The 242,539-nt window shown below is 34.7% G+C and overlaps 1 protein-coding gene across 2 annotated transcripts; it reads left to right on the top strand.

Annotated features, from left to right (window-relative positions):
* The first annotated feature begins 56,130 nt into the window (after window positions 1-56,130).
* LOC142979635 (Ig-like and fibronectin type-III domain-containing protein 2) lies at window positions 56,131-239,653 on the top strand. Of its 2 annotated transcripts, none has more exons than XM_076124683.1 (30): window positions 56,131-56,294; window positions 134,567-134,600; window positions 162,300-162,363; window positions 179,484-179,553; window positions 207,441-207,707; window positions 208,967-209,113; window positions 210,338-210,563; window positions 213,048-213,220; window positions 213,517-213,853; window positions 214,883-215,036; window positions 216,303-216,469; window positions 218,255-218,468; window positions 220,667-220,792; window positions 221,831-222,011; window positions 222,388-222,522; window positions 223,056-223,237; window positions 224,369-224,507; window positions 224,892-225,021; window positions 225,500-225,701; window positions 226,860-226,965; window positions 228,573-228,713; window positions 229,163-229,341; window positions 232,514-232,681; window positions 234,474-234,597; window positions 234,943-235,144; window positions 235,562-235,734; window positions 236,118-236,293; window positions 236,984-237,067; window positions 237,378-237,581; window positions 237,785-239,653. In XM_076124683.1, exons 4-29 carry the CDS (start codon window positions 179,484-179,486, stop codon window positions 237,579-237,581), a joined length of 4,407 nt encoding a protein of 1,468 aa, XP_075980798.1. In that variant the 5' UTR covers window positions 56,131-56,294; window positions 134,567-134,600; window positions 162,300-162,363; the 3' UTR covers window positions 237,785-239,653. The 2 variants fall into 2 exon arrangements, with proteins under 2 accessions (XP_075980798.1, XP_075980799.1); XM_076124684.1 differs by having other exon boundaries at window positions 216,309-216,469.
* Window positions 239,654-242,539: the final 2,886 nt, after the last annotated feature.

The raw sequence follows: 242,539 nt of genomic DNA on the forward strand, positions 1-242,539 counted from the left end.
AGGTTTAATTTCTTCGTATAAGGCATCAGTATGTATATGCTCAGCAGTCGAAAGTCAAGCAAGTCGAAAAGCGACATCAAAATATTGTTTTATTTATTTTTTTGTCTGAACTAATTGCCTAATTCCGTCAAAAACTCAGTATTAACTTTTTGTTGGAATAAGAAAGGCCACGATTACGTCGGAGCTAAACAAAAATAAAAAAATGTTTAGGGAATTGAAGTATGGTTTCAATAGACATAAGGCCATGATCACCACGGAGTTAAACCCAAAAAACTGTAAAGGTAGTCTGCGAGTAAAGAACTATGTTATCAACAATTGTGTTGGTAACCCGTAAAACGCGTTACTGTAGAGGCGTAGTGCTGACACGCAGAATACACAGCCCCACAAACGATTCCCACCCATCCCTTGTATATTTGTACTGTATTTACATACCTCTCTCCATTCCGCACAAAATACCTTGATTTTTTGTTTAAATGTATAAAATAGAATATTCTTATCCTTATACGCTTTTTAACACTGATCTGTGTTTAAATTATTTCCCAAAACCTAATGTTATTTTTAGATACTTGATTTGTATTATAATGGATAATACATATCAAATATCTAAAGTAGGAAGATTGGAAAGAAAATACAAGCGATCGAGGGGTCTGAAAACACACAGGAAAGGCCTGTGCCACTCAATGGGCCGCTAATTATACAGGCTAAATATTAGGTCGGGGAAAAAGTCTTTTCGCATTATAGTATGTATGAACTTGTAATAAAATCTCTTTGGCTTTAAGAATCACAAATGAGTACACGGTTCATTAGGTTTCTTTCAGTGAGCTCGTGAGGTACCCAAATATCGAGCTTTTTTGTGTAGAAAAAAGATTTTATTACAAGTTCATACATACTATAATGCGAAAAGACTTTTCCTCCGACCTAATATAAAAAGTGCTGTTCAATAATAATAGGTATTCTCAGAACGTTTAAGTGTAGACCACCTGGCCTAGGAACATCTAAATGTCTTCACCTATGTGCCTAAACCATACTTCTAACTTTTAACCAAATATAGACTCACTTTCTTTATTATTTACGTAAGCGTTTCTCTATAAAATACAGGAATATCTTAATAAGAGTATATAATATGAAGGTTCAAAACAAACAGCACTTGAAGCATACTCGTACGATAACACGATGAGGAGTGAGGGCCGAGGAGTGAGGAGTGAGGAGTGAGGAGTGCTTGGTGAAATTTGCAGACACTTTGTTATTCAGATTCCTAATAGCGGTATCAAAGGGCGAGAGTTCGTACTTGGCTTTGACACAGGGCTGTGTTGATCGCTATATTTCTATGTATATAGGTAAATGCTGGGGTATTGTTTGTAGTTGAGAAGTTTGTAATAGTGGTTTATGCAACTATACGTGTTTTTAACCTGTTTTTGTTGCAATTTATATTAATGACCTAATTACGAAACTTTGTTGGACTTTTGAACCAGTGTTAACTATCAGATACACTTTTCAGGATTCGTTTTTATAATTTGACGATTAAAAAGTCGGTTTTCAGTAAATTAATTACCCAATAAACTTTGTAAGCTCTTTTGGAATACTGCATAAAATGTAAGCTACTAACAGTTAAAACAATACTAATGATATTTAATATACTTATTTACGTATTGACAGATTTTATATGCAAAAATGATCGAAACAGCACTTTTTTAAACTCAATAACCCACATTAACGTCAATAACTAGGTTATTTTACTTCCCTTACTCCTTTTATTTACAGTAGCTTCTCTTGTAAAAATATCCTACTTCTAAATACTATAAACCTCGACTAAAACATCCACAAAAAGTTATTAAAATCGTTTTTAATCAACGATCAGTTTTAATTAATCAGAGAGCCCTGGGGACAGCCCTACGGCGGCAGACGGTCTGGTCGCCAGAGACGGGGACTACCTCAATTTTCAATAGAAACTATTTGGTACAGTCGACCAACGATATTACTTTGTAAATTCATTTAGTCTACGGTATTGACAGGGTTAAGTATTAAGGGAAATCTTAGAATCTATGTTATGACATTGTTGGTCAAGATTTTAAATATATTTAGTGAATTTACATTGGATTTCTATGTGTTCTAATACGTAGATGCTTATTGTGATTATGAAATTACATTAAACACTATAATACTTTCTTTAAACATAATTTAGATTGAGTGACTTATCTCATTAGCAAGTATAGAACAAGCATTTATTTTTTTTATTGCTTTTTTTTAGGATTTCTGTTATCGTGTTAGGCAAAATTAACGACGATGCACTTATCTTTGCAATCTGCAACAAACGCCTGAAGATTGGTATTGGCACCAAGAACTACAAATAAAGATCCATTAAAGAGCTTAAAATATGCCTTTGTCCAACAGTAGGAAAGTACAGACTAAAAAAAAGATACCGTCCTTCAACTAGGTCTGGGTTCAAAATAATCAGAACTTTATTCAACATCAAAACATAGCATCAATTAATTTGCAGACAGTACGTCATTCCGTCTCGCCGGAGAATTAATTGAATGTTATATTATCGAAGTTGCAATCACGTCGCGACATATTTAACTCTGTATTTTAACAAATAAACGCTGAAAGCATTGTTTGTTAACTGCACAGACGCTACTGTGGTTTTTATTTCGGGAGTCTGAGTAAGCAAATACATATTTAATTGTCGATGTGAAAATACTGAAATTTTATTCCTTTAAATTCGTTTCTTTGTAAGGACTATTGTAATTATGAAATTAACTAGAATAGGAGATATTTCTCTCGAATAATAATTCTTGCTTGTGACACGCATACAGTGTAGGTAAAAAACGAGTTTTAGTTCGAGAATCTTAAACTGAAAAATATGTATCTAAAGTTACGCTTGATCTTTGACATGTCGAGTTCTTCCGTGTTGCAGAAGGCATGTTAAATTGTGGATTCCGACGATCTTTGACAGTCGTTACCAATAGACAGAAGCTTGAAAATCTGACAAGATGTCTTACCGAAGGGTACCGTGTTATAATACAGGTAACTGGGTTGTGAAGGTCCGAAAGGCAGTCGCTGCATGTAAGATACTCGTATTCAGCTGCATCCGATGAGGCTGGAAGCCGACAGGAACATAGTTGGAAGATACGCTAGGCTGAATACAGTATATCGTTCTGTAAACTGATAGAACTACTCAAAAGCTGTTTATCTTCTTCAAGGATAGTACAGTTGCAGAAATAATTTTCTTAAAGTAAAGCTGTAAACATTACAATAACACATTCGTATCTAAAACCTTACGCTCCCGCGAGCGCGAGAGCTAAGCCTAGGCCTTTGTGTCGAATGTTCTAGATTCTCAGGCGTGTGGCGTACGTCGCACACGTCGTATACGTCGCGTACGTCGCTCATTATCTGTACCCGTCGTAGCGTGAATCGCGCGACGCCGCGGTTCCTTTATAAACTTCAGCTGCGGTTTGTGTGTTTTGTTTGTGGAAATCGTTTATTTTGTACGAATATTAATGATAGTAGTAAACGTAACCTATTATTCTGCCACAAAGGTTACCTCACAGTATGAGAAAAGGTTTCAGTCTTGAGTCCATCACGCTGACTATATTCTAAGCCCTTCAAAGCCCAAGAGACTAAATGTAACAAAATAGTTCACATTATAATGTCATTTACTTAATATACCCATAAGCACTAATCCAATTGTAATCGTAAGTCGCTTAATAGATTGGGATACCTACAATTTGGCACTGAGAGAAATTACCTAAATCCTAAAAAGGGGTTTCTTCAAACTTCAACTTCTATCAAATCAGCAGTATGGGCGAAGTCGCGGTCTTAACTTATCTGTAAGTTTCCATAAACAAAGAAATAGCAAGCAACTTATCATATTTGACGATAGGTAATAAATAGGGTTGTCGCGTCCCGCCATCTGTCTCGCTAAAGTCTTTGTTTTGTTATTGGTATGGTGTCGATAAATAATGGCTACGTCAAAGTTTACGGTGAAAAAGACGATGGTTTCGGAAACTTTATGGTGATTCCGATTTTGAGGTTGTTTCTTGCAAACAATTTGCCAGTAACAAACCAAAGTTAACCTTTTCATTGCCTATTCCTGATATAACTGCCGTTCAGAATGTCCCGGGTTGGGCTTCTAGGTCGTATGAACTAAGTGGTCCTAAGTTTTAAAGACTAACGTGGCTTACCGACTGCGTAAAAGACAGCAATCGGGAACGACTTTTAACGTGCGTAAGACGCTTAAATAAGAAATCGAGCAACGACCCTTCTAAGAAAGAAGATTTTAACTTGACTTAACGACTGTTATTATAACAGTAATTGAGACCACTTTTAACGTTAGGTAAATATCAAGTTTAATACAAGCAAGTGAATACCTATCAATGACCGCGTCAAGGGTTACTTAACCAGCTGTTAAGCATCTACAGACCGATGAGCTAACTATAGAGAGATTTCATACAGTCGGTAGAATCACATCCCGAGCGTTTGCCATCTGAAACGCCTTGGAAAAATTGTTCTAGTGGTATACGGTAGGGGCGCTAATATCGTACTTATTTATAAAATTTCCTTGTTCCATGGCTTGACCGATTCTCATGAAGTTTTGAGAGCATATTGAGTAGGTCTGTGAATCATCAGACATCTAATTTCATACCCCTTAGTGATAAGGGTGGTCCAGCCTTAACATTTTTTTAAATTTATATGACAAAATAACGTTTGCCGGGTTAGCTAGTTTTTTTTATAAATTAAGAGAATTAGCTACTTGAGAGTCGATAGTAAATAGTGGAAATAAATCGCTCCTTTGCCCATGGCTACCTAAGCAATAAAAATTCAATCTGTCACGAAATGTGTTGAAACTTGTCCAAAATAAACAGTGTCACGGCTCTTTGGTTCAAGTTTAGGAGTGGTGTTCGGCAGCCTGTTTGTGTTGGCACTGCGAGTGGCGCCGGGCGCTATGTAGAGCTAAAACTGTTTCTAGTATTTTAACTAGCACTTGAACACGAATACTTTCATTTGACTTTGTAATGCAAGAGGACTGAATTTGAAGAACATTCTAGAACATATTTTTTAACAGTAACATTCTTGTTGCTTGTTACAAGAAGGAGATAATTGTTAAGTAATAATAAAGTGTGGGCACTGACCGGTGATACGAGAAGAAATTTATAATTAACAGCAAGCATGTAACGTTATCAAACGCTCGCTGTGTTACATTACGCATAGTAACGCCAGTCAATAGCCATCTTTACACAGACACTCTATTGCGCATGAAACAACAATCGCGCGTGAAAGAGCACGTGTGTAAGGAAAATGGAAAGACCACGCGCCGCGCTCATCTGTAGTACGCGCGAAGAAAATCGCGAGCGAAGAGTGTGTGTATAAAGGTGGCTAATGGCTACCCTAAGTTATATGTACCTACCATAGTTAGATATAGATTATTGAGAACGGATAGCCATACTAGTAAGTAAAATAATGCTTAAAGTATCTGATACGGAACCTTAGTATATTGGTAAAGAACATGAACGCAGTCTGAGAGCGATTTTAATTAAACCACAACTACATGAGTCATTCTACCAGTTAATCTGAGGCGGTCAGACCCAAACAAAGTTATCAGAGATCCCTCAAGGAATACCCAAGAACAAATTAATAGAATAATAGATAAAGTAAGCCTAATCTTATAATATATCTGGTGGCTCGCAATCTATCCACGTCCAAGTTGTGGGACCGAGTACAATAAAACTTTTGTCCCACACTATCCACAGTTTTACCAAGATTACAAGGTTTTGTTTCACACAGTCACTTTGTTAATCTTTTAGGAAATTGCTTGTTTATTTTGTGATTAAAGGAAATCTGAAAATTGAGAATGACGTTGCTTTAATATCTAGACAACAAAGAATTGACTTTGTATACTTATGAGCTAGAAATAGTTACTTGTCACTTGGAAAATCTGATCAAGCTTTGAATGCTAGAATTCTAAAATGAATGCAATGCATGTATCCGTTTGGTTAGCGTGATAGACTTAAGAGTTATACTGTCTTTTATAGGACGGGACCTTTAGTTTACCTAGTTGCGGCTAAATAACGCGTTAATCAAAGAGCTATTACTTATTAGTTGTGCTGAGCTATGACGTTGTTGCTTTTTTCCCGAACATTCTAGTTTGTTTCGAATGAAATATAAAGAAGGAAAATAAATCCGAAAATTCTATTCGATAAAACGTTTTTATGTAAATACAGCAATGGGTGTAATCATTGTAGATAGTACAGATATCAGAGTTAAGTATGTATCATTTATAATATTATTAACTATGTGTTCCCAATTGATATTACTAGGCTAAAGGTGGTTACACATTGCGATATTGAATGTCGAGCAGCCGAATCAGTTTGTATGTACAGCGTGCTTAGGGATTGACGAAAACTGGATCTCAGATTTTTGAAAGTCTTTTTTCAAGGAGGAGCAGCTCCTACTCTAATTAACTGACTAACAAAAGTATTTGGAACTATAGAAAATTCATGTATTTGAATTACAAAGTTGCTGCTTGCTACATTCATATTCGTTTCGGCATGTCCGGTGGCTCGATTCTCTACAACTATCGACTACCGACAACCGGCTTGTCATCGAGAAATTTTGTATGAAAATCTGATCAGCGCCTTTGACGGGCGTCGTAGGAACTATTTCGGCGGTACATTCTAAATGTTAAACTTTCGATACTCGACAGTACCGACTGTACAGAATCGCGCTATAGTTCAGCAATATTTATCGAAGAACAAAATCGAATCAAAGCAATTATTGCACTAGTTCGGCTTGTATCGATCGGGTTGATCAAGTCTGACCGTCATATTTGTTGGCTTGTGCCGATTGAATTTGGTTTAAACAATGAGGGGATGTCAAGCGGCATTTTTCCCGAGCGATCATCCACACATAGTCAGTTTTGTTTTAGGCTAGCAAGCCTTTAGTAACAAAGCTAGCTTATCGTAGATGCTACATCGAGAGATAAGAGATGAGATCATACATTTTATTTTTATTTTTGCATTTATCAATTATATAATGACGAATAAATATGAACATTATCCTGCATTATTATAGGCCAGTCTTTAGGTCAGTGTACCTAGATATATCCGGTTTCTACAAGCTGTTAAATAGCATGTTCCCCAATTACTCCATAACAGCATCCGTTTAGTTTGATCAGATCACACGATAATCATACTAACATATTTTAAACATTCAAAAATCATTTTTCCTATTACCTAACAGCATTGTATTCTACTTTGAGTTAGCAAGTGCATCTTTTAACGTACAGAAGTGTACATTGTAAATAAGGATAATGCAATTAAAATTTCTGCAATTCTGTTTATATTTTTTTATATCGATCCAGTTGGAACAGTTTTGCGCTGGAGCCGTAAGTAATTAAAGTAAATTACATGAGATAAAATCTTATTTTCAGTGTATTTATTTCTGCTTTAAAATAAATAGTAGATATATTGATCAGTCGGTGCTATCAAATACCGAGAGTACTTTAAAAGAAGTTTCTATTGCATCTGTTAAAGTCGCTGATCAGGTTTACATACGAAACTTCCCGATAGTTCGCCGGTTGGCGGTAGCAACTAGCAGAAAAACGCCCCTCAGTTCTTCCTACCTGGGTAGTTTACTTTGGAAAATGTTCAGGGTAAAAGTATTAACAGACGGGGTATTTAAAAATAAATAATATTAAGCTAACTTTTGTGTAAAAGTATGAGTGGTATAAGTTGATACCTCCCACGCAAGTGGTCGCAGGTTGGAACTCTGCCTAGCAGGGGACATTAAGGGGTTAATTTTTTTTTATTATTATGATTATAACTTTGAAAGCATAAAGCTCTGTTTTACAGCTCTCATACATAAGTACTGAGCGGCCAGTGATCTTGTACATCAACCCGAAAGTTCTGAAAAGAGCCGAGTTGACCAGCCGCCGTGTTAGTCGCAAAGATCCTCGCTACTACGTCACCTTGTTCCTTCACTCTCTTATCACAGTCGGGAATAACGTACGAGTAAGTATGAGCATAACTAATGTATAAAATTCTCGCGTCACAGTTTTCGTTGCCATACTCCTCCGAAACGGCTTGACTGATTCTCATGAAATTTGGTGAGCATATTGAGTAGGCCAGAGAATCGGCCAAAATCTATTTTTCACACCGCTAAGTGAAACTATTTTTTTTATTTATATGGCAAAACAACGTTTGCCGGTAAAAAATATATATTATATAATATATAGTTTTTACTAGCTGACCCGGCAAACGTTAATATTTAACAATGTTACAAATGCGTTTGTCTGTTGCTTTTACGACTAAATGTATGAACCGACGTTGATAAAATTTCCTTTAATTGACGTTTAGTCTATATCGCTGATTATTGGCAGCTCTTCGCACAATCAATTATTGTATCGATCAACCACGTTTTAAAACTTTTGGCGATTGAAAAGAGTGGCCGCGAGTTTCTTGCTAGCTTTTCTAATAAGGCTCTACTAGGCCCCCTTTCCGAGCTAGTGGTTGATTCAGTTATTGTAACATCATAAGTGTCAATATTTGATCTACCTTCCAAACAAGCGGTAATTTTACTTTACCTACTACTATAAGTATCAGCATTTGACATAAATGAATAAATGATTTGATTTGTTTTAAATATTTGCTGTTTCAGTTGGGCTTCTATTTCTATCAGTTCACAACGAACAGGTACCAGCCAAGCTTCGTTGAGATGCACTTCGGGTTTTGTGATTTAGAGAAGGATCCATTCCTCGGATCTCAACTTAAGAAGAATGCTATAAGAATGAATGTCACTTGTCCTTATCCACCGGTGAGTTATGAACTCTTAAGCGCTATTTACACAGAAAGTAGGTGTGTGACGAGCGCGGGTCGGAATGGGAGAACGGCGGGTCTAATTACTTGTAATAGTAATGTCCTAGCCTATATCTGGCTACGGCGGTATCTTATCTTAGAGGTGGGGGTGCCAGTTAATGCCTGGCTGACACTTCGACCATTCCTGATCCTTTGTGTCATTCCCGCCTTCGCTACTCTTGACGTTGGGGGGCAGAGCAAAACTTAACAGCTTTGCTATGCTCCTCGACTACGGCGGTAAGTTTCACTGAAACTGGCCAACAGTGAAGGACTTTGTAAGTTTTAAGTGTCCAAGAGTGTGCACAATATTATATGCGGGTATACTTCTTTTTTTTTTGGTCTCATAGCCCGATGGGATGGATAACCGATATGACCAGTGAGAGGTCGGGCGCAAGACTGACGGCTTTGCGCGCTCTCCGAGCCACGGAGGTCTATGACAATATCTGAGAAAGCTCAAGTCTGTTTTTATATACTGGGCACGTTACCAAAGTCAAATATCCGCCTTTCATAGAGAACAGTCTGAAACTACACAAATTAGATAATTGTTTTTTTGTAACTGTTGGCCCAACAGTTTTTCCCAACAGTCTTGGGAAAAGGTTTGTATGGGATCGACGGGATTAAGATTCCCACAGGAATGAAAACTACGGGATTAAATTGCACTATATCCGGACGAAGTCGGGCGAAGCTGGTAATTAATAAGTTACAATATACGGAAATAAATCCAAACGCCATTTTTATATTTCAGGGTGAATATAATTTAACTGACATGGCGATACCATACGTGCCTAACCACTTTCCGTTCAGAAAAGGTCGTATTTACATGAACGCGTCCATTACACTGCAGGGCAAGGAAGCTTCTGCCGCCCGCGGGTACATTGACATGGAGATAAAAGATTACTAACAGTTTGACACCAAATTACAGCAAATAATAATAAATATGATTGGACAACTCACACGCGGCCTTTTGATTTCAAACTAAACAGAGCTTGTACTATGGTAACCAAATAACTGATAAACATACTTATATAGTTCTAAATATATACTTATATAGATAAATTGAAAACCAGGCTCAGAACAAATACTCGTGCTGATCACACATATTTGTCCCGGGTGGGATTCGAACCCACCACACACGGCGCTACGGTTGTTGCGGCGAGGTGACCGCTTAAACCACAGCGACAAAGATATAAAAAAATTATATATACTTAGATAAAATAGTAAAGATAGTAAAATATTGCATGCAAATTACAGCTCGCTTTAATAGTCTAACAATTTAAAGACCCTTGTACGGAAGTTTCGTGATTGACAGAGGAATACAAAATTCAGAATTTAGAAAACACATTTCTTAATTCTGCCGTCGTAAATCTAAACACAGTAACTTCAAAATATGCGTTTTGAGAAAAACGCGGTTGAAGTTTAATGGTTAATTTTTGCTCTCATGAAGATACTAATTATTGTATATTATTTCATGCAACTTTTAATGTTAGTATATAGTTAAATCTTTGATTCTGTATATATATATCTAGTATATTATTATTGTATAAATAATAAAATTAGATAATGTGTTTTAAGCTAGGGTAATAATATAATATTTTTTTCTTTTTTAAGTTACAACACGGTAACTCAACGGTTACTGTGTTGTAACCAAGTTTTACCTATTACTGTGTTGTAACTTTGTAAAGATATTAACATTAGGGGAATTATGACACAGTAAGTATGTACATACTGTGTTATAACTATGTTTCTTAGAAATACGTATAAAATCAGTAATACAGTAAATGAGATACTGTGATTTATTCAAGTATTTGTTGTTTATCTTTGAACAATATTTTATACGCAATCACAGTAACTGAAGAAGCCGTGTTATAATCAAGCAAAAAAAGAAAAATTTAAATCTATTCACGTTAAAAAAACACAGTTAGTAGTGAGATACTGTTATTTAATTTAAAATAACACAGATACTGTATTTTTTATTAAAAAAAATATTTTATTTTGTAAAAATACTGTGTTTTTATTTAATGTATTTTGGTAACTATCCATCGTACAAACAAACCGAAAACTTTCTCAAATAGCCCGCGGTCTCCTGATTCCAAAGAACTAAACAAACTATAAACACAGTAACTTAAGTTACTGTGTTTACATTTACGACGGCAGAATTATAATCTTGACATACCTATATGCTCTCAATCATGTATCCTATAGGCTGGCTACTAAGTTGTCCGATTATATAAAGGCCTGCGTAAACGAGGACCGATTGGATACATCCAAAGTATTGAAAAACACCCAATTCTATTCATTTTATTAACCCAAAAATGTTAACGAAAGAAAGTCCTAGTCTGCGCAAGCCTCAATGTTGAAAATAAGTTTGCTTGTTATTCAAAATTGTAAAATGTAACATTTTTAACCTTAAAGTACACGAAATGAAATGAAAATCAGTATACTTTTCCTTATGTCATAAATTTTTCTTTAGATCATACAAATAAAGAACAACTTGAAACTTTTTCCGCGCAAGAATCAATCTATGTATGCATCTATTGACACAGTTGCAGCAACAAGGCCATCACTTTAACCACTGCGCCTTGTATACCGTTATTATCTAAGTTAATTTAGGTCAAAACAAAATTAACTTTAATAGAATCTAGGTCTGAAATACAGTTTGGTACTTTTAAAGGCAATATAGTTAGTAGAGTGACGGGTCAGCTGGGGAATTTAATATACCACACAACAGGGGTTAGCTTTGTGCTAAAACTTTATTGCACCGCCGCTGTCGGGTTTTGAGACTAGTCCCGAGATAGTGAGACTTTAAAACGTATCATGAATATTATTATTCGCTGCGAACAAACGCCTGCGAGAAAATTAATAGCAAGGTGTCGTAATGCGAATTGCTATGTAAGAAACTATTAAAAGACTTCGGTGGATTAAACTACACCTAAATATGATTTACTAGCTTCCCATCCACGACCTTGCCTGCGTGGAATTTCATCCTCTTCGGGCTTGAATTTCCAAAAATCCTCTCTTTTTGCTCCTCTACACGCTAGGAGCCTTTATGTCAAATTTCAACATTCTACGCTCAATAGTTTTGGCTGTGTGTTGTCCATCAGTCACTCAGCAACAGAAGAGTTTTATATAAATTGGTGATTAAATCTCTATAAAAAGAACATGAATTTCGTATTTTTAAAACACATTTTATTTTCTGGAAATATATGAAAGCTGATGAAATATAAAATGTTCGAGTAACTCACAAACAAAATAATTCTGTAGAAAAGCTCTTTCCGCTACTAAAATACACGCTACTTTCGAAGCAATAAATTGCCTATTGTCCCCCAATATGAGATCAGGGCGACGGCTTGTACGAACTCCATGTCGTCACAGCTATTGGGATAATACTAAGAAACAAGATTTTGGAAGACAAAATTAAAGAAAATTAAATATCTATCTTGATTGATATTAGCACTGCCATCAGATGGTTGAAACGCTAAGTCAAACTAAGAAGAATTTGGATTCAATTATCAATTTAAAAATGTGCTGTGACCCTATATCGATTGATTAATACAAAACAAACATATCCACAGATTATTATTATTGTTAGGTTTAAGAAGCTTTTCACACGTAGGCTATGATACAAAAAAGGAATTTTCAAATAAAATTAGTAGGTACTTCAATCAAAAATTAAAAACGAACTATATTTGTCTGCACGGATAAAGAATCTATACTTATAATAAATCTGTAGAGAGGTCAATTCTGTACATTGAATATATTTAAAAAAAAACCAATGGGGGATGTTTAGTAACGGATACTGATACCGAATCTGCAATTTATAATTTTCTTTTCTGTCTGTCTGTCTGTCTGTCTGTCTGTCTGTCTGTCTGTCTGGCCTCCGTCTGTATGTGTCGCTATCACGTAAAAACTACCGGATAGAATGCGCTGAAATTTGGTATATGCATAGAATAAGTAGTGGAGCAATTTCTAGGATACTTTTTATCGCATAAAATTTCATAGATTTTTAGAAAATTGAAAAAAATACATAGAAATCGTTTGAACCTGCGTTTCCCTAAAGAGACCATAGATGGCGTTGCAATCTATTTCACAACATTCGCATATAGTTAACGCGGTGCCATCCGTATCGATACCTGTTGTTCTCACTAACCAATAGATGGCGTTATAGTCAGCAACACAGCATGTTTTTCCTAATTAAATTATTTTGATTGCTTTATTGAAAAAAAAAATCTTTGAAACAGGCTATACATTAATAACATTTTCAAACATAAATGTTGTATGATATATTACACAAAAATGTTGGTTTACGTGGGTCCGGTGCGCTCGGGATATACTAGATGGCAAACCGAGTAATTTCGTTTGTTGTCGCCCCAACTAACAGATGGCGTAGTAGTTCGTATCACGTAACCAAATTAATTGGTTGCATTAAAGAAATAAATTGGATAGCTGTGAAACAGACTATGTGGTAAGTTTTAAAAAATAAACAACGGATGATATATTAAAAAATAATTACGGGTTACGCGGTTTCGGACGTATCATCGCAAGTATACATTATTACGCGTGTGAAGAGCTCCGGCGCAGATAGGTCTTTTTGTACCTATAATAATATTCTGAATCCAGACGGGTAAGCAATGGTCAGTCTATAATAAGGTTCCTATTATATTTTACAGTGTAAACTGGTACGGATACAGAAAAGAGCGGGAAGGAAGGTAACCACAGGAAATCAGGCCTGCCTGAGCCTGTGTCACATTGTGTGCCCTTCGGGTCCCTTTCGTAAATAACCATTAGATGACAAAAGAGTTGTTAGCATTTTTATGTGTAGGTGTATCGAGTGCTTCGCAATTCGCGTAGTCAAACGAATAAGCAACAGTACGAAATTCACGCGAGCGGAGCCGCACGGGCCAGCTAGTTTGAAATAAATTCACTTTCATAGATATCACCACCGTATATTACTCGGTAAGCAATTAAAGAGTAAAAATAGGAATATCCTCAATATCCCACAATCATTGTAACACTCAGCTCTATCGCTCACATCGACGAACGGCTCGGAAATGAGCTATTCGGTGGCAGAACCCTGTAGGAAATTGTAGGCTTTACTGGCCGCCCCCTCAATCGATGCGGTCGGACCTCGCAGTGGCTCACGGTACGATCATTCTTAACCAGACGTTCGTGCAGTTGTGGTGATGTATTGTCATCGATTGAAATGAAATTAGATGGTCTTTTTTGGCTGTTTTGGTTCAGTATTGGTCCTTTTTACTTATTTTTAGGATAAATTCGTATGTTTTTAGCATTGTTTTTAGTTTGGCCAAACGGTTTATCCAAATGAGTTTAGGTTTGAAGAACAATTAATAGAATCCCTCCCTATGCTTTGTTGCTGTTTACCACAGCCTCCGTGGCGCAGGGGTTAAGGTGGTTGCTACCACTACCAATGCGTCAACAGGTCGTGGGTTTGATTGCCATACGGAGCTAATATTTGTGCGGTCAACAAATAGTTGTTTCGGGTCTGGTCTACTTTGTATCCGTTGTTTGTATGTTTGTAAAAGTCTCCGCGGCACAGAAGCAGTAGGGGAACCTGTTGTACCTTGGCACTATGTGTACCTAGGCCACTGGGCTCGTTTTCAAATATTCGCGCGATACTAAATTCTACTGTTTACGGTATTCTATACGTCACTACAGACTATTCAATGTGCAGTTAGTCGCATACCGCCATTAAGCCGGTGTTTGGTGTTATCGACGCTGAAACTTTTTTGTGTGAAAAAGTAAGTATTTCTAATATATTTTGAAGTTTAATAGTTTTAAAAGTTTTCTAATAGTCACTTAACTGTTATATGCTATCGGTTCTTTGATTTTACAAGTCTCAACACAATAAAAAACTTACGAGATACTTAAAATCTAAACTATATAAAATCACCGTTTTAGTGAAGTTGGAGTAGTGTTGTACCTCGGTCACTGTCGATCAGCTGTACCTTGGCCACTGGCCAAGGTACAACCTGGATGTTATACTTTGGCCAGGAGAATGTTTTATTAAATTATTTCACATTTACGTAATACTATTCCTAATTAAATATCTTTATTATTTCAGAAATCGATGCAAAAATCATTTAAAAACTGGAAATGGCCTGAAAAAGAGGAGATTAAAACCCAGCAAAAAGTTAACAAGAACAGAGAAATTTATTATGTTCCAGAGATACAGAAGTACTGGGATTTCTACTAAATGCTTAAGGCTGAATAATATATCTACATTATTGATAGTGTTTTTATAATAGCTAGTCCAAATGACTGATTAAAATTTAAGAGAGAAATAATAATTTATATATAGGTAAAGATAATCTATACTAATATTATAAAGCTGAAGAGTTTGTTTGTTTGTTTGAACGCGCTAATCTCAGGAAATACTGGTCCGATTTGAAAAATCCTTTCAGTTTTAGATAGCCCATTTATCGAGGAAGGCTATAGGCTATATATCATCACGCTATGACCAATAGGAGCAGAGTACCAGTAAAAAATGTTACAAAAACGGGGAAAATTATGACCCATTCTTTCTTATGTGACGCAAGGGAAGTTGCGCGGGTCAGCTAGTTGTTTCAATATTTTGTTTTCCTTTGCTATGCTATATAGGTATATTGATTTGTTATATTATATTATGTGATATCGTCGCTGCGCCTGCCAAGTTCCACATGTGTCTTTTGTGAGATTTTGGAAAACTTTTTTTTTTATTTGGGACACAATATTAATTTTTTTTAACATCAAAATACACATATGGAGTTTGGCAGGCGCAGCGATGTGATGTAACGAAACGGTGGCCAAAGTTAGTTGTTTTTGTTTAAATATTTTGTTTGAAAAGCATAAAAAAAGCTGTGAATATTATTTAAATTTTTATCATTTCTAAATTTTGATAATTTGAGAATTTTTTAAATGTTTTGTTAAATACTGTATACTGTAATAATACTGTGTACTGTAATAAATCAAATAAAATGATTTTAGTTAACAAAACTTGATAATTTGCTTAAATTACCCCCAAATTTCAATGTGTCCTAGGTACAACGTACTACTGGCCTAGGTACATAGGGTATGTTGTACCTTGGCCACATTTCCCATTTTTTTTCAAATTTAAAAATATTATGTAAATATTAAATATACATTTCTGATATTTTTTTGGTGAGTACCCAAATAATTGACATTTCAAACTATGCAAATATGATTTGTGTGCTGCACGTCAAATCACAATAAAAAATATATTTCTAAAAAACCGGCCTAGGTACAACAGGTTCCCTTACAATTCTTAGCCTGGTAGTTGTCTTAATAAAAAAAGAAAGCTATTGATATTGCAGTACGTAATAAATAATATAGCGAAAACTGGGCCAAGATGCCGATTTTTTACGACATATAATGTAGTCATATAAAAGGTTTTGAGGTTAAATTCCGCCGCATTATTATACCCATCCTTTATTGAAATATCATAAAAATGTAATACTTCATTGAGGGAGAGTTGCCAAGGTTTTATGAAGGCTTAGTGGGGATTTGACGATTTGAATTTATGATTGGCGAAATAAAAGGTACTTACGAACAATCAGACTTCTTTGTTCTAATCTTTGACTGGAATTCTCCAGGTTACTTTATGACTATTGTTTTATGAAATTGCCACTTTTAGATAAATTGAGGAGCATTTAGTCTTTTACTTTTAATAGACCACTTAAGTTCTAACAAAGACTCGGGCTATTATGGTCTGTATTGACAACCAATGAGTTCAGATATCAATTAGGTGATAGAAATTTATTTTTAAATAGTAATCCAATTACTGATACTTACCTAGACTGCTTCTGTGACGCGGTGCCTGTAGCGTATACGATTGCTAAAAAAGTCCTAGGTTCGCTTTCCAGGTCGGTGAAGCTGCTATTGGTATTTTTCTAATTTATATAGATTATTATATATCGAAGTCCGGAGTTTAGTAATGCGCCCGGGATATAGCAATAAGCACGCCCCCTATTACGTGGGACAAACATTGATTATAGCAAAACATGAGTGTATTTTTAAACACCTCGGTCTACACCCTCGGGATATTATGCATGTAATATTATGTAAAAATGTTGCTGTCTTATTCTTACCGTCTTTAACAATTATATTTTAATGGTTTCACGTTTACATTTCTCAAAATAAGTCAGTGTTTAGAAAATGTCGCCTGTACTCGTGCTCGAAGGCTCGGAGTCCTCAAATTTTTAACGAGACGCAACAATAACCGCCCTTATACTTTTCCACTCGGAAAGTTTTCTTTTGTGTTCAAACACATTTGGAGAAATTCAAAAGATATTTACGTATAAAAAACTCATATTAAAGTACGTAACGGGGTCCTTAGGCCACATATAACATTAAGGCAGCGTACAGAGTTACGACTTGTCGCATTTATTATGCTGTATGTGAAAAATTGTGGCGGCGGAATTAAAATAAATGGGAACCGCAAGAGTGCAGGTAAATAAATGGGAACTATAATAAATGTTCCGATAGCTAAAGTTAATATACTTACATCTACCAGCTACCTGTTTATAAAAGTAAATTAGGTGTAGCACTTATTTAAATCAGCAAGTATTTTTTTTTATATTGGCAATGTTTTTGTGCAGCTATGATACTTATAGCGGCCTCCGTAGCACAGTTATTAACTAGTCACCATGCCACTACGATTGCGACGGGAGGTCGTGGATTAGATTACCACACGGGGAAATTATTTGTGCGATCTACAAGTATTAGTTTCGGGTCGGACTATACTTTGTGTCTGTGGTTTGTATGTTTGTAAAAGATTTCGGGATACGAGAGCAATTATTAGTGCGGGAGTTGTCTGTTTTAACGCATCAGTTATTATTCTCCCTAACATTAATATACGTTATCAATTGACTAATTAGTGACAAACAAGTTAGTATACGACAAAGTAGTGTAGTCATAGCACACTATAGTTTGCAAAACTATTTGTAGTAAACAAAAAGTCGTCGAGATACTCAATTCCTTGGGCCCGCTGTCGAGGGAACCTTTTTGCATGAGTTATGGAAGGTACAAACAGTCCCGTTACGTAGAGATCAGCCATATTGTGCACATTACACGGCCCGATTGATGCCCACAATACACTGTTGCGGTAATCTTCGGACAAATATTATTTGATGGAAGGCTTTATGAAATTCCACTGTATTTACTTAAGAAGATGTTGTTACGATTTCTTTTTATATTTTGTTTAGTGGTTTGGTTTTGTTTTATTATATTGTGAATTTCTTGTGTTTGAGAAGAACTCTTCTTAATAACTGTTTACTCGCTTGCTGTTCACGTATCGTAATGGAATACATGCAAAAGTTTGGATAATTGCTACTCAATCATAAAAAGTACTAAACAGAAAAGGAGGTAATTTTGCACAATGTTTTTTTTTTATAGATTACGTAGGATTTTTATTTAGTAATTTATGATAAGTTTTAGCATATATGGTACTTTGAATCGTGGTAAATCTTCCACGCAGACGAACTATCTGACGAAGCTAGTGATATCAATGAAGAATCATTTACAGATAATAATATTTCAAGAAAGAAGCGTTTTATTAAGCGGTCAATTATCAGTTTTGACAGTTTTCTAAATGAAACAGAATTTTCATATCAGTGAATGTTGATGAACAAATAAGATATGAAATATTGTTTGTAGGAAATCAAATCACGTTTAAACATGAAGTGGTATCGTGACTCGTGACAGACGTCCGGGACTTTGACAAAGGTTTACATGAAGTGAGCTTGTTCAGATGATTAATGAGCTTGTCTTGTTTTGCAGTTAAAATTGTGATGTTTCGTTGTAAAGAAAATATTGTGACTTGATTTTTTGTTGGGTGTATTTTGAAGGAAAGTATGAAGGTATATTTCTTAAGCTTGAACTTGTGAATATAAACATACCCGCTAGTGTGCTATCTTGAGAGCCAATTTCACGGTCTATGTGTAAGTGTCGGATAAACAATCTAATAAATAAGGTGACAGCAAATATCTAAAGACAACTGTCAAAGTCTTTTCTGATAAGCTAACTGATGTTAATTATGAGATAGCAAAACCGGGGCTTACTGTAGTATGTATATAGATATACACGAATTATAGCGTATTAGAGACATCTTTGGTGACATACTAATTTAAAACTGGCGTTCTGCGACTGAAAGTTGAACCAATTAGTCTACACTGCATAATTAATTAAAAGGCTATATTTTATGTAACTTAACTATAGAGGTTAGCAACAAAATTTAATGTTACTCGTGCCAATCAATTAAAAGTAATTCGATTTAACTCACGATATCTCAATTTGAATCAACAGAACGCCTAAGGCAACCTTTACGACGCATTATACAAAGAGTAACGGGGAAATAGCGTAAAATTCAAAAGGAAAGCACCAAATAGGCATTACCTTTCGCAGGATCGTTGGGGGCGGGCCGAACAAACCGTATACGACCGAGTCCGGACATCCGTCGCTTTTAACAATAAAGATTTACACCACGATACAGTTGTAACAGTAAGTCAAGTGGAATTATAGATAGAGTATTTTGGAGACAGTCGCTGTAATTTAAATGTTGTATTATTTGTTTGATTTTGAAATATTGAAGAGTCGAAAAGAGTTTTCTTAAACTGACGGCTACAAGATTTTATTTTATAATTAAACTTAGATTACTTTCTCACTGATGGCCAAGTCGTCCAAGAATGAGCTAGGCTTTGGTTTTAGAATGTGTATCGCTTCAAGCACTGTTTCAAAGAGAATTGAATTAAGAGAAGTATAAAATGCCGATGAGAAAAACAGCTATCAGTAGTTTAATATGGTAGTATATTTGTAAAATATTAGCAACACAAGACCTCAGCTTTCGTACAAAGTAATAGAAACTTTTACAGTAAACTTCACCTACTTATATTTCTATACATTTCTTAATGTTTTTCTCTACAGCCTAAGGGGAAAATTCGGGATCAAACGTAGCCCCTCAGCGTGTTATAAAAAATGACAAATAAATTGTTCGCGTGACGCGTAGCCCGCGTAGAGTGAGGGTTTGAGATGAAAAGAGGATGGTTTGTAGTTTCCTGATCTCTGAGGATGAGCAGGGATGAAGGTTTAGAAAGATTTTGAGCCATTATGGACGGATATGTGAAGATGTTTACAGGTTAAATGAGATTTGGTAGGGATAATTGAGATTTATGGAGCTGTAGTGTACTTATGTTTATTGGTGTTTTGTCTCTAGCTCTAGAAAATATACCAGTACAAATACCTTGTTTGTGATAGATTATATTACGCCTGTTGAGGTCTGTGGCAAGCTAGTTACGCATTATTGTGGTTAGGAGAAAATATCTACAAAATTGGGGCTTCCTTTAAACTGTTTATCATCACCATCTTTGCGTCGCTCAGTCGAGTAAAAACGATCATTAATGCAATATCTTGTCACAGTGTTTGTCTTCATCTTTTTACCAAGAGGAAGTTTAGGATCGGACTTGAAAGTAATATATCACTTGATTGACAAAATACCTTTTTGTTACACCTGTCCCGCTACTGGGCAACGGTCTCCTCCCGATCTAGTGAGAGGTCACATAAGGTACACCTTATTATAGCATAAAAATAAAAAAAACACAATTTGAAAATTGTTTCCATTAAACATTCAAATTCAATAGAATAGTGTTCAGTTTCAGCTAGAGTTAACCCAGTGGGGCGAGTAGCCAGCTAGTAGCCAGCTAGGCAGTAACAACGCTTACAACGCAGATTACGTGACAATCCCATCAATAAGCAGCGGAACACGTCCAACGCAGTACTGACCGATCAACAATACGCACTTCGTTTATACATCAGTAGATATATTTTGTACCCCAACTAGCACACAAGCGCTATAACAAGCTGTACAATGGCCGGTTAAAGGATTTTTATAACGCCTTAGGCTCCTTAGTAAGAAGTATAGTGGTTCTATAAGCGGCTACAGATCTCTTGTAGCGTCAAATAGGCCCATACTGTCCAGCTTATAGCTCGACATTGGATCTACAGTGGTCGTAAATAGTAATTATAATAGTACGTAGTATAGTAGTAATACAGGAGCGCTAAAATAAGATGAAGGTGGTATAATCGCGCTACAAGAGCTTTTTCGCAGCTTCGTGGCGCTTACCAGCTGTTGTACAGAGGTGGTTAGCGCCACGAGCGTTCGAAAAAGCTCTTGCAGCGCGATTATACCACCTTTACCTTATTTTAGCGCTACTGTGTAACGGTTATAAATGCTAACGCTCTAAATTAGTAATATAGTCGGTTTATTATGGTGTAAACTAAATATATTTTTTTAAAATGAATCATCAGTGACAAATGAGGAGACATTTTATTTTTACGGATTGGATTATTAAAATAACAAGTAGTCTATCGCTTTTATTTCTTTGTGTACGTGATATGAAAGTGCGAGTTCAAGTTTGCTGTCAATATATATGTATATTATCGTCAATATTTTCATGCGCCCTCAAAATATTCAGTTTTAAGTGCAAAAATTATATAGATATGTGGATTTGGAAATTGTATTTTGAACATAAATAAGACTTTGAGGGTTACAGATAATTTAATTAGGGTTATAGGTAATAAAAAATGATTTTAATTATGTTAACGTTACCAGGCTATAGATTTATATGATCTTCAAAAGATCGTAATAACCTCAAAAAATATGTTTACCAAATGCTATAATGGCGTCTCGATCAAGCAGCTCTCAGAGTTGGTTACATCTGCTCTAGCGCCTTAAGCTGTACAAAGGCTCTAGTGTTTGCTGTTGTAGACCTCAAGGTTTTGCAGTTGTGGCATAGGAGTGCTTCAATATAACTGTTTTGGTCGCACACCAGCATTTTACTCGTACTTTTAGGGGTCAGTCGTTGAATATTAAAATAGTTTGAAAATCTTATTTTAAATTTTATTTTATTTTATTTTATTTTATTTTATTTTATTTTATTTTATTTTATTTTATTTTATTTTATTTTATTTTATTTTATTTTATTTTATTTTATTTTATTTTATTTTATTTTATTTTATTTTATTTTATTTTATTTTATTTTATTTTATTTTATTTTATTTTATTTTATTTTATTTTATTTTATTTTATTTTATTTTATTTTATTTTATTTTATTTTATTTTATTTTATTTTATTTTATTTTATTTTATTTTATTTTATTTTATTTTATTTTATTTTATTTTATTTTATTTTATTTTATTTTATTTTATTTATTTTATTTTATTTATTCTCTAAAAACAGTTGACAGACTGAACCACCACTACACCTATGTAAATATATTATGATAATAATTTTAAGCTTTAGTATAGAGGTATATTACTCGGTTATAGCGCTTTAGGTGCTTAACATAATTCTGTAATCCCCATGGCTGTAAAAATGTTTCGAATGATACCTTATACATCTATTTGCCGTACAGAAGCCATATAAATATCTGATATAACGCTCAAGGCGCTATTAAAGACCTACGCAACTCTTTTATAGATGAGTAATACACTAGCCCTAAAAAAATCTGTTATAGAACCTAAGGCATTACAAAAAGCTTATTTACGCTCTTGAGCGCTATAAGCGCAACGCATAACTCCGTTTAAACTCCTTTATCTCCTAAAGTCCCCTTATACAGTTAACGGTGTTATAGAAGATTCCATTAACTCAGTTATACTTCCCTAGGCTGTCTAGCGATGCAATTACATGCTCATATATCACTATAAGTCATTAGTTTCCTACTAAACGGCTACTGTCCCGCCTAGCTGTTAAAGGGTTTTTTAAATAGCTAGTATACAACTTATAGAGAATTGTACAGCATTTGAACGACTCTTATGCAACTATCAGGCTGTATAACGACTGTATAAGCAGCTTGTGTGCTAGTTGGGTACTAGCTGACCCGTGCAACTTCGCTTGCGTCACATTAGAGAGAATAGGCAAATTTTTTCCCCGTTTTTGTAACATTTTTACTGGTACTAGTCGTCGGTCGTAGCGTGATGATATGTAGCCTATAGCCTTCCTCGATTTTTCAAATCGGACCAGTAGTTCCTGAGATTAGCGCGTTCAAACAAACAAACAAACTCTTCAGCTTTATAATTTGTTTTTTGTTTTTTAAAAAGACAACTCCCGCACTAAGAATTTATCTTGTGTCGCGGGGACTTTTACAAACATACAAACAACGGACACAAAGCACAACCAGACCCGAAGCAATTATTTGTGGATCGCACAAATAATTACTCCATGTGGGAATCGAACCCACGACCTCCCGTTGCAGTGGTATCGGCGTGGCGACCTAAACCACTGCGCCACGGAGGACTAATACGGAGTCGTAATATTAGTATAGTATAGATTGTATGTCATTTATTGCGAAAATACAAGTGTAAGAAGCTCCTTACTGTCGTATTATTGGGCAAAGGGATCTCTTAAAATTAAAAGTGGGCGTAGGACTAAAAAAAAAATAGTTTAAAGAAAAAAATCTTTCATCTGACTGTTAATCTTATATGGCAAAACTATTGACCCTATTCAAATAACATTTTTTAGAGACTAACAGTCATTGAAATAAGCATCTGTAGCACCACTTATGTAATCATCACAGAGAAATCTGTAAACACACAAAAATAAATTAATCACAAACAAACCAAAAACCATTTTTAAATCATTTAAAAATATTTACATCCTTTCCCGAATTGAAACTTACATACTAGCATGGTGACCACTTAACTACTATACCATGCACATAACTAATACATATTTATATAACACTTTAATCTACTAACCTATTTCAAAGAACCACTTCTCAAAATGACTTTTTAAGTCGTCGTGAACAAACTTTGTTGACAATCTGGTTGCCATGACAACGGAATAATTACGTCGTGGCCGCAACACATCGATCTTGGTGGTCACTGACCGAATGCATTGTTTTCTTTGCCCTATTAAAAAAGTAGAACAGCTGTAGAATATTTTTCTGTATTTTTGAGGTTATTAATTGAGGTATTAATTTGTGTTACAAGATGTGAATGAAGTAAGTGATGTTTGTAGAGATCGTAACAAGTGGCAATCTTTGGTCTCTCCTTACACCTTTTTCCTTATGGGAAAACGGCAAGATCAAATGTATGTAATTTATATAATTATGTATGCATTGGAACTCGTGGCTTAGTTGCCAACAGCCGCGCGGATTGATCTCTGAGGTTAAGCCACGTTTGCCGAGGTTGATCTGTGGATGGGTGACCATATCTATACTTCTATACTAATATTATAAAGCTGAAGAGTTTGTTTCTTTGTTTGTTTGAACGCGCTAATCTCAAGAACTACTGGTCCGATTTGAAAAAAATATTTCAGTGTTAGATAGCCCATTTATCGGGGAAGGTTATAGGCTATATATCATCACGCTACGACCAATGGGAGCAGAGTACAAGCACAGAATAAGTAATAGTACTACCGTAGTACCAGTAAAAAATGTTACGAAAACGGGGAAAATTTTGACCCATTCTCTCTTATGTGACGCAAGCGAAGTTGTGCGGGTCAGCTAGTCATATAATATCGAGCTCCTCCGTGTTTCGGACGGCTAAAAGGTTAAGCTGATATACATGTATGTATGTATTAAAACGTTAAAAGTTTTATTTCTATAGCAAGTGCCGTGTCTTTTTCTCCTTTAATTCTGAAGCATGGTGCAATAGCATAGTAGGCTGTTTGCCAAAATCCAAGATTCATTTGAGAATTTCGATTGCCATCAATTATATCAACGAGGCACCTAGGAGTCGAATCTGAAGCCTCCTAATTGCTAACACCTTTGTAAGAGTCCATAGGGATATGCTGATAGTCATTAGCTTGGCACTACTCCAAACTGCAATGTGCTGTAGTGTCTAATACAAAAAAAGCTAATTGTAGCCACTCCACGTAGCTATGGACCTGTGGGACCATTTTTCATTAGAGCCTGCCACAACTACAGTGTACCAACATACTGCAAAATACTTAATAGTACACACATGAACTCGGTTCTGTTTGGTATTACCAAAAGTAGACCACTTTATCAAAAACTAGCTGACCCGCGCAACTTCGCTTGCGTCACATAAGAGAGAATGGGTGAATTTTTCCCCCGTTTTTGTAACATTTTTTAACGGTGCTCTGCTCCTATTAGTCGTAGCGTGATGATATATAGCCTATAGCCTTCCTCGATAAATGGGCTATCTAACACTGAAATATTTTTTCGAATCGAACCAGTAGTTCCTGAGATTAGCGCGTTCAAACGAACCAACTCTTCAGCTTTATAATATTAGTATAGATCAGGAATAACCCGAGCGGGGCCGCTTGGAAAAACTAGAACTTCGGGCTTACTATACGGCAGTATCGAGTCGAAAATCAAATTCTATTGTTCGAATTGATGTCAAATCGTAATTTTAAATTTCAAACAAGCGCGTCATCAAACACTGGTTTTAAATAAAAATAATCTACATCAAACAAAATCTATTAGTTTCAATTTAAACCAGCGTTCAATCACGCGCTAGTTTGAAATTTAAAACTACGATTTGACATCTATCTTATGGACACAGTTAAAATCAATTATAGGCCACAATTTCAACAAAAATATCAGACAAAGTAGCAGGCATAAACTAGTTCGTAGAATATTTGGTGCGCAGTATAAACAATAGTATATAATGTAAATTGCAGTAAATAGGTACATAGGTCAGTGCAGCACCGGCGGGTGTCATGGCCGACTATTAGTCTGTACCGTGTTAGTAGATACACACGAGATTGCGTGTGCGCCGATCTTAATGTATTGTACTGTGGTAGTGGTAGCAGAATAACAGAAGCAGAACAAAATGCGGGCTATGGAGGAAAATTAAATTTAGCAACCCCTGGTTCTTAAATTCGATTCTGAAGAGTTTCCCACTGCTGGGCAAGGATCTAGTCCCGTAATGAGGGAGGGGTTAGGCCTTGAGTCCACCACTAGGTGCGTTGTTGGGAACTTTTCATACCTTAAGAACTGTTCTAAAGAACTTTCAGGCATGCGAGGTTGCATCTCGATGTTTTCCTTCAACGTTGGAACAAGTGATAATTATTTCTCTACCAAACACTTAACTTTGAAAAGTCATTGGTGTGCTGCCTCGACTCATACCACTCGGTTATCACTGCTACTAATGACTAAATTAAAATTAAATGTTACAATACATAATTGATTAATTAGACTGAGAAATAAGTGTTAAGTAGATATAAAGAAATCATGCTAAACGAGAATAGAGTGGTATAACATTAATAAAATTACAGTAAGATAAAATCGTTGTAGTAGTTAAGTTGTGGTTTGCGCATACATTTTAACTAGGCGTATGTGCTAATGAAGTCTTCACATTGCTGGAACACAGGTGTATACTTTGCGCTATTTAAAAGCTCTTTGACAAAGGATTACATTTTAGAATACCCCAGTTAAATTATCAGGTGCAAAACCATATAGCTACATAGTTCAAATTAAAGCTGAACCGTTTTTTATATTTGTTTGTTGATTGTACTAAAATTAGCATTAGGGGTCAATCGCTGAAGATTTCACTGACCTTGACAAGTACGTAAGTAGAATTTCAGACCACACTTAGTAACATGCTATTGTAAATAACTGAAACTGTATTAGTGTTAATTATTTGTTTGTTTAGATTACATGGCAGATATATCTGGTACATTCCCAACTAGCACACAAGCTGCTTATACAGTCGTTATACAGCCTGATAGTTGCATAAGAGTCGTTCAAATGCTGTACAATTCTCTATAAGTTGTATACTAGCTATTTAAAAAACCCTTTAACAGCTAGGCGGGACAGTAGCCGTTTAGTAGGAAACTAATGACTTATAGTGATATATGAGCATGTAATTGCATCGCTAGACAGCCTAGGGAAGTATAACTGAGTTAATGGAATCTTCTATAACACCGTTAACTGTATAAGGGGACTTTAGGAGATAAAGGAGTTTAAACGGAGTTATGCCTTGCGCTTATAGCGCTCAAGAGCGTAAATAAGCTTTTTGTAATGCCTTAGATTCTATAACAGATTTTTTTAGGGCTAGTGTATTACTCATCTATAAAAGAGTTGCGTAGGTTTTTAATAGCGCCTTGAGCGTTATATCAGATATTTATATGGCTTCTGTACGGCAAATAGATGTATAAGGTATCATTCGAAACATTTTTACAGCCATGGGGATTACAGAATTATGTTAAGCACCTAAAGCGCTATAACCGAGTAATATACCTTCATACTAAAGCTTAAAATTATTATCATAATATATTTACATAGGTGCAGTGGTGGTTCAGTCTGTCAACTGTTTTTAAAGAATAAATAAAATAAATAAAATAAATAAAATAAATAAAATAAATAAAATAAATAAAATAAATAAAATAAATAAAATAAATAAAATAAATAAAATAAATAAAATAAATAAAATAAATAAAATAAATAAAATAAATAAAATAAATAAAATAAATAAAATAAATAAAATAAATAAAATAAATAAAATACATAAAATAAATAAAATAAATAAAATAAATAAAATAAATAAAATAAATAAAATAAATAAAATAAATAAAATAAATAAAATAAATAAAATAAATAAAATAAATAAAATAAATAAAATAAATAAAATAAATAAAATAAATAAAATAAATAAAATAAATAAAATAAATAAAATAAATAAAATAAATAAAATAAATAAAATAAAATAAATAAAATAAATAAAATAAATAGAATAAATAAAATAAATAAAATAAATAAAATAAATAAAATAAATAAAATAAATAAAATAAATAAAATAAATAAAATAAATAAAATAAATAAAATAAATAAAATAAAAAAAAATGATTTTCAAACTATTTTAATATTCAACGACTGAACCCTAAAAGTACGAGTAAAATGCTGGTGTGCGACCAAAACAATTATATTGAAGCACTCCTATGCCACAACTGCAGAGCCTTGAGGTCTACAACAGCGAACACTAGAGCCTTTGTACAGCTTAAGGCGCTAGAGCAGATGTAACCAACTCTGAGAGCTGCTTGATCGAGACGCCATTACAGCATTTGGTAAACATATTTTTTGAGGTTATTACGATCTTTTGAAGATCATATAAATCTATAGCCTGGTAACGTTAACATAATTAAAATCATTTTTTATTACCTATAACCCTAATGAAACTATCTGTAACCCTCAAAGTCTTATTTATGTTCAAAATACAATTTCCAAATCCACATATCTATATAAGTTTTGCATTTAAAACTGAATATTTTGAGGGCGCATGAAAATATTGACGATAATATACATATATATTGACAGCAAACTGGCACTCGCACTTTCATATCACGTACACAAAGAAATAAAAGCGATAGACTACTTGTTATTTTCATAATCCAATCCGTAAAAATAAAATGTCTCCTCATTTGTCACTGATGATTCATTTTAATACAATATATTTAGTTTACACCATAATAAACCGACCATATTACTAATTTAGAGCGTTAGCATTTATAACCGTTACACAGTAGCGCTAAAATAAGGTAAAGGTGGTATAATCGCGCTGCAAGAGCTTTTTCGAACGCTCGTGGCGCTAACCACCTCTGTACAACAGCTGGTAAGCGCCACGAAGCTGCGAAAAAGCTCTTGTAGCGCGATTATACCACCTTCATCTTATTTTAGCGCTCCTGTATTACTACTATACAACGTACTATTATAATTACTATTTACGACCACTGTAGATCCAATGTCGAGCTATAAGCTGGACAGTATGGGCCTATTTGACGCTACAAGAGATCTGTAGCCGCTTATAGAACCACTATACTTCTTACTAAGGAGCCTAAGGCGTTATAAAAATCCTTTAACCGGCCATTGTGCAGCTTGTTATAGCGCTTGTGTGCTAGTTGGGTTGTTATTCTTACACACTGTTTAGGAAGATATCTATCACATAAATAAATAAACATGCCTGTAGTATGGAGAGTGTAGACAGAGGTGTATGAAATACACCCACGATTCGATATTTACAATGTTATTCCTGTCTAATAGGGAAGAGCTCATCCCCATTTACTGGATTGTACTGAAAATAATATTGCATGACTGTGTACATAGAATGTTACAATTAATGTTATATCAACAGTTTTTTCATAATGTAATGTGAATTTCCAAGTTTTAAAAACTTAAAAACGTAAATATTTATATTAGGTATTAGTAGGATCTATGGGTTGAGAAATATTACATTATAACTTAGAAAAGACTAATAGCAATTTACCAAACAAAGGTAAATTAAAATGCATGACAGTGTTAATTCCCATATAATCCGATAATAATCACGCAACGCAAAATATTATTATATTAAAATAATTAGTATCTGTACTTTCAGGCCACGTTATTGCAATTAATGGAAATTATCTGTATTGCTTTTGCTATCGACCACAGAGTACGTTAATTGACGAAATATTATTATGAAGAGTATGGATTTTTATAGGAACATTTTATTTCATATTGTAATGGCTATTTTACTCGCAATTCATTACTAATTATGTGTTACTTATAAAAAAAATGCTCTTTGAAAGATAAATCTAACAAGCGATTGTACAAAATCTTAAAAATAGTGTGTGCTTATGTTCGTCGACTGTAGCAAATTTTACCAAAATTGATCTGGCCGTTTTTACGTGCAAGAAGTAAGAACAAACTGCGTTGAAGTCTATGCCTGCTGGCGACCATTTTATATGAATAAAAATCTTTATAAAACCTATAATATCTGTAAATGGTGAATGTTTTGCACTTATGATTATGTAATCTATCAAATCAGCTTTTTGTCCAACAAAAAACTTGTGGTTTGAAACTATTTACTATTATCCTTGAGAACAAACTCCAAACTACTACGGGTAATTCCTTATTGAAAAACCCACTAGCATTTACCGAACTCTCTGTGACAAAAACATCCTTAATCTTTATTAAAACTTTCCAAGGTTTTTGTATGAAACTGCATGTTGGAGTTTTGAATCAGAACGGTAATATTAAGGATCTATTGAGAACTCCGCTAATAGGAACGAGCCTTTTGTCATTGTGCCATCAGTCTAGCCTTTTTTTCAACTACGTTGGTTTCAGCTTTCAGTCTATCCGCATGCAGCTAAATACCATTATTATACCTGGAGCGATCTGCCTACTGGACCTCTACAACCTAAGTTATCTAGGTTTTAAGTATAACACGATAAGACTCGTTGTCAGACTTTCAAGCTTCTGACTAGAGGTATCTACTGTCAAAGATCTTTGAATAAGAGAGCCACAATTTAACGGGCCTTTCGAAGCTACATCTGTATTGATCTGTTGTTATGCTGCAACTTCTAAGCTGCTAAGGCTGCAGGTCTGTCCAAAAAGGGACCAGGTACTGCTCTTCGCATTCGTTGGAGATCTGTTTATTAAACTGGTAGAAATAATGCCTCGCGGTTATTTTACAATTATAGGTTGTTAACAATTATGTACAATTATCAAATCCGCTGATGACTCAGAGTAGATATGTTTTCCGTTCTCAAATGAGTACAAATTATTTTTTTAATAGTCACGAATCTCGTTCAGAACAAGGCCTATGGAATTTAATGGTTGGCTGTCTTTAAAATAATTATATTCTTCAGTTTATTTCGCTTGCGGGATCGTGTTATTTGACTATTGAGTACATTAACATGACTTTATAGGTAGTGTAATAATTTTGTAAAAGCTCCGGCTAGGTTGCTTTGGTCTTATGAAGAAAGTTAGCCGTTGGTTTCCAAATTTTCTTACAGTGAAACTTTTTTGAAGTCCGGGCAATGGTGGAGCAGAATGCGGCTGGTTACAAAGTGCAATTGGTTATTTTCTTGTCGTTTATCCCTTTTTGCGACGAGGACCGCTTTTTTCTTTCCTTCGCTCAATTTTGGTTTGGATATAAATGCTATGATTTCAATGACTTTAGTGAAATCAATCAGGTTTACGACTTTTTACATAGAGAAGAAGAAGAAAATTGGGCACACCTCTGTCCATGCTTTTAGGTAAAATAGCGTGATAATAAGTCCAAAGTATTTGCTATTGGCACAGTTTAAGTAAGTACTGCGGCATAAAATACATAATATATTATAACTGGTTTAGCATCGATACGCGTACAAGGCTAGGCGCATCTTCAGTACATACCAGTATGTACTAAGTGGATGATAAACTTGTGGAAAATACATGTTATTTAAATAAATGGCATTATAGTTTGCAAAACAAATATTCTTATGTACTGGGATTGTAGTATAGTAGTGTAGATTTAAGGAAAAAATGGAGTATCTTTTAGATATAAGTACTGAAATGGGGGAGAGATCTTTGGTATAGCAGTTTAGTTACTGCTACGGTAGATGTATTAGATGGCCACGCATTTGCTTTTTTTAATTTGTATTTATAAAATACAAAAGTATACCAACTACTGTAGTTCCAGCATATTTTTTCAATTTGCGACAAAATCCTAACAAACAACTGTAAAATTTGGAAATAGTTACCTCTATGGAATAACTTGGAAGAAAAAGACGTCAATCAATCACTAATATGCTAAAGACGTAATTTAATTAATTTTCCACAACAATTAACGTTACACAACGCTTCCTAAGACGCAGAACGACATACACCGCCATAAAACTACCATCAACATTACCATTGCATAATCACTACTTAAATAACACATTTTAACTTATTACTAAACAAAACAAATTATTTTCAACCCTATAACGTGACCACTAAAGTTCAAAATAAAGTATCATCTTCATACCTCAAGTTAGGTATAAAACACAAGATTATTTTCAACTCTATTGTCTGAAAAATAAGGTTGGTGATTAGGAGGTGTTTTTGCCGTGGTTGTTATGACGTTTTGTGTATAAGTGGGGTATAGTTCGTGATCGTGCTGCATTGCACAGAGCTTGACCTTCAAACACTCACGCGCAATGTACTGGTGTACACAAAAGTTCTATGGAAAATATATAAAATTAACTCATTGCTGTCCCACTGCTGGGCAAGAGTCTCTTTCCGGAATGAGAGAAGGGATGAGGTTTCGAGTCCACCACGTTGCATTCCTTCAAGAACTTTGTTAAAGGACTGTCAGGCATGCATGTTTTCACGATGTTTTCTTTCACCGTTGTGATAATTATTTCTAACACATATTTTCGAAAAGTCATTGTTGTGTGTGTTGCCTCGGTTTTGAACCATCGACCTGCTTGGGTGCTGCCAACTTATATCACTCGGCTATTACTGCTCAAATAAAAGCGGTCACTCTATTATTATCTCACATTCTGTTGTCAATTTGAACTTAAGTCCAAGTTCTATCAAATATAGTATAGTATTTAACCAACTGGCCTTACAGTAATAATCTAATTCAGAAGTTAATTTCCACACAAAGTAATTTTAACGAAGCCTCCAAAATTTTAAAATCAAAGGAACATGTTTCAAACTTTTGTTGTTTAGAACTTTTGAAACTCTTTAACTAACCGAGTATTAGTTGTCAATTAACTTTTGAGCGTCGCTCCCGAGGCGTTAGAATATTCCATCAAAGTTTGAGTCGAAGGCTTAATAGTGAGTGTAACATAACTAGCGAGCCTCGGAGTTCTAGCCGATGAAGTTGCTAAGTTAATACGAACATGGGGTTTAATGCTTGTTGTACATATACGGCTATGATATATATTATTAGCTGACTCTTCTATCGGAGTATTCCTTTTTCAGCACCTAAAGTTATATGACACGGTGTCGAAAAAAATGGTTCTGAAATGGGGATACTTCTTTTTGCTGATCGAAAGATTTTAACCGTTCGTCAATAGTGCTATTGGGAGTTGAAATGTTGTCTTATAGTATGCCCGGTATTTGGCAATGTCGAAAAGGCGCTACAGACGAGACGACTGAGAGATTTTCTGTAAGTAGTTGGTAAATTTTAAGCTGCAAAACTAGTTCCTACGGCGTGCAATAGAGATCTTGATCAGTAGGTCGATTCTCTACTACTACCGACTTGTCATCGAAAAATTTTGTATGAAAATCTGATCAGCGCCTCTGACGGGTGTAGTAGGAAATGTTTTGGCAGTACATTCTAAATGTCTAAATTTCGATAGCTAGCCGGTTATCGGTAGCCGATAGTGGTAGAGAATCGAGGTACAGATTTTCATACAGAATTTGTCGATAGCTAATCAATTTTCGATAGTCGATAAAAGTAGAAAATTGAACCTCAGACCAGTGGTCGAGCGAAGTGTATTGGGAGGTTTCCAATTTCACTTGAAATGCTGTCGTATGCCCGTGTATTTAGCAATGTTGTAAGTTCACTACAATAATGCTTGTCTACAAAAAGTATAGCATTCCATAGTTTGGTGTTAGCTCGTAGGTAGTGGAACATTAGCGTAGTGTGTTGAAGCGATCGCGCATTAAATTTAGTGGAATCTCTTCAAGTGGAGTACGTTCTAGTCGTGCTATGAACTCAGACAACTCTGCAGACAACATCACACTACGTAAATCTAAGTAACATGACGTTGTTTCATTATTATTGTATTACTATAGACTTAATATAGATCTACATATGTGGTAGTAATTTTATCTTTAGCAGGTTTTCGTACTAGCGATTTTATTGTGTCTTTGTATGGCACTTTTGACATTCTACCTAATATAAAAAATATGAAAGTCCTTTTATGGTAAGTCAGAATAGGCCAATTACCTTTTTGTCATATTGATCATATTGATTTTACTTAGAAATACGGAATAAAAATATATTACCCATTTTTTTGTATTCATAGAGAGCCGATTTCTCGACAAAGATTTCGCCATTTCTGCAGATAATGTTTAGAGGATCTATAAAATATGTTAAAATTCTTGCTGTTTTAAACTTAAAAATTTCTAAAAATCGCGGTCAATACAGTGTAACCTGCATCGAGGCATTAAGCAACCCAAAGCGTTTTATCCTCGAATTCCTATATAACATCTCAATTTAAGACAAGTGAAACTAAATACATTTTAATAAATAAACTACCGAAATTAATGTTACTAAATTACCAAATATCCTATCTTAAGTGATCTTTATCTAATCACGCACGCTCTCTCTGTACTCAAGCATAAACGTTGTGCGTCCGAGTGTACCGGTTCGTCGGCTATGTAAGTTAGATGTCAAGTACAGTGCAGAGCTTATGTAACTTATAAGTAATATTTGTTTATGTTTTGGTCTCACTGGGTGCTATGCTTTTGTTGGTATACAACATAACGAAAAATGTTCATAATATCTGTCAGTGCATTTTTTCTTGCAATGTTAGTCGGTGTTATTTGGGCCGAAACGTCAAGTAAGCCGAGATAGTTTTCCTATAATTTGAAATAACAACTTTATTGTGTCGCTACATTACTCGATGTCAAAATGTGATTAATTTAGAATCGTCTATGTAGATGGAAAGCTGTTTTGACAATGGACAAAGTGTTTAATAAGGGAGGTTAAAGTATTTCATTTATTTCATTATTATTATAAATAATTGAAATTATGATTATGATTGAAGATGTCAATAAACGTAAATTCGAGTTTGGGCAGAAGAATGTCCTCTCTTCTCAGAATTAGATGGGTGAGGTCTAAAGTACCCAAGAGAACTCAAGTATTTTGCATGCCTTCATCAGTAATTGGATTTAAGAGCATTTACCAGGAATCAAACCCATGACCACCGATGAAACAGTTTTACAACTGGATTCCAACAAATAAATATTTGAGAAACATTTATATTCCTGAGTGGTAAAAGTTGGCACCTCCCACGCAAGTGGTCGCAGGTTCGAACCCGAGGCAACACACCAATGAATTTTGGAATTTATGTGTATTAGAAATAATTATCACTTGTTCCAACGGTGAAGGAAAACATCGTGATGCAACCTAGCATACTTGAAAGTTCTTTAGAACAGTTCTTAAAGATATACAAAGTCCCCAACCCGCACTTAGCCAGCGTGGTGTTCTCAAGGTCTTTACCCTCCCATTACGGGTACCCTTGCCCAGCAGTGGAACACTTAATGGGTTAAATTAATTTATTATTCATTTATTATATTCCTACTTATATTTTAATGAATTTGGATGGAATTTGGTATACAGATAGCTTACAACGTGGATTAACCTACGGGATATTTTTACCCTGGATAACCTCTGCACGCGAACGAAATTGCGGGCAGAATTAGTACATATTATATATTAGTATTGTATAGTATACGTATAATTTGAACACACATTTTAACACTGTATGTGATAACGCTACATAATCCGAAATACATTTCGCGAGCGGTCATTAGCGTTACCGAGAATTCAATCATCGATGTTTTACACACACGACGCAAAGTGCTGATTGTAACTCGCAAATATACAAAATATATTTAATTTACTTGCATTAATTAAATTTGCAGCTTTTCTCTATGAGACGTGTGGGGAAATCCCTGTTTTATAATATTGTAAATATGAAAAATTTTGCATTTGTTCGTATGTTTGGTTTTTATGACAAAACGGCTTCATTGTTTTGTTTAAAATTTGAAGAGCTGATTGATTATGCTTCGGTTAAGATGGAGGCTACTAAGTTTTTATTCGGCTTTTTATAGATACATACAGTGTTATCTATAAAGGGAGAAATCGAATTAAATTTGCCCCTAACCAAACTGCGAGTGGTTGTTGAGAAATTTCTAACAACATGACTGACTTGGGAATCTACCCCGACCTTTGATCGGCAGCGGCAAGCATTAACGCTCTATGCATCCATGCTAATCATAAAAACCCAAAATTTTGTGAGGAAGTCTGTATGTATTAACCGAAAAGTATTAAATAGATCTTAATGAAATCCAGCAAACAAAAAGTTTAAAATTTGAATTAAGGCACAGGATACTTTGGCCGGAAATTTATAACCTATATGTATACTGTGTAAACCTTTTAACTTTTTTTCCCTAGGAACTCTTTCCACGCGGACGCAGCCGGGAGCAGAAGCTAGCTAATCACAATGTGAGTATTCATAATTATATTAATTTGCACTACACACTACGTCGTAATATAACCGGTCGTATTGAAGATACTAGTTAATCCTTTGTACTCTCTTGTACGTTGAACGGCAACATTGTAGTATAATTTGTGACTCGTGTCGCTTACATTATCTCATGTCTTTCAAGTGATGCTACAAGCTGTTAATACAATAGTAGTTCCCATTGATACTTGTATGACAGTTTACTGCGATATTATAGTTTTTTTATTATTAAAATAGTATGTTATTAAAAAGAAAAAAGACAAATACAGACCATATCGGTGATGTATCACAAAAAGTATTCTTGTGAATGAGGCAAGGGAAATCTGTATGTAATATAAGTTACTTTAACAGTTTTTGGAAGATAATGCAACTAGTCTTAAGCGCGATTGCGAATTAAAGGTTGCTGTACCTTTAATTTCCTGACGTTTTGACCGACTTGCATCGGTCTTGGCCGCTTGCGGACTCGTAGTAATAAAATATTATGCATGCAAGTTGTGAGAAGAGAATAGTTTTTGACAAAGTAGCTTAGCTGTGGCTAGAATTGTGCTGTGCATGATCGCGAAATAATTTTAATTCCTTAACTCTGAGTAAGAAAGTAGGATAGTCTAGGCCATTTCTTTTATTTCGGAATCCTTGCTATTACTTGCGTTGGAAGACCAGAAGAATGCATGAAATATTATAGCAAAACACTAAAAACTTTTTGACGTACGCTTAAGGTTTACCCTCAAGAAGTTATCCTGTAAAATCTATTAATATACTCTATAGGTTGTCATTATCACCCATGTTTTCATACGACACAATAAATATTTTAAACTTCAGTTTAAAAACATAGTTTCTGAAATAAGTTTGGATATCAAACAATAACATAATATCTTGTTATAATCACATAATGATCGGCATTGATATTATAATATTATGTTAAATTCATCAAAGATGTAAATCGAGTTCGTTTTACAAGATTTGTTATGACATTGATCTTATTTGATTTTGAATGTATTGAAAGATGTCTCTTGTTGCTTAAAACAAGTAAAAAAAAAAACTATACTTGTTAATCAATGTTTGGAGTTTGATTTTTGATTAAAATAATATTCTTTATTTGTCTTCAAAAGTAATTATGATTGGTGATGGTTCGCGGGTACCTTAGGTTTGATTCCCACGATGAAAAATATTTGGTAGTTCTACAAAAAGTTGTTTGTATGTTCGCAAAAGTAGTCGCGACACAAAAATATAACGAAGTGAAAATGGGGTAATCATAAATCATAATCTACCGGTGTACAACAGTATCATCAAAATCCGTTCAGAAGTTTTGACGTGATCGAGTAACAAACATCCCTCTTAACTTTCTCATTTTTTATATTTGTTAATCCTTGTTCCAGCCACGCAAAAACAAATACTTTCATATTATTACAATTATGCTCTTTTGTTACATAATTGAAAGAAAATCATGAACTTCACAGTAAATAACTAGGTTGTTATCATTTCATACATAATCACATGCATCTGTGCTGTGGAATCTGATTCAAGTGTAAATTACTAGCTTTTTTTACAAATTGCTCAATTGTTCGTTGAACATAATTAAAACGACTCTACTGTTTTGCAAAAATAGTCTTTATTGCTTTACAATACGGTTTTCAGTTGATATTCTAGTTATTGATAGTATAGGAGTTTGCAGCGTCATTGTCGCTGTAAAATGAAGTCAGTAAGACCATTCGTTTCATCGTCAGTTATTGTGCTAAAATTGATAAAATTAACAACTTTTTTCAACCTATGACTGTCCTACTGCTAGAAAAGCTGCAGTTCCAGTAGGGAGGTGCTCCTTTTTTCAGGGGAAGCCAGCGTGGTGGACACAAGAGCCCACCACGCTGCCCGAGTACGTTATAACAAATAGAATTGCGATAAAAAACAAACGCAATTTCAACGAATTTTTGCTTAACCGGCGGTCCTGTATGACAAGATGTATGGATGTGAATGAGGCAAGGGAAGTTTGTAAATATCGAACTAAGTGGCGTAAAAGGCGTAATTAAAATAATATGTTTTGTTAAAATATAAACAAATAACCTTAAAATGTGAGCCATCTTCAAATTCCGACGCACTCAACAGATGCGTGACTGTAACTAGGTTTATTACAACATCTCAGCTAAATCATTCTAAACATGAATATTAAAGGTTGCATTGTGCATAATTGAACTCCACAGAGAATTAATACGTGTTTATAATAATTATGAGAATATTATGAACTATTGTATAATTTCATGATTTGTTGATAAGGGGTGAGGATGTTGTAGTTTTGTAAGGTTATGTATAGTTTTATATTTATATTTGACACACGGTCATTTGTTTCCAAACTAAGCAGAGCTAGGGTAATCATAAATTTACGTATATACTTATCTAGAAAAACAAACATCCAGGCTCAGAACAGATACTCGTGCTCAACTCACAAACATTTGCCTTGGGTGGGTTTTGAACCCACCGCATGCGGCGCCACGGTTTTGCAGCGAGATGACCACGTTAACCACTGCATCAAACGAGCAGCTTAAAAAGACCCTGCAACCCTTAACCCATAACTATCTCACTGCTGGGCAAGGGTCTCCTCCCGATGGCTGGATGTCCATTTACGGTACCAAATACCTATAATACGACAAAGATAACCCATATCTTTCTAACCCCCGGTTTCTGAAGTACATTTAGAGGTAGTTTATCTTTTTAATAGCGTTAAAACTCATATAAAAAAAAAACGTTATTGAATAGATAAACTACCGCTAAATGTACTCAGAAACCAGGGGTAAGTCTACAATGAACTGAACCTACTGTTCTCATATTACCCAGTGGCACCACCATCGCAAGATAAAAACAAAAGGTGTGGTGACGTCATTGGTTTTTGCCGCCAGCGTGCCTGGCACTGCCAGCGAGCAAACATCCTCGTAACAATAATAACTACACATATATTAATTGTTATGTCTTCACTTCTTCACTTCACCTTGCACTAGGCTAGAAGAATGATAGTTTGATGGAAGAAAGTATTTTTAAAAATTTTTTGGTATAAGCTCTTTGCTTAGCATTACACCTGAAAGTAGCACATATTATTTGACATGAAAGAAGATTAGAGCTTATTGCTAGATACTATTAAACTATCCTACATAAAGAATTAAAATATATGAAATAAAGTACCGAAAACCTCCTGAAAAGTCGATTGCAAGAATCGGCGAATCATCTTTCCGATCATCTAAAAAAATGTGATTCTGTTCATCGATTTATCCTGTTACCTAGTAATGTTGTGACAACTACTTACCTATGAACATAAAATTCATCGTACTTATTTGTAATTATTTAGATTAAAATATAATCATGGAAACTTTATGATTTTACATAATAGGTGTATTTAAAATCCACGCGCACATCGTGTCTATTGTACCTAGAAGAAAATATACTGCAATAAGCTGTTACATTACGCGAAAATTTGCTTTTCAACACATAATTTTTACGATGAAATACATATACACAGATTAAATTCCGTATGTTTCTTTAACGACATTTACAAAGTGCGTTTGGAATTTACACTTGCTTCTGCCTGTAGCACCTGGAATCAATCAGGTATCCTAAGAAAAATGTATTAAACTCTGAAAATGATACTGCGAGTAAACTAGTGCTGCGTCCAATTCTGTCAAAATACAATAGTTTTTGTTCTGAAACAGATGGCCTAACAAATTTTAGCATCAGTAAGTACTAGGATACCAAGAGAAACAAAATCTCCATCCCGCACTTGGCCAGCACGGTGGACTTAATTTAACTGGGCTTAGCTTAGTTACATTGAGTCAGTAGTAAATGAGTAAGTAGGGAGTAAGTCCATCCTCATTCCGGGAACGGACATTTTCAAACTAGAGATCCTATGATAAATAAATCACGCAAGTTATAAAATCATCTACATAACATCAACGAACCTTCAAGAACGCTTAACTAAAGCTGTCAATCGTAAAAACTGAAGACATACAAAACTAGTAACCCACACTAGGTATAGACAAAAAATGTACCATCAACACTTAAAAATTCTTTCATCCTTATTTCAACGTCATAAGGTTAAATTTTGAATGGAATATTGTTGGTAGATTAAGAGTCACCGACCCACCTGTTTGTAAAAAATGCTTCAATATATTATTATCATGAGCAGACTTTTCGTCTCACTAATTTGTTGATGTAATGTGTGAATTTTGACTTTTAATAGTTTTCCTAGATAGCGATTGAACATCAAGGATAAAAGTAATAACTGTAGAATATTTTAAAGGAAACCCTAAATGGTTTAAAATATTTGCTTTTCTATCTCGAGATTCAAACCTAATAATAGGAAATGAGCTGACGCAATTGAAAACAAAATACATAAGTGTTTAAAAACCTGAGTACAAACTTGAGACAAAAATATTCTATTTCAAGCCAGATTTGTTCACCAAGGATTTGTGTTACCTGCAAATTATATAAAAATGAATCCTTAAACTATTGAGTAGTTATCGGAAATGAGCACGATAGAGTAAACTGTCAAACTATTGAGCTCGAAGATTTACCGATCAGCGAATCGTATTACAATCGAGGCTAATAACGCTTTATTATAAAATGCATTGAGTTATAGCGACCTTTGTTAGGAGGAGGTAAACAAGACTATTATCTTACGTATTACGTGTCAATCTATCTCTTATCTTAATTTATATTGTAAAGGATAATAGTGATTGTCGTTCATTGATGCTTAGAACATTGACAGCCTTCATCAGTCGCTATATCGACTCCTTCGTTGCTCATTGTAAAGATTATTATTTATTTATCAGCTGGCCCGCTTTGACATGGTTTAACGACTGTCATGACGTCAACCGGGACTGATGATTTACGTGCCCTCTGAAGCACGGAGACGCTTAGCCCAAATACTACGATACGGCTACCTATCAACGGAAGATCCCTGGTAAAGGTTGCTTAATGTGTATTATATGATCCAATTTTACTTTACAAAACTATTTATCTTGGTATGTATTCAGTAAATATAGCAGCAACAAAAATACATCACCTGTAAAAAATTTATATAGCTATTACTGTTCGGGAGATACAGCCTTGTGACAGACAGACTGACAGCGAAGTCTTAATAATAGGTTACCCATGAAGTACAGAACCTTAAAAAGAAATAAATATGCCATATTCGTCAAAACGTGTATTACACAAATGCCTTCAAAATAGTATCACAGTTTTGACATCGCTAGTCACGACAAAACGCAAGTTTAGTGAAAGTCTCACAATCAGATAAACGGTTTGTTGCATACATAGCATGCATACATAATAACACTACCGATGTCGTATTTGATAAACCATAGACAAGTGCTAGACATAATTTCAGCTCACGTTTGACATCGGCAGGCAGGCTTCATACACACACTAGCTGACCCGCGCAACTTCGCTTGCGTCTCATAAGAGAGAATGGGTCAAAATTTTCCGCGTTTTTGTAACATTTTTTACTGGTACTCTGCTCCTATTGGTCATAGCGTTATTAGCGATGATATATAGCCTATAGCCTTCATCGATAAATGGGCTATGTAACACCGAAATAATTTTTCAAATCAAACCAGTAGTTCCTGAGATTAGTGCGTTCAAACAATCAAACAAACAAACAAACAATCAAACAAACAAACAATCAAACAATCAAACAATCAAACAATCAAACAATCAAACAATCAAACAATCAAACAATCAAACAATCAAACAATCAAACAATCAAACAATCAAACAATCAAACAATCAAACAATCAAACAATCAAACAATCAAACAATCAAACAATCAAACAATCAAACAATCAAACAATCAAACAATCAAACAATCAAACAAACAAACAAACAAACAAACAAACTCTTCAGCTTTATAATATTAGTATAGATATTAGGTTCGGCATAAATCGGCCTAGCCGGATAAAACCGAATATGTGTAGATGAACCCAATCGACACAAGCCGAACTAGTGAGTCAAGTCGGTTTTGTTGTTCGATAGATATTGCCGAACCGAATATGTTTGTAGCAAATCTTAGTGCACTTGTTCGACTTGTGCCGATAGGAAAGTTCCTTTGGGTCCGACCGTCACAATTTAATTCAAACATTTAGGTGCGGTGATGTTGAGCGGCATTATTCATCTACACATATTTGGTTTTGCTAGGCCGATTAATGCCGAACCCAATATGCGTATAGCAAGCCCATAGACAATCACTTGCGTGAAAATGTCTGTGAATAAAAAAGTGGATCTGTCAAATTATGTGACGTCACTCAAGCGCGGGAATATACGTGCTTGAGTACTCACTTCAATTCGTGTGCGGAATAAATATAAGTACAGTTATCGGCATAAATACGTTTTCACTGTTATATTTTAAAAATCATATTGATTATTTAAAATCATATAGTACCTATGATGATTTAAAAATATTTATATTTATAAATTAGTTTTACTCGTTACTGTCCCACTGCTAGGCATGGGACTTCGGGAGAATAAGGGAGAGGTTATGCCTTGAGTCCACAATGCTGGGTTAGGGACTACGAAAATGTTTATTGTGATCTTTAGATTAATTTACTGTGGAGGTTTACAGTATTTCACAGTTTTCATTAATCAAACTGAGTTTAAGAAAGATACAATGTTTTATATTTTTGCTCACGACTATGCGCTGTCAAGCCGTACTCTTTTAATTGCTATTATTGTGTGCAATAATCTACCTATTTTAATAAATTAAAACTCATTCGTGTCAAATCCACAGAGATAATATAATAAGCCACGATAGTGTATTTATTGGACGTCATTACGTTCACGAATCATGAATATTTTATAATTATTATAATTTTATGTTCATTGTTTTGCTAGATTGTATTTTTTTTTTACTAGATTTGCAGCTTATTCTGATGTGATTGGCGATTTCTGCAGTTAGAACTCAATTCAATCATGGCTATAACTAGTATCCTGTAACTATATTTCAGGGCTTTATTTTAAAAGCAATACCCTTACCAATTTAGACATATTTTGCAATGCTATTCTGTGCATATATTTTATTATTGTAGTAATGTTTTGAGGAAACACTGTACGCAATTCATCATCAAATAATGTATCAATCTCTGTGTAAACACAATCAAACTACGACATCAATACATAATGATAATTCCAATAAAAAAGTTCCTTCGAAAAAGTGACATTCTTCAGTCAATAAAATTTAAATCTACATATTTATGCCCGTGACTATACCTCACCATCAAACAGTAAATATTACTACGATTTCTCCATTATTTTTGTCACCTCACACATTGCGAAAGTTGAAACGCGTCGCGCCCTAAATCACAACTTAACCGTGGCATCGAGTATCTGATGAAAAAACCAGCTGTCCTCGGTCCGCAGCGACCATTGATTTTTTACTATACTAACTATACTCATAATATTATCCGTACCGGCCTTAGTACTTGAACTATGTAGTGTTCAACGCATATCATTTACTTGAGGAAATAAGGGCTTGCGTTACAAAAAACTGTGTCATGTTCAATCTGAGGTTGCCGTATTTTATAGTCACATTATGTTGTATATCAATATAGTATCTCATATATTTTAAGAATTAAGTGCAATAATAGATAATTGTCGCAAAAATCTATTGTTGTTATTTTTCCAATCGGCTCTTTTTATAGGTAAATTACAAATCGACAATTCCGTGGTGACTTTATCATGTTTTTTTTTAATTGAAATTTCTAAGTAAGGACTTATAAATATCAAATCGTTATGTTGCAGAGCATGTTTTTTTAAAAATCCCTTGCATTCATCCATACATTTATTTTTACGATTTGTGTAATTTTCCTTATCTCTACGTAAGCTTCAGAAAATAATATAATTAAACTCAACTTAAACGATCCTTCAATAGCTTCTAAGTTAAATCAATCAAGATCATTGCTTGAACATGTGTTTGGCGTCGTTGCGTGTCGCTATCAGTGTCAGTAGGTAGTGTCAGTAGGCATAGGTTGCTTGCTCGTTGCCCAACCGCTGGGAATCGTTGCCCAAGTCTTAGGCAAATTACTTTACCACTATTTTTGTTTCCGAAGCACACTTTATTGTCTTTCACTGTACTATTTCTATAACAATATATACCGACACTTATTTGGGTCTAGTATTCTAGTCTATTTGGGTATGCTAACATAGGAGTTAAAGTAATTTAGCTAATTATTGCTAGTACTGTTATAACTTAAAGTGTAAGCAGAGGGATATGACATTTATATTCATGTCATGTTGTTTATAATTTCAGTCCCGTGCAATAGCGAGTCTTTTGCCATTTAACCTTTACCAAACTCCGTGCTACTACCGAGAAATATTGAAATGAAAATTTGAAAAGACCAAACCTACAACCTTCCAGTGTAGTGCTAACCATCTAACTCACTGCGCTCTGTACGTTTTGGATTGACAAACAAACCTATGATCCCAGCGACAGATAAATGATAAAGAGATGAGAGGAGGGTGGGTGATAAGTGGCTCTTAACTGGAGAGCGTGTAATGGGGTGTGTTTCATGATCCCTTTATAATATAGTCCTTCATTTTGATATAGATAACAACTGTTTTAATAACGAATGATTTTTATAACGCCAGTAAACTTTAATAAGTTTGGAAGTGTAGTAAGCATGGAGAATCTGATTTTCTTTGTCATCAACTAACCAATAACGTAACAATGATTCGTTGAATACTTTAATAAATGCGGATGACTGTTCCCTATTAACTTGAATAAAAGACAACGACGAAAATCAACTGCAGTATTTTTTTTTAACCCATCATTTTCCCACTGCCGGCAACTGGCAAGGGTCTACTACAGGACCTGTTAAGGTATAAACAGGAGAGCGTTGAGCTCTATTGATACGAACGCTGTTTATCTAATATTCTATCTTCAGTCTTAGTGCATACGTACATAATATCTTTATTTATATAATTTTTCTGTAAGTGTGTATGTCACTGAACTTCTCTTAAACGACTAGACCGATTTTGATGAAACTTTTTAACTTTCTGAGAATGGTTTAGATTTACAATTATGTCCGCTGGACAAAGTTTTTTTAATTAAGTTTTACAAATTAAAGACGTGTAGATAGGACAACGTCTGTCGGGTCCGCTAGTATTATATAAAAATATCCTGCTAAAAAAATCTTACACATGTTTTTCTCAAATCCTCCTAATGGTTTGTAAAGACCGTGAAAAAATTGTTATTCACACGTCTAAGAGCAAACTTTAGCAATCGAAATAAACAGCGATATTTGTCGTATTTTCCCACAAAGAGTTTCCCAGTTTCCTAGCTCAAGCAAAAAGTCTATATCCATTACCAATATGGGAAAACTTAGTACACTTAACATAAATCATTCAGTAGCATTTCATATTTCAATGATACAAGTTTATTCGATTATTCGCCTCCACTCGCTTCGGCGGTGGAATACGAATGAAGTATCGATAAGGCACTCGATTCTTCACTATCGGTATACGCGATGCGAATATAATCGACTCAATAGGTAAAACAAATGAAAGTTATATGAAGTGAGAAAATTTAAAGACAATGATTTTAGACTACTTTTAAATTGGCCTTAAAGGTACGTACGCTACGTGTAAGCGGGAATGTCAGAAGCGTTTTTTATTAATAAAGAAAGGTATTATTACCCTTTTGCAAAGTAGGTATATCTACTACTGAGAAAAAGCCAGGAGCGTATAATTACACTAGTATACAAATTTTGATCTTGTAAGAGTATTTTCTAGTGTAAGTAGCTTTTTTTATTTATGTTGACATACTGCATACGAAATTACAATTATATTTTTTTAATTAGTTTCCATTTCTTCAAAAAAAAATTTTTTAGTTTTTTGAAAAAATAACAGAAATTATACCGTTATTTTATTCATTAGTGGAATTGCGACGTGGTTTAGTAAAATTAGGCATTTTTTATTATAGGCGATATACAACACCTTTGTTTATTAAATATCACCTCACCGCAGATATAACAAAAATTGCCGGGATTATTAACACATTTTCGAGACATTTTGCTATAAAATAGTATTATACTTTTTACTTTTATCACTTCTATATCGCTTAATTTAAGAGAAAATAGCACTAAATCACAATATTTCGAATATTTGATACAAACTAACTATGTAAATGTCAAAACATTATGAAGTTAAATGTGGGTAGTTCCATTAAGAAAGATACGATTATCGTAAAAACTCAAACTAATAAATGAATTTTAGTTATCAATCCGAATTTTGCATGGACAGAGAAGCAGAAATTAGTTTAAATTATTTCGGATACTTTTCCTTGTAGACTAGTGTTATTATTAACATGTTATGCTTAAAGCCAAAATAAATTATTTTTTACCCTGTCATGATAAAGTATCCAAAAAAACTAAACAATTGCCTTTTTAATATTTTTTTTTCGCAATGAGAAAAAGTTACAAACTTGAAGGAAACAACCTATGGATTAATTACTCCAAGCTTAGTAAACGTTTATTAATAAGCCGACCAGTGAGTTTAACAAAAACATAACGCGATGTGTACGAAAGCCGTGTTAATTTCAATTGTATACCTTTCAAATGGTATATCATTGAATCGTAAAGTATAATTCATGAAGCACTTATTTCCGTACAGTCATACATACATACATACATACAGACGGGGGAAATGAAGAATATTTACGAGTATTTCAGGGTCTTCCGCAACTTTTTGTGTATTTATGTTTTTACAATATTATGTGTTCGCATGAACAATGTTTCATTTTAAATACAAGTACTTAACTTTTTATGATAACCTAATGGTATGAATGTAAAAATCTTATTGTCTATTTATTGCGGTTTCCCGGCTAAACAATAAGACCAATTGTGATGAATTTTAACAAAATTGAAGACGCAGGGTGAAATATAGTTTTTTTTCTATAATCACCACTAAAAGGCTAAGAAATCAAACTTCGTTTGACTCGATTCACGTGAGACAGGAAGTGGAATGACCAGTGGCAAGGCAGACAAGCAGGCAGGCAGGTAGGCAGGCAGGCAGGCATGGTGAGTCCCTGTAATAAAGGTTGGTCTTCGCCATGTTTGTTACTAAACGCTACTATTAAGAACAATGCAGTAGAAGTTAGAAAACCCTAATACCACTTTGCAAGAATTGGGTCCGAAACCGAGACCATTTTTACAAGTCGCGTACATTCTCGGATCCAAGATTCAGTTGTGCAGTAAAAAAGATAAATTATAAATAAATGCAATTAATTCTGACATTCTTGTTAATGAACAATGTAATAAATATAAGTGAGGTAACAATCGATTATTCGACAGGTGTTAATCGATTAGCGGCCATTTCGAGTTGTAACGTGTATCGAATTAATGAATGGTTGATTAAGGATTGCAACGGCCGAAACATTGGTTATTTAATAGTTTTAGCGACGCTTGTAGTACTCGCAATGAGGTAAATGAATGTCATTGTTAGTAATTTGATTGTCTCTGTGGTGTGGCCGGTGATGTATACGACTGCTGACTAAGTCTCGGGTTCGATTCCTAGGGCGGGGAAAGTGCTAGCGGTCTTTTCTGGTTTGTTATTGAATAAAAACTTAATGGTATTAAGTTATTTTCAATACTATGTAATAATAGTCTCACCCTCTTGTTGATCGGATGAACATCGTGAATGGTGATCGTTCATAATGCACCTCTGTTAAGTGTATAAATAGTGCTGATGATATTATGAAAAGGCTGCCTTTTAAAACCACTTCAAAAAGAAAGAGGTTAGCGATTTCTAACTTGGGACGGATTTTCAAACTGTTTTAGCTACCAGTTAGATTAAAATTTGTTTTTTTAAGAATTAAGGTCTAATTTTACAGCAAGGGTCTTTTTAGTGCTATATTTTGTCAAAGGTGTGTTAAATACGCCCACATGGTAACTGTTATGTATTTAACAAACAAAAATAGGAGTTTTGTATTTGTAAATATAATGTTAATATTGAATAGATTAAACAATTTGTTGCCTATTGTGTTGAGTGTTTGTTGTTCAGTCTAGTTTGTTATAATATGATGATGACACTAGATCAGGTCATCTGCCACATGTTAAGGTCTTTTTGAGACTCAAGATTAAGATTTCTTAAATGAATTTTAATGAAATGAAGAGGGAAGGAAGGCCCTTGCCTTGCGGTGGAACAATATGGGCTGATGATATTAAAGATTGATGTGACTTATTTTAGCGGAGATAAGCAATCTATTGCATCTCAACTTTAGGGTGCTACAGACTTGGGACATTTCTGAGTTAGGGCAATGTCTATAGGTGGTATAAGAAAATGAATGTATTTAGACTCTTTCTCTCGTTATAATAGTGAAAACTCAGTTTAGTTAAGAATTATATGACCGTATGAGTTGTCAAAACATTTATTATTTATATTGAGTGTCAGTTTTTGTTGTCTCTACAAACTGGGCTAAGAATGCACAGGATTTACATTCATTCGGTCAGCTATCCTGCCCCGCCTCGCACCATTTCGGTACTGCTTAACTTAGTCAAGGTAAACCTATACAAGTACTCGTGAAATACATTAAAGGATAAATACATTTTTTATGTCGCCTTTTTGGTTCACAAAGTAGTCGTAGTTACGTAATTTGTAATAAATAAAGTGTTGGGAGAATTATGGCAGATTTTTATAACAGTTACGGTATGAGTGTGTAAATCATGAAAGGTTATTTTAGTACTAAAAATTTCGAGGATTTTCTACTTCTGTACATAATAATTAATTGATTGGTGTTTAATTTTAAGTGGCCTTTTGTTAATTATGTAAAATATGTTCGACGCAAAATACAGACTGAAAAAGAGGTTTTGCAAATAACATAGATATGTATCTAATGGAAATAAAGTTACGTATTTACTACCTAAAGATAATACGTTCAAGTTATTTTTTCAATGGAATCGAATCGACACTAAACGGATGGCTCAACATAACTCTTTATAAAATTACCTCAAAAATCCTAAATTGTTTTTAAATTCTAAACCATTTTATAACTTTGCCGTCATACTACAGTTGATAAGCTTCACTCCAGTTTGAAATACCTTTGGGTTGAGTTGAGCTAATAGTACAGCTACCTATATACATATGTATGTATGTTTGTATATTTATCTTGTGTTAGTAACGCGAGGGAATGTTAATTGTTGAACTTATTAACGCTTAACGTTTGCTCCAGTTTTGTAAACAAATCTATTGTTGTTCTTACGCTACAAAGAGAAGCCTAAAGGTTCAATGCTTTTATATAAGCGTTAAATAAATAATGGTCTTCTTGTCTTCTTTTGCCTCTTGGCTGATATTAATATCCAATGGATGATTATTTTGAATTTTTGATCTGTTTTTGTCCGGAATATGTTAGAATTCATCAACACTGGCGGTAAGTAACAAAGTATATAATACAATAAAATTGTAACAAAAACAAGATGTCTGCCTTATTACAGTGCAAATGATATTAATAGTTTGAGTTAATTTGTAATACAGGAGGTTTTCATATTCAAGTAGTGCTTAAACTCTTAGTATAAACTTAACTGAAATAATTTGAAATAGAACTATTATATAAAAAAATAGTTCAAAGAGACTATTGCAGATATTAACAAACTCAAACCAATGTTGAAACAAAAATCATTATAAATAAGTAATTTTCGAACACTACAATACTAAAGTATTTCACATAATCCATCGAAAACGAAACTCTGTATCTCTCTGAAAATAGTTTCCATTGCATAATGCTCGATATAAAATAAAACCTAAGCGATTAGCATTACCTTCCGAGGTAACTGGCAATGAAGGCGAGAGGCGAGTGAAATCGTTCTGCCTTTACTTATACATCTCCGATCCAGTTCATGGCGCATCGCTATTGTTGCATAACTAGGTTTTCAATGTAGACCGCGGGTTAGTTTACATATTTTTATAATAGAAAAGTAAACAAAAATATATAAAAGGCGATAGGACTAAGTAAACATATACGATTTCAATAGGTCTCAAATAGTATTTTTAAAGCAACCTGATGGTTGGTGGTGCTTCAAAAATACAATTTCAGATCTTTACTCAAATATTATTTTGCTATTTATTTATATTTGAGAAAATTAACATTAACAGGATAAAGTTACAGTACAATGCTAACAAAAAATAAATAATACGGATTTTTAAAGCATACACAAAGTATAATCAGAACTAGCTCTACATATTTGTTAACTGTAGAGATTTATGTTTCATATGGATATCGAACCTACGATCGTGCGCATTGACAGTGAACTAACGTCCACCATAAACCAAAACGTAGCCATAGTTACAATTATATTCCTCCAATAACATACAAACTTGTATTTGTAAATAAAACGCCTCATTACTCAGTTGATCGAAGTACGGATATGAAATAGTTTTTTATCGTCATTCTATTCTTACACCCACTTGACAAACTTAGAATAGTGTTCAAGGTAAACGGAGTTTATTAATTAGTAAAAAGTTTGTTTGTTTATAAATAAATACTGCACTGAGGAGCCCATAGCCGGTTGCACTCACCGGTCGTAAATGATCTGTGGGTTACGCAACCTTTTAGCGATCATTCCATAGATGGGTGACCGCTTAGTGTTATTGGAACTGGGTGTCTCCGTGCTTCGGAGGGTACGTAAAATATCGAGGTTGTTGTCTACTTAGATAACAGTCGTTAAGTAATGTCAAAGGCCTTTCGAGCGGCTTGAACTACTTTAACACTAGGTTGACCACTGACAAACGACAAACAAACAACTGTCCATACAAAAATGCCACCACAATCATACATTGCTTCATACACATTCATACAAATCATACAACATACAGGAGTATTGAACGTTGTCTCTCGTGAAGTGTTCGGCACGTCCTTGACACCGGTCGTGGCCACTCGCAGTAGGTTACCAAACAAATGTTACTAACTCGATGTTTGTATGACAGTTTGTGTTGAATTTGATGAAGAGTTGAGTTGTGGTGGATGTATGAATGAATTAATAAATTGATTCGGGTTTGAATGAAGGAAGAAATAGTGTAAGAGCTGTAATAATATATGTAGTAGTTTAATATTATAAATAAATAAAATAAATTTAACCCATTAATGTCCCACTGCTGGGCAAGGGTCTCCTCCCGTAACGAGGGAGGGGTTACGCCTCCAGTCCACCACGCTGGCCAAGTGCGAGTTGGGGACTTTGCATGCCCTCAATAAATGTTTTTTTTTTAACAAATTTTTAGGCATGCAAGGTTTCCTCACGATGTTTTCCTTCACCGTTGGAGCATGTGTTAAATATTAGGTAAAAAAAAATGTTCGGTTAGAGTTTATGAAGTTTACAAAATATATGTTTATAATTTTTAGGCAAATACCAAATAACAAAATTAATACCGTTTTCGTCAGATGTTTTAGAGAAAGACAGTTCGAAAATCACATTCCTACAATATACAAACAGCTTCAAATGAATCGTAAAACATTGATACCTACCTAGAATTTACATTTCAATGTGTAGGAAAAATTATAATCAAAAATATAATATGAAAACCTTGTGATCAGTAAATTTGTCCGGTAACTGACTATTCTGACCTTTATTTTTATTTAAAGGTTATATTAATAAGTACATTTAACATGTATTCGCAAACATTGGCAATAATTCACATCCCTAACGTGAACATGTGATAATTTCGATAGGGATTTTCAATATTGAGAAACAAATATCGATATCGCCTATCGATTGCCATAATAGTTTTTAATTCAACACTATTTCGCAACTTAATCGGCTTACTTTGATTTAGAAGTCTAGACTTGAACAGTCGAAAACCCAAAACATATCTATATCTATATATCTATATCTATCTATATCTATATATTCTATACTTATCTATATACTTATTATAAAGCTGAAGAGTTTGTTTGTTTGTTTGATTGTTTGTTTGTTTGAACGCGCTAATCTCAGGAACTACTGGTCCGATTTGAAAAATTTTTTCACTGTTAGATAGCCCATCTATCGAGGAAGGCTATAGGCTGTATATCATCACGCTACGACTATTAAGAGCGGAGTAGTAACGAAAAATGTTACAAAAACGGGGAAAATTATGACCCATTATCTTATTTTACGTGACGCAAGCGAAGTTGCGCGGGTCAGCTAATTAAAGATAAACATTGATTGACTTTGTGGCGCGGTTGGTAGTGTATCCGCCTGCTAGTCATGAAGTCTCGGGTTCGATAACGGACTAATATTCTTAGGTCGTAGATAAATTCCAAACTCTTCTGCCAACTGCTACACCTTCGGGTATAACAGGCGTGATACTATGTACTTATGTAACATAGTAAATACTTAAACTATCCCAGATCCACCAGCAAAATAAACACTTGACATTAGTCAAGATTAACTACAAGATCCATAATCACGGTCAGAATCCATTTTAAACAAGCGCAATAAATAAATATTAAAGTGTTTGCAGTAAGTCACATTGGTCAAGTTTTAGACCCTCGTAGTCCAGGGAGATTACGTGGAGCCATCAATTGAGGGCGGCGCGTGTGAAGCTGTCGTTAGGAGCAATTAGGAGCTTGACAAATCCGACACCCGGTTTAGCCTTAGGTTGGTGGAGAGCAGGGGCTAGTTTGTGATTTAAGGAAGATTGACGTTTGTTGCGGGTCGGAATCACTTGCGAGACTGTTACGGTACTGTTTGGAGAAAAATAGATTAGCCACTAGCGGATATTAAATGAAATAAATGTCTTAAAATAAATGTGCTTCTGGACTGCTATTGATCTTTGACCAGTTAAGGAGTGTTTTAAAAGTATACATTCTTCTTCTATAACGAATCTGTTAACTAGCTGTATGTTACTAAGGTAAGTGGGTGTAAGAATAGAATGACGACAAAAAACAAATTTATACGTATCCGTATTTCGATCAACTATGTAACGAGGCGTTTTATTCAAACGAACATAAGCAGGTTTACATATAATTGAATCTAAAGCGTACGTTTTTGTTTATGGTGGTCGTTACTCCAATGTCAACGTTGTTAAAAAGCCGCCAGTATGTTTTTAAGGAAAGCATAACTTTTTTTTGCAAGAAAACTTATAACATCATGAATTGCCTAGATATAGTGGTTAAGCACTGCATAATCAGAAGACGCAAATAATGTAAATTATCACACTAGTTTATAAAAAAGACTTGAATCAATACAGGGTAGAGATTGGAAGGAACAGTTCGGAGAGCAAGTCTCATGCATTATGTATTTAGTTTCCTCACTTTCCCGCTTGCTCTGTATTTCTGATACAGACTGAATTGAAAGTTTAGCGGTGTCATTTTGTTTTCAACGGAAGATAGTCATTGGACTGCAAAGGGAATATGTTTTAGAATAGTTATAAGAAGAATGAATGCTTTCCATTCTTGGCTATAAGCAACCAAGCGTGACTATGTTCTAATTCAACTTTATCATATAGTAACTTCTTAAGGCATACCTTGTACGGTTGTTAGTTCTATAAAAAAGTAAATAAATATCATTCGACCACTCACGCATGATTATTTGATTCCAAACTAAGCAGAGCTTGTATTATGGTATCCAAATAAATTTAACCCATTAATTAATGTCCCACTGCTGGGCAAGGGTCTCCTCCCGTAATGAGGGAGGGGTTAGGCCTTGAGTCCACCACGCTGGCCAAGTGCGGGTTGGGGACTTTGCATGCCCTCAATAAATGTATTTAACAAATTTTAGGCGTGCAAGGTTTCCTCACGATGTTTTCCTTCACCGTTGGAGCAAGTGATAATTATTTCTAATACACACATAACTTCGAAAAGTCATTGGTGTGTTGCCTCGGGTTCGAACCTGCGACCACTTGTGTGGGAGGTGTCAACTTATACCACTCGGCTATATATACAAATAACTATTAAAAATGCTCATATACTTTTAAATACATAATTGTATGCATACATTTACAACCAGGCTCAGAACAAATACTCGTGCTCATCACACAAAGATTTGTCCCGGGTGTGATTCGAACCCACCACACGCGGAGTTTCGGTTAATGCGGCGAGGTGACCACTGGTTGACACCACCAATGGTTTACCATTGCGCCAAAAGTGCAGTTAAAAAGGAATTTATAAAAAAATAGACTTTACCTTTCTCTTGTTCTAAAAGAAAAACTATGCCCAGCTGTAGGCTGCCATATCTATACCCAATAGTTGACTGAATATCTTCTTCTTTCTATTTTAAAAAATCTGAATCTTTAGATTTGCAGACGGTAAGGCAAAAGCAAGAATTATAATCTTAAAATCTAGGAAGAATCTTTATTGCTACTTTACCGCGAAGGTAAAACTATTCATTGTTTAAAGTGCGAATAAATGTCAGAGTTGCGAATCTATGCGCGTTGGTATGTACTCGTAACTATGTAGAACGCAGGTGATTCACTTACAATTTGCCATAAAGCTCGCAAGTGTATTGCAATATTTTAATTATGAATGTACAAAGGCAATCTAATACACTTTATTTTGTCATTATTTAAGGCCAAGGCTTTGTGGTACAAACATTATTTTCAAACGCGATCGATGAAGGGATTAATAATAAGACATCAATGAAATTGCTTTAAGATTGAAGGGAAACATTGTAAAGGAAGCAAGGAAGCTCGGCATGCCTGGGAGGTTATAAACAGTTCTTGGAAGAATGCAAAGGCCCCACTAGGTCAGTGTTGTGGACTCAAAGTCTTATTATTTCTCATTATCTCACTTCGTCATAATCGTGCGTGCATTGGGACAGTAAAATAATGAAGACTTTTATAATTTACTAGCGGACCCGACAGACGTTGTCCTGTCTTATAAATTAAAAATTAATTAAAAAAACATTGTCCAGCGAACAAAATTGTGAATCTAAACCATTCTCAGATCCCCTTGAACACACACAACAAATTTCATCAGAATCGGTCCAGTCGTTTAAGAGTAGTTTAGTGACATACACACTTACAGAAGAATTATATATATAAAGATAATCTTTTGTAAAATTTCAAAGCTCTCCTTCTGGTAAAGTAAGAAAATATTTGTTTTTCATGGATGTAGATGGCTTACCCCCGGTTTCTGAGGTGCATTTAGCGGTAGTTTATTTTTTCAATAGCGTTTAAACTCATATAAAATAACGCTATTGAATAGATAAACTACCGCTAAATGTACTCAGAAACCGGGGGGGTTAGTAATTTTGTTTCAAACTTGATCTCCTTGCGTACTAAGGTTACACTGCTAACCCTTTCCATTACTTCCACAGTATGGTTTACCATTAGTGTGTATTGTACAACACAATATATGACAGCTATACATTCACTTAGCTTAGGGGGTTAGGAGGCCGTTAACCCCTTTACTTAGGGTTGCGCTGCGTAAATCCCATGTGTTCGCCTGAACGGCTGAGAACGATTTCTTTCTGTAGGAAATTAAATTTCGTTATTGCTTTAGGATAACCACGTTATCGCAAATACTTGATAGATATGTGTAATAATATAAATGAATCGCATAATAAATTAAAAGATGGGTCAGATTATAATCAAAAAACGGACTTTAGAGGTACATACGAGTATATCAAGCCTTTTAAGGGGCGAGCTTATGGCCATATACCGGGTCCATTACCAAACTCCGGGCTAATATAGATATATATTCTATGTACATCGATTAGAAAATACCAATAGTTCTTTGGAGACCTTATCATCAGGAGACCACGCACAGAGGCAAATATACTTTAAAGGTAGGTACTACCCGCAATCTCAATTTTCCGAGGTAATATAACACTACTAGAAACTGACAACATTATTATATTTAGCATAGGGTTTTAGGAAATACTTTATTTAACACCTTATATTAGAGCCTATCTGACTACACCTGTCAACGGCAGTAATTGCAAAATTTTGTACTACTATAAATGTTAGAGATATAAAGGTTTCAAACAAAGCCATAATAAGTATTATGAATACAATACCCTTAGTTTATAGATCAATTCTTAAGGATTCAAAAATATCAATCGATTTCTTACAACGACTAAAATACAAGTTCTTTTAAAAATATTCTCAAAATACCACAGCACTTGGCGCTCTATTATTCTGACATAACCAAAACAATACGAAAGCGTAGAATTATAACAAACCACTATTCTTTATTTTCTTCAAAGCGACTTCAAACGGTGACATTGAATTCGTAACCAACGAATCCAATTAGAAGAAAAAAGGTTCTAAACGGTGACCTCGTCTTCAGCTGTACTGCAATGCACTGCAAATGTTACCTTTGTTAATTATGATATAAACAAATGATTGTTTTATGTATGTAGTGGGTGTTGTGGGACAGTCAGTCAGTCGCTTGGCGTCGCTCAACGCGCGCAGTCGTTGTCGGAGCGAGCGCCGCACCTCCGTCGGACAAACCGTCGCGAGTGTTCGTTTTCAAATTGTGTTTTTCATTTTTTATTTTATACCTGTGAATGTGTGAGGATTTTTGTTTGCTATAAAGGTTGGTATATGTATATATTTTTTTCTAGAAATAACCATGAAATGTAAAGTAAAAGTAAGGGCAAAAAACTGTATTACTCAGGCGAACAAAAGGCTATTTATTGCAGTAATAACTGATATTTGTTGGATACACGTATTAGGACAGCTTTTTGTTTGGTGTATTTTTTAGAACAAGATATTGATATGTGTCATTGAAAACGTAAAAAATACATTACATTTATTATTAGGCTCGTTACCAAAGTTGCGAATATTTTGGGTGTAAATGAAAAAAAAAACAATATTTTAATAATTAATAGGCTGGCAACACAACCTTGGTAAATATTAAAATGTATAATTTTTGAATAATAAATTAATCATATTCGTTTTTTTTCGAATAATCTTTGTTTTGATTTTTAATAGCGTTTTCTTAAAATAAAAACAAAATCAAGTTGTTTATATATTTTCTGTTCAAAGGTCAGCAAAATGCGTTTTATAGACCAGTCTCTTATAATATTGGAAGATCGGGTAATAACGTCATATGACATTTACTTTGAAATCAAAATAAACGAAGATGATTCATTTCTGGAAAATTCTAGTGTTTTAACATTTAAATATATTTTATTGTTAATTAAATAAAGCAAGAAAATATAAGTTTGAGATCGTATGGTGGGAAATACCTAAACTTTATGAGTAATTATATAATTATTAAAATATTATCTCTTTATGAAATCTAACGACGACAGCTAAGTAATATTTCATTCAAATTATAGTATTAATTTCCATTATTTTAATTACTGAATTAAAATTTAACACAAAATGTACCAATGGAAAATACAATACCAAAGAAATCTTTAGGAATTATCGCAAAAACTTTCAGCATAAAAAATATTTTTAATAGCCTTTAACCTTTAACCTATCTCATATTTATAGAAGGCCCATGGATTCCATGAAAACAATTGGCTAATTATATAATTGTCTGCTATCAAACATAATCATATCTATTTGTTATAAAGTCCTACAATTTTAACCTTTCGACCTTTAACTCATTTAAGATGTCAAATACAATATTTATTTTCCCTTTTTTTCCTTTCTCAATGTCTTCTATTAGCAGAGTATTCGACCTTATAAACAACCTTGTTATAGTTCTAGAAATTATCAGAACTATACTAATAGGTTGTGGATCTTTTGTGAACCTTGACATCTACTGCACAATTGTGTAGTTGACTGGGTTAACGAAAATTTATTAAACTTGTACTCGTAAAAGGTTCATCTTAAATGCTCAGGCTGTATAATTTATTTCGTAAATAATGTTTAAACTGTAATTATTACAGACAAACATTTTTGGGCACCCATTTGATACCAACGAAAATACGAAACTGTCACGTCAATAAATCGTATTTCTATACTCAAATGTGATTTGACATTTCATATTTTTCATTCATTTGACATTGGCGTAAAGAGTAGCTGATTTGACTGGTAGTCAAGTACGTACCTATCCTACTTGGTTAAGGAAACTGTGACTTTCGTCCATATTCATATCTACAAAAAAAATTGCCTGGATATTTTATACGATATACAACGATAGCAAAATTGCACATGCAATCAAAACTCCACTGAAATCTTAAGTTAAAAAAATATACCAAAAATCCCAGGTTTTATAAATCGTCCTTTTATTTATGTAATGTTGTTCTTCAGTGTCCCTTGTCCTAAACAATAAAAACTGTAGGTAGTCTTTCCCTTAGTCCCTTCTCATGACACGGGCCCTTTTCAAACACACTTTCACGTGGAACATCACCTGATTCTATTGTACCCCATGTTACGACTTTAAAAGGTTGTTGAGCTTTGATATTAGGGAAATTATCTTTTGTACACAGACAATTTGTTGGTTGGATTACTTACAGGGTTTTAGCTGAGTAGACCCAAAATATTGTGGTATTTGTAATATTTGTTAATGCGAAATTTTGTATGACGCTTTTATAGCTAAACTACTGAACGGATTTTGATGAAATTTGACATTGATATAGCTGATGCTTAAACGTCAAATACTGGTTACTACATTTTCGAAAATCTACGCGAACGAAGTCACAGGTACCTATAGGTTTTTATTTTAAATAATCTTTATCTTAGAAGAATGTTTTAGCTGTTATAAAGTTTCTTTTAACAAATTTTCTAAGTGTGAACTGGTGTACCTGCCGTATAAAAACTTGTAAATTACCCAAAAATTATCACAAGCCCCAGGATGTTTTAGAATAGGTGCTTACCTCAGTAATGCTTCGCAGCTATTAACGTAAAAGTAAACAACAAATTTTCATGCTTAACGTGTGTAATAAATACCAAAAACTCATTATCTTAATATATTTTCGTAGTTCGTGGATAAACGGTGAAATATATGTTTTAGAAGAAAATATTGTACGCGCTTAAACAAGATATTAAATATAATTTTATACATGAGGATACTTTTCCCAAAATAGATCGGAATTACTTTGTTATAACAATGCCTTGGTACGCGTTTTTCAATGAATACTTTCGAAACGTACTTATTTATTGATTAGGTTTTATTACATCAACAATCATTTTGACTTATTGAATTTATATTACGTAGCCGGCACTTGTTCGATCATGTGATTCAATAATCTGGTTCGTATTACGAATTTCATTCTTGACTACGTTTTGCATAACATCGTGATTTTGATTCGATTACTTTTCTTCGTTTTTATAGACAATAGTTTTTTTAAACATTCTTTATTGTCGTTTTTACTTCACGAAATGTTAAATAACTTGCAAATTAGCATTAATTGTTTTAAAATATATGATTGTATCTTTATTTCAAGCAAAAATTCAGCCCGAGAATAATAAAATTCTTCACAGTAGTTTAAAACGTGAGTACCTGATGACAAATACGATGTATCCTTTAGTCGCCTCTTACGTTATGCAACGGGAAGTCATCTATTCGTAGCGTAACCAACCAACAATGAGATGTCTGTTTAGTAACATGATACACGGCGTCAAAAGCTTTACTCACATCGATCATATTTGTGGCACTACGTCGTACCTTGTGTAACGCTTTGCATAAATCAATACAAAGTATTTGTGTCGTCGTATTATATTTTGCAATCGTTTTCAAGTTCACTCTGTGGTACAGTCGTAAGTTTAACTGATTGATCATGAGGTCTCGGGTGCGATTCCCGGGTTGTACAAAATAATTTACTTTTTTAATTTGTATTGTATTGCTTCTCATTATGTTCCCGAAATTTGGTTAAGTCTCCGGTAAATGTCAATAGGCTCACTCCATATTACATGGGATGATGGGACTTACATTGTTAATGACGAAATGTGGGTATATTTCATACTCTACCTCTGCCTTCACCTTTGGGTATAACAGTCGTAATATTATGTATGTATATTTCAAGTTCACGTTTTATTTTTTCTCAGATGTTAGTTGACATTGTTGTTTTCGTTCTTAGGTCAAAGTGGTTATATAATTCTTTTTACATTCAACTTTTATCGTCGCTTCATGAATGCGTTCTCACGGAAGATACGTTTTCCTTGAAGTTATATTAAAGATTAACATTTAAGAAAATACTATATTCTGTTTATATAATGGCAATTGTATGTTAATTATCAAGTATAATAGTTACGTGCATTTTTTATCATGAGGTTGGTTTATAGTTTCCTAAGATTCTAAATACCAAGGTGGATTGAACTAAAGGATTTGATTACGACCTTTTGAGTTGCTTGTCAGTAACTTTACTTATAATTCCTTTACATCTATGTATAGTATTGTATGTACATACAAAATACCACGCCTGTTTGTACCCGGAGGTGTAGGCATAAAAGGTGTATAAAAATATTTTTTTCGTATACTGGTCAACCTGGTGTCAGAGTTGTTCAAGTCGCTCGAAAGGTCCTTGACAAGGCTAAAAAACAGTTATTTTAATTGACAACACCGGGACTTTTTACGTGTCCTCCGAAGCACAGAGACGTTGCTTAAAGCACAGATTGTTTACCGACCGGTAAGCGCAACTGGGTATGACCGTCTTCAGAGTATTATAATACTTCCTTGCAATGAGATAAAGTCGATGACCTTTTCATTAAAGCTTTATAGATGTAGCAATAGAAGTGAATTGCATGTATTAAAATATCATGTCGATTTTAATTCCCTACAGAATGGTAGGTTAGGCTTTTTCTACAATATTTATTCAGTTAAACCAAACGAATACTCGGAGTTGTAAATAAATTGGCAGCAGATTGCGTTCATATGACAACGGTGCAGCAAGCCATGGTAGAATAACAGCTGCTATTTTTTGTCAACATTTTGTGATATTGTTTCAAAAATATTATTGGTTTTTGTTGGTTCTATGAGCGTGTCATTTTGTGTCACGTAACTAGTACCTCGATTCTCTACCACAATCGACTACCGACAACCGGCTAGCTATCGAAATTTTGACATTTAGATTGTACTTTCAAAATATTTCTTTCGCCGTCCGTCAGAGGCGCTGATCAGATTTTCATACAAAATTTCTCGATGATAGTTTGGTTGTCGGAAGTCGATAGTGGTAGAGAATCGAGGTATAGTTTGTTGATATAACTACATATTATAATATAAAACTAAATGCGTCGCGTGTGTCTGCGTACATAAATACATCACGCTTGTTATACTCAAAGGTGTAAGCAGACATGTGTGATATATACTCGGGTTTCACCGAAGTCACGTTAGTTCCATGTTATAAAGACTAGCCTATTGCCATATACCACGTTACTAAATTCCAGGTGACTATTAAGAATTAAAAATCCTAAGAGGCTACTATTATCTACACTAATATTATTAAGCTGAAGAGTTTGTTTGTTTGATTGTTTGTTTGTTAGTTTGAACGCGCTAATCTCAGAAACTACTGATCCGATTTGAAAAATTCTTTCAGTGTAAGATAGCCTATTTATTGAGGAAGGCTATAGGCTATATATCATCACGCTACGACCAATAGGAGCGGAGTAGCAAAGAGAAATGTTACAAAAACGGGGAAAATTATGACGCAAGCAAAGTTCCGCGGGTCAGCTAGTTATAACATAAGTAATCAAAGACCAATACCACTTAGTCCGATTTGAAAATCCCAATAGCACTTTGCATTAACCGGAAATCGAACCTAAAACCTCGTGATGAGTGTTCGTAAACACAAGCGCTGAGACACAAAATCTATCTAAACCACTAAAAACTACTTAACAAATTTTCATGCCATTTTCATCAATAGACATAATAATTCAAGAGAAATGTACAATCTATAATTAGATAGTGTAACTTCCCATTTGATTTATAAACACTGGTTAGATTTCTACACTTTTTTAAACAATTTCTCACAGACTGACTGAGGTTGAATGCCGCGTATAGTCACACGTGTAAAGTATCATCAATGTGATACACATCTCATACATTATGGCCTAGAGATTAAAAAAGATCTTCAATAAGTGATGAATGTTGTAATGTGACAGTTACTTTGAGATATGAACTTTGCTATTAGAATGTGTCTGAGTTGTCTCATCTATACTAATATTATAAAGCTGAAAAGTTTGTTTGTTTGTTTGTTTGAACGCGCTAATCTCGGGAACTACTGGTCCGATTTGAAAAAATCTTTCAGTGTTAGATAGCCCATTTATCGAGGAAGGCTATAGGCTATATATCATCACGCTACGACCAATAGGAGCAGAGTACCAGTGAAAAATGTTACAAAAACGGGGAAAATTATGATTGTCTTATGAGAAGCGAAGTTGCGCGGGTCAGCTAGCTGACCCGCGCAACTTCGCTTCTCATAAGATGAGATCAGATCACTGATGACTCAGCCTAAACTAAATATTTCTCATAATATAGCTTCTACCGGCATTTTAGAATAGAATATTTTAGTAAAATATACGAAAAACACGTGGTGGTGCAGATGAATAACTCTTTGTGGCGCTCGTACGCCAAAAACTATTGATTTTATGAAAAAAAATATTGATACATAAATTGTAGGGGATTTTTTCTAGTTTAATTTTGTACATAAATATTTTGTTCGTAAAATGCGTCGGAAAGGAGACATTCCCCAAAAACCGTTTTTAGGCGCCATTTTTTTAAAATGGCGGCGCGAGCGGCGGGTGTACGAGGTGGCAAAGTTGAAATTCGAAAAGAGCATACCAAAATCTATAAATTCACCAATTTTCAAAACTCCCTGAAAAATTTCCAGGTAAAATTACCAAATGATTGGACTATTTATCAAACTGCGAGATTATGCCTTTAGACTTAATTTACATTATTGTACCAGAGCAATAATATTGCATCTTTTTGCAAATTAGGAACACATTATATCTTTAGAAATAATTTTGCAGGCATGAACTTAAACTTATACGAGTTTATAGAAAAATCTTGTGTAAAATTCCATTTAAAATAAATACAACAATATCATCCAACAGTAATAACACTAATTAGAACCATAGAATAAAGTGTTAATTGAATAAAAACCTCCATTAATATCAATTAAGACTTATGTGGCGAAAAAAAACTTATACGTATGTATCAACACTTCGATATTTTTATAAAAAATATTAAAGGAAATCTATGATTATTTGATTGCAATATTATTACTTTGTATGAATCAATAAATTTAATTGGTATAGAGCTTAGGGTGTTATTATATTGATGAACTAGACCATACCCGCGACTTCTTCCGTGTTAAATATCTGGCTTGTGCCTCAAGATTTCACAAACGTGGGATTTATTTCCGGAATTGGTTAAATATCGTTTATTATTGTATCGGTCAAAAAATCATCATATTGGTAGGTAGACTAAGGTCGAAAAGCTTCCTCGTTCGGGAGAAGATCCTTGCCCAGCAGCGGGACAGCAATGGCTTTTTAATCCGTTAGTGTCCCAATGCTGGCCGAATGAAGGAGGGGGTCCTGAGTTTAGGGATAGTAATGGGATAAATGTATTTATTAATTGTTTTATATACAATATTTAATCACGATATTAAAATTAAAAATAACATGTCATAATATCTTCGCCGTGTACCGTTATTCTCATATTTTGTTTGTACAGTCGAACCGATATATCAATAGTCTATTGTTCGTTTCCATTGTTTCGTGCGTCGCGGTGAAATTTTGCGTAATGACGTTGTCATTTTCGACATACGATGACTCATTCGGTTTATTAAATGTATGAAGCATTGTTTTGGTTATTGATTGATTTCTCTCGTCTAATAAAATTTGACCGGGTTAGAATTTTATAATGGTTTGTTTATCATTTTGATGACATATAATAGCCAGTAACGCTCACCGTTAAACGTTCTGCGGGTTAAGCAACTGTTAGCGCGGTCATTTCATAGATGGGTGACCGCATAGTGGTATTTGAACTGAGCGTCCGCTTTGGAGGGCACGTAAAAAGTCGGTCACAGTTGTTTTAAAGATAACAGTCGTCAAGCCATGTCAAAGGCCTTTCGGGCGGCCTGAACCACTGTCCACTATGACACTAGGTTGACCACTAACCATACGAAAGATAGATGATATCCATAGGTAACAATAGACAATGTGAAGGACATTCGATATGTTTGTATGTCCTACTATCACTTCAAAGAGATGGCCCGATTAGGAAGCAATTTGGTAGAGTGATAGATCATATCTTGAAGCAGCTATAATGACAAAAACTGTGGTAGCCACTGGCATAAACTAGTTGTTGAAAGGAAAGACTTAAACATTTTATATTCTCATCCTTTTAGAAGAAAACAAACTTTGTCAAGAGTAGTTTTAAAAACTCACTTCCCTCTCAGCGTCAGGCGATAAGTTTTCAAAACTAATTACTCTTAAAGCAATCTCTTTTGTGTTATTATTTTGCGGTGTACGGAAAATGCTAAATTGTGGTCTTATTTCTTGTTTTAAAAAGACAATTCTAACACTAGGAAATTGTTTCTGTGTCGCGGCGACTTTAACAAATATACAAACAATGGATACAAAGTATAACTAGACGCGAAACAACTATTTGTGGATCGTAAAAAATATTGTTTCATGTGGGAATCAAACCCACGACTCCCCGATGCACTGGTGTGGCGACCTTAACCACTGTGCCTCAGAAGCAGTCGATTTTTAAATGCCTAATTTATTTATCTGACATTTATATAGTTAATGAAATTTAATTTTGTATAAAATATGATTACAAAACCGATTATCCTTCAAAAATGAGCATTTGTTTTAAACATTTTAATAAAAAAATGCAAAATCAACAAAATTGCGAGAACGTTCTTTCCGTTAACTGGCCTTTTTGTTCGCATCGCTTGACCTTACAGATAATAAAAAAAACTTTAAGTCTATATTTTTTGTGCTGACTGTACTTTTTATTGTTTCTTATTAGCGTGGCATTGGGCGGTGGCAATGAATGGCTTAAACGGTTTTAAACTAGCCGCAGTTTATGCTTGATGAAATAACTTGTTATATTGTGTTTCCACGGGAGTAATGTCACAACAGGAAGTTCTAATACCTACTTTACATGTTGAAAAATACACATTTCTATTTTCGTAACTTGACCAAACATTCACACTTTTTTACTATGTATAACTATTTTAGACCAGCTGACCCGCGCTACTTCGCTTGCGTCGCCGAAGAGAGAATGGGTCATAATTTTCCCCGTTTTTGTAACATTTCTCGTTGCTTTCCCGCTCCTAAAGGCCGTAGCGTGATGTTATATAGCCTATAGCCTTCCTCATTAAATGGACTATCTTACACTGAAATAATTTTTCTAATCGGACCCGTAGTTCCTGAGATTAGCGCGTTCTAACAAACAAACTCTTCGGCTTTATAATATTAGTATTGATAATTAACATTATTGCACGTATAGCAATTCGTAAGTAATATCCAACTAGTGACTCTTTGATTACCTTAGTTCACCACTCTTACTTCCTCAACAGTCCCTTATAATAAAAATACACAGGCTACGTGTTCCAGGAAAAGAATGTAATTTAGATTTCGTTGAAAACCTGAATGAGAATGGCGGGACGTCTTTTTGCAATTTTAATAAAGTGCGGAAAGTCCTACGAGGACGCCAGAGGACTTACACAGAAGGCTTTTAAAATAATATTTTTCCCTATCTTAATGTATATTTGTCATTCTATAATGCTTTATTTGTCGTAGTTTAGTTAGAATAGTTTAGTTTGGATAGAGACTGACACCACCCATAATAATACGACTATAGTTTTAGTTCCGGTTTGTGTGAAATGACAGCCGGGACAATTTAACGTACCATACGTTAAATTGTCCCGGCTGTCATTTTCAAAAAAACTTTGACAGTCGTTACCGGTAGATAGACAGTCGCTCCATATAAAATACAGATATTCAGCTGCATCCGGTGAGACTGGAAGCTGACTCCAACGTAGTTGTAAGAAAGTCTAGGATGATGATGAGCTTGTTTCTTTCCCTAGGATAAACTCTTTACTTTCAGCAAATTTACATCAGTACATTAGTCATATCAGTGCCTTAAACACAAGCTTTTTAGTATTTTTGTGGTTTATTTTAAATATTAAGAATTCGTTAGAACTTTCACAGGTATTCAGACGCAAAATGTAGTTTCAGTTTTTCAGGGTTAGTGTCAAGGTCGATTTTTCAGGAACGCGAAGGTTTTCAATCATTTGAGCTAAGCGCAGCTAAGCTAAAGTGTTCCAACGATTTAAAAATGTTATCTGAAATATTTCAGCACGAATCTGCGAGAATCTAAGCCATTTCGAAGGCCTCGAAATGGTTTGAATAACATCAAAATAATCATGAAAAGTCCTTAGGTACTAATATTATATTATATCCTATTTATTTCTGCTCTTTGCCTAAAACAATTAGCAGTTAGAACTTAGTCAGTAGAAATTACAACAAGCAACTAATTATCACACTAATTAGATCGACCTTTGAGTTCCCAATTTTGGAAAATAGGCCGAAACGAAACCTAAACAATTGTTTGAGAGAATCTATTTGTTTAGCTAAATCCTAGTAATATTTTAAATGTTTATTACTTCTTCTCGTGAATTCTCCCAAAGTTATATTATGATCCATAGCGCGATCCTCTACGGTCGGTACTATCGAGTATCGGGATTTAAAATTTAAAAAACACTGCAAAAATAGTTCATTATGTGCCCGCTAGAAGCGCTTATCATATTTTGTACTTATACCAATTAATTTCTCGTTAGCTAGACTGTTCTCTAGGTTTGAGATTTGGATGGTTTAGAGAATCACGCTACTGTAAAAGCGATTCAAGTTCTATCCTTAAGTGGAGACAGCGCTATATGCTTATAGCGTTATTCCTTTCTAAAAACGGAACTTGCATCGTTTTGAAATCTCAAAATACGGCTCTTGGATCGATATTTTTTAAATAAAGAGATTACACACACTTATTATCTCCCCTTATTTATAGGATACTTTTCGCCTCAGAAAATCTTTTGCCGGCCAAAGCCACAGGCTTACGTATATTTAAATATTCTCATATAATATCGTAGCGGAAATTGTTTACCTTTAAAATGTACGGAGGTTTCAAAACTTTTTGTTGAAGCCTTCAAACCCTTTGTACAATGCTTGCGTATGGCATTTTGTCAAAAACAAAAATCAACGAATGAGTGCTAGTCGTGGAGCGTGACTTTGTCTGACGTATCTGAGTTAAAAGGAACCGCTGTTTGTATATTTGTGGAGTATTTCTGATGGCTGTTTTTGTGAAAGAGATTGGAAGAGGATTATGAATTTTACGGATGGGAAAATGAAAAGCAAATTCGTGTCTAGATGGTCCTTTTTTAAAGTTATGTGTGATCAATACACGCGCTAGCAAGAGTTTTTATATGGAAAACCATACAGTCTCTAGCCTGTTTTAAAAAATGGTATGTCAATCTAATCAATTTAAGGTAAATAGTTAATATTGCAATGATTAAATATTGAATGATATATTTCGTTGAAAGAAGTCTGTTTAAAAAATTAGCACGATTTTGTTAACCATTATGAAACTCATAAATAAAGCCCATAGTCGTGAATTATACACATATCAACTTTAAACAGTAAAAAAATCCACAACTATTTTAAATATCTACCCATGTCCAAAAGTATTAAAACAAAACCTGTACCATTAAAATAACAAACTAATTATGAAGTCTATTATAAAAATACTCAATAAAACCTTCGTAATTGAGTTTAAAACAATCCAGGAGCCATTTTACGCTATTTACTTCAGACGCCGTAATTAATAAAGTTCCGCTTGAAAAACTGTCTTTTGTGTTATTTATTATTTTTTAATCCCTTATTTGAGACCCTTGGGCGTCTTATTATTTGGTAATTTATGCCCCTTGCAGGAAGGGTCTTTAGAAAGATCATTTAACATAATAAGGACTCATTAAAACCAGATTTTTGTTTTTAAAAATTATAACTAATCAAGGAATTTATAAAAAAAAGCTGAATTGTTATTAAATTTTAAGAAAACTACCATTGTTTGGATTTGAATATAGTTACATTGGATCTATCAATGCAAATATTAGTACTTTAGGCTTATCTTACTAAACGGCTGATCTGACTCCGATGAAATTTTGCAGGTCAATACACCGACGTCTTGCCAAATAAGCCCCATATATCTAAAAGAGAAACGCGAACGAATTTTTACTCATTACCTAGTACAATATTTATAAACTATTGTTCCTACTAAACTCCAAACCACTCAACACCAAAAAGCACATGAAGTTAAAATATGCATATATCTCGTTAAGCTAAATGTATTTACCTCCCCTCTCTCCTCCACACCTGCTGAGTCCACCATCAACTAATTACAGCTCATTATGTAATCTTAAACGCGTATGGTGTGTGACGTCACTTACACAGCCATTAGGACGCTTTTAAGTTGGGGAAGGAATTGTACTTGTTTTAGTATATGATAAGGAACACTTCGATAATATTACTACTAGTCCACGGTAAGTAGGTAAAAAGCTACTGTAATCAATTACGTGTGTATGTTGGGGTTTTAGTATACTCGGTCCATATTACGATAGGCAAATGGCAAAAGACAAATGGACACCGTAAAAGAATATCTGTCGGGAATTTTTTCTAATTAAATCCTGCATTATTAATCCGGAGATGCGACCAAAAAATTATAGCAACTTTTTTAAATTGCCAGTGATTTTCACCCTGAAGTGGCATTTTAATAAAATTAAGAATGGAAGATAAGAATATTTACTAATCAATTATTCTTCGGATCCAAAACTTACATAATATTGCGCCTTTTTCTCATAAGGATAGGCAGAGACCAAAGAACGCCGCTTGGTACGATCTCTCAAACTTCTCTGGCCTTATTCACATCTTGTCATACAAAAAATAATATAAATGTGCAAAGCAGTCATCTACCTATGTACATTACATAGTAAATATGTGTTATTCTGTGTGTCTGCTTCTCGCGTGTTGCAGTTAAAACGTCTTTACAAAGTAAAAGAATACAGAATGCATGTACCTCATTAACCTAAATGCATCCGCGTCCGTCATTGACTAATTGCTACGTGTCATCTTACTAGCTACTGTTTCGTGAAAATGTCTAGGATATAATTAAAATAAGGAGAACTACTTCTGTGAAGTAGTAAGAAAATTATCACATTTGCATCAGCTTATTAAAGAATTGACTGGCTATCAAAATAATTTTTATTACATTTTCCTTAACAATATTGAAATGCGTTTGTAGTTCTTTTTTTACTCGAAAACAGCTGAATCAGTTCGGATACATTTTGGCAGGGAATGGTATAGGTTAGCTTACCTGCGGTGAAATGCTAGTTTGGTTATATATTATGTCATGTGTAAAAGTTGTTAAAATACAGGAATAACCTATCATTTTTGTAGAATACCGAAGATTATGTTAACATTGTTTGTCTTTTTTATGCTTCATCTTCAACTCACATAAAATAGACACCGAATACATTAACTATTTTACCTTACACCTAAACACCTTTTGACAAACCTACAAACAACACAAATCAACATGTAAAATCAAAAATTTCCGACTACCCTCACAAAAAACCAGTAGAGTCGAACTAAAAACATTTTAAACTAATAATCGTTAGATGTTTGCTGAGGCAGGTTGCTCTATTTGTTTTAGTAATGGCTCTCCGAAGGGTAAAGGGTTCTTTGTTTAGCCTATGCCCCGTTTAATCCGAGGCTAGTTAATGGGCTAGTACTCTGTGTATAGTGCCCCGTTTAATCTGGATTCACGGGCCAGTAATACTTGCTGTAGGTACGCGGAGATACAAATATGTGGAGCTAGTTATAATGCCTTTATGGAATGGTATTTGCGTTTGAAAAGAGCTCGGGACTTAGTTAACAATCCGCGCGGATCTATCTCTGAGGTTAAGCTACGCTTGCCGAGGTTGTTTTAAGGATGGGTGCCTATATTATACTTTCCGAATTCCTCCGTGTTTAACTGTAAATCCCAGTTGTCATTACAAATATCTTTTGCAGTCTTTAACAGTGGTTAGAAGCTCGAAATTCTAACAACCAGTTTTATTTTGAAAATGTTGGTAGGTATATTATTTTTAAGCAGAAATTTATCACTAAAAGTGCAGTTTTAAAATTGAGGGTTTGTAGAGCTGCTTTTTTTGCTGCGATATTTTTGGAATAAAAACAATGCATTGTTTTGTTAAATTACGTTCCTAAGCATTCAGTTTTGTTTTGAAGTATAAAAAATATAGGTGTATTTTCGTTGAACGCATTGTTGTTATAAATTATTATGAACAAAAATAGCAGGAGCTATTTGCTGGCTGAGTCATAGGTCAATATTATGATACCACGTTTCGGTGCAGGTAAAACCTCTATGTAATAGACTATTTTAAGATATTGCATCAGTATTAATGGATTTAAATCTTTTGTTAATAATAAAGGTTTGTTTAAAATTGTAATAATTATGTAATTTAACAAGTTTTTTGATCAACAGGTAACAATTGAATCAAATAATAATAAATTTAACCCATTACTGTTCCACTGCTGGCAAGGGTCTCCTCCCGTAATGAGGGAGGGGTTAAGCCTTGAGTCCACCACGCTGGCCAAGTGCGGGTTGGGGACTTTGCATGCCCTCAATAAATGTATTAAACAAATTTTTAGGCATGCAAGGTTTCCTCACGATGTTTTCCTTCACCGTTGGAGCATGTGACAACTATTTCTAATACACACATAACTTCGAAAAGTCATTGGTGTGTTACTTTGGGTTCGAACCTGCGACCAATTGCGTGGGAGGTGTTAACTTATACCACTCGGCTATCACCGCTCAATCAAATAATAGATGTAGGAAAACAGGAAAGTAGTATAATTAAACCTTGGATGCGTGCACCGTTTTTGAAGGAATAAAAAGTCCCCAATCGGCACATGCACTGCGTGGTGGACTCAAGGCAACAATAGGGCATTAATGGACTACCGTTATTTTACTCCCAACGCAAAAAGAGGGGTGTTATAATTCAGTTAAAAATTGAGGCTCTAATCGTGTACTCGCGGTTATCCATTTTCTATTCGGTAAAAGAGTAGCAAATATCCACCCAAGAATAAATAAATAAATAATGTTGGACAACTCACATACGGTCATCTGATTCCAAACTAAGCGGAGCTTGTACTATGGTAACCAAATAACTGATAAACATACTATTTTTAATAAGTATATACTTATATAGATAAATTGACAACCAAGCTCAGAACAAATACTCGTGCTCATCACACAAAGATTTATCCCGGGTGGGATTCGAACCCACCACCCATAATCCTTAGCATTTATAATATTATTATTCTGAATAAAAAGTATGGAATATTTGTAACACATAATAGATATTTTTTACAAATGGAGTACAATACCTTAATAAAATTAGAATCTTCTGTAATTTAATAAATTCGTGATTTCCATTGAATAGATACGATGAGGAAGGAAATAATTATCTAATATTAAAAGGGTTTCTTATTTATTTTCATGAGATATACACGTGTAAGAATTATATTATGCTTGAGTAATTATCCGAATGATATTTTGATATTCATACCCTAAACTCATATAATATGCGAATGTCTGTCCGTCTGTAAAGTTTTTACGGTTAAACCTCTCAACCGATACAGACGAAATTAAGTTTAGAGATACGACACAAACACAGGCTTTTGAAAACCAACTTCTACATCATTATTGTATGTTTGTAAAAGTCCCCGCGACACAAGAGAATGAAAATGAAAATGCTTCAAGACTTTGGATACTCTTTTAGTTAACGTTATATAACATCACATCTGTAATGCCCAAGTGGCTATTTATAATGTTAATAATAGGGAGCGAGTCGATTACATTGGACTAACATTATGAATAGTAACTATTGCAATAGTGACAATAATATTATATTTCTTCTTTCCTATCCCATAACAATAGAAGTGATTAGTTATCAAAATTCCAATGTATCATAATATATAATAGTACAATGTTTTGGGACGCCGGACATATTTCAAACGGTGCACCGAAACTTTCACATAATTGTTTTAAAACGAAACTAACAATAGAACTATTAGCATAACTACTTTGATTCTTTTACTGAGAACTTAGCTGTGACAATCACTGTAACTAGTTTAATTTGCCGTTAAATAATAGACTAGGCTTGTACTATATGTTGGAATTACTTCCTAAATAATACATACATAGCATCACGGCTTTATATACTTGAAGTTGTAGGTATATACAAATTTCGCAATTAACAATGATAATCTCATGTAAAAGGGGGCGAGCTTATTGCCATTTATCGGAGCCACTACCTACCACTTCGAGCTAATATTAAGAAATATTTACATATGCATTAAAAAAATCCCTTTGTACTTTGGTCGGCACAGGAATCGAACCCGAGAACTCACAGTCATGAGCAGTCCGTTTCAAAGGGCAGTTTTATAAGTCTTTATAAAACGCGTCATTAGCCTCAAAATCTAAGAAACTGTGCCTCTGGGAATAAACTAAGTGTCAACATCTCATTAACCGTCTAGACTTACTATCAATCTGATTGGATCAGAAAGACTTTTGCGAATTTTGCTAATTTGCTTCTATAGTCCCACAACTTAGTACATAGCCCCGAAGGAAGCGCGATATAACTAGAATAAATAAAAAATTAAGCAACTGTAACAAATGTCTGGATGACGTTTTTTAAAATTTGTCACTTTCGTCAATATCATTGATAGTCCAGTGGTCTAAGTCTCCATCTCTCATACGAGTCCAGACCTAGTCTCTTCCTTGTTCCTGGACAAAAACCTCGCTCTGCAGTATCGTATCGTCGTGTAGTTTGGTGGGTATCGTGGACCTCCACAACCCAGATTTATTTATAATATGGGTTGTGGAGGTCGATGTAAACGGTGCAATTCGCATACCGAGCTCTCTACTTAGTTGTCAGACAATAGTTTCAAGATCAAACGTAAATCCTATTTTAGGTAACAAAGGTCGGCTATTATGGTCATTAGGCTGAAAAACGGGCAAGGTTGGACAAATGAGTCGATTGCAAGTGTACGTGTTGTTCGCTAGTGTCGTAAAGTGATTGCGGAGAAGTTACACACCGTATTAGGTGCGCTATCCAGTAGCAGCGCAGTAGCTCGATTCTCTACTACTACCGACTACCGAAAACCGACCTGTCATCAAGAAATTTTGTATGAAAATCTGATCAGCGCCTCTGACGGGCGTAGAAAATGTTTGGCAGTACATTCTAAATGTCAACATTTCGATAGCTAGCCGGTTGTCGGTAGTCGATAGTGGTAGAGAATCGGGGTACAGTATTGTCAGTCTTACTTGTGATTTTAAAATGACATGTTATCTTGAATTAATGCTGCGACTTTCTGTCATCACTGACAAGACTGCCTCCGTGAATTAGAAGATACTAATTATAAAATTACGGTAATTTTTAGAATATATAATTTGTCAACATATTAGTGCAGTGGTCGCCACGCCGCGCTGCTACCATTGCATCAGGAGGTCGTGGGTTCGATTCCCACACGAAACGATTATTTGTATGATCCACAAATAGTTATTATCGGTCTAATTGTAAGAACTTTTACAAATATACAAACAACGACCCGAAACAATTATTTGTGGATATCATAAATAATTGATCCGTCTGAGAATCGAAGCCACGACCTCCCGACGTAATGGTGACCTTAACCACTGCGCCTAAATATGATGATGACAAACTACATATCCTTGGAATTAAAGTAAATTTTCATTAAGTATCTTCCACTAGCACGTCTATACGTGGTGCAGCAGCACACAATTGCACCACGCCCTACTAGAGCGCTTGCAACATTCCTACTATTACGTTTGTACTGTAAGTAGCATACTTACGAACAGTCACACGACACGACAAATACTAAGGAATTTGACATACGTTTGTAAGATGTTTGTTAATTAATGGTTTGTACTTTAGCCTTTGTGATAATCTCTCGAAAATTGGTTTAGTAATTGTGAATTCACTTAATGAAAACTAATATTTTTCTTAAGGATATAAACTAGCGGAATATTTGTATCTTTGCACCTGTTTAGCTATAAAAACCTAGTAGGTCTAGTTTCTTTCTAAAAAAGGATAAAAAATTAAAATTATAATATTATCGTAACCGGCGGTCCTGTATGACAAGATGTATGGATGAAAATGAAGCAAAGGAAATTTGTAAGGATCGTAGCGAGTGGAGTTTTCTGGTCTCTGCCCCCTATGTTAAGAAGGCGTGATTTTATGTACGTATGTAATATAATTCACTACCGTACTACCCCCTTACACTTAATCACCCTGTTGTCATCTAAATCGGTGAAGCAGTTTAGAATTAAAAACGTCTCATACAAACACATTTTTGCATCTCGGCATTATTATCGCTTCGTATTCCTGACTAAGCAATACCCACACAAAATTAACTTGTATAGAATGTTTTTATCAAAACGTTTTATAGGTAAATTAACGCTTTGTAAACTTATCACAAAAACCTAAGATTTCCTCTCGAGACGGGGTTTTCCTGAAGTGTCTGTTACGTCCGGCGATACGACCTTCAGCGGCCACCGAAGCCTTTTCTGTTCAACTTGAATTACAAGTACCTTGGAACTGGGATACTGTTCAATTGGGAAATTTGGCCAAGGTTATACCTGGATTATAATATTGTACGATTAGTAAAATACTTGAGACTTTAGTCTGGTTTTATAAATTCTTTATAAGTATTAGGGGGGCCTATCGGATGTAATTTTAATATTTGTTTTCATATATTCGCTGTCTTTTATCTGTCTCTTATCCTTTAAATGTGGCACTAGTCCTTAAAGTCATCAATCCGCCGTCATCCTACTATTGTAAATGCAAAAATTTGAGGAAACATTTTATAGATGTATGTATCTTTCATTGACTTCGTAATATTACTTTAATTTTGCGTTTAGCTTCCTTTAACGATGAAGGTAATAATCTCGAGAAGCCCTTGTTGTCTTTTTGAAGTAATAAATAGTTACTAACCGGCACTTGGCCAGCGTTGTGGCGTTCAATATTTCTGCGATGCATTTTTAATGTCAAACTTTCGATACTCGATCGTTTCAATTATTGTAGAGAATCGCGTTACAGTACACTTTTAGTAACTCAAGTGACGTATAACCAAATATTGACAGCTCGTCAATAAATTACGTTGATTATTCTTACAAAAACTAAAGGTATATGTATAATTACAGTGTTAGATTATATCAGAGCGTGTGGCAAGCGCTAGCAGTGGCCTGGCGATGGCCTGGCGGTGGCCGTGTGCCGCTGAAGCCGCTCATTACGGCCGTTACACACGTCCGGTGAACAATAACCCACTTTTTCTATCGGTTCTTGCAATGGGAAGTGTACGCAACTGACGGATCTCTTCAATGTTTATAATTGATGATAATTTGTTGACATAGTATAATTATGTGGTTCTGTTTTGTTAAAAAAAAGGTGATTATGAGCTACTAAAAAGTTAACTATCGAGTCGTTCGTAGTAGTGAATTCGATTCCTGTATTTTTTTCTAGTTTACAATTGTTTCGGCACATTTATACTTGGTGTGTGTTATTTCTAATTCGTAAAAGTCCGCTTTAAAGAAAATACCTATTTGTGTAGTGTCATTAACTTTGAAAGCATGCTGAGATTTTCTGTAAAAAAAAGCCCAGATATTTGCCAGAGTTGAGGCCATAGATCTCCATGCCTCGAAGAGCATATAAAGCCGGCTCTGCGCCTGACCTTTCACTGACCGCGGCGATTTAGCCGTCCCACCAGACAATGAGAGTAAAGGAATAGAGAGTGTATTGGGCGTACACTTGGCCACTATAAACAAAGTCCTGCACAGTTGGCTGGTTTCAATGAAACTGGCTGCCGTAGCCGAAATCGGCTAAGACGACATTAGTAGTTTCTACTTAAAACATTCTAATAAGACCTTAAACATGTTGAAACTTATCTGTATATATCTCCCTCGAAATTAAGACTCCATATACTACCTCTGTAATTGAAACCTCACTTAGAAATTCTAATACTCGACATGAGTACACAAGCATCGCAGTCTCATTCACTTCTCAAACCAAGATATACGATATTAGATGGGAAGCAGTCGAACCGAAGAAAGCTTAATTGAAGACTCTAGTTAAATAACTCGGGAATACTCGGCAATTTCCGGAAACATTCGGCAGGATAATCGGCAATATTTTGCAGCAGGGATGTTTTTAGCGAAACGTAACAGAAATAATAACTAGTCTATCATCCTAGTGCCTTCGTGGCACAGAGGTTAAGGTGGTCGCCACACAACCACTAGTGCGACAGTTCAATTCCAACACAGTCAAAGTTTATCCACTTCGTTGTTGTACTATGTTTCCGTTGTTTGTATGGTTTTGTATTCAAAATAAATAAAAGACACAGTGGAGTGGAGCATATTTTCTTATAAAAAGGGTGGGGAAATACTTCATATTTAATATTTTTTCACAATCTACCAGACCCAGAAATTAGAAATCAGCGTTATACTTGGCAATAATCTCGGCAAATTTCGGCTATTCCCGGCAATTCACTTGGCAATACTCGGCTATTGTCGGCAATACTCGGTAGTATTCGGTAGAGGAACTGTTCGTGTCGGTGAGTAGACGTAGCTATTAAATGAAGACAATATTATTTGTTAGACATCGTCGTGCAGTCGCGCGGACATTTTTCATTTCGTATTGTTGAGAGCGCGTACGAAACGGCTACATAGTAATGCCGTTGGGTTTGGTACAAGTTACAAGAGTTTGTAGCTTTGAGATTTTAAGAACAACTTTTAGTTTTGGAATGGATTTTTTCTGTGAGCTAAATGGTTATTTAATTTGAGATCAACACAGATCTATAGGCTGTGAACTAATTACAACCAAGCTGTAACTACGTGAAGGATGAAATATAATACAATAAAACAAATTGAGAGTATTTTTGTACAGATTTCAATTCAGATATAACTTTTTAAAAGTATATAAGACAATAAACATCCTCATAGTAAACGCGTAAGTCTATTATAATTTCTTGCATTTCTTCTTTTGGTGCTGAAAGAATACAAGTGTGCAGGGTGACAATTGATAATCCGTACAAAAGGCTCTACATCTTTTTAAAAAAAACGCAAGGAGAGATATAATTCAAAACACTACTTTTTTCTAATTGTTAAAAGTCTCAGAACATAGTACCATACCATTCAAGTACACGTTGCAGAAATCTATATCGAATAGTAATAATAATCACATTCAACCCACAACTTGTCATATCCAATCGTATCATCGCGTTTACAACTTGCACCAAACATCAAAGATGCAAAAAACGTATTCATTTTAATTTGTTCCCAGTAGGATTTGGTCCGCGTCGCTTGATTTATGTCCCAAACTAGACTAGGCCTAGCTCGTTCACATTCCGTCCGCGTTCATTTACTCCACAATACTCTGACGGTAATACCTCATCTGTTTAGGACCTAAATTAGAGCTTGATGCCTTTGTTGTACAGCCTTATTTGTGTACAATGTTCGTGTTTTGATATTGTCGTATTATGGAGTTTAATATACCGAGTAAAGTACTTATGACTTTCACATATCTTCGTCGAAAACTATTTGATAGCTAATATGCTGTACATACATTGTTTTATTCATTAAATAAAACAGAACACCCTACAAACAGCTGTATTAGTTTCCACCGGGAAATAATCCAGGTGCTTTTGCATAATAAATACTACACTGGGGTGGCATTTCTTAGCACCCTTATAATGAATTAGGCCGAATTTGAAAATTATTTGCTATCATTGGGGTTATTTTCACTAAAAGTAGCTTAGTAAATAAATAACCCTTCATATTACAGGCTAGAATTTTTTTTAAACCGCTAATATATCTTTAACTAGGGTCGTTCGAAAAATAGTATCAAAATTTAAAGTTAAACAACATTTTAATTTAAATCCACTATTAAATTGATAGATGTCCTTTCATCGAGGTTTTCTTCTTCTTCTTCTTATCGTATGGTTAGTGGTCAACCTAGTGTCAAAGTTATTTAACCCTTTATATTGTGGGCGAGAAAAACCTTTTTTAAATAGGGATCGTTCGAAAATAGTATCAAAATTCTAAGTAAAACAGCACTTAAATTGTTATCTACTATCAAATTGATAAATGTCCTTTCATCCAGGTCACTGACCGCATTTTGATCCTAAGGTTACAAGTCCATTGCACTATTGGTCATCCTCTCCTTCTTTCTACACAAGTGATTTATTTAATGGCTTTTCTCAATAGCCAGCGATTTGTCATGACTATAACTTTTTACAAGCAATGCACTTAATAAAATGAGTATATTTTTATAAAACTGACTTATTTCATAGGTTCTCCATCTTTTGTGTATTGGATTAAGTGAAATAAATGTCTTAAAGTAAAGCTTTTGTAGTTAGTTTGATAGATGTTAGAAATATTGCAATAGTATTTTTCAGTTTATTATTGTATGTCTTAAAAGATGAGTCTCTAAATATTTATTTCGTAACATGTAATAACTTGCAGGTATTTTGTGACTAAGAGCCGGTTTCATGGATTATTAGTGTGTGATAATTCTATATATAAAGTGACAAAAAAATAGTTGATAAGCTAACTGATATTTATTCAGAAGTAATAAATTCGGGCTGACAACCTCGATCGTTTCACTGTGAAATACTTGTTCGCATTAATTCATGTATTCTCTTATACAATAAACATTAAATATGCAACGCGAAATTTTAAAAGTTGTAACTAAACGCATCCTAAAACTGTTACTTTCGGGTATTTTCGGCAATTCAACCAACCGCATACCACCATACAAAACCATATCACATCAAACGCCTTAATTTCTAACACTCCCCGACCTCTTAATCAGTAATCCTTACATCCCAAGTCATCAACATAACAACTAACTACCCACTAAATTAAGACAAACGCTCACAATCACGATCAAACAGCTAACACCATAACACGAACCATAACGATATCGCAAAACTGACTACGTTTTACTCATATTATTATAGCACTCTATAACTCAGTATAACGGCTCCTTTTGGTCACACAATTTGGCTAGCTCGTTCCACTGATGGTCTGATCATCTTTTCCTTATCACAGTACCCAGGCTTTTGTTCGCACCGCATAAATTTGAGGGATGATCGATCGTAGCTCGTTTTTGTTAGGGTTAACGGATGAGGTCTTTTATTCTCTGTTAAAATGTGATTTATTGATGTTGCAATTTGGTTGTGACGGGCTTTTTCAGGTGATGTTTTTAGATGTTGATTGAGTTTTGTGATCTTTTTTTCTAATGAGATGACGTTCAGCTAAGTTTTTGAGTCTTCGATTAAGTTAACTGCGCGTTTGATTCTTGCCTTGGTTTGTTTTTCAAATATTGTGTGGTTACCTAGTCACTATAACAAAAAAACCTATAGACATAATTTATACTGCCATTAAAATTTCAACATGTTAACAGCGAGTGGTTTTAACAGAAAATAGATTTAATTTTGAAGTCGAAAACAAGAAGCTAGCAAATTTTTCCAAGAAAATAATGTATTACTATAACGATCTATGTGATAGACAGCGAAGTCTCATCATCGAAATCCCGTTTTTACCTTTCGAGTACGGAACCCTAAAAAGAAGGAAAATTCCTTACGTAAACTTACAAAAATCATAAATAGCGTTACATAAAATAACTATTTACAGGATAAAGCAAATGATTCCAGCACTTAATCTAGGCAGAATACCCAACTAGCACACAAGCTGCTTATACAGTCGTTATACAGCCTGATAGTTGCATAAGAGTCGTTCAAATGCTGTACAATTCTCTATAAGTTGTATACTAGCTATTTAAAAAACCCTTTAACAGCTAGGCGGGACAGTAGCCGTTTAGTAGGAAACTAATGACTTATAGTGATATATGAGCATGTAATTGCATCGCTAGACAGCCTAGGGAAGTATAGCTGAGTTAAGGGAACTTTCTATAACACCGTTAACTGTATAAGGGGACTTTAGGAGATAAAGGAGTTTAAACGGAGTTATGCGTTGCGCTTATAGCGCTCAAGAGCGTAAATAAGCTTTTTGTAATGCCTTAGGTTCTATAACAGATTTTTTTAGGGCTAGTGTATTACTCATCTATAAAAGAGTTGCGTAGGTCTTTAATAGCGCCTTGAGCGTTATATCAGATATTTATATGGCTTCTGTACGGCAAATAGATGTATAAGGTATCATTTGAAACATTTTTACAGCCAACATAAAATAAAATAAAATAAAATAAAATAAAATAAAATAAAATAAAATAAAATAAAATAAAATAAAATAAAATAAAATAAAATAAAATAAAATAAAATAAAATAAAATAAAATAAAATAAAATAAAATAAAATAAAATAAAATAAAATAAAATAAAATAAAATAAAATAAAATAAAATAAAATAAAATAAAATAAAATAAAATAAAATAAAATAAAATAAAATAAAATAAAATAAAATAAAATAAAAATTAAAAAAAAAAAATTCTAACTATTTTAATATTCAACGACTGACCCCTACCAACTCTGAGAGGTGCTTGATCGAGACGCCATTACAGCATTTGGTAAACATATTTTAACACTCAAAGTCTTATTTATGTTCAAAATACAATTTTCAAATCCACATATCTATATAATTTTTGCATTTAAAACTGAATATTTTGAGGGCGCATGAAAATATTGACGATAATATACATATATATTGACAGCAAACTGGAACTCGCACTTTCATATCACATACACAAAGAAATAAAAGCAATAGACTACTTGTTATTTTCATAATCCAATCCGTAAAAATAAAATGTCTCCTCATTTGTCACTGATGATTCATTTTAATACAATATATTTAGTTTACACCACAATAAACCGACCATATTACTAATTTAGAGCGTTAGCATTTATAACCGTTACACAGTAGCGCTAAAATAAGGTAAAGGTGGTATAATCGCGCTGCAAGAGCTTTTTCGAACGCTCGTGGCGCTAACCACCTCTGTACAACAGCTGGTAAGCGCCACGAAGCTGCGAAAAAGCTCTTGTAGCGCGATTATACCACCTTCATCTTATTTTAGCGCTCCTGTATTACTACTATACTACGTTCTATTATAATTACTATTTACGACCACTGTAGATCCAATGTAGAGCTATAAGCTGGACAGTATGGGCCTATTTGACGCTACAAGAGATCTGTAGCCGCTTATAGAACCACTATACTTCTTACTAAGGAGCCTAAGGCGTTATAAAAATCCTTTAACCGGCCATTGTGCAGCTTGTTATAGCGCTTGTGTGCTAGTTGGGTATCTGCACTACGTGCTCCCAGTCACGTCTCATAATTACGTATTGTCGTGAACAAAGAACTATTCATTTTAATTCGATAGCATTATCATTAGACCTTTGTGGGCTCTTTGATCTTATATCTCTTTCTATTGGTTATTGTTGATTTCTATGTGAATGGGATTTCCGTTTGCTATATATACTTATAGAATGAGGATATCTTGCCTGTATCTGTCTTGCGGTTGGCAGTGTATCCGGCTGCTGATTATGAAGTCTCGGGTTCGATTCCCGAGACGGACAGAGTACTACTCGTTTACTTTTTCTCAATAGTAGCCCGGAGTTTGATGAAGTACCCGTATTTATAGTATTTATTTAATCGGTGCTTCTTTTTGGTTTCCGTTAAGTCCCAGTAGCAGTATTAAATAGCAATGATTTCCTGTCCTAATCTACGAATTAAATAAAAACTTTCATATTTTGTAACAAAATAGTCTTTAAAATAAAGAAAGTACCCGCTACTTTTATATTTTATTCATGAAAGTTCAGAGATTCACGTTTACCTTTTAGGTATGTAGAGCCGCGGTGGACTCAAGGCCAGGGAGGCTTCCTCATTCTAGCAGGAGCAAGATCCCTTATTATAGCTCCTAATAGGGAGTAGGTAAAGATATTGAACTTGTACGAGGCTAAACCAAAATGGATCTAAGGCTTATTAAAGAACCTTACCCTTCCATAATGAATTAAGTAGCCATTTATTTGCGTACATCAACGACTCATTGACGCACTTACATCAACAAATGATTGACATCACTTCCCATGACCCTCATATACAGCATTCAGTTCACGTCATCAGTGTGTAAGATAATAGTCTGCCTACGCCCGCTGTCATTACACGGGTAATGTTAACTCGACTGAGCAAAGAGGATGATTTATTTACATTTCACTATAGGTTTGCTGATCAGACTGTTTGGTAGTTTAAGTATGAACAGGTAGATTATTAAGTTCTGATATGCATTGTTTTAGGGGAAATATGACTAACTTTTTATAAGCCTAAGTAATAAAGAGAAATACAAATTTTAATGATTGTGTCATACAAAAGCACACAAATATTATTTAGAACCTCTAAAAAATCTTACCAAAAAATCCAAAAATGTACTTTTTTACTATTAAGAAATATAATAAAATCGATAAAAATAAAATAAAACAGGGAAATCGAATTGCTTCCCTGTTTATTTGGAAGAGAACTATTGAAGTTATAAGTAGCATTTAACATCTAAAATGACTAGATTTGATACTGCGAAAACTGTAATTTTTAACAAATTTTATTCATAGCTTCAGTCGATAATGGTAAGAAATAGCCCTATTTATTATATTCTATGTAGGTTCTATGGAGTGCTAAATAACCCAACCACATACCGATTACAAACAATAAGACAAAATTCCTCAAGAAATCATCTATCTAATAAATAAAGCGAATGCTTCACAAAGGCTTGCAATGATCACAGCGGGATCGGGACGTAATCCCATTATCCGGCCGCGTTAAGAACGTTACGAGAGAATACGTTTTAATACCAAATTCACATCTATTTAACCTGTCAGGGTAATATAAGGGTTTGGTTTATGCGCTGAGAGTTATTGGGGTGTAAAGAGCTGATATTTGTGGATTGTAGTTAGTGTTGGTAATTAGGGTATGCTAATGTTTGTTAAGGGCTCTACTGCAGAATAGGAGCTGTTGGTCATAAAGGATATCATTTAAAAACAATTGTCTTATGCGTCTTCTTTCACTTTTTAGCCGACTTAAAAAAAGGAGGAGGTTCTCAATTTCGTCTATATATTTAATTGAAAGGTGATGGTTCTTTTTAAATTTGATCCAGGTCTGTGGTGTTTCGTGGTGTGAACAAAGTGAATTATATTTTTAAAATAATGGACTGCTTCTATGGTATGATACTTTCAATTTTTACATTTTACTTACAGATTTTTATAATTTTACAAAACATTGTAAAAATCACATCAAACCTGTAGCATGTTTAAGTCTCTTTAAAGTTGACAAGTGAAAGTATTCTCACAATTATTCATCATTTAAATATCTATGGAATTTCGCTATAACTTCCTATTAAACCAGGAATAAAAAATTCTATAGCTTTTTTTAAATAATTAGGTAAAACTGCCACTCATTGGGTAAAAAGAGGTAATGCGCCGTCAAACAAAAGTCGGAACTATGTCGGAACAACGAATACATAATATATTATTACGTGTTACAATAGTCGCGTGTTTGCGTGATAACTCACTATAAATATTACAACCATGACGCTTATAGGCAGTTGCATTTAGCGTTAATAATTGAGTTAAGCTGCTGATGGTGAGGACAGTTCATAGATGAGAGACCGCTACTTGGGTGTCACCGTATTTCGGATGACACGTTAGTTGCCTATTAAGATAAAAGTCGTTAAGTCAAATCTCTTCGGGTGACTTGAACAGCTCTAGTTATTTCACCGGGCGGTAAAGTATCTGTAGGTTAATCAACCTTTGACAAACATCTCTGCATTTCAGCAGCACGGTTATGTACCACTATCTACTATTGACAACCGGTAACTGTCGAGAAATGTTTCATTAAAATCTGATCAGCGCCTCTAGCGGGCGTCAGGAACTATTTTGGCAGTACATTTTAAATGTCAAACTTTCGATACTCGACAGTACCGACTGTAGAGAATCGCGCTATTGGTACTTGGGCATAAATACTATTATTAACCCTTAACCTATCCACTAACTCACAGTAGAGTTTTCTATCTATCTCATCTACTCAAAATCAACTCCTCAACGGCTGTTATTCATGAAACAGCTCCTTTATTCAGTGAGACGTATTAACAACGTCACGAGCTGAGCTCTTAAGTGCGGTGTAATCTAAATACATAACGTTTTAAACGAGACCTCTGCATCATCATATATTACATACCCAAAACATGCGGCTCTTATTTGCGTAGAATTCGTTGTAAAACATAAAATGATTTTGACTATATTTTTCTTCTAAAATCCCCCAGATAAATGCTACTGGGAAAAGGTATTATCACGTAGTCAAATTAAATACCAATCAGTTTAGTAGTTCAGATGTGAGTCGAAGAACAGTTACCTACTTTTTCATTTTGAATTACATTTTTATCTAAAGAAGAACGTATTGTGCATTTGGACTACGACTCTGCTTGCATGGGTTTCTTTGTAGAAATGTCTGCCAAGACTGCCAAAAAGTTCCATAGATATAAACTACCAAATAGTTAATTATAAAATTAATCGTTACATAAATTCAGCCATAAAAGCAGGTTTTCCACTTTTACAAGCAAGCATTTAGCCACTAATACGTAAAATATCTCCGTCTACAAAAGCCGACTCTAATTAATATTCCTTACATTAACTCTAATTGTTCCTTAGATGTAGATGAATCTTCGTTTTTAGGCAATATGTCTACCAGATTACATCGTAGATATGCTGTGTTAGGTTTTGCAAAGGTATTGGATATCTAAGATAAGAATCTGCGGTCACAGGTATCTATTGAAGTAAATAAGTCTGGAAAGTTTTGCTTTGACACTGTTTTTCTATAATAAGAAAAAAAATTATATCATGTAATATGTACTAGTAATTTTCATATTTGTTATCCAGTTAAATGTAATTTTTCGCATTTTGTATACGATATTGCATTATAACATAATTGACGGCATGCAAAACCCGAATTTGGCCAGCGTGGTAGACAAGATGTAACCCCTCGTTCGGGAAGAGACCCTTACCCTGCAGAGGGACCGCCAAAAAATGTCTAGAATTAAAAACAATTCACAAACGTATTCAAAAGATCTAAATTGGCCAAATAATTTCCGATAAAAATGCCTTCTAAACAAACATATATTATACAAAGTATTACAATTTAATACTACTGAAATACCTCTTATAAATCAATTACTTAATGCAAAACTAAAGGCAAAAAATCAATGATCCGGAAAATCTCATCCCATATAAAAACTATATCTCTACGTATACTAAAACTTCGATATTTGACTATGAACCCCTTATTCCGAGATTGCCAATCGTATGGGTAGCGGTTACCCTCTGAACTTTGTCAGTCCCCTGTCCCGTTACCCTGTGATCTAATGACATTATCCGATCTCTGACCCCATCTCCTGTCACTCGAGATGCCCCTATGCAGGGGACGACATGAAAAATTACACATGTCTAGCGAAAAACGAAGAAAAACTTGTAATTTGAAAGTTTTGAATTGACAAATGGGTTTTTGGATAGTAAAGGGTTTTTTGGGAGTTTTATTCAGTTTGATGTAAATGCATTTTTTTTTATTTGCTTAAAAAAGAGATCTGTCACACTTGGCAATGTCTGTCACGTTACGAGACATACACATAACAGAAATCATATTATGCATCGAGTAGATTCCACGTTAATTCATTCTCATTATTCATTATCTTCTAAAAATAAACGATCTTTAGTCATTTTCAGCTCAATTGATAATAAGTAATTTAGTCATGTTAACATAATACAGGTAATATTTCAATATTCACTCATTAATATACAACTAACTATACACCATGAAATGCATAAATTCGTGGATAATGATAAGAAACCTAATACCTTTCGTCGTGTTATTTTAAGAATGTCAGTACCCTGTCGTTGAATGTACACCAGGTGTAAACGATGCTTTTAGCCGGTAAACGCTCGCGATAAGTGTTAGAGCGGCGTTTCTTTATGTTTTATACTTTCATTTATATTACATACCTTATATATTTATAAGATCTAGATTCATATTGCAGTGAATGCACCTGCATTATTTAAACACGTCATTGCATATTATTATAATAGTTCGTTATTGGTCTTGTCTTACTCAGGGAGGAGACCATTCTCCAGCAGTGAGGAAGTAATAGGTTATTCATAATCCAATATTTAACCACTACTGAGAAAGAGTTTCCCACTGCAATGAAAAAGGGGTATAAAAGACAAACAATGTTAACATTCCTGTAAAAAAAAACCAACAGCATTTTCTCAAATTCAAGCAACGATCAACCTTACAGTAGTCATACCATCATCATTCAAAATATTTCCTTCTATACTTCTTTCCATTTCCTCCATACACTTCCCTATTCCTGTACCACAAAAGCGTTTTCCGTCAAAGCCTCTCCTTAAGTTAAACACCATATGTTTACTCAAGACAGTCATATTCTAATGCGTGATTGTAAAATGCAAATTGCTTCGTATATTAGTGGCACGCGTGGTGATGTCTAATTGGAACTGACAAGACGAACGAAATGTTGAATTTCATATAGCAGACTGCAGAGATAGATTGGGTAGGTTACTGTAGTTAAGTAGTAGCATATTGGAACGGAACAGGAATTGACATAATGCATAGCCATATCCTGATGAAACCATACGTTGTTATTTTTTGTGTGGTTAAAATTATGGTTATGGGCTATTTTTTATTTAGGCAGCTGTCGTTATAACTTTAGTTATTTTAATTCAGAAGATTTTTTAATTTAGTTTATCTATGTGACAGTTGAAGGTATTTTGGAATGAATTTCGTGACGGAAATGTGCTTCAGAAGGATTATTGTGATTTTTACAGTAACGACTCAATTAAATGAGAGTAGATTACAGAAAATACTTTTAAATGTGAGATTGAACTGGATAATTTGATAATGCGTTAAAAGTATTAAAAGATCGAAAAAGTAATTTGCAGGCGACTAATGTGATTTTGTTTCACGATAACGATTCTAAGTAACTTTTTTGATATTATTATATTATCAATTTTATTTTGAAAAGGTTAATTTTTCAATAGCATCTGGGTTCCTTAAATTGCAAGCTCTAAAAAGAACTAAATTGTCATTGTGGAGTTTTTTTTTGTTTCATGGAAAATGGCAAATTTTCCTTAAAAAAACCCTTTAACACCTTAGTCAAAAGGCTTCCATCCGAAACGTTTTCCTCAAACCAACACAGCGTAGCAACTATTCGACAAACGGAAAGAATTGCCCATAGTCGTAGAGAATGTGGATTCCGGCAAGGGGTGTAAAAGTTGGGGGTTGAAACAAAAATGGCGACATTCCAACAAAACGTCAAGTGTTACCCCCAAACATATAAAAATACCGCACATCAAAGCCTGCACATAACAAGGGGCTTCTTTAATTTTATTTAGGGACCCCTTGTTTTAGATAACGTGGACTTTTATTTGTGTCATTTTATGGTTTGCTACGGTTGAGGTTGTTTAAATAAACATGTTTTTTTTTACATTTTAATCGTGTAAGGAGAAATTCGGGATGAATTTTCTTAGTTTCCACTTGCTCCCATAGGTCCAGGTAGGGGAAATATTATGTACAAGCATGTGGCAAATAATTGACTCAAAGACAAAATTCACTCTTTGCTAAGACGCTACCTTTATGTTATTGGAGAAATTGAAAATTATATCAGTGCTAAAATTAGTATCGCGAATAATCAATTTCCTCAAAATGCCTAAACGCATAAAATTTAAATCATATAGCTCAGAAATTTCACTTGCTACAATTGCCCGAAACTCGAAGTTAAAGAATAAACCTATTGAATCTATTGCCAGTTCAGAAGAAAGAGCCAAGGAGAAGATCAGCTAGCAAGAAACTCATGTCTAAAGAACTCACGCTTGTCACATAAATTAAGTATAAGACGTGAAAAAGGGTTAATAACTCGTGTTATCAAAACTAAAGTCAACAATTTAAAGCGTTATCATTCCTTAGTTTCTTGTTGCTTTTTCTAGCTTGAGGGGGTGAGCTAGATGTCTGGTTACGAGCTCACCAGATACTTGAGCAAACGATAAGCATTGTTAATTTGCTGAAAAACTGCTCCACAAGATGTTCTAAGAAAAACATCAGCTGAGATTACAGATTACATAAGGTACAGATGAAAGCAAAAATATGTGCAAAAACACTGTCACATTTTAAACAATATTTTTATTTACGAATATTAAAATACTACTGTTTATTAACTTAAGAGTAATTTTATAATTGTTGTTTTATATTGTGGAGTAAAATCCCATAAGTTTCCCACTGCTGGGCAAGGGTCTCCTCCCGCATTGAGGAAGGGGTTAGGCCTTGAGTCCACCACGCTAGCCGAGTGCGGATTAGGAAACTTGCATTTCTTCAAGATTTGCTAGTTATTATTGCTCTTCAATACCAATAGTTAAATTGATATTTTCATACAAAAGGACGATAGATATGTTGGTGTATACATATTGTTACTTGTGACTGTACCTCAGTGTAAAAAAGTCATAAGTCAAAGTGTTTTGTCAAAACTTTTTGCTCTATTCAAAGTTTTTGTTGTTTGACGTTAGCATAACAATTTGTTTGTGAAAACAAGTTATTATTTTAAATTAGAATATTCTGTGGTTTGTTTTCCTGTGAACAACTACGTCAAAATTATAATTTGACGGAACGAATAATAATTGTGATAATGTTTTCACGATTTATTTTAAACATGTTATTTTAAAACACAGTGTGTGTAGTTATTATATTTGGATTTGTTTTAGCAACGTGTGTGAATAAAATGAATAGTTGACCAAATTATTGTTTTAAAGAATGTGGTGTTGTTTTTCAGTGACAATTTCGTAAGACTGGCTCATATATTTTTTTTAAATAACTGTCAAATATTTTACAATATTGCTTAATTTCAAGCTTATAACCGATTTGGAGAGATTTCCGGGTTACAGCTATGTCGTGGTAATCCAATCATTTTCTTTCGAATTCGGCAATCATAATGCCCTACTTAAGTACGACCCACACAAATATACTTAGGTAGTTAGCAATATTTTTCACAGCTACCCGTTTCACATTAGATATAGATATATCACACTATAGGCATCAAATCTTGAAATAAGTACAAATTTAAGTATTTTAGTACATAGATTCATCCGTAATGAAATCGTCATAACAATGAAAATCAGTAAAGCAATTCTCTAACTACATTATCGTTATCGTTATAACGTATAGTCCGTTATTACCCAAGATCCTCTAAAACCTAAGGCTCAAATCACACCGGGACGGCAGCGGCTTACAGCGACGGGCAGGATTCTGCGGTCAGGACCGCTAGATGAATAGGTGACCATAGTATACAAACCGTGTCCCCCCCGTGTTTTTGAAGCCACGTTAAACTTTAGGTCTCTGCTGTCATTTTCAAAGATCTTTGACAGACCAGTAGTCAAAAGCTTAAAGCCAGTCTTATCGACGGGTATCGTGTTATAACCTAGGTAACTGGGTCGTGGAGGTCCGATAGGTAGCATCCGGTGAGAGTGGAAGCCTTCACCTATGGGGTTCCTATCAGACTCAAACTATGTGGAAGAAAGGGTATGCTAATATAATTAAGTATGTTGATAAAGTTTCGAATTATAAATGAAATGACTGAAAATGTTGGCGCTGCTGCCGTCCTCTGAGCTCCCGGTGTGAATTAGGCCTTAACCAAGTATGATCATATAACACTACATGACGTTATATAATAATAGCGTTACTCGGAATGTCAAGATAATTAGTACGGAGTGTAGTTCCAGTTAACACGGTAATTGAGAGCATGCCAGCGACACTTATTGATGCCCAATATTATCTCGCATTCCGACAGTATCCAGTTTGTAATAAACACGTGTAGAATATGATATACTACATAGCTCACTTGCATGCTTGCATAAAATTTGAGTTGAAGAAGAAAATTTTTCTTAAAGGTATTTTTTGTTCTGAACTATCTTCATGTTATGATGATGATGATTTTATCAAACTTAGTTCACTATTGTAATTTAATTGTGGTTTTTATTTAGGATTAAGTTAAGAAATGATGTCTGAAAATGTATTGGATATTTATGGTGAAAATGAATAATTGTCATATTAATAACATAAAAAAACAGTGGTTAGAGAGATTCAGCGAAAGAAAGTATGGATATTATAAGCCTTCGTTGTATTTATACTATAAAAATATACTTTGAAACTTGCTCGAGTAATCTTATATTTTGCTGCAACTGCATTTGAGTGAAACATGAACTATGTATTTACTAAAATTGGATTTGGTCTGACAATTCGGCAAGGTGGCATCGACTAGTCTAAGCTGACTGTAGTCGCAGTAATGCCACTCCATATATTAAGTCGCCCATAGCCAGTTGCGCTCACCGGTCGGTAAACGATATGTGGGTTAAGCAACGCATAGCGCGGTCATTCCATTGATGGGTGACCGCATAGTGGTATTTGAACTGAGCGTCTCCGTGCTTCGGAGGGTACGTAAAATGTCGGTCCCGGTTGATGTCTATTAAGATAACAGTCGTTAAGCCACGTCAAATTCCTTAGGGCGGCTTAAACAACTTTGACGCTAGGTTGACCACTAACCATACGACAAGAAGAAGACTCCATATATCTACGTTCTAGATAAAATAGTCGTAAATTATATTAAGTAATCATGTTAAAGGGAAATTAAGAATTAGGTTCACCGGATACCTTAAAGTACAAAGGTAAAGGGCTCATGTTTTGCGTAAAATTTTAATAGAAATCCCTGTATGTTCTCAGAATCACAGTTTGTTTTAAAGCCAAAACGGAAAAGCCGTTTCAACCGCAGGCTTCGAAATTTCTTCTATAGTAAAGGATGAACTCTCGATAACTTGAGATAGGTATATAAGTAAGAGGGAGAAGGGTATAGTGACTTTAAAAGGGATAATAAGAGAGGCTTAATTACGTACTATTTGTTTAAGGATGAAAGGGTTCTTGCCCTTTTTTCTTATCACCCTTTAATATCTTGGAATTATTGTAGATTTTGTTTATCTATGAGTCTGTAGATAGAGCAGTATTAGGTGAGTAATGATGACTAAACTATATCTATATAGAGCAGTAAAAAGTAAAAAGATACAGATCATATTATTAAAGCGAAAGTATTTCTATTTGTTTGTTACGCTTTTATGGTTAATCTACTGGATCAATAGAGCAGAAATTTGACAGGGTGATAGGTACCTACTTTATATCCTGGCTTAATCAGATGGATCTGAGAGACCAAGAGTCAGTCAGATTATGAATTATGAAAAGAAAAGTAACAATGGGGCAACCGCGGGAAAAACATAGTCTGTATATTTTTAATGTAAATAAACAGCATTCGCGTTATTAGCCCAATTATCTATTTGTAACTTCGGGACAGATGTAATTATGACAAAAGTATCTAAATTCCTCTTATTTTCTTCCACATTGTAGATAATGTCGCATTCGTATAACTTGCGCCATCAAACCTCGTACTTATCTTAGATTGAACACAACTGTCCCACAGGATGTGCTCATTCTAGCATATTTGTTCCTTTATGATCTACACACTTCAAATCCCTGAGCCGCTGTTGCCACATATATCCATCTCTTTCTAACCGCTACATATACCCGTGCGAGACAAGGACGCACGTTATTATAAGATTGAATAAACCTAAGATATATTGATTTATTGTATTATATTCGTTCTAATGAAAGATGTCATGGGCAGAGTATATGGTAGGTATAGATGCCTCATTATGGCGGGCTTTTGTTACGGAACAGAGGGTATCGTTATATCTTGCTATTGTTAAGTATTGAATATGAGTTCTTAGATTATTATATTATTATATCTGTTACGTTTTGTGGTTTCTTACTTTTGTGATTGAGAGGTTTTGAGGTTATATTGATACGAGAAGCGAGAAACAGTGGACTTGTTTCATTCTTTAACAATTTTACACGTAGTTCGATTTATCACAACCGATAATTTATGCTAGCGAGCGTTAAGCGTTAAATATTACTTATAAACTACAAGTATGTAGGATCCTGATCTGTTTTTATACGTCTGTCGATAGAGTCGATACTACCGAGAATCGAGAATTTGATATCATAAGTCTCGTTGAAAAATTTGTTTGCACGCAACACGCTCGGGGCGGTGATCAATTTTCCGTAGAAAATTCCTCGATAGTTATTCCGTTGTCAATAGTTGATAGTGGTAGGATATTGGCAGTCTTTTTCCAGCAGTTAGCAGCTAATTTTGGTAAAGCAGACTTTAAGTTTAAGAATCCTTACATCACAGAGATTTAAACTTGTAATACCAAAAGTATGATAGAAAATAACCAAGAAAGTTCAAACCTAAGCTCAAAATGTTTCTCAAAAATAACCCGGTCTCAATAATGATAAGAAAACTTCACAAGTCATTAAGTCTAATCTACTGAAGCATTCATATTATTCGTGTTTCAAAATAATTATCGTCCGAACTCCAATGTCTATTAAAACGGGCCAAAATTATGTTTCATTCGGCAACTTTTGCCTCTCACAAAACTTTCCTTTTAAGAATTTTCCAAGTTCCCTTCTATAAGTGAATCGAGTGTCGCTTATGTTTCATTTCTATAGCATTTGTTGAAATTTCTCAACGCTTTTGTTACTGTAGGAAGCAGGGTTTGAGAGTAATACAATTAGTAATCAACGTCTCAATGGTTTGATTTCTTGTTTTAGTATAATGTTTTTGTGGGTTCAGTGAATGTAGCTAAAATAATTTTGGGAAGAAGTCTACTCTCTCGCAGCTCAAAATGCGAAATTTTGTGAGACTAGATTGATGAATTCTTAGTTTCTCGTCATCACAAGATACAACATTGAATGACACCTCTTAACGTGGATTGAGTCGATATCTAAATCTAGTTATTCTTTGCAAAAAGCAAGAGAACAGACATAAAACCTTTAACTTAAAACTTTCTAGCGTACATTAAAAAATTACTTACCTTTAAGCTGTTTTCTGAACAATTTTAGAAGCGGAAATTTGGCATCAGGTACAGCTACAGCTAATTAGGCCAAGTTTAATACCACAATATAATATTTTACTTGTAAAAGAAGTTATTATAATACCACGGTGTAAGATACCGTAATCATGACACCGTGATAATCCCAGTTCAGGTAATGAATGCAAAAGTAACTTTTGTTGGGATTTCTTTCATGGATTATAGGATCAACAGATTTTCATGACATTTAGCATAATTGTCAAAAGTATTATGTAGATTAATTCAAGATCAACATTCTTAATTATACGTGGGAAAGTTTTTGGGAATATTTGGACAAGAGCGGCATAAAATATGAATGATAATGGTAGCTGAAAACTTATTCTGTGTCTGTGATGATCAAACTGTAAATGTGTTATCAAGTATATTGCCAATATTATTATTAAACTCTTAATCGACAAATTCATTATGTGCAATGTAGATGAAGCGTGACGTCTGTACTATCGAGTATCGAGAGTTTGACATTTAAAATGGGCTGCAAAAATACTTCTCACAGCGCCCGCTAGAGGCGCTGCTCTGATTTTCATACAAATTTTCAATAGCGAGCCGGCTGTCGAAAGTCGACAGTGATTGACTTCTCTGTTATTAGTCTTCAGCTCATGCAAAGCGTAATAAATAATAATAAATGTATGTATTTTTAAGTTAAATAAGAAATCTTTAATTAATTAACATAATGTTATCAACAACATTACCATTTCAACCCTTGCACATAGATGTGATTTCACGTCTCAAACTACATTTTTAAAGGAGATGTTAGGCGATCGCTGTAAACTATTCCAAGGAAGTGTTCATGAATTCAACATATTTCCTTGATAAAGAATACGATAGGTTACAGGTGTACTATATCTATCAGTTAACATAGTGATGGGTATTTTCATTGAATATTGAGAAAATAAAGACTTGGAAGGTACAAAGGGGTGTGATGAAAAATTACTGTATTTTTTATTGCAATAATTCGGATAAATACGCAAGGCAGTGAAAGTAAATAAAAGTAATATAAATATTCGGCCACTTTTTACTGATAAATAAATATTACGTTATGTGTGAAAATATGCTTTTTTACATTTTTTTTATTGGCGCGCTACTTTTCCGATTCCGACGTATGTTTGTCACTTCGTACCTACATTTCATATAACAGCGAATGAAATTAACGATAAACTCTGAAATTGCGTGAACTATTTTATTAGTTACTCTATAGTATTAAATGCGAACGCCGGTGCGGTCGGAAGTGAGGAGGCGGGAGCACGAAGTTCCGTGTTTAATTCCCATGTCGGACAAAGTGTTAATGTTCTTTTTCTAATTTATATAGATTTTTCTTAATAGTAGTGAGGACTGACGTGCCTGATATATTATGACCATAGACTTGCCTCCACGTGTGATTAACCCGATAGCCTCACATTGGCGAAACCTGAGCGTATTTCATACACCTCTGCCTTCAACTTCGGGTATAACAGGCGTGATAATATGTATATCTATAGTAATAAGTAGTAACGTTATACTCTGCTTACCCTCTCAAGAAACCACCACAACACACACAACAATATCAAAATCCATACTCATAACAGGCACTTCGTTTAATTAACACCCTGTACATAGAGGGTGCTCCATTGAGAGTCACAATACAGCTAACATATTGGAACAAGCTAATCCGACGTATGAATGCTTCAATTTAGTTAATTAGTTCAATAGCATTATGTTTGTAATACAGCCTTTCAGTGTATAGATCAAAGGAATATTAATAATAACTTATAGGGTATTTTGATATTAGGTTCTTTTTGTATTTGTGTAGGGTCTAATGTTATTTTTTGTAACTGGTATGAGGAATTGTATTAGTGTACTGTAGAAATATTTTTTTATAGTTTATAGTCAATATTATTGGTTTAAGAAACGTCTGAAATTGACGATAGGTAGTTTCTTGCTTCGGAATAAGGATTGTTTGAATCAATTTCATGGCTTTAAATTTTGCTAAAACGATTATGATGACGTCAGGCGATGTAATAGCTTGTATCCAAGGAAAAGACGTAGACTGCATCTTTGACAAATCGCGAGTGTCTCCTGCAGAACCCAGTACTTTTGCCAACATTAGAATCTGTTGTTCTATTCTACATAAAAACACTTATATTACAATAGTCGTTAATTTGATTGACATTCTTGACATCCCTATTTAAACGTCAATCAACTGCTGACGTCATCCACCTCCCCCTATTTTAATATAACCCTACCAATATCTTGACGTGTCACAAAAATTCTCCTCAACAAAGAATTTAAAATTTGTCCGAAGAATTTTTAATTAAATAAAAAGAATTTCTAAGGGGTATGTACCCCTTGGCAAGGGGTTAGGTTTAGTCATAAATCAACAGCTTTAAGAGTTTTTAATGACGTCGTTATGACGTCTGAAATTTCATCGAAGCCGTTTAATTGCCGGTGCAATAAGTCACTTTTTGGCGTTAAAACATATATTTCTATTGTAGTCAAAATAATGGATTTAGTTCAGTTATTTAAAACTATAGACATAACATTTGGAATGGTCAAGATCTTTAAAATATTTTTGATAAGGAACGAAATAATCATAGCGGCCGCTTGAGAAAATAATGCTTCTATTCTTTTCAAGTAGAGTTGAGATGACTAGAGAAGAGTAAAATGATACTAATTATTCTAGGAAATAACCAGAAATAATGCCCTTTTCAACTTCCAATAATTTGTAGCTAAGCCACATTATATATCCATGCTATTAATTAATAGAAAAATGGTTTCATAAAATAGATATCAAATAATTATAACTAAATGTACCCTTAAAATTGCAACACCTGAAACGGGTAACTGTTGGAACTATTATTATATTGTAACAACTTATGTACACAGTTTTATGATTCAATAAATATATGACTATGACTAATGCACAATAACAATAGCACTCATAACTTGCAATACAACTTAATCTCAAGATGCATATTAAATCTCCTGAACAGATAGGTCAGTATAATTTGGCATCCTTCCAAGAGCCGGCGCATGTTTTATTGAAATAACTCACGGACATTCCCACTGTTCTTGAAGCGGTATTCATGATCGCTGGAGTCTGCTGACATTCCAACTGGGTGGAAACAAAGACTTCATATTTAATTGGTTAAGTACTTTTAAAGTTAATATTTTTAACCCATTAATTTTATTTGTCGTGTGGTCAGTGGTCAACCTAGTATCAAAGTTGTTCAAGCCGCCCGAAGGCCTTTAACATGGCTTAACGACTGTTATCTTACTGATAACAACCGGGACCGACTTTTTACGTACCCTCCGAAGCAGGGAGACGATCAGTTCAAATACAACTATGCGGCCACCCATCTATGGAATGTCCTCGCCAAAGTGTGTTAGCTAGATGTTAGTTCCACGTACCTAAAAGGGGGCGAGAATTTTCTTTAGTAAGATAATAATGAAATCGTCATTGTTGAAATACTATTTCGGAAGATTCTAAAATTATGAATTCTATCCTACAGTGTTGCAACTTACAGGTATAAATTAAATATATGTAATCGTTTACTGCCTCACTACTAGGCCTGGTGTCCTTGTGTTAATAAAAAGAGGTTACTTTGCGCCACAGCTATGTTCAAGTTAGAGTCCCTTGAAAACCGTGAATGTTTTTTCTTAATCGCGAAGCCAGGACGGTCAAATCGAAATAGCTTTAAGTCTAGTTCTAATATACATCAGCAAATATGTATGTACTAGAAATCTGTTTAAAATCCTAAATAACATAAACATGAAGTATCACAGTCGTGTTCGATTGTTCGATTCGCGTATCTTTTAGCGTTCTTTGTTTCCCACAGGTCGATTTGCTTCCAAAATATACGAGTATTATAATAACAAGACTAAATATAATATCGTTTTATTATACAGTGTTATTTAAACGCGTCCATTATTTAAATGTCACTCGATAGAAATAGTCAATATTTGTATTAAATGCTCAACTATGTGTTATCAAAACAAACTATAATTAGTTGTGGAGTTTGTCGACATTGTTTCTCGATTGTAACTGTCGTAGTATTTATTTAAAGTATTATTAATTATGCATTCCCTTAAGAAACATTGTTTGGAATAACCCGCACTCAGTCAGCGTCGTGGACTCAAAGCCTAACTCCTTTTTCAATATCGGAAGATACTAGAGGTATATCCTCCCATATTGAAAAGGGAGTTTGGCTTTATAGGTTAAGAATAAGAAAATTTAACTGTTGCCTTTCTTTTCCGTGATTTACACTACTCTTAAAGAGCTATATGCTGACCCGTAACGTGCAAAATTAGCTTATGTTTGACTCTATATTTGACTGCCTTATTATAACATTTCGTTGAAATCGTTTTACTGTAAAAGCGAAATTAACGGACAAACAGACTTTTGCAATTACTAGTAGGTATAAATAAAGCACGAATTCGTATGTTTCAATGTTCCAAAATTTCTCCAAATTCCTTTGCAGTTCGATGTGTACGTACGTTCAAATTTTCCATCTGCGGATTGCTACCGAGAACTTACTCCGAAATACTGGGTAAGACTTTGTGCGATTCTGTAGACCGTTCCAGATTTGATTGAAACTTGATGACTAAACTGCAGAAGTAGTTTTGCTATACCGGGTACGATAACTTTTAAAAATAAAACCAATAGTCTCTTATTATTACTTATTTAACTTTTTTTTCTTTTTATAAAAAAGGCAACTCCCGCACTAAAAATTTCTCTTGCGTCGTGGGGACTTTTACAAACATTCCAACAACGGACAAAAAGCACAACCAGACCCGAAATAATTAATTTTGGATGGCACAAATAATTGTCCCGTGTGGGAATCGAACCCATAACCTCCCGACGCAATGGTAGCGTCGTGGTGACCTAAACCACTGCGCCACGGAGCTATTATAAATAAATTCCACTGCCGGGTTTAGAATGAGGGAAAATTAGAACCTAAGTCCACCACATTAGCCAAGTACGTTAGTTGGTATATTCGAACATAATAAAGCATAAATCGATTTCACAACTATTACGTAACTTTGAGTAAATAATTAAATATATAAAAGCTCGATTCTCTACAACCATCGACTACCGACAACCGGCTAGCTATCAACAAATTTTATACAAAAATCTATTTAGCGCCTCTACCGGGCTCCGTAGAAACTATTTTGGCGGTACATTTTAAATGTCAAACTCCCGATACTCGATAGTACACACTATACAGTAGCTCGATTCTACTACTACTACTACTATTGACTACCGACAACCGACCTTTCATCGAGAATTTTTTAAAGAAAATCTGATCAGCGCCTCTGACGGTTGTCGTAGGAACTATTTTGGCAGTACATTTTAAATGTCAAACTCTCGATACTCTACAGTACAGACTATACAGAATTGCGCAACTGATAGTTTTATTTTTATGTACTCTTCCCAAACAGGTTTAGTGAGGACATTAGGACATGACATTGTAAGATCTAGGCAAACAATTGCGGTCGCTTTATTGCGTAGTAAAGCTAATACTTATAGTTCAACCACTTTGTAGAGATTATGACATGTACCATCAATTTAGATCAACTTATACTACTAATATTGTAAGTGCGAAAGTTTGTAAGTATAGACGTATGTAATGTATATTACCTTTTCACAGAAAAACTACTTGGCGGATTTTAAGGATTTTAATCGTATTACTGGGACTAATTCGCGGGCAGAGGGTAGTATTAACACCTATAGCTGAGTATTTTCAAAATAAAGTAGATGTATCAAACAGACCTTCGTCAGCTGTATAAGACTCCAGGTCACTCACGTTCCTAATTATACATTTTGTATACCTCCTTCGTTAACGAAGCTTGCATACAAGACTCTCTACAAAGTTGTTGGACCATAACACTATGACATTGTTGTTTTATGTTCGTTTGATGACCGACGTGGAGACGTAGAGAGAAAATTCGATTCAATTACCTGATGTCCAGGATTTCATGGGGAATGTTTTGGTTATAAATGTTGTCTTGGTTACGTTACGAGGATATAGAACGAGTAGCTGATGCATTGATTCTGTAGTTTAATTCTCTACTACTATTACTACTATGAAAATCTAATCAGCGCCTCTAGCGGACGTCGTAGTAACTATTTTCTCAGTACACTTTAAATGTCAACCTTTTGGTACTCGATGGTTCAAATTGTCCAGAATCACGCTACAGAAGCGTGATTCTCTACAATCAGTAGTCATCAAGAGCTTTTCACACAAAATTTCTCGATAGCTAGCCGGTTGTCAATATTCGGTATTGGTAGAGAATAACACTACAGAGTTTAAATTCTATCAATTGAGCTATCGGTATGAACCTTTTTCATACATACACGAGTCGAAACCAAAAAAGCATAGATAAATTTTGAGTTGATTAATCACCGTATCGAATAAACTAGAATAGGTAGTTTATAATGCATATAATTCTCTCAGAATGATGTCATAAGTTACTTGAGACGTACAATAGTGAATAGATCATTATCACACGTATTATTTACTGCTCTTATACGCCTACTTCATCTACCTTTGACTTCGCACCAAGGCTTTATACTTTAACTGCACGTTTGGCGCAGTGGTTTAAGCGGTCACCTCGCCGCAACAACCGTAGCTGCGCCGCGTGTGGTGGGTTCGAATCCCACCCGGGACAAATTTTTGTGTGATGAGCACGAGTATTTGTTCTGAGCCCGGATGTAAATTTATCTATATAAGTATGTATTTAGAAGTATATAAGTATGTTTATCAGTTATTTGGTATGGTACAAGCTCTGCTTAGTTTGGAATCAAATGACCGTGTGTGAGTTGTCCAATGATATTTATTTATTTATACTAAATCTACGATCAAAGTTAAGGTGAACTTCAGTCACAAATAGTTTACTTAACCAATCGTAAGTGTCAGTACTTGATCTAAGTAATGATTCGATTTAGATTGAGAGACACTCGGCCGAAATATCAAGAAAACTGAGGTTAATATTATATCAGATCTTGTTAATTATCATATCGTTTTTAAGTTTAATTTAAATAAAGCTGTGAGAGTAGTATTTATAGGTAAATTAGAAGAAGGAAACTGGCTAAGATTAGACTTTGATGTAGATTACTGCGTTGCTATGACAACATCGAGTGTCTACATAATTCCGTAATGGTCGAAAAAGTCTATTTCAAGGAGAGAAGCTTTTCCCTTCCTCAATCGAACTAGCTATCGAGAAAATATTTATAAAAAACGGACAAATATAGGTAAAGATACGATCTCAAAATTATAAATATCGAAAAGTACAAGAAATTTCAAATATACTAACACATTTTCTAAATTACCGCCAATTTGAGCTGTAATTTCCGAACTTTCGTAAACCGATCTCATCAACACTTTAAACCGAAATTAGCTCAAAACAGCCTCTTTTCACATTAGCCTAGAAGCCTAGTCTTGAACATTAGCTCTAAATGCTATGATGAGTACAATTATGTGGTCAGAAAACAGTACTGCGGTTAAAAGTCGCAATAGGGAGTACAATAATTGCCTACAATTATTGGGCTTTAAGAGCAAAGTACAGGAGTTTTAGCTTTATATTTTACGTGTTAAATGTGTCTCTGTGTTTGTAATGCTATTTTATCGTCATACTAGTTGACCCGCGCAACTTCGCTTGCGTCTCATAAGAGAGAATGGGTCAAGATTTTCCCCGTTTTTGTAACATTTTTTATTGCTACTCTGTTCCTATTGGTCGTAGCGTGATGATAGATTCTCGAAATTGGACTATCTAACAATGAAATATTTTTTCAAATTGGACCAGTAGTTCCTGAGATTAGCGCGTTCAAACAAACAAACAATCAAACAAACAAACTCTTCAGCTTTATAATATTAGTATAGATATCAAAAAGTCCCCCTTTCAAAATGTATTAGGTAAACCTTTACCGGCGTTTAAATTACGAATACAATGATCATTCAAAAACTATATATTTTTTATATTAGTAATTACGTACTGTTCTATATAGGGATCGAGTCCACAATATAAAACATGTAATGACGGTGTCACAGCCCTAGGACACCGACATTGTATTGAGACAACTTGATTGTACTAGATATTTCCTAAATATGCGAGAAATCATCACAGTCCTCCACCACTCTAGCTTAATTTAACAATTTTCACTCACTCCAAAATACTGTAGAATATTTGAACCCACGTGTCATATTTCTCTCCCGAAATACATTCAACAAACTCATAACTTCTAAAAGTCAAAACTCCGAATTCGCAACTCGAACTCGTGTAGAACGTTTACACCATTAAGCTATCACTACTGGTGCCCGTCTACTAAAAGTTTCCAATCTCCCCATATTTCCGGGGCCCTAGTAGATCGATGGCTTGCATATAATATATTTATGATGGAGAAGCGTGCCGTTGACGCGTAACTTCGATTTGACGTCAGTATACCTCCCTTATATAATATTATATCACCCTGTATAATATATGAGATTTGAAACACCATGTGTAATATGATTGAAGATTTCGCGATTCCTTTAATTCTTCTTGAAAGCGTGTTTGATTAATGAGAACGAGTTTGGATTAACAGGGAAAAGGGATTATTGGTATGTCTAAAATTAGCTTTGCTTATTTCCCTTACATTTAAAACACGTTATTTTTTATCAAAGTGGTATGACTAGATAGTGAAACGTGTTGGGGTAAACCCAGGCGATGTGATTGTACGCCTATTATGAATGTTTTGTTGACACACGTTTAGTCATCGTAGCAAGATGGATACGTAACAAATATGATATTTCCTGATGAATATCCTATTTCACAAGTAATTGTAACTATTTGGGCATAAGTCACTATACTCATAGGCATCAGCATACTTCCCCCACTTGCTTTAGTGGCCAACAGTTGGTATCTATGAATAGTTCCATTCAATCATTCATTGTATATTGTATATCAATGGTAATTACAACTTACAACATTCTCTATTGAATTGATTACTGTGTCCGTAACATTTTCTTATCACTTAGTTAATGCTTACAAAATTATATCTTATTGTTCCTTTCCTACTTTTTTTTTCCTAACTTTTTGTTTGTTGAACCGATCTAGAAAACAGTTTGATATATTGAAACATGTTAAGCTATTTTCAACAAAAATTATAACATGGATAGAACCGCTGGCATGAGCAAGTAATACGACTAGTCATTGACATAGCGTAAATAACGATATAAAAAATATTACTATGTAAACGTCTCTAATAAAACGAAATTTAAACACCAGTAGCTCAATTCTCTATTACTATCGACTACCGACAACCGACCTGTCATCGAGAAATTTAGCATGAAAATCTGATCAGCGCCTCTGACGGGCGTCGTAGGAAACATTTTGGCAGTACATTCTAAATGTCAAAATGTCTATAGCTAGCCGGTTGTCGGTAGTCGATAGTGGTAGAGAATCGAGGTACTGAATACAACGTATATTTGTACTGTTGTTATAGTATAAAACCACAACAATAGTGTACATGCTATCTGAGATGCAATGTCGTACAAATAAAGTAGATGACCGCCGCCTCTGCACTACAGATGAACACATCCTCAATTTAATCGAGACGACGAATGAGGACACGGCTTCTTTTGTAACACTAACTACAACACTTGCGCAATGCTGGAAATACCTTTTTAGCTGTTTTAAATATAAAGTCGGGGAAAAAGTCTTTTCGCATTATAGTATGTATGAACTTGTCATTATTTGCTCGACTATGTCATGATTTCGTAAAGCAATGCAAAGTCCTATATCGCTTGGTATGCTGTAAACTCAATAGGCCAAACCGCTATCAAGAGAGGTATTGGAATGTTATAAATATTTCTGGGATGAGTCCTGATTAATAACGCTTGCTTACTTAGATTCAAAAATATTTTGAAGATAATTTCGTTGGAAGTAGGATTTTTTCCATTAATTTAAGGCAGTTATTGTTTTAGACTGAACGAACAACTATCATGAAATCAGTTGCAAACGTTCAAACAGCAGTGCTTCGCACTTTTTTGTTGTGTATAACCAATGTCACGCAGTTACCATAGGGCGTATCTTCCATATAAAGTCACGTATTTAAGCCTTTTTTTCCACTATCACAAAAAATCAGGAATATCCGATTCTATTGTCTGCCGGAAACTTGCAAGTGAAAGTGCTTCCTAAATTACTAATGTACAATTTTAAGTGTTCGTTTACTCGTATTTCTCGGTGTTACGTAAATGGATAGTATGTGGATCAATGTTCCGTGAAAGTGGACTACGGCCACGTTAGTAACGAAACTGCTGTTTTATTGCTTAGCAGTTTTCGCTGACGGATATGTAGGTTCGCTTTTTGTTTAGGACCACAAAATTGACTGAAATTAGGCTTAGTTTGTCGCAACTATATTTGACCGAAGTAGCTTTTTGCTACGTTCGATCGATCGGAAAAACAATGGATTTTATTTCAGCCTAAAGTTAGTAACAACATATTTTATAAGACTAGCTGCGCGATTGTTCTTCTTCAGGTATACTCCCACCTAAACATTCTTAGACAGACTCTGCTGAAACTCAAATACCTACTATTCAGCCACTACCCACTTCGGGTCCACACGTAATAAATCAGCTTTTCTCGTCATATTCTTAGAATATTTACAATAAACTTTGCATTCGCTATAAATGACTAGCCACATAACATTTAATATCTCACAAACATCGTCAAAACAAAACAACCCCCGAAAGAAAACACTGCGTTGCAACCCTTACAAGTTCAAGGTACAGTCGTACCTAAGGTACATAAGTATGGTACGTGTACAATCTCTCATCAGAGTAACGAGAGGTAGTCGTGAACTCATGATGTACAGTCAGCTTCAAAATTCGCTGTACACATAACATTTTTCGAAACCCTATATTCTGAATCTTGCATATTATTCCATCGAAAAAACACTTGAAATTGATGGAAATGATTATTTGCGACTAATTCCACCATATTTTGTTCAGGTTTTTATTAAAATTTCGTAAGAAAGAGGTTTTGAAAGTATGAAGTTGTTAAGCGACTTTTGGAGCTGACTGTACCTCCCCACTCTCCCCCTCTGGTACTGCTGCAGCAAATGTGCGGATGCTTTATCTACGTTTACGTGTATAAGGAAATGTTGATGTTCTTGTGTGGTGATTTGCTGGTTTCATTTTGAGATATTATTATATTCTGCGAAAATGTTGTTAATATAACAATATTAATATTGCAATAAATTAAATATACATACATGAAATCACTTCCTTTTCTCATAGTAGCAGGCAGTGAACAAATAATGCCGATAGTAGTCAATTGTAAGTCGATCTTAAATACTGTATTTTGTATTAAAGTTATTGAAGAATTTTCGTTTGTCTAGATATAATTTTGTCACGACACTTGTTATAACGAATGCTGAATCGTCGTATGGTAACCCAGTTTATTTGCCATGAATTGCAAACAAACGTATTTCGGAATAAGTCTTTTAGAATTTTTAAGTTAATTTTCCTGTTCTTTATCTTTAAAACAGTTTATTTTATTTTGATTTTAACTCCTTTACAGTACCTACTCTAAATCCTCTTTTTCAGGAGTGCAAAGCCCTAATAACAAACTCCTAATAAATTTCAAGTGCGAACCGTCCTTTTTGAAGGGCGTTCAAGATAAGATCCGTATGTTTATGGCCAATAGTGGTCCTACATAAACAGTCGTAAAAAGGTCCGTTGTGAACATTTTGCACTTCAGTAAAAACAATTTTGAAAATATTGTTGGCGTGCGAATGTAGTAAGGTTTTGAACCCACTAGTGGAGTAATACGAAGTTTATTTTGTACTAGCTGACCCGCGCAACTTCGCTTGCGTCACATAAGAGAGAATGGGTCAAATTTTTCCCCGTTATTGTAACATTTTTTACTGCTGCTCTGCTCCTATTGGTCGTAGCGTGATGATATATAGCCTATAGCCTTCCTCGATAAATAGGCTATCTAACACTGAAAGAATTTTTCAAATCGGACCAGTAGTTCCTGAGATTAGCGCGTTCAAACAAACAAACAAACAAACAAACAAACTCTTCAGCTTTATAATATTAGTATAGATTTTTTACATAGTAATAGGCTTTTTTAACTAATGGCAGGTTGGTAATAAGCTCACTCCCTATTACATGAGACTAGCACTGTTAAAGGCAAAACGTTAGTGTATTTCATATGCCTCTACCTACACGTTCAAGTATAACAGGCGTGAAGTGTTATGCATGTAATATGTAATGTTGTGTTTTTAGAGATTTAATGCTAAACACTCTTATATTTTTTTTAACACAAAATACAATTAGATTCGTTGGATGCATTACCTACACTTTTGGGTATAACAGATGTCAAGTGTAATGTATGAAATACGTTACTTTCAAATTTTAAGAGATTTAATAGTTAGCACTTTTATATACTTTTTTGAACACAAAATACAACTAAATCCGATGAAGTATAATCATACTAACTATTTAGTTTGTGACAATGATTCCACGGCAATCGCCTTCAATAAGACGGCCAATTGAACCATTGCGTGACTGTCATTAGCATTATGCAGTTGCAAATCCTATCATATAACTATGGCGTGGCATATAGACACTGTGGCATAGCTAAGAATGCCACAACATGCCAAGGGATACCGCGACGCCGTGGTCGCGGATATACATTCCATGTATTGGAGTATACTCCATCCAATGTAGCCACAAGTGTTCACTATTTACTATGGTCAAAGAATCATCGGTTATCTTTCACTGCATTGGCAAGTCGTTAACGTAGTCACCACGCAACAATAATCGTATCGTCGCGTAGTTCGAATCCCACCAAAATATTTGTGTGGTGACCTCGATCTGTTCTGAGCCTGGTTGTCAAGCCATTATGAACCACGTGTTTCATACTACCAAATCGTAACCACATCGCAACCACATTTTGTCGCCGCGCGGTAAATGCTGTATGTGTAAAACAAGCCTAACAGTGAAGGAAAATGTGTGTTTATATTAATGTACACGGGGAGGTTTTGGGACAGACAGGAAAGGTGCTTATTAATGTACGTCAGAATTGAGACTGTTTCCAACTGATAACGTTATGGGAGGGAAAAAGGTGATGAAAAATTGTACAGTAGTTTTGTGTAATCTTATATAGGGCGTAGTTATAACCGGCGGTCCTGTATGGCAAGATGTGTGGATGTGAATGAGGCAAAAATAGTTTGTAAGGATAGCGTACCAAGTGGAGTTCTTGAGTCTCTGCCTACCCCTTTGGAAAAAGACGTGATTTTATGAACGTATATACATATATAACTTTAAGGGTGACCATTAACACTATGTATATAGGATATTATAGGGTGACGATTTACACGTTTATTTATAGTGAAGCTAGATGTTTTAGCGGCTCTGTTCGCGTTGATTTACGTTTTCAGCCTTTCTCCAGGATTAAATCGAAATGCTCGAAAATATTCATCAATATCGTTCGCGGACAGAAAAGTTTTTGAAATGGATTTCGTAAAATTTTCGTCTTGTAATGTCACGATCAAAGGAATGTAAACTTCAAATGTAAAGTTTAAATTGGTATGAAATATTTTTGGCTTTCTATATTTGATATATTATAAAGTATTCTCTATTAATTTTAGTAACAATATTTTTGTTCGACTCTATTACATGGGACTGATACTGGATAGCAATCGTGATATTGTGATATTATGGACTACCAAAGTACCTAAAGTACTTTGGTAGTCCGGAGTTTGGTGACGAGCCCTATATGGCTATATGAGATAGACATGGAAATCGTTAGTCAGCGAAACGTTTTCCATATACCTCTAGCTACACCTTCGAGTATAACGGGCGCTAAGTTATGTATGTATAGATAGACATCAACTACAAAAATTCACGTTTATCGCAATGAAATCGAAACTATCCTGCCTTTACCTCGATAGCAACAAAACCGTATCATTATTATGTATCAAGTCCACCTAATTACATCTATCATTGTCATAGCCGGTATGCTAAGTGAGCCCACTGCCCATCAGTTGCACAACCAGTTGTCCAACCAGTCGTCCAACCGGTTGTCCAACGAGTTGCCCAACCAGTTGTCCAGCTAGTTCTGAACTTGAACATCTCCCGACAGGTCGGTGAACTTGTTTACAATGTTGTTAAAAAATGCTGATTCATTTGTTCAAGAGGGTGACGAACTATCGAGTTGTCGTGTTATATACGATTTATGTAAATTTTATAGGGCAGGTTTATATCGGGTTTCTTTTATTGTATTGAATAATAAGATACTGTAGTTTCTGTCTGCGACTTTGTCCGTACGGAATGGTTTCTCGTTTGATAAAAGTCCTGTGTATCCAATTTATTAAAAAACCTTTGTTTAGATGTTTTTGCAGTCACAAATAGTAACAAGTAGAACAATAGTTATCTAAAAATTGAGGTAGTAAAAGAACAACAGCATTATTGTTTTATAATACAGCAATACGTGTTAAACATTTTAAGCCTGTTCTCAACAAATTATTTGTAAATTAAACTTCGATATTTAATTGAGATGCTCAATAATAACCTACTATTGACTGCTATTAAAAGCCAATTGCTATCAGCCGAGATTTACCAACAGATTGTCAAAACAAAACAACAAACAGAAACAACCTAACGATTTTCAAACACAAATCAATTGAATTCTTTTTTATTTTTTTCAGGTAAATATCACCATACATCCAGCCAGCCTTTTTGTGTGTAAGTGGTCGGAATCAAAGCCCAATTACGGCTCGTCATGCGTCACACACTGCCCTAATGAACGTTTCACTCCAACATCGAAATCGGAACACGAAAATGTCGCCTTTCAAAATGTTCAAACACCATTGAACTGTCAATATGGAGTATTGAAAAATGTCTCGTTGAAAAGCGGCGATGGGTGAGACGTATTTCGCAGTTGCGTTCCGAATTGTATGTTGATTTTTCTTTTGTTTTTTTTTATGAGTTACTCGCGATTTCTTGGAGAAAGTATTGCAATGACATTAGTTACAGATGATGTCGTAATGACTGATGGTTCATTAACCTCGGTAATGTTTTGAGTGTAACTAATGCATAATTTCGATTGAGAGTTGCAATGTATCTGTATTTATGTTATTATAACAATGGTCGTCGTCGTTTAAATATAATAATTGAGTAAATTGACTAAGTCTTCTATCTCATTTCGATTTGTAGGAAATTATGATCTTTGATCAATGTGTGTATTAAAATCGACTTATTTAAAGATGCTCCTTCTTCTAAAACTTATATTGCGAAAAAAATATTTAGTATCTAAGGAGCACATTTTTTATTTTTAAATTACCAAAGCTAAGCGGTATTTTTTATAAATAGTATATAACAAAATGCCTGATCGCCTTAGCCTTAATGAGTATCTCTATATTATTATTATTGCCCGATTCTCTACTACTTTTGAATAACCGCAATTTTGCATGAAAATCAGCGCCTTTAGCGGACGTCGTAAAAACTATTTGGGCAGTGTTTTTTAAATGTTATGCTCTCGATACTCGATGGCTACAACTGCAGAGTATATCGCTACTAAAATACACATTAGACTCACACGGTAAGTAAAAAAATACAAAGTACTCGTTCCAATGTACTACATACTTACATTTCGACGTATTTCAATAAACATTAACAGAAGGCCTATTCCCCCGTTCCTTCAGATCGATACAGTAATGTATTCAACTGTTATTGATATGGCTTATGTGATAGCCATCGATACATGTACATACATGCGGGAATCATCTCGGGATGCGGCCGTTAAGTAAAGGTCACTTGGGATTTTACATCGTTGACTACAAGAATAATTTTACATATCTATACTATAATATTATACAGCTGAAGAGTTTGTTTGTTTGTTTGTTTGAACGCGCTAATCTCAGGAACTACTGGTCCGATTTGAAAAATTATTTCAGCATTAGATAGCCCATTTATCGAGGAAGGCTATAGGATATTATATCATCCCGCTACGACCAATAGGAGCAGAGTACCTGTAAAAATGTTACAAAAACGGGGAAAATTTTGACCCATTCTCTATTATGTGACGCAAGCGAAGTTGCGCGGGTCAGCTAGTCAATGATAATTCTTGGAAATAAGTGTATTCATAGATTTTTTCTCGACCCGCACTTGGCCATTATGGTGGACTCAAGGTCTAACCCATCCCTCGTTTGGGAGGTGAACCTTCACAGCATTGGGACAGTAATGGGTTAAAAGAATTTATTCATAATATCACAGTTTTTTATACTTGAAGGTTTGGGCTGAATTCATTTGATGAAGTACAATCTCGTTTTCACTATTTAACAATGTTAGTCTCATGTTATACGGGCCTATTGCCATATACTGGGCACGTTTTAGAACGTTCAAGAAATTGAAAAAAAAATGTAGCTATTTTGTCCGACCGGTATCGAACCCGTAACCTTGAGATTAGCAGTCACACTGCTCAGACCACAGAACCAATCTTAATACTATATTTCTTATAAATATAAGCGTTTTATTTCACCCTTTAACTTACCTATAGAAATGAAAATCTAATCGAAAACATTTCTATTTTACTTACAACTCCTAAATACGCAATTCAGGAACTGAAGGGGTGTCCGTCATACAAATAGCAGTTAATTTGTTGATCAACACTTGAATTATATTGTATAATTAACATTCTGTCGCGCCGCCATGATTAATGACGTCACAAGCTTGTATTTTAGATGATCTTCATTTAAAGAGACTGGAAGATAAAGGTTAATGAGGCTATTTTATAAGTGTTTCGTAGGTTTGATTTTCGTGTAGAGTACGAGTATACCTGTACATGGTCGGTAGGCCTTACTATATTTGAATAAATATCGGTTGATCAAACAAATATAATAATAAGAAAATAAGAAAACAAATACACGAAAACTATATTATTAGATATGAAAATAAATTAGAATATAAATGGAATTTAGCAGGATTTTTTTGGTTAATGGATCTATACATAGTATACATACGTAAAAAAGCGTGCCATAAATACTTTCAAAATAGTTAATCAAATTATAAAAAAGGGATTGCAGAATTTTAAACGTTGCTTTACTAAAAGAACTAGTATTTGTTAAACCTGAACATTCCTAAACTTGACCTCAACATTACTACTAAGACAATGCTTTTATTTTATCAAATATATTTAGATACAAGCCTTAACTGTATTTCTGTCTGTATTTTTACATTTTTTACTAACAAGGCTCTGTCCAAGGGCACTGTCACCGCATAGTTTTAAGTCTGACATTTACAAATGTTACTATTTCAAATGCAAGGTCTATCTAAATCATTTTTAAGACAATTGATAGTGGTATCTGATAGTGTAGTGAATATATAAAAATATATTTAAATAAGGATATTGTAGCAGAATACATAAAATTGGTGATATTTTATTCGGTATATTAGTGCTTCTTTACAGGCAACTTTAATGTCTAAAGTATATTAGTGGCCATTTTGAAGAATTGATGGATTAGTCATGTTTTAAAATATTTATGTAAAACTATGTTTATGCATGATTCTTTATTTGCCTAATCTGATGTAATGATAGACGAATATGCTCTTGGACTCGTCACTAGGTGCCTGATGAAATAAATGTTTAATTTTTTCTCACAGGTAGCTTGAAAATTAATTTAAAGTGACAAAATATAGAATATAGTTTTAGCAGTAGTCTATAACTAGAAATCAGTCAAAGTGATCGTTCTTTATTTTTATTTTTTGCCCTACCGAACAAGTAAATCGGTTAGCGAAACATGACACAACCACAAACCAATCATTCCATACACACCCACGTACGTCTATGCCACCCCATCCCTCTCCAACCTTTTGTAACAAAACCCCATGAACACCATGACGCAGTACTAACTCCTGTTACTTTTTAATACAGGAAATTGCTACCCCGCTTTGATTACACCATAAAGGGTGAAAAGGTGAATAAAAGCTTTTATTTTATAAATAAATTATTTATTTATTAAGATTTAATGGCGGTCTTTAGTTACTTCTTTTGACCACTTTTGACTGTTCAGGGTCGGGGCTTAGGACTGATGTTATCTTTCTTCTTTTCTTGTTCTTTTCAACATTTTTCTTTCATAAATATGTTGTATAGATTTGGCTGAGTCCAACCGGCCAACAGACGACGATCCTCCTTGGAATATAACAAACAATGAAAACTTTGATTGAAAATATTTATGTGTTTTTAAAGGGACCATACCAAATATAAAAAATATAGGCATGTGCCCTTTTCCATTTTAGTAAGGTCGTTTAGGTAACTGTCTCACCTGCATGCGTATTGTGTATTTCAGTTGACAACCGTGTGATAGCCACTTTTCTGTACATTGTTTCTTTTCTAAAATACTAATGAGTAACGTGTTACGTGGAAGTAGCAATGTTTAGCATAGTGGCTATCAAATTGAAGCACAATAGTTGTCAACTGAGATACGCATGCTGTACCTACTCCGATTTCAAGTACTCAAAGCTTTGAATTTTACTGCTACAAATCGTGATTTTTTATAGCGGGAAGTCTATTACTAATGTAATTAATAATTATCATAATATAGATCAGCATCTTTTTAATTTCCCAATAAAAGCGATAATGTACTTGCATTCACGTTCGCACTGGAATCAGTTCCTTATTTTCACATAATAAAGATGTTATTATTCGCCAAATTGTACGCACGTTGCGTTTTATTGTTCTATTACGTATAATTGGATGTTTGTTCCTGCTGTAATTAAGTTTAATATTGTTGCACTGATACTAAAACTACACTACGGATTTTCTTTGTTGAGTTCCAAAAAAGCAGATGATTTTTTTCTCCCTATCTTTCTCTCTCTTTCTCTTCTTCCTACCTTCATACAGTTCTTTGTCGTTTCATGCATGTCTGTGGCTCAAAAAATCCTCGGCTTGAATTCCTCTAACACTAATCTGAGTCGCGTATGACTAAAAAAATCAGCCGCGTATGGTTCTTTGTGGCTTTATAAACTTCTGTGGCTTAATTTCTTCAGCTTGAATTCTTCTCACGCTAACGTAAATTGCGTATAACACAGAAAATCTCTCGTGTATGTCATTGGCGCTATTGATCGATGAACGCAACCAAAAACGGCAAAATAAGAATTCAGACCTTAAGAATCAATTTGTGATTATAATAAACATCCTAGGTCTTTGAGTACAATTAACACTGATAGCAGAACTCTTTAATGCGGCATCATTATAGACGTTTTTAATAAAATGCAGTGTTACATTAAATACTTGAATCAACAAATTAAACAACAACAAAACTATCTAGAAAACCTTATTTCCGAACCAAACACTTAAACTATTACACATAATCTCTATCAGCATTCAAACGTAGTATGTCCACACTATTGCATTCTTAAATGTCTATTCAATCACGTTAGCCACGCCTATTCGATTTTCGTAAGTTATACGTCACAGCAGCTGGTTAAAATGTTACGTCATGGGTTATAAAAAATGTTTAAATGCTTGTCGCGTGCCTACTAGTAATAGAAGGTATAGTACTACTCAGTATGTTGAAATGAAGCTTAATGGTGTGTATGAAAGAAAAATATTTCTGAATATATTGGTTTGTCTTTTTGGGTTTCTATAGTGTATGCGACTATCATCTCGAAGTTTCGGATTCGATACTCGGGGATCTCTCTCTGTAGCTATGTGGTAGTGTATGTGACTGCAAATCTCGAGGTTTCGGAGTCGATTCCCAGGTTGGGTAAAGTACTGTTAGGTCTTAAACATTTCTCAAGAGTCAGGCGTCGTGCTTGGTATTTGGTAAAAGACTTAAACCATTGTATTCCAGGTTATCAATGAAAAGGTAATGACTCAATCCAGTGTCAAAGTTATTCAAATGACCGAAGACCTTTGTCATAACTTAACGACTGTTGCCCTAATTGAAAACAACCGGGACTTTGACATGCACTCCGAAGCACTGAGTTGCTCCGCTTAATCACCAGGCGATCATCAACATAAATAAAAATAGGTCAGCTTTGCTTAGCATCATAAATATCACTAAATTCTGTGCTTAGTATACAATACGTAATCTCAAAAAAATGTACTTATTAAAAAGTTTCTCTTCAAAAATACTTTTTATTTACGTCAAAATATGCGTGGAATATTCTAACCTAAGTTATTAAGTGATATGTTTTAGACAGGCAACTTTTTACATAAAATTTTCATTCTTTAGTATAAAGTGATATTCAGTTGCTTATGCTTGAACTCGACCTACACTGTACTTGAGAAAATAAGGCCCGAAAATATTGAAAATTTTATAAATATTTTGCTCCCAGAGCAGTTTTTATGATGACACTACTTGAGTCTACATAGAAGAGTATATCGTGAACATTTTGCATATACTGTTGATATTAAATCATGAATTTTTTTTTATTAAGAAACCCTTGTTTTAAAAAAAGACACGAGTAAACCGTGGCCTAAGTATTTTAAACATCCATAGAAATGGATTTAGCTGCACATAATATCCATATATTATATACAATAGCTTTATATCCATATACATGATGCTACTCAAACTCATTCTCGAAAGACTGAGCTCTACTATCACCTTTGAGCAATCTTCTAATTGAACCTAAAATGTTGTAAATAGTCGTAGTTTATGCACACCATCGCTTGGACCACCCAGACAGTGTGTTTGTTTACAAGTGTCAACAAAGTTGGGCAATACTTGGCAGGGTCAGTTCCACGCGCGCTCACTACAGCTAGTTAATTGCACCTCACCTCTGTAAATAATACTACCTTTTTTAATGTTTGTTGTGATGAAAGGAAGATACCAATCTCATTATCGAAGAACTTAATTTAAAGTATGATTAATAAATAAATATCATTGGACAACGCACACACGGTCATCTGATTGAAAACTAAGCAGTGCTTGTACTATGGTAACCAAATAACTGATAAACATACGTATATACTTCTAAATACATACTTATATAGATACATTAACATCCAGGCTCAGAAAAAAAACTCGTGCTCATCACACAAAGATTTGTCCCGGGTAGGATTCGAACCCACCACACCCGGCGCTTCGATTATTGCGGTGATGTGACCACTTTAACCACTGCGCCAAACGTGCAGTTAAAACAATGATATGGTTGAACAAATTGGTAGAGAGCCTTGTATACAAGATTCCCGGGTGCTATAGATCAGATACACAACATTTTTTACTTAGGATATCGGTCACCCGCAGACTTATACAGCGTACGATTGCCTGTTTCCCATAATTACGTATTTTGAGACATATCTAGAATTATTATAATTACCAGATAGATTGCGATATAGACTAATTTAAAGTTATGAGTTCTAATATAAACTGGAACCTAAGTTTCAAGTATTGCTTAACTTGACTATAGAAAACAAATTTGTAACACAATATTCTGCGCTGTAGTTGCATTTTCTACACTCGGCACCATCGTTTACACTTTGTGTAGAGTATATCTGAAAATGAGAGGTTTACTTTTTCTCGATTATTTTAATATTTGCATTTGAAGTCCTTAATACTCGTATTTCGCAAAAAATCGAAGGACCAATTATTGTTGGGCCAATAGCACTACACGACGAATTTCAATACTACTATAGATTAACTATAGCTACTTACTATCGTAACAGCGCAACAAAGGTTAAACACCAAAAGAAAGTAAAACTCGAGCATTACAATAAAGTAATTTGTGTGTTACGTCATTGTGTTTTATGAATGCGTTGCGTGTCCGCTGTGGAATATGGAAGCGCCACGTGCGACGGCGACCGACTGGAACACTTTCTTTGGACTTGTAATCAGTGGGGACTAAGATACAAGCGTAAGCGAGGAAGTACTTTTTAAAACTATTGTTTTTTAAACTGGTTGTTTGCGGTCGGGTCGTTTTTTTATTGAAGTTTATGGCAGTAGTTCAAATCTTTGATTATTTGCAAGCCATTGAGTTATTTAGTTTGTTAAACTCCGAAAACAGGCAGTTTGTATGACTCTGGCTTTATTTTATCCAAATAATGTCCGTGGATTAAACAACTGTTTTGGTAAAAACGGAACCAAGGTGGGATCTAGTAAATCTAAAGTCGTTATTTCAGATTTCGTTTTTTCATTTAAATCCTTATTTTCGCTTTCGCTGAGTAGGCTAACTTCTTTTTAACCTGAAAAAGAAGAAGAGAGAATTGCTCTTGTATCGCGGGGACTTTAACAAACATACAAACAACGGACACAAAGTACAACCAAGCCGAAAAAAATATTTGTAGATCGCTCATATAATTGTTCCTTAATCAAACCCACGACCTCCCGACTCAATGATAGCAGCGTGACAACTTAAACTACAGCGCCAGGGAGGCATTTAAATAAACAAACACATCCCGCTACATCTTACAACTTGCACCGCAAACAGTATGAGTAGTATAGTGTGATAGCGGTGTGCAAGTAACGGCCGGGTGCCAGTTACTACACGCCAGTACACTTGCGTAACAAACGTGCCGCGTTCACGTTACTGCTCCACGCATCTTCACGCTGAATACTTAATTATTTGACATTTACGACTTCTTTTATTGCAAGTAAATTACTGTATTTGATTTATACTTGTTTAGCTTAAGTTATTACAAGTAAGTAGAGCTCAGTATTATTTTTTAACTAGCTGACCCGCGCAACCTCGCTTGCGTCACATAAGATAGAATGGTACGAAATTTTCCCCGTTTTCGTAACATGTTTTATTGCTACTCTGCTCCTATTGGTAGTAGCGTGATGATATATGACTAGTAGTTCCTGAGATTAGCGCGTTCAAACAAACAAACAAAGAATCAAACAAACAAACTCCTTAGCTTTATAATATTAGTATAGATATCCCCAACCCGCACTTGGCCAGCGTGGTGGACTCAAGACCTAACCCCTCCCTCATTACGGGAGGAGACCCTTGCCCAGCTGTGGGACATTAATCGGTTACACTTATATTGTTTAACTGTCTAAACCTTCTTGCCAATAATCGTCGTGTTGCCCGACGTTTCGATCGAATTACATCGACCACGGTTTAATAACGTCGGGTAAACAAATACGGTTACATTATAATATGAGGTATACAAGTTGCGAGAGTTATTTATAGTAGGATATAATAATATAGGACTACGACTATCTCTTACGTTTAGTTACTAAAACTTATTGTACTAATTTATTAATCGTACCTCCAACTAAAACAACGAAACCTACATTACATTTATCAGAATGTCCAAACAAAAATCGTAAACAATCACAAAGATACGATTACCAATCGCAAACCTCACCAATACATCTTGTCAAAAACCCCAGTATCATATACAAAACTTTGTCCCATTTTCTTTCATCACTCTCCGTCATATAGCTTGTGACGTCACATGTTACAATGGCGTAGATAACAAGAAATAGTTCCCATTTCCTCCGCAAACAACGAACACAGTTCTTCAATTTCCGAACTGAGACTGCGTGTCAAGTTTGGAAGAGTTTCTTTAGGGCGTTCGTGTATTAAAAAGTTGCGACTATTATTTACGAAGGTTAAGTTGTATGTTAGTGTATTTCGTTATTTATACGTAAAATTACTAAACTACTTATCAAGCGTTTATTTTTTATTTACTGAAAGTTTGAGGCGTTTTAGTAAGATGGGCACAATGCCTTTGTCCCTGAGTATACAAACCAGTGACTTCGATTTCGTTATGTGGAAAATGTTTATGCAAATATATAATTTACTTAATCTAACAGTCACAACATTCCACATGGCAGACTAATACTGAAACAATATCTAGCTAAATGTGTTAAACTAGAAAGATTTAGACAAGACCCACCTATTACATAATACACATACATATACCTCTACATAGAGTACATTATACAAAATTATACATTACTACAGTACCCAGTTAGTACCAGTTCAATTCAGTAACATGGAGAGTAGGAGCACGTGACGTCCACTCGCTCAAACGAATTTAAATGGTTGTTTAACTGCACGTACAATAAAAGGTCTACATAAACGGTTACAGTTTAAAATATTTGTTTATAAAGTATTAGACGCAGGATAGAAGCTAAATAGGGCTTTTCTTCTTCTTCTTGTATGGTTAGTGGTCAACCTAGTGTCAAAGTTGTTCAAGCCGCCCGAAGACCTTTGACTTGGCTTAACGACTGTTATCTTAATTGACAACAACCGGGACCGACTTTTCACGTGCCCTCCGAAGCAAGGAGACGCCCTGTTCAAATACCACTATGCGGTCACCCATCTATGCAATGAACCCCGCCAAGGTTTGCTTAACCCACAGATCGTTTACCGACCGGTGAGCGCAACTGGCTACGGGCGCCTCAACTGGCTATAGGGCTTTAAAAAGGGGAATCCTGTTTCTAACTTTTTTCTAAACTGTCACCATTTATAAAGTAGTTTACATTTGGTTACTAACCGTAAGGTTGCCATTTACATTCTCAGGTGAACTTATATTGGATCCAGTGCTTTAAGTACTTTCATTACCAATGCAGTTATTATCGTCAAAATTGTCTCGATAGACGAAAACTTTACCCCTCATTGGATCCTCTAGCTAGAACCATAATACAAAAGTAATTTATTGTATTAGGTACCACAATTGCCTTTTATTGCATGAAATATTATAGACGATCAAAGAAAGATATTTTATAACACTTCAAGATATACTTTCAATTGTAAAAAGCGTGACGCTGTAAACTCTCTATTATTAATGATTATACATTATTTTAATGGCCTATCGTGTGTATATTCATTAATTATTTACTATTTAATATTTAAGATTATAAAACAGTGTTAGCCGAGATTTAAGAGTTGGCACCTCCCACGCAAGTGGTTGGCGGTTCGAACCCGAGGCAACACACCAATGACTTTTCCAAGTTATATGTATATTAAAAATAATAAATTATCACTTGCTCTAACGAAAAAAATGTGATCAAACCTTGTATGCCTAAAATTTGTTTAATACGCCTCTTGAGGACATGTAAAGTCCCCAATCCGCACTTAGCCTGCGTGGTGGACTTATGTTTAACCACTTCCTCGTTTGGGAGAAGACCCTTGCTCAGCAGTGGGACAGTAAAGGTAAATAAAAAAACAATAAGACTTGCATTTCTAGATCGTTTCTTAGCTCTACTCCCACTTCTATACTTAACCTAACTTCCAATAATCACAGTGTAATATTTCATACAACAACATACATACAAACATGGCGGGACATTATCCACATCTGCTTACGTCCGGGTGCCAAGCCACTTGGCGGAACCTACAGGCTAATGTTACCAAGTTTTATTTGTTGTGCTTGAACTTGGTAATGTTTCTATGATTCTGAAGTAGTGAAATTAATATAAAGAAGTTTGTTTTAAAATTCAGTCAGATTGGTAACGTTTCTGTGATTAATAGTTGAAGAAAAGTTTCAGGGTTTAATTCCCCGTTTTAAGATTCGGCTAGATTTTGATATTGATTTAAATTTTTGCTCCTTAATCTCATTTCCACCTCCTTCATCGTATACGTCATAAAATCCTGGATTCATATCGAATTTGCAACAAATAATATTTTATTCAACAGTTACCTAACTCGGGATCCAAACACGAGACGTCGTTATCAGCAGTTGTATACACTACTGTTCATGAAGCTTCGGTTATTAGAATTAACCGTAAATAATATAACACAACATAAAGTCCAGAAAAACTCAAAATCACTTTAAATATTTCTACAATCTCACGCTTTTCATTAACATAATAAAAGTCTTAAACAAAATCTCGCATCAAAATCTTTTACCGTTGTAAAATTTGTTTACCATCACGAAATGAAGATATAACATTTTACTATATAACACTTAACTTTTAAACCTCCTCAAACGCGCAGTGATCATTGGAGCTTGAAATTTTCCATCACCTAACATTGAAGATAGCTCTAAGGTGGCGTTAAATTTAGTTTCAAGCTATTTCTAAGATGAAAAGCACTGAAATAGGTCATTAGCTTCCAATATTGGTCTAAGACTATAGCGTTACGGTGTAATATCTTGGTGAACTATTTTTATCTTTAGATTTTGTCTGCGTTGAAATATTCTTTGAATAAAAAATAGCAAATTATAAGCATTCTTTTGTAAAATATCTGTCCATATCCAATTTTCGTATTTAGCGTAACTAAATAATTGTACTTATTAAAAGATTTGGATCATCAAACAATATTTTTATAGACTGTCTTTTATTTTATCTTTATAGATCCAAGTCTATATTGGTCTTATACTTACTGGTGTAAAAAAGTTATTGTCAAACAATTTTCCAGCCAGCAATAACTCTATTTGTTTTATTAAGATACTATTCGACAAAGTAGCGAAATAACTTGGCAACAAATTGATTACATTTAAACCAAGTATTTTCTCAAAATCGGGATAAATGAAAGCTTTCGAAAGGATTAAAAGAGATACTGTCACCAGAAACAAACTAAATCGTGGACAACGCTTTCAGCTCTAATTCCTGAAACTGGGGACAACCTCGATAACAGCTGAAAAACAACCCTCCACCCCAACAATAGGTTTAACCGCACATGTAACTACGAATATAAAAGTACAGGCCACCACTGGCACGTACCAAACGTAGTAAACACCGATAGTGTTACAACAATAAAATTGTTTTGCCTCAGTGTTGCCCACTCCCAAGCTCATTTTACGACTACCACCCGGAAATTGGGGGGGAATTTTGTCGTCATAACACAGCAACACTATTTTTATTATCCGAACACACTTTTATGACCGATTTGCTGATATTTGTGGGTGATTCCCGTCGTTCTGTTATGAAATACGCGACAAACTTAAGTTGTTATACGCAACAGATACTAAATCTTCATATTATTATATTTACTACCGGATGTGTGTGTGTGAATAATGGGAGAACGTAAAAAAGACATATTTTTTTCTTGATTTGTTTTACTCCGCGTAAAAGTTTTAGGTGACTGTAAAAAGTTGGTTGAATAAAATGTGCGGCAATATTTTTTTGTTTGTCGTAAATAAATGGTAGTGAAAATGTTTTATAGCAACATATACGTAGCACTAATTAATTATCTGAATCCGAGATTTTGAAACAATTGTAAGCTAAAGCCACTTTAAACACCAACAACACCTCAGTTCTACACCTCTAACTATACAATAAAACAAAACAAGAAACCATATTCAAACAAGATTAAAAACAAATACAATAGTACAGTACACATTGGTATTCACAGTTTAACCGTGAACTGGTAAACTTGGCACCGAAGTCCGGAACTGTTGGTGATGGCGGTACATCCGTGTGTTCGTCGCTCGATACGTTATATAAGTACTGCTTTCAAGAACTTGTTGTACTCTTAATTTATTTAATATATATGTATAAATAACAATAAATAATTGATGATAATATATATTGTATTTGATTACTGTGTTTTCATGTTGCACGTTGTACGCTCTTAAAATGTAAGTACAAATAAACATAAAATTTATTTCACAAATCTTGCATGTAAAACTTACACATGCTTGCCAGGTATACTAGAAAAGCGACAGAGGCATCGAGTAGCCACTGACAACTTTATAAAAGAAAAGTCAATATTATAATAATGGCAAATGTATTTTTCTTTAAAACTGAAACTGCTAAACCGATTTCGAATAAAAAATGTAAGGTAATACATTTATCCTAGGCTAGGACAAGGGCTACTTTTTTCTACAATAAATGAATCTAAACACGCGAAGTTCGCCTCTAAGCTTGCATTACGTAAGAACTGTAAAATGCAAATGTATACATTTACCATAAGAACTTTACAGCTGCGGCTATAGCGTGCATTACCGTAAAAACACCATTACCCTTAGTACACCTGTAAAACGAATTAATTGTTATGACGTCATTAAAATGTCGCACTTTGAATCAATTAGGAGTGCATTGTTTAGAATCTAGTATTCATAATTAAAATCTAGATTGAAATTAAACGCAGATTAGTGGTTACTATAGATGCAGGTTGCCTCAAGTTCGATTATCGGGGAAATTTTTATTTGGAGTTTTGGATATTTTAATGATGATTAATTTAGATTAACTAAGTTTGATTTTTAATTTAAATTAACTATCGTCGTTAAATTTTAGTAATAACTAAGTGTTAACTTGTATCATGGGTACATATACATAGTATAGGGTATATCACAATTAATTCTTCTATAAATGGGAATCGAACTCGCTGACCGCAGTACATTAATTTGTTTAACGAGAGATCATTACGTTTAAAGAATCATTATTTAAACATCATAGTCCCAAATGGCAAGGCTTCACAATCATACATAACCATATAAAATGTATAAAATCGACAGTTCTTGTATATTTTATTGCAATTTCATACAAACATTTATTATCTGTGTATTAATCGTCGTCCTTGACATTAAGTGCGATCACATGATGGCGGGCGGAAGTGCTCGTCAGAAGAACAATGGCCGCACCGGAAGTCGGCCATTTCGTGGCATCAGAACACTAATGACAAGCTCAATTTCAGCTAATAATCATTTTTATCTGATATTCGCTTGATTTGTTATGTTTGTGTTCAAATGGGGATATTTGAAGTGAGTTAACTAATGAGGTCTTGGTGTTAGACGAGGTCGTAAAGGTGAACGTCGAAATCGTAATTATTTATTACAAAATAAAGTCCCCTTACCGAATCTGTTTGCGATATATATACTTAAAGTCTACAACGTCGAAATCCGTTAGATTTAAATAATAGTTACAAAAAATATTGTATTAAATCAGGCATTTATGATGAACTCTGAAGGTTCTTTAAGGTTCTACTGCAACCCAGCACTTTTAGCTATAACATGTACGAATGGCGAATGCACGATTCATAAGAAGTCTTAAATTCCATGTCCATCTGCGTGTTTGTAGCTAATCTCCGAAACTGTTTGACCGATTTTGACAACACATTCTCTGGCAAATGACTGATCGTATAAGGAGGAACGCAGGCGATGATAATTACGCGAGAAACAACGCAAGAAGCTTATTTTATAATACACTAGCGGATTCGCGCAACTTCGCCTCCTTGGTCGTAGCATGATGATATATAACCTATAACCTTCCTCGATAAATGATCTATCTAACAATGAAAGAATTTTTCAAATCGGACTAGTAGTTCCTGAGATTAGCGCGTTCAAACAAACAAACTCTTTAGCTTTATATTATTAGTATAGATAGTATAGATTTCTGTTGTATATTCAATATGGTACTTTGAATAGTAAAAAACCACAAGGATATAATGTTCTTGGTAATTTTCATCTCGTTCCTAGTTCAGTTGCCAAGTTTTTAGCTTGTCGTGAATATCAATACTCTTTTGTCTGAACAAAAAACAATATCCATGCTAATTTCGCGGGAATACCTATATTTTTGTTTGCAATCGTTTAATTATTAATGACTCTCTCTGAGTTGTGTTTCTTTTTGTGTAAAAACATCTTGTTTGTTGAATAGAATTTTGTTTTTTACTTATTATATAAACATAGCTAGTATAAGATGCTATTTTTTTTATTATTTGTATTTCCTTATACATTACTTATTTACGTATTAAGCCTTTTTCCCATGTCGATAGGTTAGGTTAGGAGACCAAAGAACACCATTTACTAGAATAAAGAATGCAGCAAACTACTGGTTGGCATTACTATTGGTTACGAGTGACTGGTAGCGACATTTTTGAAGATCATAGCTAATATGGTCTGCATATTTCTTTCTAGCGAGGATTTGCATATTTTTTATTTTAAGAGTAGAGTTTGAGTTCTTTTAAAAAAGTTACGTGTTTAAAAAAGCTATTCATCATTGTATGAAACTGGTCGTATACCTACAACTTACTCTAATGTCGAACACTTCTGAAAGACCTCTGAAAAGAGCTCTGAAAAGAGCTCTTAAATATTCTTCAAGTCATCTTTTCAATTTCGACAACATAATTTCATCACATCAACCTAAAAAGTAAAAAGTCACAAAACAAATCAAAAACTTATCGTAATTTTATTCATGATTGTAGCTTTCTTTCCCAAGTAATTACGTATCGCGTTATCTGAAAGTTTTCAGGTAGATTAATAACCCATGCTCGGATAACTGACGAAGGTTTGACAAGGCTGACGGGCCAGAACGACCCCAATCGCTCCTTAAACCGTTAAAACAAATTCTGTGTTATACTAAAAGCAATCGTATCGTAATAGTTGCAGAATCTTCTTAATCTATCCTGTATGGGTTGAATTGTTGCTTATTTAATTAAATAAATGGCTTGTTTCGGTCAAGCGGTGATGTATGTGGTAGAGGACAAAATCGTGTGTTTGAATATTATTATAATGTATAGGTACTGAAGTGCGATTGAAAATTAAAATGACAATATCTTTCTCAGTCAGTAGACCATGTTCGATCAAACGTTGGGCAAACAAATAAGCCTCAATCATGTTTACGACCCATTTCATTAAGATAATATGTGTTCTAGTCGCGAGAGTTAAATATGTATTTTTTCAGTACTGGTAAATGAGAAATCTAACGTTTTTTCTTATAAAAAGCAAAGATTGAATATTAACCATGTGTCTCGTTACTTTTGCGGACATTAAGAACAACTGGACCCCTAATTCCAAACTATTTGTGGATCACACAAATAGTTGTGGTACTGGGCGTATTCATAGTGGTACACTGTAGGCGTTACGTTGACCATCAGCCCACACTTGCCCAAAGCGGATATTTTCACTGATATACAAGAAATCAGCTGTCACCCGCGGCTCTACCCGCTTTCCATAATTTGTACCTTAGTTATTTATTTTTGAAAAATATAGCCTACTAGCTGACCCGCGCAACTTCGCTTGCGTCCAATAAGAGAGAATGGGTGGAATTTTTCCCCGTTTTTGTAACATTAATTACTGGTACTCTGCTCCTTTTGGTCGTAGCGTGATGATATAAAATATGCTTTTTTTTCACGAAAAATATTCTCAAAATCCATACTAATATTATAAATGCGAAAGTAACTCTGTCTGTCTGCTACTCAATCACGCCTAAACTACTGAACCAATTTGCATGAAATTTGGTATGGAGATATTTTGATACCCGACAAAGGACATAGGCTATATATCATCACGCTACGACCAAAAGGAGCAGAGTACCAGTAATTAATGTTACAAAAACGGGGAAAAATGTCACCCATTCTCTCTTATTCGACGCAAGCGAAGTTGCGCGGGTCAGCTAGTTATTTATATCTCACTAGCTGACCCGCGCAACTTCGCTTGCGTCAAATAAGAGAGAATATATATATATATATTAGCTTAGCCTTTGTTCCAAACTATGTCGGAGTCGGCTTCCAGTCTCACCGGATGCAGCTGGATACCAGTGTTTTACATGGAGTGACTGCCTATCTGACCTCCACAACCCATTTACTTGGGTATTAACACGATACCCTTCGGTAAGACTGATGGTTGTCAGACTTTCAAGGTTCTGACTACTGTTAACGACTGTCAAAGATCTACGAAAATGACAGCCGGGACCCACAATTTAACGTGCCTTCCGAAACACGGAGGAACTCGATATGTATAAGATGGTCACCCATCCACGGAACAACCTCGGCAAGCGCAGCTTAACCTCAGAGATCGATCCGTGCGGCTGTTGTCAACTAAGCCACGAACTCCTCTCTCTCCAATAAGAGAGAATGTGAGAGAATTTTGTGACATTAATTACTGGTACTCTGCTGACCCGTGCACCTCCACTCGCGTGAATGATTTTTTTTTTACTAATACAAAGCTTAATTATTATTCCTTAACAACAAAATATGCTTTTTTTCACGAAAAATATTCTCAAAATTATTTATATCTCTTATAACTCGCGCTAAAGCATATCCGCCATTAAAACTGTTGCCATGACAACGGAATTTTGTTAATTCAATGTCATTATAATATTGATAATTCGCGACTTTGGTGGCGAAACCTGAATTTTCCCGGGAAATGCGTGATTTTCCCGGGGTAAAAAGTAGCCTATGTCCTTTCTCGGGTATCAAACTATCTCCATACCAAATTTCATGCAAATTGGTTCGGTAGTTTGGGCGTGATTGAGTAGCAGACAGACAGACAGACAGACAGACAGACAGAGTTACTTTCGCATTTATAATATTAGTATGGATGGATAGTATAACGAAGTCGCGATAAGGCATATCCGCCATTAAAACAGTTGCCATGACAACGGAATTTTGTTAATTCAATGTCATTATAATTTTGACTATTCGCGACTTCGTACGCCACCTGAATTTCCCCGGGAAATGCGTAATTTTCCCGGGGTAAAAAGTAGCCTATGTCCTTTCTCGGGAATCAAAATATCTACATACCAAATTTCATGCAAATTGGTTCAGTAGTTTAGGCGTGATTGAGTAGCAGACAGACAGACAGACAGACAGACAGACAGACAGACAGACAGACAGACAGACAGACAGACAGACAGACAGACAGACAGACAGACAGAGTTACTTTCGCATTTATAATATTAGTATGGATGGCCTTTTCCAACTTAAGAACTGTATTTTCTTCCAAATCGGTGAAGTTGTTTTTATCTGAATGAAGAAATAAACACACACATTTATAACATTGATTAGAATAAAGATTTTTCAAGTCACTCTTAAAAAATATTTAGCCTAAACAATTATGTACTGCAGCCTGTATGTGTACGCTTGCGTATAATTAGGTAGTGAACTAATTCTGTGCAATCCTCACATTTACAACTCTATTGAAACTGGTAACATTGACTGAACTATCTCGCAATTACTACGAATATGTACTTGCGAGATTATGTGCGTGTGTGCCTCACGGGAGTTTAGTATGTTATACAGGTCGTTCATTCATAACTAAAATTATATACAGGGTGAATTTAAAGCTACAGGAATTATCATATTACAGGCATGTCTAACGTCTAGTTACAAGCGTTAACCGCTATCCAGTGGCGAAAATCGCAGGGTTACGCGGTATTCCTACTGTTAACACCTAAACAAATTCTTGTCTAGACGGTATCGCGTATCGTAGTATTAACTGTTTCCGTTCTAGTCATGGAACTTTCTGATACTATCTGATTCAAACGTCCCGCTGCCGAAAGGTTAGACATTTCGGTCTATTCGGCTTTGAAGTAATTAATTAGCCCGTCGCGCGATTATCTACTGTCGCCACTGTGGAGAGTCAGGAGTTTGATAGTTAAAATGTACTTAAAATTAGTACCCGCGACACTCATCAGGGGCGCTGATTCGTTTGAACACAAAATTTGTCGATACCTAGTCGGTTGACGATAGCTAGATAATCGCTACCGCGCGTAATCATAATGCATATTATTTACTTTGATTTACTGTACGTATCATTGGCCAAACAAGTTGAACATGAGTGATTGCGTTAATATTACTTCTTGCACTTAATATTTACAATAGCGTAAACGATAAATCGTCGTTGTAATGTTTTTACGATCGAAGATTATTTATGTTGGTGGTAACTACATATTTTAAATTTGTATTACAAACAACGCTTTACAGAATTATTACTTTTCATACTTTTATAACGGAGTATGCCTATTGCACCCGATAGTATAGGTAGCGGTGTATGAAATGGACCTACGATTCGCCGATTACAAGGATAGCAATTCGCAAGCCTGTTGACATATATCAGGCATCTTAACTATAACATACTTACTTATCAAACTCCAACCTTCTATTGAGAAATTCTAATACAAAATTAGAAAAGCTAACATAGCATTATGTCAACCTGAGAATTGTACCTAGGACCTCGTGATTAGCGGTGTACCAACTAGTCCACAAATACCTCCATACTTTTATCGTCGAGTATCTTCGTACAAAACTATACTTATGAGTTATTTTCATCTGTTTATATTCAACCTGTATAATAATATGTAGATAGACCATAGGTTATGGGGTCCTGTAGTTTCTGCTCTCATGGGAAATGAAGCGAGTTAATCAAATATGTACCTTTATTATTAACTATTGTAACTATTATTCTACGTATTGAATGCAATATGTAGTAGCTAAGGCTTGCTACACACATATTTGGTTCGGTATTAATCAACCTAGCTAGGCGGCACAACCGTATATATCATATGTAAATGAATGTTTGGGAAAAATGCCACTTGACGTCTTGGGGCTTGAATGTATACATGTACAATATATGTAAAAATGTATATACCAAATTGTGACGATCGGAGCCAAAGGCACTACCCGATCGGCACAAGCTGAACAAGTGCAGTTATTGCTTGGAGTCAGTTCTGTTGTTCGATAGAACATGCCGACTAGAATATCGTCCTATAATTTCAATCACCACGTAAGTCATTTTTAGCAACTTTTCAGGAGAGACAAATTTCAATTTCGTCTTTCGATTCTCTGCCAATGACATTAAAATGTCAAAACAATATTTACGTGGTGATAGAACTTAAACGCCGATATGTTATGTAGCTATCCTGTTTCATAGAAATGCTTGTTATGAGCACGTGAATTCAGTTGTAAATGGAGCTATTTTAGGACAAATTATTCAGTAATTCTATACATTAAATTACTCGTAATGTTTCAGTTTGTTGGTTTAATAATAATAAACTAATGATGTGGTAATTTTCCTATGAGAAGGGATGAGCAACGCGATTCTCCCATAGCGCTCACCAATCAGTAAACGATCTGTGGGTTAAGCAAACCTTGGTGCGATCATTCGATAGATGGGTGACCGCATAGCGGTATTTGAACTGGGCGTCTCCGTGCTTCGGAGAGCACGTAAAAAGTCGGTCCCGGTTGTTGTCAATTAAGATAACAGTCGTTAAGCCACGTCAAAGGCCTTCGGGCGGCTTGAACAACTTTGACACTAGGTTGACCACTAACCAAACGACGAACAAACAAACATTAGAGCTTCAGGCTGATTTCTTTGTTATATTTCTTGTTAAATATTTATTGAGTTGTAGTTGATAGGCTTCTGTATGTTAATAAGCTTTTTGTTTTGTTCAGAGAAATGTAAAAATCTGAAATCTTAAAAATGTCCGATTGTTGTTAGGCAAGAATATTCAATTTCTAATGAATTAATTATCATTGTTGTAATATTCTTTATTGATGGTACAATGAAATAAATAAATATCATTGGAAAAATTGTAACGTAACTTGTTTTTACATAAGAGTGTCAGAAAGGCGTTTTAAAGCAAAAACCGATTCTGACAAGGATGACTGAAGACACTCAATTTTCGCGAAAATTGTATTGTATAGATAAGAAAAACGATATTATTTCATATTAACAACCGACAACCGACTAGTTATCGAGAATTTTTGTATGAAAATCTGATCAGCGCCTCTAACGGGCGTCGTAAGAACTATTTTGGCAGTACATTTTCATTGTCAAACTTTCAGTACTATACAGTACCGACTGTAGAGAATCGAGTTACTGATCAGCACCTCTAGCAGGCGTCGTAGGAACTATTTTGGCAGTATATTTTAATTGTCAAACTTTCGACAGTATCGGCTGGAGAGAAATGCGCTACGGTACCCCGATTCTCTACCACTATCGACTACCGACAACCGGCTAGCTATCGCATTTTGACATTTAGAATGTACTGCCAAAAAAGTTTCTACGACGCCCGTCAGAGGCGCTGAACAGATTTTCATACAACATTTCTCGATTACAGGTCGGTTGTCAGTAGTCGATAGTATTAGAGAATCGAGCTACAGGTCCTCTAGCGGGCATCGTAAGAACTATTTTGGCACTCATTGTCAAACCTTCGATATCGACTGTAGAGAAGCGCGCTACAGATAGGCATTGTTTTCTATCACAAACATGATATCGTTCAAAGCGAGAATGGCCGAGTGTATCCGAGTGGTAGCGAGTGGTGGCGACGTGCCAGCCGCTCGGAGTGAGGCCAATGCCAAGCCAATGCCACGAGCTATACCTCAGAGATGCCACTGCGTTGTTCTGCCATTCTTGAGGGTCTGGCGCCAGGTGTAAGAGATAGCGGTATATGTGACACTAGGAAGTAAGCATAAGAGTAAAAGTGATGGCTCAATAAAATTGTGTAAACTGAGAGATATTTATAAAACCTATATCATAAAAAGCGGTCGTAGTTTATTGGCTAAGGCAGTGGATTATCAATTGCGTAGTCGTATCTTGTCGCCTATCCAGACACACGCTTGAGCTTAGTAGGGATACCTAATGTGGTTGCTAGTTTTCTGTTACTCACAAAGTAAAGTAAACTTCAGAAAGCTTTTCATTATTTTATATTAATATATGAAACCTACGAATGTACCGAATCCGATAGTTTTAAAAATACAAATGGTATGAAGCGTCTAAAAATGTATAAAATTCAAAGAACAAAGCACTGAGCCTTGAAATCAATCTCACATTTTTTCCCGTCACTTGACTCCCAAAATCAAACATACCAAAAAAAAGAATTAACAACAATAATTCTAACTAACCTATAACCTGTAAACTCTCACAACTTGTACCACACAATAGGTTTAGCAATACATAAGTTTCTTTGTCCCACAACACATAATAAGGAATAATGCAAGAAAATTGCGCCGCACTACGCGACGCGGCGACGGTGAGGCCAGGCCTTGTACGGTACTCATTATACAATGTCTTAGTTTAGGCAGATGGTATTCGCACATCGGATAAATAACTGGGATGTGTTACCTTGGTTAATCTGTTGGATATCTTTGCCCATCTTAGATGGATGAATAGCAGAAAAAATATGCACTGTTTTGCTTAGAGCTTTTCTAAATTATGTTCAGAAATTTCAGAGATTTTCTTACGCTCTTGATAATTGATCAGCGCCTCTAGCGTATTACAAAAGAACAATTTTTGATAGTAATCTTTATTTTCTAATATGAACTGTAGCTCGATTCTCTACTACTATCGACTACCGACAACCGACCTGTCATCGAGAAATTTTGTATGAAAATCTGATCAGCGCCTCTGACGGGCGCGGGTGTCGTAGGAACTAATTTGGCAGTACATTCTAAATGTCAAAATTTCGATATTCGACAGTACCGACTGTACAGAATCGCGCTACTGAACTGTGTATTGAGTTCAGGAATTACGCTACAGCATTGTCTAGATTTGATAACACCACGTTTTTTTAAGACTACATTTTTTTCATTTGTGTCAAAACTTTAAACTTCATAGTCAAGGATAGAAAGAAAACTGTCATTTTCATAGCATTTTGTAGTATTAGAACAACTCAATTGCGGTTATTTCTTACCAAATACCTAATATTTCATATGATATGAGATCAAAGCATTACATTCACCAATACTATCAAACAGTTCTGTACCAAGATCTTAAGTCATTGAGCGACAACATCAGTATTGTGCACGATCGTCTTGCGTACATTATATTTGTGCAGTTCGCTCAGTTAGCTATGTATCGAGTTCAACGTCTCTGTTGATTTAACTTGACGCCTTCATCTTAGTACAAGTTTACACTATATTATATACTAACCTATTTAATTTAGAACTGGTCTAGAAATTGATATTTTAACCTAGTAGGTTTCTGCTGCTATTGTGTTGAGGTGTTTACAAACAATGTGCACTTTTTTTACTACTACCGACTATCAAATATGAGATTTTTTGTACTAAGAGCTTATGAGCGCCCTTAGCGGACGCCACCGCGTCTTAAGAACTATCATTTTTATAAAATTTTAATATCAAAATACAACACACGATTACTGACTGTTAACAATGATTGTCAATGGTTTTTTGACGGCTAAAATTTGCTATGAATGTCTATAACAAAAACGTATTTCTTTTTACAGAAAAGAGTAGTGGAAATAAGCGCATCTACTTGTATATAACCTTTCGTTGCGATTAAAGTACGTTTTAATTAATACTTTTATGAAATATGTTAATACGCATCGGAATCAAAATGAGTTGCTGTCTTTGTTGAATATAACTTGGTTTATATTATTTTATAAACTTGTATATAATAATATATTTTATAAAATAATTATATTACTTAATTCTGCTCAAAAGAACAATAAGGAAAGAGGAATAGAAAAGTTACCTTTGACGACAAATTTTCCATTAAAATTATTTTTAAATATCACGATTTTTACAAAATTATTTTCTATAACAAAGAACACGTTTCAAAGTTATTGAATTGACGCTTTTATTATTCTGCTATCAAAAATAATAAATTTATTATATTTTATGTAATTTTAAGAGTTTATGCGTCACACCTATTACATTTCATCCCAAAATTTATTTCTTCTTTATTTATCGTTTATACACATCAATGCTAAGTATTTTAACAATTAATTACTATACTAACAATTATTATAAATAATCTTAAATTATATAATCGAAAATGAAACGACTAACTTTTAATTCCTGTTTTCTATAAAAACTTGAATGTCATAATTTAATGATCTTAATTTAAAAGCAAAACATGCGTATACGGAAACGCGGTTCATAGTCCTACTAAGAAACCCCCCTTTTCAGTGAATTTCAGAAACATAACAAGCTTTCCTCCATTACACGGCACTCTAAAACACCTACTATCAAATAACAATACTAGCTTCTACCCTGACTTTGTTCGCGAGAAATGATTAACGAACAAATTCCATTCTTATTCGGGACATATATTTTATTATGATTCATTAATTACTCATATCATAAAAGCAAATGTTTGTTTGTTTATGCTTTTCTTGAAGTTAAATGAAGACAATATATGAGGAAGAACCGGGATCAAACATGGACTAATTTTTAGGGTTCCGCACCAAAAGGGTTTTACCCTTTTGGTGCGGAACCCTAAAAATTATCCGGATCTCCGATAATCCGGATCCGTCTATCCGTCTGTCACCAGACAGTATCTCATAAACCGTAAGCTAGAAAGCTGATATTTTTACTAATTATGTATTTCCGTTGCCGCTATGAAAACAAATACAAAAAATTAAAAAAAGAGGGGCCAGCAAGCTCAAGTTCGAATGAGAAAAACAGCAGTCAATTCCGTGGTTCGTCAATAAAGTCTTTTTTTTTTCAAAATGCTCGTAAGCTAAAGACGACAAAATAATATTAAAAGTTTCTACCATAGTTTGACACAAACATACAAACAATCCTAACCCTTTATATAATAAATATGGATATACAATATATTATGATATTAATTCGCGATGGTGTCACGTCGTTACATTACACGTATCAATCTCAATTAATTACAGCGCTAATTGATAAACGCGATACAGATTAACGAGCTATTTCATTTACATTTATGTTATTTGTACATATTGTTAGATGTAGTATATTACTATTCATATAAACAACTTTTAGTGAGTACTCAAAATTTGCTAACCCCCGGTTTCTGAGGTATATTTAGTGGTAGTTTATCTATTCAATAACGTTTTTTTATATGAGTTTTAACGCAATTGAATAGATAAACTACCGCTAAATGGACTCAGAAAACGGGGGTAAGTTATATACATACAATAATAATCTATTATATTTATTACATTTAACCAGCTAAACTAACTAAAAGTAAGTTAAGATATCATAAATATATCCATCTTTGCCAATGGTCAATATGGCCAATGAGTTCTTTTAACAGAAAACTCACAAAAGTCTTTTTGGCGCGACCTGGGATTCGAACCCGCGACCTCTTGCGCGGCAATCGCATACACTACCGACCATGCCACAGAGGCAGTCAAGAAGAAGTATTTTTGTTAAAACTGATAGAAAAACGATTACAAATTGCTTCCCTTGGCTAGCGAGTTTGATGTTTCACGGAATAGTACCTAAGCTTTTGAAATGTTACTTTATGTATTATTACGAAAATATTGAGAAATAAATCTAGCTCTAGGCCAGTTTCCTAGAATTAGTTACAAGACCAAAAGATCAAGTACAAGCGTATCTTATTAGCACTTATTATCTAGTTTTGTTCTCAGAATATTGTTGAAACATAGAATCTTATAGCTTCTAGCTATAGTTTATATTCCTTGTTAATGTTAAAGATTATGTAGCCATATGCAGCTGACGGTGGACTGTTTCATACATTTACTTTACTTTGGAAATACGCAGCAGTTTTTTATAGTTTCTACAATCTAGATAAATAGTGCTTGTCAAGGCTCTCTACTAAGTCTCTTCGACTTCTAATCGAACTATAGGTACACTAAACGAGAACCCCACAAATGTTTAAAGTTGGTAAATATTTGATACACATATACTACTTTCAACATCTTAGTAAATACAAAACACATTTCTTAAACATTAAAACAGAAACGAAACACTTTATTAAATTCAATTTCTCACATTTTCCTCGCAATTTATTTCGAATTCTTTTGCCAAGAGATAAAATAAGGGTCAGTGCGAACTGGCAAGTATACTTTATGTAGCCAATAACATCATATTAAGTATCCCCTAGCCAATTTGGAGGAAAACGACACCCTAACGAGACGTTATAAATTATTTATTACGAATTTTTTTGATGCTCCTTTTTATGAACTGAGTTAGTTTATGTTTTCTTTGAATGTATTGGAGAGTTCGAGTCCTGGTTTGGCGTTGTTTAAATGTGTAATTGTAATAAATAAACAACGCACAGCCGAAACTACTGAGCGTTGAAATTTGGTATGGAGTTTTCTTATGGAGTGTAGAGGACCACCAAGAGAGGATTTTCAGATATTCTCTTCCGAAGAGGGTACTAACTGAATAACTTAAGTCCACGCGGACGAAACCGCGGGTGGTGTGTAATTTTAAGTAAAGGGCGCATTCAGCATTATAAAATTTTTAAAACGTGTACCGTTTGCAAACTAATCTTTAAATCAAGTACACGCAAAAGGAGCCTGGCGATCGGTAACGTGCGCGGTAAATAGCAATAGGCTCGCCTATTACATGGAATTAACATTGTAAACAGCGAAACATAGATGTATTTCACACACCTCTGCCTACATTAGGTTATAACAGGCGTGTTATATACGTATAATGTATATAGTATAAGTATTTATGTAAATAAGTTATTATTAACTTCGAACAGGTGTTCAAGATACCATAAACTCGTACAAAAGTTTCCACACAGATCATTGTAATGCAGCCGTGACGATGATGCGCATGCGCATATTTATACTGGCCATAAAGTGTTCAACAAAACATTTATATGCTATAAGTAAATAAAAACAAGGAAGTACATGTTTATGACGCAATTGTGTGCATAGTAAGTAAAGCTTAGGACACATTTGAAGATGTAAGATACTGCTACTGTGCGTCTGTCGATGTCAAATAACTTTAAGCCAATTTTGCAAAGTTAGAAAAATGACGGTGCATTCTAAGTACTAATATATTTATGTGTCGTTACAACATTAAAATAACTCGCTATTTAAAGCATATATGTACGTATTTGTCATTGTGATGCATCTATAAAAATGAAGACTATAAGAATAAGATCCTTTTCATGAATTGCCACTTAATGTTTTAATTAGTATAAAATCTCATGATATATTTATATTGAAACAATTTAGAAAATATATTTAGACTAGCACGCGGTCAGAATTCTGGGCCAAATGGTTTTTTTTAAATTGTATGTTAAAGATACATTTTTGAAATCTACTGCAACATTAAAATCAAAAGTAATACCTTGATATTTTTTATTTGCAATTTTTTTAGTTACACGACACGTTACATATACAAGTGTGTTCACAGCTTTAAACAAATACCTATCATAACTGCAAACGATATTATGCACAAATGCGTTCAAACATTGCATCGATTTCATTAATATTTATATGTGTTTTTTATTTCCAGATCATTCTGGCTGTGAATCTACTTAGTCAATATTGTAAGTACATACTTAGATATAGTGTTGTGGTTATATAGTTATAATATAGTGGCTTATAGTATCTCGGAATTCAGACTATAATTCTTAGAATTTCAAATGTATTCTTTTGTGTGGTGATGTGAGACTATAATAAAACATATTATTTATGCTGTCCCTGTGGTCTGAGTAATGTATGAGACAACTTACTACAAAGTGTTGAGTTTCGGGTCAGTAAATTGATAATGGCTGTTCTTATTTGTGTTCAAATATTCACAATTAAATAAATAAATATTTATTTACTTGTTCTCAATATTGGCCCCATGAAAAGAATAATATATATAAAGACAAAAACTATGTGTATTTCTTACACTCCTCTCCTTAGGCGTTATCCTTTCAGATCACTCTATATTACGCTAATTTACAACTATAAAACATTCGCGTTTATCACTACATATAGAAACCAAAGTCACTTCCTATATGTATGACTGTATACAATATGATTAGATCTTTGAATTTACGCAACGATTTTTGATGCGGTTTTTTTAATAGATAGGGTGATTCAAGGTTTTTTTTGTTAAAAAATATTAGTCGGGGAAAAAGTCTTTTCGCATTATCGCTGCATATCATCATCGCAGTACCTATGTATGAACTTGTGATAAAATCTCTTTGGCTTCAATAATCACAAATGAGTACACGATTCATCAGGTTTTTTTCAGTGAGCTCGTGAGGTTCCCAAATATTGAGCTTTTTTGTGTAGAGAAAAAAAAATTACAAGTTCATACATACTATGCCAAAAGACTTTCTCGACCTAATTAATATGTTTAAACCGTTCTCGTATATAAATATAATTACCTTCTATTCACTTTAACAAAAAACAAGCAGCTGCTTCAATAGATCAAGATTCAATATCGGGTTATTGCAAAGCATCGTATTCACAGTATTGACTCGATTTAATAACGTCTACTAAGTCCTCCCGACCGCTCGCAGTCACGCCCACACAAATTGTTACAAATATAAATGTATTGAAAAATTGGTTGAATTGACGAAATTGATTACTGAGTGCGGAGTGCAGTGTTATTGTTAGTTGATATTTATAATTTGGAAAGTATTTTTCTAAAACTTTAGTTTAAACACGTTAGATAATATGATAATGATATAATCATATAATGAGGCGCCCATAGCCAGTTGCGCTCACCGGTCGGTAAACGATCTGTGGGTTAAGCAACCGTTGGCGCGGTCATTCTATAGATGGGTGACCGCATAGTGGTAATTGAGCTGGGCGTCTCCGTGCTTCGGAGGGCACGTTAAAAGTCGGTCCCGGTTGTTGTCTACTAAGATAACAGGCGTTAAGCCACGTCAAAGGCCTCTCGGGCGGCTTGAACAACTTTGACACTAGGTTGACCACTAACCATACGACAAACAAAAAACAAACGATAGATAATGGTTTTATGGTTTGCTTGGTTAAAATGACTATAATTCGGAAAGTATTTTTAGGTCAAACGCAATAAAAAGAGGGTTTATAATTTACTTGGTGAAGGTATACATCGATGTGAATCCTTGCGTGTTTGAGAGTTCTTTGTACTTGAAGGTGAACTTGGCCAGCGTGGTAGACTCTAACTCAATGCCTCATGCTTTTTCAAAAAAACTGGGTCTCAAGAAAATTTTAAGCGATGTCTCGCTTTTTTTCACGCGAAGTGTATAATATACGTATGTTTAGAGTTAGCTGGTAATCACAGCTTAGTTTGGAATAGACGACACTTAGTGGAGTGAACTTCAGAATTAAACCCAGACCTCTTCACACGTAACTTTTGCGCCATTTATTCAGAGATTACAAAATGCTTGTTATATTTAAAGAAACCATCTAACCACATAATGTGACATCCTTGCATGCACATTAAGCTGAGTGCACACAAGACGGACTATGTGAACATCTAATTAGACAATACACGACCTCAACACTCGACATTGAAGAATTGTCGCTACAATATGTCATATTTACTGAGGACGTAGAATTTGTAAAGCATAATAATATTAAAATTCAAAAGTTTTTTAATTAAGTATATTTTTTTTCATTTTCATGCCTATTATACGCGTGAGGCAATTATATAATGTATGCGACTTCCGTCTAGTCCAGGGTCTCAGGAGCCATTCCTTTTTCCAATTTTTAATCGAATAGAATCGATAGCCTGGAGTCTTGTAGCTAAAATGATAATGGCGTTTAAAAACCGTGAAATGTTGATAAAAAAATATTTTAACCTGAGCCTAGAACTAGAGGGTTTACCCTCTAGTGAAAAAACAAAATACGTTGCGAATATTTGACCGTGTAATGCAACTGTAGCGCAATTTTCTACACTTAACGACGATCGACAACAAGCTAGCTATCGAGAAATTTTCTATGAAAAATTTGATCAGCGCCTCTAGCGGGCGCAGTCAGAACTATTTTGGCAGTACATTTTAAATGTCACACTGTCGATACTCGATAATACCGACTGGAGAGCATCACGCTACTGTTTGTATGCGGCTACTTAAACATTGTCAATCAGTACATTATGACAAGTTAATGTTCAAACTAAGGCCATAGTCTCGTGAAGCAAGACGTAATTATGTACATTTACATATTTAAAAACATATTCTGTTTATTTTGTTTCACATAATTAGTGGATGTTCTTGAGAATGTTTCTATTTTGCAAGTATTCCACGCTTTATGCGTTTTATGTTTAAATTACTTGTGTAATAATATTGAAAAGAGTTAAACAATTTGCTATTGTCGGTTGCGAAATATTTTATATTTATTGTTTTGTAATGGTTATTTTTGTTGAGTCCTGAAGCAATTTGGAATCAACAAATCAGTGTCATATTGTAACTATGCAAGTAGTATTGTAATTGCAAAAGTAACCCGTCTGTGTGTTTGTTACCTACCTTTTTAGGATTATTTTACCTAATCGATTTCAGAGAGTAAATTATTTCATAACCAAGAACGAATAAATGGTTACTTACATGTTAATCACTATGTACCCAGGAAAGGAGGGAGCCAAACAAAGAACCTTATTATTTTCAGTTCGTTTAAAAAAGATCATTCTGATCCGTTTTCTTTACTAGATGATGATGCATTGTAGTCTTAAACATAAAATTAAATCAAACAAAAGATTTGTATTACTTTTTTTTTTAATTAATTGCATTGTAACGATGTTTACTTGGTATGTACTTATACTGTAGTCTCAGCTGCTAATATTATTACGTACTAATTACAAGTGTCAATGTTGAAACATTATAGCGATCTTGACATCGCACCTGTCGTTACATACATACTTAATCTAGTAGTTAGTGATGTATACTAGATTTGAATCACGGCTTTTCTTATGTTCTTAGACGATGCATGGGACATCTTATATGTATACGAAATTTCCATGTCACATGATAGTTACTATACTCCTCCGAAACGGCTTTACCGATGTTTACCAAATGTTATATGCGTATTCAGTAGGTCTGAGAATCGGCCAACATCTATTTTTCATACATTGACACTATTTTTTTTTTCATGGAAAAACAACGTTTCCCGGATCAGCTAGTATTTATATAATGTGACAGCTGTTGCACCTAGAAGTGCATCAGGGGGCTATCACGTATTTCAGTTGTCAACTATTTGAAAGCCACTTTGCCGTAAATTGCTTTCCCCCTAAGATTATAGTGATTAACACGTTACATCTTAGCAGCAATGTTCCGAATAGTGCAATTTACGCATACATAGGTGTATTTTATATACCTGTACGTAATAATTAACTGGTTAGACTTAATATTAGCAATTTGTCTCAAATGTTTGCGATTGCCGATAACATGATGTCGGTTTTGATACTAAGTCGTGCTAAGCTATTTAAATTTTAAATTACTGAACTATAAGTTTCAGCTCTGTCAGCAGCTGAAACTTATAATAGGATTGTTCCTTGTATACATGTATTTAATACACATCGTTGCTCGTTCGGAAAAAACAGGCATAATAACGCAAAAAATATTATGCATATTCGTACAAGGTTACATAACAAGTGATACAAGAATACATAAATATTCAATACACAATATAAACAAACATTTAAGACCTAGGCCTTAGTGTTTGATGGTAATAAGTAAATCAATGGCGACAATTGGCGGCCACCCGGTCGGCCGGTGGAAGATGAGTCGACCTTAACACGGTTATAATGTTTTGTATCACTTTATAACTATTTTTTAGATATTTGTGTACAGTTATACTTATGGCGTATTTGAAGTCTTATTACAGCGATCGAATATAGTGCTGGTTTGATGCTGAATTAAGACTTGGGATCGATTTCTCGGGCCATAAAGATTGATTTTTTAAATCGATATGTGGTACTGAATCGATTCAGTGAATCGATACTACGCCATTAAAAATCGATGTTTTTTTTTTTGTAGAGATAGATTTTACTGACAAAAGACCGAAAACCGATTTTTAACAGATCGATCTTTTAATAAATCGATATGTTAATTCCATCCCTTCTATTGTGGTTTATATTGAAAACTCTGTTTTACCTAGTATAAGTTAAATAGTCGGTGCTCATCAAAATTTGATGACTATGACCATGGTATAATGATTAACACGGAATATTTCAGTTTGTGATTGTTTGTTTACATGTTTGCAAAAATACCCGTGACATAGCCTAATTCTATACGGGAGAATTGTTAAGAAAATTCAAACATTAATCGTCACAAGAATATTTTTGCAAAATACTGTTCTAAATACTGGGTAAAGATTTCCTTTCTTAATTGCGGGCGATCCAAGTCGGCTACAAATACTCCAATACAAGTGACGAATAAACAATGTTGATTCAAAAACTTATTAAGGGTTTAGTTGTTTCGTACGTTATCACTAATAAACGTACTTACGTACTTCTAAATATCGTTTTCTTATCTTCGCATATTGTGCTATGTTATATAACAAAATGGGAAGAAACCGGCTTGATTGTACATATGTATGAATGTTATATAACAATACATATAGCGGCATACAATCTATTGAATATATTCAAAGGTATTGTTTAGTTATAATACTGATTGTACTTGTTAGTAAATAGTTATGAAGTGAGTCAGCCATTGATTGTTCGTTTATTCATAACCCAGTTATTATCGTTTGTTACAATAATTTGTATTACAATTGATGTATAGTAATAACAGAGGGCCTATTGATTAGCATTTAAAATAACTAAAGAGGATTGATGGCGCAGTGGTTATGATACAGCAACCAGCGCAATGCTTGGATTCGATTTTCTGATGGACATCATATTTGTTCTAATTATAAATCAGGAATAAAATTGATCGATTTCAACTTCTAGTTTTTTCATGTTTGAATAATTGTAGATATTGTCAAAATTTTGTTTATATACTGAGCATTTGTCTCCTTTAGAATATAGAACATAAGTAGTTACTATCTCGGTAATTTAATTCAGTTGAATAGAAGCTCTTTCAAAAGGTAAAATTGTTACAAAAAATGAATAAGCCTTGACTAGAAAATTCAGATTTTAATACATTTCGGTAAAAATTTTTCTTTAAAACTAGAACACTGAATATATTGTCGCGATTTTACGTTTTAACACAAGTCTGCTTCAATTCGCAGCGAAAGATAAACCTCTTTTTTTCATTAACCCAACTTTATCTATACTAATCTATACTAATATTATAAAGCTGAAGAGTTTGTTTGTTTGTTTGAACGCGCTAATCTCAGGAACTACGGGTCCGATTTGAAAAATTCTTTCAGTGTTAGATAGACCATTTATCGAGGAAGGCTTTAGGCTATATAACATCACGCTACGGCCATTAGGAGCGGAGTAGCAACGAAAAATGTTACAAAAACGGGGAAAATTATGACCCATTGTCTCTTATGTGACGCAAGCGAAGTTGCGCGGGTCAGCTAGTTATAAATATTTCCAATAAAATACTAAGACACATTTTGAACTTTTCACATTGAATAAGAAAATCTTTAAAGCAAAACATCTAAGAAGTAATAATCAAATTATATTATTATCACAATCTCTGTTTGAGGTCAAATATTAGTGTGACCTCTACAATGTCATTGACCTTTGTGTCATTTAAATATGACCTTAGCATCAGTGCGGTTTGTATCATCTATTTTTATTGAGAGTCTTGTGATTGAATTATTTGTTTTTATTGTTATTGGATGATGGAGTGCTTTGAAAGAGTATTGTGTCGTTCGAGATTTATTTAAGAAGGTTTTGAGACAATTTTTATTTGATACTAGCTGACCCGCACAATTTCGCTTGCGTCCAAAAAGAGAGAATGGGTGAAATTTTTTCCCCGTTTTTGTAATATTAATTACTGGTAGTCTGCTCCTTTTGCTCGTAGCGTGATGATATATAGCCTGTCCTTTCACGGGTATCAAAATATCTCCATACCAAATTTCATGCGAATTGGTTCAGTAGTTTAGGCGTGATTGAGTAGCAGACAGACAGAGTTACTTTCGCATTTATAATATTAGTATGAATAGTTGTGTGTATCATGATCTTACGTGGGAGTTCAGCTCTACGCTTGCTTATCGCCTCTTCAAAGGATCAAATTTTGAAATTTAAAGCATCATAATTATGACTTTCTGAAGCTATGTGAGTATTAACTTATGCCCGCGGCTTTGAACGAGGTAATAAGTCACTTTTAATTTTATCCAAATCGGTTTGCAGATCTTGACTGAATACAAAGTCATCAACCTTTATTCAGTCTTCAGTCCAACAGTGGTAAAGTCAGGTGATTAATAATTATTTATTCATTTACAGTACTGTTTCCCACAATATTGCGTAGGAGTAAAGCTAGACTTACTCGTTTATCTTTAAGGAAAACATTACGAGGAAATCTAATCGAGTGGGAGTTTCCACGATTTACATATTCAGTATATCATAACAATTAGGTGTAGGTAAATTGTATAAGATTGTTACGTACACGTTTAGTGCTTATATTTCTAGGATTTTGTGAAAATTTATTTTTTTAACCTTTAAAAGTGAAATCAGTTCCTTACTAGTTGTGGTATAGGCTCTTATTATTAACTACTAGCTGACCCGCGCAACTTCGCTTGCGTCACATAAGAGAGAATGGGTCAAAATTTTCCCCGTTTTTGTAACATTTTTTATTGCTACTCTGCACCTATTGGTCTCAGCGTGATGATATATGGCCTATAGCCTTCCTCGATAAATGGGCTATCTATTACAGAAATAATTTTTCAAATCGGGCCAGTAGTTCCTGAGATTAGCGCGTTCAAACAAACAAACAAACAAACAAACAAACTCTTCAGCTTTATAATATTAGTATAGATTGAAAATGCCTTTCAATAAATAATTGTCTATTGAAAAATGCCTGCAATTGATAATGGCTAGGCGTCGTTGTCCCACGGTTTGAGTACGTAGTTGGCGTCGTCGCCATGGCTTCTCGGGGCGATATGGCCCTTAAAGCCTGCTTTTTGAATCGGTTCAATGTTGAAATTATCCTGTTCACAGTAATTAAAACGCTTACAAAAAGAATTAATGTAAAGAAAATATTTCGTCGAATGTAAAACTTCTTTGATAGACGCTCAAAAATATACTCAAACAAACCCTTTTACTTAAATCTTGTAAAAACATTCCGAATTAAAATTTTAATTAAAGTCATGAACAAAACGCGATACGAAATGTACTTTTAAAAATACATTAACTGTAGAACTGTATGAAATTACGACTTTATTTCAGTCGCTGTAAAGTGCATTTTCTTTTGAAAATGAATTCAGGAAGTAGTAAGATCATCAGTAGATATTAAAAAAGCCTTCTCGCGTCGGAATGTTTGTTTGTTTGCGAAAAAAGAAAACTACTAGACCGATTTTCATGCGTTTCATGCCAATAGGTGCAGTGCATTACTACTCATATTTTGAGTATTTTATTTAAGTGCTACATTGATTAGGTATTTGCAAAAAGGTTAGGTGCGTTTCGTAACCGGAAGTCCTGTATGACAAGTTGCAAGAAGCATTTTTTGGTTTCTGCTTAACCTTACCGATCCGAATTTTGCACCGCAGTGTCTGTAAAATAAATATCTTTGAACAACTTACATGGTTTTATGATTCCAAACTAAGCAGAGCTTGTATTAGAGTAAACAGATAACTGATAAACATGCTAATATATTATACTCATTATTCTTCGTCGTTATTTATTGTCTAGATTATCAACTAGGATACGTTTTATTACGGCGATCTTTCCACACGCACAAAGTCGCCATCTGAAGCTAGTCTTACCTAGATTAATTAAAATTTTTTTAAAGTTAATTTTCTATACAAGTATTTCCGACTGCATTATATTTGACGTGTTGATGTGCCGTCCAAATAGTTGAAGGTTTTTGTTTAGTTATATTAATAATAACGTGTGAAGAGGAAGTGAAACTAAGGTCTATGATTTATCGCCGGACCTCAAGGTCTGCTCGTGGCACTCGAGATTAATTAGGCCAAGTTTATTTTTAGTTAGACCCTTAACAAAAGTCGTGTGCCGTGTTAGTTAACACGTTAAATATAAAGTTTTGTATATTTTTCACCGACTTTGAAAAAGAAGAAGGTTTCTAATTCTGTATTTTTTATGTTTAATACTTCGTAAATGTTTATTGAGTGGACCGATTTTGATGTTTTTTTTATTGCGAATAGTAGTTCTTTTGACGTGGTTTCCAGATCCAGATCCTATCTAGATCATGCCAAATTCCTTTCACCGATACTGAACCTTGAACTATATTTATGCACCGTTTGACAACATAGCAAGGATTTTCAATAAGTAGTAGATTGAGACAATCTTCATCAGTCTGGACTACAACTTCTTTCTTCTTAACGTAAGGTTAGTGGTAAACCTCGAGGTCTTCGCCTCTGACGTGGCTTATCATCCAGGTACATTTTTCTTCAGCAAACACACTAAGAATTGCAAACATACAAACAACGGACACAAAGTTCAACCAGACCCAAAACAATCATTTGTGAATCGCATAAATAATTGTTTCGTGTGGGAATCCACCGCACGACCTCCCTACGCCACGGAGGCAGTCAAAAGTCACATGATTAGTTTTATCCTTACATTAAAAACACATAACACATCAACCACAAGATCGTGGCTCATCCTATAATATAAACAAACATCAATTAATTAGTATGCAATTAATCGTCCGTGACATGAGAGACGTGATCACTTGATCACTTGATCACTGATCATTGCGTTATGTAAAACAAACTAGTGATCTTCTTCGATTAGTTTTAACTGCGGGCATATACCTATGGTTTTTCTGGCGGATATAAATTTTATCGATTTTTGAGATTATTTAATAATGTCCATTGTAGGGATCGTAATAAGTGGCGTTCTTTGGTCTCTGCCTACCCATGTGGGAAAAAGGCGTTGTATTATATATGTATGTCTATTGTAATTATCTATGTAAATTTATAAACGCGAAAGTTAGTATGGATGTACGCACGCATATTTATTACTCAAACCCAAAGAAACTGAATAGTTAGATTTTGTTTTGACAAACTGCATCCTGAATTTATACTGTCGATATTATCAACAATCGAGAGTTTGACATTTTAAATTTATTTGAAAACTAGCTGACCCGCGCAACTTCGCTTGCGCCACATAAGAGAGAATAAGTCAACATTTTCCCCGTTTTTATAACATTTTTCACTGGTATTCTGCTCTTATTGGTAATAGCGTGATGATATATAGCCTATAACCTTCCTCGATAAATGGGCTATCTAACACTGAAATATTTTTTCAAATCGGACCAGTAGTTCCTGAGATTAGCGCGTTCAAACAAACAAACAAACAAACAAACTCTTCAGCTTTATAATATTAGTATCGAAGATTAATTTTATCTATTAACCTACAATACCCGCTAGAGGCGACGTTTAGATTTGCTTTATAATACGTCCATGAAATTGCAATGGAAATATCTTCAACAGTATTAACGTCATGTCAATTTTAATAATTTTAATAACATTTTATAAAACTATACAACTCATCCACCGTTCACCGTGATCGCCGTGATCATGACCTTCAAACTGATCGTGAGATCTTCAAATAACACCGTGATTTTAAACCTTCGTATTATTTCCTACCCTTCCGCATTAACAGCAAATCAATATCAATTTTGTACATATAAAAATAACGTTCAATTTCCTAAAACGATAAATGGTTTTTTCATTACCCACTGACAGGTACACACACTTTTACCGATAAACCTTATGGCATTAAAAATAAGGTTCATTTTCGCGTGTGTTTTAGCTACAGTTAGGTGCTTCCTATAATCGTTTATATCCATTATCTTTGAATGTCCTGAAGGCTGATACGTGTGACGTCATAAAAGTCTTCAATCTATTTTCGTTGATGGAGGGCTGACAGGGGTTGAAAAATTAATATTTTCAAGTAATTTCTAAGTTATTGTTGCATGGCTTGGTGTTTCATACAATGTGCTATTTTTGGAGGTTCCCGGATACATTTTAATTGCTGTCTACATTGTTAACGTGATACGATATAAGTTTAATTGTAAAAGTTAGGAGTTAAAATGTATTGTGTTTGATGTGTACTGAAATGCGATCGTTACTGGTGTAAAGTTTGAGATAAGAAGCAATTAAGTATATTTCAACAAAGTAAGTTAGAATTATGTACCTATTTTTAATCAAAATGTATCCTTTTGCTTTTAATCCGTGGCGCAGTGGTTTAGGTCGCCAAGCCGATACCACTGTGTCGGGATGTCGTGGGTTCGATTCCCACGTGGGACAATTATTTGTGCGATCCACAGAGCGGTTCTTTCCCTACCCGTTAATACGAGTAGGTCCTTGGAACGATCTGACTCTGAGACTACGTGTGGTTCTCTAACCCCCGGTTTCTGAGGTAAATTTAGCGGTAGTTTATCTATTCAATAGTGTTAAAACTCGTACAAAAAAAACGCTATTGAATAGATAAACTACCGCTAAATGTACTCAGAAACCGGGGATAAGTAAAGTTGGGGTTTCGAGTCTAGTCATCGCTCGTACCTGTCGTGGTAAAGTCCCGCGGCAGGAATGACTCTTAAAAATTCAGACATCAACAAAAAAAAATGATCTAAAAACATAATTTATAGTCCAATAAATATTACAGAACATTATCTATTATTACATACTGATGAACCAAAGATAATAAAAATAAAATACAAAAATATAAACAAGTTTGTTATTATTGAATAGTTTTAAATATAAAAGTTCGTTGGACCCATTCAGAGTTATGATCTAACAATTACTTATGACCTTTAGAAGTTGAATCAAACTAGTTTGAGCTACTGGTGTGAGAGGTAAGAGACCCATACTTGTTTAGTGCTTGTAATAATACCTCGTGACTTTGTATCCAGCTATACAGATAAAATAATGCGTATTTTTAACAAGTAGATTCAACGAACATCGTTCCACAATTTTTTTTTCGAAATATTTGGCATCAACTTATCAGCCTGTTTCTTTATCTTATTTCCTGGTTAGTGGTTAAAAAGTAGTTAAATACATAACAACCTGTTTACACTAAACTTTTATAAAATTTGAATAATATTACATTTACTGAAATTGAACTTATTATAATAAAATCAAAATCCGTTGAGTAGTTTTTTTAAGTAACAGGGGTTTTTTTTTTATTTCGACCAGACAAATAGAAAATGCAGGAGATTGTTTAATGATGATAATTATAATTATTCAATCAACAAACTAAACGCAATAATTGTTTAACTACTTTGAAGTTATGCAGTAGTCATTTTACTATTTGCATTGATAGAAATGTTTTTCAGAATGTGACAATGGATGCTGACTGTACTTGTAACGCACGACAGATACATTGAAACCCCACTTAATTTAAATTGATTTTACAAAGATTTCACAAATAATCGTGAGCCATTTATCAAAGAGATGGCCGAGCAGAATAAAGCGTAATGGCACAATTACTAGCTCAGTCATTATAGAACCGCCATTGTGATTTAATTGAGTGTATCGTTTAAAACAATGTTTCCGTAGAACAAACTCTTTGTTGAACGGGAAGATACTAATGCCATCTATGGTAAGATTTTGTACTTACCCCCGGTTTCTGAGTACATTTAGCGGTAGTTTATCTAATCAATAGCGTTAAAGCTCATATACAAACGATATTGAATAAATAAACTACCGCTAAATGTACTCAGAAACCGGGGGTTAGTCATATGATTATGTGAGACGTGACGTTGCAATTGACGCTGCGAGTTCCTAGAACTATCGAATAGTCATCGAATTAGTTACAAAGAACTAATCTAAAATAATTAGTGTGTTCTAAACGAACTAATGTTTAAACTAGTTTTAAATATCACTCTATACTCGATAAGTACCCTTCGTAAGGCATTACTCTATATTTTTCTTTATTAATAAAGATCCAAATAATAAGAAACTGTTGAAAATTTATTTAATGACTTCAGCCCCTTTAGCGAAATGATTTTGAAAATCAAATTTTAACACAGAGGGATTGCTGTACAGATTTGAGGTTTAAGATCGAAATGGTATTATTATTATAGCTACTGCTTTGTTGCAAATAAATTATCAACACAGAATTAATTATCACTTGTTCTAACGAGGAAAACATCGCGAGGAAACCTTGTATGCATATAAAGATCGTAACTTAAAGTAACAGCGCCTCTAGTGAGCGATTAAGGAACTAATTGTGACATTTAACCCTGTACATTTTCTGTATTGCTAATAAATATCGTGTAACCTCTGATTGGACTGTGTTTTGTCATTTATTAAGTATAGATTTTGAAACTATATATGAGTGCAAAAGACAGCAGTGTTTAACTAAAGAGAACTTACACCGCGTTTGTTAGTAAGGAAGGTACATAGTTTTTTTTTTTTTAAACGAGTACAGTATCGCAATTCTCTACAGAAGCCCGCTATAGGCTCTGATCAAATATTCAAACACAATTTCTCGATAGCTGTCGGTAGTCGATTGTGATAGAAAATCGAGCTACTGTTATAATTATCTTGTTAAGCTTCCACAATATTATTACTTCTAACAAAACAAAATATCAATTAAAAGAATTAATAATTAAATAAATTAGCCATAAAAATACAGGTTGTTAATTAAGATATCTATCTGATACCCACGGTAGAGAACAGATGCTAATTGCTAATAATTAAGTCTTATATAATAAGTATAATGATGTTTGGATATTATGTGTACAAGGTGATTCACCGTGGTTTATTTGACACTAGTTTTCGCTTGCGGTTTTGTTTATGTTGTTTTTAGAAGTATGACACTGAATAGTAAGTTACAAAAACTGGCCAAAATGTTTTGATCAGTGACTTTTTTAATTATGTGTTAAATGTAGTGTTTAAGTAAGTCCAGCTGAATATGAGCATCTATCAATGCATCATTGGAGGGTTATTGTTGCAAAAATGTTGACAGATTTTTTTTTCTCGAAATAAAGTTTTAGGAAACTTACTCCGCTAAAGTATGTCTGTAATGACAAAATCACAACAATTTTTAAAATATATTATTGTAGTTTTTGTATAATACTTAATAATCAGTCAGTATTTCTGTACTATCATAAAAATTTGACATTTAAACGTCAGGCTAGTTCCAAAAAACGTCCACTAGAGGCGCTGCTTACTTTGTGATATTCTTAACAAAATGTCAATAACACACTTTAATGACAAATCGCAATTTACGATCGCTCTATTGTCTCAAACAAAGAAAACTTTAGCAATATTTTCCTTGCAAGCTCCTTGGACTGGCCCTTAACAGCGACAGCTATAACGATAGCAATTAACGTTATAACGCTTAAAGCCGTTATAGCAGTTATAGCAGTTATAGCCGGTTATAGCCAGTTATAAACCTTGGGCATCGTTGATGTATGTTTAGTAATTAGCGCTACCAAATGTAGCGTCTTTATGTCTAGGACAATGTGATGATCGTGCTGATTTAAAGGTCTCGCACTTGAAATATTGTTATGTAAAGGCAGCCAATAGGTTTGAGGCAACTGATTGCTATTTGCAATATCTAAAATATCATATCTAGAATCAAAAGTATCTTAAGCAAAATTTTTAATTTGTAGTTCTTAGCGAAATAAAGCTTTAAACACCATATTTCTTTATCTACAAAGATTTGAAGTGTATTTTTCATTGAAGTATTATATTTTAGTGCATCTCATTACATAGTAGGTATTTTTGACCCAAAGGGCCGCCGTCCTAGTCCAAAGAGTATTTCGTTTAAGCCTTGTGCCCTCGTGTAAGTCTTGCGAATTCAAGGAAAACCGGTGAAATAATAATTATAAGAGCGCTGAACTTTTCAAGTTAAGAAATGACGAAAGACCCAAAATCCCTAGAGTAGATCAAAGGTTGTTTCTATTCCCATAGTGAGTTGAGGCACTTATAACAATAACAATTAGTTAATTAATTCGTTATATAATAAGTATCGCTATGCGGTTAACCTTGATGATAGTTGATCATATAAGATACTGAAAATTTACAGCCCTTCACACTGTTCCTAAGAATATTGAAAAGAGGACTTCCAAATCTACATTGTTCATTTTATCATTTAGACCCTAAACCCTTTAAATTTAGGGAAAAAAGGGATACATACATAAAATAACGCATATTTCCACTAGTGGTAGGCCGGGACCAAAGAACTTTACATGCTAATACCCTTACAAAATTGTTTTGCTCTATTAACATGTTACACCAATAGCAAAAAAAATCGATATAAATCACCAAAAAAAGCTCACCTTATTTTGATAAGAATCGTCCTTGTCATCAGGTCGTAAGAAATGACGAAAGACCCAAAGTCCCTAGAGTAGATCAAAGGTTGTTTCTATTCCCATAGTGAGTTGAAGCTCTAATAACAATAACAATTAGTTAATTAATTCGTTATATAATAAGTATCGCTATGCGGTTAACCTTGATGATAGTTGAGCTGCATACTAATTACTGACTGAGGAACGCACGCGCAACTTGTAGGGCTGCCACAGCTAATTAACACTACAGATTAAGATTTATATTTCTTTGTACTTCGACAGCCTCCGTAGCGTAGTAGTTATGATCGCCACCCCGATTAAATTGCGTCGTGCGTTGGATGCTCGTGAGTTCGATTCCCATACGGAAGAATTGTTTGTGCGATCCAAAAATAGTTGTATCGGGTCTGGTTTTATTTCGTGTCCGTTCTTTATATGTTTGTAAAAGTCCCCGTGAAACTAGAGTTGTTCTAAGTGCGGGAGTTGTCTATAAGACGAATAAGTATAAGATTTACCAGATCATGAAGGGAAGAAACTTAATTACGGGAGAAGACCCTTGCCCATTGGAATAACAATGGGTTTAATTAATTTATTTATTAGAGTTTCTTAATGACATTATATGGTTTGGAAAAGTCATGAGCCCAGCTTGTCAATGTATCTGTTATTGAGTATTATAGTAATTAAAACGTGGTAACTTACACATTTCTATAAATAGTAATCAATGCAGGAGTCCTTTTAATTCTGGTATTTGATGCTTACGGTTTCATGAATTAGGCAAAGTTGCTTTAAACTTAAAAGCTAATTCATTCATAATCAACAAAAAGGATCAATTATAATCCTATACTAATATCTCACAAAACTCTTGCCTGACAACCCTAAATCTTCGCCCTTTTAGGAAGCAAGGACAGCATATATGAACGGAATAATTTGTTTGTCCTTTTGTTTGTAACATATTTTTTGTTTGTATTGAATTCGGCGCGGACAAGGCCGGGAGACGTCTTTGTGTTGAGACGTAACTAATTGATTGGTGAAGCCGCTAATTAGTGTTGACAGTTCGTGTATTATTTCAATGATTTTTTTTAAGTACGGTGTTAGTTGTTTTTGTTTGTAAATATTTGTGTTGAAGTGTTTTGTTAGTAAAATAGTTATATAGATTTAAGGCTTTTATTTACATTTTTATTGTAAGAGGTATGTAAAGTGCTCTAATAGGCCATACTAATCCTTTTTAGCCTTCGAGAATATTACTTAAACATCTAACGTTAGTAACAATTGATGAATTTGATATATTAAACTCTGGTTTAACTTAAGTCAGTGTAATTCTGTCTACTGTGATTCTTATGCCCAAGTTACCAAAATGTCAACAGAAATTGCGTACAACAATACAAATTTAAATACTTTTAACCATGCAACCTTTAGCCAAACATCTTCAAAAACTACAAAATTGCCCAACATCCGTATTCCGTGGGAAAATACTTCTCACGTAAGAGCAAACACATGTCATTACAAAAGTCAATCTTGTGCAATGTGCCCTTGCGCAGTTGTTATAACACGTCACTAGGGGGCGCAGAACACAATATTGTAGGTTAAGCAATATCCGATAACGCTTCGCTAATATTTGATTATCATTAACAAAAGGTTTTCGGGAAGGTTTAACACTAACAATTTTATGCCTTGATAACAGATTTCTGGTCTAAGACTGTTTTTAACCAAACCATATATTTTTGACTGCCTCCGCGGCGCAGTGGTTTAGGTCGCCACGCCGAAACCATTGCGTCGAGTGGTCGTGGGTTCGATTCCCACGCGTAGCTATTATTTGTGCGATCTACAAATAATTGTTTCAGGTCTGGTTGTGCTCTGTATCCGTTGTTTGTATGTTCGTAAAAGTCGCCACGGCACAAGAGCAATTCTTAGTGCGGGAGTTGTCTTTGAAAAAACAAAAATAAAATATTTGAATTGGTTAACCGTTAAATCATGCTGTCTTTGGTAACCTTATAACACCAATAAATATTTTTTCCTCTAAAGCCATCAATATTTTTATATCAAAACGTACGTAATATTTTTACACAAAAAATACGAGTGTACCTACACTCGTGTTTTCTCGTAACCAAAACAAAATCCATAGGTGATTCGCAAAAAGTACAAACAGAAATATAGGTCAAACACTCGACCTGTGCAAACTAAAGAAAACGACAAAAATGCAAATGGCCGCTCTAACAATAACACGTTAACATGGAAAACACCTCGATGATAACCAAATATTGCGTCACTACACCCACAAACATTTTCACCTTCAAGCAATCCACGATAGCTCTGATTTCAGAAATCTCTTTTCAGTCAGGCGCCATTGTTGCCTCCTTTTTATACATGGCCATTCACGGCAAGGAATCCTCCAATCCTTTTGTTTTCCGATTCAATGGTTTTTTTTTCTACGCTTTTCCTTTTTCTCTCGGACATGATTCGCTTCCATTTGGAATTTCAAATTTCGAGTGCATTCCGATACTTTTCGAATTCCGCATATTATTAGATTTGCTGGAGTGTTCCGCAAAGATTTCTGAATTTTAGGTTTAAACGTTCACATTCTGTTGGTTGCTAGCTTGCTTAAAGTGCCTGCTATTTAAGGCCTTTGTAAAATTCGTAATATACATTCTTATTATTTCATGCACAAATGAGAACGTGCTCTAATTAAAATATTTTTAGGTCGTGCTTCGAATACATAATTCAAATAGATTTTTATTACAAAGTATGAATAGAATTTAAAGAGCATAACCAAGCATTTCGTAATAAAATAAACACAGTCTGTTACTCAAATATGAACATGTTTGAGTTCAATATTTTTTCAGTTTATTTAGGTCTACAAATTCGTTATATCGCAATTTAAAATTCATATTTACGCCCCCGACTAACCATATAACAATTGACGTCGCAAATTGTTCGCAAAATTTCAATTTTATGAATTCACGCGGAGCGCTTTGGCGTACGGCCAACCGCTATTGTTTTCTTTCAAAATTAAACTAATTCACGTTCCACCTCGCTTATAAAAAATATACGCGCCGTTGTAATTCTACGTTAAATATGGAACCTAAAAACGCCACAGAAAGTAGGGCGGTAGATGTATTTTAGCAAAAAGTCGTTGCTCTTAAAAATTGCATCAGTTCCTGAATTCTGCGAACGCGGCGCTATGATGACAGGAAAACTTTTAAAATTTTAAATTCCATTCGCATCGCGCGTCTGAAAATAACTCATCAAAGAAGTGTTGCAGAATGGAAAAACTTAATCACACTAGCTAGATACTCGTGCGTCCCATTTTTTAAGCCTCGCATCTCTGAATTGCGAAAAGCGATGTTTGTCAGCGCTGGACAAATATAGGGCGCGGACTGATTTGATTTTTGATGAGAGCAATTTCATTTAAACCATGGTGTGGTTTGGTTTAAGGACACTTGTATTTGTTTTTGTCGTCGTCGGGAGGAAAACGTTATCGGTGCGACCGTAGCTGGATGCTTATAGGATGTTATTTCTTTTGTTTTTTAGTTTCAATCTTGTCGCTTATCAAAATTACATAACGAATATACTCAAGCCGAATTTTATTATCAATAATTGGTTCGCTCGCTATTGTTATTCAACTTTCTGTTACCTGTCTGCGTGCGTTAATAACACGCTTGTCAGATTACACAAAAAAATAACAATAAAATTCCAGTTCTAAACCTGAAAAGCGACTAAAAAATAAAATTTTATTTTGCCGCCTAAATGGCTTGCTGTCGTGTCATTCGGCCTATGCCAGTTTCAGTTTTGAATACTTGCAAATTGAGAATTTTATAACTGGCATAACACTAGGACGGTTACGCTGTATTCTATTTTTTTATTGATGCGCTGTTGCGGAAAATTGAACTATAAAATATTATGTCTATATTCTATGGTAGAGAGTAGAGAATAGCTGTCAACCTTACATTGTTGTGCTTTCAAAAATGTTTTTAATTTTAACGCTTTTCATAGTTATTTTTAACGCGACAGTTATTTGACGATGTTAATTTATGGAAATGTTTTTTCACAATTGTGTATGCGTATTCATTTTAGTTATTTGTTCCTATGCTTTGTAAATTTTGGCTACGAAACTAAAAGATTTACAATTTTAATAGTGTAATATTTTGTTCCTCATAGAATTTTAATATTGCTTATCGAGTTCATTTAAATTTAAAGAACAATATCGCAAATTCCCCGGAACCACACAAAATGTATGGATTAAAAAATGCCCGCTAGGCATTTTGCCTAACACATAATTCTTTTCCGTTTAATTTAAATATTGTTACAACCTTTTTGGTCCCATAATTACGCGGCTGGATTTTCATTTTTTAATTTGCTTTCCTGAATGTTTATCGTGATTCATTACAAAATAATTAGTTTATTCAATTAATTAAATGTGGTTTTTGCTTTTTTTATTTTGTATGTAAAGAAGGAAAATATTGGATAGACAGTTTTTGACTTTAACCCTTGTTAAGGTAAATATTATGACGTACTGTCAAATTTCTTTTTTTAGGGATACCTGCACTGTTCAAACCCAATAAGCAGTAATTCTTTTACTCATAAATTATTGATACTAGAGTTTGATAACTTACCTGTAATAGGGGCATGATATTAACATGACTGAATGTTGAAACGCGGGTGTATTTCTTACAGCTTGAGATAAAACAGGAGTGACGTTATGTATGTATTATTGATACATGATCTCTTTTTTTCTATTTGTATTTTCCTTGCCTGTTTAACAACAAAGGAGTCGTGAAAATTGCCTGATAAGAGAAAAGATTTTTATTAAAAAAGAAAACTATACATAACACTATTATAACGAAAATATTACGAGCGAAATGATTTCATCTGACTAGACAGCTGCACTAAGCATTAACATAACAGAAAAAATATCAGAAAGCCATATCAGTCAAACCATCAGTTTGTTACGCAGATTCTGTGACTGACGGGACCCTCGTCACGCTCGCCTGTAACTACAAATAAACTTATATTTTGCCAGACATTTTCATATACTAGTATAATTCGTATATTATTGAACTAGCTTTCCTTCGCGACTTTGACCGCGGGAAAATCTTCGCAATCTTTTCGCGTAAGAAGTATCCTATGTGTTAATCTCGTTTAAAAATTATATGTGTATCAAATTTTATTAAAATCTGCTCAGTAGTTTTTTCATGAGAGTTGTAAACATACATATTATTACATATTATTTATAATATTTCGCATTTATAATATTAGTAGAATGAAAGCATTTGATTTAAAGCGAATTATGCAAAATTAAACGCAATTTACATTGAAATATCATTCGATTGGATTGTGGTCAAAGTAGCCCGGATGATTAAAATGCTTTGTTTCAAATTAGAATAACAATAGTGTTTACTTATTTATGTGTATAAAAATGAATATATAAAAACTATGATCATTGGTCTAAACATTTATTGATTTTATTTTATAAACTAAAATTTAAAGACCATATTTTGTGTGTTTAATTAATTGTGCGTTTGAGGCACTCGTAGGCAGTTGCGCTCACCAATCGGTAAACGATCTGTGCGTTAAGCATCGCTTGGCGCAGTCATTCTATAGATGGGTGACCGCTGAGTGTTATTTGAACTGAGTATCTCTGTGCTTTGGAAAGCACGTAAAAAGTCAGTCCCGGTTGTTGTCTGCTAAGATAACAGTCGTTGAGCCATTTCAAAGGCCTTTCGAGCGACTTAAGCCACTAACCATGCGATTAAATAAAAATGACAAACTAAAAAAACATACAAACCATCAGATTTCTAAATCAAAATTTGAAATAAATAAAGTAATAAATTCAAGTATTTTCTAGTTTTATAATATCAAAGTTTTTGTATTCAATTACAATGTTTGCTTACAGATTCAATTCGTAACGGTTCTATACCGATTTATTGTTTAGATTCTCTGTTTTTTTATTTAATCTGTAGCACTGGAAAATGGCGGGAATAAATCCGGCTTAAATTGGAACGCGTTCGAATTACAAAATGTTTTAGATTGCACTTTTTAAACTAACTTTACGGACGTTACCTTTTGTTTCTGGATTTAGAATTTAATTTTGAAATTCGAGATGGCTATTTTTTTAAATGTCATTTTTTATTGTTGACATTCGTGGATTATGTATTTCTGCTAACTGCCCCTGTGGTGCAGTTGATAGTATATGCGACTGCTGTACAGACGTGTCAGGTTCAAATCCCTGGCCGTACCAAAAATTTTTCCGTGAGATTTTCTGTTAAGAATTTTTTAATGGTTATTGACCAATATTAGGAAGCCGGTAAAGACCTCCGTGCCTCTGGAAGACATTATTGTTTGTATAATTACTGTCCTTACTTACATTTTAAGATATTTATTTTCTAATGTTTAGAGTTACGAAGCTTCTTTTAACATTTTTTAAAGATAGTCTTATTTTCCTACGCAAAAGTAACTCAGGCAGCTTTGCATTACTAATTTTCTGAAAATCAAGGTTAATCTTCTTAAAAGCCGCTAATCACTCAAAGGCAAAGAACAAGAGCTTTAAATAAAATATTTAATCCGTTAACCTTTGTTATCACTTTTATACAGTTTCTAAAAGTTCCGAAAAATATAAATGTACATACATTCTTCGGGATGGAATTTCGAAAAATCCTCTCTTAGCGCTCCTCTACACTTCGGAACCTTTACACAAACTTCAACTTTCTAAGCCCAGTAGTTTATTGTCATCAAAATTCGTTCATTAGTTTTTACGTTGTAGTGTCCCAAACACACATACATCCCTACAAACTTTCGCATTTATAATCGACTTTGTAACCCGCCAGATAGTACACAATAACATAGTAAACGTACTCCGACGTATATGATTATATTCCATCTGGCAACCCTTCCGCTTGAGGGGAGTCAAGTGCCTCAAATTTAATCCAGGAAAAACCCAATCGGTACATCTTGACCCCGCAACTTATTTCACTTGAAGGGTTAAGTGTGGAATACACTGAGACACTATTGGCATATTGTGACTAGTTTTACTAGTAAAATTGAAATAAATAATTTTAATTTTTTGGGGTATACTGGTCCAGCAATCAATTTCAATTTTTATCAAAATTTTCCATAAGGTTCAAATTTTAAATTATTCGAGACAAAAACAACACATTAGACACTTATTTGACCCCGACGAAAATACTATTACAGTGATGTGGGTACGTAAGCTTTTTAAACAAAAAAAAACTGGAATTTTCATAAAATGCTACTGATTTGGCAGTTAATAAAGTACCGTATTGCTCAAAGTAAGATAAAATAAGGTTGATAACTCTTTCTTAAAATAGTATCCACACATTTTTCAACAAAAAATCAAAAATACTTTTCGCAACCAAATTCGAATTGAAACGAAACAAATAAATAATTCATTGAAATAATCACGCTCTCAGTACACTGGCCACTTAGCCGTCCGCGGTCAAATGGTAATAGAAATAAATCGGCGCCGTATACCCTTCGTACCGGTCATTCCGTCCCGAGGGACTTTTCGACCGAAATTGTAACGTTTCCCGACCGCCCCCAATACGATGTTCATAGGGTTAAAATTGCCTTTAAAAAGTTTCAACACTTTTTTTTTGGCACAGGTACAAACTGTTGACAGCCTGTGTCAATTCCTTAACTTTTTTTGGCAAAGGCATTGGTTGGGTTGGTTGACTGGGTTAACGAAAAATTAAACTCGTACTCGTAAAAGGTTCATCTAAAATGCTCAGACTATGTAGCTTTTTTCGTAAATAATGTTTAAATTGTTATTATTACAGACTAAAATTTTATTAGACACTCATTTGATACCTACGAAAATATGAAATAGTGACGTCACTATCCCACTTCTATATACTTATAATAAATCTGTAGAGAGGTCAATTCTGTACATTGAATATATTTAAAAAAAACCAATGGGGGATGTTTAGTAACGGATACTGATACCGAATCTGCAATTTATAATTTTCTTTTCTGTCTGTCTGTCTGTCTGTCTGTCTGTCTGTCCTCCGTCTGTATGTGTCGCTGTCACGTAAAAACTACCGAATAGAATGCGCTGAAATTTGGTATATGCATAGAATAAGTAGTGGAGCAATTTCTAGGATACTTTTTATAGCATAAAATTTCAAAGATTTTTAGAAAATTGAAAAAAATACGTAAAAATCGTTTGAACCTGCGTTTCCCTATAGAGACCATAGATGGCTTTACAATCCATTTCACAACATTCGCATAAATAAAGTTAACGCGGCGCCCGCCGTATCGATACATGTTGTTCGCACCAACCAATAGATGGCGTCGTTATAGTCCGCAACAAAGCATGTTTTTTCTAATTAATTTATTTTAATGGCTTTATTGTAAAAAAAATACCTTTGAAACATACTATACATCTATAAGATTTTCAAACATAAATGTTGTATGATATATTACACAAAAATGTTGGTTTACGTGGGTCCGGTGCGGTCGGGATATCCTAGATGGCAAATCGAGTAATTTCGTTTGTTGTCGTTGTTCGTCGCAACTAACAGATGGCGTTGTTGTTCGAAACACATTACCAAATTAATTGGTTGCATTTTGGAAATAAATTGGATAGCTATGAAACAGACTATGTGGTAAGTTTTAAAAAATAAACAACGGATGATATATAAAAAATAATTACGGGTTACGCGGTTTCGGACGTATCATCGCAAGTATACATTATTACGCGTGTGAAGAGCTCCGGCGCAGATAGGTCTGTCTGTAGCTATAATAATATTCTGAATCCAGACGGGTAAGCAATGGTCAGTCTATAATAAGGTATTATATTTTACACTGTAAACTGGTACGGATACAGACGAGAGCGGAAAAGAAGGTAACCACAGGAAATCAGGCCTATCTGAGCCTGTGTCACATTGTGTGCCCTTCGGGTCCCTTTCGTAAATAACCATTAGATGACAAAAGAGTTGTTAGCATTTTTATGTGTAGGTGTATCGAGTGCTTCGCAATTCGCTTGCTCAAACGAATAAGCAACAGTACGAAATTCACGCGAGCGGAGCCGCACGGGTCAGCTAGTATATTATAAATGCGAAAGTTTGTGAGAATGTATGTATGGATGGATATTTGTTTCTCTTTCAGGCAAATACTACTGAACCGATTGCGATGAAATTTGGTATATAGGTAGCTGAAGACTCAGAATGACACAAAGGCTACTATTTATCCCGAGGAGTTCCCGAGGGATCGGGATTTACCAGGAAGGGCTTCCACGCGGACGAAGTCGCAGGTGGCCTCTAGTATTTCATAAAGAGTAGCTGATTTGACTAGTAGGAAACTGCCCTATTGTTGAAAGTCTATTCGGCAATTAGGGTTATTTAAAAATAGCGTTTATTTTCACAAACTGAAGAGGCTTTTTGTTCCGTACTTTCGATTGACTGATTTATGATTTCGGTAAGGTCGGTTATATTTAGGTTTTGACCCAAATGAAGGTCGCGTTTTGATTTGGGTTTAGAAAGCTTTGATCATAAATATTCAAGAGAATCATTCACATCGCGCTTGTGTTTTCCAGAAAAAGATTATTACATGTATTTTTTTCTGTGTAACTTGTTATTGCTTGTCTTCGTGTTATGAGGCAAATATTATTGTAAATCAAAGTCAGATATATTTACTGATTATTATGTCACAATTATGTCTGTAAATAGTATATCTGACTATAATATTTAGAAATTATTTAGGAACAATAGAAAATATTATGAAGAATATCCTACTAATGATAGTTGTAAAAGCTTCAAAATATGGATGGATTCATGTCTGTTACTCACTTCGCTGTGTACGAAAAACCACTGGATGGATATTAATGAAATTTGGTACTCCAATAGCTTATAAACTGGATTAACACATATGATACTTTGTACCCCGGAAATGTTATCACACGACCGAAGCCGTGGGCAAAAGCCAGTTAACTTATATACAAAAGTTGGCGACATAAAAGTTGTTGAACAAGATATATTAGTAATTTTGTTCCTAAGTGATATTGAAACTAACGAGCCGAGTTTGGAAGACATTTTCGGCTTCTGATATTGATTGATGAAATTAAGGACATTTTGCTGACAGATTACAATGTTGTGATCTACTAGACGTGTCCAGTAGATTCTCTGCAATCGGTACTACCGAGTATCGAGAGTTTGACATTTAAAATGTTCTGCCGTTAAATAGTTCCTACGATGCCCGGTAGAGGCGCTGATCAAATTTTCATACAAATTTTTGATAGCTAGCACGATCTCCATAGAGGAAGAGAATCCCGCTGGAGTCTTACTTTGTTTAAAAAGTATGTTAATTATTGAAGGTAATATTTTTTATTAAGAAATTATTGTTAAAACAGTTGTTGCCTACTCGTGCTACGTATTTTGATAACTGAACTTCCGTTAGCCATAAGCGTGATGATAAAGGCCTCTAGCCTTCTTCGTGAATAGAGCTATGGCATATTATAAACAAATGTAATAAAAATAAATTGAAGACTGACATGATTGTAACTCCAAGGCAATGCGTCAATCAATCAACTTTAAAAAAAATATATTTATTACTTTTCATCGCATTAAAACCAGCCTGCCAACTGTACTCTATAATTAGACTGTTCCAAAGAGGTTTTATTCAGCACAAAATATAACGAAAATACTAAAAGGTGTTAAAGGTTATTGTTTTAAGACTTCTAAAAGGTGTGGTAATGGTTTTAATGGCGGCTACAAGATTTAGGGCGTCTACCAAACTTTCCTAACTTAAATATTAATTTTAGATTTCGTTCATAATATTAAAGAGCTTTAGGGTAACTTTTCTTGATTATTATTAAGGAAAATTGTCGCGCTTATATTTTAAAAGTTATTAGACACAACTGAAAATAAAAATAACAATAAAAATAGTTACATATCCTTTATGAATTGTTAAAACCAAAAGGCAAGCGCTTTTCATGTATCTTTTCAAAGATTCCTCTCTCTTCTTAATATTTAGCGGCATCAAGAGCTCACGATACCATTAGCATAAGAACCAAGTCTATTGAAAAACCCTCAAGTAAGAGCACTCAATGAGTATCAGCGAGCAAGTTAACTCCATAACTATTATTAAGGTAGCTTCATAAACTGCAACTGAAAACAAAATAGAATCATAGGATTATCCGCCAAGAAAATATCTCATGAAAACCGGCACCATACTGTGATAAACCTAATAAAAGATTTATGAAGCAACTCATAATGCTCATAAAAGGCGAACGGCAGGTTTATATGAAGAATTCGTACAGCTTATAAAATGTCATGTTTAGGTTTACTTTTTGTTTTAATTGGTAGCTAATATGATAGACAAGCTTATTTTAAAATTCTTATATTTTTAAAAGTTGGGAGGTAAAAGTTATGTCCATTTTTAGAAGCCCCGACAGTTCGCTAAATTGCTCAGATGCTGTCAAAACCACAATTCAAAACAACAGCAAATTGGCGGATGCGTAGACGTCAGACGAAAAGTGACGTCTCATGAGATTTTCTTTTTCTTTAGTTGTCAACAAATATAAGCCGTGGACCAAAAATTATTATTTAAATAAACAAATACTTTCTAATTAATCCGGACTTCTAAAAATAATACTCCCAAATAAAAATAAGTGACTTAGTCCCCTTAATAAGTGGTACAAATTCTGTTACGAAACAACACAAACTTTAAGCTGTACGAAATCTGCCGATCTCATTTCATACTTTATGAAAAGAATGAACTATTTTTTAATTTTACACGCCAATGAGGTTTAAAGTCCATAAATTATTTTACACAGTAAATTAATAGTAAACCTCATTTCTGAACGGCTGTACAGTGTACATTATAAAAAAGAAAAAAGTCGAATTCAGATAAAGAGCTTCCGCGCACAGATAAAAAATAGAAACGTCAAATTTTCCCGCGCAAACGACATCGTATTATCTTTTGGAACATTTGTCGTGATATTAAATATCGTAAAAATGCGACAATAAACCGTATAGTATCATTGTACGGCGAATTTCATGTCGGAACAACTCCGGGGAGGTGTAAACAGCGTGAACGGGCGGCTCGAGGACGATGTCGCGTTAAATATTGTACCCTCCGTGAAACGGGACGGGCCCGTTTATAGTACGAAATGGCTGAAAGAAAATAACTTTGATAACTTATGGATTTTCTTGCGTAATTGTAACTTTAAATTATGTTGGAGCTTGTGATTTTATAAACGTTTCTTTTGGGAAATCGGCGTTTTATCTTAAAACATTTACGATGAAACCCATGGAATATATTATCTGCTTATGTCTTTAATTTAAACTCTTAACATTATTCCAGCGTGTAAGATAATTGTAACTAATTAGGACAAGAATTTATATTTCTATTCAATACAGATTTCTTAAAAAAAAAACAAATGTAATATAAAAAAGAGTTTCGTACACAGAACACGAAAATCATTTCTCTCTACCGTATCCTACATCTCGAAATAAGGAAGACAGAAATAAAATATGACGTAATCTCATTTCAAATATCGAACACTATTCAGGCTGGCGAAAAAAAAACCCACGTGACATCAATATTTTACTGTATCCACGCTCCTTAGTTTGGTATTCAACGCTTGGTACAAAGTTACCCGGCCGGCAGTTGACAGGCTACTCCCAAAGGCTAAATATTTGACGGGCGATCGCTCACGCCCTCTCTTTCAAAGTTTGCCTCTTTTTTTTGCACTTAGTTAAGAACTTAAGAAACTTGCACACTTTTTGTTCGAGCCGTGATGAAAATTCTTCTTGTGTAAGCTTTTTAGTTACGGAATAAAATTGGTAAAAGGAAGCTTGCGTAATTACTTCGACGGTTCAATCATTTAGTGAATTAATCACGGCGTTGAACAGCTGGAACTATCAAAGGGCAAATACGAATAGGTTTTTTTTCTTTTGTTTTTTACTTAAACTAATGACATCAATATCTTTGTTCCAGGTTTCGTATGCGACCAGTACGCTGATTGAAAACTAATCAAGGGTGTTTTACCCGACAACCAAAGGTAAGTCGTTCTTAATTACAGTACGTAATAATATATTTTATTAAGATACGTAGTTAGTCAGTTTCCGTTTGACCGCATTACTGAACATAGACGCTTCTGTTTTGTGGTACGCATAGCTCAAGTTAAGCGAAGCGAGCGCAAATTAGATATTGAAGATGTACTGATATATGTACAAATAAACACATTTCTCAGGAAGGTACAATTATATTCTTTAAACAATATTTATACAAGATATCGCCAAAAAACAGTGATAAAAGCCTTATAATTCACACCAAATAACCCAAAAACATAGAATTTACATATTACAATAATACGTCTCCGAGAAATTCACCCTCAAATAATTTCGAGCCCACAAACATAATCAAATAACAGCTGAAAATGAACGCATTACGAACATCTCGTAAACAAATAAATATTATCTAAACATGGAAACAGAGGCCGCAATAAATCTATCAACAATGTGACGAAAGAAATAAATAAAATATAAATTTTCTCTTTAAGATATATTATAGGAAAAATCTGTGGGACGAATTGTATTTCGCAACCTCAATAACATAGAGGCATAATACGAAAAATAAGTTTTTTTGAAACTACGTTTGAAGATTATAAGTTCAGACGTTCCGGCTTATTTTTGGAATAAAATTCGTGCTATTTGAGTTATAGATTTGATTATTTTAGATTTGTTTTTGATAACTACTCAATGAATAGCCATCCAAAACATTTTGAATTTAGATGCATATATTGAAAAATCTATATCAAAATAAAATGATTTGTTTTTTAGATCAAATGCTTACACTTGGCAATCATATAGAGCGTGAATTAACCATGTTTTTTTTAAATTAAACTATCCACGCTCTATGAATTGTTCTTGTGTCACGGTTTTACCAACATACTCTTCCATCAACAGACACAAAGTACAAACAAATCGCACAAATAATTATTCCATGTAGGAATCAAACCCACGACCTCCCAACGCGGCGTGGCAAACTTAACCACATCGCTACGGAGGCAGGCAAAAAATATCTAATTTTTCAGAAATGTTGACATAGACCCTTACATTTCTAAGGGTGCGATTTATTCACCCCTGAATCGTGGGCACAATATTTCACCCTTACATCTCCACACTCGTGAATTATGTATATCGTGATAGAAATATATTTATTTAGTTATCTCATAGTCCCGGCCCGGCGGCCATTAATTTTGTAAACTGAGGACTGGAGTATCGGCAATTTAGCAATGTTTTGACAGAATAGTTTTATCATGATATTGTGCTGTTGCGTATTGTATTGTATTTCTTTCTTTCTGGTTAATGAAAATGTGCAAGTTTTATGCCTCGAACACTATTGTTTATGCAAAATCATTTAGTATGAAAGATGTTTTTCCATGCATTACTTTTTATAATCATATCCGGTTTAATTACAAAAACCATTAAATATATAATTATCCTTTCAATATAATATGAGTACCATATACACTGTCATTGCAAAAGGAACACTTTAAACATTTACATAGACATACTCATAGACTCCTTTCACATATGTGAAAGGAGTATATACTACTTTCAGATTCATACCATCGCGAATTTAATTCGAAAACTAAAGCGTACAAATTCGATCACATCAATACGGAACATTAATCTAGGTTAATAAAACATTGTGGTTAACATAACCCGAATTATTACAATAATTATTATATTCGTAGAATTTCGCATAAATGCCGCAACATTACAGAATTTTGGATTAAAATCGTACACCGATCAGAGAACGAAAACACCCACAATTTGCGATACGAATTCGTTATTTAATTTATAATAAGATTATCAGATTACAATGTTATTTAAAATTATTATTTATCGAGGCCGCCGCTTCAGGTTAGTTGATTTATTGTTATTTCTCTGAAACAAATTGAACAATACATCAAATTGTATATATAATAGCACTCTCTCACGATATTTTACTATTATATTGAGGCTATTTTGTCCCCTTTACCTTGAAGCTAGTAATCACTATTAGGTGTTAAATTTTTATTTATATTATCCGCAAAGTTACAGCTTTGACTGTTGAAACGGTGAGAAACTTTTTAAAAAATATTATAAGAACTCAAAGCAATATGTTTTGATATAATACCAATTGTACTTTTTCCAAATGATCTAATTTTTTACTTTAAAAATAATCCGATTTCAATACATAACAAAAACAATCAAATAACAAAAAAACATGCCCATGATTTTGATTTATGCATATAAAACGATTATTTTAAATATATTTCTAAGTTTCCCATCTATTATACAAGTATTTGGGTACTACATAACTTCCTTATCCTCTACTTATTCGAATATTAGCTATATTAAATAGATATCTATGCTATTTCAATGGACCAAAATCGTTTCGACCCATAATATAAGATTATTGGTGGAATTTAATATGCGTAGTGAATCGAGCCTATAATCTTACGGAATTCTAATAAATCTATGAACAAATATCACAATATTTACTTAGCCTCATTTATTTAAGTGATATAGAACATAACAACATTTTTTTGGTGGCCCTGATCGACATTATTGTCCCAAGTCATTTTACTTTTGCAAGAATGTTGTAGTTTCCCAAATGGATCTCAATTTTATCTTGAACAAGCCTCTGTATAACGCATGGTCAAAGTCTTTTTCAGAAAAAAATTGCATCAGTCATCTTTTTTTCTATCGTCTGATCCCTACTCCTCACTGCCTAGTCCTCAATAAAACTCGTACCTTAGCAAAAGCTACAGGCTGTCTCTTCGCCTAGTCTTTACAAGAAAAGTCTAAACCGTCAAAGATAAAAATACAAAACAATCTTCATACTTTACCCCGATTTTTCTTTTAAACTAATACTATAAATACATGCCGTAGGCAAGGCCGAAATGGAAAAAGATTTGAGATTAAGCGGACTGTCTAAAAAGCCTATTTATTTCTACGTATTTGTAAGTACCGCTGCTTACGTACGGCTCTAACTTCGTTAACTCACTTGAAACGAGATCAGAATACGCAATGGAGAACATTTTTATCGATACTGTAGTACCAGTTTGTCTTGAGCCGCGGTTTGTATCGCACGATATATGAATGAGAGGTCACCTTCTGATTGATTGTGTGGCAGGAATAGAGTAATGATTTGCAGGTTATTTCCACAGCCGGATTAGGAATGGTTTGTATTTAATGCATAATTTTTGTATGTATATTTTGTTTGTTTTTCTTACTATATGATCAAAAGATAATTAAATTAAAATCGAGTCGTATTGAAGACTACTTAACTGGTTCGAGTTTCTGAAGTATGGCAAAATGTAGGTAACACTTGCAAATAGAGCGATGATTTGGCTCATTCTTGCTTATAATTATCCAGAATTACTTCATACTAAGATCACCTAAATAGTGCTCTTATCAGATAATATCTTGGTTAATTAAAGGTATTTCCAACTTGGGCAGTTTTGACCCACAATTTTAAATTGCACCGCAATTTTCCAACACCTGCCGCTCAATTCTCTACACTCTGTACAATCAACTAGTGAGTATTATAAATTAGTTCATACGGGCGCTAGGGGCGCTGATCAGATTTTATACAAAGTCGAAAACTGGAAATAATCGATAGTTGTAATAGCCTTATTTTCAGCTATTCCAACGCTTTTGCCCACACCTAACTCTTAAGCCCACGTCCATTACACGATCCTTACAAAGCATAAAAGCTATGTTAATCCCTAAGAGAAATACAACTCGATATTAATACCTCCAATCTGAACAATATCGTTCTACATATATTAATATATTCAGGAGGTACAATGGAAACCGTTGCTATTTATTTGCACAGCCATTTTTATTCCACACACATCCAATCTTATCTTTATTCCGCTAAACCCTCAATATTTACGTAACATACCTAATAAAGCTTTGCCGACATAATGGAAAAAATATATATTGTGAATGTGGGGTCTTCTGACTGTCTGTCTGTTTCATTGCAAATTAAAAATAAAACTTAGTAAAGAAATTGGTTTTATAATAATTATTTTTTCTTAAAAATTACCCTCTAATAGAATTTGATGAAGTGTTGAAGGATGTCAGGAAAATTTTATACAATTCAATCTTTTACTCAACGTTTTTAAACTTGTAAAAGTTCGCATCTAATATTCGTTGGTGTAAAAAAACATTGACATCCTAATCAAGGTTCGATGATAAATAAGTTTCAAGCTAAGGAGGAAAATGTATGGTCGAAAAAAAAACAATTCAGTTAACGAAGAAGTCTTCAACCTGAAGCTACCAGCTTGGTGAACTAAGGTCTTCCCTTTCTGGTTCTAAAAGAACATGCCTTCTAATGGGAGAGTAATCGGTTTAATAACAACAGAGAATAAATTGTTTTTATTATGTCAGCCTGTACTATCTCACTGCTGGACAAAGGCCTTTCCAATTTTTTTCCAGTCATTCCTATCGCCTGATTACATGTCCAATTAGTATCAAAAGCATCAATTAATAAATTGCTTTATAACCATCCACCTGTCAACGCTAAAGATAGATCTCTCTATTAACCTGCTACTATGACCAAACTTTTAAACTTATTTTTCACTTCATCAAATAGGAGAGCGTATTTTCTTAAATTAATAATTTCGTAATTTAAAAAGTAGGCAGACAAAGTCTCAACGTAAAGCTTAAGTAAAATAAATAAATAAAGGAATTGGAACAATACAATGCAATATCAGATATCAAAAGTAAACTCAATCAGAATCGGTAAACAGCGTTCAAGATGATGGTTCGATTTCAATTACATTGCTGCTTTTGTTACCTGTTGTTTGTCATTTATTTATTTATTTTCAATGTTGAGCAAACATGGATAACGATATGTGTGTTTTGTGTTTGCGTTCATTTCGTTGCTTTCTGATCAGTGAGAAATGTCTAACTTTATTAATTTTAATTCTGTGGTCTTCAATCTTGTTTGCCTCTGTGGTTAGTTAGTAGAGTATTGTATTTTTGGATAAATTGCTATAATATTTTTTGTTTGTGTGTGTTTTCGATAGGATTTTTAATTTACCTCCCCGTTTAAGGCAGTAAATCGTTTTCTTTTACTTGAGACCTACCTATATTGTATGCTAGAAAGAGTACTTACACCTACGTCCTAATTATATAAAAAGTATGCAGCTACATATAATTTGAAGAACAATTTTGAAATACAAAAAAAAAGGCTCTGACTAATTACAAAAATATATTTTTGCCAATTTTTTCTATTTTGTCGGAAATTCATCGTATTGTTTCATTCGTAATCCTACCAAGTCTTGTAAAGCAACAACAGTAACCCATAATAACGCTAATTATTATACTCAGAGAGTCTTAAGAAAAATGTCGTGTAGCTTTTCATCACAAAATACGAGACTTCTCCCCTTAAAGTGCTCTACGAGTGGACAGGAAACATAAGAAAGAACTTTTATGTTAAGCTATGAGAATATGTCACCATAGACATTATGGAATATTGCGAAGTTTTTTTTTTATTTTATTTTTTTTTGAACGGATTATCAGAATCTGCTTTATCAAAGTTTCTTTGGTCTGACACACAATTTGGGAAATTCAAAATATCTTTTATTAGCTGTCCCGCGCCACTTCGCTTGCGTCACCGAAGAGAGAATGGGTCATAATTTTCCCCGTTTTTGTAACATTTTTCGTTACTACTCCGCTCCTAATGGCCAAAGCGTGATGTGATAAAGGATTTCATTTTAAGGTTTCTAGGATCCTTTTGCCTGCATTTAACCATAATCAGTTAAGTCATGAAAATGTTATAGACAAATCGACGGCCCCTACGTACATAAAGACATGTCAAAAGTGGCAATTTTTTTTTATTGCATTTATGGCTTTAGCTTGTCTTTATGCATATACCTATATATTTATTTTTCTTAAATATGTTGTATTTTACTTAAACTACAAGTCGTATATGAGAATATGTATCGTAATTACAAGGAATAAGTGTCGTAGATGCGGATATCTGTAGTTATCGTTTTATACGGTGTTTTAAAAATGCGCGCTACTCGGTGCTAGTGCGGTCTTGTCAGACTTAACTTCATTCACGGCAATTCCCGAACAAGTCATGTCGATTCTTGTCCGCGCAGTGAAATATTTAACCAATCGAATCCTTCTGATATTTGCACAGCTTTATTTGATTTCCAAAAAATAACACTCTACATGCCGAAATTTGTGTACTAATTGTTTATTAGTGTCTTACAAAAAAAATCATCTATACTATATAATATTATAAAGCTGAAGAATTTGTTTGATTGTTTGTTTGTTTGTTTGTTTGTTTGTTTGTTTGAACGCGCTAATCTCAGGGACTACTGGTCCGATTTGAAAACTTCTTTTAGTGTTAGATAGTCCATTTATCGAGGAAGGTTATAGGCTATATATCATCACGCTACTACCAAGCGAAGTTGCGCGGGTCAGCTATCAGATTATAATTTTACAGTTTTTTAATCTGGGTTATAGAAAGCTACATGTTACATGTGGGATGAGATAGTTACTAAACGTGGCGTTGTTTTCTTTCGTTAACAATAAAGTTAAAGATGGCGTAAAAGATTTTAGATTCTGGTCAGACGACTGTGCTAGTCAGAATCGCAATTGCATTGTCTTTTTAACCCCCGACGCAAAAAGAGAGGTGTTATAAGTTTGACGTGTCTGTCTGTCTCTCTGTCTGTCTGACTGTCTGTGGCATCATAACTCCCGAACGGATGCAGTGATTTCAATTAAGTTTTTTTGTATTAAATGTTACTGCGAGTTTTCTTAGACATGTTTGATGAAAATCGTTCGAGCCGTTAATAGGTTGTTGGGGTTGAAAGTGAGGGAAGAAGAGCAAATTTACTCGGATGAGTTCTCAAATAGCTTCGTATGATGAGGAAGTTAGTGGTGGGATTATACGAATGGCTTAACCTAACTAGCCAATCTATAAAATGTATGAAAAACAAAAACTGTATAAACCGGGGGTTTTTTATTTTTTTTATTTATAGTTATTTATATATTTGTATGTAGGTAAGCAATGCATTTAAGGTAGATGTGTGCCCATTGATTCCTAGAAAAGGACACACTCAGAACGAGGCAGATAGTGTACACGTATTAATAGAGCGAACAGCAAAAAATAACTTATTTACACGACAGGTGAATAGTACACAACTTGTTTTCTTCCTGTTATTAAGACGAACTATTAAAAAAAGTTTGAGAGTAATAAGGTGAATCAGTCTAAATAAAGCTGTGATGATTAGATAATATAATAAATAAGGTAGATTAGATAATTAAGATGAGACGTATAGGTAATCAAATAAAGCTGTGATGATTATTAAATATTTCAAAAATATATTTTTAGATTGGGCTGACTGCCTTGCTGCTGATTATTATTTTAAGACAACCGTGATTTTTGAATGTTTGGCTCCTACTTTAATCAGACTATCAATACCTATTGTTAAGGTGTGAGAAAATTGATACTTAACAATAAATGTTGCTCAGATATTATTATTATCCTTCTTCCATTAATAAAACACAAACCTAAATTTTAGTTAAGGACATGCCTTTGTATACTTTCGAGAAATAAAAATATTTATATCTTAATTAAACCGCGTATAAAGCGATATGTCTACGTTGATGTATATTTATATCCATGGGTGGCAATCTAAGGAAGTTTAATGTATTCGTTTGAAAACAATAACATAAATATACGTTTTCATAAAACATTTTATTCAAATTCTATTTCAGATACTGTTTTCTTCTTTCCTGCGTATAAAAAGATATCTTATACTTGTCTGACATGCTCTTATTTTAATATCACCGTAGAAACAGTCACCTATAAATTTTTCCAGGAAGATATAAAATAAATAAATATGTATATATACCATTCTAAAGCTCCTAAATCTCATAAGACATTATAGAAATAAAATATTTATAATTGCTCATAGAATTATTTCTATAGCGGTTTGAATACAAATTATGCTCTCCTGTAAACCTCGGTTTTTGACATGTCTTTTTGTACGTAGGGACCGTCGAAATATACATTTGTATTTCCTATATCAGTATGATTACAAAATTAAACAAATCACTATATTATTTCGTATATAACTATAGATTAAATACAGAATTAAATAAGTAATTATTCTATATACAGTATAAAACATTGCTCCAGATAGACTGGTACAATTATACGAGTGCATTACAACCCTTACAGCTATTATGAACGTAGCCGGGTTAATGTGCGGTGATCCGTTCTGTTGCTCCTGACTACGGTGGGCACACACTGGCGCGGCCTAGTATCATAAAAGTTGTTATACTCAGGTCGTTACAAACTTACGAACTACGTCATAATCAAAAGAATCATAAGAATGTAACAATGTGTAAGTGCGAACAAGAGACTCCGATGAAACGACATGACTTAGTTCGCACGTTTGAAATGGCCCGACTATTGAAACATTGAAAACTATTTAATACGACATCTTACACTCGATACTGTCGAGTAGCAAGTATCTAGACATTTAACACAAGTTTTTGACACTTCTGACATTTAAAAAGAAAATTACATTGTAAAAATGGTTCTTGCGGAATACGCTAGGAGCGCTGATCAGCTTTTCATACAAATTAGATAGTCGATAGAAATTATACGAAAGCATGTAAAGCAAGTGTAAGATTACTTGGCTTACATGCTTTTTTTTATTTTTTTTATGTTATGATTTCTTATTACCTGCTTGAATTTTAACAACATCACAAAAGTTTCTTTTCATTTAGACGTCAAAGCCAAATTCCAGCCAAATGTATTTTGAGTTTTTACATGATGTTATCCCACCGCAAAGTCATCTCCTACCGGCTTTTAAAAGTAACTTCCAAAGTAACTTTCCCAATCTGTCAAACAAATTACACACCCACATGACATTGACATTTCAAAAATAACGATCACCAAAAATACCTTCAAAATTCGAATCAATAACTGTGACGTCACACTATTGCTATCTCTATCGCACTTAGTAAATAATTCCCCGTGTTGTGTGTGTACCTTTACAATAGGTACATAAACGGGTTGATTACATAACTGAATGTTTGCTGGCGAATAATTAAAGCGTGCATATTACAATGCTCGTAGACATCACAAACGAAATTCGTGTGACGGTGTTTTATTGAATGTAGCGTGACGTGTATTGTGTACTTACAAATTCTATCGTGGGGAATTTTATTGACTGATCTTAAGATAGTTAGTATTTTCAAATATTATATTCTGTATTGATTTTATGACTAACTAGCTGACCCGCGCAACTACGCTTGCGTCACATAAGAGAGAATGGGTCAAAATTTTCCCCGTTTTTGTAACATTTTTCAGTGGTGCTCTGCTCCTATTGGTTGTAGCGTAATGATGTATAGCCTATAGCCTTCCTCGATAAATGGACCATCTAACACTGAAATAATTTTTCAAATCGGTTCAGTAGTTCCTGAGATTAGCGCGTTCAAACAAACAAACAAACAAACAAACAAACTCTTCAGCTTTATAATATTAGTATAGATTACTGGATCGATGCTTTTGATTCAGAAGAGCGTCTGCTCATACCGACTTCACATTTAACCCGTAACCTCTTCGTGTTCTATTATCGGCATATAAATAAAAACCAGATAATAAAATGGCCTCTTCATAGCTTGGCGTCCGTTTCTCCCAGGAACGAGGAAGAGCTTTAAGTCCACGTCTGACTAAGTGCACTTATGGCCTTTGTATTCATTAAAGACTTATTTAAAGAACTCTAAGACAGGCACAATTTCACCCGTTTCCTTCAACGTCAAGCAAATCAGGGTAAATCTATATACTAATCTATACTAATACTATAAGAGATTGTTTGTTTGTTTGAACGCGCTAATCTCAGGAACTACTGGTCTGATTTGAAAAATTCCTTCAGTGTTAGATAGCCCATTTATTGAGGAAGGCTATAAGCTATATATCATCACACAACGACCAATAGGAGCAGAGTACCAGTGAAAAATGTTACAAAAACGGGGAAAATTATGATTCTCTTATGTGACGCAAGCGAATTTGCGCAGGTCAGCTATATTGAATAATCGTGTGACCAAATATCGTTTCACTTTCCAACAAAGCAGTAATCTAGCCCTGTCCTTTAAACTTGTAAATTTGAAGGTACAAACCGCATCTGGCCACCTGTTTGAAGGCTACGTTCAGTTATCGATTGATTCGCTTCATGTCTTGAGTATTGTAACAAATAGGCACTTGATGAAACGTCAATCATCGTGATAAATGGAGAATAGAAGTACTAACGCTGTATTTAGTTTAGTTATTGTGTTAATGGTTTGTTCTAGTCATTGTGTTGATGAAGGATAGATGTCTTACTAGATATTGAACGTTTTGGGAACTCAATTAGCACTCTAACCCCCGGTTTCTGAGGTAAATTTAGCGGTAGTTTATCTATTCAATAGTATTTATACTCATATAAAAAATATATTGAATAGATAAACTACCGCTAAATGAACCTCAGAATTTGGGGGCTTGTCGTTAAGAAATACTAATTTTTCCAATAAAAATTGTAATGTAAAGCGTATGGTAGGAACAGTCTGATTGATTCGATTTTATAAATCATAGCTGACCCGCGCAACTTCGCTTGCGTCACGTAAGAGGGAATGAGTCATCATTTTCCCCGTTTTTGTAACATTTTTCGTTACTACTCCGCTCCTAATGGTCGTAGCGTGATGATATATAGCCTATAGCCTTCCTCGATAAATGGGCTATCTAACAGTGAAAGAATTTTTCAAATCGGACCAGTAGTTCCTGAGATTAGCGCGTTCAAACAAACAAACAAACAAACAAACAAACTCTTCAGCTTTATAAAATATAGATGTTGCAGGTTTAATTGCTTTCAATAAATCTAGTTAACAATAGTAACCACGCCACTACTACTATCTTACCTCTATAACATCACTTCTGTTTTATACGAATGTGCATGACATGATCCATTCGCGTCGCTTGCATAGCCGATGCTCTTACGAAGCAAATATTTGTGGAGACGACAAATAGTTGTTTCGGATTAAGTTACACATTAAGTCCACGATTTGTACATTTTTATAGCCAATACCTCACACACAAAACTTAACTCATCGTCTTTAAAGAAATATATCAACTAGTAATTTGAGCCTGAATGTTAATGTATCTATATAAGTATGTAGTTAGAAGTATATAAGTATGTTTATCAGTTATTTGGTTACCATAGTACAAGCTCTGCTTAGTTTGGAATCAAATGACCGTGTGTGAGTTGTCCAATCATATTTATTTATTTATTTCTCTATAATAATTAGTTCTAATAAGGTCCAATACACTACTATATGGGTACTAGTATAATCTCAAGAATATTCCCACATTCAGTTACTCGACGTATCTTCGTTAGCTTCAAATGTCGTCATATGAATAAGGGTTGCTTACTTTTTTAATTAATCGCCTCGTTGCCAAACAGAAACACGACGCCGACTTAAAATGTGCGAAATTAATTAAATTTTAATTTCACCTTCTCTTATTTCGCTGACATTAATCAACTTCTGCCTTTATGGCGCAGTCGGTAGTGGATCTGACTGCTGAACATGAGGTCTGGGCTTCGATTCTCAAGTCGGAAAAACTACTATCAGTCCATTTTAATTTAATGTTAGAATGTTAATTAATAGTAACCCGGTGTTTGGTAATGTGCCCGGTAAATGGCAATAGGTTCGCACCCTATTACATTTAGCAAAAAAAATGCGAAACATAGTTGTGTTTCGTAAATCGACCTACACTTTTGAGTATAAAAGGCGTGATATCATACACACATACATACATACATGTAATCACGACTTTTTCATATAGGGGTAGGCAGAGACTCGAGCATTATGTATGTATGTATTAATCAACTTTTTGTGGTTTTATCTCCAAAACCGATGAAACCATAGCGGTATAGATTGGAATCGCATTGGATTATAGCGTATCGAATGAATACTGTTTTGTAATTGATTAAATTTTGCAATGTATTAAATCCTGGTGCACATGTATTTTGTCAGACGAATTAATATCGTAATTAATGTTGTGATTACGTTTCGCATCATACTATCAATTTAAGTAAATTTCAATGAAATATAAAAGCAATATTAGACATACTTGTTGCAAGTGGAAATTACATAATTATGTACAAGGATTATCCCCGGCGGTCATGTATGACAAGTTGTATGGATGTGAATGAATGCAGTTATTAGGCATCGTAACAAGTGACGTTCTTTAGTCACTGCGTACCCTATTTAAACTACTTAAACATTTTTTTTATGTTTGTAAAAAAAAATGGTTGGAATATATCGTAGCTAAAAACTTTTTGGTTATAAATACTTTAAATTTTTATGACAAATAGTAGCGTGTCTATGAAAAAAAGGCTTGTTTCTATTACCAGGGTATAATATAACATAAACATAGTTATATTTAAACCTCTCACAGGCGAGTATTATGTAATGTATGTATAACAAGCAGTTAAAAACCCAGTGACGTACATCCAGTAGTTTCTATAACGATACGAACATAAATTGGGCTATTAAACCCTTACTGTGAATACTACAATTACTCAAGTTCCCGACGTCTCTTGGCAGTCGGATCCTGCCTTTGTGTCGTTCATATCTTGTTATACAATGAACTGGCTCTAAAGTTTATGTAACAAGACCTATAGGGTATTTATAAACTTAGAATTGAGGGGCAAAGGAGCAAAATAACGTACGGACTTTTTATAATCGTAAAATCAAAATGATACCAAACGCAATTTGTATGACTGTGTGACTATCGTAATGTATATTTATATATATGTACATATTATTTAAACTATAACATCATATTTTTTTCGATTTATCATTTATTTGTAATTGTATCTTCAACTTACTGACCAATTTTGAAATTATGCATAGTAAAGGATTTAATGATATATTAGTATGCATCTGGATCACAACCACGATAATAAAATTTGCACAGAACGCAGATTAAAAATTCATGCCGCATCCATAAAATACGACTGTTGTACTTTAAAAAAAACCCAACACTTAAAAGGCATCACCTGCACAAATTGTTTACAGAAAAGCACTCATTATGAAGCCAACAACATTACGGCCATAGACCTACAATTACAATCCGACTGATCGCAACCACAAACTTTTTAATTGCACCAATAAAGCCACAGATTGAAACTCGTCATCAGAATTTAACCGGCCACATTCAAAAGTTAGTGTTGCCCGTGGAATAAAACAAAGAAGTCAATTAATATAAAACTGTCGGTTTGCCACTGAACGCGGTCCGACGCGCAATCATGGCCGCCCGTAGCCTCGTAGCAATTACGCTCTCGTAGCGGTCGCGTAGCAAGCTCTACGAGTGCTCGAATAAAATGCTTGTAGAAATTTCTAGGGCGGGAGCTTGCTACTCTTAAGTTGTATGTATTGTTAAGAACTTAATTACATTAACTTTTGTACGCTATACATAATATTATTTTGGGTAAATAGATCTGTATTTCAACGCTTTTGCAACGTTTTCGTGTAATATAGTCTGGACCTTTGTAAGTCAAAATCGCTGTGAATGTTTCTAAATGTTTCAACAAACTTCTACTTATTTAAAACTTTCATTTTAATTTTATTAAAACCAATGGTTTATAATGTATTAAAAATCTGTAATGAATTTCTGAAAGTTAAAAACATTCTTGTTAATTAAGTTAATTTCTCTCGCTTGTTTTAAACTACCAATAAAAACATTACATATATTATTTTATTGTAAAAAAATCCACAATTTACTTATAAAGGCTTTATTTTTGCAAATCTCTAAACACCTTTACGTAAACGTACACAAAGTCCAAACAAAAATCCTCTTCATCTTTTGATTCTGGACGCGAACACAAACTTATTATTTAAATATTTGGCAAATCTCTTCGCACTTGGCGCGGCGGGCTCCGGACCTATAAGTCGAAAACTTGAAAAGCGAGTTGTGGCAAAGAAAATTTCCCTTCATACTATCAAAAGGGTTGGGAGTTATTGGCTTATTACGTTTCTTGGTGAAATACTTTGCGGGCCAAAACGCGAGTAAGCAAGATTTATCGGATCATTTCCTACCAAAGTATTGTTATACGAAATATGTCGAACAAATACACGTATGAAATATTATGATTGATTTCTATTTACGCTAGTTTTCCTCCATATTTTTACCTGTACGTTTCTACTTGTATGCACATTAATAATATATCGTATTGACTTTGTAAGCACTTTGTTATAATGGCTAAGTTCGAAGTTACGATTTATTTTCGAATAGAAATAACAAAAGGTGAACTGAGTAATTATTGTGAATATTATATTAATTTACAAAAGAAACATGGCTGACGTGAATCGGAACAGGCTCGTGCCCTGAAGCGAGGGATTAAAGCTACCGATAATTAAGATAATTATAATATTATTTTAATGTTAATAACTAAATAAATATAAATGTACATTTTGTTTATATCAATTATTTAGCGATCTATAAAAAGCATTCTTTAGCATGGACATTTAGCATAACTCGCACATTGAACTCGTAAGACTAACTCCCGGTTTCTGAGTACATTTAGCGGTAGTTTATCTCTTCAATAGCGTTTTTCTGTATGAGTTTTGACGCTATTGAAGAGATAAACTACCGTTAAATGTACCTCAGAAACGGAGTGTAAGTTCTTCGTACTCCGCAAGGCACTTTAATCAGCTACCGTAACTTTACCAATTTTGACATTAACATTGATGTGTATTTTCCTTAAATAACTTCCTTAGCTATATAAAAATAGCCTAATAAAGTAAAGTGTACTTAGCTCCCAAAGAATGTACATGAAGTATGTATTTATATTTCTTGAAAAAGTAGGTTAAATAAAACTCATCTACAGACCATACATTTTACATCTATTCCATTAAAACCATACGGCGTTGATAAAAGCCCCTTTGAATTTTATCCCCTCATGTAAATGTGTACATGTAAATTACATACAACTCTTACACTTATTCGATTTCATTAAGCCTTCCCGTAAGGGTGATCCACCTTTACGAATATTACTAATTGAGGGCGTAACTGTAGATGTGGCAATTTAAATTTTGTGAAGATATTTTATTTACTGTTGTTGTTTATTATAGTGGATTTCAAAACGTTACCATGGGATTTTCTGCTAAGTAATTTTTGTTAGGTGTCATTGTGATTTTTGTGAATGTAACCGTTTTCTTAAACATCATATTAATAAAGTCATATAAGGGATAGAGGATTATAGTAGATGGGCTTAAACATAATGAAAATTTAACTTCGGACTTGGTCACAAGCCGAGATAGTCATCACAATAGGGAACCTGCAACAACCTGGTTATTTACAAGAAAGCTGTTGCTAATATCGTGAAAAAGGAAACCTAATGGTGTAAAACCATAGATCCAGCCAAGAGCTACAACTCTACCACTTAAGAAATGATCCAAAAATACGTTAACCTTTTAAACCAGAAAGTCGCTTCGCTAAATAAACATTGTCTTATACATTTGTTTTTTATGTAAAGCAAACATTGTATTATATATAAAGCAGTGATAGCCGAGTGGTATAAGTTGACACCTCCCACGCAAGTGGTCGCAGGTTCGAATCCGAGGCAACACACCAATGACTTTTCGAAGTTATGTGTGTATTAGAAATAATTATCACAAGCTCCAACGGTGAAGGAAAACATCGTGAGGAAACCTTGCATGCCTAAAATTTGTTTAATACATTTATTGAGGGCATGCAAAGTCCCCAACCCGCACTTGGCCAGCGTGGTGGACTAAAGGCCTAAACCCTTCCTCATTACGGGAGGAGACCCTTGCCCAGCAGTGGGACAGTAATGGGTTAAATTTATTATTATTTTATTATTATACATTTACCTGTAGCAGACAACAATCTTGAAAATCCTTTGTTTGCATTAATCGTTTTAACATAACAGAAAAACATGTTACTTATATACCCACGCATAAAATACTTATATCTTGTGTATATCATACACACAAGATATATGTATTTTAATATATTTCTTCTACCTACGCCATTTTTATCAACTAGTTGACCGTGTGACTTTGCTCTTATGAGTATAATATTACGTCCTGCATGTCAGCTGTTAAAGAGTTTAATTTTATCTGAAGGTAGTCTATGTCAACTCCTGGGTCTTAGAATATCTCTGCCCTAGGTTTTGCTGTGAAAGAGTACCAGACAAATAGACATCCGTATTCATAATATTAGTAAGAGAATTACGCGACTATATAATATAATATAACACCCCTACTTAAATACGTACAGTGGATGATTATTGGAAACAAAAGTAAATATATTTCACTCCAATTCTTCGACTACCTCCAAGCCGAATTTCATAGCCATTGGCTTAGTAGATTAACCGTAAAATCGTCACATAAAGACAGACTATCGCATTTTTAATACATACATATATAAGTAAAGTAAGTATGCATAGTTACCTCCTACGCGTAGCTCGAATCAATTGATGAAAACATCTCACGTAGGCGTTTGCGGTAAAACCTTAATACATTGGCTTTAATCTCTTTGCTCCTGCGTGACCTTTGAACAAGTAGTGGGACATTTTCTGTTGTTAATGAATAGCGAATTTGGAAAAAGGATAAGCCGATGTCTACTTTTAGCAGCAGTTTTTAGGTGGTACATTAGTTTTATTCCCAAAGAGATGATCATAAATTAGTTAAATAGTTTTCTGGTCAAAGATAATTAGTCCGGGTGGGTTACTTACCTATCTCGATTGACAACCGTAAATTGGTTCTTTTCTAAAATTGTGGTGAGTAATATGTTATTTTCAAGCTACTATGTACAGCGTATATAAAATCAGCCAAATTGTCAAACACATATGCCGAGCTTGTAGTAACAAACTCTGACAATAGTTTGCCATTTAGCAATGTGAATTTATTATTATCGAAGTAAAGGTTCCGGAGCTCATTCTTGCTACAATCTTATCGTATTTTGTGCTTAAGTTGTTGAATTTTGTCTGAGAAAAAACTATTTTGTATTGTTGTAACTATTTCATAATTAAAATTATAAAAATGATATCGTTATGTATCTAATATTTATATTCTTTTGTTTCAGATGAGAGGGGTCACGTGGTGTATAGCGTTTCTGGCGCTCGGTGCCACCACGCTGGGACAGTCCACGGAAGGTATGTACCATCTACATAATAATACCTTAAACCCTTTGTATTATTAAAATGTATTCCTATTCCGAATATCATTAGCCTAGCCCTTTTTCCAAACTATGTTGAAGTCGGCTTCCAGTCTCACCGTATGCAGCTGAATATCAGTATTTCACATGGAGCGACTACCTATCTGACCTCCACAACCCAGTAAACGGGTTGTGGAGGTCAGATAGATTATAACACGATACTCTTTATTTCTAATCCAATAGTTGATACAAAAGACAAACACAAATTACTACTAGCCTAGGAACAGATCGTAGTGGATACCACATACTATTTCCTTGAAGTCATGCGCGGTTTTTGTTATATAGTGTGGTTACCAAGTGACCGCTGTTTGCAACCATCTCTTGCAATTTAAAAATGTTTTTCTTGGCTTTATATTTTATTAGGTGCAACTCTTTGGTATTTATGTTTCTTTACGCTGTATTGCTTCTGAAAATCTAGCACAAAAAATATAGTTTTATATTACAGTATTTCAATATTTGTGACTTAAATATGAATGTGGATAAAACAAGAGAAGTTTGCAAGATTCAAAGATTTTATTCGTCTGGTTGTATCTTGTAGTTTTAAGCCGTAATATTACAGTGGTCTTGTATAAGATGTTTGGATGTGAATGACGCGAAGGAACTTTCTAAGAATCGTAGCCAGTTGCATTCTTTGGTCTCTGTCTACCCCCATGGAAAGAATGCGTGTTCTATATGTATGTATGATAATATGTATGAATATATAAAAACAATCTTTCAAAACCACTCCTTTCTCCAATTACAGTACAGATCAATGGTAAAATAAAATGAGGCAGCCGATACCAATATGAGAACAGAGTTGCGTCGATATTTTCATTTCAGTCGAGTGAAGTGATTCGGAACAGGCATCGCTGCATTATTAAACGGGACATGCTCATACTACCAGAAATTATACTCGCTATTTACCATACGAATGTGTACAGCTTTCATTTTTAATGTTCAAGTTTAAATATGAATTGTGTTGAGGCAATTAGTTGATAGGGCAGCTATTTTTGTTAATTACTGGATAAAAATTACTTTGGAAATTAATTGGAGACTTTAATATAATTAATTTGAGACCGTTGGAGAAGTTTGGGGGAGACCTTTGCCCAACAATGGGACAGTATAGGTTAAAAAAAATAATAAAGAAAAAACAAGTTTAAACATCTATCTGTCTGTATAATATAAAATTTCTATAGATTATGCGCCAGAAAACAACATATGGAGGGAGTTGACCATATGTGAATTGTTCAAAGATATTTATGTGAGTATAAAAGAGGCTTGTTAATAAGACCACCGCGATATTTCTTAGAAAATGACATTATTTTACTATTGATGACTATTTTTTAATTATTGACAGAAGTTTACCATTAGACAAATACCGAGGGAGTTTTCTATATTATCTGCAGCATATTTTGTCGATAGCCGATAATAGAAGAAAATAACGCTATTAGTACATTACTTTCTCTTATATTACCTCGGACAATAGATACAAAGTTTCTACCACGTGTTTCCACATATAACCTTGATTTAACATAGATACCTTCGCTTTAACGCTGTTCACGGTTCTTCACGGCTGCTCCCATGGGTATAGAGGAAACAAGTAACTCCGTGGATTTTCCCCATTCATACATATTATCATACTCGATGTTACGGTAAAAGTTTCGATATAAGAGATAGAATATAATATTGGGACAGGTGTCTATTTGCAAACGGAGGACTTGTATGACAAGATGTATGAAAGAAATGTAGTAGGGGTGATTTATAGCATTTGGTGGTAAGTCATGAATTCATGATATTGGTTGTGATTGTGATTCGTGAATAAGTTATATGTGTGTGTGCATATTTGTCAAAATTTAATAAAGTTCATTGGCTGCTTACTGTTCTTGAAGAAATGATAGATATATCGGGAATGCCAAACTGTTTTATAAATTGCTACAGAATCAAATCAGCAGAAATAGTAGAACACAAACGTGTTTCATATGCATAAAAATGATTTTAAAATATGCTGATTTACACTAATAACAATACAATTGGGTTGTTGACTAAGTTAACGAAAAATTATTACACTCGTACTCTTAAAAGGTTCAACTAAAATGCTCAGACTATGTAGTTTTTTCGTAAATAATGTTGAAATTGTAATGATTACAGACTGAAACATTTCATTAGACACTCATTTGATATCAACGAAAATATGACACAGTGACGTCAATACGTCGAATTTCTATACTTAAATGTGTTTTTTGACGTTTCATAAAGAGTAACTGATTTGACTGGAAGGCAACTACCCTATTACGTAAAAAATTATTACTATACTAGCGTATACTAGCGTACTTTTTAAAAACAAACCGAGGACGATCATAACCGAAAGTCAAAGAAACCCATACATTTGGTCGGCTGCCAGCGCCATCTTACCAATATCACATGATTTAATACAGTTGCTCGCATAAATAACATACGGATCAAATATCTTTGGAACCACTATATTAGTCAGTAATACGCACGAATGGCGGTCAACGGGAAACAAAGCCAACTGGATTTGATTATTACAAAAGATTGATTACATACCAACTTTATTGGGAGTTGTTTACGCTACATAAATTGTCTGAAATGTATAACTTTTCTTGGAAAAATGTTTTTGTGGTTTGTAGGGTTACTAAATCGCCGAGTGTTTCACGCCTTGTGGTTAAGTATCAGTTAAATACGACTGATTACGAAGTCTCGTGTTCGAATCTCGGGTTGAGCAAAATGCTACTGGATTTTTCCCGCTTGGTCAGCGTGGTGGACTCAAAGCCTAACCCCTCCCTCGTTTGGGAGAAGACCCTTGCATAGAAGTGGGACAGTAATTAGTTAAAAAATAGATTTTAAAAATTAGTCCTTATAGTTACATGCCCGTTATATATATATGGCAATAGTCTTGCCTATTATTACGTGAAACGAAACGTGGATGATTTTCATACAACGCTGCTTACATCTTTGAGTATAGAGTTTCCACGCTATATACTAGGTGGTTATTAGCCTACTTTTTCACATAAATTAGATACTAATTTTGTTTGTGTGAATTAATATAGGTATATCAAATTATTTTAGTGACATAATAACTATTCCTATAATACCACATAATGGCAGTTTATTTTAGTAATTACTTTATAATGGATAGTTCACCACAATAGCAATACTAATAATATAATTATGGACATGATTTGATGGAACTCTATGAAACAGATATTATAAATGAATAGAGATAATATAAGATAAATATATCTAATACCATAACCAATATTAGTTGACTATGTTAAATGGTAAATGAATGTATTGATACATTCATTTACCCGTTGATACAATTTTATTAAAAACTAGTTGTGTCCAAAAGATTTTCTTGGGTGATTTTATTATTTTGCTTAGAACCTTCCGTAAAGTTAGCGTTGATTACAACCTTCCTTATTCATTAACATACTTGTAGCTATCATACACCTTAAGTTTTCTTTAGATCGGATTAGTAATTTTAGCAATGAGCTCGAGTAAAAATAAAAATCTCCTACTTTATTACGTTAAGCCCTCGTTCAATACATAGAAATAAGTTTTTTGACAGGCGTTTTAATAAATTTGATGGCACCATCAGCTGACTGTTTATAACCTGTGATACGTATGGTATAAATAGAAAATAAAGTACAAATTTCAACATCAAGCAAGGCCGGTGTATGCAGCTATCAATAAATATCGGAACAAACCAATAAACCGCCATACCGCGGTACTTTAACCTTTTGATTTTAAAATTAAAAGCATTTCGACCGACATGCTTCCATCAGAACGTAAATTAAAAGCACTATTGTTGGAAATCCATTAAAGTTCAAACTATAAATAGGCCTAGGATACAATAGGAGACAAATGTCCCGCGACACGTGTCGTAACGTTGTGTGATGTGAAGCTACATTGCTAGGCTTCAATCAACATGATACGGTTTGCTCAAAGCTTTGGACATAAGTCGCCAGATATCTCCAGAACGATTAGCACGATTTTCTACAGATGATGCTGTACCTCGATTCTCTACCACTATCGACTACCGACAACCGGCTAGCTATCGACATTTGACATTTAGAATGTACTGCCAAAATGTTTCCTACGACACCCGTCAGAGGCGCTGATCAGATTTTCATACAAAATTTCTCGATGACAGTTCGGTTGTCGGTAGTCGATAGTATTAGAGAATCGACCTACCGTAGTTTAAAAACAGTTTGACATTTAAAATGACTTAAGTAAATAAAATTCTTGAGGCAAACACTAGGTGCACTCGTCAGTTTTTTAAACATTTTTTTTCAATGCTAGCCTGTTGTTGGTAGTCGAAAACAGAAGGAAACTCGTTAGGCGATTTTCAACTGTCAGTACTATTGACTAACGAACATTTGAAATTAGTACTTACAACAACCGCTAGGGGCGCTGAACAGGTTTTCATATAAAAATTGTCTATAGTTAGCAAGTTGACGGGCTTTAGAAACTCACGCAACAGATCGCCTACACAATGTCATAGGACATTGTCTCTCTAGTGACTAGTGTATTTCTGACTTTACTTTGTCACTCATATATTGTTCGTGGGTTTTCCAAATTGATTTGTAGTTCTATAAGTGGAACCACAGTCCTTGAGTTATATTAATTAAATAGTTTCCGCTTCTAACTTTCCTGTGCACGTTTCATACGAGTAGATTGTTTAGTACAGGAAATTAATTGTGTTTTTGATAAGTCTTCCTTGTTACAATCTTAGCAGAAGATTATTTATTGGTGCACTGAAAGGTTTCCTATTGTTACGTTGCAAGCTGGACTTGCTAAAAAGTGCCTTAAAAGAAGAACTATCAAGTAACTCACTGCGATGTTATTTACCATCATGCCTGTCTTACTCGATTAGGAAATAAAGATAAATAATAAAAATACACTCACGTATCTTTATTTTTAACGTCACCTACAAGTTATTAGGTAGCGGACTAACAAGATTAACAAACTCTATATACTTTTAAGACATTTCAAGATAAATTGAATCAGTTTTCCCGTCCCAGGTATAGAATCTGGGATCTGGCTAAAAGCAGTAGTATACACTTTCTCCCAACACACAGAATGACTAGTTCAATCGGCAACTTAATTTTACATTATCTATACTAATATTATAAAGTTGAAGAGTTTGTTTGTTTGTTTGAATGCGCTAATCTCAGGAACTACAGGTCCGATTTGAAAAATTCTTTCCCATAGCCCATTAGATAGCCCATTTATCGAGGCTATAGGCTATATATCATCACGCTACGACCAATAGGAGCTGAGTATCAGTAAAAAATGTTACAAAAACGGGGGAAATTTTGACCCATTCTTTCAGTCAGCTAGTGTGGTATACGAGTAGATATCATTATCGATGTAGGAACCCCTTAAACAGCCTTCTTTCAGCTATAATGAGTGTCTAAATTAAGCCCTAAAATGCTCTTAATTTTACCGAGTGGCGTCCATACTACCTACGTAGTTTCACGTCGAAGTGCAAACACGAAATTCATCCGCCAGAGGGCGTGTTAGTCGCCAGATAAAGGCTTAAACTGAACTAGTTGGGTGCTCCGGACAAAGCTACTTTTGTTTATTTAGCAAACGAAAATGTACTGTAGGTAGCTCATCGTTCATTAACTCGGTTTAGTATTACTTAATTACTTTAAAAAGTGATTATTTCCATACTATTTTAAATCGCAAAGTTTATCCGTACGGGCGTTGTGTTCCCAAAACTAAACCAAACCGATTTCTAAACATGACAGGTTCTAATGTTTTATGATACTAAAACTATACTAAATTAAGGTAGCATCGTGCTGCGTAGCATATTTGATTTGTATCGTGAAACCTTCCATCAAAACGCGCTATTGCGTAATGTCAAATTTTGGTGAAACTTTGCAGTACTGTAGCTAACGTACCAGAATCACATGTTGGTTATCCTAATACTAGCTATTGCCTGTGGTTTTGTCCGTAACATAACATAAGTGATATAATAAGTACTACAGCCCACGTGAAGTCGTGGGCACAACCTACTAGTAAATATTACGTTTAAAAACTTAATTACAAACTATATCCAAAATTGCAGAGAAATCGCTTAAGCAATATGAAAAAAAGACATTTGAATTGATAACCACATTCTTACTGAAGTCGATTAACAACTTAAATACCACACGCACAAAAAGAGGCTCTAATCCTAAACCGAGCTTTAAATAGAACTAAACAGTGTTCACTAGTAAATCATATTAATGAACACAAACTGTAGCAAACGTTGTATGATTGAGCGCGCGATAATTAAATACGCGGTAATCGCTTTGTGATACTGAGATCACTGAACAATGTTCATGTAATGTTTCACTTACACTAATACTGGTTTGTACTCACGGCTTTGGTACAGGAAAATAGCTATACTGTTATTATAAGTGTGTAAGTCCGTCTGTTACGCTTTGATGAGTAAACAAGTAAAACTATAAACTATAAGTAAAATTATAGATTAGACGATCATCGATTTCTTTTTTACAATAATCAACTGTTACAACTCTTTGGTCTTTGCTTACCCCTATGGAAACAAGGTGGGATTGTATTTTCATATGTATATATGTATGTATCTATGTTTAAAGGCTGAAATGAGGGATGTTTTGTATGCGAGTAGAGCCGCGTGAGTCAACTACTCGTAATATAATTTAAGTTTAAATTTCGGGTATCGCGGAATTGCCTTTTCGTATGATATAAATCTCGAAATATGAAAGTTTAAAAGCTAGTTTCAACGTATTTGGAAACGTGCCATAAAAATTGTTTTTAAATCTGAACTATTTCAATTCTGGCAAATCTTTTAATATGGTGCGTTTATCCACGTATACCCCAGGAACTAAAGTGCTACCTGAATAGATGTGAAAATAACCTTTAAAAATGTTCCTCTTTCAACATGAATATTTTCAATACCTAAACTTTATCTTTTCCTATTGCTTTAAGGCAAGCACTAGAAACCGTAGTTACTAAAAGAGAACTTCAAATATTTACCTGACTACATTACTTATCAAAAACATCAAACATTTTACCACAAAAAGTTATCTCACGATTAAAAATTCCTTCTCAACCGCACTCAAGCCATTACAAAATTTAATTTCTATTTCTCGTTAACTAGATTTTGTGGAAATGTGTTTGAGCTTCCATCTTCCCGCGGCGCTGTCCGCTTGTAATTGTGCCGGAACTGGCACTTCCGTCGGTGCATTTCTCAGATGAAAAACTGTCTCCCTGCCGACGTATAGACGAGGTAAAACGTTCATTTTTCATTCAGTGAAGACTTGAAATCTTGGAGTTGTCATTGGGACAGTTTAATATAAGATGAAGTGAACCAGCTGTATGAATTGTAATATAAAATTGGAGTACGTATATCTGTAAGTAGACATCGGAGCTTGTGTGTTTATAAAGCTGTAGATATGGTAAAGGTGTATAGAATTTAGAATATAGAACATCAGTGACAGTCAGACTTACGCAGCTGACGATGGCCGGTTTTATACAACAACTTTATTGGAAAAAATACACTGATATACTCCTGTTTTTAAAAAAAGACAACTCTCGCACTAAGCATTACTCTTGTGTGCTCGCAGTGACTTTACAAACATACAAACAACGGCCACAAAGTACAACAAGACCCGAAACAGCTATTTGTGGACCACACAAATAGTGATCCAGTGTAAAAATCGTACCCTTGACCTCCAGACTTAACCACTTCGCCACGGAGGCCATAAAGAAATATTAATAATAATTTAGACGTTACACGCTAAAACTCTCTACTAAGTTGAAGGACTGTAAATTCTATATAATAATTTGTCCGATATTATCATAACACAGACCGAGTCTACCAGTAATCTCTTTACATCTCGCAACTGCCAGTGTCACGCAGTGTGCACTAGAAATTATTATGACATGGTGAAATTCATGCAATTCGACTGCGTCACAAAGGCTAGAGGATTTGGTCACTGTCCCTTTGTGCTACGAATTGTAAAACGTATTTTTCTATGGGAGTGAGCTGTGTAGATGAGTAGCGAAAATAAAGAGGGAAAGAGCTAATATGTATGTTGCTGTTTGTGCAATAGAAGCTAGATCAATTAATAGCAACTACATTTAATCTTTTTATTGCATTATTTTTCGATGTTGTGTTCGATGTTGCGATGTTGTGTTCGCCTTTTTAATGCTGGTTAATGCCATAGGTATTAAATCAAATAATTTAAAAACTAGCACATATTCATGCCACGCTAAATATTGACGCAGGGGGATAGACTTTTAAGTAATTTTACTGGATTTTTATTCTGAAATTGAAGGATGTTCCTGACACTCTTTGGTTACACTATTAAATTACTAACGGAATTAGAATGTGTTGAGTTCTTTAACACATTTTTGGGAGTATACGAAGTCCCAACCCACACTTGGTTAGTATGATACTCCTTACTTCATTCAGAGGCCCTTGCCCAGCAGTGGCTAATGGGTTTAAAAAATCAAATTCATCACTGACCACATTTAATCTAAAAATAGACATAAATTTAAATCCTTTAAAACAAAAGCAATGATTATACAAAGCTTGTATCCAAACATAAACAAACAGATCGATTATCGCTCAGTCTGTAATTATCGGCTTAATTTACGTCCAAACTGTAGCAAGGGGAGGCCATTTTGTTGCACCCATACCAGCGTACCCTTTTGATGTGCTAGTGCTTTCCCTAAATTAACACCCCTATAGAAAACAGCTTTGATACACCCTGTACAATTGTATTTAATTACAAATATACATCATGCTGTAGTCGTGGTATAGGGTGTGTAGAAATTGTCGTAATTTGTTTTGGTATGTTGATAGTGTGTTGTTATATGAAGTTGAAAGCTTGTAATAATTAAAATAGTAGATTTTTTATATTTTTACACTCAAACTTAACTAAAGATTTTTGTGTTAGTCTTTTTTTTCTCATAAGAAGAAATAATTATATCGATGCGACTTGATGCTTTTAGCATGTTAGAATTTACTATGTACTCTGTGAATTTCAATAAAGCTTAAGTATATTCATACTCGTGCGTAAAACGTTTTCGTTATAGGAAAAAAATATCCAAGAATAATAATCACATCCGCCAAAACGTAACAAATATATTTCTACAGCTGCTGTCCAATTTGCAGCAAAAAAACATTCTTTGACCGACATCTTCGGCAATAAGAACGCGATAAAACCTCAAAGGTCTTTAAATTGACAAAAGGGACTGTAAATCTGGCACACAATGGTAGAAAAATGATCATTCCTTAGACCGCGGCCAGAAGGGGCGAATTCACCGTGACGCGGTTCGCGCGAATACTTCATACTTCGCGCTCATACTTCGCGTCCACAAGCTTCGCGCAAGTTCAAATTACGCGCGACGTTTATAACTGCACATTTGGCGCAGCAGTTAACCGATTCGTTGCAACTTGCGTTTTCGTAAACTTCTAGCTGTGGCGGCAAACAAATATTTCGTGACACGCCTGTCGGGCCAACCGCCACAGAAGTTGATGACTCAATTTGAGCTAGTTATATGATATTTAAAAAAGACACGCCTCTCGTGTCATACGCCATATATAAAAGAATTGAATGGCACGCCTGTCGTGCCATCCGCAACGAATCGGTTAACGTGGTCACCTCGCCGCAATAACCGTGTGGCAGGTTCGAATCCTCCCTGGGACAAATATTTGTGTGACGAACACGAGCATTTGTTCTGAGCTTGATTGCAAATTTATTTAAAGAGTATGTATTTACAAGTTTAGTATGTTTATCAGTTATTTGGTTACCATAGTACAAGCTCTGTTTTGAATCAAATAACCGTGTGTGAGTTGTCCGATGATATTTATTTATATAAACTAAACTAGCTGACCCGCGCAATTTTGCTTCCGTCACATAAAAGAGAGTGGGTCAAATTTTTCCCCGTTTTTGTAACATTTTTTTACTGGTACTCTGCTCCTATTGGTCGTAGCGTGTTGATATATCGCCTATAACCTTCCTCGATAAATGGGCTAACTAACACTGAAAGAATTTTTCAAATCGGACCAGTAATTCCTGAGATTAGCGCGTTCAAACAAACAAACAAACTCTTCAGCTTTATAATATTAAGTAGATAAACACGAAAAATTGCAACTAATTCGCCTCTTCTGAACAAAGTCTTAGATTCAAGAAGACAAATGAGTGGTTGTAAGGAAGGGGGTTTTAGCAAATGAAATCTAGTCACAATACATCATTCCAATCTGCCGATATCTGACCTCTTTCAGTTTGGGGGAGATGTCGGCAAATAAAGTTAATGGATCTACCATTCTTGGAGATATACGGACCATTGAAGCTGCAAGCGATTTAATTAACTCGAACAATATGGAGTTAGATTAAACGTACATTATTTTATATTTGATGGCAATTTGTTCAATTTTACAAGACAAAACTAAGACTCTACTCAATTCTGGGAGGAGACAATAAGCAGTGGAAAAATAGTGCGATGTTTTTTCAGTTTTAAATACTATGTAACCTTAGTTATGTATGTTATAAATTATAATACGGCTTAACCAAAACAAAACGTAAAAAACATATTTCGCTCGTATCGCTTTTATCTCAAACATCTTTAAGACCAAACTCCCCAAAAATCTGAAAATCTAAACACTTAAGCCCTCTATTCTATTACCTCTATTACCTAGACAGGTTATAGACCTCGTTATAAAAAGTAGCAGGCCAAAAAAAAGCCCTTATAGAATAATAAAACCGTGTCACGTAGAGAAATTTCACTTAAAATTGAATGTAGCGGAACATAGCTGTCATATTTGTTACGTGACCATTACTTCTCGGTGTTTTTTGTGCGGCGTGCTTTTTATTACAAATTAGGTGCGACTCGTTAGTACTTACAGAGAATATTAATGACTGTAATATTTTGCTGAGTGTACGTTTTGAAGTTGCAAGTATTGATTCGATTGAAGTTTAAAACGAATGATTGTAGAGGAACTATTATAGAACTAGTCTTATTTTTGAAAACACTGAATACTTAAATTGTGCTCTTAGGTACTATCGAACCAACTGATTCATGACCCATTTTGCCGATAATTCGCTTGACACCGTCAAAACAGTAAGAATTTCGTCTCTATCGTCAAAATTGCACTTAGGACATTTTAAACATGCATACGACTGTGTTATGATGTATCTACGACTACATACAACTTTGACCTTTGTTATTACAGTGCGTAGATACGTTTTCGATAAATCACTCTTAATTTGAATGTAGAATGTAAATAGTCTAAACTCTTTTCACTACGAAAAAACCTATTTGTGTCAAATATCAAATAGCACGTCATTTAGAAATCTATGAAACGATTAGGGTAACCACTATAGTCATTGTCCATCATACAGTGATTACCAATGTTAAGGAATAATACGTTTATTTTAATTTCTAAAGTAACCAGTTCAAATTAATTGCGATTTATGTCACTTTTAGATTATTGGTAACATTTTTAATTTATAGAACTCATGTCCGACGTTTGTGCGACAGGTGTGTAGTTCGAAAAGAAAAAGTAAAAGTTTGTTGCAATATTTGTTAAGGATAACACATTTGAATTAACAGTATTCGCTAGTATTTCTGGTTTTTAAGTGTTTTATATTGAATTAGTATAAAGTTATTGAAACAAAGGACTGATGTTCTTTTGGAAATAATATTTAAGTTGCGTTTATAATAGAGTTTATGTCAATGTTTTACTAAATAAAGATCATATTGACCAAAAATGGTGTATCAATTCCTTAACCGGGTAATAACTATGCTGGTTACCCTATATTATTTAATTTCATAGTTACATTATTTCCTATAATGGCCGAATAAACCATGCCCTGAGTGGGTATCGAACCCACTCCTGACGCGTCGCAGTCGTAACATCAACCCACTACGCCACGGAGCCTGTTGAAAACGGTAGCAAAGCATTATTGTATTGACGCACAAATATTTGTCGCAATAATGACAGATAACAAATTCATCACCAAGGAAACGTAGGTTCAAGCCAATTTCGACCTACGTGTATATAGACGTGTTTTAGAAAATGAGCACATGGTGGGTCATGATTCAGTTTGTTCGATAGTACATAAAACATACAACTAAAATCCTAAAATCTGATTGCGATACAAAAAATATATTATTTCAAACCGAACTTTTGGTATCGGATACAATGGCAAAAACCACAGTCATGTGCTCAATAATCATTTTTGTCCCACTGCTTTAAATACCGAATAAGGGAAACACTCTTGAGTCCAGCATATAACGTTGTCGAGTTGAGAAACTTTAGATATATTCTAGAACTGTTTATAAAGACATCTCGGACTATTTTTCATCACGATATTTTTCGTTCACTCTTAAAAAAAGTACTAAAACCATCAATATCATTTCAATCTCATATCACAAAAGCTCAATATTCGTGGAACTAGCCGTCCGTGTGTACAAACAAAAGAACGTAGCAGACTCCGGCGAAATCTTTCATTTCTTATCTTGAAGAACACAGGCAGATATCAAAGCTATACGGATATGAGCTATTCTTTGTGTTGTGCACTCTACTTCCTACTGTTTCTCATGTTTTAGGTATTTATGCAGCTAATTGTGGATTGCAGACGATGTTTTTAAAGTTTGCTTTTTGTTTTTGATGTAGTGGTTTGTTTGTTGGACTTTGCAGAAGCGCTTCTTGCTTTTCTTTAAAACGATGGTTAACAAAGACATAAGTATTTGTTAAGTGATTGAACACACAAATTAAAAGTCTAAGATATTTAGATAGAGTGACAACAATATAATATGAATGCGACTGGTAAAGTACTACCCGAAAAACTCACCGATATTTATTCAGACGTGGTTAAACCGAGGCCAAAGAGTGCTACTTTACGTTAAAAACATTTTTATAAGCCAAACATTTTCATGTACATTTCTAGTTTAACCTCAAATTAATTATTAAAACCCGCAAATCCAAACTTCGCGAACTAGCCCGCCAAAAATTACGAAAAATTAAACATGGCGGCCGCCAGTGTTGCCAGTTAATTCACAAACATTCAGAATTTCCGCTGTAAAGCATGAGTTGCCGTGTAAAAATGGCAGCACGGGCCCAGGAGTTTTATTAAAGCGTTTAATGAAACCGGAGCTTACTCCATAATTTACATGCGGCATTCGCGATGCAGACCTACCCGACTATTAGATGCGCACATTGCACTTTTTACTTCAATTTGGAATTTTAATTTAGCTGGTTCAGGACGTACAGATTAAATTGTAGGATTTGGAAAACGCTAGAGTATTACTATGTGGACTCAAGGCCTAACCCTTGCCAGGCAGGACAGTAACAGGTTAGAAAAAAATTACTATGTGTGGTATGTTTGAATACATACAAACACACATAATGTCGGTTTTTCCATAGGGGTAGGCAGTGACCACAAAGAACGCTACTTGGTACGATCCTTACAAACTTCCCTTATCTCATTCATTTCCATACATCTTGTCATTAATTTTAATATAGTCACATTTAACATTTTCATAGTTTATGTCTGTGCCTGAGCAGCCATGATAGTTAATAAACGTCATATGATGTGAAGCTTGCATTCATATAAACTTTTCTGTTACAATTATTACTTTTTATTTCAAATATAGTTTTATTACATTAAGTTGGTGTTTCGTTTAATAAACTAAAACAACATTAACCTGTCACTATAAAAGAAATTTAATAACATTATTTTAAAATAACACGTTTTTGAGAAAAACTTTGAAATAATATCAGTTAAGCAATTAAACTTTATTCTCGGATAAAACTATAACTGACTTATGTATTTTTTCAAAATACACTCTTCACATTGTCAAGAATAATAAAGCCCTTTAGTTAATAAAACTAAACTTTACAAACACAAGTATATAAAGGCAAACTTTATAAAAACTCAAATAAAATACCTATACAAAAAGTTTAATTGTTGCATAGAATGAAAAACAAACATTTTAGTACAATAAATTATAGTATTATCTTGAGTCAACTTGAATAAAAAGAGTAATTCTAGACAACGTATTAGTTTCTTATATTTACGCGAATGTTACATTTTATATTAATAATACTGACTATATTGCGGTATTTGTTATCACAAAATGTGGTATTGTTTATTATTAGTAGTAGAATTAAAAGGTTTTATAACGTTAAAACAAATTTGGACTAACGACATTGCGAACGCCAAATGACCCATGAGTTTCCATCAATATTTCTATATGTATTCGTACACCAAACCCATATTGCTATAATGCTATATAATCAAAAATCGCATACTAAATTCAAGAGATAGTCACAACATGATGATGATTATGATCTATCCGACTGACTTCAGCCTTGGCGACCATTTCATCTCCTTATCAGTAGCGCGAATTTCCATAGTACGTAGTTACTATCGAGTACCGAGAGTTAGACATTTTAAAAGTACTGCAAAATTAGTCCTTATAACGCCCGCTAGAGGCGTTGATCAAGTTTTCATACAAAATTAGATAACTAGCCGATTATCAATAGTCGTTAGCAGTCAGTATCGCCTCTTACCCCCGGTTTCTGAGGTACATTTAGCGGCAGTCAATCTATTCAATAGCGTTAAAACTTATTCAAAGAAAACTCTATAGAATAGATAAACTACCGCTAATTATACTCAGAAACCGGGGGTTAGTCAATTGACTCAAGTCTGTATTTTAACACCTTCAAAATAATAACCCGCGAGTCGCCTGATATATAAGTCTATAGTACCGGAGTTAATAAGTGTGGAATGCGCTCTATCGTGGAAGATTTACGTTCAGGATTATCTTCACAGCCATCGTCACGTGAACAGGTTGTAAACTTAAGTACACATTACGAGCTTGTAATGGTATTCTTGAGAATAACCGAAGATGTGTTTGACTGTAGTACGACTGGAACATAGACTTGTAACAATTCTTGTAGCTTTCATCGTTCTTGTAGTCTTAAGACAGCTAATGAGATTTGCACTTGACAATAAGCTTAAGACTATAAAAACCTGCTTGCTGCCAATGATAGGTCAAACGCTAGGCCAACGGGTCAACATGCTCTTCGGGACACGGAGTCCACATTTGAATCCGGGCAATTCAATAAGAATTTCTTTACAGAAATGTAGAACTATTTAGTCCCGATTGGGGTACCAAACTATGACCTCTGTGTGGCAGTCTCATTCACTACCGTACCGCAGAGACAGCCCTTATGATATACGAATACTAAAATCAACCATTATACCTATGAAATATATAGTATGTATAGTTGAAGCGGGGATCAAACACAGTCTTTTTTTAAAAGTCCACACATTAGAGGCTGACATTGCTGGCTGGAATTTAGTTTTTTGCTCCTCTGCCTACTTTTTCCCGCAAAACAGGTGTGAAGATATGTAAAAGGTACTGTTGTATTGTGTATTCAGCTTTACAGTTTTATAAATATGGCCGCCGGTATTTGCGTAGGCAGTAAAATTACGACTAATGACTCCCTTTATTATAGTGTGAAGGTTAGATGTCAGATTGTGGAGGACTATTGTTAAAGTGCTTTAGTTGATTGTTTTCTAGGTTAGGGAGGTATAGGTGAAATGTTGTGTATAAGGGGTTGATAGATTTTTGTTTGTTTTGTTGTAAACGGCGTTTTAATTTAGGAAGGATATCTATCTGTCTGCCTATCTAAGAATAACATGGGTATCGCAGAAATGTAAAGATTGGTTATTGAACTCTGCAACTTACACGGTTCGTATGAGACTGAAAGTTATTTTGAGATACAAACGCACAAGGGCCAAATTGGCAGTTTGAAAATAAGATGTAGATATTGGCTATTTACAGAAAATGTATGAAAACAAATGTCAGAATTTCATCTGAAAAGCTATCTGAAAGTTTTCCACGTTTAGTGAAACTGGGCCAACTAAGGTATATGTTAGTTTCTTACTAGTTACCTAACAAACATTTGTGATTTAACTATAACTTTGATCTTAACAATAATAATCACTCTTTTGAGCTTCATGTGCATTATTTATAATTTATTGTGGTATAAGGAACTTAATATAGAAAAAAATACAATATTTATAATAATAATTAACGAACAGAAAAAATCGTTTCAACAAACGTAACTAATTTAAACTTATTTAAGCTGCAGCACCATATTAACAACATCATTACTTAACATAGCCGTGACCTTCACACACACACATACACACAACTTAAAAAATAACATAGCCGGCATACATCAAAGCGTTCTCAAGCACAACAAGTAAAATTTTAATCCCGCTCGCGTTTGACGCAATAACGCTGAAGGCACGCGACTCTACGTAATTTACTTAGCGTTATTTAACCGGGTGGGTATAGTCATGAGCAAAAATTAACATACACTCTCGGGTTTTAAAGTTACTCTTTTCGTTTATTGAAACTGTTAAGCGAAGCTCCGAGCTAGTGGTACATTATGGACTATCATAAGTGTCAATATTTGACCTAAATTAATAAATGATTTGATTTTGATTTCGAACATAATTTTGAAATTTGCACCTGAAGTTTTTAAAGTGGATATTTTAGTTACATGTTGCGCGTACATTAATGCTGGTGATATTTTATTCTTGCAACGTGTTACGTAGACTTTTGTTAAGCTCGTTTCCTGTTGACCAAGTTTCAAATATCATAAACGTAACTTCAGTGGCACAAATCAAAAATATCGATTACTACAAACGGTACAATATCGAAAGGTAGATTATAGCATTAAGGGAACCAAGAACACATTAAATTCCAAGTGAAAAACTTAAAAATTAAAATGCTAATTAACTTTCGAAATTAAGGCTGATCAAATGAAGTTTAAGACTCTTGCCATAAGCATTGGTTTCATTTCGGGCTTTAACATAAAACGTATACATATTTTTGCCTATGAGTGTACCACGTAAATTTACGTCAGTACCTCTTAACGTGTGGTAGCCTAAGAGCTAGTAGTATGTTAACTATTTGACGTTTTAAAATTTTACTTTTAGCTTCATTAATAGGAAAATTACAAATATTATTTTATAAAGCAGCTTCTTTTTTAGACTGAAAAGTAACTTCAATATTAATCTAGATTATTAGTCATTGGTACCTCGATATCTCATGGTCCCTCTTTACATGTTATAGGCTAGAAGCTAGTGGTATTTAAACTATCTGTCTTTCTTAAATCATTGTTTAAAAGGAGTAAGTAAATTTTAGCTAGTATTACTAGTTAGGAGGTACCTCAAATATGGTTCAAAAATAGGCATATATTTTTAAATTGTATGAGTGTACAAAGTCAATGAAATGATTTCTTTCAAACTCTACCTACCTACTTAATAATACTATGTTTGTGTGTTCATTGTTACCCATAATTATTTAACTAAAATGTAACAAAAGCCAGTCTAAATACTTCAAAAGTCGTAAGACTGTTATCAATTCTGATATTGTTCAGTGTATAATTTTAATTAGTAATTACTTAGCATTATTTAAGCAAGCAGCACTTAAACACAAACTCTCTTATCTTGTGTAGCCTCAGAGCCAGTGGGTTAAGTAAAATAAATTATTTCTGTACTTTTAATAAACTCAGATAATAAATTATTTTGTAACTAAAGTCTTACACGTAAATACAGTGTAGTATGGACAGTTAATATTACTAATAAATCTAAAAATTATGTATCATACAATGAAACAGAAAGTGTCTGTCTCTTGAATATACATATTTGTTAAATAACAATTGAGGGTGGTTACACAATCTTACTAATACATAATATTATGAACATGAAAATTTATAGTATCATTAAGGATGATGGATACTCTTCCACGAAAAAATAACAAAGAATTTGGGTGATATTTATTAGGTACAAAGATAGGTAAAAACCTGAATTTACACATACAAAGGATACTTTTTACCCCGGGAAATCTTTTCACACGGACGTAGCTGCGGGTAGAAGCTAGTACTATATAAATCCTCGCAAAGAATTCGAAGCATTAATCATAAATCTATTTTAAAATTTCACACAAATCACAAGTAAAATTAATAAACTTTATCACGCACACAAAATTGCCTCATTAAGGCTGCCATCGTTTTTAAACAACGCAAACAATTTCCATACCGGAGCGAACTAACAGTAAATTTGGAACAATTAAAATTCCTCCACATCCACTATTAATATCGCTGAAACTCGCTTTGTGCAAACAAACGGCTCTTAATTTACGATCTGTCTCCTGGCCTATATATCCTAGAGCTCACGCGATTTTATGTTAGCAGAGCACTTGAGACTAGGCGAGGAGCTTCCCGCAAATTCATTATCGCGAATATTTGTGAAAATCCCGCCGTCGCTCGTCGAGTTATATATGAAAATACTTTGTTGGCTGTCTCCTCGTCTAATTTGTTTTGATGCGGTTTATAATGGTGTGTTTTTGGCTTCGCTTTGTGTCTTTGAGTAGTCAACGGGATAGTTAAAAGGTTCCGAGTACGCCACCGTCTGGTTAATTTAATTACTTCATGAATGAATAAACTCTAGTCACGGTAATAGTTTGAAATGTGCTTGAGTTGTATTTTGATACCCTTGATATTCAATATGCTGAATTATTTTACATTAAGTTGGGTTTATATTAACTGATTTCATTAAAGGAGTTTACCGTATATTGCCAGCCGTACGTTCAGATGTAAATATATTATTATGTATGTTGATGGTTGGGCTTCATGCATTCAAATGATTTTTCAAAAACTCTTGCAGCGAGATGACAACATCAATATTTCGGAAAGGTCTGAAGAAAAGCTCTAAACAAATACCTGTTAATTAGATTTTTGTTTTCTTTTAATTTCAATTTCGGTTCGTTTACATTCATATTTATAACTTTACCTACTTTTACATTATAAACCAAACATATTTCTAACCAAACCTTTCAAACGTATTGTAGCATCGCTCCGTTTTCCATCTGTGACACATTCAATTCGTGAAAATATTTGATTCACAATATCGATACCGCTGCTTTCTTCGTTGCGTTTATATGACATATTTTATAGACTAATAAAAACTTCGTGAATCGTAAATAACGTTCGTGTTGTAGGTACAAACAGTCGGCATTTTTAATAAACAAAACGTGGACTGTTATTTCCGGAACCTTGACATCGAAGGGTTTAAGTGGTGTTTGAAATTAAACTTTAATTAATGAATGAGGCGCCCATAGCCAGTTGCGCTCACCGGTCGGTAAACGATCTGTGGGTTAAGCAACCCTTGGCGCGGTCTGTCTATAGATGGGTGACCGCGTAGTGATATTTGAACTGGGCGTCTCCGTGCTTCGGAGGGCACGTAAAAAGTCGGTCCCGGCTGTTGTCTACTAAGATAACAGTCGTTAAGCCATGTCAAAGGCCTTCGGGCGGCTTGAACAACTTTGACACTAGGTTGACCACTAACCATACGATAAGAAGTAAGAAGAAATGAAAATTATTACTAATGTTTTATAGGTTGAAATGTGTTTGTTCGTTTTTCTTTCACGTGAAAATGTCTAAATCGGTTCAATTTAAATTTGGCAGGGTGTTAGGTTATGTCATAGTTACGGGAAAATATACATTTTCACGCTTTTAAATACGGTTAGAGCATATAACTTTACTGGAAAAAAATTGCAGTTCTGAACCACATCGTAATTTTTACATAAAAATAATCTTTCCAATATCGTTTAAGTTACATCTAATGGACTATTTCCTCTGCAGTCTTAAATCCAGTACTATACCAAATATATTATTTCTAAAATTCCTAGACTTATATTATAACTTATACAACTTAAATGCCACTAAACAATAAACTGACAACTAGTCAATAAAAGACATACATATTTCAACGTAACCAAATTACAATAAACGTAATCTAAGAACCCTCGTAGCTCTAAGACAGTACTGCAGAAAACAAATATTTGTTGGGAGCACGACGTCTCGTAAATTGCCACCTCAAACAGCCCTTACTCCAATTGAGGGTCCAATTCAATAAGGGGCAGACGAAAGTTATTGAAACATTCAAAGACATTACACCAAGCACACATCAGACCAACCTAATTCGCAGTCTGTTCGTATTCGACGTATCTCCGCCCGATTTCCCCATTACTATTCATGAGGACCTTGCTTTTGGATCAAATCCACCTCACCCTCTTCGGATTCCATTAAACTGGATTCCAACCGTAGCGTTGTACCAAAAAACCTCATATAAATATTTACAGAGCCCTAACCGGGGTGAAACTTACATCAAACCAAATTATACTTTACAATTCTAGTTACAAAGTCAATTTTTATTTGGTCCCGTTTGCGTTTTTCCGTTTCGAGTTTCAGTTCCAGCTCATGAACATTGCAAGGATAGGTTAAAGGGTAAATTATTATGTGAAATGTATTGGGATCAGTTTTGAAAAGTTGTTGGTCATTATTTTGAGAGTTTCCGAGGCGTGTGTTAGATTATTTATAAACTTGTATGTTTTACTGAGTGTATTGGGGTTTGCTGGTTCAATATGTTGCTAGGTAAGACTTACAGTGTGCCATTAAGCCTCTCCAAACTTTAACGTCGCCGTTTTTAATCACAAAAACATTAAATCGTTAAGTTTACGAGTATTCCAGACAAGCCAACTTGAAACTAAGTTTTGTAGTCTCGTAATATTGTCACATTAATTGTCTTGAGAACCAAATCCATGACACTTTTACATGCGTAAGTCTGTCTGTAATACTCTTGTGGCGAGACTGATTTTGACGAAATGTAGCAAATAGATAGAAGACCAGCAGTTAAACATAAGCATTAAGTGCTATTAATTTTTAAACATCGTCTTATAGGACAGTAAAAAAGTTTTGCATTTTTTTGCAAATATGTAGACAAGCGGAACCGCTTAGTTCAACCAGGATACTAATAAAATAACCGTTGCCCAAATATCAATACTATACAAAAGTCATTGTAAGGTACAAATTCATATCACTTAACAAGTTACCACGCTTCCATTTTCATTTTATTGCAAAATCTCGTTGAAATCTAAGTGAAGCGAAGTGCAGTAAAAAGTATGAAAGTGTGCAAGTAGCGGGCGGCGGGGTGAAGGATCTCATCGCGAGGAGAGCTGCAGACGATACAAACATCACGTATGTCTGTCCTTGCCAACTGGGATACACGGCCGAGGAGATTAGACAGCAATAATCAGACGCAAGTACACTTACAGTCATTCTTACGATCAGTTGCAAGATAAAACATCGTGTTTCTAGGTATAAGGAGTTAAGCGAATAACTACATTAACTTTTTTCGATTTAATGTCAATAGTAGAGCAATCCGAGCTGTGAGCAATGCAAACAATCTAAGGTAAATTGCATGTTCGCGTTAATTTTTGTATAATATTATCTATATTAAAACATACAACCTGAAAGTTTAAGTGTCTTACCCCCTGGTTTCTGAGTACATTTACCGGTAGTTTATCTAGTTAACACTATTTGACACTATTATATATAAACCGGGGGTTACTTGCATATTTGAAAACCATTCAATATTTGTACGAAGTAATCAGATAAGTATCTTGCCGTGGCCATTATCAAACAACGATTTCAAAATAGATTTAGAAGTCCTCAAAATTTGCTTATGTTTCCCAATATTTCTGCCAGTATGTCTCACACCATACTCCTTCGTCCTCCGAAAGTGTTTTCCGCGTTTTCTTTGTATGTACGACACTTGAATTCGCGCCTGCATTGTGCGCGCAATTTCTTAGCGCACGTTATCATGCAGTTATTGAAATATACATACCATGGATCTACATATATAATATCATTTCGTCATATCATAAAACGGATTTTAAACTCTCGAGACTTGTACACATAATTTATTATGCAATGGGTCTTAAACGTGATTGAAATTTAAAGTCTTAAGTCTGTACATGTGTCTGTCTGAAATTATGCATCTGCTAATTACCGGTTATATATATTTTTATTATGTTTTCTTGAGTCTTATTTATATACTGTTTATTCGAGCTTAGTATATATTAGCTGAAAAATTATATCAACTAATCCGTTTACCACATTTATCTGTCATACTTGGAAAGGTGACTTTGTAAATCACGTTCCCTAATCTCTGCCTCTATGGCGAAAAGGTGTGATTTTATGTATGTACATGATTTACCATTATTAGAAAGATTTAATAATAAAATTCATCAAACTTACGTAAATTAACTGAACTATGACTACAGTTCTTCAAGGTGTCTGAAAAAACAGCAGCGATCAAGTTCCACAGTCAGTCACAACAATGTCTACCAACTTTAGTAAACGTATGAATGTATAAATACAAGTGTAGCCTTGTCTGACTTCAGCGGGAGCTACGAGCTCCATTTGCATAAATTAAATGTTCTCATATTGGCTTTGTGTACGTTTGTTTTCTCAACTTTTTAACCAAATGCGAATGTTAGGATTTGATGTCGGATAACTTTATTCGAGGAATAAGACTGACGTTTCTGAACGACTCTTCGTATTATTTAAAAACCCTTGACGTAAGAAACCGTGATACATCTTTACTTCTCTTAAACGAATGGACCGATTTTGATGAAATTTTTTGTGTGTGTTCAAGGGGATCTGTGAATGGTTTAGATTATTAAAAAAAGTTTAAAATTTTCAAATTAAAGATTTGTAGACAGGACAACGTCTGTCGGGTCCGCTAGTAATATATATGCTTTGTCCATAAATAAGGTAATGGAGATATTGCCTTCAGGGCGTTGTAGAAGCGTTGAAATGAAAGTAACCGAGTTATTAAACGTTTTAGCAATACTTAATAGTTTCTGAGATATTTAGATTTTTGAAAGAATCGTCGTTGAGTCCCCAAACCGCTCCGAAAAAGACCAAAAAAATAAATCATTTTACTATGAGTAAAATTTTAAACTTCGCGTAGTTATTTCTACAATATTTAAAATTATAACTACATCAAGAAAAATGTACTTTATTTGCTAGTTTATTTATTATTTACACGTAAACATAGTCGGACATCTTATGATAATAACGGGAAACTGTGGCGACGCAACCCACAGAGGGATTATATCTAAATAATGTATAATATATAGTCCAACAACTTAGTAGAAAGCCTTGCAAGGTTCGTGGCGGAGGTTACAATATGATGAATCTTAAATATCAGTGACCCGTAGGCTTATGCAGCTGACAGCGGCTTGTTTAATACAGCTACTTTATTTTGAAAATACACCGATAACTTAATTTTTGACAGACAGATTTCTGCAGTGATTAAGGTGGTCGCCACGCCACTACCAGTGCATCGGGTCGTGGGTTCGATTCCCACACGGAACAATAATTTGTGCCATCCACATATTGTTGTTTTAGCGACACAAGAGCAATTCTTAGTGTGGGTATACATACGAACATACGTACATACATAATATCACGCCTTTTCCCAGAAGGGTAGGCAGAAACCAAAAATCGCTACTTAGTGCGATCCTTACAAACTTCCTTCGCCTAACTCACATTCATACATCTTGTCATACAGGAATTATACTTAATTATGAACTAGATATTTATATCATGACCAAAGTGTGTTCGGTAATGTTGGTAGCAGCTCCTTACATCATCACTGATTTATACCTATCAGAAATATTGTTAGAACCATATAGCGATCAAAAAGAGTGTCCAGGAGTTTTTAGCAAGCTCTTCTTATTGGCCCTACCTTCCGAACTGGCGGTAAATTCACTCTGTAATATTGACTATCATAAATGTCAGCATTTGACTTAAATGAATAAATTATTTGATTTTGATAATCGTGCACGCGATGGCTCTATACTAAGTTGTCAGACTATACACAAGCCTACTTGTAAATACAAGTACTTTCTATGTTATACCACTGATCCACTCTTACTGTTGTTATCACATTATTTTTACTGGGTAACATGGTATAAACGCTACTAACATTGTACTAACAAATATCTTCTTTGGAACATTTACATGTGTATTTTGCACTTGTTCAGCTGTTTATTTAATTTATATAAGGTTTTAGATCAATCATTTAAAGTGTGTGATTTATTTATTGCTTAGATATTTACCACAGCGCTTAGGATTTGAAATTTATATTACTTAGTTCACCAATATTGATAAACGCCACTGAAAGCTAAATAATACAGAATTATGATCTGCTAAACATATAAAAAATATGTGTTACGAATTCATTCAAACATCCACAACACGGTTTTGCGTCGTTAAAGTCAGGAACTAAATCTAACTTATTAACGTTATCAAAATAATCTAGTTAAAAAAATATATAAATTAAAATACCCACGTATTATTTTAAAACTTAAACCTAACTAAACAACTCCAAGCTTACTATACGTACTCCACGCACTAACAACCCATTCTCTGTATTAAGCAGTAGTTTTCCCTCAAAAGCCTACTGTCACTTCAACCGCACTCAGAACCTTTCGCATAAAAAATATACCCCTACCTGCTACTTAACCTTCATAACCCGTCCATTTGCTCGCAATTTTTTTTCCACTTAAGCTACTCAAAGTTAGTTATCATACAGATTGTTTGGTTGGTGAAAGTATGTGGTAGATTGAAGCTCGCACGGCCAATTTGCGTTGATCTGGGGGCACGGAAGTGCCCCCGCAAGTCGAGCAAAAAAAAAGCGGCACGGCCGTAACATCCTTTTCTCGAAGCAATTCGGGCTATTTTTGACACCCCTATAATTTCGTTGTGGATAAAACAAGAAGCCTGGATTTTCAGCAACTAATCAGTCATTGTATATACACGGTATATTTAAAATTTCAGTCAATTTGAACCAGTAGTTTAAGAATGACAACTTGTTAAAATTTTGAATTTTGTCACTCACTGATTCACTGACTCACTGACTCACTGACTCACCGATCATCAAAAGTCTAAGGTACTTCTAGCAGACTTAGAAGCTTAAAATTTAGAATACAAATAGGGTTTAGTGTCTTAATCATGGGAAAAATTTAATATTTTCTAATTTCGGTCCAGTTTTCTAAATACACCAACTGCCACAATAACTTTGTAATCCCATATAAATGTATAAGATTACAAGGTTACATTTGCAGTTAATGAATTATTATTACTGTAGAAAATAAAATAAATAGGTGTAAATAGGTACCTACTATATGAGGCATAACGGGAGGGGGTAAAGGGTGGGTAAGGGTGTTTAGCCCATGAAACTGAACAACATTCCCATAAGAAAATATGTTGAATTATGAAAAAAAAAGTCTTTCCATACAAATTGGACTTATGTTCGCTCTACAAAAAGAAGTGAGATGCCATCAAAAACATTCTGTAAAAACCTCAAGTCTCGCCGTAAAAAGTTGTGAGATCTATACATATAATACCAAGTCGATTAATCTATTTAGTCTCTACTTAAAGAACCTTCTGTCTTAAGTTATTACGTATGTTATTATCATGCCAATTTTATAAAAATACCTTTAAAACAAATAGATCGACTTGGTCATCGCAAGAAAACACAAATTCGCCATTATTAACATTTCAGGAGCATTAACTTCTTGTCGTGCTGTGTAGTGTGATACATACTAATAATCAAATCATGCGATGGCCAGGTCGGTCTATTTGTTTTAAAGGTATTTCTTTAAAATTGGCATGATAATAACATACGTTATAACTTAAGACAGAAGGTCCTTTAAGTAGAGACTAAATAGATTAATCGACTTGGTATTATATGTATAGATCTCACAACTTTTTACGGCGAGACTTGAGGTTTTTACAGAATGTTTTTGATGGCATTTCTTTATCCCGGCGCGGACGTGACCTCCTCCAGCTGAATCCTAATGAGGGGGGAGAGGTCGGAGTGACGGCGATCAGCGCTATATGGGAAGTTTGCATTTTTGTGGAGGGAAATGAATTGGTTGGTGAAGGTGTATTATGGTAATGCGGGAAAAGTTAAAGATGGTTTGTTTTGAAAGCAACAATTCTCGCAGGGGTAAAACAAAACTCTTTCCTTTTAAAATAATCGTCCCAATTCATTTTCTCTGTCTAGTAGTAGTAACAAAATATTATACTTAGAAATAGTCGTTCCTATTACTTTCACGTTATTCCAATTTGCAGTCTATGAAAATAAAAATCATAATGAATACACAAAAATCCTGCGTCTTCACAAAATAAATGTTTATTTATCAATAAGGAAAATATGGTTTCTTCAAACAAAAACAAGCTGAAGCCGAAAAAACGTGTTATTTTTAAACAGATTGTTAATTTTCCTCTCTTTGTTTATGTGGAGGCTATTTTCTGAATCACTGACAGGCTTCATCTTACAAAGGCTAATTGATTGTTCCCCTTTCCTGAAAGAGGGTAAGCAGAGCCTTTGAAAAATATTTTGTTGAAAGCATATTGTTTTTTTTTGAGACGACATATTTTTTTTAAGATTACAAGCGTTGAGGGTTAAACAATGCAAGCAATTCTAACCCCTCCAGCTAAATTTAAAAGCTTTATGAAATGTCATATTTTATTAAATAATGCGCTAATTGGTACATAGTGCTACAATTAATTTAATATTTAAATGTCATATTTCTGTAAAGTTTGATGATTTGGTTCATAAACGAAAGAGTGTCCAAAAACGATTTCTTTAGTGTTTATTACATTTGTATAATATTTTACGAGACTGAAAGGAACATAATCCTAACAAGACTTCTTTTTTTTTGCGCTCACCGGTCGGTAAACGATCTGTGGGTTAAGAAACCCTTGGCGCGGTCACTCCATAGATGGGTGACCGCATAGTGGTATTTGAACTGGGCGTCTCCGTGCTTCGGAGGGCACGTTAAAAGTCGGTGCCGGTTGTTATCTACTACGATAACAGTCGTTAAGCCAAAGGCCTCCGGGTGGCATGAACAACTTTGACACTAGGTTGACCACTAACCATACGATAAAAAAATAAAAAAATATAAGAAAAACAATACTTCATTGCAAACATTCATATTTATTTGATATCCTAACGTTTAATAGGTAACACAGTCTATGCTGCAAGCATGCCAATTAAAATTCCGTAATATGATCACTTAAATTGATAGCTAATCCTCCGCTACCCGCATCCACTGACACCTCATCCCAAATCTCTCCTTTTGACATTTATATTCCCGAAGCCGTCGAACGAGAGAGTATAGATGACCTTTTACCGAGGTACGAGCCACGGCCGGTCAGAATTGCCTTTTAAATCCGTCAAAGGGCTTTTGAAGTATGACAGTGTAGTTGGGTACTTAAAGTGGCCAGTCGTTTAAATAGAATACCTTCCTTTTTGATGGTTTTAAGTAACAAATGTTTGCTTTTCTGTACGGCTTTAAGGTTTACAGAATGAAGGAATAAGTGCTGTGTTTTAGTTTTAGTGAACCCTTTCGTGAGGTTGAATTATTATTGGTTTCCTTTTGTTTCTTATAAAGTAAATTATTTACAAAGTTGTTTTTATAAAGTAGGTAGCTTTACCTTTTGGCAACGAAGATTTGTTCTAAGGCTTTTCGGTGTATTGTTTCTGCGTGCGGTTGTATGTGAATTGCTTTTTACTTTTATTACGTGATAATGTAAATGCTTAGCAATAATTTTATGCAAAAGAAATTCAATAGAACGATGGTAATAAAACTTTCGTATGTTAAATTGTAAGTAATTTGTGTTTGTCATAAAGTAGGTACTAGAGAATACGAAATCGAAGTCGTATTGCCAAATTATTATTTCCTTACTAACTGCTGCTGTAGGTAACTGTTTATATACCAATACATTTTACTGGTCCTCTTCAAGCTAATAAAAACCCTTTTACGATACATCTCGTATCTAAGCAGTAGTACTAAAGCAACCAAATCTCAAATAACCCTTTCTTTCCACAGATTTAGTAAGAACAGAATCAGTGGAGAGCTCAAGCACGTCCACAGGCAGTTCTCAAGAGGAGACTGAGGAACCCAGGGCTTATATGAGGACCCCTGCTGTAGGGGGGGTCGCAGTCAAGAGTGGTGAAGATGCCCTGCTGACCTGCGTGGTCCTGGGGGCTAAGGGCAGGCCGGTGCTGTGGAAGAGGGCGAAGGACCTCCAGCTCCTGACGGCTGGAGGAGTCAGGGTTACTAGAGATGATAGGGTGGATGTACTCCATGATGACAGTAAGTATATTCAGTTTTTTTTTTATTTTATTTATCTTTGTTATTAGGATTTGGATATAAAATAAGGGGGATTGGACCATAGTCCACCACGCTGGTCCAGCGACGATTTAGCGACATTTGCGGGTCCATCGTGGCGGAGCATGGCACAAGATAGACAGGTTTGGAAGGAAAGAGGGGAGGCCTTTGCTCAGCAGTGGGACACATAAATAAAGGGCTAACAAAAAAAAAAAAATCTTTGTTATTGTTCTTTAATTTATACAAGCTTGATGAATACAGATGGTTTTATTGGTGTCAGGCTGTTGAGTAGTTTTGTGATGCCTTAGATAATTGTATTGATGAATTGCGAAAGTATCAGTCTGCAAACAGACACATATATATAGTACACATCAATATCACACTATCGCGGCTAAAGTGGTGAACCGATTTAAATGGAATTGGAGTCAGTGATATATAGTATATTCTTAAAGTTATCTCGTGGATGTTGTCGCAAGCAAAAGTTAGTAAGTCTTATTTACGTAGACTATCGAGGACTTTTCCACTAGTTGCAATGTAACTTTAAAATCATAGTTAATACAAACAAAACAATCGATCAGTATTTATTATCATACCGATAACAGCAAAATCAATTCCGCATATTTAACCCACATTTATAAAAGAATATACCACAGCCAGTAGCCAGGTCAGAGGCGGTGACCTTGAGCCAAATACATTACTTACAGCCCGATTTGCAATTATAATCCGACTACGACTAGCTGCGACCGACTGAGATTTACTCCGGCCAGTTTCATTGTAGTTCTTGTTTTTAAATGGCTTTATGAATTGATTGCTGTGACATCATTGCTTTTTATTGTTGCTTGAGGTTTGAGGACGCTTGTTAGAAGGCAAGATACTGTTTAATGCATGGTATTGAAGTATAGCTTGTGATTTTGTAGGAAATTGAGAAATGAAAGAGTCTTTAAAATCGGTTAACAACTAAATTCATTTAGCTGTTTCGTCGTGATAGTATGATAGTTAGGTATACTTTTGTTTAGATAAAATCAGATAGCATACCTATATGATACATGGTTCCTAGTTATCATTTGTCAATAGTTTAGTTGTCGAACATGCTGGGGACCTGAGTTTGATTACATCAATGAATTTTCCAAAAAAAACTCAGATGCATCACTTTACTTATCAAAATGGTCGTATAAAACCAAAAAAACACTATTTAAATCTGAGAGTGTAAAGAATTTTTTTCTGATTCCTAATTTATTTTTCAGCGGAAGAACCACTCCCGGGTCCCGGTATAGCGAAAGGTGGTGATGTATGGGCCCTCGTCATCAAGTCTGTGAAGGCGTCAGACGCTGGGCTGTACATGTGCGAGCTTAACACTGAACCACCAGTCAGGAGCTTCCATAGACTTACAGGTGAGGAAATATATCGATATTTTTATTATTATTGTTGTATGCTTCATACTCACATACAGTTTTACTCGATCGACCGTTTTCCGATCAATTCGTGCACAACTTGATTACTCCATCGATTTTTTTTATTGATTGAAATCATAGAAAACATATCTGCTTTCTATGATAAACATCTAATAGTTGAGGGTTTACAGTAGACAACCATACGGTTTTGTGTACTACTACTACGTACCTGAGTATTCAGTACCCATCTGTAAAAAGATGGTCAAAAAAGATCAGGCAGACAGATTTGATACTTATTACATACGTAAAATTATACCTTTTCCAATCGAATGAGCCCTCTGCCTTATTAAAGAAAAGGTCCATAGCTGAGACCAACAACCGTTACTTGTATGTTTGCAAGTCTTCTTACTTAAAAACAGGGATACCAACCAATAATAATCTTGTTGTCTGAAAAATCTGTTAAATTTGAAGACAACCAAAAATCATGTTTACACTCACTTCAACCAGTCCAAACACAATCCTTTCATCGTTTCCTCTATACTTAAAACTGAACTTGCTATCAGACACAGGATACAGCAATATCCCCTTTCCTCTAAGTGATTTTATCTGAAGGATGTTGCACTATTGTGATAACATCTCTTGCAATACTTGTGAGAATATTACGTCGTACATCTTCGAACTACAAAGAGCTTGTTCGTTATTACATTTAAAGAAGTGTAGTGCTATATTTTTATTATTATGTAGTGTCTGGGACTCATAATAAAACTGTGATTGGCACTTAAATATTTCACGTTTTTAAAAAGTGGCTATCTTCAAAACAATTCCTCCTTACTCCTTGTAACTTGTGTGCTAAATAGCTTTTCTCATTGTTTGACTGCATCAAGTAACTGTCTTTATAAATTAAATGGAGTAGATAACTTTTCTCAAAAAGTTATGAAGGGTAGTTCGTTTTTTTTTATCAAACACTGGGGTATTCGATTAATAATTCCCTGCTAGAAAAGAAAACGTTCTTTCGATATACTCTAGTCAATAAATACATGTCATGTAGGTACAATTTATTTACTCAGGGAAAAGTAGATCAAATCAATCGAAGAACGCCACTGCGATCCCAACGCACCCATTAAAGTAACAAAAAACATATAAATATACCCAAAATCTCTGCAAATTTGCTTTCCTTCTACCACACCGTCTTACCACACAAACTAACAAATACTTCTCTTCCAGTAATCTCGCGAGGCCTGACCCCGCCGGAGAGTCAGAACGTGACAGACAGTTACTCAGCCAACGTGCCCACACTGTCCTCACTGGCACTCTCACATAACTACACGGACTGCTGTGTGGCCGCCAACGTCACTAAGTCATGCCTCGGCTTCTGCAGCATACAGACCATTCTAGAAGGAACTGGACAGGACCCTGAAACTTGCCAGCCGGATTTCCCTGCTATTGTAAAGTAAGTAGAACATAAAATTAAATAAATTTGGCTGTTCGACTGTTATGTTTGATCACGTACAAAAGATGGGCTAAACCTGAATCAATTGCAAGTGCAGGCTAAAGACTACATTTTTACAAGAACTATTAATAAGACATGTAAAGTTTGCTCCTGGTAACAAATGTCTAACGTAAAGGATTTTTTTGCTAGAGTTACCATTTGATTAAGGTTCATATTCCAAAATTTTTAAATGTAATAGACGTCATATTATTTATTTTATTAAAGTTATCCTACAGCTCGTTATTCCGTAAACTTATTTTCTATATAAATATTAAATATATTACAATATAATACATAATTTTATCAGTTTCAAACTCTCAAATATCAATATTAAACTCAAAACCAATATTTTAATGCAACCGAGTAACAAACGAGCAAAATATTAGTAATATTAGTAAATTATGATAGTCTACAAAACTTAAACAAACTTTCGACACTAATATCTAAAAACTTTGTAACATGGAAACTTATTTAATAAACCCCTAATTTGTAATGAAAGTGAAGGTTACAGAAACCTTTGATGTAATTAAACGTCACAAGTTTTTCAACAACAATTTATCTGAACAATATCTAATCAAATTTGTACAGTCGCGAGCAAAGATATGTACACACTGCCTGATTTTCAATCGTAGTTTTATGTATGAAAGTATCAATTCAATTATTGCTATTCTCGAGACACTCGTACCAAGTTATTGGTCTGTAAAAGATCAGTGGATTATTCAACCAGCGCTTATTAGCGCAGATATTCCATAGATGAGTGGTTGCTTTTGCGTTGACTGTCTCCGTGTTTCAGAGGACACGTAAAAAGTTGCCCCCGTTTGTTGTCAATAAAATAGTCGCTAAGACATGTCAAAGGCTTACTGGTGACTTGAACAACTTCAACTGATTCAATGAATTGCTATTACTCGGCAATAAATACGTCGTGATTGTAAAATTACGTTGAAGATAATATAGCAGCAGTAATCTACCTATCATTGATAAAAATTTTGTTGAAAATGTGGCAGTGTATACATATTTTTGCTCTTGACTGTATTTATGGAAAATTTCAGGCATATACGTGTTGATAATATAAATGATCGTAACTTTTAGGTAGACACCTCGAAGTTAGGCAAATAACTAACTATTGTAATTGAAATGGGCAAGATGTGGGCACTTTGGTTATAGGCTATTTCTGTTGAAGGTTACACAAGTCATATTAATAGGTTACTGTTTTTTACACGTGGCTTCACTTACTATACTTTTAAAAGAACTATTTTCTAAGCCCGAGCTTCAATTTTCTACCAATATTGACAAATAATATCTTCCTAGATATCTTAAAATTCAGCACGAATAAAAAAAGTTCACTTGTCAGCACCCTTTGGCGTATTTTGCGAGAACTATTTTCTTTATCTAGGTAATTTATTTATCTTTATCTAATTCAAAACGCTCATTTCTTGCTGGTACTGAGTGTAATCACGCAACAGGTCTTTAAAAAAAGCCAGTCAAGCTCCAGATGCTTTCCTAGGATATAATCCATGGTTCTATAAAACAATATCAAAACATACCTATTCAGTAGCGTAGTCGCAAAAACGTAACAAACGTAGTTACATATTTAAAATGTTGAAGTAGTGCTCAATAGAATGTCAAAACTTTTAATTGAAAATCATATATTATATTGTATCTAAAAATATTAGTCTATTATCTAGTCTAGAAGTCTAGATTTTCGACATTCACTCGCCCTAAGTCCACAAATACGTCCTATAATGTCCTCAAGTACATTTCAAAGACGAAAGCATTAAAATAAATAGTCGCTTGAAATAGAACTAATTAGTCATTTATTGATGTTATATTTGGATAGGCTGTTAGAACTGTTATAATGACTTATTATTATAATTATAATAAAATAAACGTAGACGAGTTATGACAGACATTTAATTTAGTAAAAGCTATATTTCAGCCATTATTTTGTACAGTAGCATTTTCTTCTAACTGTAGTTATTAATCTCTACGAAAAATGTATCTCGCTATCTGCCGATAGCTTATTGAAACGGTCCAAGAATCATGACCGTTACATTAGTCAGAGTTGTTCAAAGAGTCATTCAATGGATGGATGCCATGGATAATGCGTAATACTATCCAAGTACTAAGAGGGCTTATTAATAGGGTTATTGCCTACCAGTCAAATCAGCTACTTTTAGGAAATGTCAAAAACACAGTATAGAAATACGACATAGTGACGTCACAGTTTCATCTTTTCGTTGGTGTTAAATGAGTGTCTAATAAAATGGTTCAGTCTGTATTAATTACAATTTTAACACTATTTACGAAAATAATTGCAAAGCCTAAGCCTATTTTAAGAAATTTGAATAAATCATTTTGTTAACCCAGTCACCTACCCAATTACCTACAGCTGGTAGCTAAACCGTTCTTCGAAAACTATCCTTTAATTATCTAATCTTCCACCAGGTGTATGGCAGACGGCAGGAACCACGTGCCGTGCTGCGTGCAAGAGCGAGTGCCCGACATCTGTCAGGACGTGTGCCGCGGGGAGTTCACTCCCGTTACTGATAACATCAAGACGCATTACTCCTGCGCCTCCTATATGGAGAAGACGCTGGCTTGTATCGTTGAAGGCATTGGTAAGTGGAAATAAGCATATTTTTTCTTTGCACTAGACACATATTCCAGTTCAATTCGCCTCAATTCCTAAGTAAGAAAACTTTGCTTAATAAAAAAAAATGTGAAGATATTAATGTCTGCAAATAATGGCACATCAAAAATTAAAAAAAAACACAACGATCGTACTCCTTCAATTGACAAAATAAGAAAAATGTGTTTAATTTCAAACACAACTACCCACAGTTCATAACGCAGCTACCCACTAGCATTACGCCACAAAATTCCACACTATATTTACACGACCATCTCTTTTCAGAACTCCTCCCAAGTCCGCCCGAAGAAGTAGAAGTGGAGCCTCTAAACGAGAAACAACTGAACGTGACCTGGAGCCCTCCCATAGAGAACACAGACTCGGTCATAGAATACATAGTCAACGTCACTACATTGCGGTCTTTCGACGCCCATCTCATCGACCCTTCAGAAAGCTCTATAAAAGACAATGATACTATGAAGAGTGTTCAGTCTTTGACCTACAGGGTACCTGCGAATAAGACCTTCTATGTTCTAAATGATTTGCTGCCGTTTACGATGTATGAGATCACCGTGACGTCTTATAACATTCATGGGTCCAGTTTACCTAGTTATGCTATCAGGTAAGGCTTTCAGATTTAGGGCTAGTTTCACAATTTATAAATAAGTGTGCGACAATCTATCTGCGAAATAAAGTCACAGCAAATGTATGAGGGTGTCTACCAAAATTCTATATGGTAAGCTATCTGATAGATAGTAAGAAGTGGTAATTTTGTGAGTTAAAATATGAATGCTGTATAGATTATTTTATGTTTTGGGGCATGTCTCGTCGTTTGACTAATGATTTTTACAATGTTAAGGCTACTTAATACTTATTTTATGAGCCTACAGTGTTTCAGTATCAGACAGGTATTCCTTGAACTGTTTCTAACAAAAATATTTCTATAGAGACAAGATAAACAAATAATTTAACAATAGAAATTTTCAGCAAATTTTGATACTCTCTCTAAAATTAGATGGTATATAAAGTGTACTTGAACTATCAACTTTTCGACCGCTCTCGTTATAATTTCTAGTACTGTTACAAACAAAATACATTTTAGAGCATAAAACCTTGAACTAGTTCCGAAATAGGAACACTATTTTCAGGCATCTTCCATTTGTTAATGAAATTGTAGTGAGCGAATGTAGTCGCAGTTTCTGTTGCTGTCTGTATATCATCACAGATAGTGTTTGTGCTTTTCGACTCTGTACTTTGTGGTCGTGTGGTTTTAAAAATGGGGATTTTTCTGTTAGGCCTATGTTCTCCATCATTAGACTACTAGTTTGACGGATTATTTTGATGGTTTGACAGATAATGGACATACTATCTTAATATTTTAATCAGGTATTATTTGCAGATAGAAAAAATCTGCACTTAGCGTAGTGGCACTTAACTGTCAGTCAGTCAGCGTTATTAAATCTCTAATCTCCTCCGTGTAGAGACTACGAAAAAAAAGACAAACTAAATCATAACAACACATACGATACTGTTTGACGGTAGTAGAAAATCTTCTTTGAACCTTACATAAAATAGTAAAACGACAAACAAAATTACAAACATTTATTTCACATCTCAATGTAAGCTTCTTATCACCTCTTACCTTCTCTAGATCCCTCACCCTGACTCCCGGCAAGATGAAGTCAACAGAAGTAGCAGCGGCTCCCAAGCTGCCTGACGTGAGGTCCTGCTGCGTGGACCAGGGAGTCAACCACTACGGCTGCGTGGACAAGCTCTGTGACCCCACCAAGACCTTCGAGATCGCTGTAAGTAGATCTGTGTGGCTTCGGGAATGCTGTTCCGTGATTGGTTGGAACATTTGTAATGTGAGGTGAAACTGATGGGATTTAATACCACTATCGATTTTATAGAACCAAATAGCCGTCGCATTGTATGAAATATAGTAAACGCCCTGGCAGATTCTGAAATGGCAATTTTTCCAAGTAGCTTTACATGCTGGCTAATTAACGACCGGTTCCAAATGCTTTGTAAATTTTCGAATCGCGTTTCACGATAGCCCACGGTCCTGCTGTACATTTCGTTTAAAATGAAGAGTTTAATATACAAGAAGTTCTTCTCAGTTTCACCTTACAGTACATGGGGCGTGTTTGACTTATCACGCTTAAAAAACAGCGTCAGTTTTCATTTTTCTAAAAGCACTTTGCCATAAGACATCTAAAATATGAAAAATTATGGCTACATCGCGGCCACTAGTAGAACTAAAAGCTTTGCAATTTATTTAAAGAAATAATATTTAAATTGTCGCAAAAAGCCGAATTTTAATGCCTGGTTTCAAAACAAATTGGCATGGAAAAGATATTTCAAACAACAATATTAATGAAATAATAATAATAATTAATAATATGAATGTATCTATGAAGCAATTGCTTTATGGACTTACAGAGGCAGAAGCCTTCTCCCAAATGTAATGATGGACAAACTAGTAGCTGACATCACGGATATCATCATCACAGCATCAAGGATCGACTCCACCTCAGCATTTTCATAACACTTTCACAAACACCATAGCTGTATTCCTTAAAATATTATTTCATTGATAAGTCCCAATATTGACCAGTTGGGTAAAGTTCTGGCTCCCGTAATAGCTATGATTAAAATTATCTGAAATCTCAAGGCCTTACCCCTCCATCGTTTTGGAGGAGACCCTTTCCCTGCAGGGGGACAGTAATGTGTTAAAAAAATCTCACAAAAGTCTTTTTAGACATACTGACTTAATTTTTACTTCTTGAGCCATGAAACTACCAAAAAGGATGTGGCCATAGACCATATGGCCATAGGCCATAGACCGTATGTTTCTAATGCTTTGCTTATAACAAAGCTAAAACACCTTGGTCTCATCAAAACCTGCCAGGACTTGGCCAAAACAAACCAGTATTTTCTGACCAAAAAATCTCTTAAGAAAAGCTCCACATCACGATCATTCCATTTCTAACCCTCCATGAGCACACACAGCTAGCAGCACACAGTTTGTGACTAACGGCACCATCACCAGGCTCGTGTTTAACCCTCAGCTGCAGGTGACAGATCTGATGATCTGCGCGCCCTGGGCCGGAGTCACCTTCACCTGCCTCGCCAACGGCATGGACCACACGCCGTGCTGCAGAAGCAGGGGACTGCCGGAGTCCTGTTTGCCGTTGTGCAGTGGAAATATTACTACTTTGGACTTCAATCACTTCAAGTAAGTTGAAAAATAATAGGGAGTAGTTAAGTAGGTATTAAACGCAATCGTCCATTTGGGACTTTAGCAGACTAGTAAGACGTTATCCAAGGTAAAAATGCATGACCGCGTTAACAGTAATGTAATTTTACATCATTTGTTATACCATGACTGACGAGAAAAGTATTACTGAAAAGTATTAAGAAATTTCTGACTCGTCGAACTACGAGATTAAAGTTATCAATATGATCTGTTTACATCAGTCACCACTAGGTGCCAATCGTGTTATCGACTTCCCAACAAACTTCAATAAATCATCGACTTAAAATGAAAAAAAAACTGACAACTTTAAAAGCCATAATGGTTCAAACCTCCTGTGAATGACACAATGCAATGTCAAACTCACATAGTGTTAAATTGTCTTAAACTTGATATTTACGAGTACCGTGCAAAGTAATGGTGACGTTTATAGTACTTACATTGTTTGAACTAAAACAACTTTAATATTTTCCATGTTAATGGTTAAAGGCGACATTCTTTTTCAAATATTTGTTAGTTACGTAAAATGTTGAACAATTCATCTTGTACTATCTTGTGAGTTAAAGTATTCGTAATAGTGTTCTTTTTTATTTTGTAGGTTACTTTTTATTGGTCAAACGGTTATAGTGATTTTGTTATGAAGTCATTAAGATTAGTTTATAATGCAATAACGGTCTTAAGCATGACTGACAGATAAAAGTTACGAATTTTTGTTTACAGTTAGTTAGTCAGTTAATTAATAAGTTACTAGGTTTTTTCTAAATATTGTGCTTAGTGTAATAGCATATGATTGTAAAGTTTTTTTCAATAAAAATTAATGAATCTATAAATGCGAATCAAATTTAACTTGGTTAAATGGTGAGGCAAAGGATTTTCAAAGATCAATACCCAGGTACGTACCTGGTACCTGTAGGTATGTATATGTTTGAATAGAAATAGCCTAATCCATACAAACGAACTAAAGCATTCCTTTATTTATTTGCACATCCTTGTCTAGAATACAGACAATATTTGATCTAAGAAAAAGATGGACAAAAAAAGGCCGCTTAAACTAAAATCAGCCTAAACTGATTCGACTTCAAAGGCCTTCAAAATGTAAACCGCATTGTCTTCCGAATCTAACACGACCAGTAATAGGCTTACAAAATGTTCTACCGGATTACAAGTAAAATATAACTTGGCAACTAAATATCTAAGTTGTTTTAAGTCGGTCCGGTGAACTTAATATCAGGTAGTCTCAAGTATTCGTGCCCCTATCCAAGTTCCTGGACCACCAAACTGATAACTTTGTAACTTACATTTACAAGTTTGTTTCACAAAATTTCAAATACATAAGCTTGGGAACGGTTTGTTATCATAGACGACAGACGTTTTGAGCTTTATATTATAATTTTATACTTTAGGTGAGAAACTTGCAACTTTCCGTAAAGAAGAGAGGAAGCTGAGATTAGATTCGATTGGATTTGCACCCACTATTGCACCATATATCGCTATAAGCCTGTTGTCTCAGATAATTAATATACGATATTTTTTTTAATAATATTTATACTTAATTTCATCATCATTGGTTCAGCTGTTTAACAGAGTTTATTACAATATTAAGACGTCAAACTTCAACATAAAGTATGTCGAAGTAAGACGTCACATAAGTCAATAACACTTTCCATTTTTCATTCAAAATTTAACTATACATTCTTACCCTAAGTTTACGACTATAACTAGGTAAATTTCCATTCAAAATTTTACTCAAACCGTCTATCATCGCAGGTGTCTCCGCTACATGAACTCCTACACAAACTGCTTACTCCGCGGGTACGGCGTGCTCCCGGGCGCTCCCTCGCGCCTCTACCTGACCAACATCGACGTGGACTATGCCGTCGTGCACTGGTCCCCGCCCGCCGCCCTGGCTGACACCGTGCAGTACTACAACTTGCATTATAAGACTCTGCAGGCTGGAGAAGAATATAGGGCGCTGGAGAGGGTATGTCTATATTTATTATATACTAATTTAACTTGAATTGACGGCCTTCGTGGTGCAGTGTTGGTCGCTACGCCGATACCATTGCGTCGAAAGATAGTGAGTTCGATTCCCACACGGAACAAATTGTTGTTTCGGGTCTCGTTGTACTTTGTGTCCGTTGTTTGTATGCTTGTGAAAATTCCCTGTGCCACAACTGCATAAAAACTAGTTTGTTATTATTTTTTAAAGGCAGCCTTTACATAATATTATATTCAGTCAACCTGCCAAAAACTATCCAAATTCGTTTAGCTTTTTTGACGTGAAAAAGACAAAAAAAACTATATGTAATTGTGGACAGATTGGAGCTGAAGAAAAAATTGTAGTGACTCTCAATCATTATTACTTTAACTTTCATTCTCATAGACTCTCTTCTTATTATTAATGAATATATGACAATCTCATATAGACTTTCTGATACTTGCCACTTCTGCTTTTGTTTTATAATTGTTCTAAGTTATTATACCTGAAAACTCTCCTTAGCCGTTTTTCACTAGTGTCATGCCGTTTGTAATTTACAGACAACAACCGGTTTTAATTAAACCGTTAAGAGGTGGCTTGGAGCTATTTATTACTTGGATGTACAGACGTACGTCTGTAACCGAGAAATAAACGACTCTTAGCTCAAGTTTTAAGAAACAAATGTTTTGTATCTATAATAAGAGTGAACTTTATCGAGATTTTTAAAAAATGCGCAACTTACTGTCGCCCACTCTTGGGCATCTATCCCAATTTTAGGGAGTTACCAATTTATTGAGCAGGGGTTTAGAGAATCCCAAGATTCAAGCTAAGCTTTGGGCCTTAGGTCTATAACGCTGACAACATGTGAGATGTCAAAGAAACTAAAAATATGACTGATTCAATTTATTCAAGAAAAACCGCAAGCAAAAACTAGTGTAAGAGTTATAAGCTTTTATATAAATTAAAGGCAAATGTTTACTACAAAACTTACATTATTATAATAATATGATATGCGTATAACCGACTAAAGTAAATGTTGGAATATCATATTAGTTCGAAGAAGGCTCTGTATGAACTAAAACATTACCGTTATTATAACTACTCACAGTGACTATAGCATATAAGTTAGTACAGAGCTTTTCTTTTAAAACAACTCTCGCACTTAGAATTGATCTTGTGTCGCGGGGACTATTACAAATAACAGACACAATGTACAACGAGACTCAAAACAATTTATTTGTGGATAGCACAATTAATTGTTCCGTGTGGGAATCGAACCCACAACCTTTCGCCGCAATGGTAGCAGCGTGGCGACCTAAACCACTGCGCCACGGAGGCAGCCAATATTAATTATAATCTATGCCAAGACTCTCTACTATGTTGTCGGACTATAGCCAGCATAAATATGTATTGTTAGCTTTAATTTTTTAACATTATAAATAGTATTCTTGCTAAACAAAATAAATAAAACGAAAAAAGGAATATAAATATGTAGTTATTCTTTGTAAAGAAACAAAATAAAAAAAGAATTTGTTTTTAATAGAACAGTTTGTTTAGCAAGAACAAAGAATAATTACAATGTATTGAATATAAATTAAATATTTTTATCTAGCGGTTGTTGATATTGACTATATTACATAAGTTTTACAATCAAAATAACTTTGAAGACTTTTACTACTCAACATTTGCCACATTATATCGGGATCAACTTAACATCCCAACCACATAAATAGTCAAAAAACAACGATAAAAAACGCTAATATTTTGCCGATCTTCGCATAAAGATTCCAGAAGGGGAAAAAACTTCAAATTCTTCACTGTCCCCTTCCTTCTTACTCTACCTTCCAAAAGTTAGCGGTTCCAGTGGAAAATTAGCTCAAACAGACTATTCCTAAAAGTATTAGAGTTCACGACTCTTACACGATACTGTAAAGCAGGGGTTCCCAACCTTTTCTTAGTCCGGGACCATTTTCAAGCATATAAAAAATAAAGTGTTATATTATGGTCCTGAATATTTAAAATTTATAATCATTTGCGGACTATATTTCGACTTTTACGAACCACCGTTGGTCCGCGGACCACTGATTGGGGACCACTGCTGTAAAGTATCTATACTGGACATTTCTTTGATCAGATTCCCACCTTAGAATCACAATAATGAGAGTATTATTTATATTTATACTGTCGATATTTCCCATCAGATCCACTCGCCGTACATCATGGAGGATTTGGAGCCGAACACTGACTACGAGATATACCTGGAAGCTGTGAATGAACATGGTGTGGGAGACGCCTCCTCGAGACTTATCTTCAGGACTCAGAGTCAGGTAAGGAAACAACTACGTAATAAAATTTATGCCATTGCTGTCCCACTGCTGGGCAAGGACAAGTTTTCAAGAACTGTCTTAGAAGTTTAAGATATTTAAAGTTGACGATGACGATGTTTTCTTTGACCGTTGGAAAAAGTGATATATTTTTTTAATACACACACAATTTAGATAAATCATAGGCGTATTGTTTCAGTTTCGAACCTAGGCTACGTTTTTTTAAGCTTAAGTATCTGTTGATAGACTGAACAATGTGTTAGTTTTCTCTTTTATCCATTGATTGATTTGTTTTATATTGGGTTCAATATTGCCAGTGAATATTCTAGTACCTATAAAAACAGATTATATAAGCTTTTAAAAGTTGAATATTTTTGACGAAATAACCTATTAGTCAAATGCACAGCAGAATTTTTTGACTGAATATTTTTTTCCACATAAAATATTCTGTGTTACGCATACTAAAAAACTCCATATACAAAAAATTAAATAGATATTTTAACACTAACAATAGTATCACAGAAATAGTTTGCACAAAGACGTGTAACAGGATTGTAGCCGTTGGTATTTGTAGCTGGACCCTCAGGGAAATACCGATCGTGATGATACTAAGCAATGAAAACTTTGTACCGCCGCGCCCACGACGCGAGTCTCCTTTGTACAAATACTTTCAGATTTATTTCTACATTCATCTTGATGTAGGTCATCTTGATAAAAATATTCTATATTTTTTGCGTTTTGTATTCGGCTAACTTTGAAAGAATTTGAAAACTTTAAATTGTTGTTTTGAAAAACGGTTTTTATTATTGGTGTCGTCTGCAAATTGATTTGTATAAAAACTTACATGCTATTAATAAAAAATGTCTTTAGTCCCCTAATCAAGTAATATTGTCAGAATGACTATAACATTTTGACTCCAGTCGCGCGATAACATCCCAAACATTCATTTGTATAGAGACAGATAATAATCCGATCTTTCCGTTACCTTAAACGAAACTGCCACCTACTCTAAGTAACACATGCCATCTCTTTCTTTCCTAGGTGCTAGAAGAAGAGGAAGAAGCAGCAAACTCATACAACGTGACAGCATGCTGTGAGCGAGTGCAACTGGCCGGAGTATGCATGCCACTCTGCTCTTACGACGCCAAGATGTCTGACCTTAGGATGTTAGCGCCACTGTGTGCTCAGGACTTCCATAAACTACTGCGTTGTGGTGCTGGAGGTAAGAAACACTTTAAAACAGCAGATTTAGCTGGGTTTTGCTTATAGTAAAACTAGGTTTCGTTCGCAAAGACCGGATAACCAACATGATTATGGATGAATTAACGATCGTTCAGAAAAACGTTGTAAACAACAGCCTACTTTTGGTACTATTTTGTCAAAATCAAAATCAAATCATTTATTCATTATGCCAAATATTGACACTTATGATAGTCGTTACAATTACTCAGCGGGTCTTATCAAAGGTATAGGCCATTTTGAAGAGTACTGAATCTGGATGTGATCATTGGAGTCACTCAAGAATTATAATTATATTCAAGCTGCATTACCATTGGGCATAGTGTAAACAACTACATAAATAAAATATTGTTATACAGGTCGTAACCACGAACAATGTTGCGCGAGGCGCGGAGTGCCGGCTAACTGTCGCGGTGTATGCGCGGGCGCTTACAGCGGCGGTGTCAATACTTGTGTGCCTTATATCGGAAATATTGTGCAGTGCTTCGAGGAAGGTAAGTGTTGCCGGAATATTTTACAATATACTTTATACCAATTTCTTCCAGATAGTAACTTTGAGAATAATTTTGCTTCAAATTGAGACGTCTTCTTATATCACAACAAAGAAATGACAAAGCCAAAAGCTCAGCGGGCTTATCACGTATCTCAGTTGACAGCTAGTATACGTCAAATCTATGGTCACTATTCAGTACATTGCTGCTTTGACGTAACGTACTAATCACAATAATCTAAGGGAGAAAACAATGGACAGCGTAGTGGCTTTCAAATGGCTGTCAACTGAGATACGTGATAGCCCCCCTGGTTTCTCAAATAGTTTCTAAACAGTTTTTCCATCCTCTGTTTAATTATTTCACAATCAGCAGTACATCAAATAAGTATTGCGTTAAACCTATGCTGGCAATATTTTTTTATTTATGTCCAAATACATCTGGGTCAAATCTACAGGAATCTCTTAGGAAAGAAAGCAAGTCGACCTTAATTCCTGACGACTTGATTGTCAACTTCTAAACCACTTTTCTCCATCCAGGTACGGGTCTCCTCCCGGGTCCTCCCCGCGAGCTCCACGCAGTAGTCTCCTCAAACAAGCTGTACCTGGAATGGACGGCACCTCAAGACGGAGCCAACGCTACCTCCTACGTAGTCCACTGGCAGAAGATCGACAATAACACGCAGCCCTACAGCTATAACACTATGCAGTCTACTTATAACGTAAGTCTTAGAAGATTATATTTATATGCCTTGGTTAAGGGCGTTTTTTGTTCTAAAAAAGATGTTTGGGGCAAAAAATTACATTAGTGCCGAAAGGGACTTTAACATGGGGGGCTGAAAACATTCAAATTACACTCCGAAATTTCCAGACCAGATTCTGTGCAAAAGGTCTTAGCTTAGATCACACAAATTACTATCTCGCCTTTAAATACAGCCTACTTTGGTATATTCTTAGCGAGGGAGCCAAATTAGTGGATTTTCTATTGAAACCTTTCCTCATAGTAACATGATCATATGAATTGTTCCATGCAAATAAAATTTCATGTCATCGTACCTACTGAAAAGTTTTCTAACCCAAAATTTTTTCCCTCGACTCCATACTTCGTGACTAGTTAACTGCAATTTAAATAGAAACTACATGAAAACTACTAACACTTAGCTCTGGCGATCTAACCGAATATTTCTGGTGGTGGTATCCAAATATTATGTGGGTTTGTAGCGGACAGACCCACGGTGGTGGTACGTGGATGTGCCCGACTCTCCCGGCCATAGGAAGAGTTCGGTTTACCAACATTACTCTATAGTCGATGGGGTTGGAGAACCGAGGGTAAGTGGCCGGAACCAATAACTGTCCACTGTCGAAAACTGTGCTTTACTTTTCTCGGAAATCGAAACTCCTTAGCACTTGCTATGCCGTGTAAATATGGCAAGATTTTAGTCCTCTTCTGATCAATGTGTCTTCAATACTTATTCAATGTTTGTAAATAATAAGCACACATGACTATGCATTCTCATAATTCTGTCTCTATCCCGATCCATTTTGGGTCTTCTTTCTTCTTGTGTGGATAACTTTATGTGAAATTTCGTCAGACCAAAAATGTGTTGTGTCTATTTAGATGTTAGCCAAAATATTTGCTATGGTCACAACAACGCGTCATGTTTATCCATCAGTTAGGTTTGATTCTTTTAACCGAAGTAGTAATCAAACATGCTAAAGCAATCTACCACGAGTAAGGGATAAAAGTTATTTTATTGTCTACAACTTTTTTACGAAAAAGATAACACTTGTTCTGTCATGGCCGGTAGATGCAGCGTGAGGTTCAGTAGTTAAAATAATATAATTTTGTACAGAAAATGAACGTATCTGTCGCCGGAGCGGTGCTGGATCAGTTGGAAGTGAACAGCACGTACCACGTGTTCGTGGTAGCTATCAATAACTACGGAGAGTCCCTGCCCTCAAGCATGCTGCTGTTCAACTTTACTGATATGGGTAAGTTGATTAGAATGATTCCTTTCACAGATGATCTCTTTCCCGGACACAATAGTTGTATCTGCAGCTAAATTAAATTAAAATATTCTTACAGTTTCTTTGTTATCTCGTTTGCTTCATCAATTAAAATGCAGACATTTTTCCAGTTTGCAGAAAGTTTCGTCTCTCGATGTTTATTGTAACGTTCAACATTTACCGCATAATGAAATGCCTCCAAAATCAAAATCAAATCATGTAGGTCAAATATTGACACTTATGATAGTCGTTACAATTACTGAAACCACCAATAGCTTATTGAAAAACGCTTCTTCTTATAATAAATACTCCTGTCGAGACATGTGTCTCCCAAATATACATACTAATCGTTATATCTTTTTGGTACAGAAGAGAAAGAGGTATCAGGAATCCCATCGCCGCCTCACTCTCTGTCTGTGTCGTCGCACTCGGCCACGTGGCTGACCCTCACCTGGCAGCCGCCGCAGTTCTCTCAGCCTGATGAAAAGATCAGCTACACGTGAGTTTTACTACAAATAAGCATAATTTTAACACATTTACCACCGGTAACTGAGTACATTTAGCGGTAGTTTATCTATTCAATAACGTTAAAACTCATAATTATGAAAAAACGCTATTGAATAGATAAACTACCGCTTAACGTACTCAGAAGTCTTCTTTAAAAGTAGGGTTTAGCGCCGTTCAAAGTTTTATTAATTTCTTATATTTGTAATTCAAAATTCTAACACCATATACAATTACTAAAATAAACAGTTACGATGTAAAAGAACCTGAGTAGTCTGTTATTACCATTTTTTTTTATCTAAATTCCAGATCTCGTTGCACTTTACAACTTAATCCGTTTTTTCCAAAACTCTCTTGCTTTTACAATTTTCTTAATAACTTCAGAGATTTTGATGCTAGGATTCCTCCATCACGATTTTCAGTGCATTCCGGTCTATCAATATTTAGGCATTAACAAACTATATTCCTTGCAGACTGTTCTTCAAATCCCCCACCCAAGTGGGTTCAACGAATGTGACTAACATCACGACCACCGTCCCTGGTCATACTCTAGAGAAGCTATCACCCAACACCCAGTATGTGATCTGGGTGAAGGCTCACGCTGCGGCAGGAGACTCACAACCCTCGGAGACGCTACTGGCTTGGACTGATCCAGCTTACCCAGCATACGTTGAGGTTAGTGCATAGCAACACGAAACCAATATTACAGTCTTGGTTTTTTGTAGGAGATGGACTGATCCCTGTCGCTACTTTCACCAATGTTCTGATTATGTTATTACCTTCAATATATTGTCAAACGTGACATCATTTAGCTCTATAGACTAACGGTCTGCCCCTTCCGGGAAGGAAAAACATGCTCTGATAGATAGATGTAAGGTTCGAAAAAAAAAATTGAGTGTTTTGCAATTTCGAGCGTTGATTTATTTTTATTGCTACCAATTGATTCCAACTACAAACTTTTGAATCTAAATGACATTTTTCGAAGACATTGATTGCAAAATAACATTTCTTTAAGAATTCAATATATTTCTTATTTAAAAACGAAAATAAATCTAACGAAAAGAGCAACATCACGATTCAAAACATTGCTTAAATAAGTACATCGTCGTATGTAAAGTACATGAAATTCATTGAATCCAATATCTCTCGTCTCGGCTCTTACTCGTCGCAACCAATATTTAAATGCAAATTGCCTCTTTTGAACTGTTATAAGAAAATATATGAAAATAAAAAGCTCAAAGGAAAACAGAAAAGTAATGTAAAACTGCATTTTATTTGAGTTTGTGTTCAATAACGAGTGAGGAGAGTGAGTAAGGGATGTGTTGTCAGTTTCAAAGCGTTGACGGTATTACATTTTATATATTAGAACTGCTTTCGATAGTTGAATTAGAATAGCTATCTATAGTTGAATTCGAAAAAATCCTTTCAACAACTTTTTTGTCTCGTGAAGATAAGGTACAATTGTGTTTGCCTTTTCTATGGTATTTTAAGTCACTCGAGGCCATAAATTACTGAAAAAACGTACGTTATGCGTGGCTCAATTTGAGCAAGATCAAGAAATAATTAATGTATTTATATGTGCCACTAGTACAATATTTTACTTACCTATTCATACATTTTTGAGATTTTCTTTAATAACCACATCTAATATGTTTTCTCTTTTTCATTTCGCTAAGGAGTGAAAGAAAGAAAACGCTTTATAAACCTTTTATAACTTCATATATTTTTACGAATAAGAGGGTAATTTTATATGCAGATTTTGTTAAGACCAATCGGAGCTCTCGATTTTTTCCCTGCCATTAAAATCTAATTTTGTGTATTTTATTGATACAGCCGCCATCAGTAAACCCAGTGAATCTAGTCGTGGAAGGCTCCAGCATGACAATCCTTTGCATCGCCATGGGCACTCCCACACCCACAATCTCGCTTTATATTTCTGGTAAGTACCCATTTACTTAACAAAACTAAATATGCATCAACATAAGTATGTAAAATGTTTAAGCAGATTTCAGACCCTGATACGAATAACAACTCAAACAAATCACTTTATAAAACCTAAAAACTCGTTTATGTCCTTAGGTAAAGCCTTAACAGCGTTGGTAACGTAAAATTTGTTATTGATAAATCCAAACATAAACTAGAATTTAATAGAATATAAAATATATATTCATGTACACAAAATTCACATGTATGTATATTCAGACTATTTACTTGGCCAGCGTGATGACCGAAAGCCTAATTCCTTGTTATTTCGGGAGAAGATCTTGCCCCAGCAGTGGGACAGTAATAGATTAAATGAATTTTTATTTACATTATTACCAAACTGCAAAACACAAAACAATGTTGCGCGCTTAAATATTCGTATACTTATAAATACGTACCCTTAGCAGTTGACCGTAAAATTTGATGATGACAGAGTAAAGGCACGGAGGTCCTTCGAGGAGACCTTGACCTCTCTCCCTCTTGAGGCGACACGATCGGTTTCCGATACAACGTCGATTTATGTTTATTGCGAACATTCGTGTATATTGTGTCAAAACTATGTTCGGTTTTGATTAAATTGTATTCTGTGATCTACGTTTGTTAAATTCAAACTTAGATCACATTACATATTTAATATTTCGCTTGGAGAACTTTCGAATAATTACTGTAATAAGACTGTGACAGAGAATATTTGGATTTTCTGTGAGAAGGTCAATGTTATTCATATTTATGTAGACGGTGGAAATTCGACAGTTAATAAAAAAATGTCCTGAAATACTGTTTACGCAATGTAGATGGCAAGTGATACAAAAGCCTTTGTTTGAGAATCCATAGATGAATGGTTCTATTTTCCACCTTTATCTAAGTATTTTAAAAAATATTTAACCCGGAATATATTATCCTTATAAAAGCTTGCGATTTTCTTTTCCTTATGTATGCGCAGGGAGTGCCAAAATATTTAAAAATACCAATACCAACCCATCATTATAAGGACAGGTGTATAAGGAAACGTCACAAACATACAACACTAATCACGGGACCCATCCCAATATTTGTATGCGTAACAATTTACCGGACTCAATCACTTCGAACGGAAAAGAAATGTATTTTTAACACATTTCCTCATCCATTCTGCGTCGCGAGGGAATTTCAACATACAATTAATGAAAACGAAATAATTCGAAACCCAGAACAACCTGAAAAAATATTCGCGTGCGAATCGTACGTTGTCTAATTCCGTGGAAGAGAATGTCCAGTAGTTGACGTCTTTACGGTTCCGGACTGATCAATGTGATGATGGTGGAAATCAAACTAACATCGTCCTGCGGAGTGGTAAAGATGTGATGATTTGCTAAGCCCGATACGCGACATTTTTAATTTAAGCGCTTAATCGGCAGTACAAACTTATCAATATACAGTTTCGTAGGTGAAAGATGTAGTTCGATATAGGACATAATATAGATAGCTACGCCAACGACAGAAATATGTATCTTATCTTAAACATAACACTATTTTTTTTCACTATTTTCTTACAATAAAGTTACCCAATTTCTTCTCCACCAGGTCGCCTCGTCCGTCAAGAAGTAACCCGTCACATGGTGACAGTGATCCACAACGTCACCCGCGACATGGACCAGATCTCCTGCTACGCTGACAACGGCTACGGCACACCTATGCAGGCGTCCAGGAAGATTAACATCTCTCGTGAGTATCTATACAAAGTTCTACAACTTACCAAACTAGATTAGGCTTGGATCCCTTAGGTCCTATTTCAGCCTGTAAGTTAGAGAGCCTCCTGAGTATTCATTTGGACTAGTTAGGTTATCATATAATTTAGATTTAGGATTAGCAGGTTATAGGTTTATAAAACAAATAAATTATTTCCTTTGGATTGAAGCCAATATAGCCTGCTGTTGGTTTCAATTCTCAGTTCTATATTAAAAAATAACTAGGATCGTATTTTTTTTGTCTCAAATTGGATTTAAAAAAACGGTAATTACAGCGACAACAAGCTAAATTACTGCTTTATGAAACACAACACAATTTTCCGCAGAAAGGCATCCAAGATCTCATTTTTATATGCTTACATCGCATGCAAAAAACTCATATATGTTTTTAATATCTCTACGTAAACTCCTCTTTCTCCCCACCAGATGTACCAACAATCCAAGCATCTGGCATCACAATGGCAGCAGCGGGAGACGCCGTCATCCTTGAGTGCCGTGTGGAAGCTCTGCCCAAGCCTACTATTGCCTTCTGGAGAGACCCCAACGGCAGGACTCCAGTTATTGATGGACCTAACTACACTATACAGTTGTGGGCTGATCCTGAAGTAAGTAATGTTTTTTTTATCCCTTTACTGTCCCACTGCAGGACAAGGGTCTCCTCCCAAACGAGGGGGAGAGGCTAGGCCTTGAGTCTTACACGCTGGCCAAATGCGGGGGAGGTGCCTACTTAAACCACTCGGCTATCACTGCTTAACGTTTTATATGCTATTATTCAATTTCTTATTAATTGTGTGCACCAAATTTTTTTTCAAGACTTTAAAGTGCAATCAAAATGTAGCAAAACATTTTACACCCTTAGACTTATCGTAAAGTAATATAAATACTAGAGTTTATTTTCGTTAATATAGATTTAGGTCCTAAATATTTTATCTCATACTTCGATTAAGAACTAATAAAATAATACCATAATAATAAATCTTTTTACAACCCGATGTCCTAGGTCAATCACTTTTATTTTATTGTTTAATAAAAAAATATATATTATCTAAATACTAGCAACAAATAAAAGTGCGAAAGAAATTAAATAAGTAAGACTTAAACTTAGTCATTTATAATGTGCCTAATTTAGGACGAATGAATTTAACAAATTACTGTCCCACTGCTAGGCAAAAGTCCTCCTCCCATAATGAGAGAGGGGTTAGGCCTCAAGTCAAATACACTGGCAAAATACAAGCTGGGGACTAATTTATCGCAAAGTTATTGTCAAATGGTACTGTTCAATTATTCAGTTTACCGATAGTGTTACAAACTGTATATATAGTATAGTATATAGTCCTCTTCACCGTACTCGATGATAGCGATCCGGACTATGTTTGATACCTAATAATATAAAATGTAGAGTTTGTTTGAACGCGCTAATCTCAGGAACTGCCGTTGCGAATTGAAGAAATGTTTACGGTTGGATAGCCTGTTTATTGAGGAAGGCTAAGGCTATAATAGCATTACGCTACAAACATAAATAGCGGAAAAGCAACAAATATGTTTCAAAAACGGGAAAAATTATGACCCGTTCTCGCTTAAGTGACGCAAGCGAAGTTGCGCGGTTCAGCTAGTTAGCCAGTTAAACAAAACGAATAAACGAGCGTAGAGTCGAGAAACGGACTGTAAATCATAAATTTAAAATCGTTCTGTGTGGCTTTTGCTACATAAAACATAACACAAACTGTAGTTTAAACTTCTAAGAAAATGTACTCCATATCATGTTAACCTTCCGAGAATTCATAGCGAACTTTATACCTTACTTAGAAACCCACGCGGCTCCACTCGCGTACAAAGTTTCACCCCTATTTCATTAAGGGTAGATTAAAAAAAAACTGGCTTATATTCAGTCAGTTCAGTCTGGGGTTTGGATCCTAGGTCTAATCAAAAAACTGTTTCTGGGTGTTGCTGTTCAGAATTTCTCAGTAATTGCACGGAGTTAGGAAGTTGAGGTTGTAGATTTCCGTGTGTCGGAGAGCACGTAAAACCGTCGGTCCCGCGTCTGACCTCTCACTGGTTGTATATCTGTTCCATCAGACTATAAGAATGCTGGATAAAAGAGTGTATGTATACTTGGACTTAGACACTATAAACAAAGTCCTGCACAGTTAACCAGTTGGGTTACCCCCGGTTTCTGAGTACATTTATCGGTAGTTTATCTATTTAATTGCGTTTAAACTCTTATAAAAAACGCTATTGAATAGATAAACTACCGATAAATGTACTCAGAAACGGGGGGCTAGGAAGACACTTAACGCACAACGGTTTGGACGTAAAAGCAAAACAGACATACAGAATTTCGCATGTAGGATATTAGTTTAAATAATACAACAATACAAAATACAAGTTCTAAGAATAACAATCCACTTGTAAATGTTTGTAACAACTGTAATATTAATATTAATTACTTTTGTGAATACTCGTTGTGAATAACATTAATTTCTTGCTTTGTTTCACAAAACATGTGATTGTTACTTGATTATGAAAGTAATTAGTTAGGAATAAACAAATATGTGGAAACGTTTGTTTACTTGGCCTTATGTTGTCTGTTGTTTTTTTAAACCCACGTTTGTTGTGTACGTCAGAAATATATGAAATAAACTATATATTCTTATAAAATTAGATAAAAATATTTGTTATCGGAAAACTTACATCCCATGTGTTAGTTATCTAAATAACTAGTTGTGTTAGTTCTTATAAAGGTATATTGTTAGCCCTATCACTTCATGTTACAGTAGAAAGAATCTTAGCTGTGGCGTTGATATGACTTTGACCAAAGCTAACTTGAGCTCGATGAGGTTCGATCCTTGGGTCAAGTGAATATATTTAGGGAAACTTCAAATTATCATGCTAGACATATTCATTCCATATAAACAGATTATAGGTATAAGTTAAAAAACCTTTTAAATAAAAATGCGTATTCATCACATAATGTGGTCATAAAGCTATAAAGATGTCTTCAAAATAATTTCAATATAGATAGATGACAAAATATTTAAGTTATTAATATACCACGACGCCGACGTTTGGCAACGTTTCGACAGATCCATTCATTATGTTTGAAACATCCATACATATTTATAAGGTTGATACAGTTAATTTTGTACATAAATATTTAATACTATGCAAATATGTATTTATTATCTTCAACTGTCACTTTTTGTTGGTGACGAAATATTCTGTTTCCGCCAAAAGAAATCTTGATGATTTAATTACCCAAAAAATATACTTTTTGTAACTTCACACCGGTTTTACCCAAAGATATACGCAAAGGTTTATAACTATATAACTAATACATAGATATATGTATACACATATAAAATATCACACCCTTTAAACCCGAAGGTGAAGGCAGAGGTGTATTTCATTTCACCACAATCTTAGACAACTGTTATAGAGGGCAGGCTATTGTCATTAAACTGCGAACAATTAATGAAAGTTTTCAGACATAAGAAAAAAAACTCATAGCACCCGGTATGACCCGCGAATCAAACCAGAGATGGTGATTATCAGTCGCATAAACTACCGCTAGGATTACAATCTTCGTTTTAGATAAACAGCCTACGAAACGGACTCATGCCCGGTTTCTCAGTACATTTAGCAGTAATTTATCTATTCAATCGCATTTTTTTTAATGAGTTTAAACGCTATTGAATAGATAAACTACCGCCAAATGTACCTCAGAAACCGAGGGTTAATAGTCATAAACAAAGCTAATTTGTTTCTCTTCTTTCACAGGAACAAACCAAATACACAATGCGGTTGATAATAAAGAAGATAACAGAAGCAGACGAGGGAGATTACTTCTGTCACGCGGAGAACGCGTTTGGCAAGACATTGCGACCGGTGTCGGTCAGACTAAGACCTACTACACCACATCATAATGTCACTGAGTGCTGTACACAGGTAAAGTTTACAGTTTGTTGTTCAGCAAACTTTTTTTAGCGTTATTGTTAGTACATAGTATATTAGAATTTTTGGTGCAGTTTTATACTAGCACCCAGATGACCCCGCGGCTCCGCGCACCTACAAATGTGCTTGAGATATTTCGTTTAGTTTCATCTTCGATTTCAAGCAGGAGATTTTTTGAAAAACAGAAGAAGCCAATTTTTTTCCTGGGTATTCAGCTTTTTTGTTTAAAACAGGCTTTTAGACTTTTGCAATTATAATGAAAATATGCAATGAATCCACTCTGGCGCTGCAATGTTTACTGCTCCACGTTAGCTTATGCCGAGCCTTTATAAAACCTACATTTTATCATATACCTATTTCAGTACAGTTACCTAGCTAAAGAAGAATTGTAGTTTTCTTGCTACAAGGAGTCGTAAACATAGACTTAGACATTCAACTATATTAGAACTAATCCAATGTATTCATATAGTATTAAACTTTAGATAAAACATTTTGTTTGAATATATTTTGAACCTTTTCTCCATCCAATCAAATTCAAATAAGTTATTCATTAAGGTCACAAAGACAAATCAAAGTTTATAGTAACTTCTAACTAAGTAAATATTGCAGACTAATATATTTAAAAAATGTCTGCTTTTTTATAAATTTGAAAGCCATGAGAGTATAAAGCCCTATTGTCTATTTAGGTCACAAAACAATAGCTCTTTCATAGATATACTTAGTCTATTGTTCGAATTTATATCTAACCCATTTCTATTCCACCTTCATTATGGACATAAAAGAAAATGAAATCTTTTCAAATATTTAACTAAGTGCTTTACGTTCGATTACTTTTACATTTTGTTACTTAATGAGGTTCTTAATTAGTAAATCTTGATGCGCATGCTACATTGCGTAGCTTTATGTAATTTTCTTAGTATATTTTATTTAAGTTAAACAAACCGCCATTGTTTTAATATTCAACTAGGGCCAATAAAAAGGAGAAACCAAATTCTAAAATTCTATTCTTAAATGTAATACATCTTAATACAAATCAAATGTCCCTATAACAATGCAGTATATGCAAATACTCAATTTTACAACAGTCCTTCGCAATCTAAGACGTATAAATTTGAATTACAGATATTTTTAGGCTTTATGAAAGAAGAGCATTAAAATATCTACTATCTCCCTTCGAGATACTATACTCACTGCTCAAATAAACATAAGTATAAATTATGTTAATTCCATGTTCCCAAGAAACTAATCCACCTTGTTACCTCAAAGGCTAAATTTAGAGGGCGGGCTTGTCATCGGAAATAGATCTGGTTACTGATACCTCTAAATATAACACTTGTGACGTAATGTCGGCACATCACGTCACAAGTGTTACAGAGGTCGGCACCTCTGTCAACATTTCAGAGGAATAACTATTGTGATCATAATAATATGTACCGATAGTGAGGTGTGAGGACTTGCGTTGTCGTAAATTTATATTGAAATTATTGTATCTACTATTTGTTGTATTTTATCTTTCTTTGTTAAATGATATTGAGAAGATGAAAACTCTCTATTTTACTCTGTTTCTGGCTGTTTGTCCTATATGGTAGAGTCAGTTCCTCCTATATGTTCTCTTTTCTTTGACCTATCTCTGGCGTCGTTTTTGGAAACGATGGAAAAAATAGTTTTAGATAAAAATTTACTCATGGAAACTGTTAGCCTTTTTGTTACTTCATTCAAACTTAGCCTCTATTGCACCGTTGTTATGCTAAGATTCAATATTTCAATGTCGATTTTGTTTATTTAGATGAATGTATCATCATCATGCATCGACGCGTGCAGCTTCCACCTGGACATGGACAACATCATGGACAGGCCGGAGTGCATGAACGACTTCGACAAACTTATGAAGTGCGCTGCCGATGGTTCCGGTAAGAAACACACTTGTCTGGGAGTTTTTAAGAAATTAATAACTGGTTAGCCTATCTAAATTTCCAAAAAAAAAAACCAAAACGACTCAATATTTTATGACATTTGAAAGCCAAAGAAGGTACCATGATAGAATTTTCTTCGCACCTTCAGATTTATTATGATGTCATTTATTTTCTTCTATACTAAATTATGCTTTGTTCCCATCACATTTAATTATTGTATTTTTACACGGGTTTATATTCTATGACCATCTTACAAGCAGCTAAACCACTTGACTTTGATATTAGCAACCAAGAAAAAAACGCAAATAAGAATCAAAACTTACGTGAAACTATGTTATCCAGACCATCGCAGTTGCTGCGCTTCATGGGGAGTTCCGCGAAACTGCCTGGAGCTGTGCCGCGGCGGCTCAGTCTCCAGGACGTGTGCTCTGCAGCACGCGAGGAGAGCGCTCGCCTGCTTCCGGGACTCCGGCGCGAGGTTGCCTGGACCCCCCAGGAACCTGAAGGCACATGTTGCACCTACACCTAACTCTGTATTACTCAGGTTTGTACTTGAAATTGAGTGTGATTCTATTATAAAGACGTTTTACTCCTGCTCCCTTGTTTAATACTGGTTTCGTTACTATTTATTAAGATTTAAACCTCAATCTTCGATTCGGGCTTATAGATAGTCTGAAGCTATTCTTGTCTAAGCTAGCCCTTAGAAACCTAAAAAACGATAAATCGGACTGAATACAGTCTGCTTGCTTAGAATATCCAGTGAAATTACTAGTTGACAAAAGCATTTGAGTGGTTCGTTCGGTACAAAAGTATTCCAAGCAATTTTAAAGATTTCTTCAGCCATCTACACTGACTCTCCCTTGACTGTTAACTCTTAATCTTTTGTCTACTTCCACAAAACTAAGAAATAAAACAAGTACTTACCACAATTTCCATATAACATCGTATCTCATCTTCTTAGTTGGGAAGCGCCAATGAAGAACCCGCAGACAGTGTACCTGTACCGCGTGTTCTGGCGCGCGTACGGCGCCAAAGTGCCGGAGAAGCTGGACACCAGCGAGACGAGCGTCGTGCTCACCGGTCTGCAGGATGACGTGCGCTATGAGTGCGTCGTCAAGGCGGCTAATGATGTTGGTGAGTACCAAGATTTAGTGTTGTAATAACTTTTTAAGATATGTTCATTTTTTTGTGACTGAAGACAACAGAATTAAAAGTTTTGAGAAATGTTATCAAGCAATGACTGATCGACCTAAACCTAGTTAGGCCATTGCAAAATGAAAAACAAAGATCGACAAATGAAGCTACTCTTAAAAAGACAGCGGAATTAATTTTTAAAATTCTGTCGAACTGAGAACCTCCCCCTTGTTTTTAGTCAGTTATTAATAAGAAGACCAACCATAAATTTCTAATGAAATTGACGCCAAATTGACCAGTGCTTCAACTCAGACTTGTCTAAAAGACCAGCTCTACATTTAGGTACTGTCTTCATGGTCGTTAACCATGTATCTGTTCCACAGGCACATCATCCCTGAGCGCGCCGATAATGTTCACGACGCAGGGCCAGGAGGTGGCAGGCGCGGCGGCGGCACCAGTTCGCGGTGGTGGCGCGGCCTCGGCTGTGGGCGTGGCCGTCGCCGCCGTGCTCGTCGCCGCCATCCTACTGGCCGCCACGTTCTATTACCGCTACAGGAAGGTACGTCGGAATATTTAGATGTACCACCAAACTACTTGATCACAAGTTGCCGTAGTATAGTACATACGCAGACTTACCGCTGAGGGCACTTCGTGGACTGGTCTACCAGTCAGGCGATTTGAGCACATAAGCTCTTGCCGTCTCGCCCTGAATTTCTTTCCAAGCGGACCTAAAAGTATATAGTGTCATTGCTTTTCCTATATTCTATTAATAACTTGAACTTCTTACTAAAGACCATTCATCCTACTCCAAACAGCTTCTGAAAAGCAGCAAAAAATAAAAATCACGTAACTCGACATCCATATCGTGGGTCCATGTCGACCGAATTGACATTTCCGACGCCAACACATCTTGCTTTTGAAAGGATTCTTAGAAATTCTATATCAAGCCTTATCAAAAATAGAATAACTATATTTAAACATGGACCTTTCCTAAAACTGTCGCGTAACAAATTTTCCTAGTATTATGTCCTTTTACCTGTGTAAATTCTAGCATTATGCCCACAACTTCGCCCTCATGGAAAGATTTCCTGGGAAAATGATGTCTTTGATAAATGTGTAAGCTTATATAAACTAGCCGTGTGCCAAATTCCATTACCATCCCTTCAGTAGTTTTGGAGTGAAAGAGTAACAGACATACTTAAACAAATTTTCTATTGACGTGTTCTAACAAGTGTTATTTGTTTTTCAGAATCTTAGGCTTAAGGCACAAGGAGGTGTAGCATTTGAAAACCCGAGCTACCTCAGGGAGCCAAACCCTGACACTATTGTAAATGTAAGTTATTTTTATCTACCACATCAAAAGTTTTAAATCTCCTTAACTGTTACTTTACTGGCAAGAATATTTTTCATCTCTGAAAATAAATAGAGCTATTTGAACTGCTCCCAAATACATAATGATGTACTTAACGAACGAATATAAGTAGACTTTATTATTCAATGTTTTCAAAATTAACCAGCCTTTGGAAGCTTTACACTCACACATCAACAGACCTTTAAAAAACCTTTCTTCAATCAGTCTCATACTCCTCAAATAGATAAAACCTTACCCAAACAAATTTTTTCAACCAAACCTTCTCTCTCAGGGTTCAGTACCGAACGGCACAGCGAACGGGAACGGCATAACAAACGGCCTAGCGAACGGCGTGTCGAACAGCGCAGCATGGCGCCAGGAGACGCTGAACAACCCCAGCACCACCACGCCTGCCGCCAGGGAGGTGGACCCCACGCTGTATGAGGAACTGAAGTTAGGACAGGACGGAGCCGGCTTCAAGAGACTGAAGCCATAGGTAAACAAAATTAATTTAATTGCTATATAGAAGCAAGTAGCTTAGTTTAGGTTAAAGGAAAGACAGCTCAGGCAGGTCTTCTTGCAGACATCTAATCGGGAAGCTACATCAGAGACCAAAAGGAATATCACTTCTGAAATCATAACACGAATAATACATTGATTTATGTTATTCCACAACTAATTGTACTATTCTTGTTTTAGCCCGCGGCAGCGCGCCGCTCCCCGCTCCGCTCGCCGCGACTGTCGTCGCCGCGGGTGGCGCCGCGCTACTGAGCGCTCGCGGCCCGCGCTTCACTCACTCGACTATCGCTCTCTCGCTCCCACAACCAAACATTCCCGGACACAGCACGAGACAACACGACAACTGTCACCACCGTCACGTGACTCCGTGCTACAATGAGTTACCGTTATTTTTAAAAGTTCAGTGAAATGTTTTGAACATGGGACGAGTGACGATCTAAAATGGAACATTGAACTGTAGTGTTTGAATCAGTTAGTACCGGCAGCGGAGTGTAGATAATAAAATATAAATAAAAAAAGTAATTATATTTTCAGTATCGTACTTGTTGTGATTTTAACCAAAAAGAGAAGACCTCATACTTCTTGTCATTTCATGTAAATATTTATGGCGGCCGACGGACGGTGATGGAATCTGAAACGCTACATTTTGAATTACGTTAGACTTTACCTTGGAATATCAGTCAATTTGATGATCAAATCACCAAATGTAGCTGTATTTTGTATAGAAAGGATTCTGTTCCGTTCGTTGGTTGATGATAATGAAGGAATTTCTTTTACGCTTGTATAAACAACAAAACAATGCAGAACTAACAAAAAACTAAACACAAAAACTAATGTTTTTGTTTGTATAAAAGTTTGCCGTGGACATTCGGCCTGTAATTCCGGCCCAAAATTGTATAAATAAACAAATGAGCGTAAAAGAATTCCTACAATAAAGAAGTTCTATATAGATCACTAGCTTCAGGAATGAAGACAGAATTAGGTCATTCTATGAACAAAAATGTGCCTTCGAATGTATGAAGTAAGTAGTGATAGATTAGTTGTTCGGCCTGTAAATTGTATCTAGTGTAAATATGTGTACACAACATTCTGTAGTACAGTGGGGAAACTTAGAATCCTAATTTGATGTAAAATCAACGAACTGAAATTATAAAGTGGGACGAAATTGGAATAGGGACGAATCCGGAATATGGGAATAGTTGAGAATATGAACCGAGTTCTCAAATGAAATTCAACGAATGTTCTTCTTTAAATTGATAATTAAAAAGGGGTAAGGCGATAAATAAGTATTTCTCTGTAAATGGGGCGAGTTTTATAAATAAGGCTTAAAACATATTTTTCAGTTCGTAGATTTTACGTTAGATACAGACTAACAATTAACAATCAGGCAAATAATTATTGTTATGTATATTTTGAAGAATTGTCTGAAATTCCCCGTTTGTATATAAAGTAGTTTTGATGAAGATTCTGAAAATATTTAAACAATACAATAGTTAGGGTATTTTGATAAAATGTTGCATTCCAAGTCTTTTAGACTAGTTTGGGAACTAGCTCTATCATATCAGTTGAGTATGTTTTTAATAAAAAATAAAAGACATCTGTATTTATTGAATAGTTTTTTCTAAAAATTATTCTCAATATTCTTCGTGACCTAATTTCCAGTGTTTCTTATAGTAAATCACACTATGTACGTTTTTTTATTTAAATTGATCTCATTGGACCATTCCATACATTCGTCAACTCATTGGTTAAAAAACCGAATTTTGTATCCTAAAACTTTTATTTTAATATAGAGTAAAACAATTATTCGAATGTCATATCGAAAAAAAATAAGCAATATTTTAAAATCATTAAAAAGTGTTTTTAAAATGTTTTCCTTAAGGCCTAAATTGTTTAAAATATTGAAACATAGTGTGAGTTTGTCTTTTGCTCAGACGATGTGATGAATAGTTTTATTTAGAACTTCTTATCATACTAATTGTATAATTTAGATGAACAAACGGATGTGATTAGATTTGTAAATAATATTAATAAAAAATGACAAATATATTTTTTGAAGTTTTCTTTTCATATACCCTTGATTTTTTTTAAAAGAACAGCTAAGCCAAAGTATAGTCCAATTTTGGAATCGGCGCTTAAAAAAGACCTAACCCTAATACTTTTAAATTTGCCTATGAGACAGTTAACGCAACTAATATAATTTTCTACATCGAAATTGGCTTTATAGTAAGTAAATACCCTTCTGTAATTGTACCAATATTTGTATTTACTACCAATACTAGATCGATTCCCAGTTTGTCCCAAGAGACTTAGAAATGTGCTCGGTAACAGACAGTTATTGACGTCACTATGTCAATAATACGCTCTACAAAGGTTACTAGCTCTAGTACATCTACTGTCTCGATGACAATAAGTAATAGATATTCAATCCATTACTGTCCCACTGATCGACACGGTGCCGTGCTAGATGAAGCAGATGTTAGGCCAGATCTTTTGGCCACTATAGCGCACTTATATATTAACTAGCTGACCCGCGCAGCTCCGCCTACGCTTTCTTGTTTTTAATTACCTTCACCTTTTACACCTTCTCTGGACTTCTACAAATAATTTAAGACAGTTGGTAGATTTTCCTCTCATGAAGGCAACTCTTGGTAGTTTTTCCTCTCAAGAAGACGTCTCTTGGTAGTTTTTCCTCACATGAAGACGTGATGAAGACGTCTCATGGTAGTTTTTCCTCTCATGAAGACGTCTCTTGGTAGTTTTTCCTCTCATAAATAAGTCTCTTGGTAGTTTTTCCTCTCATGAAGACGTCTCTTGGTAGTTTTTCCTCTCATGAACACGTCTGTTGGTAGTTTTTCCTCACACGAAGACGTCTCTTGGTAGTTTTTCCTCTCATGAAGATGTCTCTTGGTAGTTTTTCCTCTCAAGAACACGTCTCTTGGTAGTTTTTCCTCTCATGAAGAAGTCTCTTGGTAGTTTTTCCTCTCATGAAGAAGTCTCTTGGTAGTTTTTCCTCACATGAAGACATGTCTTGGTAGTTTTTCCTCTCAAGAACACGTCTCTTGGTAGTTTTTCCTCTCATGAAGACGTGATGAAGAAGTCTCTTGGTAGTTTTTCCTCTCATGAGGACGTCTCATGATAGTTTTTCCTCTCATGAAGACGTCTCTTGGTAGTTTTTCCTCTCATGAAGACGTCTCTTGGTAATTTGTTCTCTCATGAACACGTCTGTTGGTAGTTTTTCCTCACATGAAGACGTCTCTTGGTAGTTTTTCCTCTCATAAATAAGTCTCTTGGTAGTTTTTCCTCTCATGAAGACGTCTCTTGGTAGTTTTTCCTCTCATGAACACGTCTGTTGGTAGTTTTTCCTCACATGAAGACGTCTCTTGGTAGTTTTTCCTCTCATGCACACGTTCTTGGTAGTTTTTCCTCTCAAGAACACGTCTCTTGGTAGTTTTTCCTCTCATGAAGATGTCTCTTGGTAGTTTTTCCTCTCAAGAACACGTCTCATGGTAGTTTTTCCTCTCATGAAGACGTCTCTTGGTAGTTTTTCCTCTCATGAAGACGTCTCATGGTAGTTTTTCCTCTCATGAAGACGTCTCTTGGTAGTTTTTCCTCTCACGATGACGTGATGAAAACGTCTCATGGTAGTTTTTCCTCTCATGAAGACGTCTCATGGTAGTTTTTCCTCACATGAAGACGTCTCTTGGTAGTTTTTCATCTCATGAAGACGTCTCTTGGTAGTTTTTCCTCTCATGAAGACGTCTCTTGGTAGTTTTTCCTCTCATGAAGACGTCTCTTGGTAGTTTTTCCTCTCATGAAGACGTCTCTTGGTACTTTTTCCTCTCAAGAAGACGTCTCTTGGTAGTTTTTCCTCACTTGAAGTCGTCTCATGGTAGTTTTTCCTCTCACGAAGACGTGACGAAAACGTCTCATGGTAGTTTTTCCTCACTTGAAGACGTCTCTTGGTAGTTTTTCCTCACTTGAAGACGTCTCTTGGTAGTTTTTCAACTCATGAAGACGTCTCGTGGTAGTTTTTCCTCACTTGAAGACGTGATGACGACGTATCTTGGTAGTTTTTCCTCACATAATAGTGTGAATAGTGACTTGACTGTCTCTGTGGCGCAGTGGTTTAGGTCAACACGCCAACACCACTGCATCGAGAGGCCTTGGGTTCCCACACGGGACAATTATTTAGGCGTTCCACAAATAGTTGTTTCAGATCCGGTTGTACTTGGTGTCCGTTGTTCGTATGTTTGTAAAAAGCCCCGCGACACAAGAGCTAGTGCGGGAGTTGTCTTTTAAAAATGAGTTGAGATGAGAAAGAACAAACACTTTATTTTTTTTCACAAATCACCGCTGAAAAAGTGGGTGAATGTTTCAAAGCGAGCAGAGTCACGAGGTTAGCTAGTTTGTCAATAAATGCCAAATGCCTGCTACATGTCTATCATAGCCGAGTTAAACGAATAGTGAGGATGTATTTGCGATCATTTGCCTGCGGGCGGTAATGAGATACAACCCGTCCAACTGTCGAGCTGCCGGCTGACGAGAATTAGATCCACGTCTATGAAATTACTATGACGGGCTTGTATTACATTATCTAAATGTGTAGCTAATTGAATAGAGCAATAGTGTGATGCGCTAATATTAGATGAAGATGGAAATTATGTCAGAAACTGAACATCAGAGTAATTCAAAGATAGTTCTTGAAGATTCCTCTAACTGCATTTATTGAGTGTAATGAGAGTTAGGCAAATTTTGTAAAGCCTTGATTGATAAAAAAAAGCCTAACTCGCTCTGACTATATATCCTATTTGAACAAAAAAATATATGTATAGTAAAAAGTCTCAAGATACAAAGCAATGAATTCATCATTACGTAGAAAAAATCGAGCCAGAACGAAGAACTACACTCAAACTGTTTAACATATCCATATAC

Source organism: Anticarsia gemmatalis, chromosome 16 (genome assembly GCF_050436995.1).
Source record: "Anticarsia gemmatalis isolate Benzon Research Colony breed Stoneville strain chromosome 16, ilAntGemm2 primary, whole genome shotgun sequence".
NCBI lineage: Eukaryota > Metazoa > Arthropoda > Insecta > Lepidoptera > Erebidae > Anticarsia > Anticarsia gemmatalis.

What these genes read in the sequence shown, in the direction of transcription:
- LOC142979635 (XM_076124683.1), top strand. Translation starts at nt 179,484, where the DNA reads ATGAGAGGGGTCACGTGGTGTATAGCGTTTCTGGCGCTCGGTGCCACC. An exon ending in TGTGCAGTGCTTCGAGGAAG is followed by an intron (nt 222,523 to 223,055) that starts GTAAGTGTTGCC and finishes TTCTCCATCCAG; the next exon opens with GTACGGGTCTCCTCCCGGGT. An exon ending in TCACTGAGTGCTGTACACAG is followed by an intron (nt 232,682 to 234,473) that starts GTAAAGTTTACA and finishes TTGTTTATTTAG; the next exon opens with ATGAATGTATCATCATCATG.